Genomic DNA, 255925 nt, shown 5'->3' on the forward strand with positions numbered 1-255925 from the left:
CTGCCCCATTGAAAGGCTTCAGCAGTGAGGAAAGGCTCTGGCCACACCACATTGCCATCCCCCTGTCCAAGCCTTTCACTGCCATGTATAGCTACACACTGCAGTGTTTAAGCAGCTTCTACTCTCTCTGTCCCATATACATTGTTTCCTCTTGTGCTCCTTAAAGCTCCTGAGATTAGCACTTGTATTATTACAGCATGGGGTCTCACTGCATAGCTGAAGTTCTGGATTTTCCCTTTGATTGTTCTGGTTGAAAATCAGGCTTTTTAAATATCCTGCAATTAGTTCACTGAAAGTCTTGAATTCTCTGCTGCCTGCAAGTGTTTATCAACTCACGTTTTTCTTGCCCTCCAATACATCCATTTCCCAACAGCCTCACCTGAACATCCGTCCTCAAGCAATGGAAAATTATGTTCCTCCTGGAATTCCAAATGTCATGGCTTGGGTTTTTTTGATTTTGTTTTTTGCAGAGCAGTGGAGAATGACAATCTGGGTAAAAGAATAATTTTCAACAGCATTTGCCAAACAAAGTATGAAGGAGACTTCATTCCTCATTGTTCACTTAGTACCAACCACCAGACAAACTATTTAGTTATGTCACAAAAATGGTGATGGTTTAGGCATTTTATGGGAAATAGGAAGTGCTATAGCTAGGTTCTAATCTATGTAGGTTCCTATATTGTGCTCATAACCATAACACTTGAGTGCCTTCCACAGGGCATTAAGCAACATGACCAGCACCCTGTTCTCTCATATGGACTGGGTTCACATTCATCAGGCCTAAAGACAAATCTGAGTATGCCTACCTCTTAAAACACAGACTGGGCCAGATTCTGCTCTCACTTATAACACTGTAAATCTAGAGACTCCCCTCTATCCCTTCAGTCTCGGTAGTAGTAAGGCACGGCTCAGCTTGGTATGTAAAGGGCCAATCCAACTCCCAATGACTTCAGTGGGCACTAGATCAGTGAGAACACCATGTAGGCCTGATCTACGCTAGAAGATTAGATTGGCATAACTACATAATTCAGGGGTGTGAAAAATCCACATCCCTAAGTGGCATAGTTAAGACGCCCTAAATCCCTGTGCAGACAGTGCTAAAACAGAAAAATTCTTCTGCCAGCCTAGCTACTGCCTCTTGGGGAGGTGGATTATTTACACCGATGAGAGACTCCCTCCCATTGGCATATATAGCGTCTACATAGAAGTGTTACAGTTACCACTATAGCATTTTAAGTGAAGACAATCTTTTAGTATTTATGTATTGCTTTACATGCTCAAAATGCTGTGAAAACTACTTGCTAATCTTCACAACAATCCTGTGAGGTGTAGGTTAAGTTGCATTATCACCATTTTAACAGATGGAGAGATTGAGACAGGTGTCAAGTGACTTGCTCCAGAGAGCTGGGATCACAACAACTCAACCAGCCTTTGCTAATTCCTCCAGAGCACCACAGTCCCATCCCAATGCAATGCAGAAATGATGCTGGAGGAACACTGCTGCACTGTCTATTCATCCCCCATTGAAAACCATAAGAATTGTGCATGCATATTGGATGGTGGATTTTGATAATTTTCTGTCTGAATTACAGTGTCAGGATTCCCAGTCCTGTAGCTACAAAGTGAAAACAGTTAAAACAGAATGAAAAAATAAGGATTTAGGCTAATTAACTAAAACGCTGTAAAAAAGCTAAAGAAACAACTGCAAATACAAAGTAGGCACCATCCATACAGAGATCATTGAGAAGAGCTTTTACTGCTGAGAGAAGCTTATGCACCTAACAAGGGTGGTTTTGGAAGAGCCACAAAATCCTTTAACACTGTTTGAAAGTTACCTGTATTTTTTAAAAGTGAATTTAATTTGGAGTAACTTGGAAGCCAGTTACGTCTTTGAATACAAGGTTATTTTAAAGAAAGTAAACTGTCTAATTGGTACTGTATGTTCATTGTCCAAGTTTAACTAAACATTAGGGTAATATTTTATACAGCCTGCTCAACAGTTCACTAGCTAGACATTTTGCCTTGGTTCTTAAAGAGAAAAATACACTCATTTATTTCTCTGAAATAGCATATTATGATGGATGCAACTGCCAAGCTATAGCTAATGGATGTAACATAATGGAAAATGTCATTATTTAGGTGTGAAAAATTATTCTTAAAGAATCCATTGTCCATGGTGGACCTGCATTTCTTGAGCCTGAATCCTACAACATATTTCAGCTAAGGATTTTGGTGTGAACATTCCCAATTAGTGTATCAGGAAATCCTGTCAAACCATCATTTGCTGAAGGGGAATAGCATGTGTACAGGATTTTAAAAGGGCTCTAAAGAAAAGTCATTCAAACATTCCTACCTCATAAGGAGGGCTGCAGAGCCATAAATTATATAGCACTGTGGAAGCCTCTCAGTAAGATCAAACCTCTGTCTAAATGAAATTCAGCCAAGCAACAAAAAGCAAAGAGGAAAAAGAGCATGGCCTAGTGGACAGAGCCCATGACTGGGCCTCAGCAGTCCAGAGGGTTAATTCCAGCTCTGACACTGTTCTGACCTTAGACTAACCCTGTGGCTCAGTTTGTCCTTCTGGACAAGTTCACTAATCCTTGTACACCTGCCTCACATTGGGGTTGGGACCAGGTTCCATGCTGTGCTTCTCTGAAGGCACAGCCCAGGGGATGGGAGGGAAGAGGCGGCTTGAAATCACTTTTGTCCCTCCTAGATTTAGATCTAGCCTCTACTTAAATTAGAGCTGCCCCAATGGCTGCTCTAACAGATTGTAGCTTCCCCCTGATGCCTACAGACTGCAGTAGATTTGGCATCTGCCAGAACACAGAGTGCTTCAGCCACTCCCCTTCCCACCACTGGTCCGGCCACCAGGTCACCCCATTGAATCCAATGGGGTGACCTGGTCTGCCCTTGGGACCTTCTTCTGCCGAGCTCGCCCTGGGAATGGTGATGGGCAGCACACAACCAGCCCTCTGTTGCCTCTGCAGTGGGAGACGTCTTGGGCCACTGCATCCCTGTGCCCCTCTGGAGTGCCTGGCCCAGGCTCTGTAAAGCCCCATGGCAATGAAATGAGCCTGGAAGGGCTCAGCATCGGGATTACACTTCACTCAGGTGGATGGAAAATCTCCTGCTGACGGGAACGGGAGCTGGGTCAGGCCCTTTGCTTCTGACCCAATACAATGGAGAGGTGGGTGCACTTTCCATGGGGACAGGGAGGTGCCCAGACAGTCCGCACAGTGTACAAAATGCACCCAGATTGGAAGGTTCGCCTCACCTTTTAACCCCTCATGGTCAGTGGGTGTTTTGCCTGAATAAAGCATGCAGAATAGGGCCCTTCTTCCCAACAGAGTAAAATGTCTCTGAACGGTTAGAATATGTCTACACTGCAATGTAAGCCCAGGGTTAGTGGTACTTGAGTCAGCTGACCCATGCTAGGGAACCCTGGGCTTGAGCATCTACATTGTGTGTTAAGCCTTCTTTTACCCGTGCTCGAAATTAGGGCTCTGGTGTCCACACTGCAGTGCACAGTCCCGAGTCAAAGTAGCCATATCCCAGAATCCCTAGTGTCTCCCCCTACCCCGCAAAAATGTAGCTGCTCTATCCCTGGGGCTGTGGTGCACTGTGGGAAAACTTTACTACCCACCCTGCACGTTACAGGAAGTTGGAAGCAGCTCGCTTTGCAAAAGGGTTGATCCATTCGCTCTCCATTGCAAACCCAGGAGGCACTCTGACAGCGTGCTTGCAGAGCCGTGATCAGAAGAGAACGGGTTAACGCTGACCTGAGCTGCTGTCATTCATGAAAAGGGAGGGTGGCTTCTGTTTTCAATTGAGTGGATTGCGGATTGTTGGGATAGAGAGGACTAAGGAAGTTGTGCCATGGAATTGTGGGATACTTCCAGCTGGCTCCCAGGACCCAAGTCTAGCTCCCAGGACCCACCTGTAGTGGGGCTGCGTCTACACTGCAAAGTAACAGGGCTCGGACGCTCGGCTTAACTCAAGATATGACCCTCCATCCCTGCAGGGTCCCGGGACTCTGAGTTAGCGCAACCATGGGTGCCGACTCTGGGGCTACTCCAGGGCTGGAGAACCCACCGGAAAAAAAGGGTGGGTGCTGAGCACCCACTCGCAGCCCCTCCCCCAATCAGCTCCTCCATCTCCCCCAGGGCCTCCTGCCCACCGGCATCCCTGCCAAACAGCGCCTTCCCTCCCTCCCAGCGCCTCCCGCCCGCTGCTGGAGGGAGGAGGAGAAGCGAGGGTGAGGCACTCTGGGGAGGGGGCAGAACGGGGCTGGAGTAGGGGCTGGAAGAGGTGAGACCAGGGCAGAATGGGGTGGGGCCTTGAGGGAAGGGGTGCAGTGGAAGTAGGATCTGGGGCAGAATGGGGGGTCCTAGATGAGCATGTACAGCCCAACCTGCCACAGTTTCACTGCTGTTGTTATTCGAGCTAGGTAGATCAAAGCTAGCTCAGGTATGTGTACCCATGCTGCAGTCACACCTCGGATTGCAGCGTAGACATTCACAGCGAACCTGATCCAAAGACCAGTGAAGTCAGTTAAAACACTCCCATTGACTTCAGTGGGCATTGGGTCTTTTAAACGTCTCATAGTGTTCAAGCACACCCCCACCTATGCACAGCAAACATTAGGAAACGGGGCCTATTGTAGGGAAAAAGAGAAGGAGTACTTGTGGCACCTTAGAGACTAACAAATTTATCTGAGCATAAGCTTTCGTGAGCTACAGCTCACTTCATCGGATGCATTCGGTGGAAAATACCGTGGGGAGATTTATATACACACACAGAGAACATGAAACAATGGGTTTTATCATACACACTGTAGGGAAGTGATGCATGCCCATATCTCAGCCACAAAAAGATGAGTCTAGGTGAGAGCGTAAAGTGCTTATTGTCAATTGGGAACACTGCTATCTGTTCCCTCAGCAAAGACACTAATATAAACATTAGCAGGCTGGATCACATCAGCCTAGCCAAAGCTATTGTTCTGCAATACAGGTATTGCTTGACAAATGTTTCTTACTTTCAGTGAATGCTTCTGCTGCATATCAAAGAGGCACTAAACTTGCCTGTCCCCATACAGGTTTTTAGGGTTTTTTTGACCATTTCTACTATGCTAGAATAAGCTATTTTGCTAGTTTAGCCCTGAGTTCTGCCCTTACATACATACGACAAACTCCCACTGACTTCAGTGGAAGTCACATTGCTGTATTTGAAAGCAGGAGGGGGGAGCTTTCTCAATGCCCAGCACTCACAACTGGGGCCAGATTTTCACAAGGGCTCTCTTGAAAATGTGACCGCTTATTCTGGTGCCCAAAAGGGAGCAGCACTCTTTTGAGAAACTGCCCCCAAGTGTAAGCATGGAGCCCTCCCCTCCTGACAATTTCTGGCAATAGCAACTTGGATGCTGTCAGAGTAACCACAGGATTTTACACAGCCATGCTAAAGAAACTGGGTTGGGGAGGGGATGTTCTCAATTTCCAAACAAACTGTGGTTCTCGTTAGCATTGTCATCAGCTCACAGGATGCTTGTGTTACCAGCTGTTAGGATTTTATTGCAAATCTAACAACATTTGACTTTGTTAAAAGCCCCAGCTCTTGGATTCATGTGATTAGGTGAGACTCTGAACTTTCATTTAAACAAGAAGTTTCTAGACCCCATGGAGGAAGAGGAAAGCTTAAATTCCTGACCCAAGTGGATCTTAAAGAGTCAGAACCCAGCAGGCAAATAGAATGAGCCTCGAAGTTTGTTAGTTTTTTAAATCTCATGATTTTGGAGGCTGACTCCTGATGCTAAATGCTTGGGGTTGGCATTCCCCACAGCACATATGCATAGTCACCTGGCACTGCCTTGCTTGGTTGCCGTGAGCAGCAATTGTCTTCCTTTTGAGTCTCGTCCAGCACCAAGCCCATCAACAGTGCTTAACAAATACAGCAACAATAATTAACTAAACACACAAGCATTAATACAAGCAGGCAACGAGTCACTCTCTCTGTGGCTAGACTCACTGCCGAGTGCTCAAATTAAGCTATGGAATTGCAGGTGGCTACAGGTGGTTGAGCGATAGATAGAACTTACCATGCCAGCTCATTCTTTAAAATAAAGCCTCATCTTGCTGCAGAACAGCTGGGCAGTTCCTTTTTAGTTCTGGTAGCCAGCATGGCTTACTGCCACAAGCAGAGGGCTCCTGGAAAGCATCTGGCTGGATAAAGCATAGGTGTAAGTTAAGGAACACCCCCACCCCTATAGAAGCCCCTTACTAAGTATCATTCTGCTACTTTGTTCAGCCTGCCCTAGCTCCAGCAGCTCCGTCTTCAGCACATTATACATTGTTCCCCACTGCATCATACCAGGCCCCCATGTGCAGAGCTTAATGCACATTCTTCCAGAGCACAGCTCTTGCTTTCAGTCTTTTCACTGCCTGCCTGACAAAGAGCCTCGCTATGCACAGTCAGCATCGGGGGAGGTAGCAAGTGGGGTGGGAGATGTTTCAGATTCCTGCGACTCCTGGCTCCAGTTTGCTTGGCTGCAGAATCCTTACAAGCAGAACTCAGCAGGAAGCTAGTAAGGGCACAACTGTTTAATTCAGAGACCTGAGTTAATATCCCAGGCTACAAAGGCTAGAGAGCCAGATTCATCCCTCAGGTCAGTGCACTGAAGTCAAAGGATTTACTGGAGGGATGAATCTGGCCCATTGGGGCTCAAGATAGCCTTCATGTGTGCACAGTACCACAGAGGCTGCTATATCGGTTTGATCTGCTTATTCGTCCATCTCTAGTGCTATCTGGGGTGGGTTTGGGGGTATAACCGCTGATCATTAGGTCAGGCCTGGAAACAGCATCCAGTAGAACTTTCAGTCACAAGTGAATGGGGCACAGTGACCTTCATCTCCTGCCCATTACCAACCCCTCCAGACAAGTAGTGGAGAACACATGCATAGAAAAGATGAGGGTTACCCTAATACAGTGGTTCTCACTAGTGACCCCTTTCACACAGTAAACTCTGAGGGTGACGCCCCTAATAAATTAAAAACTTTTTTTTAAAAAATGTTTAACACTATTATAAATGCTGGAGGCGAAGCAGGGTTTGGGGGCAGAAGCTGACAGCTCACGACCCGCCCAGGAATAACTTCACAATCCCCTGAGGGGTCACGACCCTCAGTTTGAGAACCCCTCCCCTAATACATCCATTCTAGATTTCAGCCCATGATGGTCTACACCCACTACATATCAACTACTGGTTCTGACCAAAGGGAAAACTCTCACCTAGTTCAACAAGAAACACGAACTGCAGCAGTTAACCTGATCATCACACCCACTTGAGAGGCCCTTTCCTGACACAAGCTGAAATTATTTAAGCAGCGATTAAACTAGTTTTGTCTCCATTAGGGGCTTCCATCAGTCTAATTAGACCACTTTAGGATCACTTTAGTTCAACTGGGGCAATTTTTCTAATACAAACGAGCACTGAGTTTGTAGAGAGCCTGAAACAATAGCTCTGAGAGGTGTTAACTGCTTCTGTCCATCTGTGTGGGAGGATGCGGGGGAGGGAGAGAAGAGGGGGGAGGAAGGTGTTAACTCGGATGCCTGAAACTGATTGAAGTGTCACCCTTGTAAGCAATTTCACTGCTGATCAAAGTGTGGAAGAAAGGAGAGAGACAAGGAAAAGCTGTATACTCCACTGTGAGTGACATTTTAGCATCTCAGGTGGCTGGAGCTTCTTCGTGCTGGGCATGTGGAAGACTGCTGCACTCTAAGTTCAGTGTGCAGACTCATCGGGTGGCGAAGGATACAAGTCACTTGACATCCCGTTCCTCAGGGCTTGCTTCATTTCCAAGAACAAAGCTCAAAACTACACCAAATCAACTCGAACCACCCAAGGCCTTCCCAGCATCAGCCAGCTGGGAGTAGAGAGGCTGTGACCCTTTCCTGCTGGTAGCGTCTCCTTTCCTTTTATAACCTACCCACGAGTCATGTGACAGACAGGCACCTCCTACATGCCCAATCATGATTACATCATCACAAGTCCCCTGATATTTTTAGCCCCTCGTTTGCCCCCTGCCTAGGCATAAATGTTGCTCACGGCCCACAGGTGTATTTCACTCCTGGGAGGCAACCTACCCTTATTAAACAGTGGCGCTTGCTCCCGTTCAGGCGGGAAAGGAGTTGAATGAATTGAAAAGAGCACCACACACCCAATTCCAATGTATGTTGTAAATGGTGTGTGGGCAATTTTTAATAAAGCAGATTTTTCATGTGGAACCAAGAGGCTTAATTGAAGGATGTGAGGGAGCTGGAATGTAATTGCTGCTAATCACTCTGCACCCAGAAACCTGCTGTAAACGGCTGTGTGTGTGTGTGTGTGTTAAAAGCACATTTTTCTCTATTTCTATTTGTGGGGGGAGGAATGGGCCGATTTGTAAGGTGTGAAAAGATGGGTCTCAGATAGGGTGCGGTGGGGAAGGAGAAGAGAAGCGTCATCACCTTAGATCCTGCACTGCAAAAGTGATTCTGCCACTGTGGGTAAAGCCTCAGGCAGGCTGCTCCTGGAAAAGTGCCCACCTTCCCGTCCTGCCCAGGCGGTGGCCCTTAAAGTAGCCAGCCACTGAAGCAGCTGCTATATCTGTGGCTGCAGGCAGCAACATGCCAGCCCCGAGCTTTTCTCCTGCACTCCTGGGGTGCTCAGCTTATTTTTCTGGCAGTGGGGCAGTGCTCTGGCTGGTTTGGGGAAGCTAGAAGCCCCTCATCATGAGTGCTCCAGCCTTCCCTGCGCCTCTCCTTGGGCTTGTTATCAAGTGCCGCTGAAAAAAAAAAAAAGAGCATTCCTGCCCCTGATCCCTTGCAGAATAGTAAGTACGGAGTGGAGTTGTCTATTGCGGGTGTGGAGGTGAAGGGTCAGGCCTCCAAGGAGCCTAAAGCCAAGCTGCTTTAGAGAGAACCCTGCACTGCTGTCTGGAAGGCAGAGATAGGGGCAGGCAAAAGAAGCGTGCAGTGGCGGCAGGCTGACATCAAGCAGAAGAAATCCATAGCAGGTACAGCAACCCCAGCCCCTCTATCAGAGAAAAGAGCATGCAGCTGAGCAAACTGCCTGCCAGCAGCAGAATAAGTAAAGCAGGGGAAAACGAGCAGTGGGCCAGATTCTCTGCTCAGCCAAGTTTCCGATTGGCACAGCAGAGGGAGGAGGGGGAAGACTACATGAATCCCTGAGTCTCAGGGTGGCTGTGCACCAGCCCTGGCTCTGATTACAGCAGCTTAGGCAATGCTAACCTGTGCCAGCTGGCAACAGTCCCCGAGGGACTGGATGTCAGCTGGGGAGAGCCAGAGTGCAGCATGCCCCAGCCACTCTCTCTGTGACAGCGCAGCAGGGAGAGGAGGCAGATGAATGGGGAACACGAGCTCAGTGCCAGCAGAGAGCTGCTCAGAGCTGCGCGGGGGTGGGGGGAATACTCAGCTGGGCAGATCCAGCTGCTTTCCAGCCCGGTTGTGCTCCCAGAGTGATTGGAAGGCAACAGAAAATCTGGCCTACTGTATTTAATGGGTAACGTGAACAGTGCCATGTCTGGTGCTATACAGACCATGAACGATGATCAGCTCATCGGAAATTGGGCAAATGGGTGAATCCCTGTCGTGGGAGAGACAGCAGCAGTATCCTTATTAGGAATTCAGAGAATTACACAGAATTACGTGGACTGCTCATATACCTTGGGGTGGATGGGATGAGGGGCTGAACTGAGGCTGTTCTTGTGCACAGGTACAGGGCAAATCACCCCACTCACACACCGAATGCCAATTGTAAAGGCTGCTTGGAAACTCCCTCCCTGGGCACGGGGGGAGGGGTGTGGCTTTTCCTCCAGTGCAATGAATGGGAAGCCACTGTCAGGATGCGCTGGGTACCTGCTATCTAATTAATTCCCTGCGATTGCGGGGGGTGGGGAGGATATCAGTGGACTCTGATTATCTGTACTGAAGTAGCACAACTCCACTGTGCCAGGCCCTGTACGCACACAATCCTTGCCCCACTTCATTTCTAGTACACTTTCAGCCTAGTCAGGCAGCCCTTACTCACATCAGTAAGACTGATTGCAATCTGAGCAATTGGCCCAGGACTTTACCCATTTCTCCCCGGTGTTAGGGGTAGCAGCTCCCCAATTCTGTACCAGCTTGGCCCCAGCACAAGGCAAAGCTCTGTCCTAAGGTCCTGCCTGTGGGGGATCGGTTTAGCAGACCTCCATACCCACTTGTTCCCCAGAACACACCCTATATCAAAGGCAGGGTAGGTAGCAGGTGCAAAATGCAGCTCCCTGTTACACCAGTTGGAGTTTCTCTCCACCAGGGATATCCTCAGCTGGCGACTTACAGCCCAAATAAAGCCCCCTTTGCATTTACCAAGCAGCACAAATGGGCCGGATTGTGAAAGGGAATCTGGGCCACTGTCTAATCTATCTACCCTCGGTATATTAGAGCCTTTCTGGAAACACTGTAGAGTAGCAGCTAATGAGAGTGGATGTTTGTGAACCAGCTCAGTGGACAACTGGGGACAATCTTTGTTCAGAATTTCACTAACTTTAACACTCACACACACACACACTTGCTTGTGATCATTTTTCAGATTCCATTGTTCCTTGCTCTCCCGCCAGACTTTTTATTCCCCAGCTCATGCTTGCTCGTTTGCTCAGAGGGAACATGCATGCAAGAGTTGCTAAGCAGCTGCGTGGTGGTTGTTTTTTTTCTTTTTGGTTTGGGTTGGTTTTTTTGTTAAGCTGGGAGTATATTGTTCCTTCCCATTTCCAGCAGTGGCAGTGTGACCCAGGTGACAATACAGCTGCCACTCAACCCAGCACCAAAACAACTTGGCCACATTTCAGACACCTGGCATAACACAAGAAGATATAGTGACAAAGGGGTGATCGCTTAACCTTGGACACAACACAGAACTCATTTAAATGAGCTCGATTTTGGCACGACTCACAGAGAGCAGCTAAACAAGTGTAGCAAAGTGCATATGGTCCCAGCAGAACTGGTGATTTTTGACAGCCTGTTATTTTGCTTCCTACCACCCTTCCTCTAACACACCTAAGCACTGTGTACTGTTTCCTGACAGTGCTTCCAGGAGCAAGGGTGCAGTGTTGGAAGGGTCCGTGGGGAGCACAAGCATTTCCTCCTCAACACGTTCCATCTGGGAAGGCCATCCCTGGCTTGGCCGGCTTGCCAGCATTGGAGGACTGGTTATCTCCAGGCCAGCTCACCTCACAGGAAGCCAGGGCAGGAACCACAGGCATATTTTCTCTTTCTTTCCCCTTTGCTGCACCTCCCCTCCTGCCCCAGCCCTTGACATTTCTAGAGGTGGGCTGAAACCAAAACTCTGGGTCTGAACAACCCCAGACCTTGGAGAAGTCTGGAGCTGCATTAAGTCCACACTGGGCTTCCGGCCCATCCCCAGATCTTTATTCCTTCCCAGGAGATCTCCTCCCATCCACTCTTCACATCTTCTTTTCTCTAGCCCAGTGAGACTCAGACCTCAGTGGTTCAGGAGACAAATTAGTGACCAGCATTACCCAAAGGATCCGCAGTAGTGTGAATTCATTGTTGCATTTACTATAGTACTATACATTTTATACCTATTATATATGTTCTCACAGCAAATAAGTTAATAACTTAATGCAAGTTGATAACTTTATTGGTTAATAACATAGTAAAAGCACCCTGAGTAGTTAATAATTAAATCACACATTGTTTTAATATCATGTGCTTCAAAGATCCACAGGATGGTGAGCCTCAATCTGAGTATCACTGCTCTAGCCTATATGTCACTATGTGCCTCTCTTCTTCCCTTCCCCCTCCTTTTCACTCCAGAGCCTGTTGTTTCTGCTTTCTCCCATTTCCCTCCTTCCTGGGGAATACCCATGGACTGAATGGCTATTCACTCTATCCCTCAAAGACCCTAGACATTGCCATGTCTATTCCTCCCGCAAGTGGCGCAAGATCTCACCAGAACCTGTCGCGACTGCTCCTTCAGCTGACAAGAGATCACTAGAGAGTGACAAGGGTCACTAGAGAGCAACATTAGACACCTCACCACCTGGGAATGGAGAACCTTGTCTTTGCTGTTCTCCCAGTCGCTGCCAGTGGTGGGAGCCAACCGGAAACCCTCCATCTTACATTGCCACTCATCTGCCAGCCCAGCCATTCTCTCTCCCTCCCATCTTTTGGTTTCCATTTCCATGTACACTGGGCTTTGAGACTGGCAATGAGCCTCTTGACTTCTGCATTGGAGAAAATGTACAATGTTAAGTGAACCTCAGGCTTTCCAAAGTTTGCTGGCAATTCTGCTCCCAGAGCATGGCAGATTTGTTGGAGGGTGCTGGGTTCATTGCCGTGCCCAGTAACGCCAGGGTCCTCTCATCCCCTTTCTGCCCTACCTCGCACAGTTTTCTTCTGGTTACCTGACCTGAGACTCAATAAGCAAGGATATAAACCACTTACAAAAGAAGGGTAGCTTTTATTTGTTTATTCAGCCATCTCCAGTGCTTCAGTGCCACAAAGCGTTAGCATACTTCCCATGTGCTTTATTTATTTCAGAGTTCAACACAGGTAAAGCTAAAGCTAGTATTGCATAAACATATGCCTCAGGCTTATGGAAAGAGTGACCCAGACAAGCTTGCTCTGTACCAAGACAAATTTTCCCTCCAGGGTGAAATCCTGGTCCTATTCAAATCAATGGGAGTTTCACAGCTGACTTCAGTGGGGCCAGGATTCCACCCATAATGTTTTTGCAAGTTCATTAAATCCACTTTGATCTGAGTATCCCTTGCAGGAGGCATTCCTTCTAGAGGGGGACCATCAGTTTAGTGATTGCTGGTTCTGATGCTCCTGATCAATAAGCATTTGTTCCATCAGTTTGTGTATCCCACAGCCCTTGGCTAGGGTTTTCTACCTTGGTCACATACAGAGGTCCAGCCGAGTTGGTCCATACCAGAGGATTCAGGTTTTCTTTGGACTCCCTTATGAATGAAGCTGCCTCCAGGCCCCGGCCTAGCTTTCGGATCCATGATAGTCCTCAAAAGCTGAGCGTGCTGTTCCTCCTTGAAGAGATTTCATTCTGCTAAAATACTTTAAGAAGGGGGAGAAGCAATACTTAGCTTCCAGGTTCCAGGAGAAAATTGCCTCTTTCTCAGTCTACAGCCAGCACCATACACCATTGATACCCATGGCAAAGCCCCACCTCTTTTCAGTGTTCAGCAATCTCCCTCCATTTCACCTTACAACTAAAAGGCTACCCAGTAGCCTGATCACCAGGATGAACACTGCTGAAATGTAAAGGTACAGAACCCTAATAAGATTAATACAATTTGCACAATACCCATTGAAATCATCATAATGAGGAGAATACAGGATGGTTATCAACACAACATGAGTGGGCTTCTTCCGCTCTTGCAGAAGTAATTCCCCTGGTAGTGTTGCTCTGAAACACGAAGGAAGTTCTCTCACTTTGTTTCACCAACGTTTGCGCTAAGAACTTTTGTACCCTGAAAATAAAATGAACCTTGACTATGAAAGGTATATCATAGGTATATCATATATAGGTATATATCAGAGGGATAAATATAGGAGAGGGAGAGGAATTATTTAAGCTCAGCACCAATGTGGACACAAGAACAAATGGGTATAAACTGGCCACCAGGAAGTTTAGACTTGAAATCAGACGAAGATTTTTAACCATCAGAGAAGTGAAGTTTTGGAATAACCTTCCAAGGGAAGCAGTGGGGGCAAAAGATCTATCTGGTTTTAAGATTCTACTCGATAAGTTTATGGAGGAGATGGTATGATGGGATAATGGGATTTTGGTAAGTAACTGATCTTTAAATATTCAGGGTAAATAGGCTAAATCCCCTGAGATGGGATATTAGATGGATGGGATCTGAGTTACTATAGAAAATTCTTTCCTGGGTATCTGGCTGGTGAATCTTGCCCATATGCTCAGGGTTTAGCTGATTGCCATATTTGGGGTCGGGAAGGAATTTTCCTCCAGGGCAGATTGGAGAGGCCCTGGAGGTTTTTCGCCTTCCTCTGTAGCATGGGGCATGGTTGACTGGAGGGAGGCTTCTCTGCTCCTTGAAGTTTTGAACCATGATTTGAGGACTTCAATAGCTCAGACATGGGTGAGGTTTTTCATAGGAGTGGTGGGTGACATTCTGTGGCCTGCGCTGTGCAGGAGGTCGGACTAGATGATCAGAGTGGTCCCTTCTGACCTTAGTATCTATGAATCTATGAATCTATGAAAGATGTGGCAATGGCTCAGTAACAAATCATCAGGAAGTTCTGATTCCATCAGGAAGAATTCAAAATTGGCCTGTTTTAATTATTTTGTTCTGAATTGTTAGAACTGTTAGAGGTGTCCTTCCCCAGAGCCCCTTACAATGGGTTCAGCCACAGTGAGGAAGAATTGGACTCTACGCACTGTAAGATGCAAACTCCTACGAGATCACAGAGAAACAGACAGGATGATATTTTAAATCCAGGTTTACAAAACATCCTAGATCCAAATATTACCTATCTGAACAAAAGCATTCCTGCCAGCTGGAGATATTTCCAAGCCCTTTGGGTCCTGGATTTACTGCCATGTGCCTCTGCTAAGGAGGTAATCAAATTCCACCTTAACTTGCATCATTAATTCTGCTCACTTTTCAGGAGAGTATTGGCTAAGCCATTGTATTTAGGAAGCCGAGTTATATTAATGCAAGTGATTGTGAAAGTCCCGTCACCTCTCAAGCTTAATAAGGGAGAGAGAAATGAATTCCATTTTTCTAACTCCGTATGGTCCCCAGTCTAAAGCACTGGGAGTTTTGTGGCTGAGGTGAAAGCATGTATATTCTCAACCAGGTTACGTTTAGGTGCGTGAGAAGGCAGAAGATGACACTTCATCACATGGGTCCCAAGAGGGGAATGAGAACTATCAGTGAGGACTGTTCACACCATTGACATTTTCATTTCAAATTGGACCTCCCTGTGAACATCTTTCAAAAGAACTATTAAATTCTCTTCTATGTTTGGTGCAATAGATGGACAACAATGGACAGAGAGCAGCATTCTATTTTGTAGCATTTAATAAAAAAATGCATCTTTACAAAACATAGTTCCTGACTCTGTTGATGGGGAATTGCAGTATCATCCACGCCCTTGTAGAAATAGGCCCATCATCTACCCCTCACCCCACTGCATAGGTACTGGAGTGTTACCGTTAAGTAGGATAGTACTTGCTAGTGCATAGCATTTATAGAACACTTTACAAACAGCAATTAATCCTTGCTTGACCTGTGGGAGGCAGATGAGTATTGTTAGCCCTATTTTACACTTGGGGAAACATCGGCCCAGCGAGGCAAAGTCGCTTGGCCAAGGTCTCGCTGTGAGTCAGCGTCAGAGAGCAGGATTAGAACTCATTCTCCATCACGCTGCTCTAAGCACTGGCCTTGCCTTAGTGGAGCGACCCACAGAACTTCTCTAACATCTGCCAGCTAGAATGGTCCCTTAGGGACTGTTTCACTGACCCAAGAATGTCTCCTTCTACCTTGAGATGCCTAGTCCGTGCTCCTGATATGCCCATTGTCAGAAGTGAGGGGTGGCTGGCAACATCAGCTATATGCCTGCTGAGGATTCTGCACATTTAAGGCAGCTTTGGGGATGTCTACACAGCAAAGAAAAACCCGCAGCAGGCTCGCAAGGCAGCAGCGTAGACATTCCTGATCAGGCTGGAGACCAAGGTCTGAGACTCTGCCCCCTCGCCAGGTTTCAGAGCCTGGGCTCCAGCCTGGGCAGGAACATCTATGCCACTATTTGTAGCCCCACAGCCCGCGTTCTGAGAGCCCAAGTCAGCTGACCTAAGCTCTGCAACTCAAAACCAACCAGGGGGTTTTCTTTGCTGTGTAAAGATACCCTAAACCCCCAGCTCCCATCCCATGCTTGTTAATCCAGCCTTCACCTTTGATAAGGGACTAAGAACTCATTTGACAATCCCATTGCTTTTCCACAGGACACATGGATTCCACCAGTTCCCCAGCTCAGAACTCTCAACTCTTCCCAAGGAGCGTGAACCATTTGCTTTCTTTACCATTCCCGGACTTCAAAACCCCAACAGGGTGAAAGAGAATCAGCCGGGAGAAGAAATACCAATTACTCAGACAAGTGGCTGCGAGTCTGAGGCACAACAGAAAGATTTGGAGATTTGGAGGAAAGATTTTCCTCGGCCTTAGAGCAGCACTGCACAAGGCTGCTCTGTGACTGCTCCACACAGACTTACTTCAGATTATTTTATCATTTGGTGTGCAGTCAACAAGCAAAATTTGCCATGGTAACAACTGCAGCTTGAGAGCCATTCCCAGCAGTGCTCTGCTCTGAACACACGCACCTTCTTCTTGTTTGCCTTCTGAAGTTAGAGCGCAGCTCCTTGGCACTAGATCCCGCACCCTCCCCTTTCCCCAGCATCCAAGGGGCCTTTGGATTGAGCAATGGAGACAGGTTTTGGACCTTAAGGATTATGACTGCCTTCCACCTCTGCTTTCAGCTGGGTATGTGGCCCTACAAAGGGAAATAGCTGCTGTTTGATTTGAACACAGCAGTGCATACTCTCTGGCCCTGATTCAGGAAAGCACTCACACACGTGCTTACCATTACATCAGTGAGACTTGAGCTGAAGAGGAAAGTTAAGCACATGGTTAAAGGCAGTCCTGAATCAGGGCCTCTGTTTCCAGATAGCCTGAGGTGCTGAATGAGTTTAATTGGGTAGGGCACGAGACTGGGAGTCATGACACTTTGGCTCTGTTCTTAACTCTGCCATGGATCTTATCGGGGGCCTTGGGCAAGTCTCTGTGTCTCTGTTTTCCTCTTCGTCTCGCTCTTTGTTTATTTTGTGCAGTAAGCTCTTCCGGGCGGTGACTGTCTCTAACTGTGTGTTTGTGATGGGCCTAGCACAACAGAGCCCTGACCCCAGCAAGCTCATTTAGGCCCCACTGTAATAATAGTTTCAATAGCTCATATTGGCTTTGCAAGTGCTCAGTCCCTTTCTGGATCAGGCCCATTTTTCTGCCCTGACGTCATACACTAGTAGAATTTCACTGAACACGACTTGGCGTATTTGCAGACCTTCCACCGAGCCTGAGCTGAATTCCAAGTAATGAATAATCTTCCGGTTTGAGCCGAGCACTGAGAGTCAGGAGATGATTCTGTTCCCAGCGCTGTCACATGCTTCCTGCTTGACCTCAGGCAAGTCATTTAACTGGTCAAATGATGCAGAAGCCCCTGATCAAACTCACTGGGAACAAGCCTCCCTCAGGATAGGCGAGATCTATGACCCACAAGCACTGATACACCGTATACCATTATTTGCTATGCTAAATAGCACTGTTTAAACAAGCAGTGCCCTTAAGCATGGTGTGGTAGAGGCCATGTCAACATTAACTTGCCTGCAGCAGAGACTAGATAAGCATTCAGCTCTAAAGAGAGGTTTCTATCGTGTATAATGCATACCTATGTCATTCTTTGGCCTCACTGCTCCCATGCTGTTTTAAAGTTAGCATCACCGCCCTGTTGTCAGACAGTAACATACCTCTGCTATAAATAGCTCACTTTCTTCCAGCTAATATTTTTAATTTAATTTAAGGTCAATATCTGTAGGCCTCGATTCAACAAAGCTCTTAAGCACATACTTGACTTGAAAAATACTATTCCCTATTCAGCACTTTAGACTATGCATAAGTCCCATTAAGTTCAAGGATGTTAAGCACAGGCTTAAATGCCTGAATAGGGATTGGATTACTCACAGGCTAAAGTTAAGCATCTGCTTAAGTGACTTGCTGACCTCGTGGAAATCAGTTGAACAGAATGTTAATGCCACTTCTTACACCTGGAATTAGTTTTTAATGACTGCTGTTTAACTCAATTTTGGTTTAAATATTAAAAGAACTGCTTTTGCAGCTGGTTAACACGGGAGCAATGGCTCTTGTCCATAGGGCGAACATATTGGCTGAACTCAGATACAAATCAACCTTTATCTTCACTCATGGAGAGAGCCCAGAGAAGTCACTTGTGGCTCTGTTGCCAGGGAGTTATCATTCTCCTGACTCAGGAAGATAAAGGTCAGACACGAGCCCATGTATTCTCTGTATACATAGAATTGTTCTCCCACCTGTTGCCTCAAGATTACTGAACACCCACATGCTGCTTCTTTGATGACTCACATGTTAATTTCCAGCTCGCAGAATAACTATCAGACCCCAAAATGATCTGAGAGATGGGTTAGCAAACTACTGGTCTTCTGTCCGCACCTCCTCTGCAACTGGCTAATCTCGAGTCTGTTTAAGCTTCCACTGAAATCAGCTGAGGTTAAGACAAAGCCACAAATGCCATTAAAATGAAGGTGATGTGTGTGTGTGGAGGGGAGATTTCAATAGATATATTAAATTATAAATTAAACAATAAAGCTGCCTCAGAACCACTAACATAAGGTTTCCTCATGTAGATTTAGAAAAGGCCCTGAGCTGTGATTTTGGATCTCTGGCCAGACTTCCCCAAGCAGGGTTGGCTCCAGATTTTTTGCCACCCCAAGTGATGAAGGAAAAAAAAACACAAAAAAACAAGCCTGGCAAAGTGCCGCTGAAGAGGAAGAGAGGGACTGCAGGGCCTGCTGCCGAATTGAGGCCGAAGACCCGGATGTGCAGCCCCGATGACGGACAGAGTGCAGCCCCTTTCTATTGCCCGCCCCAGGCACCTGCTTCCTTCGCTGGTGCCTGGAGCCGGCCCTGTCCCCAAGTTCTGGGAGTCTTGGGATATGGAATTTTGATTTGGGCCCATATTTAAGGTAGCTCAATTCATAGATATTGCAGGTGAAATCGTGGCCTAGTTGAAGTCAAGGGCAAAACTCCCATTGACATCATTTCACCCTCTGTGGCTAGTTATTCAAAGTTGGAAACTTTTCCAATTTGTTCCAGCAGAAGGGTCCTTAGTGTCCAGGAGAAGATTTACAAGCTGTAATGCTGCCAGCTCCCATCAACGGAAGAGATCCCACCAGCCCCTGTGCTGTGCAGCGTACTAGTTCCGAGGGTGAAGTACAGTTCCCCTCCCCAAAGCTTATAGAATCATCGAATCATAGACTTTAAGGTCAGAGGGGGCCATTCTGATCATCTAATCTGACCTCCTGCACAACGCAGGCCACGGAATCTCATCCACCCATTCCTGTAACAAACCCCGAACTTATGTCTGAGCTATTGAAGTCCTCAAAACATAGTTTAAAAACTTCAGGATGCAGAGAATCCTCCAGCAAGTGACCCATGCCCCATACCGCAGAGGAAGGCAAAAAACCCCCAGAACCTCTGCCAATCTGCCCTGGGGGAAAATTCCTTCCTGACCCCAAATATGGCGATCAGCTAAACCCTGAACATGTGGGCAAGATTCACCAGCCAGACACCTAGGAAAGAATTCTCTGTAGTAACTCAGATCCCACCCCATCTAACATCTCAGTGCATTTGACCAAAGAGTACAAGACTGTAGTCAGCTGGAGTCATTTGGCACATTGACCTCATGTCTTCCTGGAGGCACAGCAGTGTAGAAGATCAACAACAGTAAGAACAACAAAGGTACTTTGTGCTTATGTACCACCTTTCATCTGAGCAGCTTAAAGCACTTCATAAACAATAAAGAATTAAGACCCCCAAAACCTCAGTGACGTAGGCACATATAATTAGCTCCATTACCCATCGTTACAAGTGGGTAAACTGAGGCACCATGGCACTAAGAGAGTGAAGAGCAGAGTTGGAAATATAACCCAACAGTCAGTTTCCCAATCTCCTGCTCTAAGCACTTGGCCACACTGTGCTCTATTAACCGCTATGGATTGGGAAAGAAAGTCACAAAGCTGTCCAAAACTCAAAACCAAAAGCAGTTGCACAGCTGCATTTGTTTATTTTTCCCTTCTGGCCCTCCATATGGTCATCTCTCACTGCAGGATGCTGCCCAGTTACCAGGGCTTTAAATAATACTTCACAGTGTTCAAATATCATGGTCCTCCTGGCTGTGGTATATGAACCTTCCTAGATGGATGGATGCATTAGATAGCACTAAACCACACTAATCTCAACATGCTGGTTTTATTCAAACCATAAATCAGGAGAAATAAATAGCTCCACTTCGCGTATAGCCATCAGAACAAAGCCAGAAGTTGGCACTGTGAAGTTCTGTGGCTTTATCAGGGTCAGTGCAGAGGTCTGGATCAGAGGGGAGAGCCAGGCAGACTTGGCGCTGCTGGATCAGCTCTTCCAGCGCACTTGCTTGCTTTGCACTGATCTGGCACTAAGAAATGACCCTAAAGCCAGTGAATCCATCCACTGGAGGTCTCTCCCCGTTTATAGGAATTCTTGAACATAAGAATGGCCAGACTGGGTCAGACCAATGGTCCATCTAGCCCAGTATCCTGTCTTCTGAAAATGGGCAGTTCCAGAGGAAATGAACAGAACAGGGCAATTATCATGTGATCCATTCCCTGTCACCCAGCACCTCTCAGTCAGAGGCTTAGGGACACCAGGATCATGGGGTTGTGTCCCTGGTCATCTTGGCTAATAGCCATTGATGGACCTATCTTGCATGAACTTATCTAATTTTTTTTAACCCAATTATACTTTTGGCCTTCACAACATCACCTGGCAATGAGTTCCACAGATTAACTGTGTGTGTTTTGTGCAGCACTGCATCCTTTTGTTGGTTTAAAACCTGCTGCCTATTAATTTCATTGTGTGACCCCTGGTTCTTGTGTTATGTGTAGGGGTAAATAACACTTCTTTATTCTCTTTCTCCTTATCATTCATGATTTTATAGACCTCTATCATATTCCCCTCGCCCCCGTCATCTCTTTTCCAAGATGAACAGTCCCAGTCTTTTTAATCTCTCCTCATACGGAAACTGTTCCATTCCCCTACTCATTTTTGTAACCCTTCTGTGAACCTTTCCCAATATCTCTTTTTTGAGCTGAGGAAACCAGAACTGTACGTAGTATTCAAGGTGTGGGCACACCTGGGATTTATATAGTGGCACAGGGTGACGAAGAGACATAGGAATGGCTCCTCTGCCACCCCCGTCCCGGATGGTGGCCTGGGGGAAGCGGTGAGACAAAAGGAGTAGGGTAGGGCATTCTTGCAGCCAGTTGTTCCCAACTACTGGAGTGGCCCTGGTGGCCTTCAGAATTTAGGCTGAAGGACCAGCTGGGAACCCAGCAGCTCCAGAACTGAGGAGGCAAGAGATGGCTTAAAGCTATTTCCCCTCTTCCTCACACATCACACCATCTTTGAACTTGCACCAAATGCTGCTCAGCTCATATAGAGAATCCAGCCCCCTGTATCTTGGCTGCTAGGGGGGCTGGTGCATGGTGTGACTCACCCTTTTAAATGCAACAGGATGCTCTCAAAATAGAGCACGTTTTAGCCTGTCTCGGGCTTGTGAGAGCATCGTACTTGGGGGAAATTTCAGTGCTCCAGCTACACCCTGTCTGCAAGCAGGCCATGCTATTTGTGGAATAAGTGTACAATGTGCCCCTCAGTCTCTCACTTGACCTTTGCTCTGAGACCTTTCACTTGACCTACGCTCTCATAAATTCAGATCACAGATAAAAGATCCCAATCTCCCCCACTGAAGTCAGTGAGGGTTTGGTCATTGAGTTCAATGGGGGGCAGGATTGGGCCAAAAGCAGCGCAGCTGGCAGGGGCTCTTCCCGAACAAAGCAGCGGCAGGCGGGGTTTTGTCAGCCACCGAGAAAGCAGCACAAAGACTGCCCGCACATGCCACAGTCCTGGCAAACAGCTTCAGAGCCAGCAGGAGCATCATTCCGCCTCTTGCACTCCGAGGGCGGCAGCGTACTGGGGCCTTTTCACAAGCTGCCTGGCTTGACACACTCATGAGTGAGTTGTTGGTTTTTAAACATGACTCATCAATCATTTCTGCTACACACATGGATTAAATACAATCAGTGCTGATTAAATACAGGCTGATGTTTACTGCAAGTTCACAATTCAGACCAATATATTCTCACCCCAAACACCCTACTCACAGAGATGTCACCACACTTCCTAGCCCATATGAAAACTAACCTGGTGTAATACACTTGCAAACCAGAATGTAGGAGATTCAAAGGAACAGCCTGTATTCTACCAGGCACCCTTGTACGAAGTTCCCGTTGCTTACCCAGTTCAGTCAACCCGACTTTAATTACCCTCATGATAACATTACCCTCTGGTGTGCAGCGTTAGGTAAGACCATCCGTGGGTGCATTGAACTGGAGCTCAGCCAATATAATCCCAATTTACCCCAGAGAAATGCATGGAATTAGTTATTTTCCCCTCTCCCCACCACCACCACCACCACCAATTTTCTTTCTCTGTTCTGAAGACAGCATCTTGGGCCCAGATCTTCAAAAGGTATTTAAGCACCTATCTCCTATTGAAATCAATGGGAGTTAGGTGCCTAAATACATTTGGGGATCTTAGCTTTGGTGGCTAGGAAATTTGGAAAGCGAACATTTTCAGCTGCATAACATCCATGTATTTCCATAGTCAGTGATGATCTCTGATCTAGTGACTCAAGGGGATAAATGTCTGTTTTCTACTCAACTCTTTATAACTTGGGGGATGGGGAGGAAGACAAACCAGCACATTAAGATCACTGCATCCCACCCACAAAATACTGAGACATACATGAAGATCATTTCCTACATGGGATGCCCTCCTCAGATGAATCTGTCGTCCGTTTAATAGACTTGCATCCAAAGACTGAAAACAGTAAAAATAGCAAATATAAGGCCTGGTAGTGCCAAGAGGGTGTGGAGCGCTATCAGATTAGAACAGCAGGGTTTCATACCCACTGTGCCTTGGTATAAATAATGACACAAGGTGCAAGGCGATGGAGAATCAGGCTCACAGTCTTATTCTTAAGAACTCTGAATAATCTGCAGCGTCTTGTGGTCAGGGTCCGTCTGATGAAAGTGAAGTTAAACTTCTTCAGTGGAATTGCTGTCCTGTATCCTTCCAACCACCGCACAAATGCTACAGCTTCCTCTGAGTAGGGTTTTCCTAACACATCATGTTTCAACATTCTAATGGCCCTTTGGATCGGATCCTATTCTCATTGACAAAAAATGGCAAAACCCCTATTGATTTCAAAGGGAGCCCAAAGGATGTTTTCTTCCGAAGATGCTTTGCAGGACAAAAAATGTCAGGACTGCTATAACAAAGCCAAATACTTCTATTCATTAATGGCCTTTCCATTGATTTAAGTGGGCCATCAATTTATATGACTTATTTTTGTGAGCGTATGTTTCTGTTACCCTGGTGCCACTGTATTTTGGACCTGCTGCTCCCTTCGGCTTTGAAAGTTTCCCCTGTTGTTGGAGAGGCATAGTTCAATGCTAAAAATAGGAACACCCTTTTACCATTCATGTCTGTCTAGAATGACATATTTGAAGGGTGGGATAGAGAGACATGGAATAAAGGTTTAATGAATCACAAAATTTAATCCTTTATGGGCTAGCAGCCTATTCTACATTTTTCTGCATAAAACAACAACTTTATGTCCTGTGTGTTGTGCTTTATGAATTGGGAGCTAAACTTATCTTATAGAAAGAAAATTACAAAGGCAATCATGTGAAGTCTCTTATTAGTAATTCTTTTATCCCCAGCTCACAGTAGAATATGAATTGATTGTCAAAGATTTTTTTAAGTGCCTTTGATTGAGGAGATGATCTCTGATAAGCTGCTAGAGTGAAATAAAAGCTAACAGCTGCTCCATTTAACATCAGTTTGCCTCCAGTTCTGGTGGTTTGCTAAATAACTATTTTGTATTCATCAACACATCTGCGGCTCAGCTCCCCTTGTACACACCTCCCTACTTATGCAGAAGACTAGATGCTGACAGAGATGTCAGGTATTAAATCTGGGATTAGAAAAAGTTTTGCAGTAAGTCTTAAAACAGACTTCCTCTTTCTGTGCTAGCACTTTGAACTATTTTGTTTAAACCACCCATACAGAGTCTGACAGCGATATGGCTCTACTGTGCATATCTATAAAAGTGGAGAAATAAGGCAATGTCTGTGCTTTAAAAGACAGACAGGAAATGTCTTTATGTGCTCTTCATGGGGTTGGGTACATGAAGTAATAAAATAATGTTATGGTTATCAGCCTTCTGGGTGTTGTGGACGTATGTACAAAATCTCCCAAGCATTTGTCTGGCTTGCAGCCTGTGAAGGGTTAAACACCAGCCAAGCCCCCATAGCGGAGACATTTGATAACTGCAGATGCTGATTATTACTGACAGTTGTTTTCTCCAACATTATCCCCATTTTGTTATGTTTAGCGCATCCACTAGTGTGCTAAGCACCTGACAACGCAAGTAAAGACATGCTCCTTGCCCCAGAGAACTTGCCGTCTTTGGGCTCCATCCTGGCTTTGTTCCAAGGTCCATGGGTGTTTCAGTCACAGTCCGGCTCCTGGTTCCCCCCATCTCTGGTGGGCGGGGCCGTACACAAAAGGCAGCTTTCATCCTGCACAATGCATTACGATGCCATATCCATCCCTCCACACTCCCATCCATACGCACTGTCCCTCTTGTACAGATAGCCATGACATTGGGAGCTGGGGCAGAGAAGCAAGTCAACTCCCCCTTCTCAAAAGAGAGAGGAACCATCAAGACAGTCACTGTGCAGAACAAAACGTCTCTCCTAATCAATCTGTGCTGGGCCCCTCACCTCGTCTACTTCCCCCAACCCCTGGTAATCACATGATGTGCAGCATCTATTGCATTCAGAGCCCAGTCCTGCACAACTTTGCTTCCATGATTAGCCCCACTGATGCCTTGCATAAGTCAGGGTCACAGGATAACACTACCACCCAGCTCTCAGCTAGCACTTTTCTGCAATAGATCTCAAATGAGGTAAGTGTCATTAGTCCCATTTTACAGCTGGGGAAATGGAGGCACAGAGCAGGGAACTGACTTGCCCAAGGTCTCCATGACACAAAGCCGGGAATAGAACCAAGTCTCCAACCAATGCTCTATCCACTAGGCAGCACTGCCTCCCTAGTCCTTGGACTGTAAACTCCTTGAGGCAGGGACCTGCTTCTATCTTTTTGTTGCACCATACAGACCTATAGCACTGCAAAAATGATCAGTCATACTAACGTACGGTAAACAGCTGCACAGTAAACAGTGTCCCAATGCACCACAAATTAATTTTTCAATAGTTCTAATGCGGAGTTCAAAGTGTATTGGAAAAGTATAATTGTACTTTTCCCCCCTCCCTCCCCAAACTAAGAAACCTTTGCAAGGAAGCATGAAGAAAATAATGACGCAGGATCCCATAGGCAGTGAGCATCAATACCCCGTGCATTTGCCCTCGAGCTATGCAGAGGCAGACCCATAAGCCTTTTACATCTGCTGCTGCCTTATTTATTGGCAGCCCATATTTGACACATCTTTGAAAGGCTCTTAGAAGTTCACAGATTCAGTGTTTAGACTGAGCTAAGCCTTCTCCAAAGGAATCACTTCAAGGCTTATGCAGGAAAAGAGCTAAAACGCCTTTGTATTTATTTATAGCTAAGCTATAGCTAAGTTAGGGATGCAGTCTTTAGCCATTTAAAAACAAAGGACCAGATCCTCAGCTGGTATAAATCAGCATAGCCCCATGGAATTCAATGGCATTATGCCGACTTACTCCAGCTATGAAACAGGCCCATTATGAGTCTTTACCTATCTTGGGAGGCCTTTTAATCTATGTTTTGATCGTAACCACGGATCATCCCATAGAAGCCAGTTTTGCGTTGTGCAGGAGGTCGGACTAGATGATCAGAATGGTCCCTTCTGACCTTGGTATCTATGAATCCCATAGAAACTAGTTTTCTCAGGGTATGCCAGTCCTGTAGCGAAGTGAGATTGTGTCAATAATTCCTCCTAGAGCTCTGCATCTTTACCCCTCAATAACTAATAATAATTATGTATTATTAGTATTGGGGTAGCATCTAGAAGGCCTAGTCAAGTATCAGGGCCGCACTGTACTAGGTTCTGTACACACCTGCCCCAAAGATCTTATAGCATAAGTATGTGATAGGATACAACGGGGGGCTACAATCAACAGATGGGCGAGTACAAGGGAACAATGAGATGATGCTAAACAGCATCTAATAAAACATTCAGGGCCAAGCATGGAGCTGTTTTTTGGTCAGGAACTGCTCCAAACTTGCACGACCATGCACAATGGACTACCTCAGTGGCCAACCTGCCAAGGAGAGCTCCTATTTTTGCAGAGGGCTTAATGCTCTGAAGGACTCTTTTAACCTCTATCCATCCAACAGACCTCTCTGTCAATAGTCTGATGGGATGTTCTAATAAACTTTTGACCTTCACTGGCCATCTAGCAACTCCTATAAGCCACTTGTCTCCCCCTCCCAGGTCACTGTGGCTCAGAGACTGCCTGGGACAAAAGAAGCGAGAGGGAAGCCAGTGGCAGGAGATGCCTTATGCCAGTTCTGACCAATTGTTGCTTACCTCCACCTAAGCCAGACAGCAGATCATGGATGGTTTGCCTGACTGGCCTGCCTTCACTTGGGAGCAAAGTCAAGTTCATTCCCCCAGGTTGAGGAATTTCCTTGCTGCTCTGTGGATAAAATAAGAACATAAGAATGGCTATACTGTGTCAGACCAATGGCCCATCTAGCGCAGTATCCGGTCTCTGACAATGGCCAGTGCTGGATGCCTCGGAGGGAATGAACAGAACTGGGCAATTTGCTGTGATCCATCCCCTGTTGTCCAGTCATAGCTTCTGGCAGCTGGAGATTTAGGGACACCAAGAGCATGGGATTGCATCTCTTACCGTTCTTGACTAACATTGATGGACCTATCCCCCATGAGCCTATATAATTCTTTTTTGAATCCAGTTATCCTTTTGACCTTCGCAACATCCAGTGGCAATGATTTCCTCAGATTGACTGGTGTGTTGTGTGAAGAAATACTTCCTTATGTTAGTTTTAAACCTGCTGCCTATTAACTGAATAGGTGACCCCTAGTTCTTGTATTATGTGACAGGGTAAATAACACTTCCCTAATTCTCTTTCTCCACTTCATTCTTGGTTTTATAGACCTCAATCATATCCCCGCTTAATTTTCTCTTTTCCAAGCTGGACATATGGAAGCTGTTCCATCCCCCCAAATCATTCTTGTTGCACTTCTCTGCACCTTTTCCAATTATATCATTTGAGCTGGGGTGACCAGATCGTCATGCAGTATTCCAGGTGTGGGTGTATCATGGATTTATGTAGTGGTATAATGATATTTTCCGTCTTATTATCCATCCCTTTCCTAATGGCTCCTAACGTTGTTCGCTTTTTTGACAGTCAATGTGCATTGAGCAGATGTTTTCAGAGAACTATCTGGATGACTCAAGAAGATCTTTCTTGAGTGGTAATAGCTAATTTAGAACACAATTTTATGTATAGTTGGGATTATTTTTCCGATGTGCATTGCTTTACACTTAACATAAAATGTCAGATGCAATTCAGTCACCAGGTTTAGTGAGATACCTTTATAACTCTTCACAATCAGCTTTGAACTTACCTTAAGTAATTGTCATCTGCAAATTTTGCCACCTCTCCGCTTACCCCTTTTTCCAGATCATTTATGAATATGTTGATCAGCACAGGTCTCCGTACAGATCCTTGGAGCTATTAACCTTTTTCCATTGTGAGAGCTGACCATTTATTCATATTCTTTGTTTATCTTTTAACCAGTCACCAGATTCATGAGAGGACCTTCCTTCCTATCCCATTACTACTTACTTCGCTTAAACGCCTTTGGTAAGGGACATTGTCAAAGGCTTTATAAAAGTCCAAGTACTCTATATCCACTGGATCACCTTTGTCCACATGCTTGTCGAGCCCCTCAAGGAATTCTAATAGATTGGTGAGCCAAAAGCAGTGCTGATTCTTCCCCAAAGGTATTGTGTTCGTCTATGTGTCTGATAATTCTGTTCTTTACTATAGTTTCAACCAATTTGCCTAGCACTGAAGTTAGATTAACTGGCCTAAAATTACCAGGATCACCTCTGGAGCCTTTTTTAAAAATAGATTGTACATTAGCTACACTCCAGGCAGCTGGTGTAGAGGCTGATTTGAGAGAGAGGTTACATACCACAGTTAGTAGTTGTGCAATTTCACATTTTAGTTCCTTCAGAACTCTTGGGTGAATACCATTGGGTCCCAGTGACTTATTACTCTTTAGTTTATTAATTTGTTCCTCAGATTTGTCACCTCAAAAGAATGGCTCGGGTTTGGGGATCTGCAGTGAAGACCAATGCAAAGAATTCATTTACCTTCTCCACAACAGCCTTGCCTTCCTTGAGTGCTCTTTTAGCACCTCAATCATTCAGTGGCCCTACTGACTGTTTGGCAGGCTTCTGATGTACTGAAACACATTTTTGCTGTTAGTTTTTGCGTCTTTAGTAGCTGCTTTTCAAATCCTTTCTTGACCTACCTTATATTTTTTTTACACTAGACTTGCCAGAGTTTATGCTCCTTTCTGTTTTCCTCACTAGGATTTGACTGCCAATTTTTAAAGGATGCTTTTTTTTTTCTTCTTTTTTTGGGGGGGGGAGCGCTCGGGGCAGGCTTCTAACCACCTCCTTTACTCTGTTGTTTAGCCATGGTGGTGCATATATATATATACACACATAGGTTCTCTTAGTGTTTTTTTTTATTTGTAGTTGCATTTAATTTGAGCCTTTATTATGGTATTTTTAAATAGACTCCATGCAATTTGCAGGCATTTCACCCTTGTGACTGTTCCTTTTAGTCTCTATTTAACTAGCTTCCTCATTTTTGTGTAGTTTCCCTTTCTGAAGTTAAATGCTATGTGGTGGATTTCTTTGGCATTCTTCCCACTGCATGGATGTTAAATTTAATTACAATATGGTCACTACTGTAGAGAAGTTCAGTTACATTCACCTTTTGAACCAGACCCTGTGCATTGTTAGGAGTAAATCAAGAATTGTTTCTCCTCTTATGGGTTGCAGGATAAGCTGCTCCAAGAAGCAGTCATTTATGGTGTCTATAAATTTTATCTCTGCATCCCTTCCTGAAGTGACATGTACCCAGTCAATATGAGGATAGTTGAAATCGCCTATTATTATTGCCTTTTCTGCCTTTGTAGCTGCTATAGTTTCCCTGAGCATTTCACAATCACAGTCACAATCATGATAGTATATTCCTACTGCTATACTCTTATTGTTTAAGCCTGGAATTTTTTATCCATACAGATTCTATAGTACAGTTTGATTTATTTAAGATTTTTATTTTATTTGACTCTATGCTTTCTTTCACATGTAGTACCACTCCTCCACCATCACAATCTACTCTGTCATTCCTATATATTTTGTACCCTGATATTACTGTGTCCCATTGCTTATCATCATTCTACCAAGTTTCTGTTATGCCTATTACATCAATATCCTCATGTAATGTCAGGCACCCATCTTAGTACTTAGGCTTCTAATATTCACATAGAAACTGTACATTTTGTTACTACCTAGTGGTCTGCCTTTGTGTGTAATATTTAAATGGGACTCTTATGTTTGACTGTTCCTCTCTAGTTCCTACCTGTACTTTACCAGCTTCTTTCCTATCCCTTTTACTAGGATATCAAGTTTCCCTTTAATTAATTCATCCCTAAGGGATGCCTCCACCTGAAATGGGTGTTCCTCTACACCTTTCGGCCCTCCCCCAGCCCTTAGTTAAAAAAAAATAATCCTCTACAACCTTTTTAATTTTACAAGCCAGCAATCTGATTTCACTTTGGTTTAGGTGGAGCCCATCCTTCCTGTATAGGGTCCTCCTTTCCCAAAAGGTTCCGCAATGCCTAATAAATCTAAACCCCTCCTCCTTACATCATCATCTCATCTATTCATTGAGACCCTGCAGTTCTACCTGTCTTTCTGGCCTGGCATGTGCAACTGGAAGCATATCTGAGAATGCTACCATGGAGATCCTAGACTTTAATCTCTTACCTGTCAGCCTAAATTTGGCCTCCTGGACTTCTCTCCTACCCTTTCCTAGTTCAGATCCAGACCGAGCTCCATTGTGGCAGAGCACAATCACAAGGGGATGCTGAAACTTTGACCTGTGCCTGAATCTAGTGACCAAGGATCTGCCTGAGTCAGGGCTAATGTACACTGGCAATGCTAAAGTGCTGCTTTAATGTGCCTTGTGTGGTCACGCTCAGCGCTGGAAGAGAGCTCTCCCAGTGCTCTAAAAAAACCCCACCTCAACAAGGGACGCGGCTCCCAGCGCTGGGGCACTGTTTACACTGGCGCTTTACAGCGCTGCAACTTGCTGCGCTCAAGGGGGTGTTTTTTCACACCCCTGAGCGAGAAAGTTGCAGCGCTGTTACCAGTGTAGACAAGCCTTTAGACAGAGCTGCAATCATGCTGGGGAAGTTTGCTTCACAATCTGTGGCTTGGATCTGTACCCTTCCTGGCAGGTGTAGGCCAGAGGGAATTATTAGAACTATTTCTGATGAAGGCTATCTACGGCTCCACTGAGGAGGACAAAGGGACAGCCACCTTCAAGGAAGCATTTGGGATATGTCTGTTCATGAAACCATTTCTTGTCATTAATAATCTGGCTGATCTTCTGTCTGCTTTGAATCTCCCTTGGTTGGGGTATGATCAGCAGAGTTTGTAGCATTATCTAGAGTCCAGATATTGACCTAAGCACATTTGCCTTCTAGCCTGGGTACAATATGAAAATGGTGCTAGTTGCGTGACTGAGGATGTCCTCCTGGAGATCGATAAAGATTGGTGCCCAGGTTCTTTCAGAAATGTAGGCTTTGATGGTCCCTACAGGGATCATGACATTTTGGATATACATTTGCAGTGCCTAGCTGGGCCTGATGGAGTTGTCTTTGATTGACATTGCTCCTTTTTCTAGCCAACAGATCCCACAGAACAACGTGGAGTAATTGCTTTTCCGCCCCACCTTGGAAGGGGCCCCAGGTTCCACGTTAACAGCCCTTCTGTTCAAAGTGTGTATGAGGTTGTTAGGGGAGGCCTGTGTCTTCTGTAGACTCATGACACTCATCCCAATGCCTCCATCTCCTCTGATCCAGTTTGACTGGTTTGACTGAGTGTCTTAGAATAAGGAAGACAAGATGTTAGAAATAACGTAACTATAATGTAGGATAAACACAAATGGTCGCAGGCTGGGGTACAATCAGGTGCAGCACTCTGAGTGCTGGAGAAGTTTGGAAGGTCAGTACAGATGCAGAGACGCAAGTCCAGCTTTTATGAATTTCCAGGGGTTTTCAAATGAATGTAACAACAGGAAATTAGAGTTCAGTGTCTCGCTGAGTTCTCTTGGGGTACAAGAAATAACCCGAACAGGCTTTGGTACCAAGACACAATCTCATTATAGTGGATATCATTTCTATTACAATAAACCCTTTTGCATCCCCTCTACTCGGTGAGAGCTCCCTAAAAGACGCACATGAAGTTAAGGCTGAACTTATGAGCAATGTAGTTATAGCAACAGGTTCTTTCGTTTATGGGAGACAGTTACATAACCATCAGCTTCACGTTAAGAAGTGGAATGCACTGAACAAAGGGTGTGATCAGAAGAGACGACAAAAACATGTGGGAATGGGTGAGGGGAAAATTGCTTTAAGGAATGGAGGAAGCCTTGTGTTTTAACATACCTGTCTGGGGTAACTGATCTGAGGTAACATACCTTCCTCTAAAAGCGGCAAAGAGTCCTGTGGCACCTTATAGACTAACAGACGTATTGGAGCATAAGCATAAGCTGTCTGACAAAGTGGCTATTCACCCACGAAAGCTTATGTTCCAATACGTCTGTTAGTCTATAAGGTGCCACAGGACTCTTTGCCGCTTTTACAGATCCAGAGTAATACGGCTACCCCTCTTATATTTGATACCTTCCTCTGTTTGATCTTAGTGCTACCTTCCTGCATAGCACCAAATCCCTCAAGCCCATTTCTATGCATAAGCAAACCCCTGTATCTCCTCATCTCATTTTATACCCCAAAGCCTCAAATCTCTGTTCTATACAAACAATACAGAGACATACTGATGCACAGAGGAGTAAGACAGCCCCTGTCAATGCACAACACACACTGATTCTGCAAGGTGTCCTGGTCTCTTTAATTACACTTTGCTGACTGTCTCTTACTCACAACATGCAGCTGGGCTAAAGAGCAATTCTCTTGCCTACGACTCAGAGACCCTGCTAGAAAAATCAATAGTAATTTGGTGATATTCTGGCACTTGAACAGCTGCATTGCAATGTCTCTGGAGAAGCCAATTCTGTCTGCCAGCCCCTAGATTAAGCAGAAACACTAGTAACCTTCATATTGGCTTTAAGCAGAAATTCTTTTGCCTGCATGATACAGTATCCCAGTGAATTCATTTAAAACATGAAGAGTCTGATTTTTGTGCATACTCAAAGTAGATCCCACCAACAGTGGAGTTATACAGTGAATCAAACACAGGAGAGGAGAGATGAAAGACGGCCTGTTAGGTGATGTGGGACATGGCTGAATTATGGGTAGTATGGCAGTATAGTTACATAGCTATGCTGCTGTAACCCTGTAGAGTAGAGGCAGACTACAGCGACAGAAGAGGTTTGCCCACACAACAGTAGCTAGATCAATTGGAAGCACCCTTCCATTGATCTAGTTGCATCTACATGGGGGTTAGGTCAGTATAGCTACAGCACTCAGGAATGTGGAATTTTCGCACCACAGCTATGATGACCTAAACTGTAAGTTTCAGAGTAGCAGCCATGTTAGTCTGTATTCGCAAAAAGAAAAGGAGTGCATCCAATGAAGTGAGCTGTAGCTCACGAAACCTTATGCTCAAATAAATTTGTTAGTCTCTAAGGTGCCACAAGTACTTCTCAACTGTAAGTGTAGACCAGGCCTTAGTCTATTGCCTAGCCAGTACAGCCCTTCTGTTTATAGCACATAGTCTATCTCTGGGTCCACACATCCCCAGGGATGGGCCCTCCACCCCTGCTCATAAGTGACTGGTCCACAATGTAATTCAAAGTAACATGGGCCAGCGGTTGGGCCCTAGCCTGGGACTCAGGACACTTGGGTTCAATCTCCAGCTCTCCCATGCTTGGGCGAGTCACTTATGGTCTGGCCATACCATGTAAGCTGTGCATGGGCTAGCCTACCCAAGCTACCAAGAATGCAGCTAGGGTGTGTGGTAATAGCAGTGAAAACAGTCCAGAGGCTAATGAGCTAAGTAGCTATCCTGGGTCAATGCTAGGCTTGTACCACCTGTGCTGTCTTCACTATTGCTGTTATCTGTGCTAGTTGCATTCAAGCTAGCCCGTACCCAGCTTTTGCCGTCTATGTCGACACTTAGGTTATGTCTACTCAGCAATTAAACACCACAGCTGGCCTTGGGTCAGCTGACTCAGGCTTCTGGGGCTCTGGGCTGTAAAATTGCTGTGTAGACATCTGGGCTCAAGCTGGATCCTGAATTCTAGGACACTGCAAGAGGGGGTCCCAGAGCCTAGGCTCCAGCCCAAGCCTGAAAGGCTCCATAGCCATTTTTAGCCTGCAGCCTGAGCCTTGCGAGCCCAAGTAAGCTGACCCAGGCCAGCTGCAGCCTGCTGTGGGTCTGTTACTCCAGCGTAGATGTACCCTGTGTCTCACTGGGCCTCAGCTCTCCAGCTATAAAGTAGGAATAACTCCACTTCCCTACCCCACAGAGGATAAAATGCATTAGACTGCGGGAAGCTCAGCTATTAAACTATTGGCAGCCTTTAGATAGACTGACACGCATGGCAAGAAATTCAGCCATGCTTATTTGAACGAAATTCCAGCAGAAATCAATTTGGAGTTTTGCTTGGTCAAGTACCAGAAACTAGCCAACCGGCAGGGGACTTGTCCTACATGTTCCATCTGAACTGCTTTTAACTTCTGCCACTTCCTCCAGGTTATACCACCTGTGCCAGCCACCCTCCACAGTCCCTTTCTCCTCCACATTCACCAACTTCAGTGGACTGATTAAGGAGTATGGTGCTACCCAATCAGAACAAGACTGTCAGAATCAGGCCTTCATTCAAAGGAAACCAGGTCTCTACTCTCCCCCGCCCAGATGGCCAAATACAGCACACACCACCATCAAGGACACAGAGACTAAAATGAATTATTTACATGATAAAATTTAGGTGGGATTTGCCTATGGGCACATAAGTCGTCTGTAGCAGAGCCAGGAATTGAACCCAGACCTACTTACAGGCTATGCTGAGGCAACACTTTCCTATCCACAGATCCAACATGAAGCTGTGGAGATAAACAAAGGATGGATACACCAACGGGGGTTGGCTAAAACTTAAAATAATCAGTTGAAAATATGTTTAAGCCACAAACAAAAGCTAGTAGAATCGATGGTTACTGAGCACAGAGATCTGTTCTTTTATATGAATTCAGTAAAGCCCTGCTTTATAAGGGCCAGATTCTCAGCTGCTGTAAACAGGCCTAGCTCCATTGAATTCAATATTAGTTGATGATAAATAATATACATTATTCTGACATCAGGATAAGAGCCTCTACTTTAAATGCATGCCTGCTTCTTTGATTTCTCTCTATAGCTATCTATCGATATAGATATATTTACTGGTATAAATTCCTGCCACTTCCCCATCCAGCATGAGAACCCCAAGCACCAAAGCTGCTCTTGGTTATGATTTGGAAACAAATCCCTAAAGGAGGGTGGGAAGAGCAAGACTGGACTCTCTTCCCATGGGTGTTGTCTGTGATAAGAAGAGAATTAAGACCTCTAATCTATTTCTATTGGGGAGGTTACATAAGGGGATTTTGGAAGCAATTGAAAGGTTAGTAAGGAACCTCTGCCAGGAAATGTATAGTCTCATTATCTTTTATCTGACAAATGCATAAAGTGTGTAGAAATCACTAGTTAGCCTAGAAGGAAACCTCCAGAAGAATTATATACGCAGCGTGCATGCTTATCAAGAGAACAAGAGCCGGGTTCTATCAGCCAGCTGTGGGGCCTTGCAGAGATAAAGATATCCTCCTGCCCAGCACTGACTGGGATAAATCATTCTGTCCTCTCTTCACCATTATGCCTAACCTCTCTTTGGCCCTTTCCAATTGTCACACAATTTAGCTCTGGGAGCCAGCACAAGCGAGCACAACATCTGTGCCTTTTCTCAAGTTTCTTCACGCATTCTTACGGGTGGAGGGAAAAAAGCACTTACTTAATTTACAAAAGGAGTTAATTCAGTTCAGTTATAAATGTCTTAGTTCAGACAGCCTACTGAGAGCCTGGTTATTCAGACAGACAGACACAGACATCAAATAGGCAGAGGAAACAGTGTTTAGATCTAGATCAGGGTTGGGATCTGGATTGGCATTTAGACTAGAGTTTGAGGTTCAAGGCTGAACCAGAATTAGGGTCCAGATATGGATCTGATCACACCCATTTCTTGCAAGATATTCTCACCAGATTTTGGCTAAGAATTCTATTCTATTCTCTCCTATTCAGCTTCTTATTTCACCCCATTCAACATGACATCTGAGTCCCCTTTGTCCCCGACATACAAACTGCATGTTAAATAAGAAAGATGCCCCCTTTAGCCCTCACACACACAATTTGGCAGAAACCTCAAGAGAACAGTGCAGTGGATCTGGCAAGATCTCCATTATATTCTGCTGGACTCTAGTACCATCACTATATCCTAACCAGAACTGGAATGCTGGCGAAGGTCTAACCACTCTGCACAGGGAGGCAGAGCCCTTCTCTTGATCTACCCTTAGCAAAAATAAGAATCCTGCAAATAGCGACTGCATGAGTTCTGCTGCACTACTGTGGCAGGTATGGTTTGTTAAACTCAATGAGATCAGAGGTGAGCATGACCTTCTGATCAGGGAGAAGTAGGGGAAAGATAGAGAGGGTCCTACAGGAAACCGTAGGAATTTTGTGTGTGTGTGTGTGTACTAACTGCTGAACACACCAGTGCTAAACTTGGAGGGTCAACATAGTAGAAAGTCTGCCAGGGAAAGAAGTTTGAAAGTGACCATGTCCTTCCTTGGAAAGGGGGGGGGGGTCACAGAGGCTGAGTGTGACCCCAAAAGTGGACAGTGCTGGCTAGAAAAGGTAAGTGTCCAGGTGGCTGGGGAGTGCACAGATCCAGTATTTTCCAGCAGGAGGTCCCTAAAATGGAGTTTGTATGGTGCCCCCAGCAGGAGTTAATCCCATGTGCCAGGTTGCAAACCCTAGAATAGGGAGCCAGGCCCAGCCCAGTGGGACAGGAGCCACTGCTACAGTGTGGGACAGACTCACCCTCCACTCACATCTCCCCTCAGTGATAATTTTTTGGAAGGGTGGGGAGCCTTCATTTGAGATTTTGGCCCAGGCCCCCAAAAACCTCTGGGTGGCCCTGGATCTCATTCCCTAGCTTTGTTGTCCCCAGCTGTATGAACTCTGTTTTGCCAATGACCTTGGAAACTTGTTTCATCTACTGTTACAGGACGCAGTAAAATTGGGGAGACTTCAAACGGAGCTAAATGATGGTAGACTATATAGTGTAAGGCCAGTAGCATCACCAATATGACCAATCTGTGAAATGCAGTGACCCATGTCACCAAAATCCCAGAAAGCTTTTTATTTATTACATAAGTCCCCTATACACACACACCTGGAAAATAAAACTGTGTGAGAGAGAGCAAATTGAAATTCAGTTTCATCTCTACCAAATCAATGCCATCATCCATAGAAGGATGAGAGAGAGAGAGAGTTGGGTAATTCCTTGGTGAATTTTCATGGGCCAATTGATAAAAAAAAATACTCTCATTACGGCAATGTGCATTACTTCTAGGGCTATAGTATTTAACTGGCAAGGCAGTGTGGCGATGCATGATTTACAGTGCGAAAACAGAAGGCTTCCTAAGCATGGGTCATACAAGCGTGGCTCCACTGGGAATTTTACAGTGAAGTCAATGACTCATCACTGGTTTGCCTGCAGAGAGCTGATGATCTGAGGTGGGATATCCATGCACCTTCTACTTTTTTTTTTTTTTTTTTTTTTAAATAGTAGTAGATATTTTTTCCTGCATTCATTCCAAAGCAGGACAAAAATACAGAAAGGAAAGAGATCCAGTCCACTCATCAATCTTTTCCTTTTCTTAAAGAAGGAAGAAAGGCGAAGACTCATAGCAGAGAGCACAACAATTTTCTTCGTTTCATGGGTACATAAAAATGAACATGAAGGAACTATCTCCATTTGCCTCATCTCTCCAGATGCGTGGAGTTGGTTTGAATTTCTCAACTAAAATGAGTTGCCCAGTTAAGAACTAACATCCTCTTTGCTGGTGAAATTCACCCCTGTGAATTATTTTTAGGGCTTACATGGAACTTGAGTAGCACACAGGCCTTGTGTTGGGTCTGGTCTGCATAGTGGTGAATGGGATGTCTACCGTGTCTTCCAACTGAGGATCTCAGACATTAATTAATTCAGCTTCTTCTCTTGGTCCAGCACCCACTGAAGTCATTGGAAAGACTCTTCTTAAGCTCCATGGGTGAAGCCTTCTGTAGGGCATGGTAGAGTTATCACCCATGGTTTGCTGATGGGGAAATTGAGGCAAGGAGAGGTTACGTGATTTAAACTTTCGCTACATCTACTGTGAGCCAAATTCTAGTCTCAATGTGGTCAGTGACAAAAGTTTCCATTGCCAAGAATTTGGTCCTAGATGATGCAGGGATGGAACACATGAAGAATTCAGGAGAAGCTTATGTACTTGGATGATGTGGTTTCTGCTGCCCTGCAAGTCCTATACTTTATCCCTCACATGCTTAGATAAAGTAGTAAGTTACCTGTGTATACTGTGGGAACCCAGGAAATAAAATCAGGTGCTCAACAGTCTGGTGAGTTTTGCAACCAAGTGCATCTCTGCAGATCTGAATTCACTAGCCTCTGTGAGGAAGACGATCAAACAATAAATTACCATAGTTTATATAGACAAGTGCATTCAAAAACCAACAGAGCAAAGTGCACAAAATTTACTTCTTTTGAAATGTGGGCAAATAACTCTCCAGCAATCAGAGGCTTAGGTGGTAATATTCTTTCATTTGACTATGCTCATGCTTTCTGTCTGTATTCTGCTGACGCAAGCAAGTTACACAGCCCCAAGACTCCAAAGATGCTTTTCTACATAAAGCATGATTCATCATGTCATATATTGCAGCAGAGATCTAGCTTGTTACGTAGGGAAAAGAGAGCTTGCAAGTTAAAACTTCTCCCCTCTTATTATAAGGAGGCAGTGACTTGCTTAACTCGCTGCGTGGCAGGGGCTGGGAGAGGAGGGTTTTGGGAGCAAACGTTTAACCTGGCTTAGCAATTGTATCTGGGCTTTTTCATTTGTATGTGTTCGGACTAACCTCTGTTAGAGCAAACTCAAAGTTACATTTAAATATCTCAAGTTGGTCAGGAGCAAAACTGAAATCTAACGTTTTATCCCCAGAGTGGGAGTTTAACTTCCTTCGGCCACGATGTTATTTCACCACCAGGGAGGACTTGTGGAAAGAGTGAATTTTAATTGTTCTGTCTACGTCAAGGCTGAGGTTTTTCAGTTATGCATTGTAAATCCATCTGATGGCTACTGGGAACACCTCAACGCCAATATCTTAAAGCCTCACCTGCATCACCAAGGGCCAGATTCACCTTAATCATGTTGAATGGAATCTTCCTGCACCAATAGCCCCAGTGAATTCAATGGGATGAATCCCTAGATTATAGAGCAGGGGTGGGAAAACTTTTTCATCCAAGGGCCACATATGGGTGGGGAAATTGTATGCAGGGCCATGAATGTAGGGCTGGGGCAGGGGGTTGGGGTGCAGGAGAGGGTTGGGGTGTGGAGTGTGGGAGAGGGCTCAGGACAAGAGGTTGGGGTGCAGGAGGGGACATGGAGTGCAGGAGGGGGCTCAGGGCAGGGGGTTGGGGTACAGGACAAGGTGGAGAGTGCAGAAGGGGGCTTAGGGCAGGGGATTGGGGTGCAGCAGGGGTTTAGGGTGTGAGCTCCAACCCGGTGCTGCTTACCTCGAGTGTCTCCGGGGTGGCAGCTGCTCCCAGAAGTGGCCAGCATGTCCAGCAGTGGCTCCTGGACATGGGGCAGGCAGCTCTGCCACGTCCTGCCCTTGCCTGCGGGTACCATCCCCAAAGCTCCCATTGGCTGCCATTTCCCATTCATGGCCAATGGGAGCTGCGGGGGGCAGTGCCTGCAGGCGAGGGCAGCACATGGAGCCCTCTGCCTCCCACCCACCCAGGGCTGCAGTGTCAGCAACTTCTGGGAGCGGAGCAGGCCTGGGGTAGGCAGGGGGCCTGCCTTAGCCCCGGTACGACATGAGGCTAGCAATCCTGTGGGCAGGATTGAAAGTCCTGACAGGCCGAATCCAGCCTGCAGGTCGTAGTTTGCCCCTCCTGTTATAGAGCCTGAAGGGATCATTGTGATAATCTAGTCTGACCTTCTGTATAAAATAGGCCATAGAACTCCCTTGAATTAATTCCTATTGGAACAAGAATTAATGAGTGGCGTACTACTCCAAATGAGTAAAAGGGTCAGAATTTGCCTGATAAATATAATGACTTCACTAAGATTTTTAGTAATTACGGTAATAACCACTGTGATTGCTTTCCTTCAGTTTTAGCTTATTCAACAGTTTTGTTCCTATTCATCTTCCTATGCAGGCATATATTATTAAAATCAAATCTAGCTACAAAAAAAAATAAGAGCCCAACATAGACACCTAGGTCTAATTACAGACAAAAAAAAAAGTTCCTGTCCCTTTAGATTAATGAACTGCCCACATTTTACTCCAATAGTCACAAAGGAGTAGACACATATTCCTCTAAGTCATCAAGTTCAGGCTTTTCTTGAATTAAAAAAAAAAATCTAAAAATTGTCTTATCAGCAAATCAAAGGGTTGGCAGCTGTCATGGTAAGAGACTGAAGTGATGATACGGTCGGATTATTGCTTATTTGCAGTGTTGTTATGCCTTTGTTGGTCCCAGGATATTAGAGAGACAAATTCCTGCCTAGCCAATCTAGCTACCTCCACTGCCTAAGCAACCATCCAGAGGGGGGAAGGTAATATCTTTTATTGAACCAACTTCTATGTAGTTTGAAAGCTCGTCTCTTTCACCAATAGAAGATGTTCCAATAAAATGTTACCTCACCGGCCTTGTCTCTCTAGATTGTTGCTTAGGCAGTGGAGGTAGCTAGATTGGATAGGCAGGAATTTCATATTTTCATAGACTTTAAGGCCGGAAGGGTCTTACCCCCTGCATGTCACAGGCCATTAAATTTCAGTCAGATACCCTTACGTCATGGGATTCACTCACCATTGGGATGCCTCTTTATGGCTGCATCCAGGGATTAGCTCGTTCCATGGCAGAATCCCCCTCTTCATGGTTGCTCACACTGTGTCCCCCCTCACTCTCCAGGACTCGTGGTGCTCCCTCTTCATCACTCCATCCTCCAGCCAGGTCACTGTACTGTCCTCCCCTCCCGGGGTATCAAAGTCCCACTGGATCAGCCATCCGCAAGCCATTCCCGACAGCCTTCAGATACAAGGCCAAGTCCTGTGCCACTTTCCAGCACCTGGTAGTGGAATCAAGGCCCACGCACTACTCCAGGTTCCAGTCCAGGGACCCTATGTCTAGCAACTGTGGTCTGCTGGCTCCTAGACCCTGTTGCTATATCCCTGGACTCCTTCCTTTCTCTAACTTCTGGCCCCCTTCTCTGGGTTTACCCGCCCAAACTCCCTCTTTCCAGGGACTAACTGTAGAATATACCTGTTTTCGGCTTCCTACCAAACTCTGTAGCCTCCCGACACACCTCCCTCCAGCTAGACAACAATTGCAGACTACTTCCCCTACAGCCCCCTTCTGTGCTCAGCTTCATCCCTTTATACAGGCCCAACCTGCTTTTCCCAGCTGAACTTCATCTTCCATTAGGCTTTACTGGCCCCAGTTGTCCTCGAGGAGCAGCATATAAGGTTAATTGTCCTAACAACCTGGACACCTCATAACCCCTTATGTTAAGCCCAAATACTTTAGTAAGAGCAAAACATTTCAGTCCTTTGGAAACTAAACTGTGTACCACAGGCAGACAATTGGGAGAGACCAAGGTGCCACCACTGCCTAAGGCCCATACAATGGCAGGAGTCCTTAATTTTAGTGATCAGTTATTTGGTTGTATGGATGACATGTCACTTTCTCAAAAAGAAAAGGAGTACCGGTGGCACCTTAGAGACTAACAAATTTATTAGAGCATAAGCTTTCGTGAGCTACAGCTCACTTCATCGGATGCATTGAGCTGTAGCTCACGAAAGCTTATGCTCTAATAAATTTGTTAATCTCTAAGGTGCCACCGGTACTCCTTTTCTTTTTGCGAATACAGACTAACACGGCTGCTACTCTGAAACATGTCACTTTCTAAAAGCCAGATCCCATAGCTGCTGATATTCTTTCCCTTTTGCTTTTTACTATTCACTGAGGCTTTCAGTTGTGAAGATCAGTTTGCAAATAATTTCTGTGATGTCTTTGATGTTTTCAACAGCAGGAATGGATGTAGCATTTCAGAGTGCCCCTTAGCCAGGAAATTTAACAGCTTGGAGAAACCAGTTAGAACCAATTTGAACTTGAGTGACTTCCTTTGCTACTAAGATGGCTAAGAGAACCTACTTTGCCCTTCTAAAATGCAGATCTTGCCTCTATGTTTATGTTAGATTTGTAAGTTCATGGTTTCATAGATCCACAGGGTAATGATTGCTTGATGCACGATCAAAGTGGAGGATATCCAAGCTGGCTGTTCTATCTGAAATCCAATGCATGTATTGTGAAGTGAACACTTGCTTTCCCCATTTTACACCTCAGCCCCCAAATATCACAGTGTCTTTTATGTCCCAAAACAATCATTTTAGAATTGAAACAGCTTATTCAAACACACAAATTTTGAACCATGGCAACAGATTTCAAAATGTGACCATGCATTGAATAATGAGCTAAGACCTCAGCTGGTGTGAATCACTGGAGTGCCATTGATTGCAATAGAGCTCAGAGAATTTATACCAGCTGTGAACCTGGCATAACATGTCTACATCATCCTGTGGGTTTGGGGGAATTTCCCTGGCTTCTCAAACTACCACAAGCACATACACAAATGTTTTCTAGCTCATCATTGATTATACCAAGATGGCAACATAATTAAATTGCCAGAGTGCTTTAGGCAAATACCTGGTAGCATCAGGTGCTATGTGTTTTCTGGCATGAGCTTTATTTAAACACATTGGATCAATTTGAATCAATTTGACATGTACACACTTCAGGGCCCGGCTACTTTCAAATCAATTAAACTCCTTATGACTTTATGATTAGAAACCTGAGGTTATAAAACATTAATATAAAACTCACAGTTTATAAAGTGAAAAATAAAATCCCAGTGTAATGTTTCATGAAGATCACAGGAATCGTTATATAAGCTTCATTAAACAAACCAGGTAAGAATAATTAGGCTGTAAATTGAGTACAGTAGTTAAAAAGAGAGACTATAATTAGGATGCGCTAAACAGTTAAATAAAAATAAGGAAGTCTAACTAACTAGTTGCCTTCTGTAAAATTCCAAACACAAAGGCAATTCATCTCCTTATGAAACAATGGTTCCAAACTCAACTTTACACAAGAAGCAAATGACTACGAACAAGCAAGCCAAATAAATAGATTTGGAGGCAATGAAAATAGAAAAATACATATTGAAAGTAACAGAATATATACAAAACTTGCACCAGATACGGTGCACAATTCATGGATTGTACATTGGCTATAACTCATTCTCTGTAGCTGTGATACAGCAAAGCACTCAAATGTGCTCAAATTCATCCCTATTTAACAAGCACTTTAGCGCATAGAATCATAGAATCATAGAATATCAGGGTTGGAAGGGACCCCAGAAGGTCATCTAGTCCAACCCCCTGCTCAAAGCAGGACCAAGTCCCAGTTAAATCATCCTAGCCAGGGCTTTGTCAAGCCTGACCTTAAAAACCTCTAAGGAAGGAGATTCTACCACCTCCCTAGGTAACGCATTCCAGTGTTTCACCACCCTCTTAGTGAAAAAGTTTTTCCTAATATCCAATCTAAACCTCCCCCATTGCAACTTGAGACCATTACTCCTCGTTCTGTCATCTGCTACCATTGAGAACAGTCTAGAGCCATCCTCTTTGAAACCCCCTTTCAGGTAGTTGAAAGCAGCTATCAAATCCCCCCTCATTCTTCTCTTCTGCAGACTAAACAATCCCAGCTCCCTCAGCCTCTCCTCATAAGTCATGTGCTCTAGACCCCTAATCATTTTTGTTGCCCTTCGCTGTACTCTTTCCAATTTATCCACATCCTTCTTGTAGTGTGGGGCCCAAAACTGGACACAGTACTCCAGATGAGGCCTCACCAGTGTCGAATAGAGGGGAACGATCACGTCCCTCGATCTGCTCGCTATGCCCCTACTTATACATCCCAAAATGCCATTGGCCTTCTTGGCAACAAGAGCACACTGCTGACTCATATCCAGCTTCTCGTCCACTGTCACCCCTAGGTCCTTTTCCGCAGAACTGCTGCCGAGCCATTCGGTCCCTAGTCTGTAGCGGTGCATTGGATTCTTCCATCCTAAGTGCAGGACCCTGCACTTATCCTTATTGAACCTCATTAGATTTCTTTTGGCCCAATCTTCCAATTTGTCTAGGTCCTTCTGTATCCTATCCCTCCCCTCCAGCGTATCTACCACTCCTCCCAGTTTAGTATCATCCGCAAATTTGCTGAGAGTGCAATCCACACCATCCTCCAGATCATTTATGAAGATATTGAACAAAACGGGCCCCAGGACCGACCCCTGGGGCACTCCACTTGACACCGGCTGCCAACTAGACATGGAGCCATTGATCACTACCCGTTGAGCCCGACAATCTAGCCAGCTTTCTACCCACCTTATAGTGCATTCATCCAGCCCATACTTCCTTAACTTGCTGACAAGAATGCTGTGGGAGACCGTGTCAAAAGCTTTGCTAAAGTCAAGAAACAATACATCCACTGCTTTCCCTTCATCCACAGAACCAGTAATCTCATCATAAAAGGCGATTAGATTAGTCAGGCATGACCTTCCCTTGGTGAATCCATGCTGACTGTTCCTGATCACTTTCCTCTCCTCTAAGTGCTTCAGGATTGATTCTTTGAGGACCTGCTCCATGATTTTTCCAGGGACTGAGGTGAGGCTGACCGGCCTGTAGTTCCCAGGATCCTCCTTCTTCCCTTTTTTAAAGATGGGCACTACATTAGCCTTTTTCCAGTCATCCGGGACTTCCCCCGTTCGCCACGAGTTTTCAAAGATAATGGCCAAGGGCTCTGCAATCACAGCCGCCAATTCCCTCAGCACTCTCGGATGCAATTCGTCCGGCCCCATGGACTTGTGCACGTCCAGCTTTTCTAAATAGTCCCTAACCACCTCTATCTCTACAGAGGGCTGGCCATCTCTTCCCCATTTTGTGATGCCCAGCACAGCAGTCTGGGAGCTGACCTTGTTAGTGAAAACAGAGGCAAAAAAAGCATTGAGTACATTAGCTTTTTCCACATCCTCTGTCACTAGCTTGCCTCCCTCATTCAGTAAGGGGCCCACACTTTCCTTGGCTTTCTTCTTGTTGCCAACATACCTGAAGAAACCCTTCTTGTTACTCTTGACATCTCTTGCTAGCTGCAGCTCCAGGTGCGATTTGGCCCTCCTGATATCTTTCCTACATGCCCGAGCAATATTTTTATACTCTTCCCTGGTCATATGTCCAACCTTCCACTTCTTGTAAGCTTCTTTTTTTATGTTTAAGATCCGCTAGGATTTCACCATTAAGCCAAGCTGGTCGCCTGCCATATTTACTATTCTTTCGACTCATCGGGATGGTTTGTCCCTGTAACCTCAACAGGGATTCCTTGAAATACAGCCAGCTCTCCTGGACTCCCTTCCCTTTCATGTTAGTCCCCCAGGGGATCCTGGCCATCTGTTCCCTGAGGGAGTCAAAGTCTGCTTTCCTGAAGTCCAGGGTCCGTATCCTGCTGCTTACCTTTCTTCCCTGCATCAGGATCCTGAACTCAACCAACTCATGGTCACTGCCTCCCAGATTCCCATCCACTTTTGCTTCCCCCACTAATTCTACCCGGTTTGTGAGCAGCAGGTCAAGAAAAGCGCTCCCCCTAGTTGGCTCCCCTAGCACTTGCACCAGGAAATTGTCCCCTACGCTTTCCAAAAACTTCCTGGATTGTCTATGCACCGCTGTATTGCTCTCCCAGCAGATATCAGGAAAATTAAAGTCACCCATGAGAATCAGGGCATGCGATCTAGTAGTTTCCGTGAGTTGCCGGAAGAAAGCCTCATCCACCTCATCCCCCTGGTCCGGTGGTCTATAGCAGACTCCCACCATGACATCACTCTTGTTGCACACACTTCTAAACTTAATCCAGAGACACTCAGGTTTTTCCACAGTTTCGTACCGGAGCTCTGAGCAGTCATACTGCTCCCTTACATACAGTGCTACTCCCCCACCTTTTCTGCCCTGCCTGTCCTTCCTGAACAGTTTATAACCATCCATGACTGTACTCCAGTCATGTGAGTTATCCCACCAAGTCTCTGTTATTCCAATCACGTCATAATTCCTTGACATCACCAGGACCTCCAGTTCTCCCTGCTTGTTTCCAAGGCTTTGTGCATTTGTATATAAGCACTTGAGATAACCTGTTGATCGCCCCTCATTCCCAGTATGAGGCAGGAGCCCTCCCCTCACAGACATTCCTGCCTGTGCTTCCTCCCGGTATCCCGCTTTCCCACTTACCTCAGGGCTTTGGTCTCCTTCCCCCGGTGAACCTAGTTTAAAGCCCTCCTCACTAGGTTAGCCAGCCTGCTGGCAAAGATGTTCTTCCCTCTCTTCGTAAGATGGAGCCCGTCTCTGCCCAGCACTCCTCCTTCATGGAACACCATCCCATGGTCAAAGAATCCAAAGCCTTCTCTCCGACACCACCTGCGTAGCCATTCGTTGACCTCCACGATTCGACGGTCCCTACCCAGGCCTTTTCCTTCCACGGGGAGGATGGACGAGAACACCACTTGCGCCTCCAACTCCTTTATCCTTCTTCCCAGAGCCACGTAGTCCGCAGTGATCCGCTCAAGGTCATTCTTGGCAGTATCATTGGTGCCCACGTGGAGAAGCAGGAAGGGGTAGCGATCCGAGGGCTTGATGAGTCTCGGCAGTCTCTCCGTCACATCACGAATCTTAGCCCCTGGCAAGCAGCAGACTTCTCGGTTTTCCCGGTCAGGGCGGCAGATAGATGACTCAGTCCCCCGGAGGAGAGAGTCCCCGACCACCACCACCCGCCTTCTCCTCTTGGGAGTGGTGGTCGTGGAACCCCCAACCTCAGGACATCGCATCTCATGCCTCCCAACCAGCGGAGTCTCCTTCTGCTTTCTCCCCCCAGACATATCATCTGGTCCACTCTCCGCATTGGTACCTGTGGAGAGAACATGAAAGCGGTTAGTTACCTGTGTCTGTGTTACTGGAACCCGGACATTCCGCTTACCTCTTCTGGAGGTCACATGTTGCCAAGCTTCTTCACTGGCCTCTTGGCTCCTCTGTGCAACCTGCTCTACATCTTTAGAGCTTTGTGCCCCTAGAAGGCTATCCTGAGTTTGGTCCAGAAAATCCTCAGTTTCTCGTATACAACGCAGGGTCGTTACCTGTTGCTCCAGACCTTCAATCTTCTCTTCCAATATGGAGACCAGCTTGCACTTTGTACAGACAAAGTCGCTTCTGTCCTGTGGAAGAAAGACAAACATGGCACATCCAGTGCAGGTCACAACAGCTGAACCCCCCCCTTCCATATCACCTACCTACTATGAGCTTCCTCAGAGACGTTGGCAAGATGTAAGCCTCACTGGGCTCACTCCAGGCGAACTCCCAGGCAAACTCCTGCTGTGAGCTGCTCTGCTGTCCCCGCTGCTCAGCTGGTTCGCGAGGCTCTGGCTATTTTTAAACAGCCAGGCTTCCCTGACGCAAACACACAGACACCCTAATGCCCGCCCCCTGCAGGCTAGCAGCCAATCAGACACTCACTCAGGCTCTCTCCCTGCCCTCCCAGCAAACACACGCTCGGATACTTCCTCAGCAAGCAAACACACACACTCGGATACTTACCAGTCCCAGGCAAACTCCTGCTGTGAGCTGCTCTGCTGTCCCCGCTGCTCCGCTGCCGCTCAGCTGGTTCGCCGGTTTCCTTGAAGCCCATGCTTACGTCCCATTAACATCCATGAGAATTCAGCACAGGCTTAAATTCTTTGCTGAACAAAAATGAACTTAAGCAAGGAGCTGGGAGCTTGGCTGAATTGTGGCCTATGTGTGGGCTGCACACTTGTGCATTCAGCCAGGAGGTGAGAAGTTCAAAAGCACCACTCTGCTCTGTCCCTTTTCATTAACAAAAAACCTCAACAGAACAAAACTCTCCAAGCCAGATCACTGTGCTCAGTCTGCTAAGGGAATGGGTTCTTGCTCCGTGCAAACAAAATACAATGCACACACAATTAGGCAGCCATCACCACAAATACAACTTGGACATTTTTGCCTGTGGCAATTGTCCTTCATAAAGGGCATGATCCAAAGCCCTCTGAAGTCAAAGGACAGACTCCCATTGACTTCAGAGGGCTGTGGGTCAGACCCAAAAATGCTTCTGCAGCCAATGTATCTCCATTTTGTTTTTAACTAGGCATTCTAAGAACAGCTAAAATCCCACCGCACTGTCAGATGATAATCTCTAGCTTGTTATTTTAGCCCTTTGTTATTTTGCTCTCACAAATTTCACCATCGATACAAAAACTGTCCTGTGACACAATGAATAATGATAGGCCGGAGAAACAGTACCACTGTGACTCTGTGCACGAGGGATGACTCACTAATGTGTACAAGGGGTTCACATTCAGGAACTAGGAGATTGCACTATATTCTTCCAGTGCCACCTCCACACATCAGGCCAGTAAATCTGAGAATGTGAAACTGGAAAGAAGGGGCTGGATAGCCAGAGATGCAAGTAATACGGATGCGCATCTGAATCATTGCACTTCCACTTCTTCCCAGATACAATGAGTGGCACATAGAGGGCATTTTTAAGCAGCCGAGGGTGATTAGTAATTGTGCTCATGTGGCTAAATAGGCCAATTTGCTTAACACACAGTCTGAAGGGATGCAATGGCTGGTCTCACACTACTGCAGACCCTTTGTTTTAGCCCATTTTTCAGAATCTGTCAGGCTGGGTTTCCTGGACCAGGCTGGGAATGATACCCAGGTGTCCATCATCATTTCTACTCTCCTTTTGTGGTGCACATTGAGCTACAGTTATTCGTCAGACACAAAAGCTGTTTGCCATGTTGTAACTGGTGTCGTTGATTATAAGGTAGACTTGACCCACAAATCTATTTCCAAACACCCTGGAATACTGGGTAAGTGCAGCTCCAGGTCCAGATGTGAACTCCACTGCTGGCCCATATCTCTACAGCGGGTTGAATCAAATGCCTAGATTCTGAGCATCCCCAAATGGTGAGAAAGTTCACAGCCAGACCAACACCTGAGCTCCATCACTCAGACCCATCTTTGATGGTTATTTCCCCCTCAACCAGGCAAGATTGGAGGGAAAAAACCCACAACCACAGCATGACACACAAAAGTCCCCATTCAGGCCACTGCTGCCAGAGCCAAATGCCTGCCCAGGGTGGTTTAAAGCTAAAAGCAACTCTTTCAAGGGTTGTACAGACTGACAGAAGATGAACCTGCTGTACCCCAGCTTCATTCCTGCTCTTGGCTGGCCCCTGACAGCCACTTCCTTGGAGAGCAGGCCAGAATGCCAGGTTTCCAGGGAGTTCATGCTACATGACCTAGATACGTGCAACCAGAGGTCCGCTGTCTCACTGTCGCCATATGGTTTTACTTCACACATAATGGCATCCAGTCCCATGCCTCCTGTTTCCTTTGTTTCTGATGTAGAATTTACAACAGACTCAAGGGAGGTGGGGTCAGGTTAATCCATCCATCCCATGAGAGAAGTGCAAGACAGCAGCAGCACAAATTTGTAGCGGAGGGGATCCCCCTAGCACATATCCCACGTAGATACAAGATACAGCTGAACTATTTTATGGGGATTTAAACAAAACCAGGGCTACTAATAAACCTGATACCTACTTCATCAAGGCAAGGAAGAGACCCAAGCAGTGAGACCCATCCAATATAAAGTCCTAATGGCTAAGAAAATAATCAATCAAGAGTTTCTTCAGACCTAAAATAAAACCCAAATGTGGATCATTTCAGCCTTTTGTTGTTACTTTGAATTTTTTGGCAACTGGTCCGAGTCCTTTGAAGCTTGAACACAATTCTACCTCCCTCCCAGTTCAAACGCTGAGAGATGCCGTGATCCAGGCTCCGATTCAATCAGCTGTTCAACACATTCGCTCCAGCATCACGGATGAGTGGTAGGTGAGTCAACATACGGGCCCCTACCATAGCCATCGCATGAAGATGTCTGTTGCAGGTTGGCTGCAGAGCTGGGGAGGAGGAGGAGGAAACGAGAAAAACCAGTTTGTTTGGCCTCACCTGCTACAGAGAAATCATTGTAACATGTTTTGGTTTGGGAGCTGTTAAATGGCCTGGGAAGATATTAACCCGAGATTCATTCAAGGGGAAGCTACTGGTAGGGACACATTATTAGAGGACAGTGGATTAATGAAGAGAAAAACAGAAATGACTGCAATTGTACAGCTTGCTCTCAATTGTCTCTCTATAGTAGGTACGTTGATGGCCCTCAGCACTGTATTATCTGAGTGCACTACAATCTTGAATGTATTAATCATCACAACACCCCTCTTGGGCAGTGTTGTTACCCCATTTGACAGGTGGGGAACTGAGGCACAGAGAGGCGGCGATGTACTCCTGGCTTGCACTCCTGTATTTCTCTCATGGGACAGATAGATTAACCTGACCCCTCCTCCCTTGAATGGGTAGCCCAAGGTCACACAGGAAATCTGTGGTGGAGTAGGGAACTGAACCCAAGTCTTTCAAGTCCAGACCAGTTGTGCAGAGGGCTAGCACACAGCCTATGCCCCACGTAAGTCACACATAAACCCTCAGAAGAGGGCTTACCTGGTCCACATACCTCTCTGCTGGCCCCTGAATTGGGAGGTGGGTGGAGAATTTACCCACCTAAAACTGGACAGGATTGTTTCCCATGCACACAACTATATCCTCTCTCTTTGAAGTCCAAGGCTTGAAAACACATGGCATGCCTATACACTGTATTCTCTCTGCCCCGGGGCGAGCCTCCCCTAATCTAAGCTGTGGCCCCTCCATGCTTCCCTCCCCCCGAAGCCTTTGGACCGAGGGGTCAGCTCCAGCCCTGGCCTGGAACTCGAGGCTCAGCCGGCGGCCAGGGGCTGCGACAGTCAGGGGTGACTCCGGCTAGTGCTTGGGCCAGCCCAGAGGTCAGGCCAGTGGCCAGGGAGGGTCGGGCCAGCCATCAGGAATCAGGACAGAGGGCGCAGACCAGGATGGTTTGGGTTGGCCAGTGGGGCTCAGGCCAGTCGGGGCAGCTTGGGCCAGCCTGGAGCTCGGGGGTGTCTCAGGGGGTCTGGCTGTGGGAGAAGAGGGGATGTGGCCTCAGGCAGAAGGGGTGGGGCTGGCAGGCTAGCCGCCCCAAAGGCAGCTTCACCCACAGCCCATGTGCTCCCTTCATTTCCTACCCAGTCTGGAGGGGTGAACATCTCCTGATGCTGGTGCCCCTCAGGCCTGGCAGGGGGGGTCATATCAGGATGTGGGGTTAGTATGTACAAGCAGGTGGAGGTTTCAGTTGTGGGAGGTGTCAATCATGGGGCTGTATGAGGGTTTGTACGTTTGGTATGTCAGTTTTGGGTCAGTTGATGTGGAGGGGCACATAAGTTGTGCATGTGGGTTTGCGTTAGTGTATGTAGATTCTCAATCAATTGTGCGGGCTGTGTATGCGTGGCGCTATAATAAATATGGAGTCCATCAAGTGCAGGAAGGTCTGTATCAGCTGTGTGTGTGGTCTATCAACTGTGGGAAGGATCTGCACTGTGTGGCAATCTGTCTGGGGCTTGTGTAGGAGGTCTGTATCAATCATGAGCATCAAAATTAAATGGGTATTCACTTTTAGAGGGGCAATGTGATGTGAGGGGGGGAAGAATTAAATGCCACCTAGGAGCCAAGGGACATGTCACTGCTCCCTGGGGAGCCACCTGAGGTAAGTGCTGCCCAGAGCTTGCACCCCTCACTCCCTCTCATTCCCCAACCCTCTGCCCCAACCCTGAGCCCCCTCCTGCACCCAAATGCCCTCCTGGAGTGCACTCTTTGCATCTCCTTCCACACCTCAACTCCCAGCTCCAGCCCGAGCCGACTCCTGCACTCCAAACCCCTCGGCCCCAGCCCAGAGCCCCCTTCCTTCACCCCAAACCCCTCATCCCCGACCCCACACTGCCAGCCAAAGCCCATACCACCTCCCATATCCCAACCCCCGCCCCAGCCTGGAGCCCCCTCCTGCACCCTCAACCTCTCATTTCTGGCCCCACGCCAGAGCATGCACCCCAGCCGGAGCCCTCATCCCCTCCCACACCCCAACCCACTGCCCCAGCCCGATGAAAATAAGTGAATGAGTGAGGGTGGGGGAAAGCGAGCAATGGAGGGAGAGGGGATGGAGCGAGCGGGGGTCAGGGCCTTGGCGAAGGGGCAGGGCAGGGATGGGGCCGCAGGGAAGGAGTAGGGAAGGGGACAGGGCAAGGGTGTACAGTTTAGTGTGATTAGAAAGTTGGCAACCCTAACTGAAAACCCAGTTTTCCATGGAAAAAAATGTCTACAGAAAATTTTCATCCAGCCATAACCACTACTTATTTATTTCCAATCTTATTTCTACTGACGGGAGTGGCAGACATTCAGCACACTCAGTATAAAGCCCAAAGCTTGAGTGAGTAACCCCCACAAAAAGAAAGAAAAAAAGACAAGTACCAGGGAATTACCTAGAGCCCAGGAAATGAGAGTGTGAGGTATTCAGTAAAAGGATTCAGAAAGATGAACTTTACTTTCAGCGCAATAAAAACAAACTTTTGCTCAAATTCCTGAAAAGATAACCTAAAAGCACTTAAAAGGCAGAAGGCATCAGAGTGGGAGAAAGCAGATGATTTTAAAGAGCTAAAAACCATTAGAAGTGACAAATGGCCATATGATCTCCAGTACTGCCATGACCCAGACTCTCCCCACCCCCCAAAATCATGACATTGTCTTAAAAGATCATGAGATTTTAAAAAATAATGAAGATTTGGTTCTATTTATATGCTATCTGTTTTTTGGAGTGTTTAAGGTCACATTTTCAAGCTTTTCTCCACAACCATGAGGGCTAGAAATTCACAAAAATAAAACACCAACAAAACCCAACACACACACACACACACATACACCCCCCCCCTCCACCAAGCTGCTGAGATTTCTTCCTAATTATATAGCTGCATGATGGGCCTTTAAGAAAGACACCAAAAATCGTAAGAGTCGCAACATCGCTCTACTGATAGAAAGTTTCCTGTAAGTATAAATGTAGAGAGGGGAAGATTGGCCCCATTAAGAATGGTAGAAGAGAAACAGAAGGGGATGCTAAAATCATCAAGCACTGGCTTTACTTGTGTCCGAACGAAGCAGCTTTTTGTTTCAAATCAGATTTGGAGGCACTACAGATGATGTACAAACGTGTCCATCTAAATGCCAACAGGCCTGTTAAGAAGGGAAGAAGCTCTGATAAGGGAGCAGGATCAGCCTTCGTTGTTCACGAATGGCGAAGGGAGTAAGCATAGAAACAGGAGACATTTTAGCAAATGTTTTTCCAAGCTCACTTTCTGGAATTCATGAGAGATCCCTGAAACCTGGCTTGTTGCCAACACAACCCTAGTATATTTATGAGGGACCTGCTGGCTTACCAGGAAATTACAGAACAGTTAAATATTTTATAGATCTAACTAGTTTGTTAGGAGCTATTTGAGATTATCAAAGAGGGAGCATTCTGGAAAGAATAATATTGTGAATGGGAGGCAGGAGACCTTCAGAAACAGTTGATTTCTATGTCGCTTCAGAGCCTTCTCTAGTAGTGGGGGAACGTGGCCACACCATGCAGATAAAAGAGGTGGAATGGATATTGCAGGATCGAAGAACTATTGTACTGTGGACTTCTTGTGTGTGAGGAGGAGTGGGAGAGCGAGTCACATAACTCAGGAGATTTGTCTCACGAGATTGAAAATAAATTTAAAAGAGCAAATAACAAAGGGTGTATATGAAATGCAACTCCGTCCAGCAGCAAGGAATTCACCACTGTAGCACGGAGCTGCTTCAGAGCCAGTCGATAATTTTCTATCTATGTAAAAACAACCGTACTGTTCAGGAGGGCTGTAAAGCAAGATTCCCAAGTGCAGCCAATGGGAAATGGGGAAGCACAGTAAATGAGGATGACTAGCACAGCCAGGTAAAGACTGATTCAGATTAGTCACATACCTTAGACCAACAGATGCCAATAAACCAATACAGACAAATGACAGTGAACCTTGAGACTAGAAATAAAATGGCAAAGCACCCACTGAGTGGAAAGGCAGTGCTAGCGACTGACCAGAAAAGCCATCAAGGTTATTGCAGGTAAGATAATAAAGGGGAAAAACTGAGAATTTTATTCTGATTGCAGTTAGGACGCCAGCGAGGGAAAATGGAATTACTTAATTGGGGTCTTGTCTTGAGTCCCTCTTCCGTGGCACCCCGGGCAAAGAAACTTTAGTTCTGTTTCCTCCTTGCTGAGCTATGGAAAGGGACCCTATCAGTTGATTGCTGAGAAACCCACACTTGGTCCCAGCCCAGACAACTTCTCCCTTGAAACTATTTCAGGTTTGAACAAATGAGCCAAAACCTGTAGGTATTTAACATATTTTGGTCATTCTTAAAGACACACAAGTGCTGATTCAAGCACTTTCAGACAGGCTTTAGATCCCTTAGGAGGGGGAACATGCCACCGAAAAGCAGCTATTCCCTGATTCCCATCCCTCTTCCCCATGTCCCTGGAGACTTGATTGAGGAGGCACATGCAGTGACGCAAAGCGGAGGGAATAAACACATCCCTATATCCAGTGTTTCTCAAATGCAGCCATTAGGGGCTTTTCTTGCAGCCACAGCCTCCTGGGTGGTGATTGGGGTGGGGGGGCAAAGCAGCAGCTCCCCCCCCAGCGACACCAGCAGTGGTTCGGCCCTACCCTCCCTCTGGAGACACAAAAGTTGGAGGAGCAGACAGCCAGTGAGTTCCCACCCTCCCGGGGATGGTGGGTGGTCGGTTCCAGCCACGGGGCTTTGGGCTCCATCCCCAGGCAATGCCCCCTGGGTGTGTGGCTTCAGGCTCCATTCCCCAGCCATGCGGTGGCAGACTCTGGCCCTGAGCTCACCCCTCCATCGCCCCTGTCCCCCGCTGTCTCCATACCCACCTCCCCATCCAGGGCTTAATTTGTCCTCAGGCTTGCCAAGGCTGAGTAAGTCTGCTGAGAAAAGTGATATTTGTGTGTGTTTAATATTGCTTTTCACAGCAGACTTACTAGCTAGCACGTCTGGAAAAACAAGCAACCAAAAAAAGCAAAAGAAACAACAAGAAAAAAGACAAGAACATGCAAAATACCTTATTTGTGCTTCTATTCTGTTTAGGTCCAAACAACTGTACATTATTTTTATGACTGAGTCTGCAAAAAAATCCTAAATCAATAAATGACAATGATTTGGACATGGGTGTGGGCATATTTATTGTTTTTTCCTAAAGTTAATTAAGTATTTTAGGAAAAATTGTCAGAGCGGCCACCAGCAAGAGATGGTGGCCGCACTTTGAGGCCACCAAAATATTTATTGTGAGAAAAGGCTGTGTCTACACTACAGACCTGTCCCACTGCAGCTGCGCCATTGTAAGGTCTCCCGTGTAGCCGCTCTATGCGGGCAGGAGTGAGCTCTTCTGCTGGCGTAATTAAACCACCCCAAAGAGCATTGGCGGTGTTTTTTTCACACTCCAAACGAGCAATGGTAGCAATGTAGGCGGGAGAGCATCTCCCACTGACATAGCGGTATCCACCCCGGCACTTTTGTTGGTGAAACTTATGTTGGTCAGGGATGTTGTTTTTTCACACTCCTGCCCGACAAAAGTGCTAATGTAGACATAACCCCTGAGACAACTTTCCCTGCAAGGCCTAGAGGGCACAGGCCATGTGTTCCTTCCTTAGCTGTGACCTGCAGAGCGTAAGCTCAGTGAGTGAGTCCCACAGCTTCAGGATAAATCCTGCCGACAGTTCAGGCCCCCACTATCATGGCTTAAGTGGGACCGCAGTGGTGCATAAGCCGTAGGGCCACAATGGTAACTCCTCGAGAAGAGGAGTGCCTCTCCCTGTCAGACTTCTCTCTGTGCCTGGGAGGCACTGCTGCTTAGTGGATAGAGCACTGGAGTGGGACTGACAAGATCCCCAGTTCTGCCACTGGTCTGTTAGGTGACATTGGGCAAGTCACTTTGCTTCCCTCAGCTTCCCCATCTGTAAAATGGGAATAATTATACTGCCCTGCTTTGTAAAGCCCCTTGAAGTCTACTGATGAACAGCGTTATAAGAGCTAGGTATTAGCATTAAACTAATTGTCATTTCCTAACAAGTTCAGCTTCTGTTCAAACATGGCTTCAAGAACATACAAGATTGAAGCATTTCCCATGGTTTTCTCTCATGGGCCCATTCTATCTCAGTCACAGACAAAAAGGCAAACAGAAGGGACAGGAACAACTGAAGAGGAAACAGGAGTGTGAAATGCAGTGTGGTCTAGTGGCTAAGATACTAGAATAGGAGCCAGAAGACCTGGATTCTAATTCCAAACTCTGCCACTGACCTGAGGAGTGACCTTGGGCAAGTCCCTTCATTGCTATTTCTCCCCCCATGTCTGTTATCTCTATTTAGAGACTGTAAGCTCTATAGGGCAGGGGCTCTCTCTTACCATGTGTTTGTTTTAACAGCACCTAGCAAAATGGGGCCTCAAATCTTGTTTGGGGCTATTTGGCTCTACATTTACACAAATAATAATGATGTAATGGACTGAAGGGGAAATCATCCAGATCACAATTGCAGGAATCCCTCTAACCTGTGAGCTCCCAAAGGAATTTATTAAAATCACTTGTACCAACACCAAACAAAAGTTTGATTACAGCATGAAGTGCCCACATGGGGCAACGATCAGAGGAAAGCCACATTCTACAAGTCCCAATGAGGAGAGGCAGAAAATGAGTTTTACATGGCAGGCATAACTGTCAGCATTGTGTTTGCATCGCATTGATTATCTCTGGAGAAAACAGGGAAGGAAAGTGTATTGACCTTTACGGAGAAGGCATGAAATATCTGCAGGCTGTATTCTGCAGGACTCTCTCACCATAACAGCAGAAGGAAGGTGCAAGCATGACCCCTCCTTCTCCAGGCCTCTCTCTTGAGCATGTGTGTTATGAACAGGCATCATGGCACCTTGGGGCTTCTAGCACATCTGTTCTGCGGCAATTTAGTACATGATTTAGCAAAGCTTCCCCCCAGTGCCAGATCTCCTGGCGCTTTCACAGTGTTGCTCTCTGGCTCTGGAAGCAAGGTTATGAAGGATATTCAAGGAGCTAAACAGCACTTCAGCATCAGTCTCTAATCCTGCAAAATCCAAGCGCACTTGATGCAAGAGAGCGGTAGATCGTGTAGAACTGTTTCACTGTCACCAGCAGCTAGGATGGAGCGAGTGGAGGCTGCAGCCACTCACCCATGAAGTAAGAAAAGGAGGACTTGTGGCACCGTAGAGACTAACAAATTTATTTGAGCATAAGCTTTCGTGAGCTACAGCTCACTTCATTGGATGCATCCAATGAATGATTATGCTCATGCTTAAATAAATTTGTTAGTCTCTAAGGTGCCACAAATACTCCTTTTCTTTCAACATAGTAAATTATTGTCTTTGATAGGGAAGGGATTAGAACTGGTGAGAAAATATGGATTAAAAACAAAAGCTTGCCCCATCCCCCACCCATTTTTAATGATGTTTCTTTCCATTGTTCAAACAGTAATAGAAGAGACACAAGAAAATATTTTTCTGGACAAACGTTAATGGCACTTTATGAATGAATAAACATAAATCCTAGAGGAAATGCCACTAGCTTGGTGTTTTCCCCACACCTCACTCACCCTTTATACTCACTAGAAAATTAATTCCATACATAGGTTTTTAAACCTTAGCCAGCCCACTCTCCAACCTTTATATATTTTCAGCTCTGATCCTCCTGATCAAATATCCTGTTTCCTAATATTAAAGCATAGTTTTACTTTGAACAGAGACTGTAAAAATGGCACTCTGAAGTATACGTGTTTATTGTCTCTCAGTGGGTCTACATTAAATTTGCACAGTTTAGAAGGATTATTTTTCCTACCAGCTTTGCAAACGCACCATGGGGCTTGAAAATCAATCTGGGTTCTTTCTGACTTTCACATTTTCATCAGGAATATTTTGAAACTGGAACTTAGGTAACAACGTTGTTGATGATGCATGAGCCAGACTGAAATCCAGTTCATTGACTCAGAGCATGGCAGAGCCAGTCCCGCTGACTGGAAAATCATAGATAATATGAAATAAATAAACAGAGAAAATATCTGCGACACTCTGAGTACATTTCCCAGACCTGAAGAAGAGCCCTGTGTAAGCTTGAAAGCTTGCATCTCCCATAAACAAAAGGTGGTCCAATAAACCCAGTCAACTTCACCCATCTTGTATCTCTTGAAGAAATATATTTTTGCCAGTAAAGTAACTAGCAATCTCTGTTATGCCACAAGGAGTAAATCTATAAAATTAGAAGGTGTCATTTTTATATAACCAATTTTTTTAGTATCACACACCTAAAATTTGATTCTCATTTACATTAAACCATTTTACTCCTCTGGCAGTGTAAAGGGGTCTTAAGGAGGGCATAAAATACAAGTTACATCATGTTAAGGCCTTCTGACACTGACAGAATGGTGTAAAATGACCTTAGTGCAACAGAGAATCAGGCTCTTAAAAGCCTTGTCTTCACTATGAAAAAAGGTGGGTGCTTAACTCACGTTTTGCTGGGAGTCTCCCAGAAACAGGCTCTATCTCCCGGAAGCTATTGAAGCCAACCTGGGAGATTTTAGGCCACTAAAAGTCTGGCAGTGCAGCAGGGCTAAGGCAGGCTCCCACCTGCCCTGACTCCACACTGCTCCTGGAAGTGGCTGGCATGTCCCTGCAGCCCCTGGGGTCTCTGTGCACTGCCCCCGTCCCGAGAGCCAACTCCGCAGCTCCCATTGGCAGGGAGCTGCGACCAATGGGAGCTACACGGGTGCACATGGGGCCACAGGGATGTGCCAGTGACTTCCAGGAGCGGCGCAGAGTCGGGGCAGGCAGGGAGCCTGCCTTAGCCCTGCTGCACCTCCGACTGGGAGCCACCCAAGGTAAGCACCTCCTGGCCGGAGCCCACACCCCTCATCCCCGCCCGCACCCCAACCGCCTACCCCAGCCCTGAGCCCCCTCCTGGAGCTCACACACCCTCCCACCCCATTCCCCGGCCCCAACCCTGAGCCCCCTCCTGCACCCAAACTCCCTCCCAAAGCCCACCCCCCTCCTGAACCCCAACGCCCTGCCCCAGCCCAGAGCCACCTCCCGTACCCAAACTCCCTCCCAGAGCGATATTGTCTGGCTGGACTTTCAGGTGGAGATAAGATTAGGCAGTGGGAACAAGGATTTTAACATCCTTGGAAACGTGACAGAGAATGCCCATTTGTCAAACGTCAATCTTCCATCAGAGATCAGTCACATTAAACAGCCTCACAGCAAATCTTGCTCCCTGTTATGAGAAGCACACACAATTTACCTCAGACTGACAGTTTACCTTGTCAGACACCATGGCAAGTGAACACAGGGAGCATTCATCGAGCAGCAGGGCAGAAAGCAAACCTGCTCCACCCCGCATCATTCACCAAGATAAGCTCAAGGGTTATATACTGGACTAGACGTATTGACGTAGTAAGTTGAAGATAGATGATGATGGACAAGATTTTAATTGCTCAGTGAGATAATTTAAGTCAGAGATAAATACTGGTTCTCTATGCTGCCAGGTTGGTAGGAGTAGTTTTACCTGTTGGTTTCATTAACTTCCCAGAGAGCTTCTTCTGCTCACGTTAATTGACAGTTCAGTGCAATTTGTTAGTTTTCTCAATGACATCTAATTTAGGGGACACAGTAAAACTTCTCTTTAATCACTTTGCTAATTGTTTTTAGCGACTGGATGACATCAGATAAAAGGCAAGCAGGGGTCACTATAATCACGATAAAAAGAAAAGGAGTACTTGTGGTACCTTAGAGACTAACAAATTTATTTGAGCATAAGCTTTTGTGATGAAGTGAGCAGTAGCTCACAAAAGCTTATGCTCAAATAAATTTGTTAGTCTCTAAGGTGCCACAAGTGCTCCTTTTCTTTTTGCGGATGCAGACTAACACAGCTGCTACTCTGAAACCTATAATCATGAGATGCCCTATAGGTGGATCTGTCATTAAGCTAATCAGTGAAGGGATTAATAGTAGTAGTAAATAGAGTAACCCATTCTGGGGCAAAGGTTGCCATCCCATAATCCCTTTGCAACTAAACCACATTAGACCTTGAAGTCACTTCTATTAAGGCGCATCAGAAAAGCAACTGGGCGTCTATATCCACTACTGCACATAGTAGGGAATAATTATGGAGGGCCTGATTCTTCTCTCATTTACACCCGTATAAGTCAGAGGTAACTACACTGGAGTCAGTGGAGTTACACTGCTCTGATATCAGTCTAAATGACAGGCCAATCCATCCCGAAAGGTCTAATCCTGTTGCCAATTGAAACCAATGGTAAATCTCCCATTGAATTCAGTAGGAACAGAATTGGGTCCTAAAACTTCTACTGCCTTAGGCTCTGTCAGGGTTCCTTCCCAACTCTGAACTCTAGGGTACAGATGTGGGGACCCGCATGAAAGACCCCCTAAGCTTATTCTTAGCAGCTTAGGTTAAAAACTTCCCCAAGGTACAAACTTTGCTTTGTCCTTGAACAGTATGCTGCCACCACCAAGCGTTTTAAACAAAGAACAGGGAAAGAGACCACTTGGAGATGTCTTCCCCCAAAATATCCCCCCAAGCCCTACACACCCCATTTCCTGGAGAGGCTTGAGAATAATATCCCAACCAATTTGTTACAAAATCATCAAAGACCCAAACCCCTGGATCTTGGAACAATGGAAAAATCAGTCAGGTTCTTAAAAGAAGGATTTTATTAAAAAAAAAGAAAGGAAAAATCATGTCTGTAAAATCAGGATGGAAAATACTTTACAGGGTATTCAGATTCAAAATACAGAGGATCCCCCTCTGGGCAAAACCTTAAAGTTACAGAAAACAGGAATAAACCTCCCTCTTAACACAGGGAAAATTCACATAAAACAAAAGATAAACTAATCCGTCTTGCCTGGCTTACCTATACTGGTTGCAATATTGGAGACTTGGATTAGGATGGGTTGGAGAAGTTGGATTTCTGTCTGGCCTCTCTCAGTCCCAAGAGAGAACAACCACGTAAACAAAGAGCACAACAAAAGCCTTCCCCCGCGCCCAAGACTTGAAAGTATCTTGTCCCCTTATTGGTCCTTTGGGTCAGGTGCCAGCCAGGTTAGCTGAGCTTCTTGACCCTTTACAGGTAACAGGATGTTGCCTCTGGCGAGGAGGGATTTTATAGCACTGTATACAGAAAGGTGGTTACCCTTCCCTTTATATTTATGACAGGCTTTATTCAGGAAGGCCACTCAAGTTCATTTGCAGTCATTTTGAAGACCCTTTAAACATGCACTTAAGTGCTTTTCTGCAACAAGCAATGGATAATTTCATAGCTTAAATTTCCCCCAAGTTGATGTAACGTAATACGCAGTGTAAACAGCATTCTGCTTTGCACCAACAGGAATGCATGACTATCCTTTGTGATAGGGTGACCAGATATCCCAATTTTATAGGGACAATCCTGATATTCGGGACTTTGTCTTATATAGGCACCTATTATCCCTCCACCGTCCCGATTTTTCACACCTGCTCTCTGGTCACTCTACTTTGTGATGGCGAATCGGTAGCTCCTTTACTGCTAAATACTACACTCAATCTGAAGAATTTTATTAAGGCAGGCTCCATCATGCGGCTGAACTTTAGCAGGCCTCCGGTTTGCAAAAACTGTTCTCCGCATATATTTTTTTAAAAACATATTGGCAATGCCATAACTGGGATAAGGAGGCAGCTTGTCTTTCCTATGCATTCCCAGGGAAAAGAAAGGGCTGCACTGCAGAACTTCAAAGAGAGAAAAATGGAGGCCATCAGGCCAGCAAAGGTGGACATCATTTAAAAAAGGAGGTGGGAGAAGAAGTCGTCTCTTTGCCTCACATTAATGAGACACGGTGATTTATCTCTTAGCACATTATACCTTATATAGTACATTACACAGTGCGCTTCACAAAGTACAGGTTAAATCCTGCAGTCTTTACTCAGGCAAAACTCCCACTGCTCCATTTGAGAGTTGCATTTGTAACGATGGCAATAGATTTTCAAACGCATTCAACATCATACACCTAGAATGCAGTAAGTTCAGAGGAACAGTCAAAGTTTTGCAACTAGCTGTTGCAACTTTTCATGGGGCAGACAGCCAGATAGATCTCAGATCTCAGGCAAAATTCTGCCCTGAGTTACCCCCATTGCTCCTGTGTCACTGAGTAAGCTGCACTGCCCAAGTTACTGTCCCTGCAAGCTCACAGTGTCTGTATGGTGCTTTCCTTCACATTTCATTTCTAAAGTGAAAAAATTAAACCTTCACCCTGCTTAAAAATCTGTTCTGAAGATTCCTTTAAAAAATTCAGCGTAGAGAATGTAGAAAACAATACTTTGAATTATTTTGAAAATCTTTACCTTTTTGGTTTTGATTAAACACTTCAAAGAATGAGCAGGTTATTTATAGGTCACCATTAAATGTAAAGTGAGGGAAGACAGCGTAAAAAGAGTTCAAAGGGTGTCTGTGAAATGAAAAAACCACAGTGTTGTTGACGCTGTTTCCTGTTTTCTCACAGTCGACAACATTTTTAAAACAAACTGGAGAAAACCCAAAAAAGGTGTTGAAAACCACTCAAGGCCCATCGTTTGTGGAGGGCTATTATGAAAAGGTTTGGTCCTGTGTGTGCTTAGAATGGCACATTCTTCTTTTTAATTATTGGCATTTGCAATACAAGCCCAAAGTCCAAAATGAAATCAGGACCCCATTCTGGTATTAAAAAACAGACACTCCAGCAGGAGTGCTGGAATCTCCCCTGCCCTGCCTCTTCCCCTGAGGCCCCACTCCTGCCCACTCCTCTTCCCCTCATCGCTTTTCCCCTCCTACCCCCCACCACCTGGGTCAGGAGGGACTTGCCTGTGGAGCTGGGGCCGGGAGCTGCATCCTCCTGATGAAGGTAGGAGGCAGCCCTGGCTGAGTAGGGGCTGAAGTGGGTAATGACCCGGTGCATCCCCCACTCACAGTAACCGGACTTTGAGTATCTGATAAATAGATCTGACCGGACACTGTCAGGTCCCCTTTTTGACCTGGCCACCCTAACTGTATGACACACAGTGAGAGAGAGACCCTACCCTGAAGAGCATACAAGCTAAACAGACAAGACAAAGAATGGGAAGAAAAATAGAGGTCTGAAGTTACTTGCTGACGGTCACTGGTAGAGGCAGGAACAGAACCCAGGTCTCCTGACTCCAGTCCGATACCCTTTTTGCCTTTCTAATAATGAATCAAATGACTCTTTAAAAGCATTCCAGGGTACAGCCAATTTCCCTGGGAGAACAGGGTCTCTGCTATGGCATCCCTAATAGCACTGTTCTGGGGGGCACACAACAATTCTTTACTCCTTGATGACCATTTTGCTAAGTGCCTGGTAACTCTTGCCAGTTGTTCACCGCTAGGTTTCTGATTCACAGCTCGATCCTGTGAGGTGCTGAGCAGCCTCAGCTCTCACTGAGCTTAACAGGAGTTGGGTGCGCTCAGCACTTTGCAGAATCGATTAATCTTGAAGACCAAGGGCTGCCACAGGTATCGCTGGGTCAAGTAACACTATTTATTTAGAAGGGAGAGAGCATTCCACCTTACACAATTAGGGGCTCTGCTTTTAAGGCAGGTTTCTGGCAGTGGATTTTTTATCACTGGAATTATGGGTGGCTAGAAAGTCTGTGAAGCATTTCAAAATAATTCCTTTTAAATTCACAACGACTTTCAGAGATGTAAGATTTTGAGCCTGATTCCCCGTTGTTACACCAGCTTTAAAACTGTGGTAACGTAGCAGAGAATGAGGTGCACCGCTTTCTTCCATATTTTACATGCCCCAGTGAAAATGAGCTATGTGCTAGTCCGCTATTGTTTCCATTTCTGAGGATGCTCAGAGACATCACATTGTCTCTGGGGAAAAAATTAGTAGGGGAATAGGCCAAGTTCTGGTTGGCGTTTGCCTATTCCATGCAGGCGGGAGAAGAAAGGAAGAGTCTACTGTCTCTGCAGGTGGAGAGACCATCTGGAAATGGAGCCACAGGAGGGGAATCCCAATGCGTGACCTAAGGGCTGAGGTATGTACGCTGAGCCATGTACACTGGGCATGAGTAAGGCCAGCAAGATTGCTGCCCAGTTTCACAAATGTGATTCAGTGGGGAAAAAATTGATCAGACCATTTGAAAGCAGTGTCGTGAGTATGGACAGTAAGAAATGGTCTTAAACTCATGACCGCGCTGCATGTGTGTGTTCCATTAGCAAAAGGCCAAGGTGGGAGGAAGGAGCAAGGAACCGTTCCCCTCTTAGTACCCCCAAAAAGGGTCAGGGAGACATAAGAGCCGTGGCTACACTCCTCTTCTCTGGCCCAGCCTGGGAAGCAGTCTGGCCAGACAGGAAGAGGAAGGGCAATAGAAGAGACTGTGCTCCTCCTGTGGTTGTGGGGGCACCATGAGGCACTGTCAAGGGACTGTCTAGACCCACCCTGCTTCCTCCTCAGGGCTGTGGCGAAAATCCAGAATAGAACCTTGAGGGTGCTCTTGTTGGTTCAAAGAACTTACCAGGTGAGTTGGCGAAGCCAAACGGGTGTGGAGCATGGAATACACAAGCTTCTAGCCTCCAGACTGTTTTTATTTTTAAGGAAATAAGAGGAGGAAGAAAAAACTACTATTAGAATACGAAATGCAAAATAAGTAAATAAATAAATAAATAAATAAATAACCCTACACTCCAAACAAAAAGCTATCTATCATCACTACAGTATAAAGGTTGTGAGATCCCACACCCAAAAACAGGACTTTTCAATAGTTCAGGCTATTGAATGTTGACTTGCTCACAGAAGATTTTTCCCCTACCTTCCTTTCCTGATGACTCTTAACCTGTTACTCTGCTACTAACGTATGAATATATGCCAGGATGGGCAAAGCAATTGAGTTTTGGGTGCCAGATCTCCCACCTTAATGTTGCATTGATGCTGGGTTGAGGGCAGGGATGGGTTGTGTGGCGTGCAGGAGTGTAGGGGTTGTATTTAGCTTTAAAGAACTAAGCTGTACTACTTGGAGCCAAGTGAAGCTGAATGAAAACAATAGGTTATAAAGATGGGTTTTGGTTGTTGGATTTTTTTCATTAAGCACCACCCCCACCCCTCCCACACATTGTAGAAAACCCCATTGGTTCATCTGGCTGCTTCCGTTATGTTTCATAAATGTCACCCAGTGTATCAGATAGCCATTCATTCCGGGCTAAATATCTTATTCATTTCTGAACAGTTTCAATTTTCTCCATGTCTCAAGGAATAGTTTATGAGGAAATAAGGCCTTGAGGGTGGACAGGTGGAGAAAAATCTCCTCTTCTCACAAAAGTTGATCACTATAATCTTTCATCTCCTCAGTGCAGACTTAGGCTGCTGGTATTCCAAGGTGCTGCAACTCCATCAGTGAGTATTCTTCTTGTGCCTGCATTATGTTTAAATGATGCTGCTGTTGGCTCATTTCCATTAGCTGGTGGGCTACACAGCAAGGCAACTTTTAGATATAAAACAAGTAATTCAGACCCGCTGAGCGGTGGGAAGGAGTTGCAAAGCTATTTCAGTAGCACTTCAGCCAATCCAAAGCATTTCATGTGTTGCATGGATAGGATATGAGACAGGGAGCCAGGATGGTTAGGTTCCATTGGCAGCTTTGCTGATGACATGCCATGCAGCCTTGGCGCTTGTGTACACACAAACGTTGTATTCCTTTAACGTACCAGGGCACAATCCCTTCCCCTGGTGTGGACGCATTTGTACTGGTTTAAAGGAACTTTGTATAAGCAAAACTATCTCAGTACGGGAAGAGGATTAAACTACTGCAGTAAGGCATTTTTATATCATAGAGTAGTATCCACACTTGAGGTTATTATTATTTTTAACACTATAGCACCAAGGAGCTCTAGTCATAGACTAGAGGCCCCATTGTGTTGTCACTGTACAACCAGAACAAAAAGATGGCCACTGTCCCAGAGAGCTTACAATGCAAGTATAAAGACAAAAGACATCAGATGGATACAGCCAGCCAAGGGAGTACATGGAAACAATAAGACAATACTGGTCAGCATGATCAGCAATGGCCTCCGCACACCTACAGCCTAATTATGATCAAGTTTTTTGCAGGCATCATGGAAAAGGACAGTTTTCAGCAGGCCAATGAGTTAGTTTTGTTGATGTTTATGGGGAGCTGCTCCCAAGTGTATGGGCCAGCACAGGAGAAAGTGCACAGGTTTTGTTTTTTTTAATTTAATAAGTGGGCAGTGGAGACTGGCTGTGATGCTGACAGGCCAGGTGCCAGGTCACGCCAAGGTTCCCATGTCTCAACTGAACACTGACAAAGGATGCCAAATCTGTGGGTGCTCTGGGGCTGGAGCACCCATAGGGGAAAAATGGTGGGTGCTCAGCACCCACCAGCAGCCCCCCATCAGCCCCACCCCTCCAAACCCCAGCGCCTCTTGCCCATCATGGGCCCCGCCAATCAGAGCCTCCTCCTCCTCCCTCCCTGTGCCTCCCATCTGTTGTGATCAGCTGTTTCGCGGCATGCAGGAGGCTCTGGGGGAGAGGTGGGAGGAGAGAGGATGCAGCGCACTCGGGGGATGGAATGGGGCAGAAAGAGGCAGGGCGTGGGCGAGGACTTGGGGGAAGAGGCGGAGTGGGGGCAGAGCCAGAGGTCGAGCACCCCGGCACATTGGAAAGTCGGTGCCTGTGCTGACAAATACAAGCTGGAATCAATCTGGCTCACTTGTGTGTTACTATTGTTAAAATAGTTATTAGAATAATAAGAATGTGTTTACTGAATGCTTGTGCATTGCTTCCCTCATTAACCTCATTTATAACCTTTGTATCTCATATTGTAAGGTCATATTTGAGCGGGGGAGGGGGGCATTGTGATCCTCTGTGACTATATAAATCACCAGATAGGAGAGAGATATTAACTAGTGTGACATGCTGATCTCCAGCAGGTGGTGTTATGTCCTGTCCAACAGGAAAGGTCCATCGACTCCAGGTGGACTACTGTGGGAGGATAAAGAGGACAAAAGATGTTTGTTGTTTTACTGCCCACCTTCCAGCCCATGAAAATGAGTCATGGAAGTGGATTCCTCCAATCAGCTAAGCTTGCAGCTCAGCGCCCAAAGTAGGAGGAGAATAAATAACCCTTAGCAAGAAGAAACTGGATCTCTATGCTGCTTAGACACTTAGGGACAAGATATAAGTGAGAAACCCCAATGTCTTAGCCTGGGTTAGCCATAAAGGACATATAGAACTTGCTTTTTAGAAGAATCTATTACTTTTTGAAACTTAAGATTGTAACTCATTTGTGTTTATATGTTTACTTGCTTTAACCTTGTAAATATCTCCTTTTGCTTCCTTTTCCTTCTTAATAATTCATATAGTTTATTGTAAAACTGGCTCACATGTTGTCTTTGGTGAGAGATCTAAGGGGCAATTGATCTGAGGTAAGTGACTGGTCCTTGAGGCCTGGAAATATTGCTGTGATTCTTGGAGTCAGGGACCATCTATCACTGAGGCAAGTTCACCTGAGGGCACAGAGAGATCGGAGTACCCAAGGGAGCTGTCAGTGACTCCATGTCAGGCTGTTCTAGTGTCTGCAGAGTCTACACTTGATAACTGATTGGGAAAATCTAAGGATAGAACATACAGCCGATTTGGGGTTTGTGCTCTGCTTCCTCACAGTCTGCTGGAGGGGAGTGCTTGCACTCTTTACTCACTGCAGGAAGCTTTATGTTGGCTCTACGGGGTGGGTGTAGACATAGTGATAGCGAATGAAAGATGAGAGGTGGGGTGGAGATAGGCTGTGAATGCTGTGAAGTGTTTTGAAAGTGAAGACAAGCAGCTTGTGTTTGATGTGATTGAGAAGGGAGAGCCAGAGGAGGGATGACTTGGTCAAATCGATAAATGACGAGAATGAGCTTTGCCATGGCATTCCGAATGGCCATGAGTGGAAGCAAAATTTGTGAAGGCCAGAGAGAAGGATAGTGCAGTAATCAAGATGTGAGATGATGAGAGTCTGGCTGAGCATTTTAGCTGTGTGGCTGGCTAGAAAAAGCCGTATCCTATCGATGTTATGCAGAGAGATCTGCAAGATTTAGACACAGCCTGGATGTGAGCATCGAGAGAGAGGTCTGAGTCGAAGATGATGCCCAGGTTCCTAGTTGCAGGGTTGTAAGTATCTCAGTATAAAATCACACCCCCAACCAACAGAATTATACTGTACAAAAACCGTTTGCTGACCAGGCTTTCAGCAAGGAACATCTTTGCCAGACCATTGATGAATTGGGGGGCATGACAACCTCCCTCCTTCCCCCCCCCCGCTGGTGATGGCTCATCTTAAGTGATCACTCTCCTTACAGTGTGTATGATAAAACCCATTGTTTCATGTTCTCTGTGTGTGTATATAAATTTCCCCACTATATTTTCCACTGAATGCATCTGCTGAAGTGAGCTGTAGCTCACGGAAGCTTATGCTCAAATAAATGTGTTAGTCTCTAAGATGCCACAAGTACTCCCCTCCTTTGAAGTGTGACTTGAGATCTTTGGATAAAAAGCACTGAGTATTTTTAATAAGAGTGCTCATGCCAAGAACAGTCCTGACAGAGAAAAATGTGACATCTTTGTCAGAAAAGGGTTAGCCATTGTAACGGTGCAATTCAACAGGGGCACATACTGGAGCAAACACGGACGCCCGATTACAAAGCCTGTATACTACTCATTTAGGGCCTGATCCAAGCCTTCAAAGAACCAGCAGAACCACGTGTAGACCTCAGGGATGCACCGGGCTCCTTTATCTCATGTTCCATTGTGTCCAAGAGCGCTGGGAAACTGAGCCACATTTCCAGTTCTCCCCTCCTCATTCCCCCTCTGCATGGTTCTATGCATAGAGATATCACACAGAATGGCTCCACCATGCTCAGAGCGAGCAGAGTCCCCTGCATAGGATCTCTGTGGCTGGGACCCTCCCCACACACTGGCATGGCACCTGGCCTACTGCCTTAGAGGCTTTGGCGATGATTCTGGTATGTTATAACGGCCCATAGTTCACTCTTTAGTCTGGTCCTCTCACGGTCCCCTATCAACGTGTGCCTGTGCTAAGATATTTTAAGGCTGGAATGGCCACTCATTTTACTAATCACCATTTTGGTTCTGAGGCTGCTTCTCAACCTACTCCTGAAAGTCTCTTAATTTATTCCTCCCATGTACTTATGAACCCTTTCCTTTCCTTTCCTTTCAGGGAGGGCATTTAAATATGGCTTCTCTCTTTCCTCCCCGGTCATGGGAATATAGTCTCTGCTCCCAGTCTGGGAAGGTCACTCCAAAGGGTCTCTCTACCTCCCAGCACCTTTGCCCAGGCACCGCTGACAGCCCATTTGGTCTGCCTCACGGGCCGGTAGTGTATTTGCCACAGAAGGGCAGAAACCCTCTTCCAATGCCCCTGCACAAGAGATAAGTAAATGTGGTTTGTGTTAGTTTTTAAAGAATCGGAAGGACCATGTTCAATTTGTTCCACCTTGGACTAGCAAAAAGGGCTATAGTGTCCCGGGGGGATTCACTACAACCATCACTGGAGGGGATGTGTCTGAGGAAGGTGTTTCGGGGGACGTGCTGAATCAACGCAGTCCCTGGTCATCCAGGCCATCTTGTTTCCCAGGCCAGCGCCACCACTAGAAGTCCCCTGGCAGAGTGAAGGTTGCAGCTGTCTTTACCATAGTAACTTCATGCTACAAGATTTTCACTGCCAGAGTTTATGTCAGCCAAAGGTAATGGGTGAATTTATTCCAAGGAGACTTCTTCCTATGATCAGTTTTGTAAGCAATGTCAGAGCCTTTAGGTGTGGGCCCAAGGCCAGATTCCCCATCTTACCAAGCCATGTACAGAGTTACGGTCATGCCCTCTCTTCCCCTTGGCTCAAGTCACTTCCACAACTCTCAATTAACATTTAAGATTTCACTCCATAGCTGGCTGATTTATTTCACTTCCTATCCAGTAATTTATGGAAATAGATTCTTGGATCAAACAAAATGCACTTTTCAGAAAGATGGTCTATTCTCTGACATTTCACTGAGTAAATGAGCATTTGTGCTCACGGGCATGTCGTCCCATGACCGTGCCCATATCAAGGACTTTAAAAAAAAAAGCTACATTAATTAGTTTAAATCTCATTACAATATATTATACACTTTTAAATCAGCTTTAGATCAGGCCCCAAATGAATAGTGTTCTTACAACATAATAGTATGATTCATACACTCATCTACTCAAAGACCCCTCGGCAGCACTCTGGCATATAAAGAGGTCTTAAAATTGGTGTAAATGTAATTTACACCAACTTTAAGAGTGCTAGAGTGGTGTAAAGGGGCCTTACCATAAATCAGCATCTGGCCCTATATGTTTCTATTTAACAAAATAAATAGAAATTAAACAATGACATTAAATTAGCATGACAATTTTCTTTACAGTTCCAAAGTTTATTTTTCACAAGAGGTGGCTTTAAAATGTGCTTCTTAGGTCTTGTCAACAAGCAAAAGTTTTATCCCCTTAATTAAATTGGTTTTTAAACTGATTTAGTTCAAGCAGTGCAAGACCCTCTTTAACATTCATTTTGGTTTAAGAGTGGCTTATTTTGGTTCAGCCTAGTCTGTTTGGGTTTTCTTCACAAGATGAAATTAAATACTGATTGCATCTACACACAAACCTGTACTGACCCAACTATGTCAGTCTACATTAGTCAGCTTCCAGCAGCACTGTTGTACCAATGTAGCTGTGCGGCTGCAAGATCGCTCGTGTAGTGCTCAATGCCGACGGGAGAGAGCTCTCCCGTCGACATCATAAAACCACCTCTACAAGTGGCAGTAGCTATGAAGCTCTCCCACCGACATAGCACTGTGCACACTTCCACTTTGCTGGTGAAACATATGTTGCTCAGGGGTATTTTTTCACATAAGTTTTGCTGACCTAAGTGGCAGTGTAGACGTGGCCTCAGTTGGTTGAAAGACACGTCTTTAATAAAACTGTTGCGAATCTGTGTGTGTCAACACTAGGCACTTATATCGGTATAGCTTTGTCTCTCAGAGGTGCTGTATCTGTTGACTTTGTGTTTTTATGGTTGTCTACTACTGTTAGCCCTGCAGCATCAGTACAGCAAAAAGTGAGTGACTTGGATTCTATTCCTCCTTGTGCATCATGGAGGCCAGGTCTACACTATAAACTTACATTGGTACAACTACATCGCTCAGGGGTATGAAAAAGCCACACCCCTGAATTGCATATTTATACTGACCTAACCCCACAAGTAGACAGAGCTATGTTGATGACAGAGCTTCTCCTGTTGCCATATCTACTGCCTCTCGTGGAAGTGGATTACCTACACCAATGGGAGAAGCTCTTCCCTTGGTGAAGTAGCATCTGTACTGAAGTGCCGCACCACTGCAGAGTGTAGACCTGCCCCAAGAGAATTGTTTGCTAAGCTCTGGTTACAGCTTTGCAAGCCTATGGAAGACAATATAACACAAAGGTGTCACTAAGGGCATAACTGGGAGACAGTGGAGTTGCACAGGTGAAAGAGAGGGTTTTACTTTTACCTGCTGAACCTTTATTGCACTGATGATGTGCAAAGGGGAAAGAATCTAGCTTGGCTCTCAGAATTCAGGCTGAGTTTTCAGGCCTGGCTGTTAAAAAACGAAAATAAAACCTATTTTTTACTTGTTACATGAGTGCATTTGATCTGGAAATCATTGACACACAACAAGCTTGGCACGCCACAAAGATATGGCACCCCACCCCTACAGTCACTTTCAAGAGCAGAGCCACTTGTAATGGTTTGGAAGAATTAGGATATTCACACCTTCATTTTCTGAAAATCTTTAAAATAATTATTTCTTTGTATAAAAATGCTCATACAAATGACTAGTTATGAGTCAAGCGGGTCATTTGCACACACAGTATAAGTGAGCATGCAATTACTGTAATTGCAAGCACAAATTAGACAACAAGCAATTCTGAAGCCTGGACCTTAGTGGTCATCTCTGCAGCAAAAGCTACTTGCTGCTACAAAACAATTTGTTTTTCTATTCACAGAATATTGTGCTTCTTCACTATACTCCTCTTGTTAGCAGAATCTAGAGAGTATTATATCCAATCTAACAGAAATTCAAAGTTAAGCTTCCCCTGTTAGCACTATGACAGATTGCAGGGAGTAACAATGAAGTGATTGAGAATCTGTACTAATCACATCAATTGATATAAATTATGATGTCAACTGTACCATGCCGTCTGTAGGTTTACACCTCATTAAGTTTCCAAGTGCTAAATGAATCAACAGGGTTCAATGGTACCATTTTTAACGAATTGTCCTAGTTATAGGGCAAAAGTAACAGAAAAAGAGAAGCAGAAGTTTCAGTGAACCCATTCATGTTTTACAGAAACTGAAACTAATTTTCCAATTTAACATTACACATTAACAACACCCATGTGCCAATCTCACCCAGAGAATCATCACCAGGGGGTGGCTTTGAAATAGGGTTGGATGAAAATAGTGGCAGGTGTTTTGGAAAATGTTAGTACAAAATTATTCCCCAGTTTGTTTCACATGAATCTCAAGGCTTCAAAATATTGCTATTTGTGAAATTTCAAGGTATCAGCTCTCTTCTATTTTGCAGAACAGCCTGGGGTATCAAGAGCCCATGGCTTTTGCAATTTCACAAATTCAGTATTTTAAGCAAAAATATCACAGCGGCCACATCTGGCAATATTGCCTTGTGGAGAGAAGGTAGGGCAACATACCGACAAACTTACAATAAATGTATAGTCGCACATAGATACAGATCAAACAGGAAGGTGGCCAGAACTGGCTCTGAACCTACTTCCAGAAGTACCACAAGGGTTTATAATTCACAAGCCCAAAATTCCCTATACCACAGGCTAGCCAGGGGGCAGGGTCAAGCTCAAATGGCAACACATCAGCAGCCATGATGGGGGCAGGCGAGCAAAGTGCTATCCAGTTCCCCACCTGAGTAGGAGGAGGGAGTGAGCCATATGAGAGAGGTTGCTTGGCACAGGTGGGGCTGCTTTCACTCATAGAATCATAGAATATCAGGGTTGGAAGGGACATCAGGAGGTCATCTAGTCCAACCCCCTGCTCAAAGCAGGACCAATCCCCAACTAAATCATCCCAGCCAGGGCTTTCTCAAGCCTGACCTTAAAAACCTCTAAGGAAGGAGATTCCACAACCTCCCTAGGTAACCCATTCCAGTGCTTTACCACCCTCCTAGTGAACAAGTTTTTCCTAATATCCAACCTAAACCTCCCCCACTGCAACTTGAGACCATTACTCCTTGTTCTGTCATCTGGTAACACTGAGAACAGTCTAGATCCATCCTCTTTGGAACCCCCTTTCAGGTAGTTGAAAGCAGCTATCAACGCTCATTCTTCTCTTTTGCAGACTAAATAATCCCAGGTCCCTCAGCCTCTCCTCATAAATCATGTGCTCCAGCCCCCTAATCAGAAGACAGGAACTGGGGTGCAGACAGGGGTAAGAGAGGCATGACCCTTAAAAGTTTGGGGACCACTGCTCTACAGGTTAGTGAAAAGCACACTGGAATCGCCAGCCCTCCGAGAACCTCCCTGAAACATTTAACCTCTGACCCACTGGATACTCTAAGTATTCACCAATCTGCTGCTTTCAAAGAAGCAGTACACAGCAGTGTACCAGTTTCACCCCAGATCACCCCTTCACTTAACTCACAGGACTTAAATTTGTGTATGGTGAAATCAAGTATAGCTTTATTTAAGAAACCAGAGAGATTCAAGTAGTAGCAAGTACAACTACTGGAAACAAATGGTTACATATAAAATAAAATCATAACAAGCATTTTAGAGCCTAGATTTAATTAACAAATTACTCTCATGTCTTGTATAGTATTCCTCACCCAAAATCCTTACAGCGCTTTCCAACCAGGCTGTGACCTTCCTTTCATGAGACAAGCACATTGTCAGTTTCCCTCCTAGGTGAAGGATTCACTGTGTCTTTTTGCACTGAGCGATACCAGACCAATCCTTTGTCTTTATTCATAAATGGGACATCCCCCTGCTGTTAGTTTTCTCCTGTATATTTCCTCTCTTGTCGATTTCGCAATCCCTCAATTCACACTTGGCTCAGTATGCAAATAGGTATACAATACACAAATGAGCGACTCTAGAACCTGATGAGGATCAACACTCGTTTGTTCAGACTGAGTTTGTTGGAGGTGTAAACAGTTCTCAACCGGCCTTAGAAGCAGCACAGTTGCAATCTGTGAACTGCAACGAAGGTGCAGGATGCCATGTGACCTGGGAGCAGCAAATAAGTCCTGGCTATTGTCTGTGGGCTTATTCGAACCTGTGAAATCAGATTAATTAGCATCATAAATCTGTCTATTGGTAGCTAAATTCTGGACGTTCTGGCACCCAATATGGCTCCTATAAACTGTATTTGCTGAAGAAAGGTCAAAGTAAACTTTTCTCTGTTGAACTGAAGTCCTAGCTTGTAAATCAGCATCACAGCTTTCCCTACTGCGGAATGAACTTTGTTGTGGGAGCACAAGAGCAGACAATTACTCCCAACTGACGCAGTTGAGTGGCTACCACTGCCAGAACTTTCATAAAGACTCTGGGGGCAGTAGAGAGTATGAAGGGAAACATTTGACATTGATAGTGCTCCTGGCCAATCACAAAACACAGAAACCTCTTGGGAGATGGATGCATCACAAAGATAAAAGATCTCTCTTGTAGGCCAAGGGCTGAAAATCAGTCCCCCAGATCCAGAGACGGTGTTATAGCTGTGAGCATCACCATCCTGAACTTCTGTGTTTTGGTGAAAGCATTCAACAACCTGACGTCTAAGGTTGGTCTCCACCCTACCTTCTTCTTGGGAACCAGAAAGTACTTGGAATAGAACCCCTTCCCTCTGTATTGGGCAGGTACTGGTTCTATGACTCCTATGCGAAGAAAGGATAGGAATTCTTGTCTCAGCAGATGTTCAGGAGATGAGCTCCGAAAAGGGGAAGGGAGAGGATATGGATGGAATAGCTCTATGTTATAACCTCCAAAACTCAACTGTTGAAAGTAATCCGCTCCCATACAGTCAAAAATGGAAGAGACGATCTCCAAAGGGTGGGGGTAAGAGAGTGATGAGAGATGCAGCAGGATAATGCAGCTTTAGATCCAGAAGATGGGACAGTTCTTGCCCCTCAACCAAAACATCAAAACTGACACTTAGATGACAAAGGTGGCTGAGGAGCAGTCATTGTGGTGGCAGATGCTTTTTTCTTCTGGAACCCAGGTCTCTTATGTGATTCCTAAGGTCTATGGGAGGCTGGGAATTGGGCTGGGCAGGAACTCTGCACCATCTGTTATCTGCTGAATCTCCTTTTATTCACATACATGTAGATATCCATGGGAGTGGATAGTAGCCACCTTCAAACCATTGAGAGTGAAAGGACTCATTGGGGCACTCACTGAAGAGACTGAGCCTATCAAAAACAACGTCCTCAACAGTGTTCTGGACCTCTCTCAGCGTTCCTGATGATTGCAGCCAGGAGGCACGGAGTACGACAATCGCTGTAGATCTAGAGTGAGCTGCAGTGACAGTCACATCCAGAGAGGCCTTAAAGTCCTTGCTAATAACTGACCCTCTAAATTCAATCAATACAGAGTGCAAGGCAAATATGAACTTGGGTCTTTAGACGTTGCCCTGCTGTATACACACGTTTCTGCTCTCCCATAACGCAAACCCAGATGAAGTGATTTTTGCTCCAACTTTCGATACAAATATCAGTTTCAGAAAGTGGTCAAGAGTGGAAAAGTTCATCCCAAATGATGACTATTTCAGAAAGCTCAGTATGAAAAAAGGAATTTACAATGGAATCTGTTTTGCAACTTTAATGTAAGCTGGGACAAGCGACCGCTGGACTTCACAGGAATCCATGCGGCTTGAGGGAAAGGGCTGTTATGTTTTGCTGGGAATGCACTCGCCTTGCAGTGTGAGAGAGCCTCATCTTCAAAGTCAGCCTTGGAAAAATGATTTTGCCCCCTTTTAAAGGGGGCAACCTTTTTTTGACAACCTTTTTTGTCAATGCAGAAGCTCAGACAATGTCGGGGGGAAAAAAGGTAAAAGAAAAGGTAAGCTCAAAAGCACTAGGAACACAGATCAGAGCACCCTACAGATGCAAGAGTGAGTTTAAAGACCATTGAGCACTTGTATTTTTTAAGAAACCCCTATTATAGAAAAAGCTGGGCTAAACAGCTTTGTACTAATTCACTGTGGAAATCGGCAGTCCACTCAAGAGCTCTCAAAATGTCTCCTTTTCTATCTGTGGGAGTTGATCTAGTGGTTGCACCTTGGGCTTTGGTATACAATATATAAGGACACTTTTTCAATCCGACAATTTTAAAGGCAGTATTTTTGGTCTTTTTATTGTAACTTTACTTACAAAGCACACTGTGTTGCTTTGTTGCTGCATTTCTATTTCAGGATGAAACTGTGCTTCAGAGATGTCACTGAAATAATTATAAGGGCACGAAGCAGCCCTGGAAAATTTGGAAGAAACACTCATGAGACAGCGTCAAGATTGAGCTGAATGCGGAGGTCTCCTGTACTGAATTCCAGTGCGTTTCCAACAAGGTGAAGGGGTATGCAACACAAAGAAGTGAAATGTTGACCATAAGAAGTGGATGTGTTCTTATCTCAGCATCTGCTATGCTTTTGAAAGTGTGTTTGTCTCACGCTCACACAATTAGTGGCTTCAGAAATTTACACTGCGGTATAGGCACTGGTATAACAATGGTGGAGATGCATCCCCACTTTACATTAAAACTCTGAGGGTTTTAGGATACCTAATACATGGGTAGACTTTTTAAAGGTTCCAACTGGGGCCTAGTCAACAGGACCATTGTAAATAAGGAATACCAGATTCAATGAAGCTTATTAAAACTAGGCTGGGGATTTGATTCTCATTTACACAGAGGCCCTGATTCGCTGCTACACTTGTATGCACACTAGACCCTTCATTTTGTAAACACCAGTCTTACGAAGGGTTAGTTATCCAAAACATTTTTTTTACCATGGCGGGGGATGAGGAATCACAGACTGAAAGTGCTGTTGATGAAGAACAAGTTGACATCCTTTTACTATCCGATGCCCTCACTGCACTGGAAATCACATTGAAGTGATCTGAAGAGGCAAGCAACGCAGTGAGCCAGCAGGCTGCAATTTGTGCAACATACCTGCTGTAATTTAGCAATGGTCAATTTTACAAACTTTTCAATTGAATGAACTTATCAATTCCCAGTTAGTTTGTAAGATGTGGGTTCTGCTGTACTGGAGAAGGGTGGCTGCAGGAGGATAGTTGCAGCCGTCTGATTCAAAACCATCCAACCCTGGCCTAAATTTGTAAGAGTCCTGTTCTGACTCATGTTGCTGATAAAGAGCTCCTCACACCAGCAGGGGGCTGAATATAGTAGAGTTCAGCTCTGCCACACGCTTGTTACCCCCTCCTCTGTCCCCCTTACACCAGGAGCTGGGAAGGCATGGGAATGATTTAAGATAGGGATAGTCAATTGGCAGACCATGGGCCAAATCCAGACCACGAGACACTTTTGAACGGACCCTGAAATCTTTTTAGTTACATATCATTATTGTTAATTTTTTTAAATTATTATTATTATTTTCTCTAGAGTCTGGACCTTGACTATACTTTGACCAAAGAATTTGGACCTTGACAAAAAATTGACCACCTCTGGCAAGGACACTTGGCACTGATTTAAAGTAGCCTTGGCAGACTGGAGAATCTGGTCCTCAGCTTTTGCGTCTCTTTTCCCAGGTGCCAAGGAGCCTCAGGCCTGCTCTACACCTAAAATGTAGGTGGACCTAGCTACCTTGCTCAGAGGTTAAGCTTTCGTGAGCTACAACTCTCTAAGGTGCCACGGGTACTCCTTTTCTTTTTGCGAATACAGACTAACACGGCTGCTACTCTGAAACCTGCTCAGAGGTGTGAATTTTTCACCCCCACCCTCTCAAGAGATGTCAACCTAAGCCCTGGTGTAGATACCACTAGTTTAACAGAAGAATTATTTCATCGACTCAGTTACTGCCTCTTGATGAGGGTGGATTTATTATAGCAACGCAAAAACACCTTCCATCTCTTAAGCAAATGTCTACACTACAGAGGCATAGCTGCAGCATTGTTCAGGATTTAACTTCTTTCTCTTGCTTAATTTCAAAGCCATACCTCCAGCTGACTCATAGTCCATATACTTTTAAAACTGTTGCCTGTTCCCATATAAATCAATTTCAAATTAAGAAAGCTGACAATCCATTAAACAAGAGATCTGAGTCAGATTTCGAAACAGCAGAACTGCTGATCTAGCAATCATCTAGATAATCATTCCTCATGCTGTAGCATTTAAATAAAATACATAAATTGTTTACTTAAACATATTCCAGTGAGATTACCCCCAAATTAAACTAGGTGGCCAAAAACATTGATATGTACGTTTGAAATAATTTGTTACATGCCCTTACTTCACTTTGGAAAATGGGATAATGGTTTTATAGTTGTTTTGCTTTATTTTAAGGGATTTCAGCAGCAAACACAGGTTTAGCAATCCAAGCAGAGTGCCCCAAATGCTATCAGACCCATTTATAAACACTAATTGCTGAAGAGTCTCCGTTAATAGCATTCTGTGGCAAGACAAGTGAGGAACCCAACACTGAAAAGCATGTTCTTATGTGGAAAGTCACTTCACACCTCAATTACAGCTTCTGCCAACCACTTCAGATCTGAAGTATAATGTTTTCTCTGCGGAGAGGATACCATTAGCACAATAAGCAGTTAGCACAGAGACTGTGAACTGAACAGCACCAAGGGAAATCACCTCGCAGTGGGAACTCCTTAGACTTTTGTTTTTATGCTGCTTTGAAAAGCAAATTGATTAGAACATACACACACACACACACACACAAAACATCACCAGGTTGGTACCTTTTTGTACCCATCATCTTTTCACTTAACCAGAAAAGCCCAATTTAAGACTTTTCATTAAAACAATTTTCAACCATGTACTCAAGTGATACTCTGTGCGCTTATTCATTGTTATGATCAATTTGACACATCTGAAAGTTACAATGTGTCATTGATATAATGGTATAATTATTAATAATGCAACCCCCCTAGGGAGACTAGCTTTATCACAATTGCATATACTCATAACCATTACTACCCCAATGCTTTAATGGCTCATAGAGTTTCGGACTAAAGGGTTTGGTTTACATGCCTGCAGGCTTTCGTAACAAAGCAAGGTGACGAAAATGACCATGAGACCCATAGGACACCATAGGAATTTAATCCTTCATCCTGAACCCGCATCTGCTTTTGCAAACCACTGAGCCCAAGTGTGCTGAGTACCCCTGGGCCCTTATACTGTCATTGTGACCTCTGGACCATGGCCAAAATTATCTGAATTGAGCAGGATACTGGACATTGTTAATATGATCAAATAAGTAAGTGACCTAGTATGGTTAGAGCGCTTTTAACCGTCAAAGTCCCCTGCACACATCGATCCGCACATTACTGCTGCAAGATGGAGAGAGAGGGAAAGTAGTTGTAAGACTATTTAATCCAAGGAGTACACAGACAGGGGCCTTGTCTGCACTAACCTCTGCCCCCAAGAATTTCCCACTACGTTACTACTTCTTACAGTTGTGCACACCATGTTCTAGGCCCATTCCGGATACTCAAGAAGGAATGGTCCCTGCCCCAAAGAGCTTACAGGCAAATGGACAGATAGCCAGACAAAGTGACAGAGTTTGGAGGGATGCTTTTAAATGCAAGTCAGCCAGATTCAGCTGGCAGCAGCATGGAGGAAATGGGTCTAAAAGGGACTAACATTACACCACATTCCTACTGTTATCACTGATGGAGTTACACCAGGGGGAAATTTAAGCAGGAAAAAGGCTCAGGCCTGCTCCACACCTAAAACTTATTTCGACTTAAAGAGGATCTTAGGGATAATGGTAGCATGACAAATGGGAATGAGGATATGGAGGTAGATATTATCATATCTGAGGTAGAAGCGAAACTGAAACAGCTTAATGGGACTAAATCAGGGGGCCCAGATAATCTTCATCCAAGAATATTAAAGGAATTGGCACCTGAAATTGCAAGCCCATTAGCAAGAATTTTTAATGAATCTGTAAACTCAGGAGTAGTACTGAATGATTGGAGAATTGCTAATATAGTTCCTATTTTTAAGAAAGGAAAAAAAAGTGATCCGGGTAACTACAGGCCCATATGCTCAGGGTTTAGCTGATTGCCATATTTGGGGTCGGGAAGGAATTTTCCTCCAGGGCAGATTGGAGAGGCCCTGGAGGTTTTTCGCCTTCCTCTGTAGCATGGGGCATGGGTGACTTGAGCAAGGCTTCTCTGCTCCTTGAAGTCTTTAAACCATGATTTAAGGACTTCAATAGCTCAGACATAGGTGAGGTTTTTCATAGGAGTGGGTGGGTGAGATTCTGTGGCCTGCGCTGTGCAGGAGGTCGGACTAGATGATCAGAATGGTCCCTTCTGACCTTAGTATCTATGACTTAGTGACATTGTTCAGGGTTGTGAAAAATTTTATATCCTGCATGACACAGTTAGGTCAACCTAACCCCCAGTGTAGATGCAGCTAGGTCAATGGAAGAATTCTTCCGTCAACCTAACTACTGCCACTCGAGGGAGTGGCTTTACTACAGCAATGGAAATCCCCCCTTCTGCAGTAAATGTCTACACTACAGCAGCACAGCTGCAGTGCTACAGCTAGGTCATTTTAGCTCTTGTAGTGTAGACATAAACTCTTAGTAGCTGTGCCTCAGGGTAAGTGACTTACCCAAGGCTAGATGGTGTGTCAGTGGCAGAGTCAGAACAATTCAATTGCATGCTCTGCCTATTAGACTGTACTATCTTTCCAGGGTCATATTTAAGCAAGAGATTAAATGGTGGCCTGAATAGGAATGCACTCCTGGATCAAGGCCTTTATTACTAAGCATCACTATATTTGCATTTTAAAATGTCTTAATTTAAATACAGATTCCCAGCCTCAAATATTTTGACATTATTGCTGCACTTATGCTGTTACATTCCGATTTTAAAATTAATAATTTAATTCCATGTAATTGTTTTCAGACTCAGCTGAATGGGAAGTGAATCTCACAGAACTGTAAATGCAGGTCTCTGTGGTGAAATAGATTCAACGCTACCATATTCCCCACTTGGTTTCCAAACTTCAGTTGCAATTACCTGCTCTAATTTTAAATGGGAAGTCTCAATATACTGTAATTAAGCATTCAGGGGAGACAGGAGAGCTGTCTATCAGCACCTGGCAATGGGATCCCCCTTCCAGAGGCACCTGCACTAAATGGTAATTCCTCACTCCATACTCCTTCCCCTTCCCGTCTGCTCTGATGGAACAGATGGAACAATCATCCTGCTCATTCCACAGTAAGGACCCCTGCTGCTACAGTGAGTGTTATGCACTTGTAATACACATAATTAGCCAAGTCAATGGACAATGCAGCATATTAGCATGGGCGGAGTAACATCAAGCAAAACATGCATTTCAGTTTATCTACCGCTGTCAATAGAACATTTCTGCCAGTCACCAAAAATCGTGGACATGAGGCACAAACCAATTACACATCATGTAGGTAGGGTGCCTTATCAACCCCTTCCCCCTGCCAGGAATATTTAATGGTATAATTTAGAGGGGGTTATTCTGATCGTGGCATGGGGGGTGATTTATGCCTCATTAACATGTATGAGTTATTCCCCCAAGCCTCCACACATCCGTGAGTAATTAGATGGCATGATGTTAACCACTGTATACCTTTCCTCTGATGTCAGACTGAATTGCACAGCTATAGCTTGCAAAGTTATTGCTCCAAGAAGAGGCACTTCTGGCTGTTTCTTGCAGTTTATGACTTGCTCCGTAGCTGCCAACACATGGAACTGCAGTTCTCTGACTTAAGGCCAATTGTTGAACATCCCTCCTTCTACATTCACGTGCTATTTTGGGGCAACATTTATATTGGGATTGGAAAAGGTTCAGAAAAGGGCAACAAAAATGAGTAGGGCTATGGAACAGCTGCCATATGAGAAGACTGGGACTTTTCAGCTTGGAAAAGAGACCACTAAGGGGGGATGTGATAGAAGTCTATAAAATCCTGACTGGTGTGGAGCAAATGAGTAGGAAGTGTTATTTACTCCTCATAGCACAAGAACTAGGGGTCACCACATGAAAATAATAGGCAGCAGGTTTAAAATAAACAAAAAAAAAACCGGTTAGTTACCTTCTCGTAACTGTTGTTCTTCAAGAGGTGTTGTTCATGTCCATTCCACATTAGGTGTGCATGCGCCGTGTGCACGAGCGTCGGAAACTTTTTCCCTTAGCAGCTCCCGTCGGGCCCTCTGAGTGGTGCCACTGCACTCCGCATATATACCCCCGCCGGCCCGACCCCCTCCAGTTCCTTCTTGCCGGCGACTCTGACAGAGAGGTGGGGGGGGAATGGATGTGAACACCACATCTCAAAGAACAACAGTTACGAGAAGGTAAGTAATCGTTTTTTCTTCTTCGAGTGCTTGTTCATGTCCATTCCACATTAGGTGAATCACAAGCTTACCTCTGGAGGAGGGGAGGAGGAATCACTGCTCGGAGGACCGCTCTGCCAACTCTCCGCGTCCTCTCTGGCCTGCTGGTTGACCGCATAGTGGGTCGTGAAGGTGTGCACCGAGGACCAGCTCTGCAGATCTCCTGGATCGAGACCTGTGACAGGAACAACGTGGAAGTCACCTGTGCCCTGGTCGAGTGGGCCGTGACCACCGGGGCCGGAACACCTGTGAGCTCATAGCACGCCCAGATGCAGCTTGTAATCCAAGACGAAATCCACTGCACCGACACTGGGAGGCCTTTTACCCTCTCGGCTACAGCCACAAACAGCTGTGCAGACTTGCGAAAAGGCAAATAGAACGCCAGTGCTCAATGCACATCCAAGGTGTGCAAGCTGCAGTGACTCAGGTCCATATGGGGTTTCAGGAAGAACACCGGCAGACAAATGTCCTGGCCCAGATGGAATTGAGAAACCATCTTACGGAGAAACTTGGGGTGCGGCCGGAGCTGCACCTTGTCCTTGTGAAATACTGTGTACGGGGCTCAGAGGTGAGGGCCCTCAATTCGGACACTCTTCTGGCCGAGGTAATGGCAACCAGAAATGCCATCTTCCAGGAAAGGTGAAGGAGAGAACAGGTAGCAAGGGGCTCGGAAGGGGGTCCCATGAGTTTAGAAAGAACCAGGTTAAGGTCCCATGGAGGGACTGGGGGGGCAGGAGTACGAGAACACCCTCTCCAACCCTTTAAGGAATTGCCCCACCACTGGGTGGGAAAACACCGAGACCCTGAGAACCCCGGATGGAAGGCAGAGATGGCTGCCAGTTGCACTCTGAGTGAGGATGGGGCTAGCCCTTGCTGCTTGAGGTGCAGGAGGTACTCCAGAATGGCCTGCACCGGGGCCTGACCTGGCCGCACCTGTTGGGGTTCACATCAACATGAGAACCTTTTCCAGTTGGCCATATAGGCTGCCCTAGTAGAGGGCTTTCTACTGCGAAGCAGAATCTGCTGCACAGGAAGGGAGCACTGGCTCTCCAGGGCGTTTAGTCACAGAGCCTCCATGCCGTCAGGTGCAGTAACTGCAGGTCAGGGTGGAGAAGCCGCCCGCCATCCTGTCTAATGAGGTCCGGTGTAGGGGCAGGACTACTGGGGCCTCCCCGACAGCTCTAGGAGCAATGTGTACCAGTGTTGATGGGCCCAGGCTGGGGCGATGAGGATCACCGCCGCCCTGTCCCTGGGCACCTTGAGCAAGATCTTGTGTACCAAAGGGAAGGCATACATGAAGCCCCCGCTCCACGGGATCACAAACATGTCTGCGAGTGAGCCCGGGGTGTGGCCCTGGAATGAGCAGAACCATGAGCACTGGGCGTTGGCCCTGGTGGCAAACAGATCTACCCAGGGAAACCCCCACCTGCGGAAGAGCGAAAGCACAACGTCCACTCTGAGCGTCCACTCGTGCATGCGGTACGACCTGCTGAGGGAGTCTGCCAGCTCTTTCCGCACCTCCGGGAGATAGGACGCCTTGAGGTGAATCCCATGGGCTATGCAAAGGTCCCAGAGGAGAAGAGCCTCGCGACAGAGTGGCGAGGAAAGAGCCGCCCTGCTTGTTTATATAAAACATGACAGTAGTGTTGTCTGTCAGAACTGTCATACTGTGACCACTCAGAGTGGTGTGAAAGGTCTGACAGGTGTGACGAACCATCCTGAGCTCCTTCACATCTGCTCTGGACCACAACCCCTGCATCATGAGGTCCCCCAGGTGAGCCCCCCATCCGTGGTCTGATGCGTCCATCACAGCGATAGGTCCGGAAGTGGGGCGGCAAAGGGGATGCCTTCACAAACCACAGGCTGGGACTGCCACCACAGTAGAGAGTCCAGCACATCCCTTGGGGCTGTCATTACCAAGTCCAGGGGGTCCCTGCCTGGGCGGTACACCCGAGCAAGCCACGCCTGCAAAGTCCTGAGTCTCAGTCTGGCACGCCTGACCATGTGCGTGAATGCTGCCATGTGGCCCAGCAGCCAAAGGCAGCACCTGGCCGTTGTTGGAAATTGGCGCAGGGAGGCCACTGCTTGTTGGATAGCCTGGAATCGGGATCCCGGAAGGCTTGCCCTGGCCTGCCCTGCGGCCAGGACCACCCCTATGAATTCCACTCTCTGAGTGGGTAGGAGTGCGGACTTGGGGACGTTGACCAGGAGCCCCAGTTCGCAGAACAATCTCAGGGTCACCTTCACATGGCCCCGCATCTCCACCTCGGATCAGCCCACCAGGAGCCAGCTGTTGAGGTATGGGTACACCTGGATTCTCTGCCTCCGTAAGAAGGCTGCCACCACCACCATGCACTTCGTGAACACCCTTGGGGCCAGGGCTAGACCGAATGGGAGAACCGCAAACTGGTAATGTTCTCGGCCCACGGTGAAGCGTAGGAACCGCCAATGTGCTAGGAAAATGGCGATATGAAAGTATGCATCCTTCATGTCAAGGGCGATGTACCAGTCCCCCGGATCCAGGGAAGGGATGATGGTGCCCAGAGAGACCATGCAGAACCGGGCCTTGACCAGGAATTTGTTGAGCCCGCACAAGGTCTCGGATTGGGCGAAGGCCCCCTTTGGCCTTGGGGATGAAGAAGTACCGGGAGTAGAAACCTTTTCCCCCTTGGCCGTGAGGCACCGCCCCCACCTGTAGCTGCGAGCGGACTTCCTCCTCTAGGAGATGCTCCTGAGAGGGGTCCCTGAAGAGAGATGGGGAAGGAGGGTGGGAGGGGGGCAGGGAGGCAAACTGCAGCGAGTACCCGTTCCGCACCATGTGTAAGATCCAACGCACAGAAGAAACGGGACAGGCGGTTCAGGAAACAAAGGGACAGATCCAGTGACTGGTCTGGTACGCTGTCCTTGAGCGCATCTTCAAGAGCCTGGCTTAGTGCCCGGCTGGGGTTTGTGCTGGCCTTGGTTCTGGCCCAGCGCATTATTGTTATTATTGTTGTTGCGCCGTCGCCTGTTATCCCTGCCTCGCCTACGGTAAGGCTCATGCCTATGGCCAGGCTGGTACTGGCATTGAGGGGGAGGCTGTGGCTTAAAGGGCTTCCTCTTGGTCACTGGGGTGTGCATATCCAGCAACTTGAGCGCAGCTTGCGAGTCCTTGAGGCTATGCAGCTTCGCGTCTGTCTGATCCAAGAAGAGCCTGGACCCTTCGAAAGGGAGGTCCTGGAGCGTATTCTGGACCTCGGGGAACAGGCCTGACTCCTGGAGCCATGCCGAGTGCCTCATGACTACCCCTGACGCGATTGTTCTAGCCGCCGCGTCTGCCAAATCCAGGGAGGCCTGGAGAGAAGTCTTGGCTACTGCCTTGCCCTCGTCCATCAGGGCCATGAACTTCTGTTGGGAACCTTGTGGGAGGTTGTCCTTAAACTTCCCCACCGCCGCCCAGGAGTTGAAATTGTGCCTGTTGAGGATGGCCTGCTGGTTAGCAATCCTCAACTGAAGGCCCCGCAACGAGTACACCTTTCTGCCAAAAAGGTCCAGGCGTTTCGCCTCCTTGGCCTTTGGGGCCAAGGCCTGCAGTCCATGGTGCTCCCTTTCGTTCACCACCAAGACCACCAGGGAGAATGGACTCGGATGGCAGAACAGGAACTTATAGCCCTTAGATGGGGCAAAGTATTTACGCTCCACTCCTTTAGCCATTGGAGTGCTGGATGCCAGGGTCTGCCATATAGCCTTATAGTTAGACTGAATGGTCTTAATGAGCGGGAGCGCTATTCTGGATGGACCTTTGGGGCTCAAAATGTCCACCATGGGGTCCCTCCTGCTCAACCGTCTCGTTGGCCTGCAACCCCAAATTTTGGGCAACTCTGTGCAGCAGTTCCTGGTGGGCTCTATGGTCTATCGGCGGGGGGCCCAGACACCTCTGTACCCAACACCGCCTCATCAGGGAAAGATGAGGAGGTTAGCTGCTGCTCGACCCCCTCGGGTTGGTCCTCCTGCTCCCTATCTCCCGTGGCAGGGGCCCCCTGCTCAGGCCGGGGTGGGAGTCCATGGGACGGCACCGGGCTTGGTGCCAGACTCTCTGGTCTATGCTGGGGGGGGATGCTGGAGGCCTGGATACTGTTGCCTCTAGCATTGTCTGGCATCGGTGGGGGGACCGGGACCACTGCACCGAGTAACTTGCCCTGGACGGGGTCCCTTGGCACTCCTTATAGGCCCAGGGGGTCCAGAAGGGTCAATGGCCTGGCGACCCCCATTGGGGTTGCCAGCTCCCCTGAGGGTCCCTGCTGTCCGGGCCCCAGTGCGGGTAGCTATAGAGGCTGGAGCCAGCACCGGACTGCAGCGATGTCGATCACGAAGGCCATGGCAGTGCCAACGATCTGCACCAGCGGGAGAACGAGCGGCTCCTGGCCTAGCGGGACCGGGAGCAGTACCGGTATCTCCGGGACCGGGACTGGGACCAGGACCGGTGCCGGCGTTCCCTGGACCAGGACTGTATGCCGGAGACCTCTGGCAAGGGCCGTCTCAACTCCTCCCGGTGCTGGTCTCTGGGCGGTGCCGGACAGCGGCGTGCCTTTTCTGCTGCTTCTTTGTGTAGACCTGCTGCCGGTGCTGCAACCTCCTTCTGGGCTGCTGGCAAGTGCGAGTCTGTGGAGTCGGGGCTCGACAGGACCAACTCCGGGAGCGATGCCGGGACGGTGTCTTCGAGCGGCACACCATTGCCGTCTTACCTCTCAATGGCGCCCGAGGCATGGGTGACGGAGGGTTCTCCCCATACGGGAGGGGGCTCGCCGCCGACAGCTCGATGAGATCCTTTGCAGCCTCAAAGGTGCCAGGAGTAGAGGGCTGATCCGTTATGCCCTCAAGCCCATCATCCGCACGGAGCTCACTTAGGTCTGGGCTCGGTGGGGCTTGTGCCGCTGGGACTGCCAGTGCCAGAGCCGGTACCATGGCCTTCCCGCTCTTGTCGGCGCTCGGTGCCTTGGGAGCCGCTAGCCTCCTGTGCAAGGAACAACCGCGCCTTCCTTTAGGCTGCGCAGGGGACTGCACTGAGGAGGACGATCTGTGCCGGGGCCTAGCCTGGCGCTCCAGGGCTGACAGTTTACAGTGCTTCGCCAGTGCCGGGTCTCCCGACGGCTCCGGGGCACTACGCACCGAGGAAGCCTGAGCCGGCATCAGGCGCTCCAGGCCTGGCAGCTGCAATGCAGCCTCCATCAACAGTTGCTTTAGGCGAAAGTCTCTTTCTTTCCTTGTCCTTGGCTTGAACGCCTTTCAAATCCTACACCTTTCAGTTTGATGTCCGTCCCCCAGGCAACGTAGACACGAGTCGGGGGGTCACTAACTGGCATAGGTTTGCGGCACGTGGCGCAAGCATTGAAGCCGTGGGCCGAGGCATGCCCCACGGCTCGGGGCAGGTGCTGGAGGCCTCCAAGCACCTAATCACTTAAGTGTTCACAATCTATATGTAAAACGAACTGATAAAAGCTACCCTAAAGGCTAAGGGACTGCTCTTCTATGAGAGAGAGGGAGAGAGGGAGGTTGTTCCAACACCACCACAGACGGTAAGAAGGAACTGGAGCGGGTCAGGCCGGCAGGGGTATATATGCGGGGCGCAGTGGTGCCACTCAGGGGGCCCACTGGCCCGACGGGAGCCGCTAAGGGAAAAAGTTTCCAACGCTCGTGCACGCAGCGTGCACACACCTAATGTGGAATGGACGTGAACAAGCACTCGAAGAAGAAGGAAGTATTTCTTCATACAATGCACAGTCAACCTGTGGAACTCCTTGCCAGAGATGTTGTGAAGGCCAAGACTATAATAGGGTTAAAAAAAATGGGCGACAGGGGATGGATCACTTGACGATTACCTGTTTCTTCTGTTCATTCCCTCTGGGGCACCTGGCACTGGCCACTGTCAGATGACAGGATACTGGGCTAGATGGATCTTTGGTCTGACCCAGGATGGCTGTTCTTATGTTCTTAATGTTCTCTCTCAGCCTAGTCTAGATGAATGCTGATCTGATCCTCTGACTTGTGCGTCCTGCCCTGCTCTCACCTCTCCTTCCTCTTATCCTCATTCTTTGCAGCTACTGCTCTATGAAAGACTGGGGGGGTTCTGACAACCAGGGTGATGTCATCTCTCTACCTTATATCATCAGAGGTAAGTCACCCTTCCCCCTTTGAACAGCTGGCTCATTGCTGAATAGTGCTGATATGAAGTCATATGTAAGGGGTTGACAGAACAAAGTGGTTGGGATGGGTGGAGAGCTGGGAGGCACAAAGCTACGTTAAGATAACTGAAGGAATTTGAGATGATCCATTTGTCCTCTCCTGAAATGTGATCTGGTTGCCAGAAGCAGCAGCCTGGAAGAGGTTTTTGCATTAGCACTAGTTATTCTGATTTACTAAAGCAAAGCAAGTTATAGGTGAAACAAACATCAAGTAGAGGTATTTCCTATAATGCCCAGACTCTGGGGATAGGCCCTGTCTAGAATCAATCTGAGCTGGAGAGTATGCCATTTGATTCTTCAGAATCTGAGTGAATGTGGGGATCAGTAACCTTCCCCACCCTTCAAAAAGGGCTCACAAGTGAGTTATGAGGACAGGAAGGCAGTGTACCCTTTTGGTCAGCATGAAGCTGCTCATTTAGAATAAATCTAGCTTTACTGGTCCTGATCTGCATCATTAACACCAACAAGGGCAAGACAGCACGCAAGATGATATTCAGCCCTGGTGCAGAAGGCCAACACAAGGCCTATGTATTGTCGAAGTCGTCACAATAGGATGAAGTAGAGCATAGGGGCAAATGTCACTCCTGGAGAGGAATCTTAGTTTCCAGTGGTTAGTTCTCTGCCCCCTTAACAACCTATGCTACAGTTGCCCTGATAAAGAGACTGACTCAGGTGACAGGCTGCCAACTCAAAGCCTCTCTTTGGATTCTAAACAGTGAGATAGGGGCTCAGGGAAATGACTGATGACCTTGTACCACACTGCTCGCCATAAAGACACAGTATCCTTGGGAATCTGGACTCTGCCAACAGTTTCCAAACAACTTCCACACAGTATTCAGATACAGAGGTTGGCTCAGATCACACGATATGGAGTTATCCTTTTAAGAGCTTCAGAAGGGACAAGGCAAGATTCCCAGTCAAATTCTGGATCCTTCAGAGAACAAAGACATTGTGCTGACAGCTTTCCTCCTACCATGCCTAAGCAAAAGGGAAGGACTGAAGACAGGCCTTCTTAAGAGTAATAGCAGAGGGAGTGAACTCTGCATGCCTACCTGCTGCCAGAGGAAATACTCCGTAGGTCTCATCTGCGCTGCGATTGTAGCCGCTAGTGCAGAGATCATCAGCTAGTACTCTTGGTGAAGCCTGACGAATTAAGTTCCCAGTCCTATATTTATACTAGTGTAAAAGCCAAGGTAACCCAAGTGTGGAGAATCCTTGAAAATTTAGTATCACATGGGGGTTCGTTTGCAGAGAGACTGCATTTCACAAATGAAAATGAAAATTTCATGGCAGTTTCCCATAACAAATATTCTGGGTTTGCACTGTTTCCTAACTTTCCTTTATGGACTTTTTTTGGCTCCTGAATGAAGTCCCCTTGGTCTAATTTTCAGGAGTGTTGAGCACCTGCAGTTCCAACTGAGGTCAGTTGGACAATCAGACCCTACGTGCCTCCAAAGTTGGATGCCCAAAAACTGGGGCACAAAAACATTAGGGAAAAGTTCTGAAAATTTGAGTCCAGGACTCTTGTCCAGGTTCAAAGAGAGTCAGTAGCAGAGTCAGGAATGAACCCAGGAGTCTTGATAGCCAGTTAGTATTATGTATTATTATATTACAGTAGTATACAAAGGCCCCCATCTGAAACTGGGGCCTCATTGTGCTAGGTACAGTATATCCACGTAGTAACAGATGGACTCTGCTACAAAGAGCTTAGACTAAATAGACAAGACAGGCAAAGGTGGAAAGATCATCATCCGCATTTTACAGATTGGGGAACTGAGACACAGAGAGATTAAGGGTCCAAGCAGAGCTCAGACAGACATACTGGGAAGCGGCAGCTACCGGGAGCCAGTTGCAGCAACCTGATTCAGAGCTGTCCGGCCCCAGTGCATGTTAGGATAGCACAGGGAGAGCCCTTATTTATCCCATTGGCAGACGGTCAGGCAGGGACCAGTGAAGGATTGGTCATAGCGGAGCTCCACGCTCCCATGCCCCATCCGTTCCCTCCCCTTCCGAATGTGCCTTCACTCCTCCAATGCCAGGAGTGGAGGGGGCAGCTGGCAATGGAGGTAGCAGAGATGCCTCTGCCAGATTTCTATAAGCAGAGGGTTCCTTGTAAAGGTGCATCTCCACTGTCTCCCCCTGGCTGTTTTAAGGCTGCATATGCAGTGCAAAAGAGCTGACCAGAGAATTGACCCTAAGTGACTTGCCTAAGGTCATAAGGAAAGTCCATAGCAGAGCCAAGATTGAATAATTAACTCCTGAGTACAAGGACAGTGCCTTAACCAGGAAAGCATCCTACTCTCTTTCATTATAACCACTTGATAACTCTCCCATTTTCCTTCTTAAATATTTCAACCAGGAAACTTTGCTTTCAGGAAAACAATGGACCAATGGATAGGAGTTGTGCAAGCTTCTTCATGGAGCTCTGCCAGTGTATCTTAATCCTGACCACCTTAAATATACTGCTCCTGTTCGTGTTCTAGGCTTCTTCTGAACAGACCGTCAATAGTGCTGAACTGTGTTGTGGCTTTGCAGCATGACAAATGTTTAATAAGACATTTCCCAGACCTGAAGAAGTACTTTGCATTAAGCTCAAAAGCTTGTCTCTCTCACCAACAGAAGTTGGTCCAATAAAAGATATTACCTCACCCACCTTGACAATCTAATAAGAAAGAGACTAACATTACTAAGCTCTTGTCTTTTGTGATGCAAGCCAGGTTTCCGAACATATCATGTTAACTCTGAAGGTTCTGTCCCTCCTACCCAAACCTCCCAAAGTAAAATAGCATTATTTTTGAGGAACCATAGTATTTCAATCTCTGTTTTATCATGGTCAAACAAAATAACCACCCCTCACATACCTACAAACACATACATATATGCTGCAACCCACAGGCTACTATAAGGGAGAGAAACGTATCAGTGAGAGACAGAAGAAAAAACAGAGTTATACACTTGCAAGAAAACAGATATGGGTCCCATTTGCTAGCGTGTTGGCTATGTTAGCATGCTGTAATATTAGTGTGTTAGAATAGAGTATCATAATATTTTAAGAAAAACATCCAGATTAGCAGCTTTTCCCTGGGGGTGGGGATATTCACTTCAAGTGTTCCTGTGTCCAAACAAGCCCCAAGGAATTCCCCATTCATTTTGCTCTTCTGGCTTATCTTTTCACTCCTTTGGAGTGTATTCTTCCTTATCTTGGAAACAAATGGCCTCCATGGAGCGCTCCAAACAGCAAAGCTATTTATCTGTTTGACGTGTTTCCCTGTTTGGTTCCCCAGCCTTGAGACAACCAGCTCAAGTTCTGACAATCTTTAGCTGTGTCTATGGTGGAGAGCTATGTGCCCCACTCACTCCAGGGGTGTGAATCAATTTCTTTGCCACATTTATCATTTACTGCAGTAAATCAAGTCTAATCAATGCTTCCGTCACTTGGTATGAGATGAAGTCTATGTAGACTTTCAAAAAAACAGGCTGGAAAGTAAAAGTAAAATAAACCAACCCAACAATTAAAAAAATCAGTTATTTAATTTGAATAGTTTCAGACACCCTTTTTTGTTGGGAGCTGGGCATGGGGCAAAAGATACGGTGAAATCTTGGTTCTACTGAAGTCAATGGAAAAACTTCAGTGGGCCCAGGACTTCTCCCATTGTTGTTAATACTGAAGTGCAGTTCTACTCTTAAAAGCGATTCGGTAAAAGGACACCATGCTCTGTAAGGCACGTGATCTCCCTGTTCATTCAGCATCACATCTACTGACTTTAGAAACAAAACCAAATTTTCCCACTCCTCTTAGCCGTGGAGAGCCACCACAGCCAAGACTTGGAGAGCTGGACTGTATTCCCTCTAGACACCACCAGCAGTAATTCTCAGTTACACAGCAGTGGGGCTGGCACAGGTGTCACCAAGAGCATAATTTGGCCTGCAGATCCCCTCTGTCTAGCTTTAGCAGGAAGCAGCACTCCAAGCAGTAGCAAAGCAAGCATGAGGCCTCCCTACGTCTTGAACTGCCACCTGCACCCCTAAACTCTGGAAACATGGGCTGTTAGTGGTGACTGCCTTTGGAAATGATGCAGGTTGTAACAATTGTGCCAAGAACTGGGGGCAGGAACATAAGAATGGTGCCTCCAAGGGAACCAAACCCAAACGATCACAGGGTTTCCCTGACAGAGGAAGCAGTAGTAGGGAAGGGAAGGGGATGGCTCAGCTGGGGCCCCTTATCCCTGGGATAACAAGGGAGCCCCTCTTGGACTCCAGGCCCCCATCCAGCTGGATGGCTGCAAATAACCCTAAGTAGCCACTGGCAGCTGTGGATTGGGGTCGGCTTCCGCCACGCCCCCTGAGGCTGCAATCGGGAGACAGAGGTTGTGTAGAAATCATTACGCTGGCCCTATGCCTTCTGAAGAGTCTCCTGCACTGGTGTGATCTTCCCATGGTGGCTACACTGGCTTTGCACCAGCAGCACAACACAAGGTGGCTGGAACATGAACCATAGTGTTTAAATACTCCAAATCATTAGTTATATAAGTTAGCATAGACTGGCTTGCTCCACCGTCACCAGGCGAATTGCACTCCGATCCCTCCTAGTCTCTCTGAGTGCACCCCCTCTCTTGGGGTGAAATCAGGTGATTCTCCTGCTTTCAGACCGGGCCCTGGGTTGCAATCTCTTGTGTATCAACCATGACTTACCTCAGCAGGTCTGATTTAGACCAGTCTCTGCAATTCTGTTCTCTTTAGGACAATGACAGTAATAATCAATCAGTGAGCAGACAGCCTCAATAAAGCCAAGTATTATTTATTTAGAACACAAACATTTCAGAGAAAGCATACCTTAAAGGCAATAAATCAGACTCTCCGCATCTCTAATTTACCAGGTGGTTAACCATCTTCCACATGGGATATCTGGAAGGACTAATTTCCTGTAGACTCTTTGGCAGACCCTCTCTCTGTGTCAGCCTGTTAGGGCTCATTGACAATGCCCCGGACAGCCCTGGCAATTCACTCCCCTTTGCAGGAATCAACTTCCTTTTTAACTGCAAAATGGGTCTGCAACTCATGGGAGACGGGAGCCTTGAAGCTAATAGCTTGCCCCACTGTCTTTGCTTGGTCCTATCTGGGAAGCTATTGTGTCACCTTCATGCACAGACCCCATGGAATTTGAGCATTCTAGGCATATAACAGACATTCCACTACCTCCAATATAAATTAGATCAAGACAGTCACATAGGAAATTGCAACAACTCAATATACAACTACTGCTCCCTGACCTGGTAACCCACAGTGCTCACAACATTGTTACATCTCTGCATTCCTAACATTACTACATAGCAGCACTATGGCTGTCCCACCAAGCTTGGCAAGGAGGCAGGAATGGATAGACTGAAAGGAGAGCATTCTGAGGAGGAATTTGGAGGGGGAAGAGCGGGATGGCAAGGTCCAAAGGATCAGAGAGGAGGCTCCTGGCATGGAGAATGGTGCTGGAAGGGTGGGAGGGAGATGGCATGGAGGTGCAAGAGGCAATTTGGCAGAACGTTGGGTAAGAGTCAGGTTACTGGGTTTTATGAGATGTAGACAGGGCAGAGCTATGCGGGGCCTTGACGTTGAGTGTAATGACCTCTTAATATGAAAGTGTGACCCTAAGAGCATCCCAGTGCCAGAGGGTAAGGGGCTCGCTCCTTGGTATCAAGCAGCGTCAGCCGGCCTGACCAGTTCAGTGCACCCAACTCACTGCTGTCATCATTTTAAAGGGGGTCATGTAAGGTATCATATCTGAACTTGTAACGTGCTGGTCATAAGCATAATTGTGTGGTGTATGTACAGGTGATATATGAAAAATTATAAATACGGGCTGGCAATATGTTCTTAACATGTGTTTGGCAGAGAGGGCTTATGGCTCCCGCACCCCATGACAAAGAAATGTGGTTCTGCCAGCTCGAATGTGTCTCCAATGTAAATTGAGCAAGGAGAGACGATGGAAGTATGTTTACATAAAAAGTAAACAAAGCCATCAAACTAGCCAGTGGGGGAGATGGCCACTTAACTATCATGAGGGGTGGGGAGAGGAGACAAATTAATGTGCTGTCAGCTCCCTACCTGACACAGCAAGCTGAGTCACAAGGAAAGAGAAACTCAGAGAAAGCCATTTTGGCATTCTTCACCTGAGGAGACAAACAAACAAAGCACTCTGGGCTCTGTGTGGGATCCTGGTTTAAGGACTCACCAGCCATGCTGGACGAATGACTGTGGTGAGAAAGCTATTCCGAACGAGAGACTCTAGTTTGTTAAGATAGGTTTCGGTCTTCGAAGCATATGTTTACTTTTGTTTGTAACCACTTCTATCCCAATTCCTTCTACTCGGAATCACTTACACATCTGTTCCTTGGTAATACATTTAATAATCTTGTTTTACTACACAGCCACCTCAGTCCTGCTGTGTATCAAACTAACCTGTAAAATCCTCAGCCACACTAACTGATTGATGCTGTCTTCTGTCTCTTTAAAGAAGCAGCGAACGCGTTAAGGTTTTGAGAGGGAAACAGTGAGAGGGTCTGAGCACTCAAAGGAGAAGGTTTTTGGGGAAACTTGAACTGGACGGGTTGTTTCATCATCCTGCAGGGAGTAACCAGGCTAGTGGAAGCCAGGGTGAGGTCACTGAGCTGCAAACAGGGTGATGGTAACAGGGTTCTGAGCCAAAGCTGCACTGCACAGTAGCACCCAAGGTTAACAGGGAGGCAGTGTCACAGCCCCTTACTGGTCTAGGTGAAACCTCAGAGTGTCCCAGAGAGTTACTATGTTCTATATGTTTCTATCCAAATGGAATTTGCTACAATGTCACTTTGAGGAGACACTGCAGGTATTTCACTCCAGAAAGGTTCCCTGAGGAGTAGTGGGAAAAGGTCAAGCTCTCGTACGCCTGGACAAAGGCAGATTGGTGTAATGTCCTTAGCCACCAGGAGGGTTAATCCTTTGGAACAAAGAAATTTATTTCACTATAAAAGAGGTAGCCAGGTCCGAGAGGGAAACAAACCGGTTTGGAGAACAGGCAAACCGGCTATCCTCGGCAGCCTACCACAAAAGGGGGGGGAGAGAGAAAACAAAAAATGAAAGCAGCAGACATAGACTCTGACGTGTACCTTTAACTTTTGCAACCTGCATTTCCCAACCCATATTTAGTTCAGCTTTCTGCAGCTTGTTTCTAGCAAGTTTCAATATCCATCCTTTATTTCTTCCTGTTTTCTCTCTGTCATTCTCGAACGCATCTTGCTTATACCAGCTATAGTTTGGATTTAATTGTTAGTAGGGAGAGAAAGAAATGCTCATTTAATTGTAAGATGAGGAAGGTTCCACCCTTACATGAAAAGGAGAAAACAAGTGGCGGTGAAATGACCCACAGGTATCTAGGATTATAAATTCAGTATCAGTAAGGTGAGGACTGCAGTTCCTACCAACAGAGGTGAAACAGGAGCATGTGTTGGCATAGAGCAAGCCTGCTGATTTTAGAGGTGCTGGGACGATAGCAACAAGGGTGAAGAATTTAATGTTTTTAAATTGTGATTTCCTATATGCTTTTGTAATTGTAAATGAAGGTCAAAAAGAAAGTGTGGGAAGACTAAATTTGAGATGTGCTGGAGTTTCACAGTTCCCATGAGAGCACGTAAATCCCTGAGTTCCTCATCACCAGTCTGTTACCCTGTTCCAATGTCAGCACAGCACCATCCGCTATGCAATAACCATCCCTTTTCAAGAACTGTCACTTACCAATAACAAACTACCAGAAACTCTGCCAAATTCAAATTTATTTTTTCATTCCCAAAAAATTGGATTTTAATATTAGTAAGACACTCCCACACCACACACAAATGAAAGCAAGAGACCATTCAAGCTACCTTTCATCCTGAAGCAACCTTTTATGGGTAAGTCATACCTGCCTGGAAATATGGCATTTCATTTGTAAAACATTAGACTTTTCACTATTACCGTAAGCATATTAATTAATATTCTCACAACATCACTGTGAGATAGGCAAGTATTATTCATATTTTACTGATGGAGAAAATGAGGCATAGGGAGGTTAAATGACTTTTTCAAAGACACAGAGTAAATCAGTGGCAGAGCTGGGACTAGAAATTACGAGTTCCTGGCTTTCATTCTTGGGCGCAGAGCAGTAAACCATATTGTCTCACCACCTCGGTGGGGCCAGCAACAGCCCTGGAACAGTAACATGAAGCAAGATTTTTTCATTTTTGAAAGGGAAACAACATCTACACTGAGAAACATTTCAAAAAATGGATGGCACAGTAAAGTAAACAAATGCTGAAAGTGGTAAAGAACAATTTTTAACTGTAGACATAAAATATTATACATAGCATTGCCTGGTCCTCACAATAAAGAAACTCCCTTTATTTTGTACTAACAAAAAAGTGAGGAACACTTAGTTGGATCTACAAACACAAACTGCCAGTGCTGCCTGGATTTTTATGACATTCATCATTCTTTTTAAAGTAGAAATTAGAAATAAAATATTCACAATCCAATAATGTAGTAAAATGTCATTATAAAAGTCATGAACATATGGGGATATTTATCAAGATGATGTCATCAGTCGAGACAGTTAACTGATGGTGCAACTATTTTCAGTTATATTTCATTATCTCTCTTCATTCTATTACTAACCTTAATGAAAACCGTTCCTGAAAATATTTACTGAAGTTATAGATTCCTGCATTTGGGGATCAAAATTTTACTTTCTGATGAATCACTGGTGTAAAAAATATATCTAATTATGAGGGTTTGAGAAAGTCTTGTTGATTCCCTTCAGAGGACTCTTGTGTTTAAGAACTGTCAACAGGGTGAAAAAAAAGAAAAAATATCACCTCCTTTTTGCACACATTAGATGTAGGAACAATATCACATTATAGCAATGAGCTGTATTACGTAAAGGGTCAGAGTTTTTCCTAACATGCTTGTTTAGTCTTCATCTTCATTTGTGCTGCCAACAAACAGCAGTAGGTTTTCCTTTGGGGAAATCTCCAAGAAATTTTCTTTTCCACTTGGATCCTCTGAAAGTCTTTGGGGTTCAGCTGCATAATTTGCTCCTTTCTCTTGCAAAACTGTGTAGCTTGCAGTAGCCAATCCTTCAGGCTGTTCTGAAAGCCTAATTGCAGTCTGCATTTTCTTTCCTAATTCCTCTATCAGTTTTCCAGGAACAGATGTAGATTGTAAAGAAGCCTTTGATTTTTCATTACTAACATCTAATGTCAAAGTGTCTGTGTCTCGCCCTAATCCATTGCAGTCAAAAAGTGGGGCTGTCCTCTCCTTTTCGAGTGTCCCTTGTAGAGAATTTATTTTCCCATCTTCACTGGTTGAGGACTCTTGTTCATCTGAATCAGAGCTTTCTGTTTCAGATGATGAAGTACTACTTGATTCTTCAGAGTCACTCGTCTCCAATTCAGAGGAAGGCAGCTGTTGCTTGGAAACAGCACTGACAGCTTTTAACTCACTTTCTTCCTCTTGTACCAGAAGTGCAGCTGATTCCAGCTCTTCTAGTTCAAACCCTAAATGGGCCTTAATTAGCTTGGCTTTCTGTAAGGATTCAGCAAGTGCTGCCAACTTTTTTGACCTTTAAAAAAGAACAAAACACATTGTTAAACTCTAGAAACAAAATATTTCCCATTTGATAATAAGTAGCAGGGAACTAAACATTTTTGTTATTTATTTTGTTTGTAAACAACTTCTTTCTTCAGTTACAGAATGGTAACAGAAAAGATACAGGAAACAGAGATAAAAATGATCCCTTATTCACTCCCACAAGGCTAGAAAAGCAGCTACATAAATCATCACCTCAGAAAACTTACAGTGAATTTTTCAGAAGAAAGCACACACATCTTTACAAGCTTTGGAGATGCACTGTAATGAGAAACACCAACTGCAACTATGATGATGAAGCAACAGGAAATCTCTGCAGAGATATTATCTATTTTTAATGTTGTAAAACTTCAGCATTTGGCTAGCCAAAGGGCTGTCATTAGCTGGTTTGAAGCAGCTTGGTAAGGCATGAATCCAGAGGGGACTAAATCAGTTGGCTTTGTCGTACCCCAAACGTAAATAGGGTATGACAATTTTCTCTCAGTATTACCCAAAATACAGTATATTTACGGAATATATTTTGTCAGATTCTTCTCATTGGGCTAGTTGCACTATTTTTAAACTCCTATTTTTCCCCTTTTATGCCCCTTAGTTATCTGATGCCTTCAGAATTATATTACATATTTACCAACCTCTTATTACCATTTCATTCTTATCCTAATGGATACAAATTACTGTTGATTAACATACTTCCCTAGTAAATGAGCACCTCCAAAACAGCAATGTTAACAAATTTTAACAATGTTAACAAACCTGGGAAAGGTGGTTCTGGACTTGGTTTTGTTCAACTGAATTACATAATTTGTGAAGACAAAGTAATTGTATTAAATTTAATCCACTTAAATGCACAGAAAATGGGAAAAAGCTAAGAGAAATCTCCTACAACTCTGATACAAATGCGTATCTCCTCTGTGCAAGTCTCACCACTTTACTCTAAACATTATTCACCCTAGGTTCATTCAATCCTGAATACAAATAATTTCATATACTGTATTCTCAATGGTTCCTTTCTACCATCATTCTTCTAATCCCTCCTTTCTCCTTCCCTCTCCAATTTCTTAAAACCCACCTCTTTAAAACGACAAATCTTCCTGTCTCATCTTTAGTGAGTCCTACACCTTCCCTCAGCTGAACTGTTGATACATGACAAATAAATATTTATGTTCGGAGTAAGAAAATATGTAGCATTAAAAAAACAAGGCTAACTGATATGAAATCCTAAAGTGGTAAGGTTTAGACCAGGTTTTTTTTTTAAATGGTAGGTCAAAAACACAATCTTTGGGAAAATTTTTGCTTATTGGTCTATTTTGAGCCACACATTTAGGAAATAAATTTTCATTAAGTCAAAAATAATTCATTTTACTTTAAAAAAGCAACAATGCCAAAAATTTAAATTTAAGAACTGATCAGCCGACAATTATCTCACACTCAGTTTTCCAAAAATTATCTTTCCTGCTATGTAAAGTTTAAAAGAAAACCATGCTGCAACCATGTAACTTCTTATGGGCCCTATTTCATATATGTGTTCTCTCTCCTATCACAGCAGCACATGTGCACCTGTTTTAGAACATGTTGCAGAATAAATCAGTTGTAGATTTATTTTAAATTTATTTAGTATTGTACCTAAGAATGAACTAAATAAAGGTTTCAGAGTAGCAGCCATGTTAGTCCATATCTGCAAAAAAGAACAGGAATACTTGTGGCACCTTAGAGACTAACAAATTTATGTGAGCATAAGCTTTCGTGGGCTACAGCCCACTTCATCAGATGCATAGAATGGAATATATAGTAAGAAGAGAGATATATATACACACACATATACATATACATACAGAGAACATGAAAAGGTGGAACTTGTCATACCAACTGTAAGAGGCTAATTAATTAAGATGAGCTATTATCAGCAGGAGAAAAAAACTTTTGTAGTGAACAAAAAAACTGCTATACCCCTTTCAGTAAGGCCTACAATAGGGGACAACAGACACGGTAGGTCAACTTTCAGGCTTAGCAAGCTCATTTAGTACAGCTGTAGCCATAAAAATTTCTTCAGGTATTTGAAATTCAGCACATGCTTTAACAGAAAACTGTGCCATAAATTTATAAACAGAAAGAACAAAAAGCAAGAGAATGTTTTGAAATGTGGGAAAAAAGAAAACCAGGTATAAATAGCAAACATACATCCTGTTTCTTACTGTAGAGTTTTGCCTCAGACTATCAATCAACTTTTCACCACTTCCTGCAACAGCAGGTCTACTATAAATCCTGCAGTAACTGACTGGGTTTCATTTCCTCTGCCAAAACCTGCTAACCTGCAAGGCATGACACACTGACACTGGAGCAAGCAGCTGATAATGTAATACATAACTCCTGCGAGGCAAAAGTTAAAGCGCTTGTTCTCTCAGTTGAATGACTTTAAAGATCTTTATATTCTGCTTCCCAGGGGAGATAATTACTCAGTATAACATAGACTGTGCAATTTTTTTCTCCTAAAGGAATTTTATTTAAAAGGTGGAGGAAGGGGAATTTAATGCAGCTTCTTACACATTCTTACAGAGACAGCATAGCATTTAAAAACAAATCGTGGATTGAAACGGATTATTTGTTAACTTTCTCCATTCAAACCAAAGAACTCAGAAATTCATGTTTATGAAGAGTAATCAAAACCACATAAAAGTTTAAAAACAATAAAAAGCACGTACAGAAGCTCACAAATAAGCCACACACTTCTCTATGTAATGCCTGATACACATCCAAAATTTTCATCAACTATTTAATATACTAATTTATTTCATTAAATAATCCCTGTGCTGTTCAGTCATAACATTTCCCCCAATTCATCTTCAGCAACTTGCATTTTCCTTAAAAGTACAAAGTTACACAGGATCATAGGAACTGGCAGAGTGGATCAGATCCAGGGTCCATCTATTCTGCAAAACCCCCTGCAAGTAGATTGTAATGGAATAACCTGCCTCGGTTTATTTCCTGACCCCACTATTGAGAGGTTGGTTTATGCCCTGAAGAATGAGGTTTTATATCCCTTCCAGATCTCCATATTTTTTTTAAACTCTACATATTCGTGGTAACCATATAAAAATGCAATCTTTTTTCAAATGTTACTAAACTCTTGGCTTCAATGATAGTCTATGAGTGCACAGACTAAATGTACATTGTGCAAAAAGTTCCCTTTATAACTTTCAAACATGCTGTCTTTTGGTTTCATAGTAAACCATGACTGATGCTAAAAGGAGGAATGTTTTTCTCTCTGCTGACTGTTCTTCAACTCTAGGCACGACAGCCCCTCCTTCCTCTCTTACTGCATAAAATTCAAGACAGCTGTTGTCACATGCAATCCCCTATATAATCTTATCCCCATATTTCTCTTCTCTCATTTTTCAAGCTCTTCTTCCCAATACTCTTTGTACTTCCTCTCATCTTCCCATTCTTCACTTTCTGGTTTCTATCATCCAAATTCTTCCCTGTCAAGAGCACCTCCTCCATAGCCCCTTCAAATCACTCCTTAAACCCTCCTGGTCAAACAATCCCACCTCCCTCCTTCCTTTTAATATTCTCCACACCCTCCCTCTTCTCAACTCCCAAGACTGCTAACTCTTTATGGATGAAATATGTCGTATTTAAGTTTGTTGAGGTCCAGATAAATTTACAACACTCCATAAATTTTATTATTAATACATAATAAATATCTGTTCCCCAGAGTATCTAAAGCTTAGAGTTCAAGAAGAAAATATACGGTAATATGTTTTGGCTCCTTCATTTGCATTATGCTACTTAACAAAAATGTAATACTATGGCTATATAGAAAGGGGTTATCTTTGAAGCAGCAAATACTTGTCCCCACCACTCTTTATGCAAGTACAAGTACATACTAAACAGTGAGACCACTTATGAAAGAGTTGGTGTCTGACAGGGGCAAGTCAGGAAGGAGTAATACCAGATAGGTACGAGACTGCAACAGAAAATATACTCAGTCTCTGAAAGCCTTTGTTTAATTCCTATGATCTGATCTACTTCAATAGTAATTTATTGACCTTAACTGATTTCCATTGCATAGCTGTTGCTAAAAGATCCACACTAACCCTTCACATTGAAAGTTTTACCAAAGTTGCTGAGAGATGACGTATTCTCCCCCTGTATCAAGTATTACAGGGGAAAGGAGATAAAAATGACACAACAGACCCCACTACTTTCTATAAAAATAAATAAAGCAGTTATGAATACTCTGACTTGATTAGTAAATGCTCTCCAAAGACCACCTGGCCCCTCCTGAACTCTGCAGTTGACTTTCTGTAACTCTTTTTGTGCATGGTTCTGTGGAGCTGTTGGCATGCTTACAGCAGATAAACACAAGGGCTCAGTTCCTGAACTGTGGTCAAGAAGTTCTTGGCGCAGCTCAGGACAAGGTGGAAGTATGTGCAGACTTTAAGCTACTATTGCACTCCCCTAATCCTGGGTCCATTTGCAGCAGCCTAGAGGCTGTTCTAAATTCCGTTGACTGCCAGCAACCCCAAAGGGCTCTTCTGGCAGGCAGGGGTCATGAGGATAGTAGCATCTGCACGATGGAGGCAGGATCCACATATAGGGGGATCCTAGAGTGGCAGTAATGTTAGCATTGTTAGGACAGCTTTGTGCTGGTGGAGCGCTGCAAAACTGCCCTAACGTACCTGAGGAATAGCCCAAGGAATAACATTTTGTTCTTGCTGGACTACATCCATTTCAGAACCCCACATTTATTAATGTGCGTGATGTGTATATCACATAAAAGCAAGGAAATTCAGAATTCATACTGGCATCCTATTCTTATTCTGCTAAGTGCAGCAGCCCACAAGATTAAATAACACTGGAGATCTATCTAAGAGCCCTGTGGTACAAATGTAAGTCGGATGACTGTATCAGCTTTACCACAGCATGGCCTGCAAATGAAAAAATGCATTTGTGCCTTTCCCCCCACTTCTTTATATAATGTACAAAGAAGGGCTTCTCCCCCACTTGTCTTGTCTTCCCCTTTTTTCTGGAAGATGGCTTGAGAACTGGAATAGGAGTTTGTTTAGCCCTCACTTAAGGACTAAAAAATTATTTCTCAAAGATCTTTTCCTGCCACTGTATCAGATATTTGAGTTCAATAGATTTTGAACAGTCGAAAAATCCCTCTTCCTTTCAGTTACTCAGATTTCATTTTCTTGGTGCATATAATATCTTACTCCTAGGAGTGCTCCAGTCATCCTTACTCTCTTTCAGGAAAACTGGAGTGTACAAAGCTGACATTTCTAATTGTAAAAAACAAGCAGAAAACACTCCCCACTTTCAGTCTTTATATATCATAAAGCAGCATAAAAAAGCACAATGGCTATTTTTTCTGTGCAGGTTTAGTTTAAATCTCCCCTGCAATTGATTGATTATGCTGCAATGTTAGCATTATTTAAACTTGATTTTTTTTGTATGCTATTCTCTTTGTTTTATGAATGGTAGATTAAAACAGAACAATGAACAGAAGCAGTACAGAAACACCTGATGACAATGCATCTGAATCAGGAATAGGCTAACTTCATCAGCTGCATGCTTGATATTTGAGATAGGTTGGAAAGGAGATATCAAGAAAAACAAGAACTTCCTATGTTTTTAAGAAGCAGATTCTATAAATGTTATTTGGGGAGTTTCTCAGCTCTATATTTTTTGTATTGTTGTATAGACTGCAAAAACGCTATTGTCTATACTGAATTTAAGGACTCTAGGACATTTTTAACAAGCACACTTTCTTAGCTATTATCACAAAAACATGCAAACTTTCTGATAAAAAGTTTGGTTTTTTTAAATTTTCATCTTTTAAAGTCCTTTGCTAAAGTAATTATGTAATCACTTTCCCTGATCTGAAGAATCCCAGGCTCAAAACATAAAGAACAATGTGAATAGAAGGTTTTCTACAGCTGACAACTAGTTAGTTAGATTCTGGATTTGTGATAGAAAGGGTGCCTTTTGGGAGAAGAAGAGGGGAGAGAGAGAGAGAGAGAAAGAGAATGACTCCTGATAATATGGAACGGAAATAATGTAACTCCTCGGCCAACAAAGACAACCCAATCTACATGTAAAGTCTGTAAAATAAAAGTAGGTCTCATCTATCTAAGAATACTTTCTTTATTTTGGATATTCTGAGCTAGCTGAAGAATCAAGAAACAAATCATCCACTAAAATAATATTGTATATACATTCTTTGAATTGTAGAAGAATGAAGGCAAGTAAAAATCTGATGGTCAGTTATGCAGCTACCATCAGGGAAAAAAGTTTCTCTCCTCTATTTAAGAGATAAACAGAACTAAATAGTTGTTGGCACACCTGTCAATTGGGAACTGCTAGTTCATTTTATTTTTAAGGAAACAATCCACTAGCAAGAAGAACTGAATCTCAGGAATCCAGCTAGAGAGAGAGAGTACTAGAAACCTGACTCAGTTGAAGACAGCTAAACCACACTGCAGAAATCACAGCATAGGACACTTTCCCAAGCAAGATTGTGAGTTTAGTTTTATAAATTGTACAGGTTAAAACAATAGCCCAGGGAACAGAAGTGACGTATGTCATGAACAGAATGGGGGATATAGTGCAGAGTTTAGGGACCAGGTAAACATGCCCTGCTCTTTCCAAGACCTCTAGAATAGTATTTAAGGTTAAAGTAACAAATATTTTAATTCTTCAACAATGATTAATGAAATCTCATGATTACTTGAAGATATGCTCATTCAGTATGCACATTTGTGGTAATATCTTATTATTATGGTAATAGAGATCCTACATAAATATGCATAATAGGTATTTAAAGCATTGCACATGGTAATTATTAGTTGTCAAGATGCCAATTGCACTGGGAAAATGCTTTTAACTGCAGGTTAAATTGATAATGGGCACATTTTATTTAATGTACAGCTTTAATAAATAGACAGCAGAGACCTCACACGTCTTGTTCATACACCTGACGTAACAACTGGAAGACAATGCTGCAGTATATCATCATTAGATTACAACAGACCTTTGATGTGCTAGGTGCTTTCCAAATATGTATGAAGAGAGTGCCTCTGCCCCCCACAGCTTATCTGCTAAAAAGACAAAAACAGATGAGTGTGGGGGAAATTGAAACAGCACACAAGTAAAGAAGTAGGAAAAGGAAGAGAATGGTGAGAGGAGAGAGAGAAGGATGGAGAAGGGTTTGGGGAGCAGGGTGAGTGAGGCCAACAGCAGAGGGCAATAATGGAGGGGGAAGGAGGAGCCTGAAGCAAAGCTCCAATCAGCAGACAGAAACGAAATGTCTCAGTGTTCCAAGTAAGGTGCTGTCTGCTGATATCACTGGAGTACAGGGGATTTAAAGATACCCTTTGTCTCTCCGCAGCTGATACTGCTCCAGAGCTTCTGTTCTGTCTCTTGCAGTCAATGCGGAGTTAAAGGGCACTTGGAACCTGGTGCCCCATACAGTTGTCCTCCTTAGCCACATCCAGGGGAGTGAGCTGCCCAGGTCTCCTCCCCAAAGCTGCTGGCAAAGCACCTGCCTGTTTTATGGAGATTATTTTTATCATATTTTTGGAAGGGGAATGATCTAGAGAGCTATAGTTGCTGAAGAGGGGAGGGATAGCTCAGTAGTTTGAACATTGGCCTGCTAAATGCAGGGTTGTGAGTTAAATCCTTGAAGGGGGCCATTTAGGGATCTGGGGCAAAAATTGGGGATAGGTCCTACTTTGAGCAGGGGGTTGGACTAGATGACCTCCTGAGGTCCCTTCCAACCCTGATATTCTATGATTCTAAGACAAGTTCTGTAGGGAGCCAGGGAGAAGATAACTCTTACAAAGTGAGCCTAGATATTAAATAAAAAGAATACATGCATAAATTTGAGGCATCCATCCTGCCTTGGAATCCCTTGTTTGTAGTTTTTCCTAGATATTAATTTGTAGAAAAATAAAAGTAAAATGATGCACAACCTGCCTTTCTGAGTAACATACCCATCAACCAGAAATAACACTACATAGGAAAAACTAAAACACGTGAACTACTGGAGCAGGCCTTTCAGTCCTTGTGGTAGATTGCCCTGTGTAGCAACACTCTTGGTTTAGGGATTTAGCCCAAGTAGCAAAACTACCTGAAAGAGTTAAAAATCAATTAGCAATAAATATTCTATATAATGCAAGAACATTTAACCATGCAACTTACATCATCACCATGGGAGTTACCCAGTTAAATTACTGTGTGGAATATTTACACCCTTGGGTATAAACACAGCGGCCGGGTTGGTACATCTGGCTTTGAATGCATAGCTCAGTGACATTTTGCTACTAAATGAAACAGAATAAAACTTCTTCATGTGCAGATAAAAGCGCCACCTTAATGGTTTAAAAAAACCCACAATAAAAAGATTATTCTACTGCATCGTAAGTTCGGCATGGCATTTTACAGATCTATAAAAAGAGTTCACTACCCTGAGAAGTTTACATTGTAAATTAGACATAAAAGCACGGGATGGCACAATACGTGCATAAAGCAACAGTGCTTTTTTTTTTTTTATAGCTATTCATTTATTGAGGTAGTTTTAACAGGTTTACAAATCCATGACATCCAAATATCAGGGACACAACAATAACCATTACAACAGTGAGTGTTTGTTAGAGAAACATTATACAGTAATACAATCTTCAGATCTGTCTATTTAACAGGGTGCTACCATATTACAGGTGAGCGCAACAGTGCATTCTTACTACCTATGTTTGCTAAGTCACACTGAGTTGCTGTGTGATGCATGGATGCTGCCATGCTGGATCGCACAAATCATATAGCTAATCTGACTTTACATCTATGTTTCCTGATATTCTGGACAAATTCTATAACATTTGTCTGATTCTGCTACCACTTCCCACTTTCTTCTGCTTTCATTGGAGAAAGAGCCTAACTACATTACAAAAACAACCAAGCCAGGGGATCAAGTTGCAACAATGTTATCCCCAATCCTGGGTGCAGCATGGTTCAAACCTGTTGTGTGGACAGGACCTGACTAGACTGTAACCAAGGTTTAATAATCAGACTAAAGCCTTGGCTATATTTCATTATGTGGTCCGCAACAAATAATGCAGTCAGGTTGAATCTATACCACAGATTTTAATTGTGTTGTGCCTGGAGTAGGGGGACAACCCTGCTGGTAAACCCCTAACTCAGTTGGTTTTGTAGGGCAGACGAGCCCTATTTTAAATTAAGCCCTAAATTTAAACCTGCATTTTAAATGTTTAAAGAAAAGGCAGGCAAGCCTCACAGATGTGGCAGACTGTCCCTGGATAGAGTCTTCTTCATACATTTTCCCAAAGTTCTACCACATGGGAAATGAGTTTGTTACATTGCTAAGCAGCTATCCCCCATGGCAAGCCTGCAATGCCTCAATGTGCATTCAAATAAAAAATGACATCACACTGTGCCAATCAGTATAGCTAACTGATTTACCAAGGGCAGTTATTTAACTTATCTCCACTCTACGGGGGATCTGGACTCACAAGATTCACCTTAGAGTGAAGTAGCTGCATTATCAAGCTAAAGGCGTTGTGCATGCTGGATTGCAGGGCATTTCCAATCACGCAAGTTTTACACGATTATTGTACAAGTTACCGAACTTTAGTGAACAACGGGGTGAAGACAAATTGCTGCTCTTGGTAAGGCCTGTCACAGTTCAGACTTCCATGCACTACGGCAGTGAGCACACCATATATGCTTCGATATATAGATAAAAGAGTCCATGGCAGATTAGTGAGCTTGTCAGGCGAGTATACCCACCTGAAATCAGTTCAGAATCATACCAAGCTGCATTGCTCACCACTGCCCCATTATTCCTTGACTAGATGCATCATACATCTTAAGCCTCCTCCAGTCTTAATATTGTTCTCTAAGTGGTTCCAGTCATGTTTTTAGTGATACGTTTGTCCCCGTGACATAAGGAAGGTGAGATGACTGTGTGTGAATTTAGTGTTTGGGAAAGATGATGAAATAGCAAATCAGCCTATAAAGGACAATGAAATTATTTGCTTAGCCACCACACAGGTAGAACATAGACAGCAGTAGGATTATTTATGTTTCTACAGAAACATGAACAGAAGTCATACAGATCTCAACGCATCTGGGAAGGGTCAGCCCCTTTGCACTATTATTTCCTGTTCCCTGGCTCTCAGGAGCCAGCCTGCCATTGTCTTCCAGCCCAAACCACACTAGGTTTATACTCCTAGGGAGAATGAGATAAAGTCGACATTAATTTCACACAGGAACTTTGATGAAAATTAATTTGCAAATGGCAAGACATCTCATAGCTGGGCTCCTTTGAAACAGAAGGCTCAAGCAAAGTTATAGTTGACCATGTTATCACGGGAGGAAAGAACCAGAAGGGAATTTGATCCTTGAATGAAACAGATGGCAAAATAGCCATAGGTATTTGAAAGGAAAAGAAATTAGTTGTCAATCTAAAATTTGGATGACACCTTTTATCAAGTATGACATAGGTGCTTCAGCAGCCAAACCTGTGATTGGAAGATATCATACTGTTCTTCTGGGAACATCCCTTGAAGCTGATAATGAAAAGCTGGCCCCCTAAGGCAATACTATAAGTTACTACAATGGCATATTTTGACATCTAGAAAGTAGTACTCAAATCACTCCAACACTACTGAAAAAAGAGCTGGAATGATAGATTAAGCATACTGTCCTTAGAAATTAAACTGAAACAGTAAAAATTTCCTCCAAATCTCGAAAAACAGTTCCAAGATGCTAGAAAGGAAAATCAACATTGATTTAATTACTGAGATATGGAATTGAAAGACAGCAAAAGAGCTCAATTAGATTTCAATAAAATACAGACATAAAAAAGATAAGAAGAGCAGGCTTGATCAGGTACTATTAAAATGAAATATAAGTGTTAATGATGATGGTGTAGAATGCAAAAGTAGACCCTTCGTTAATATGGACAAAAAAGCATAAACAGCCCAACAATCGAAATTATTGCAGGGTAATTTTTCAGAAAAAAATCCTTACAAATGAACATTTAACTATAACAATAAACATCAACCTACAGACACCATCCATTTGCTGATCTCACTCTTTATAAAGCATTGGGTTACAAAAAATAAAAAACTTCAAAATATGGCTGGAGATAAATATTTGACTCAGTTATACCTTTTGGCATATGCATTTTACTTAAGAGGCCATATTTCCACACTGTTCTTTACAATTTCAAGGTTACTCCAAATTAGTCCTTCAAGAAAGGCTACGTCTATACTAGAAACTTCAAAGCGCTTGTCATAAATATAAAGGGAAGGGTAAACACCTTTAAAATCCTTCCTGGCCAGAGGAAAAACCCTTTCACCTGTAAAGGATTAAGAAGCTAGGATAACCTCGCTGGCACCTGACCAAAATTACCAATGAGGAGACAAGATACTTTCAAAGCCTCTCTCTCTCTGTCTGTGTGATGCTTTTGCCAGGGACAGAACAGGAATGGAGTCTTAGAATTTAGTAAGTAATCTAGCTAGATATGCGTTAGATTCTGATTCCTTTAAATGGCTGAGAAAATAAGCTGTGCTGAATGGAATGGATATTCCTGTTTTTGTGTCTTTTTGTAACTTAAGATTTTGCCTAGAGGGATTCTCTATGTTTTTAATCTAATTACCTTGTAAGGTATTTACCATCTTGATTTTACAGAGGTTATTCTTTTTACTTTTTCTTCTATTAAAATTCTTCTTTTAAGAATCTGATTGCTTTTTCATTGTTCTTAAGATCCAAGGGTTTGGGTCTGTGTTCACCTATACAAATTGGTGAGAATTTTTATCAAGCCTTCCCCAGGAAATGGGGTTGTAAGGGTTGGGAGGATTTTGGGGGGAAAGACATTTCCAAACGGACTCTTTCGCAGTAATATAGTGGTTAGACATTTGGTGGTGGCAGCGATAAAGTCCAAGGGTAAAAGGTAAAATAGTTTGTGCCTTGGGGAAGTTTTAACCTAAGCTGGTAAAAGTAAGCTTAGGAGGTTTTCATGCAGGTCCACACATCTGTACCCTAGAGTTCAGAGTGGGGAAGGAACCTTGACAGCGCTGCGGCGGGAGCGCTTTGAAGTGTGAGTGTGGTCACGCGCGAGCGCTGGGAGAGAGCTCTGCCAGCACTCCTGGTAATCCACCTCCACGAGGGGAATAGCTCTGAGCACTTGGAGCGTGGCTCCAAGCACTCGGAGCCTGTCCACACTAGCGCTTTAAAGCGCTCAAACTTGCTGCGCTCAGAGGGGTGATTTTTCACACCCCTGAGCCAGCAAGTTAGAGCGCTAAAATGTAAGTGTAGACAAGCCCTTATAAGCTACTCAGCCACTGGCAAATGGTTTAAAAAGAGTAAGCACAGCATTTAGCCAACAAATATACTCTGTATTGCTTATTAGGATCTAAAAATTCTGTATATTTAGCTTGTTTGCTCTGATATACAAAAGTCACGTTAGACAGTCTGTGGATCTGTACTGGAAATGTTTATAGACAATCTGAATCATCCACTTTGCATGGCTATACGTTATCGATATTGTGATCATGATATGATCTTACATTTATACAGTTCTTTTCATCCCAAAGTATTCTACAAAACAAAATGATATACCAGCACAAACTATACATAGGTTTCATTTTAATCCATTGCTGGGAATATAGCCACCTCTAGCATGAAACTTGTCTACTATTTAACAGAGCACAACAGTACACAAACGGAGGCCGAAGAACCTCAAAACAGCCAACTGAAACTGGAGTTGAAACTTTTAAGTAGGCAGAATGTAATTATTGAGTTGGAATGTGCCAAAGACACAATGATTATCACCACTAGCTTACAAAGAATAACAGTTGTTCTTTAATGAACGCAGGGGGGCAGGATCTGTTTTCCGTCCTCCCTGAAACGTAGGATCTGTTTTACGTCCTCCCTGAAACATGGCATGTCCAATAGCACAATGCCATCTAGCACACCAAACAAATACGGACAAAGAGAAAATGGTGGCATTTACTGAAACACCAACACTGCTTTCAGCAATTCTTACTAAATCTGTTCCCTAGAGATCTCCCATCCAAGTAGAGACCTATTATGAGTCTACCTTAGCTTGTGAGATCTGACAGGTTCACAGAATGGGGTGATATGGCTAAAGGCTGATATTATAAACACAAATAATATATGTTTTACATATTTATTTTATTACACATTTTTCACAATAAGTCAGAAACAATAAATAATATTTTTATTGACCATTAAAAAAACCCCCAAACCAAAACATCCCACCCAAATGAAAAAAACCAAACCAAAGCATCCTACTAAATCTGATCAGTGAGCTCCAGAGAAAGGTAGGTTTTTTAAGATTATAAAACTGTAACTGAAATGAAAACTGAACTAAAGTTTACACTACTTACTACAAAAAGAAAGAGTACTTGTGGCACCTTAGAGACTAACACATTTATTTGAGCATAAGCTTTCGTGAGCTACAGCTCACTTCATCGGATGCATTTTGTATATCAGAGCAAACAAGCTAAATTTGCGAATACAGACTAACACGGCTGCTACTCTGAAACCTGTCACTACTTACTACATTATCTACAGTAGAAGAAAAAGACAGAAAAGTGTAAACATGACATAAATACTGCAATATTTGTTCATATGAACAAATGAAGGGTTAAACCACCTTTATGGGCAGGTAGTAATTCATTCCCAGTAATGGGAGTTTTGAGCTTCCTCTGGTAGTATCAGCTGTTAGAATAACATGGGCCTAGCCAATATAAATTTCCTGTGACTGCAGGGAGCAGAGACTGGAAAACTTTCATCCCTCCCATCATCTCCAATGAATGGGGCTTGTGTTTTTTAATTGTTTCCTCCTTAGAGACAGAGGAGAGTATGCTTCAACCCAACTCTTCTGCTATAAAACTAGGAGATCAAAAAGAGAAACAATATAAACTGGAGCATCATGTTCAAGAAGACACCTAGAGGATTAAGTTCTCTCCCTGTATATGGAGGGCTGTGTTCCATAATTTTAAACAGTTTAGATTAAAGGAGATTCCTGTTCAAGGCAAGAACCAATCATATGGCTTTGGAAAATGGAAACTGAACTTGCCCCTTTTAATATGAAACACTGACTGAAGTGGAAGAATCCACTGATCCCGAGCGGCACAAGACCAGTCTTCCGTTTTGAAAGTTTAGCTTCCAAGGGAGCATAAACTGGTTCTAAAATTAAGAGGGTGATGACAACGAAGGCAGAGAAAAGGAAGTGTACTTCTTACAATCTAACTGTCAATACTGTAAACAAACTGGTGGCTCAGAGCACCACACTTTGGGAAACAAAATCTGAAATGCAGTACCATTGCTTCTACTCAGCGCTGTTTCATGTTAAAGAGTTTGCCTGGTTGTCTCAAATGATTGTTGTCTCCCTCAATGGTAATTCTGAAATTCTACAGTGCTCCTTTCACACCGACTCTAAAGACTAATCTTTAGCCAATGCACGTTTATAAATATCAAGAAAGGATAAAGCTTTAAGATGTAACATCTTAGTTTCATTACTTGGATTTTCCCCATAAGGGGAAATAAAATGTATTAAGTATAAGTACAGTAGGCAGCAACCCACAGTACCTTCTACATCTTTTGAGCCATCTTTATATAGGCTTTGGTCTCCATCTTGTATCTCTGGTATTCTTTTTTATGACATAGCACTCCTAACACAGTATGGTATGTAATATGGGTACTGTACCAGGAGACCAAAGGCATCCAAAGGAAGTGTACATTTTAGTCCCAGAAAAATGCTAGTGAAGTTATGACTAATAGCTCTGCCAGATTGCTGCTACTACCTTTAATCCTGACAAAGGAAAAAAGCCTCCATCCTTCCCAGCCTGTTACCCGGGATTCTTCAGTAACATGCTGTCATAAATATAAAGGGAAGGGTAAACACCTTTAAAATCCCTCCTGGCCAGAGGAAAAACCCTTTCACCAGTAAAGAGTTAAGAAGCTAGGATAACCTCGCTGACACATGACCAAAATTACCAATGAGGAGACAAAATACTTTCAAAGCTGGAGGGGGGGAGAAACAAAGGGTCTGGGTCTGTCTCTGTGATGCTTTTGCCGGGGACAGAACAGGAATGGAGTCTTAGAACTTAGTAAGTAATCTAGCTAGATTTGTGTTAGATTCTGATTCCTTTAAATGGCTGAGAAAATAAGCTGTGCTGAATGGAATGGATATTCCTGTTTTTGTGTCTTTTTGTAACTTAAGGTTTTGCCTAGAGGGATTCTCTGTGTTTTGAATCTAATTACCCTGTAAGGTATTTACCATCCTGATTTTACAGAGGTAATTCTTTTTTACTTTTTCTTCTATTAAAATTCTTCTTTTAAGAAACTGAATGCTTTTTTCATTGTTCTTAAGATCCAAGGGTTTGGGTCTGTGGTCACCTATGCAAATTGGTGAGGATTTTTATCAAACCTTCCCCAGAAAAAAGGGGGTAAGATTTGGGAGGATTTTGGGGGGAAAAGACATTTCCAAACAAACGCTTTCCTGATAATAATAATACCGCTGTTAGATGTTTGGTGGTGGCAGCGGAAGTCCAAGGGCAAAGGGTAAAATAGTTTGCACCTTGGGGAAGTTTTAACCTAAGCAGGTAAAAGAAGCTTAGGAGGTTTTCATGCAGGTCCCCACATCTGTACCTTAGCGTTCAGAGTGGGAAAGGAACCTTGGCACACGATCATCTAAAATGGAGGTGTGCCAAACTTGACCAGTTTACCAATCCCTGGCAGAAGGGAGGAGTCCATCCATTGCCATCTCAGAACAGCCCAAACAACATAGCTAGCTACAGTCTTTTTGATCTGTGTTTGTACAGCACCTAGGACAATGGTCCATGACTAGGGCGCCTAGGTGCTACGGTAACACAAATCATCATCATCATACTCTTTTGCACCTAAAATGGTTGATGGTTCGTCCCCTTACTGGCTGATTCTAACATGGGAATTTGCTGGCCATTTCGCGTTTACACTTAGAGCTGCTGGCCCAAACTTGATGCAGCTGACCTAGAGCAGTAATTGTTGAGAGAGGGAGTCCCCAGGGAATAGTGGCTAACAGGCGTTAGGTCACAAACTGTAAATCATCATCTCGGTACACTATTAATCGAGAACTTTCATCCTTTTCCTCCTCTCACTCCATCCTCGTTCACACTTGTGGTTCATGGTGGAATCAGTGACAAGGGGAGAGACCAAGTCAGCTACTGACAAAGTTGAAAACAGAAAAGGAAGATGTTATCTGCCTGGAGAACAGCTTCCCCCTTTGATCACAGCTGCACACTCCACCTGCTTAAAAAGGCAACAACCACACAGGTTCATCATTCCTGTAGTCAAACAGGAGAGTCAGCAGAGATGTGCTGACTGAAAAGACACGACACAAATCACTCAGCCCTCTGAAGGCAAACAGGAACTGCCTCCTCGCAACTTCGGAAAATCAAAGCCCAAGCCTGAGGGGAGAGAAGTCGGCTTTTTTCTTCCCCCCATTTACCCATGGCAAGGTGCACTGAGACACTGCCTGGAGGAATACAAGCTAGAGAAAAATGACGGAATAAAGAAAAAACAACAGAGATGAGAAAGGAAAAACATCAAAGGAAACTGCAGCCAGCAGCTGGGAAGAGAGATTAAATCCCTTATTAAAAAGCAATGTTTTACAGGGTTTGCTAAAACATGTATAAAGAGGAGTTTCTGGTATTATATCCAACTATTTGTCACTTTTACAAGCCTGCAGGGCAAATAGGTTGTTACTTGAAGCCTCGACTCTAGTCAGTATTTTATATTACATGGGTGTTATTATTTATAAAGAGCCCTAGATGTACTTACTGTGACAGGTGTACGTTTTAAAGAGGATACAATCTACATGAAAAGTATGGTATTTCAAGATTACATTAAAAAAGGGAAAACATATGAAAAGACAAGCATTGCAACAATGACAGATGAGACAAAAGCTTATGGAAGTGCACCCAACTTGTTAGCTACTGTTTTTAAATCAGGGACGCACAATCTAGTAGTTAAGTCATAGCAATTTGAGTCAAAAGACCAGGTCCTATTCCCAATATAGGCACTAGCTTTCAGTGGGACCTTTGACAAGTCACTTATCCGCTCTCTGTCTACTTTTTCTCCTCTGGAGAAAGTGATAACCCTTTCAGAGGTTTTTAAGGCCAGAGGGGACCCAGAGACAAAAGATTATCTAGTCTGACCTCCTGGATAACACAAGCCAAAGGACCTCACCCCAATAATTTCTACATCAAGCCCATAACCTCTGTTTGAGCTACAGCATATTTTTTAGAAAGGTATTTGGTCTTGACTTATAGACTACAAATGATGGAGAATTTACCATGTCCCTATGTAGAGTACTCCAGTAGTTGATTACCCTCACTGTTAAAAACAGAAATTCAGACCACTGGATCTTGTTGTGCCTTTTTCAACTATACTGAAGAGCCTTCTACTATCAGAAACCTCTTTTGATTGTAGGTACTTGCAGAACATGACCAAGTCACCTCTAACTTTCTCTTCCATAAACAACTGAACCTTTTGAATTCACATATTTTCCAGACCTCTAATCATTCTTGTAGTTTTTTCCTGAATCTTTCCCAATTTTTTAACATCCTTTTTGAATTGTAGACACCAGGACTAGAACAGTATTTCAATCATGGTTTCAATAATGCCATATACAGATGTAATACCACCTTCCTATCCTTACCTGACGTTCCCCTGCTTACATACCAACTAGTGCATTCACCCTCTACAGCATCACAGGAAGAGCGCCTTCAGCAGGTTATCTACCATGACCCCAAAGTCCTTTTTAGAGTCATGGGTTTCCAGAATATGGTCCCAAATCTTAAAATGTGACCTCATAAAAGGAGGCGATACAACCATAAAACCACTGGGAGAGTTTCTGGATAGAAACAGAGACTCCTTTAAGTCTGCCTGTGAAAAGAAGGGGCCCTAAAGGGCTTAGCCCTGTCTAAGTAAAAAGCCAACACCACCATGATTGATATGAAAGTCTAAGGTCACCTTCACTAAAAACCATGAATTTGGCCAGAGACGTATCTTTTCTTTATAGAAAACGGTGTAGGGGAGATCGGCCATTAAGGCTCCTAGCTCACCAATTCTCCCAGAAGAAGTGATAGCTTCGAAAAATAAAATCTTTACACAAAAGTGCAGAAAGCAATACTTAGCTAGTGGCTCAAAGGGAGGCTTCCTCAGAAAATGGAGAACCAAATTCAAGTCCTATGAACGAGTGGGTTCCCCGACTTTGGAAAAAAGGTTAACTAGCCCTTCGGTGAAATTGGAAATGGTGGGGATAACAAACACAGAAAACCCCTCAACAGGGGAATGGAAAGCTGTGATAGCTGCTAAATGAACTTTAATAGAGCTCAGAGTGAGACCCAAAATCGTTAAACCGAATAGGTAATCTAAAATGTCCGAAAGGGAAGGATGGAATGGGCACAAGTGCCACTGGCTACATCAATGGTGGAATCTTCCATTTCTGCAGAGAGGTTTTTTCTAGTTGACGCTTTTCTGATATTAAACAAAACCTCTTCAATCCCTCTCCTACAGGAGACCTCTATGACGGTTCCTGGGATACCCAGGGTTGTGAGGCACCTCGCTACCACCTGCCCTTAACACAAGGCAGCCTTGTTTGCACCTGATGTGGGTCGGCTCCCCAACTTCACTGGCCACAGGCAACCCAAGCACTTCCCTCAAGGCTTCACAGGCCCCGCTGTCACTCTACAGCAGAGGTCCCCAACCTGGAGGGCACACCCCTCTGTGGGGGGCACAGAGGAACATTCAGGGTGGCGCGGCCCCACCCCAGCTCTGCTCCAGCCCCGCCCCTTCACCTGGCCTTGTCCCCAGCCTCGGCATGGTTCTGCATCTAGCTGCAGGCCCGACTGCAGTTCCGATCCTGTTCCCAACCCCCTCCTTCCCGGCCCCAGCTCCATTCCTAGCCCGGGGCCAAGTCTGGGGCAGGGCCAGGAGCAGAGCTACCCCCAGCCATGGGCCTGGCTTCTGGCCCCCACTGCAGCCCAGATGTGGCTCTGCTCCCACCCCTGACCCCAACCCCGGGCCATGGCTCTGTTCTCAGCCCTGGCCCCACTCTTGGCCTCAGACTCACCCCCAGCTGCGGCCCCCTTACTTCTGTCCGCGTCCGACCCCTCGCCCTGGGAGCCGCAGCCCCGCTGGGCTGGGGGGGAATCATAGACTATCAGGGTTGGAAGGGACTTCAGGAGGTCATCTAGTCCAACCCCCTGCTCAAAGCAGGACCAATCCCCAACTAAATCATCCCAGCCAGGGCTTTCTCAAGCCTGACCTTAAAAACCTCTAAGGAAGGAGATTCTACCACCTCCCTAGGTAACCCATTCCAGTGCTTTACCACCCTCCTAGTGAACAAGTTTTTCCTAATATCCAACCTAAACCTCCCCCACTGCAACTTGAGACCATTACTCCTTGTTCTGTCATCTGGTAACACTGAGAACAGTCTAGATCCATCCTCTTTGGAACCCCCTTTCAGGTAGTTGAAAGCAGCTATCAAATCCCCCCTCATTCTTCTCTTTTGCAGACTAAATAATCCCAGGTCCCTCAGCCTCTCCTCATAAATCATGTGCTCCAGCCCCCTAATCAGAAGACAGGAACTGGGGTGCAGACAGGGGTAAGAGAGGCATGACCCTTAAAAGTTTGGGGACCACTGCTCTACAGGTTAGTGATAGGCACACTGGAATCGCCAGCCCTCCGAGAACCTCCCTGAAACATTTAACCTCTGACCCACTGGATACTCTAAGTATTCACCAATCTGCTGCTTTCAAAGAAGCAGTACACAGCAGTGTACCAGTTTCACCCCAGATCACCCCTTCACTTAACTCACAGGACTTAAATTTGTGTATGGTGAAATCAAGTATAGCTTTATTTAAGAAACCAGAGAGATTCAAGTAGTAGCAAGTACAACTACTGGAAACAAATGGTTACATATAAAATAAAATCATAACAAGCATTCTAGAGCCTAGATTTAATTAACAAATTACTCTCATGTCTTGTATAGTATTCCTCACCCAAAATCCTTACAGCGCTTTCCAACCAGGCTGTGACCTTCCTTTCATGAGACAAGCACATTGTCAGTTTCCCTCCTAGGTGAAGGATTCACTGTGTCTTTTTGCACTGAGCGATACCAGACCAATCCTTTGTCTTTATTCATAAATGGGACATCCCCCTGCTGTTAGTTTTCTCCTGTATATTTCCTCTCTTGTCGATTTCGCAATCCCTCAATTCACACTTGGCTCAGTATGCAAATAGGTATACAATACACAAATGAGCGACTCTAGAACCTGATGAGGATCAACACTCGTTTGTTCAGACTGAGTTTGTTGGAGGTGTAAACAGTTCTCAACCGGCCTTAGAAGCAGCACAGTTGCAATCTGTGAACTGCAACGAAGGTGCAGGATGCCATGTGACCTGGGAGCAGCAAATAAGTCCTGGCTATTGTCTGTGGGCTTATTCGAACCTGTGAAATCAGATTAATTAGCATCATAAATCTGTCTATTGGTAGCTAAATTCTGGACGTTCTGGCACCCAATATGGCTCCTATAAACTGTATTTGCTGAAGAAAGGTCAAAGTAAACTTTTCTCTGTTGAACTGAAGTCCTAGCTTGTAAATCAGCATCACAGCTTTCCCTACTGCGGAATGAACTTTGTTGTGGGAGCACAAGAGCAGACAATTACTCCCAACTGACGCAGTTGAGTGGCTACCACTGCCAGAACTTTCATAAAGACTCTGGGGGCAGTAGAGAGTATGAAGGGAAACATTTGACATTGATAGTGCTCCTGGCCAATCACAAAACACAGAAACCTCTTGGGAGATGGATGCATCACAAAGATAAAAGATCTCTCTTGTAGGCCAAGGGCTGAAAATCAGTCCCCCAGATCCAGAGACGGTGTTATAGCTGTGAGCATCACCATCCTGAACTTCTGTGTTTTGGTGAAAGCATTCAACAACCTGACGTCTAAGGTTGGTCTCCACCCTACCTTCTTCTTGGGAACCAGAAAGTACTTGGAATAGAACCCCTTCCCTCTGTATTGGGCAGGTACTGGTTCTATGACTCCTATGCGAAGAAAGGATAGGAATTCTTGTCTCAGCAGATGTTCAGGAGATGAGCTCCGAAAAGGGGAAGGGAGAGGATATGGATGGAATAGCTCTATGTTATAACCTCCAAAACTCAACCGTTGAAAGTAATCCGCTCCCATACAGTCAAAAATGGAAGAGACGATCTCCAAAGGGTGGGGGTAAGAGAGTGATGAGAGATGCAGCAGGATAATGCAGCTTTAGATCCAGAAGATGGGACAGTTCTTGCCCCTCAACCAAAACATCAAAACTGACACTTAGATGACAAAGGTGGCTGAGGAGCAGTCACTGTGGTGGCAGATGCTTTTTTCTTCTGGAACCCAGGTCTCTTATGTGATTCCTAAGGTCTATGGGAGGCTGGGAATTGGGCTGGGCAGGAACTCTGCACCATCTGTTATCTGCTGAATCTCCTTTTATTCACATACATGTAGATATCCATGGGAGTGGATAGTAGCCACCTTCAAACCATTGAGAGTGAAAGGACTCATTGGGGCACTCACTGAAGAGACTGAGCCTATCAAAAACAACGTCCTCAACAGTGTTCTGGACCTCTCTCAGCGTTCCTGATGATTGCAGCCAGGAGGCACGGAGTACGACAATCGCTGTAGATCTAGAGTGAGCTGCAGTGACAGTCAACATCCAGGGAGGCCTTAACAAAGTCCTTGCTAATAACTGACCCTCTGACACAATCTCCTGGAATTGCACTCCATGTTCTTGAAGCAGATAGTCAAAAGAAGAGTTACACTTCCTGTTAGTTGGTATGGTTATAGTTTGTGATCAGAGCTTGAGAGCTGGTGATTTTAAACAGCAATGGCACTGATGAGTAACTTTGGAGATCAAAGAGATCTTGGTGTTTTTGGTTTTTATCCTGCAAGGTGGCCTTAGAATGGCATTGCAAACTAAGCTCGTGCATAGCATTGACGACCAAGGAATTAGGTGCTGGGTGTGTGAACATAAATTCAGAACTTTAGCAGGAACATAATACTTTTTATCTGTCCTTTTACAAGTTGAAGGTCTGGTAGCTGTGGTTTACCAGATTCTTTGGCAGGTTCAAGTAAAGTCTCATTTATGGGCAAGGCTACCTGACCTGAGGTGGCAATATGGAGAATGCCCAAAAGTTTATGTTGGGTCTCATGATTCTCCTCCTCCAAAGTGCTCCTCTTCTTAAGTTCCCGGAACTGCTTAAAACCATCCACTTATGAGAGAGGAAGAGACATCACCATCTCACCGGGTGAGGAGATGTTAGTTTGTGGTATAGTTTCTTCATCAGCCCTTTTCTCTTGATGCTCAAAAGATCATTCCTGAGGTGGAGACAGATGTGGAGGAACAGGAGGAGTAGCTGATTGCTACCTCTGGCACTCTCCAGGGGTGTAGCTGGGTGCTCTGGAGAACTGTAGCTGATAAGCAGCCCACGGCTGCCAATATGGCCACTGGGTGGGGCCATAAGGAAAAGGAGGGGAGGCACCAAGATTGGTCATACCAGGAGGAATGCACAGTGACACAAGTCTGCTTGCATCTTGGACTCTCTTTCTCAGAAAAGATGTCAGGAGAGGTAACTCTTAAAGAAGTCCCCCACAAACAAAAATTACAAAAACTACTATAACTAATAGAAACTAAAAGGGCTAAATAAAACCTAAGCAACAAATTTAAGTTAGAAAGCTATTCCCTAAGGGAAAACAACTATGAAGTGGGCACCACAAGATGCTCCATCTCAGGTCAAGGCATTTGAGAAGGAACTGAGAGGGTGGTTCATCAGACATTGTACCCTACATATATCCTCTGTACAGGGCATGAGGCTAGCTAGGGTGAACGTGCAGACTCAATGGACACTGCTACAAACAGTCTCTGATCACAGGCACATGTGCACCTGAAGTGGAGCACTCATAGTCAATCCTGACTGCTGAATCAAACAGGCTAATAGCTGTGAAAATCTGCACATTCATAAATAATTTGAGAATCCTAAAAAGAACGAATTAATTACATTTTTAAAATAAATTAATAAATGATTTCACACACGTAGACACAGGCACAACCTGGTAACACTAAGAAATTAGCAATGCACAAAGCTTAAAAAAATTATGTTCAGTAACAATTTCACCTGTAAATTCTACTTCCTGAATTTCGCTTCTCTTTTCTAAAGTACTTCAGAAGTATCCAAGCAAACAGGTTTTGCATTGTTTATACCTCCCATTAAGTTATAGGGCTGGTCTGCACTACAAAGGTAGATCGGCTTAACTAAAAACTAAGGGCAGGTCTACTCTACAAATTTATAGCAGCACAGCTGCACCACTGTAGCGCTTCTGGGGAAGACACTCTACGTCGATGGGAGAGAGCTCTCCCGTTGGCTTAATAACTGCACCTCCATGAGAGAAGCTCTGCTGCTGACATAACGGTGTCTACACTGGTGCTTAGGTTGGTATAACTATGTCACTCAGATTACAATGGTTATTCACACCCCTGAGCGACACTTTCTACCACACTAATTCTGTATTGTAGCTCGGGGCTAAGTCTTGTGATTGAAACATTGCATTTTAGCCAGTCTGGGAACTATTACAATGTCACAAACAGAGGATTAAAAATTTATGAGAGAAATAAATAATAAAAGTAGGTAAATTTAAAAAACAAAACAAAGATCTGGTTTTTATTCAAATATCCTGAAAGTAATCAAAAAACACATCAAGGAAAGAGAATTACAGAAATGTGACGTGATCAGGGTAGTTTCTAAATAAAACATTTTTCAAAGTTTTCCAGGAAGTGTCAGCAACTAGTAAAAGATTTATTAAATACGTAAGATTTATAGATTGATGAATAGTTTCACAAAGATAACTTCTAAAATATTGTTAAAATCCTTTTTTAGAAATCTTTGAATATTCACAAAGAAGTCACAGTACTATATGTCACAAACTTAGAAAGCATTATGTTTTATGACACCCTGGCCCAGATCTTGCAAATGCTTATACTTGTGCTTCGCTATTTCAGGAAAGCAGTATTCCCATAAGCTGAATTCAGGTTCCCTGTGCCATAAGAATGGTAAAGATAAATGGCTTAGGTTTTGTCTACACTGGCAACTGAATGACAAAACAAAACTTTTGACATTCAGATTGTTAACCACTCCCCCTCCCCCAAAGACACAAGTTTTTCCCGACAAAAAGCACTGGTGTGAACAGCGCTTTGTCAGCAGGAGTTCTCTCCTGCCAACAAACAGCAGCTACACTGTGCGTCTTTAAGCAGCACGGCTGAAGCCACATAGCCGTGTCTCTAAAAGGTGCGTAGTGTAGACAAAGCCTTCGTGAGTGGAAAAGCAAAGCAAGATAGCAAGGAATGGGTACTAGAGTGACCAGATAGCAAGTGTGAAAAATCAGGACCCTCCCACCCCCCAAAAAGATAATTGCCTATATAAGACAAAGCCCCTAATATCGGGACCGACCTGATAATATTGAGAGGCAGCACTGGGGCTCAAAGAACATCCCAGAAGTAGGAAAAAGAGAATAACAAAGTTAGCGAGAGAAGGTGGGTGAAGTAATATATTTTATTGGACCAACTTCTGTTAGTGAGAGAGACAAGATTTCATGCCACATAGAGCTCTTCAGGAATGGAAAAGGTATTCCCAACATCACAGCAAAATGCAAGGTCAATGGTTCTCAAACTTTTGTACTTGTGACCCCTTTCACACAGCAAGCCTTTGAGTGTGGCCCCCCCCTTATAAATTAAAAACTCTTTTTTGTATATTTAACACTATTATAAATGCTGGAGGTGAAGCGGGGTTTGCGGTGGAGACTGATAGCTCGTGACCCCCCATGCAATAACCTCGCGACCCCCTGAGGGGTCCCGACCCCCAGTTTGAGAACCCCTGTGCAAGGTGGAACAGGTTGTTTAGCGTAAGTAGTTATAAGTAGAAAGGGACCATTCAAGGTAGAGTGGCCTATTAGCACCTCTGCAGAGAGTCACAGGACAAAAAGAGGGGGTTAATGGGTTACAGATTGGTGTAATACACCATAAATCCAAGGTGTCTGTTCAGCCCATGATATTTAGCGTCTCACAGAGTGATGAATTTAAGCTCCCAGGCTCCTCTTTTGAAAGTGTTCTGCAAGTTTCCTTCGAGGATGAGGATTGATAGCCAAGATGGCTTTGTGAAAAGTGGTCACCCACAGATAATGTGGTGTTTTTGTCTTTTATCATTTGCCTGTAAGAGTTCATTTGAAAGTGAATAGAACATGTGAAACTCTATTAATATTTGTTTAAAAATAAACAAAAAGGGGCTTAAAAAGAAGTAAAATACTTCACAATCTGTTTTGTTAATCCTAGTGTTAGTTTCCATTCAGGCAAATGTGATACAGAAACAAGTTGTCTGGCCAAACTGCCAACACTTCTCTGATTTTCAAATGTATATTTCAAGGAGCAATTTTAATGTACAGTTTTTATATGTTTGCTGGTTTTATGTGGAAGCTTAATGGTGCTGACCACTGAAATAATTAGGAGTAAGTTAAGTACTCGAAACCAACTAAAACCAAGCAGCTTAGGGAACATATAAACCTTCCTTCTACTAGACACCAGGCAATGGAGTAAAGCTTTTACACCTAAGGTTGGGCTCTTTACTTCCAAGTATGCTCTCATTTTCTACCAAACACCACTGTCTGTATTTGAAAACAGTAATTCACAAATCCTAGTGTCAGGAAAGTAAAAGAGTTGAGCGATCACAATCAATCAATCTCATCACCTCAATGACATGCTGTGAATGTAATTAATCCTCTGTTTATTTAGGGAACTTCACACCCTTCACATAAAGCAGCAACTCCCTGCTGGCTTCAGACAAGGTAATTATGTTGTAACAAGGATTGGGTTTCGATCATAATGAGAGGATGAAAAGGAAAATGCTGCTAAGAAGCGTGTCTTTTACATAGAGCCTACTTTTGACATAATTCAAATTGTGTTCTTGACACAGCCATAAACACATGGACTACTTTAGTTGCTAGCAACACATGTACTGTGCAAATGTGGGATTCACTCGGCTGCACACCTTTTCAGGTATTCAACATGCCTCCAAACGGGTTAACCATATGAATTAGAATCCACCACAAATTCTAGCAATCAGAATAGTATAGGACAGGAGATAATTACTTTGGTCATTTTTTCCAGTTACTTTTATCTATAATGCTCCCTAGGGCAACACAGGCCAATACTGAAGAGAAACTTTGTGGAAGGTGCAAGTCAAGAAAACCCCCCGAGTTTCACATTTATTATAAAGGCTTCTTTTTCAACCAAAAGAACACAAAACCAAACTGGCCCTGTGCTACATTGTAAGCTGCTTATTTGCATAACTGAACAGCCAAACTCCGCCTCTTCCTTTCAAGCCTCTTTTTTTGAGTTTGAACATACTTTGGCTCAGCAGAACAGGACTGGTTCAGCTCAGAGAGGTCATCCCACCCGCAACTCTGAAAACCCTACAAAGATTTAACCCCAAAAGCGCTATGCTGCCATCTAGCGGGATGGAGCCTTCTCCTAGTAGCATAATGGGGATGGAATGAGACACGCTGAGACCCCAACTGCAGGGAGCACCGAAAGCCCTGTACACCTATCACACTCCCGGTAGCGTTTTACCATGTGTAGGACATAGTTTCGCTTTTCAACCTCAGCAGCTAGTCAAAGTTTGGGGCCCTTGGGATGTTCCAGCTGGAAGTAGAAATTGACAGAGTTTGGTATTTTGTTTGACACAATCTTGTTTATTTATAGGAAATGTACAAAGTCCTGCTTCTCCAAATACCGGAGGAACCAAGAAGAAAAGGAGCAGTTATTCAGCTTATAGCCCCAAGCCTCTTTAACCAACAGACCCAAAGTTTTCTCCCTAGCTTTTTCCAGGGTCATAGTGTTCACCAGCTACTGCTTGACCGTCTTGCTTTTTGCCCCTGCCCCTTCTCTGTTCTTGTCTGTTCTCAGTTTCTGTGCATTCTCCAAGCAATCACCAATACCTCTCAGTCATCTAAGCAGTCACCAATATCTCTCAGGATTACAATATAATGGCACAGACTTAACAGTAATATAATGGCACAGACTTAACAGTAAAGGCCATGTCTACACGGGACAGAGCTCTCACCTCAAAATAATTAAACCACTTTCAACGAATGGCAGTAGCTATGTCGGTGGGAGAGCGTCTCCTGCTGACATAGCACAGTCCACACTGGCACTTCTGTCAGTGTAACTTATGTTGCCCGTGGTGTGTGTTTTTTTTCATATGCCTGAGCAACTTAAGTTATACTGACAAAAGTGCTAATGTAGACAGCCTAAGTCTGAAGGACAAAATGCTCCTCTCTGATCCATACAGGGCTCTTGACTTGACTCTCATATTGTTTTCCTTGTACACATGGAATAACACAAAGTTACTTATGCGAGTCATGACTAGAGAGGACTCTGTGGAACTCCAGAGAGAACTTACAGCTGGGTAAATGCATAACACGATGGCACATTAAATTTAATATCGATAACTGCAAAGTAAAGCACACTGGAGGGAAAAATTTAAACTACTCTTATGCCTTATAGGGTTCTAATTTAATTCTATCAACCCAAGAAAGGGACCTGGGTATCACCATACACAGCTCACTGAAAACCATGTGCTCAATGCACAGCAGCAGTCAAGAAAAGCTAACCAGTTGTGAGGAAGTATAAGGAATGGGATGGAGAATACTGAAAACATTATAATGCCTTTATATAAATCAATAGTGTGGTCACACCTGGAATACTGTGCATAGTACCGGTTACCCCATCTCAAAAAAGATATTGCAAAACTGGAGGAGGTTCAGAGAAGAGCAAGATGAAAGAACAAAGGTCAGCAAAAACTCTCATACGAAGAAAAAGTGAAAAGATTAGGAGGACTGTTCGTCTTAGAAAAGAAATGAAGAAGAGGTGACATGATAAAACAAGATAAATTAATGATATACAGAAGGGCGATCCATAGCTTCTGTTTTCCCTGGCTCATCAGACAAGGACAAGGGGAAACATTCAAATTAAATTAAAAGGTAGGAAATTCAAAACGGATGGAAGAAAACATTCTTTCCTCACAAAATGTAACTGAGCTGTGGAATTCATTGCCAGAGGAAGCTGCTGAGGCCAAGAACTAACAAAATTCAAAAAGGAATTAGATATTTATATGGATATAAAAATATCCAAGTTTATCATAATTAATGACAAACATTTTAGAAAGGATATTAAACCTTGTGATTCAGGGCTTAAGCCAACCTCTATTAGAGATCAAGATGAGATCTATGTGGAAAGCAGACTATTCCACATACGCCTACTGCAGGGTTCTTTCAGCATTCTCGGAAGCATATGATTTTGGCACTGCCAGAGACATCACACTGGACTAGATGGAGCTTGGGTATGATCCAGTAAGGTGAACCATGTGTTCCTATAGAATCCCTAGTGGTTAATACTTCTAAAGTTTGGATGCTTATGTATTGTAGGGCAACCTGGGTATTCTCATCTCCAAGGCACAAGCAACCTTAATTGTGGCATTTCCTAACTTTCTAATGTTGGATTTTGAAACCTTAATGTTCTTTTAACATTTTTTTTAAAAAACCTTGAACTTACATATGAAAAACTATTTCCATCATATTGACATATATAAGGTTCCTAAGCAGAGTTGGAACCTTCAAATTCAGACAAACAGACAGACCTCTGCCACTTGAGCTAACAGGGTAACTTAGTAGGCTACCAATCTCTATTTTGGCCAGCATTAACAGGAGATGAGACACACACTTTCAGATATTTGCTGACAGCAAAGAAATGTTAAGAATCTTAGGTTCCATTCCAACTTCTGGAAGAGAATGTGCCCTAGTGGTAAGAGACCCTTCTGCCTGTTCCACCAGGCTTGATCTTTCTACCCCATCCCTCCAACCTGTTTCCTGTCCCAGTCCTCTTGTTTCCCCATCCGTCTCCTCATCCCAGTCCCAATCTCGCCTACCTCGGGCTAGTCTCCACTCCTCAGACTTCTCACCCCGGTCTCCTTGCCCAGCCAGCCCTAATGTGTCACAGTAGGCTCCATCTTTCTCACACGCCCTCTCCGCCCCATAATCCCAGTCTCCTTGCCCAGTCAGTCCCAGTTTCTCACCACCCCAACTCCTTATCTCCAGTGTCCTTGCCCAGTCAGCTCCGGTTTCTCTCTTCTGGTTCCTCATCCAATCTCTCTCTCCTTTCTCCCTGGCCTCCAGTCATCCCTCTGTCTGTTAACACTCGCCCATCCCAGTGTCCATCCCTAGGCTCTTCATCCAACTCAGAATCTCCCTCCTTCACATCACCCAATTACTCTGGGAATTGTGAGCCCCACCCTGCCAAAGCCTAGGAGCTGGGTATGTGAAAGAGTAGGTAATGGGGGAGACTGTGGACAGGGAGCGGTCTTATGGCAATGGGAACACCAGGGCCTAGAGGAGCAGAAAGAGATAGATGGGGGCCCATAAAGCAGATCAGGGCTGCAGGAGCTGTGGGAAAAACCACTCCTGCTTCCTTGGCTTCAACAGCTGACAAAACTCCTGTGGGTCACAGCAGCAGGAGTCTCTTCTCATGATGCACAAGATGTTCTCTCAGCCTCAGTGCTTCCTGCTCCCTTCTTCTCCTACATCATCCACACTTGGACTCCTTTCCTCCGAACACCCCTTCCCCCACCCAGATAAACAATTGTTACCCCACAGGTCTTCTGCTCTCTGAATCCCCTGATGTCCTTCGCATCAGAGACCCAATGATTTTATTTGGGGGGGAAAGGGAGACAAAATTGGTCTTTTAGTCAGCTTTGGATAGGCAACCATCATTCCCTAATCTGCATCATAGCAGTTTGTAAAAGCACTGACCAAAAAAAAAAAACAAAAAACCAAGCACACCAGACAAATTAAATGTAATTTTATTATGGAAATGAAAGTAGTAACAAGAATGACAGCAGGGCGAATGATAAGCTCACTTAGCAGGGAGATCAAATGAAGTGATGACATGCCATTATGACCTCAGGGGTTAAAGATGCAATTTTCCATCTGGCTGCATCTGGCTTTTCAACATAAATGTTGACACCACCTGCCAAGGTTTACTATGAGTTGCTTCCACTATTCTCTATGTAGTTTTTGAAGCCTAGGTTAACATTTATTTCTCCCTCTGTTTTGTTGTGCAATATGCTCCCTCCCCAGTAAACAAATGGAAAATTAAAAACCAAAAGTTACACTGAATACACTACATTGTAAGTATCAGAGAGGTAGCCGTGTTAATCTACATCCACAAAAACAACGAGGAGTCTGGTGGCACCTTAAAGACTAACAGATTTATTTGGGCATAAATGTTGCCCAAATAAATCTGTTAGTCTTTAAGGTGCCACCAGACTCCTCGCTGTTTTTGTATTCAATGTAATAATTGCATTAAGTACTAATTTAACAAGCAACCTGAAGACATTCATTAGAAAACTACTAGGCAAGTAAAACTTGCTTTAAAATTATGAATGGCGTAATCTGCCAGGCTGCATCTGCTAACGCCTTACACCGTTTTCCTATGAAGTTTAAGGAGACAATCTAATGAGAGAAAAGTAACATGCTTAACAGTCACATGCTTCTGAAATGGGAGTGTCTGAAAAGAGACGTTACCTATCTCATGGCAACTGGAGTTCTTTGAGATGTGTGGTCCCTATCTGTATTTCATTGTGGGTGCACATGCACTCCATGCGTCTGGAAGATTTTTCCTAGCAGTGACCATTGGTCCGTGCCTTCCTTCCTCTCCACTTGCTGTGGTCTGAGGGTGTACGGGGCAGCAGGAACTGACCACCTCTTCGAGTCCTTCTCTACTGTGAATCATGAGTGAAGGATCCTAAGCAGAGAGGAAGGAGGGCAGGTAGTGAAATATGGATAGGGACCAACATTTGAAGGAGGAGAGTTTGCTTATCTTATCGGAACTGGAGTTCTTCAAGATACTGGTCCCTAAATATATTCCACGGTATGTGACTGACCAGCAGTGCTCTCTGCAGGAGAAGGGTGCAAGGCTCTCGGTCACACTGGCAACTGGAGGGCTGACAAGCCAAAAGACGCATCAGCTGTGGATGCCTGTACCAATGCATATCTTGTAAAGGTATTGACAAATTCAATGAGTGGAACATCTCAAAGAAAGACCACCAAGACTGGACTCTGGCAAAGTGAGCCCTCACATCTTGTGGAGGACGGGTATCTGCCAACTTTCAGCATTGTAGAATACAGCCTGAGATTCATTTGGAAAATCGCTGCAAAGAAAATCACTTCTTTCATCCATCCTGCCAGGGACATAAACAGTGTAGGCAATTTCCTAAACAGTCTTGTTATCTGTAGTTTACTGTGCCAAAGCCCAGCATACATCCTAAGAATGAAGTCTCTTGTTGTCATTGCTGACATGTGGCTTCAGGAAAAGGGCAGATATCACTTGTATCACTTGGTTCAAATGAGTCTGAGATCACCTTGGTGGTAAATCTGGGATGTAGTCTCAAAGAAACATTATCCTTAGAGAAAACTGTATACAGTGATCACCCATAAGCAGTAGCGTAGCTAGGGGGGTAGCGGGGCAGCGGCCGCACTCCCAACTAGCAGAAGTGGCATCTTTTTATTTTTTGGCGTCTTTTTAATTTTTACTCACCCAGCGGCGCTCCTGGTCTGGCGGCGCTCCGGGTCTTCGGCTGCACTTTGGCATCAGGTCCTTTACTCGCTCCGGGTCTTCGGTGGCACTTCGGCATCGGGTCCTTCACTTGCTCCTGTCTTCAGTGGCATTTCAGCGGCGGGGGGTCCTTCAGAAACCATGCAGTCACTGAATGGGTGAAAATTAACTGGTTGTCAATTGGGCGAGTGACTGCTAAGGGCTGCTAGGTGTACCTGAATAGAACTGATGGACAGCCCTGATGTCTTTAAGGAGAGTAAATAGTCTTGGATGGTAGGGATGTCTTTTGGAGCGGATAGAGAATGTTGGCATCAGAGGGAGAATCTTTTCCACTTGGCAGTGTAGCACTTTCTAGTGGACTTCTTCCTACTATTATTGAGAATGTTCTGGACAACTTCTGAACATGTCCTTCTCCAGTTTTGATGCCCATACAAATATCATGTTGTGAGATGGAGGAAATATGGATTGGGATGCCTGACTTTGCCTTTGTCCTGGATCAGAAAGACAGGGAAGGACTATTGTGATCGGCGGACATGCTTACAACTGTATGGGACTGGGAGACCAAAACAATCGGGGCAAAATCAGGATCACCAACGCTCCATCCTGCTGGATTCTTCCTCAGAACCCAACATTAAAGGGGAATGGGTGGGAATGCATACACTAAGGGTCCTGACCACAGGATTAGGAGTGCCTCTCCCACAGAGACCTGACCTCGAGCTGCCCTAGAGTAGTACATTATCCATTTTTTGCTCCCTGGGGATGCAAACAGGGTGCAAGATAGAATCCACCATAGTTGGAAAATGCTCTGGACCACCAAGTCATGGAGTTCCCACACATGATCTGTGACAAAATACCTGCTAAGGCTATCTGCTAGTGTACTGTGATCTCTTGTGAAGTGCACTGCTAAGGGAGTAATCTGGTGGTGAATACACCAGTTCCACAGGTTAACGGCTTCTATGTAAAGGGGGGGATTCTAAACCCCATTGTTTGCTAATGTAGAACACTGCTATCACATAGTTCATCACCTGAACATGATTTTGTATTAGTGGTAGAAAATGTTTGCAGGCTTCTCACACTGTTTTCAGCTCTAAGAGGTGTATGTGTATCCTGGATTTCTGGGAAGTCTATGTTTCTTGTACGGTCTGCTCATCCAAATGGGCACCCCATCCCAACAAAGAGATGTTCATGAGCAGGGCCCTCGCGGGTGGAGGGGGAGAAAATGGGACTCCAACACATATAGTCTCTATCTGTCCACTGAGGTCATCGCTACACTGTACATCACTGGCAGAGGCGTGTAGGGTACGTGTAGCCACATGCCACAGTGAAAAGCTAATTGCTTCCACACTGCAGTGTGTAGCTACATGCATCAGTGAAAGGTTCTGGCAGGGGGAGGCAGCAGGGACAAGCTCTGGTAGCAGAGAGCTGCCAGGAGCTTTTCCCCACTGCCTCTCTGCTGCCAGAATTTTTCCTTGCATCAGGGAAAGGCTCTAGCAGCAGGGAGCTATCAGAGCCTTTTCCCACAGTGTGGAAAGATTCCAGCAGTGGGGAGGCAGAGGAACAAATAGCAATGTCAACAGGGGAGGTAATTCTTGGGTGCTCAGAGAACCGTGTAAGGTACCTATACTAAAGCATTCAGGCATGTCTTTATTTGCCTAAGCTGTGCCTCACTATATGCCCTGCTATTTATACTCATGCTAGGGGACTGTGCAGTGTATGTACTCTACTTGCCATCATAAGGAGTGCACAGTGAAGATGTATCCCAAAACCCAATCTTGAAAATGGAAGCCGGCTTTGGAAGGAGAAGGGAGGTGAATTCTATGAGACAGCTGGAGTGAATGATGTCAAGTACCCATTTTACCACTGTTATTGTCCACCACATGTGGGAGAAGTGGGTTAGATGGCCACCAAATTGAGTATCTGAGTTCTCAGATGAAGGATGTGACATCTGGATGGATTCACAGCTCTCAAAGATACCATCAAAAGAACTTTTTAGCAGGATGCTGTGGTTGGAAGGAAGGAGGAAGCGGAGTGTTACGCTTGGTTCTCTGTGTTCTTTGTCTTTTTTGTGGTGATTTGTATCCTCTCTGATTATTAAAGAGTTGAAGTGGCAGCCTGGGTTTTTATGTTTGTAGCCTATGGAATTTCCTTTAGGGAACTGGGGTGTTTATCTCCAGGGTGTGGAGGATAATCCTTGAGTCCTTCAAAGTCCTCTGCTATGGCCTGACTGGACTCTCTATGCGTGATGATTACCGTAGCCACTGAACAGGAGGCTGTGTCAGCTGCATTGGCTGTAGCCTGGAGGGAGGATCTGGCAATTAGCTTCACCTTCCCCAATAACAGTTTGGAACTGTTCGCTATTCTCTTGTGGGAATCTGTTTGCAAATTCAGTGAATTTTGAGTAATTAATAGTCGTATTTAAAAAGCAACACTTGGTAATTTGATATTGTCTACTTCGCTCTGTAGCAGCATGCAATCCTGAAGAGTTCAGAACAGGGCATGTAAATAAATATTCAGCTCCCTTGGTTGGTATGGAGTATTTCTTTTCTGCCCCTTAGGCATGGGGGCACATGCTGCTGGTGTGTGCCTGACAGCTTTGGCAGGCTCCAGAATAACATCACTGATGAGGTGCAGTATTTTATTAGGCACAGCACTCTGTAGGATGTCCAGGAGCTCTGAGGTGTCTCTTGGACCTCCCCGAGGGGAAATGGAATGCATCTGCCACCCTCCTGGGTAGATCTTGAAACTGCCTGTTGTCATCAGATACAGGAGAGGCTGGAGCAACCTCCTTGTCATGAGAAAACGAAAACATTCTCCGTGGGAGCGCCAGTACCATTGGGGGTTCTTTTTCCTTCTTCATAGCCTCTTGAGGAAGTTTGGGTTCCTCTCTGGGAGGGGAATGACACAATGATGCTTGAGGGAACTTACAGATTCTTCATGGTTTCTACTGGGCCCCGAAGTCACCAATAAGACCAGTGTGAGGGATCAAATACTGGGTGGAGAAGTCCTCATAGCAGTCCCACATGAACTCAGCCTTGTAGAATTGCAAAGGCATCCAAGAAATTCTGGACACCTCTGTGTGAGCTTAGATCTTGTCCCTGAGGAGGTGAGGGCAGTTCAATAACATCCAAGTCTCCTGAAAAGAAGAATGTCGGCTCCACTTCTAGGGGACCATGTATGATGAACTCCTACGGGACAACAATTTCTGGCTTGGTGCCATCCCAGGACAGATGTGTACCCACAGTGAAATACACAAGGATCAGCACGCAAAGAGCCACCTCTAATATAAGCAAAATAACCAAACTGTATTCACCAAATCAGACTGTTATCAACTACCTATGTATCATCATTTTGTTCAACAGCTTATTTGCTTTCAACCAAGACCACATCACTATGTTTAAAATCATACCCCATCAATCCATCTCTACACAATCAACAGTATCATACAGTTTAGGCTATGTCCAAATTATAACCTTTAACTAATTGTAACCAGTTATTGGTACTAGCTGTAAATGTACTTTATTCCCATATTACATAGTTAAAATTTGGTGAGTAACCATGGCAGCTAAGAGTGTCACTCCCATGTTAGAGGCCTATCCTGGCATGCAGTTTTCTTTCTTTTAACCAATTTGATACACTGTTGTGTGTTTTTGTTTGCTTTCTACAGTGCTGACAGGAAGCCTTAACTAATTACGCTTGTGCACCTAATAAGACTAGTCCTCCTTCCCATAGTATCATTCGGGTGGTGTCATGTGTGCACTTCTTTTGATCCAAAAACCTCTCTATGCTATTTGGCAGCGAGGTTACAAGTATGTCCTAATCCTGGTATATACATTCTGGTTCACCAAAGAATATCATGCGAGGTCCTAAATGAAAGCGAGGGCCACAATGATCATCACTGTAGTTGTGAAATATATATATGTACAGATACTATTAAGGAGTTATGGATGTGTACTGAAAACATGTTTTAAAGTCTGTATCAAGGAATACTTAAACATGTTTTCTGTCAGACAAAAGATGTTTATTCATCTTTCTCTGTCAGCATGGAAATTAAGCATTGTAAGCTAATGCAATGGCTACCCATCTACATATAAAGTCAACAGGGGAATGTGAAATCAATAGGACAGCAGCGCACAGGAAAATTAGCCATGAGGAGCTTATCCTGCCTCAGAGTACAAACAATGTTCCACCCCCTTTTCCTGCACCTAGGACGAAAATAGATCATGTTTCATGAAAACAGGATCTCGGTCTACCTTGGTGGAAGACACTGCAAAAGACTTTAAGTAAGATAAGACTTATTTATACAGGAGGTTAACCTGTTAACTATAATCTCTAGGAAGCATTTTATTATTTTGCATTATACGTAATCCTTTTTTTCCATTATCCTTACACACTATCTCTTGAATCTTTGATAATAAACTTATTCTTCACAGAGCCGTATATTTCAGTGCTAAGGTATTAGTAATTTGTCCTGATCCGAAGTTGAATCATACAAGCTAGTGTGTACACCAGTGGTCACCAACCGGTCTATCATGACTGACTGGTTATTCCTGGAGACTCTCCCAGTCGATCGTGATCTCCATTGGTGCAGTGGGGCTGGCTAAGGCAGGCTCTCTACCTATCCCAGCCCCACGCCGTTCCCGAAAGCAGGCAGTGCGGCCCCACAGCCCCGGGAGGGGCGGGGGCATGGTTCTCCGTGCGCTGCTCCTGCCTGCAAACACTGCCCCTGCTGCTCCCATTGGCTAGGAACAGAGAACTGTGGCCAATGGGAACTGCGGGGGAGGTGCCTGCAGAGAGCAGTAGCGCATTGAGCCGCATTGGTCCCTTCCATGAGTGGCGTGGGGCCGGGGCCGCCCAAGGTAATTGCCACCCCCTTCAATAGGCAGGTTCTGAATGGCTCTGCAGCATTAAGACCAGAAGTAGCATGAATACAGTAGGCCCAGCTATGCTGGACCAGCATATCTCTTCCACCATCCAACCTGCAGCCTCCCGGAGCCAGCCCCCCATACCCACTCCTGCATCCTAAAACCCTGCCCTAGCCCTGACCCCCCCCCCCCCAGAGCCAGCACCTCATGCCTCCTTCTGTACCCCAACACTCTGCCCCAGTCCAGAGACCCCTCCTGCACCCAAATTCCCTCCCAGAGCACGCAACCCCTCCTGCACCCCAATCCCCTGCTCCAGGCTCAGCCCAGAGCGCCCTCCCACACTGCAGACCCCTCGTCCCCATCCCAGAGCTGACACCACCTCCCAATCCCCAGCTCCAGCCTGGTGAAAGTGAGTGAGGGTGGGGGAGAGTGAATGACACAAAGGGGGGAATGGTGAAGGCGGGGCTTTGGGGAAGGGGTGGGGCCTCAGGGAAGGGCAGGGTAGATACTGGGTTGCCCTTAAATTCAAAAAGTGATCTTGGGCGTAAAAAGGTTGGAGACCATTCATGTACACTGTTCCCCTAGGGACAGCAGATCTGGTATTTCTATGACTCTTGGTGCAGAAGAGGCTGGACACTACAGTGGAATGCTTCAAAGGGGCTCAGGGTCTGTGGTGCACCTATTGTTAATCTGCAAGGCAAAATAAGGGCTGGTATAGCCCAGAGAAGATTGCGTGGGTGAAAAACAGGCTGATGGTGTCAAGGAGCTGACATTCAGTTAAGCACAAGCAAGTCTCCCTCTTGCTGGAGGCAGGGCGGGTAACAAAGTGACTTTCAGTCCTATATACCCTAAGAATCCTCACAGCTTCTTCTGGGTGTGTTCTCCCCTGCCGAAGCAACATAGGATAACTGCCCAAGTTTTCCCAGAAATCACTGATGCAAACATAAGCAGAATGTATGGTAGGCAGAGATGTGAAGCACATTTATCTCCAGCTCTGAATCAGAAAAGCTGCATTGTGGACTCATTCAAACTGTTTGTTCTGACTGGGTCAGATAAGTCTGTCAATAACTGGTTACAAATACACAGCTGTACTGTGGAGAAGGCCTTAAACTGGAAGCCTTGTGTAATCAGCATTCCAGTATACTCTTCTCGTCTAGGATTTGAAAGTGCAATAATATATAAAATTGTTCTAAACCAGGGGCTCCCAGACAGCTGTCTGCTGGTGCAGACCATGGAGAACTAATGGAGGTGTCTCCGCTTTCACAAGTTTCCAAGTTTTTCATGGCAAAAAGGAGCCAGGACACCTATAAAAGCAGATGGAAACAAAAAGGGCTCAGCCTCTATTATGAGTTGCGTACAAATCTGAGGCAAGAAAACAGGACCTGCCTTCAGAGACTTTGAACTCTCAGTGGGGCTGACGCTGCCAGCCACAAGAGCAGAGGAACACCTAGGGAAGAAGGGGACAATGCATTTTAGTCGCGTGTTCAGGGGAGCAAAGAACAGGTATGACAAAACAATAAAATGAAGACCAAAAGTAGATAGTATCATCAACTGATTTCAAAAAGAACGAAACACTTCATTAAAGATAACTATAAATACCGAAATATCCCCCCCACAACCCACACATATCCCCTTAAAATGTAAGCAATTGCAGCAGCTGCCACAGGGATGTTATGTGATCATGCATGAGAGTAGAGGGGGCTCCTGTGATCATTCTATTAGGATGTGCGCCCCCCCCCATTGTTAGCAGACCAGCCAATGCCTGTTTTTGATTCCCCTATATATTATTTGAAATCATATGTGAACCTAACAATTTCCTGCAACATTTATTAGCGGAAGACATTAAGGCTCCGATTCAAGAAAAGATCTCTGTTCAGGCCAGCACTTAAGCATGTGCTTAATTTCAAGCATACGGTTCAGTGTTATCCTGAATAGAAAAGGACATAAGCACATGATTAAATGCTTTCCTGATCTGGAGCCTAAAAATAGGAGATTGATTCTGCAGTTCCTCTGTCTCTTGCTCTCCTAATGACAGGCAACTATTGTGCCATATCATGATGACAGTAAAATAGCTTAATTGCCTCTTTCCAGAGGATGTCAGTTCTGCTTAACTGGTACCTAATGTATGTGTCTTGCAGTAAATGTATTAATTTATCAGTCCCTTATATCTACCCTACATTTTCCTCCACTGCATTTGAAGAAAGGCTAAGTTCGATGACTGGCTTGCTCGATGTTATATTTACTGACGTGGACAGCAGCAATACTTCTCTCCTAGGAGTCATTTCTTCGTGAAAGATGCATGAAAAGACCTCTGTCTTCATTTACTGTACTTTCTCTACTAAAGCTTCAGTCTGCTTATGAATTCTCCAGCGGCTCTCTTTAGGCTACTGGCCTAAACTGGCCTAATCAAAGAAGTGAAAACTGATTGAATTGGCAGTATTTTGATATACTGGGATTAAACAGTCTTTTATACAATAATAGATTTTTTCCCACTCTTCATAGTGGTAGCAAAATAAATCATTTTAAAATATACTAAAGAGCAAATGAATAAACAATCAAGTAATACACAGCATTTAGTAACAGACAGTTGTGAATTGTAGGACTATTATTCATTGAGACATTCTGGTGATGTCAAACCACATCTGTTTTAATAAAAAATAAAAATAAAAACACCCTCAGAACTCAGAGATGTGCCATTACTTAATATTAGCCTATTTAAGTTGGATCCATATTTTATATAAAATAAAAAATTCTCTTTCATATTTCCCTTCCTGCCCCAATACTTGCTCTGAAATTTTCTTGGGCATGTCATCCAAGATAATCTGTTTTTTGTGATTGGTTGATTTACAGGATTCACAATTTCTTGTGGCACCTTAGAGACTAACAAATTTATTAGAGCATAAGCTTTCGTGAGCTACAGCTCACTTCAATGCATCTGATGAAGTGAGCTGTAGCTCACGAAAGCTTATGCTCTAATAAATTTGTTAGTCTCTAAGCTGCCACAAATACTCCTTTTCTTTTTGCGAATACAGACTAACACGGCTGCTACTCTGAAACAATTTCTTGTGAATCTCTCTGTTAAATTATAGACTAAGATTTAGAGGCTGCTTACAGACCATCAAGCCATATCAGGGTGATATTATATTATACTGTATATCAATTACCATGCCTTCAGCAGCAAGATATTCACAGAGCAGTTTTAACACACCCACATTTTACATTTTACATTTTTACAACCATGACTGTACCAAGGCATTCTGGAGCTACTGAGGCACCTATACCCTACATTGCTGCTTGGAGTAGGGGCTTTTGGTAGCAAAACACTGCACTGACAGGTGGAGGACCAGCTGAACCAGGGTAGCTTTTTCCATCACTGCTTCCTCTCTACCCCAGGAACAAACCTGTGGAAACTGCACTTATTCAGCTGGATCTGTGCTACAATCCTCATTCTAGGTGCTGAAACCAATTAGTGCAAGCAGTAAATGTAAAATGCCTAAGTCAGTCAGCTGTTCTGTACAGATGAAATATTGTATGCATGTTGTTAGCTCAAGACATCCAATTCAGGATTTGTGAGTTGCCATAAACTTTTTTCAAATATTACATGGATGTTTTTTAATCATTTTAATTCCTTGGAAAAGCTTCTTGATTTCTGTGCAGTTACATGAACACTCCCATGAACCTGCATCTCCCTTATGTATTAGCAGTCTGCAACCAAACAGAATTTATATATATTTTTTAAAAGCAAACCTTCCATCCTTCTACTACTACCAACATCATTAAAAAAATAAAATGCCTTCTTTTGTCTTGCATGAATAGCATGTTAGGTAAGTTTAACAAGTGAAAGATTGAACAGATTTCCATTTATGATTTTAAGGAAGGATTTTTTTTTTTCCATTTTGAGGAGTTTACAAATTATCAACACTTGTTCCTGGATACAATATGCTAGCAACTCCCTCAAAATAGCAACTGATTTAAAAAACTTACTTGGTTTTTTGAATCCAAATACAATAGTCTGTAATGTAGAGATCATTAAGGATGTAGGCAGGGTCATTTTCTCGAAAAATCTTGTGAATGTCCAACAGACACTTCAAAACAGCACTTTTACCTGGAAAAAAAATTTATGCTTTTTGAAAAAATAAATAAATGAAAACTAAAACATTACAGTCTTACATTTAACACCTTAATAAACATTTCATTGCAACACTTTATATCTATGGCAGGTTTGGAGCAATCTTACTACCTTTTTATGTTGAGTTAGTGCCTCAGTCATTTGATTGGAATTCTCCCATTTCCCCTCATTTAAAAAACAAAATAAACGAGGAGAGATTTAGGTCCCAATTGCACAAGTTCTCTTCCATTGGACTCCTTTGCATACACGGAGCCTTACTGAAGTCAATCGAAGTGTGCCCATTTACAGTTCATTGCAGGATCGGAGTCTTAGAATTCATTAGACTGTTTCCTGCTGCTGTTAGTGACAAACTGGTTGGCAGCTCAAACGTCTGAGATAAAAAAGAACTCATCATACATTCCTAATATCTAAAAAAACCCCATTTTTAAAAACATTGGATAAATCTCTGAAAGATGTACATTTGGCAACAGAAATACATTTTCTTATTTCACAACCAGAAGACTCCTGTTCTGCTTCATTTTTCTTTCATATGTCACCATTTCTGCAAAGCAGATGTTTAGCTACAAATATTTCCTAATTACTTAGCACTTCCTTGCACCCTTTTTTCAAAAGCCTCAAAACCACTAAGGCTTAAGTATAAGTGAGAACATTTTAAAATATAGTTTTATTAGCCAGTGAAAACAAGTATCGCTAATAATAGAATAAAGTGTTCAGAGGGAGTCTACCAGCCCCTCCACTGGGGTGAGCACCTCCTAGATTATTTAATCTTAACTTGGCAAGGTTACACTCTTAATAAATAAAATAAATAAAATAAATAAACAAAATGTATAAAATAAATTTTAATAAATATAAATAAAATTTATAAAATAAAAATAAATAAAATAAAATAAATAAAAAACTAAGATCGACAAGAGATCAACTCAGAACTCCCCCTGCTGTCTAACCACAAGATTTTATCAGAGAAGTACCTCTGCACAGAAGAGCCTCAGTCTCAGTGTGTCTACGCAGAGGGGAGAGGAACGAGGAAGGAGAAGTTGTACAATAGGGTGTAAGTGGCAGGTGTGGAGTAGCTGGAAATATGCTGCACTGGAAGGGAACTAGTCAAACAGAAAACTAGAGAGAGAATCAGATAAAAATTAAGATGCACAAGCATGGGGCTGAACTATAACTTCTAAACTTTATCATCCTTAATATCTGTCAAGACAGACTATTCTGACTTGCAAAGAAGCAGACCCATTTTCTTTAAAAAATGACAATGTAAGTGAAAACCTTGTTTAGCTGTCAAACTGCCAACCAGAACAATTTGCAGTTAACAACAACAACAAAAAGAGTATAAAACAGGTTTTAGAAGTTCTCACAACACGTAAAAGAGGGGGGACAAACTGGGTTCGAGATTCTCTCTCTAATGTCCCCATAACCCTTGATTCTACTTCACAGATATTCATGGGGGTTTGATTGCTTTTCTAACTGGTGCCTAGATGCAGCAAACAGCACATCAAGTTAATGATTCCATAGCACTGTCTAGTGTTCTTGTACACTAGATAGAAGGGGAATTTTCATTTCATACCCACTTTATATATTGCTGCAATGATTTCACAAAGTCAGGATCCATCCTGTACACTAAGGGATGAGAAAGGGGAAATATGGTTTGTTACAGTTCTACTCTGTTTAGTTAAGGCACAATGGATGTTGTCATGGATTTCATTTTCATCACACTGTCCTTTAAGTCGCATACTGTTTACATTGGCAAAAAGAAAAAGGAGGAATACACTGTGTGACTGCACACGAGTTGCAGTTCAGCTTTTCTCAGGGCTGGTAGTGGCCTGAGCAAGACATTGAGGCATCTGCAATCTACTGTATTTTTTCCTTGTCTGGGGTCTATAGATGCCCAAAGATTGTAGTGTTGCCTGGGAGCATAAGAATATGAAGAGTCACTATATAACATGGGCCCCTCAAAGAGAAGGTTCTTGATAGTACTTTGTACCTCAGAGGGGAGGCCAGAGGCAGCCAAGAAGCTTGGGGCATGATTACTGCGATACCCATGGAATGTACAGCTGTATCAGCAGCACTGAGAGAGGTCTAAAGAGATATCTTGGCAATTGTCTGCCCTTCTCTTACGGGGGCATGAAATTGTTCCCTCTGATTCTGAAGCAGGTGTTCAATGAAAGATGAAAACTTTGAATAGTTTGTAAAATCATTTCAGGTCCTTCCAGGATTCAAAGATCATCACTGAATAGCAGCTTGGATGGTACTGGGGACTCTCAATAAGAAGCCTCAAGAGTTCTTATGTTGAGTGGTACTGGAGAAGGTACTGAAGAACAAGTGGTATGCCCTTCTCATCTGGTTACAGAAGATGGCACTGACAATGATTTTGGCGTGGCTCTAGATACCTTGTGGCTTTGATGCTAGTGCTGTTCTAAGTTGTTTACCTGATCGCTTTTCAGTATGAAGCATGATTTTCTTAGCCGGTGCTCTGGTTTCAATACCAGAAATGATGGGAGCCTCGGCGGAACCAGGATGCACGGTCTCCTAAGATCCAGAACAAGGAAGTAACTTTCCCCTTCTCTTAGCCTGTTCTGAAGAATGTAGCCTTTTTTTTCTTTGAGGGCCTGTATGGTTCTGAAGGGCCCTCAAGGTCTTTGCTTACCATTGCAAAAGACATGGTCACCAGGGGTCTGTGAGCAACCGGATCCAAGTACAGGGGGGTGAATTGTACCCCCTGGGTCTTAGAGAGCACTCACTCAACCAATAGGCATTTAAGTCTGTCCTCCCACAATTTCTTAGAACTGCTTTTAAACCCTGAACAGATCTAAGCGCTTGTCCACACTGGCAAGTTTCTGCGCAGTAAAGCAACTTTTTGCACTCGAACTGCAGATGTGTACACACTGCCAAGCCATTTTGTGTGCAGAAACTCCTCAGTTGCATCGCTGCAAAAGAACCACCACCACGAGAGTCACAAGGCTATTTGTGCAGAGGCTCCAGCGCTCTATTGCCAGTGTAGATACTTGATTGTTTTCTGTGCTGTAATTGGCCTCTGGAGCTGTCCCATAATGCCTCAAGTGATTGCTCTGCTCATTGTTTTGAACTCAGTTGCCCTGGAGACATGCGTCCCTCCCCTTTCAAAGCACAGTTTCTGACAGCCATTGTGTGCTGTGCTGATCTGCTCCGGGACACAAAGCAAACCATTAATGTGGAATGCTCGTGCTGTTGAACACAGAGGCAGGCATGTGCGTGTGTGTATGTGCGTGCATTGCAAACCCTTCCCAAAGCATCCTGCAGCCAGTTGCACAGTGGGATAGCTACCATAATGCACTGTTGTCTTTGCCATTGCAAGAGCTGCTAATGTAGATGCGCTCCAGCCTCACAAGGAGCAGAGTGTGGACACGCAACAGCGGTTTAATTCCAGCATTTTTATAAAAGTGGTATAACTGGTGGCGCAGAAACTTGCCAGTGTAGACATACCCTTTCATTTGAAAGGGATGTGAGTCCTCCCAGGCAGCAGAGGCAGCTTGACTATCTGACAAAGATAAAGGCCCAAGACAAAAAAAACCCAAAGGCTCAGATCAGGCAAATGACGAAGGGAAAAAAGAAATCCCATCCCAAAAAAGCACAAAACTTTAAAAAACTCCATAAAATAAAGAAAATACCAAGCAAATAAAAGTTTAAGGAGAAGAGGTAGCAAGCTGTGTAGCTAGCTAACTGACACCGCATTGCTCTGTTTCCAGCTGCAGATGGTTGAAAAGGAACTGGAGTGTGGTAGCATGTCCCACCCTCCCTATATATTCTTGTACCTGAACATGAGAATTTGCAAGGCGCAAAGGCAGACCCCACAGACATGGCTGGCAAAAATCGCCGATCAAGCATGCACAAGCAGATGCACATCCTGATGTGGAGAACCCATAGGACACTACTCAAAGAAGAAACTCAATTAAAATATCTCACCTTAAATTAACCTATTAATATTTTTTCCCCCTGGTGGGTGTTTGTGTCTGTTCTCCTCCCTTGGATATTTTGCTTTTAGTTGCACTCCAGACTTCAACAGAGTTTCCTCCAGTTTGAAAGAAAAAAATTGCTTTGTATGTTCATTTCTTGCCGTCACCTCCAATATACTTTATTTCTAACAGCTTTCTTGTCCCACAATCCCACTTGCTTTTGCATTTTTGGGGAGAGAAAAGGGGACTTGTTGGAGCCTATTCTCCTATCCATACCCATAGTCCATTCATTACAGCAACCCGCCAGGTAAACCCAACTCCCTCCAGAGCCTGTTAATTAAGGTCTTTCAGTCTATTCTTTCCTCAGAGAATGAGTGCCATAAGTAGGTTCCTGAACTCTGATCTGTGCTCTCTATCATAGACTGCAAAGTAGTGTCTGCAGGCCCACGGGCGTGCAGAGCACTGCCTCATGCTCTGACAAGGACATATACGGAGTGTCTCTCAATTCCTTCTTGACCTTGAAGCCTACCTCTGCAGTAGAGCAAAAGGAGGGTGGGAGGTGGAACATCCATAGGTAAAATACATCTCAAAGAACTCAAGTTACTATGAGGTAAGTAATCTCTCCTCCTTTTTCAAGTATATGTCCCTGTGGGTGCTCCACCATAGGAGACTCCCAATGAGTAACCCATCAAAGAGGTGGCTAAGTCCAGGATAGTTCAAAAGCCTTCATCACCAAAGGTGGTGGTATCTCTACCAACAGGTAAGATGGCAAAATGTTTGTCAAAGGCATAGAGAGAAGACCAAGTAGCAGTCCTGCTATGTCCTTGGGTAGCCCTGGCGATGTGGACTGAGTTTTAGAATACACTGTTGCTCTGTGCGGTGGGATGAATGTTGGCATTTTAATAGCAGGTGATGATGCAACCCGAAACCCACTTAGTCTGGCCCTTCAACCTATCTCCAATTGATACAAATAGTCTTGGAGAGGCCTGAATGATTTAGTTCTATCCACATAGAAAGCAAGGGCCCCCCTAACACTCAGTGAATGAAGGTTTGATTCTTCTCAAGAGGCATGAGGTTTTGAGTAGAAAACTGATAGCGAATCTCTGGGTTAATGTTATGTTCCAAGGAGACCTCGGAAGGAAGCAAGGATGGAGACATAATATAACCTTGTCTTTGTAGAAGGTAATACATCATGGACTCCCCATGAGCACTGCCAGCTCCCCCATTCACCTCACTGAGGGGATGGCAATCTTTCCATGGGGACTGACATTCAGGATATCCACCAGGGAATGCTTAGACTTTCACACTTCCCCCAGCAGGATCTGAAGCGAGTCTGCTTGCCTTTCCCTGCGGTCCTGGAAGGTCTTAAAATAATCAGCATGGGAGGGCAGTGGCGGCATTACCACCTTACCCAGAGACGGCGAGTATTATACAGATGGGGGTAAAAATGGGGGTAAAAATCCTCCGCCTGAGATTCTTGTTCTCCTGTACATCATCCAAACCAGAGAAGCGTGCGGTACCAATGTGTGACGCAGCACAGGACAGTCTAGAGATGCCGGTAGGGGACACGGTACCAGTGGGTGCTGGTGCTTTCTCTTAGGCCCCCAATAGAGTTGGTTGCTGTAGGGCCCCATAAGTTCCAATAACTCCATTGAGGAAGGAGATAAGGGAAGGGAACTCAGTGATAGTCAACCTTTGGGCCTACAATGTACATCCGATGCAGTGAGCTGTAGCTCACGAAAGCTTATGCTCAAATAAATTTGTTAGTCTCTAAAGTGCCACAAGTTCCTCCTTTTCTTTATTCCCCAGGATGTTCTTCATGAAAGGGACCCATGGGAGCAGGGAATTCACAAGTTAAGGCGAATATAGCAGACAGCAAAACTCTCTGTCCTGAGCTGCAGGCAACTGAGAAGGAACTGAGTGGTGGTGTGCTCACACCTCCCGATGTGCCCTCATTCAGAGCACGAGGCACTGTTCTCTGCAGGTGGATATTACTTTACAGTCTCCGATCAGGAGTGCACAGAGGAATGCACATCTATAGGGACTATACTCAAAGAAGAAATAAGAGGCACATAAAAATAATATTCAAACCTTAATGTAGCTATTCTAGAAAGCGTAACTCATTTACTGGCCCATCACCATGAAATTCACAATGCTATGTTCTATCCAAGGACATTTGTTTTTGGCCTTTACTAACATCAGTTCTTTACTCAAGTCTAAGATTTTATGGCCTATGAAGACTATGCCACTGTTTTCGCTCTAAATTCCTTTTCTTCAAGTCATTCACTGCAGGTAACTTTATTCTGTAGTTTGGAAACACAGGACTGAATATCAACTTGATTACCAAGTACCAAGCATGGAAAATTTCAATTGTTTTGTATAGTACAAATCAAGGTTGAAGAAGGAAACGATCTATTCAGAAAGTAATGATAAGTATTTAAGAATGTGCACAAGATTAGTGTAAACATTTGTGAACTAAAGATTTTCTTTGCTTCATCATAGGTATTTGCTGCACCAAAATTTTTCCAAGTCATACAATGATCACAGAAACAAGTCTAAGCATGGTAAATGGAATTCACTTTAAGGTGTCTTAAATAAATGAAAATATTAACCTGTAACAATTTAGTTTATTTGTAAAGTAACGGTATTACATTATATTGAGCAGTTAATAAACTGCTTTTATCGAAGAGATGTTTTGATTGCTTAAAAGTTAGTGGGACAGATTTTAAAATAATATATAAAAAGATCCCACATCTGTAAGACAACTGAAAACAATGATCTTATAAATATTTATGAGATTTCATTATATTAAACACAATAAGTGCCATAAGAGCCAGCGCATTTGCTCAGATTGTTGGACTCTGCAGGAGTTCACTGCTATGACTGCCTGCAGCAGAAATCCCACAATTTTAAACTCATGGAGCTTCAGAAGGACTTTTTCCTCTCCTATGAGGTTGTGTGTAGGAGGGTATAATTCGGGCCTAAATCTACATCAATCATTTGATGTTACAGAAATAAAGTCTCTGTAATCTAACTTTTTCACAGGCTCAGTGGCTTATGCATTGAAAATAAAACATTTATAAAGTAACAGGAGACTATACAATTCATTCAGCTAGTTTTTATTTCCTCAATCTGATTTTTTTCCACTCTATGGCATCAAATCAAGTAAATTAAGCTCTTTTCCCAGGGACAATTCTGTATATTTTTTCCACATACTTGCAAGCAGCAAAATTAGTTTGCATCTAAAGAAATAAACTGAACTTTATTGTCTCCCTCTTAAAGAATAACATGAAACTGAATATATGAGGACAATAAAAGATGTCACCAACCCCTTGTGTTTGCACGAATATAGTCATCAAATTCTAAGAGACAAAATCTCAAGAATATTTAAGCAGAGAGAAGTATACTAAAAAACTCAGTGTATCTCTATGCCAAACATATATATGTTAACATGAATTAATGCAAACGAACATTTAGTTTACCAACCAGCTCAAAAAAAAAAGTCAATACTGTGAATGTTGAGAGTGAACTCTACATATTTAAAAAAATTCACTCACAGTTTTCCTTCATGAGCTACCTGTCCAGCTGTTTTCCTGGCAGTTCTTCTCTTTTTATGTATATTTTTCTATTACATCAATTGAATAATATTTTGGAAAAGCAATAGTTTCTGAAAAACTAGTTAACAACTCATTTAATGACTGATCTGTAGGCTTGTTAATTGTTTGTGTCAACTCTGACAATCTACTTTTTAATGAGTGGAAATTACTGTTTTCCTAGGAGCTGTTCTTAACAGTCACAGGGTTATGCTCTGTTAAGTGCCTTTGGAAAGTGTACATCAGGGGTTCTCAAACTGGCGGTCGGGACCCTTCAGGGGGTCGCAAGGTTATTACATGGGGGGTCATGAGCTGCCAGCCTTCACCCCAAAACCCCGCTTCACCTCCAGCATTTATAATAGTGTTAAATATATTAAAAAGTATTTTTAATTTATAGGGGGGAGTCACACTCAGACACTTGCTATGTGAAAGGGGTCACCAGTACATTGAGAACCACTGCTATACATCTAGTACCCAGAGTCTCAGACCTTGGGCGATGCATTTTGTGTGTTATCAATAAACTGAACACATCAGACACTATCATAGCTGCAATGAAACTCCTTGCCAAAATATCTTATTCAATTTTAAATTCCAAATATATTATTATACTATGTTACTATATTACACTCCAGCTTCGTCTATCATGATTTAGGGAAAGGCCACTATGGAGTGTGAAGTCAATCAGATTACTCACTTGTCGAAAGTTAAGCACGTGCTTAAGTGTTTTACTGGATTCAAGTCAAAAGGAATGGTTTTGTCCATATAGCATCCCACTACTATATGTTTTGTTTACACGGCATTATTTGGTTATTTAACACTGTCTGATTTTACGTAGGTAAAGGCAGAGGCAGTGCACTAAAAGACAAGCTTATAGATGTCTTCCTCCCCCCCCAAGATATAATTATGGCTTTGAAAGTGATAAAAAACATTTTATGATGCATACTGCATTATTTTGATGCTTTCCACATCATGAAGCTGTTATTTCAGCCCTTTCTGGGTCACTGATAAATAATATGTTAGTTCAACATACATTAAGAAACTTTTAGTGCATGTCAGCAAGATCCACACGGACAGCTAGTGCATGACACATTTGTGTACACTAGAATTTACACCCTAGCTGGTGTGTACTAATGCTCTGTGTAGACAAGACCCCTTCATCCCCCATATAAATAAATATAGAGTACATCAGACTTCACTGTACATGGCTAATTAACACATATAGTAAAATATTAAGTATCTCACCTAGTTGCAATATCATGACTGTATCACTGAAGGCTCGTATCACTAATTTGAAATGTCTGTAGAGTGGATAACATAAAACCCTTCTTCCAAAGGATACCAGGACCTCAGAAATACTAGTGAAACTCTGAGTGAAATCAATGAAATTGTATAATTAATTTACTTGAATAAAAAAAGCACACAGTAATTTATTTTTTTTTAAAAGACATTATAGCTAAACACACACAAAAAGGTCTATAGTTTTAACAGCTATGGAAACAATAGGTTAATTTTAAACAGAAACAAGACCCAGCACTTTCAACTTGCATGGTACAATTATAAAAGTCTGACAAATTTATTGGTTTTTAACTGAAAAATATTGAATTCAGGGCACATTACAATAAAACATTTAACTGAAGTCTTTGCCATTCTTTACATTACAGCAATAAGTCTGTCCCTTAACATTATGTATATTAAAGAGAGCTATAAAAAGCCTTTTAAGAATAAATAAAAATTAAAAACATACGATAACAGAATCCACGTGTACACACACAAGAACTCTAAAAACGATATATGCCTTTGTCTTTTAGCAAAGTTATGGATACTGAAGATAGAGATAAATATATCTCCCCTGGGAAGGCAGCTCATTGTCCTCCTTTATAAGCGAAGAAGACCTCTAATTTACTTAGGCCAGAGGCATTAGTGAATTATTAAAGATTCTCTCAAGGGTGATTTCCTTTCCATCTTTCACTCTTCCAAGATAAAACTTTCCATTTATGAATTTCAAAAAAACCCACCCTTTTTCATCCTGAATTTGCAATTGATTAAAATTAATAAAAACCACTATTGCTAACCAGTCAGCCCTTGGTTCATATTAGATGAACATAGCAAACTTTTTTCATTTTAAGTTTATTGATACATATTTTAATTATTTATATATTGTTAGTCATTAACGTTACAGTCATAAAGTGTGCACATTCCATGCATAGCAAAATGACAGTCCATTCAAACAAACTATATCTCAGGCAATATTGTTTACATATTGATGAAAACACGCTGCTTCTACATGGTTTGCATAACAGATTAGTGCTGTACATGAAGACAAGCCCTTATAGCTCCTCCGTCGGCATAGTTAACCGACGGAGCTATGATGGCAGGATGCAGGATGGATTTTTCACACCCCGAGCAATGTAGTTAGACCAATGTAAGTCTGTAGTATAGACCTGGCCACTGTTATTAACAACTTGGTGCCAGATGACTGAATTTCCTGGGTGTGAAGTCTACTGCTGACTGTGGCTGAGGCAAGAATTGCTACATTGTACGGTAAACGCACACTCATAAGAAAACCTCTTCATTACAGTAAGTTACGATTGTGAAAAGTCAAGAGGTAAGACTGCCACTGCATTTTTAACTTCATCAGTTGCGCCTAACTACAGTGTTACACAGTAACACACATGGCATTGAAACGTTAAAAACTACAGAACTAAACGCCCAAACCCTGCAAACTCTTACTACTGAATAGTGTTTGCTATCATGAGTAGTGCACCACTGGAAGTGTTTGCAAAATTAGGCCCTTTTTTTTTTTTTTTTTTAATTGCCAACCCTACAAACAGAGGCTTAGCTCAGACAGTTAAGCTGGGTTATTTCTATCTTCTTTATCTTCACCAGAAATAAAGGTTCCACAGGCCAGATAAGCCCCTAAGCCACACCTGGGCAACCTACTGCTTTATACAAGTGTAACAGAAACTCAGGGAACAATTCTACTGAAAGATGCACAAAATGGAATAGAATTCAGTTCACTCAGTCTTGGCTGTACTGGCTATGTAAGGTTCACGGGAGTTGAAAAAAAGCATGGTTGAAAACATGAACCAAGGATAAATCAGTGTAAGCATCCACTGCCCATGTCTGCAGACACTCTGAAACAATACCTCTGAAAGATGTAAACTCAATCAGGGGCATATGGATTCTGCAATTCTGCAACTATGGAATTTGGGATATTTTTCAAGATGCCATGAAATTCACTATTTCTGTCATGGAATTTGCTGTTTTGCTGCAGCCAAGAGCCTAACATTTTGTCTTCTGTCTGCAGCCAGGCTGCAGTTGCTGCTTCCCATCCTTCCCCACAAGGGGAAGTTAAACAGATTACAGTGCATACTCCCTGCACTGTTGTTTGACGCCTGGTGGCAGAAGACTGGGGAGCCAGAATTACAGTCCAAATACAGCCCAAAGAGGAAGCCAAAAGTGCAGACTGGTGTAAGCTATGAAGCCTGGAAAACAGTGCAATAGTCAAGACCTATTGAGCTGCGGAGATGAGCGGCTGAAGCAGGCTACAAGTATCTGACTTCCCTGATACAAATTATTATTATTATATAACATTTATATTGCCATAGTGCCTAAAGGGCATAGCCAGATTAGACCCCCCATTGTGCTAGGCACTGTACAAACACCTAATAAATGACAGTCCCTGCCCACACATGGCAAAGGTGGTCCCCAGCTGGGCTATCAAGAAAACACTGCAAGAGCTGAGTTTCAGTGCACCAAAGTGGGCTTCCGAAAGAGGACTGGGAAAAAAATACCATCCTCGAAAGCAATCACTGTAAAACATATTGAAACAAATTTAACCTGAAGTAGTTATTTTGTTTTTTAAAATCAGACCCATAGCTGTGTGTGTTTGTGTGGAGATGGGAAGAGAGAAATGAATATAGCACGGTGATTAAATAAATTAGTGTTGCTATGGAATTTAGAAGTTGCTGGAGCAGAATTTAACCATTGGTGCAGTTTGGTCCCATTGTACCATGTAGTACACGGGACTTTGATTATAGAAATACATTATGAATTATTCACACTTCAAAATGTGAAGAATTTACTAATTGAACAATACAAAAATATTACAAAAGCAAACTAAATTCACAGGGTATTGTCAGAGCTAGTAGGCCCAGATGTGTTTTGACAGTCTCTCCATTCTGCTTATCTCATTTTTGTGTTTAGGCAGATTATTAAAATTTACAAGATTCCCCCTCACAAGAGTGGAATGGACACACAGCATCAGTTTTATGCCCTTACAATTGTGGAGAAACTCCTTACTATGGGGTTTTTATTATAATATCACCCAGAAGAACAGTTTCAGTTTCAAATGTGCTACAATCCTTGTTTGCTGGTATAAACCAGTTTTTAGGAATCACAGAGGCAGGATGAAGTAAAATATGAATATTTTAAATAGATATAACTTGGCCTGTCAATTCTGACAGTATCCTTTTATAGTGCATCGCCTTACATAATACACTAGCTTCTAACATGTCTTTGTTTAAAGAGCATACATTTATTTAATATTTAAATGTTTTTGTTATATATAAAAACTTTATAAAGACATGTGTGTTGTCATAAAGTACAGTTATTAATCCGCCCCTTAGTAATTTGCAAACTCAGTGATCCATAATGATTTTATATTTGAGAATCATAACAATATTTGATATTCATATCTTATGTTTCTGTCAGTTGGTGCTCAGGATGAGAGAATTTTTTTAGCAAAACAAATGCATTTCATCCATATGTTTTTAACTTGATTGTTCATCAGTCATTCATTAAAAAGGGACTTCTAGTCATTAAAGCAAAGTTGCATGATACTGCAATTTGTGTGTACTCTTTATTATATTTGTTCTTACTTCCATTTTTCCATGCCATGATTACCTTCTTTAACAGAAATAAAGTTTAATGCCTTAAAACCATTTTAAATCAAAGAATTTAATCAGAGAAACATGAAGATAAAACTACACAACCATTTTAAAGTAATACATTGTCAGTATCCCTTCAAACAGGTGATATGCTTGTGTGTGAGAGAGCTCAGTGTGAAAAAGATAACTATTAGAATAATCCTTTCTAAAACTAATTGCCCAGTAAAATAAAGCCACTTGCCAGTTTTTGTAGTTAATTTTTAAGATACTTTTCAAACATTCTGATTGACAGCAGCTGTCTTAGCATCCAATGCTACTCTCAGCCAGTGAAATCGGAAGATTATCTCTGGCTTTTGTTCAAACAGCTGGAGTTTTATACTATTATTTTCTAGTGCTACGAATTTGTTTGCATTTAATATGCCTACTTGACAAATATTTTACTATATTACAGTATCAAGCTGGTAAAAAAACTACTATTTTTTCATAACAGCAGGAAAATTCCTAGTTTAGTCAGACCATAGCTTTACAATAATATCCTTACTGACATACCACAAACCACATCCAACCAGATAAGTAAGCTTTATTAATTTAAGGAAAAATGTTTATGTGGTAAGAATGATATATTTAATGCTTCTTCAGAGTGTCAATCCAGTCCATGTGAGCAAGAGAAAGCACCTGATCTTGTTCCGGCTTACTTATCAGATGCAGACATCTTGCCAAAGTATTTGTTTTACTTTTTCTGTACCGCTGTTCTTTATATACATCAGTGTTCCACCTAATGGATATTACAGTTTGCTCCATGGTGGTGACAATGATATCAAAACTTTACCAGATATCTGTGTAGTCCAAAAATATCTCACTTACAATAAGCCTAGCCTGGAAATGTATACTGCAATTCCTAAAAGATCCATTTTAAATAATTCTATAGTTAGTTTGGAAGTTACAACATGTAATTAATTAAAATAACTACATACAGCAAAAGGAAATTTAAAACATTCAATACATCTATAAAAAGAAAAAGAGTACTTGTGGCACCTTAGAGACTAACAAATTTATTCGAGCATAAGCTTTCGTGAGCTACAGCTCACTTCATCGGATGCATTGCTGTAGCATGTACTCCTTTTCTTTTTGCGAATACAGACTAACACGGCTGCTACTCTGAAACAATACATCTGTAGTTATGAATGAGCAGAACATAACATACAGTAATAATGGTATTTTAACCACCAACATGACAGTTCTTGAAATTCACCTTACCTCGAGCCAGCACAAAGTTGCACTCAGTTTCCTGATATTCCATGACGACTCTACCTGATTTTTTTTTGGGGGGGGGGGAAGAGGAGGGGAATAAAACAAATATTATTTAATTCAACATTCAAAATTGCAGGCGAACTATTTTCAAAAAATATTCTGCCAGTAGTAATTTAAATGTTTAAAATTGCAAAGGTTAAGAATATTTATGACGTGTGTATTTAAATGACTGGGAATATCTAGTTTATGCATAAAACCTTTCAAACACAACAGCAATCACAGAAAAACTGCATTTTAGTGGAATTCTCTCTCTTAATAAATACACTTTCCTCCAAGCAACAGCACCTTGAATGTCTGCCCAATGAATCAACACAGCTCAAACTGAAATGCCTCTTTTTCCTAAAAACTGTTCAAGGTTTTTGGCTTCTAAATGGGGACCTAAATCCAGCAGTGCATGTACAGTGTGGTTCTTTTTAAAGTGTGGCAGATTCATGGGATTTGTAAGGTAGTATGCTCTAGCGGAATGAGAAGGGCTAGAAGCCAGGAATTCCTGAATTATAATCCTGGCTCTGATTTTACTTTGATTTGTGACCTTGGACAAATCATTTAACTTCTGCATGTCTCCATTTCCCCATTAAAAAAAATAGCATAACAATATTTATTACTTTACCTAACAGGGCTATTGTAAGGATAAAGTTGTGTGTGTTTGTACAGCACACTGAAAACAGAAGCGCTATATTAGTAAAAAGGATTATTATTATTATACCTGCAAAGTACAGACCTGCAAAGTTCTGCACACAATTCTAATGTCTATTCTTAAGGATTCATTCCAATCAGGAGAGCGAGATTGTTTATCTGCTCCACTCTGGTAGCAAAAACAAGGGGAAGTAACAGCTCTCAGAGAATATCAACACTCGTCTGCAGGGCACCTTCCTGGCCAAAGTACAGCTCTATGCTGCCCCCTCTCCCAATCTGGGGCGTGGGGGGAAGGGGGAGGAAGAGTGCTAAGGCTGTTTTGGGGAAGGGAAGAGAACATAGCTGAAGAACACGGTGCTCTGGCTGTTCTGTTTCCTATGGCCCATCAGAGGCTATGGGAAACAGAATGTAAGGGGAGACTTATGGTTACTCTTTCACAGGGGAAGGGCAAGCCCCACAACCGGTAGTGATCTAGGGGAAAGGGAGTACTCAGAATTGGGGCCAAAGTTTTCTGTGGCTACTTTGAAGGTTTCAAAAGTTTTGCTTTAGTTTACTGACTGTTTCTCATAACTAATACCTGTGCTCTAAGAGGCATTTTAAAACAAAAAACAGTTGTTTTAAAGCTTCAAAGCTATGGAATTCCCTGAACAGAAGCAATTCAAAATACCAGCTTCTGTGGAACTCCAGAACCCTGTCCTTCATCCTGCATGCCCACCAATGACATTTTACATAACCAAACACACACTGTTGTGACAAACAAACAATTCAAACTATTATAAAACTACCCAGAAAAAAAAAAGAATAAAAAAACAGTATTAAACAGCAGTCCTTTCATGTAGTCCCTATCTGGATAATCAAGTCATAGCATAGCAATGATCCAAGAAATAACCTGAAGTGATTCATTTGTTTTTATATCTCCTGCACCACACCCTCTTTCCCTCTCCCTCCCACAGTTAAGTGATGCTTCAGACCCGTCGCACCAGCATAAAAATAATTTGGAATGATACCAGTTCTAAACTGCTGTCCATTAGGCTAATCTAGAAATGTAACGTTTCAGTCCTCACTTTTTAAATTCTGGAACAAAGTCCACTTTAAAAGCTATGCCTTGTGGGAGACAATGCAATCTCTTGTAGACTGGCTGCTGAGCCACTTCTAAAGTTTCATTAAGGAAAAAAAAAAACTTACATTTTTGTCTCCTTCAGTAATACAAATTTCATAGCAGTATGCCAGAAGGATATCAATTAAACTGAAATACACTTGATGACGGGTTCTTTTATCTAGCAGGTAAGATTTATTTGTGAATTTTCTCAGCTGCTCTTTCTCTTCTTCTGACAAGGAGACTAAAAAAAGTAAAAGGACAACAGATTACAAATTAAAAACCAAAATGTTCCTTTTACAAAGAGATATACTTCTTCCACAATCCCATGAAAGCAAACTGGTTAACAATCTCATATTTAAAACAAAAACAACAAGGAGTCCTCATGGCACCTTAGAGACTAACAAATTTATTTGGGCATAAGCTTTCCTGGGCAAGAACCCACTTCATTGGATGCATGGAGTGAAAACACAGGAGCAGGTATAAATATACAAAAGGATGGGGGGTTGCTTTATCAAGTGTGAGGTCAGTCTAACGAGTTTAAATCAATTAACAGCAGGATACCAGGGGCGGAAAAAAACTTTTGAAGTGGTAAGAGAGATGCCCATTACAACATTACATATCTCAGAGACAAAAAGCCTAAGTCATTCTTACTTTGATTATTATCAATCTTTTACTGAACACATATTAACTCGACTTAGGGTTTAACTACACAGAGAAGTTAATGTGCAGTAAGCCAGGGTGTGAATTTAAAGCACAATAGTAGCTACTCCGCACTAACTCCCTCTGTGGACACTCTTACTATGCACTAAGAGTGCCCTCATGTGGTTTAGCTTAATATTCTTCCAAAGTGCATTAAGCTAGCGAGCACAAAGGCTCTGTCAGTGGACACTAAAGTGCCCACACAAGGAGTTAGTGTGGAGTAACTAGTGCACACCTGCTACTGTGAGCTTTCTCCCCATGTAGACAAGTGCATAGGCTTTTAGGATTGCCAATGCCCCGATCATGCAAGTTACTCTGTTTACGCAGATCCTTGTACCCATGTTAGAACCATTCTGAAAATGCCAGGGCTCAGTGAGGTTGCAAGGGTATCCTGTACAGAGCTCTATGCAAAATCAGGGCCAAAGACATGACTGAAAATTTCTGAAGTTCTTACCAAGGAACCTAGATATTAGCATTCCGAGAGCAGTGGCAGGGTAAAGAAATGATAAGAGAAAGAACGAAAACAAGAGTAATTCTGTCTCTCTGAACCCACTCAAGTTTGATTTTAGACCTGGATAAGGTTTAGAAGCTGTGCTGGTTGTATTGGCTGACAATCGCCTCCCAGTGCTGAATGAAGATCAAGAGTGAAATCCTGTCCCCACTGAAAGTCCATTTCGCCATTCATTCAGCCTGTCACCCCCAGTGTTCATGCTAATTTTTTCTGTCAGTTGCTTTTGATACTGGTGCTCTGAATGGGTCTGCAAACCTTCACAGGAACAGATTGGGATTGGCTCTAGAACAGCTATTCTCCTTCTTTTTTTACATTACCCAGAGGAGAGGACTGGGCAATTGCCCTTCTGAGCCCAGGATTTTCTGACACAGGGTTCTGTTTTCTCTCTTCCTGTTCACTATGGGGGCTGTGAGGAGGGTTTAATGGGAAGGCATGGTATACCTGCCTTCCGCATGCTGTCAACACCCTGCTCTCTCTTCAAATCACTGGAGACATCTGACACAACTGAAAAATTCACCCAGATCCAGAGCCCCCGGAGACTGGAATTAGATAAGGGCTAGGTGGTAGAGACTAAACTGAGTTATTGGAGTTAATTAACAGTAAGCATGCATGAAAACTGAAGTTATTACATACTACGAGAAGTACCCCAAAACTGACCACAATTATATTAGCGTCTTTGAACGAGGGAGCAAGCCTGCCATCTGCGACTCAGGTTCACAATTTGAGTGCCTTTTTGGTTCCGCAGCTGCTTTCAGATGTCACGTAGTAGCAGCTACCAAGCTCTCTTTCCATCACTTGTACTTGTCAAGGAGGTCACGGCCTTTTCTTTCAGATACAGACATCACCAGGGCCAACTGTCTCTTTACAGTTTAAGGCTGGATTACACCAACGTGCTTCACATGAGGCTGTATTGTAAACCATTTAGAATTTGTAGCTGGTAGAGAATGAGTCTGCCTACTTACTAAGCATACTAAGAGGCTGCCTGCTTACTATATTATCAGTAGGGAATACACTACACTCATGTGCCGTGATTTGCATGGTCTGCCATTTTAGCTGTTGATTTTGAGTTCTAAAGAACTAAATTGTTTTAGTCTCAGCTATTTGAGGAGTCACATCATTCCTTATTTATTAATGTTGAGGTTGCAATGTTCTGAGATGCTCAAGCTTACAGCCGTTAAGTTTAAACAAAAAATGTTCTGGTGACAAGGTGCTATCTGGAATTTTGGAACCGACTTCCTCCTTTGCTCTGACACCACTCAGATTTGATTATCTTCAATAATATGCTACTTTCCCATACTTTTCCACAATACAGGAAGAGAAGCTAATCTGTGTTGCAAGGACCAGGAGAAGCCTATTTCAATGGGTTGGGAGATCCTTTTATGACCATTTTAACCGAGTTTTGATTGTATGTAGAATTATTATTCTGCAACTAGTGCACTGTTACAGGCACTTTTATAAATATGAATAAATACAACATATCCTCTGTTCAGGTTTATTCCAAGAACAGATATGAATAACCGCATTTACTGCCTTAGTAGCATTCTTAAAGCGTCAAGTAAAAATCATGTGTTCTGATTAGCTGTCGGGAGCAGAACACGTCTGATAGATGAAACCCTAGATAATGTAGTACTTGATATATTATGTTAGCCATTCAACATATCAGTATAAGATTTTTGCTGTTAGATTTTCCAGGGAAAAACTTCTATCTGAATCCAAAATTGACTGTAGTGGCACAATTTCTAGTGTACACATAGAAAATTAGTCCCACATATAAAATAATGCAAGTGAAAACTGTCTGCTAATTTCTGCTCTCTCACAAGGCTTGTTTTTTAAAAGAACCCAAAGGTAATGTTTCTGATCACTGCTTAAATGCAATGCAAAAGGATCCTGAAATTATCCTTAAACTACAGAAGAGATAAATGACTGACCAGAAATGATCCTTGTGCAAACCTCAGGCTATGTCAACAAGAAATCTCTTTTAAGTCAAATTAAGAAGCCAAGGAACCTGATCTAAAATTTTTCATTAAGACTATCTAGAAACTTTAGGTCAGTGTTTGAGTGGTGGTATGCTGGTGGTGTGGCAGTGTGTTGTTTAGCCCACTGTTTTTTCTTCAGTTACCTAATCTAGAAAATATTAAGTACATTTCCTTAGAAATAGAGTATTTCTCATAGGTATATCACGTAAACAAATTTCTCTTTTATGCATAAACCCCTTCTTTTTAACACAACCATGTCACATTCTTCCAACAATTCCAGTAAATCCAGGAAATGTGTGTTTACACTGGAATACTGCTCACAGTTTTATACAATCCACATCCTTATGGTTACAATCTTCTCCTTAAGACGTGCAGTCTTCTTATCCCAGGATCTTGGCACAAGAGTTTATCCAAACATACCATAAAATGTTACAAACGTAATGGACACCAAAGGCTCCAGCACATACATATACACACTCTCTTAAGGCATCAGACTGCAAATGAAAAAAAAAATTGTACATGCTTCTTTTTGAAAATCTTCAATGTCTCCATCTACTTCATAAGCATTACATGCTTTGATTTTAGCTCTTAGCAAACTTCTTTGTGAACTTAACATTTCTTAGGAATAAAGCCAACTTATTTCCAAATTCCCAGAAATTCAAGCTTTTGTTATGTCTTGAAAAAGTTGATCTCTTTCTGTTGCCATGGTTTAGTGAGAAATGACAATTTAGCAAGAATGATGGTAATTCAACCCTTATTCTCCATCAGTACAGAATGATTTAGCATCTATTCCTTATATTTAGATTCCAAAACTTACAAAGAGATCTTTTGTAAGTTTTGGAATCTCTTATTGACTTTTTCAGTGAATTATCTGGTTCATTTACACTAACTTATCTATAAGCCCCCATGTGCAATGTTTTAATACATTTGAAATAAATTGATTTCTGAAAGAACATACCAAGAAAACATTTGCATTTTGCTATGCTAGGGTGGGCTCTACTGTGATATTAAAAGCTGTTGCATCAGGCTGTCTGCACTTACAGTAACATCAAATTGGAAAACAAGTCACTTTCAAATTTCAACTAGCTTCCAATAGAGAAACCTCAGTAAGAAGCTATTCTGAGATCTATTGCAGAATCATGTATAAATGGAAATTCCACCCTATTGGGGCCAATATAAAAGAGCACAAACTATGTCAAAATGGAAAACAGAAAAGCTGAAAGTGTAACAGGGAATCTAAGGACATGTCTACATGGCCTGCAGCAGCAAGTCTCAGAGCCTTGGTCAACAGACTCGAGCTACTACACTTACAACAGCTATGAAGACGCTGGAGTACAAGCTCCAGCCCAAGATGCAAACCCACCCCCTCCTTAGGATTCAGAGCCTGAGCTGCAACGTCTACTGTTGTTAGCTATTGTTAGCGTGGTGACCCAAGTCCAAGTCTATGATCCTGGACTCGGACACTCGTTGCTGCAGTCTGCTACAAACTGTGTAGGTGTATCCTAAAGGCAAACAACAAATCTTATCTTTTCACGTCTTTGGTTAAGTATATCTGTGACAATCAGGGTCCAGACACACAGCGGGAGACCATAGGGTCTGAACCCCAAAGAATAAGCAACTGAATCAACTGATTATATACAATAGTATTGTACTACAAAAGTGTATCGAATAAGGTCTTTTATGAAAGCTGGTGACACATTGGTCATGAATATTACTGCGTGATGAATGTATGGGTTGTGCATAAAGAGTTATGTATATGTGTTGGAAATATGTTCTTAAAATGTGTTTTGGAGACAGGGCATAAGTCAAGCCTGCCCTAGACAACGCAATGCGGATTTACCTGTCTGACTAGCTTGATTACAGGCAGAGGACAATGAAAGTACATTTACATAAAAGGTAAACAAAGTATTCAAGCTGATACGTGTCAGTGGAAACAGCACTGTGGGCATGCTGGGAGACAAGAGTCCACACTCACCAGGAAGTCTTCCTGGCTCTGTAGGCAGAGACAATGGACTTTGGGAAACATTAGGGGAGAAAAAAAGACATTCCAGTTATCTGTCACTTAGGGAACAAATGGGACGGCATCCTCTGATTCTGTGAACATTGGATCCTCTGGCCTGGAGGGTTAGAGATGCTAGTAATTTAATGTAAGAAAGAAAATCACTTTGGCAAAAACTGTAACTTCATAAAATTAAGTTTTAGTCTCTAAAAAGTGAGAGGGATTGGACACTTGCAGAGAGATATCTCTGGGGAACTCAGGAGCTGGTTCACTGAGTACTACCTGCAAGTCAAGATTAAGACTGGCAAAGTCTCGAGATGTTTGCTGATGAGGCGGACAGACTGGTGTGGTAGGAAGCTGATACAGCCTAATCTTCAGCAAAGCTCATCCTTGCTAAGGCGGAAGGGTAAGACGGTGGCTTATGGTTCTCGGCTGTCCTGAGGAGCATATCAGTGACATAGTCAATTGCAGGATTTACATGCTGCTTGCTGGTTGACTGAAGTTCACACTTCAAGCACTGGTAAATTAGATTTTTAAGTGATTCAGAGTGAGAAGGCTGGGAACAATAAGATAAGGTTACAGTTTGTTGTTTTCTGTTTATTTTGGATAAATGAAATAGAACAAAGGAAAGCATTAGGTAAACAGAACAGCAGCAAGGGCAGGATGAACAAAGAAATGTATGCCAAATACACCAGAAAGAAATTAGCAGAGTTCTGTGCAGACCTCTGCATCTTCTCTGCAGGTAAAAGGTTGGATGAGGTGAACACCCTCCTTGGAGTCTGACAGGCTCCATGGAGTGCACCCAGCTCCCCAAAGCATATCTGCAGTTCCACAGCCTACAGTGATGGGAGGAGACAGACCCTCCAGCTTATAATGGAGCCCAGGATGGATATAGTTGGAGAGAGAAAAATTGCAACTGAAAACCTTTCAGATCAAACTACAGCAAGAAAAGAAAGAGAAGCAATGCCAACATGAACTCAATATATGGGAACTAAAAATAGAAAATCCTCAAGCAGTAATCGATCTTCCCCAAAAAACACTCATTTGGGACACACTGAGCCAAACAGTACAAACAGATACATTGTATTAAAGAATATTTCATTACTTTCAAGAGACTGTGTGAATTACATAAAATTCCAGAAGACACGGAAGTCTCCCTGCTAGCAGCAAAACTCTTCAGTAAAGCATTAAGTGTATTTAATTAAATGGAAACTAAACAAGCTTCAATATATAGTGAATTGTAAAGGGCTGTATTGCAAATATTTCAGTTTGCCCCAAAATGTATACATTAAGGTTTAGAATGTTGAGTCACAGAGAATATATATATATGAGATATGTGATTCCATGAGAAAACGGGCAAAGGGACTGAGAATTATGACCATTTATTTGACCTTTTGAACAAGACGATTTCCTGAGTATATGCCCTAAGGAGGTCAGAGAAGCCATTTGGGATAAATCCCTGGGTTCTGAACAGAAAGCAGCAGATCTGGTTGATTCCTATGTACAATCAGAGCATCACAATATAAGAGTCTGAAAGTCTACAGACGATTGCTACCTGGCAATAAAAGAGCTATTAAGGAGAATGATACGTCAGAGAAGCTAAATAATCCCTCAGAAGCATCTGGCACTGCCCATTGTCATATAGAGGTAACTGGATTAAATGGACCACATGTTGGCTCTGGTCTACCCCGATAATTCCTATACGCCTATAATTGCACAGCTGTATGCATACACACACCATGGTCAGCCATCAAATGTAACACACACACTATGGGGAATACTAGCTCGAACCTCTTTCTCCAAAAATCATAGGTCTCCACTAGTTGAACAAATAAAGGATGCCCCCTTACATGTCAGTAACAATAAGTCTTATATCCTCGTTACAGGCCAGTTGTACAGTGAGGAATCACAAATTACAAGCCAACTCAGGTTTGTTTCTCTAGTAGTGGGAAATAATTCACATGCTTACTGGCCACAAGATTAGACATGATCAGGAACAAGAAATAATCCAAACCTCGTGTTCCTAGCTATCTCAGTGGAAAAAGTAACAGACAAATGGCAACTGTAAACTGACTTTTTAAAAAGTTTGCAACTAATAAAAATTAATTGGAATGTAAATCTGAAATCTGGATTTTAGGAGGCAAGTGTGTGTGTGCAATGAGTACTACATCTCTTACTGTTAATGTGAAAAGCAACATAAACCATGCAAAAAGGTGATCAAGCTCCCCAACCCATAACAGTGAGAGGGCATGAATGACAGAAATATATTAAGAGGTATATGTTTTGAAGAGGTCAAGAGTGTATCTTATAACATATATTCAACTGGAACTAATATATACAGAGAAAATTTAAGTTCACTAGAGGTTGGCAAAGAAGATTTGCAACAATTCCCCAAGGATAAAGTGGTGAGACATTCATTAATTTAACTGATACAAAGTGCCAGGTGTTCTTAATAAAGTCTCTCCCCGGAGGAAATATATTTCTTCTAGTTGACAAATAAAGATCTTTCCATTTATCAAGGACTTTGAATTATAAATTACCCAAACCCGAGACTGCTCATTAACATATGAAAACACCTATCTAGTTATTCATATATTATTTTTCTACTTTTTAAAAAATTCTGCATAATTTAAGTTTAGCAGAACAATAAATGCATAACTACATTTTCTGCCACTTTAAATGCGTGCTACGCACGCTTCTGTATTACCAATGTGTTTTGTCAAACAATATTTTCATAGTATTTAAGCTTAATCTCTTGCAAAGTAGCATCAACTATCACCTACTGTGTTCTAAATACACAAATTCTTAAACTTGATTTAAAATATTTCATACATTAGTCAGTGCCCAAATGATGTCTTTTATTGCTACAATTTAACTACATGAGCATTTTTCACAAGCTCAAAATGTAAGAGACAGAAAAAAAATAAAGGTTATCATGGCAAACTCAGAACAAGACACATATTACAAGAGATTATCAGGCACCTATTATAGAGCAACTTGATCATTTCCTTAAAAAAGAGCTGTTTAAATTAAACTCATTTTTTTTAAAATACCCTTTCTTCAATGGTAACATGTAGTGTAACCAGCAATGACATAGGTCTGCACAGATAGGGTTTGGGGTTTTTTTTTTTTGGGGGGGGGGGGGTTGGAGTGGCTGCACATTGTCAGGAACATATATGAATGTGTTTCAAATTGCTTCTTAATATTAGAGTCAGTATAGTTTAACATCCTTTAAAGGGAGTGAATAATTATCAAACAGTGAGAGTGTTTTACAGAATTTTACAGAATTTCACTGTAAATTCTACTTCCAGTGTTGCCAATGACTTTATGACACTGAGCAAACTGCTTAACCTTCTTGGTGTCAGTCTACACAGATGTAAAATGGGTCTAATTCTGTTATATTATACAGCAATAATCATTATTATTATTATTATTATTGTGATTTCAAGTGTGCTCAGACACTCCACTCAGGATCCAAAAGAGCTAGATGCTGTACAACAGACAATAATAAAGTCTCTGCTCTCCAGATATTCAACGACATACCGTATTAGAAACCTAAAAAATACAAAGTGCATTGAGTTAAACATCTTTGCTCATCTTTGCTGCTGTCAAACTCACCTGCCTTGTCCATCGCTCCAAACACATCACCCTCTTTACAGTCCCTTTAATGCCTCCACATCCATTTCAAACTCCATGTTCTCAATTTCAAGTTTCTGCTAATGCCTACCTCTCATTCCTGAACATCACTCTCCTGTTTCCTACCAAGTCCATCTCCCTCCCTACTTCCTTTGTCCTCTCTCCCACAAGCATTTCTACACCATGGGAGAGTCCTCCCTGAATCTCAACTTCTCTCTTCCTCAAGCCCTCCCCAAAACTATTTTTCCATGGTCCATGAAAAACAAACCTGTAATTCCTATAAGATATATCAAAAAAGATATAATCCTTTCTTCTCCTTTATGTTTGTGTCACCTTTTTAGACTGTAATATTTCGGGAGCAGAAGCTTGCTTTTCATATATATTAGCAAAGAGCCTAGCAAATTTTTGGTGGTACATAAATCATAATTTTTCACCATATGAAAAGTATTTGCTGAAGGGCAGATCAGTGCCACTAATGTCACCTATGCAGTGAATTCAAGGAAGACTTCAGAAGGCAGTAAGACAGCCACAACATTGTCAACCTGTGAAACTCCAGCTAACTGTATTTATTTGGAGCCCTTGTGGCACCTTAGAGACTAACAAATTTATTTGGGCATAAGCTTTCGTGGATTATAACCCACTTCACCAGATGCATGGAGTGGAAAATACAGTAAGCAGGTATAAATATACAGCACATGAAAAGATGGTAGTTGCCTTAGCAAGTGGGGAGTCAGTGCTAACAAGGCCTATTCAATTAGGGTGGATGTAGCCCATTCCCAACAGCTGACAAGAAGGTGTGAGTATCAACAGAGGGAAAATTATTTTTTGTAATGCTAATGAGGCCAATTCAATCAAGGTGGATGTGGCCCATTCCCAGCAGTTGACAAGAAGATGAGAGTATCAACAGAGGGAAAATTATTTTTTGTAGTGACCCAGCCACTCTTCATTCTGGCCTAAATTGATGGTGTCCAGTTTCCAAATTAATTCCAGTTCTGCAGTTTCTTGTTGGAGTCTGTTTTTTAATTTTTTTTTGTTGAAGAATGGTGACTTTGAAGTCTGTTATTGAGTGTCTAGGGAGACTGAAGTGCTCTCCTACTGGTTTTTGAATGTTACGATTCTTGATATCTGGTTTCTGTCCACTTATTCTTTTGCGTAGAGACTGTCCGGTTTGGCCAATGTATATTGCAGAGGGGCATGCTGGCACATGCTGGTATATATCACATTAATAGATGTGCAGGTAAACAAGCTATATTTTTATTATATATAAATAATATATTATTATAATATAATTATAATAAAAATAATATATAATTTGGAAATTTACAGGCTTATGGAAAGGTTCAGTCTTTAAAAAGAAAAATTGTTGCTGTTCTTTAAAAAAAAATCAGACAGACTGGTGACTGGTAAGCATGATGGATTACTGTAAATAAAACAAGTGATCCCTGGAGCATGTAAATGCTATATTAAATATATATGTCAGCCTGAGTCTTTCAAGACTTTTGTATTGCCTAAAAAGGAGTTTTACTGTTCAGCATTTTGAAATAGAGTAAAAATGAACTTTTAACTAAGCTGAATGTGACTGTTACAAAATGTAAAGCCTTTCATCTGGATTCTATAGAAGCAAGACTCTAATGTGAACCTTAGCAGCAAGAAAGAGAGCCTTTCAAAAGTTTCCCCCTCATGGGAATGGCTATGTAATTAGTTAGGCTTTTTTTTTAGGATTATTTGACTTGCCTTAGACATTGTAAGCATGAACAAAAATCTGAGACTGCCAGTTTAAGAAAAAGGTGCCTATCCCTGAAATGTTTCAGAGTAGCAGCCGTGTTAGTCTGTATTCGCAAAAAGAAAACCAGTACTTGTGGCACCTTAGAGACTAACAAATTTATTAGAGCATAAGCTTTCGTGAGCTACAGCTCACTTCATCGGATGCATTTGGTGGAAAAAACAGAGGAGAGATTTATATACACACACAGAGAACATGAAACAATGGGTTTATCATACACACTGTTAGGAGAGTGATCACTTAAGATAAGCCATCACCAGCAGCAGGGGGGGGAAAGGAGGAAAACCTTTCATGGTGACAAGCAAGGTAGGCTAATTCCAGCTCTAATAAATTTGTTAGTCTCTAAGGTGCCACAAGTACTCCTTTTCTTTTTGCTAATTCCAGCAGTTAACAAGAATATCAGAGGAACAGTGGGGGGTAAGGTGGGGGGGAGAAATAACATGGGGAAATAGTTTTACTTTGTGTAATGACTCATCCATTCCCAGTCTCTATTCAAGCCTAGGTTAATTGTATCCAGTTTGCAAATTAATTCCAATTCAGCAGTCTCTCGTTGGAGTCTGTTTTTGAAGCTTTTTTGTTGAAGTATAGCCACTCTTAGGTCTGTAATCGAGTGACCAGAGAGATTGAAGTGTTCTCCAACTGGTTTTTGAATGTTATAATTCTTGACGTCTGATTTGTGTCCATTCATTCTTTTACGTAGAGACTGTCCAGTTTGGCCAATGTACATGGCAGAGGGGCATTGCTGGCACATGATGGCATATATCACATTGGTAGATGCGCAGGTGAACGAGCCTCTGATAGTGTGGCTGATGCGATTAGGCCCTATGATGGTATCCCCTGAATAGATATGTGGACACAGTTGGCAACGGGCTTTGTTGCAAGGATAGGTTCCTGGGTTAGTGGTTCTGTTGTGTGGTGTGTGGTTGCTGGTGAGTATTTGCTTCAGATTGGGGGGCTGTCTGTAAGCAAGGACTGGCCTGTCTCCCAAGATCTGTGAGAGTGATGGGTCGTCCTTCAGGATAGGTTGTAGATCCTTGAGGATGCGTTGGAGAGGTTTTAGTTGGGGGCTGAAGGTGATGGCTAGTGGCGTTCTGTTCTTTTCTTTGTTGGGCCTGTCCTGTAGTAGGTGACTTCTGGGTACTCTTCTGGCTCTGTCAATCTGTTTCTTCACTTCAGCAGGTGGGTATTGTAGTTGTAGGAATGCATGATAGAGATCTTGTAGGTGTTTGTCTCTGTCTGAGGGGTTGGAGCAAATGCGGTTATATTGTAGCGCTTGGCTGTAGACAATGGATCGAGTGGTATGATCTGGATGAAAGCTAGAGGCATGTAGGTAGGAATAGCGGTCAGTAGGTTTCCGATATAGGGTGGTGTTTATATGACCATCGCTTATTAGCACCATAGTGTCCAGGAAGTGGATCTCTTGTGTGGACTGGTCCAGGTTGAGGTTGATGGTGGGATGGAAATTGTTGAAATCATGGTGGAATTCCTCAAGGGCTTCTTTTCCATGGGTCCAGATGATGAAGATGTCATCAATGTAGCGCAAGTAGAGTAGGGGCATTAGGGGACGAGAGCTGAGGAAGCGTTGTTCTAAGTCAGCCATAAAAATGTTGGCATACAGTGGGGCCATGCGGGTACCCATCGCAGTGCCGCTGATTTGAAGGTATACATTGTCCCCAAATGTGAAATACTTATGGGTGAGGACAAAGTCACAAAGTTCAGCCACCAGGTTAGCCGTAACAGTATCGGGGATACAGTTCCTGACGGCTTGTAGTCCATCTTTGTGTGGAATGTTGGTGTAGAGGGCTTCTACATCCATAGTGGCTAGGATGGTGTTTTTAGGAAGATCACCAATGGACTGTAGTTTCCTCAGGAAGTCAGTGGTGTCTCGAAGATAGCTGGGAGTGCTGGTAGCGTAGGGCCTGAGGAGGGAGTCTACATAGTCAGACAATCCTGCTGTCAGGGTGCCAATGCCTGAGATGATGGGGCGTCCAGGATTTCCAGGTTTATGGATCTTGGGTAGCAGATAGAATACCCCAGGTCGGGGTTCTAGGGTTGTGTCTGTGCGGATTTGTTCTTGTGCTTTTTCAGGGAGTTTCTTGAGCAAATGCTGTAGTTTCTTTGGTAACTCTCAGTGGGATCAGAGGGTAATGGCTTGTAGAAAGTGGTGTTGGAGAGCTGCCTAGTAGCCTCTTGTTCATACTCCGACCTATTCATGATGACAACAGCACCTCCTTTGTCAGCCTTTTTGATTATGATGTCAGAGTTGTTTCTGAGGCTGTGGATGGCATGATACTTTTGACACAAACACAATGAAGATGAAGTCTAGTCTCTAATGTAGGGGTGTCAACCTGAGCCTAAGAAGGAGCCAGAATTTACCAACTTACATTGCCCAAGAGCCACATTAATATGTCAGCAGCCCCACATTAGCTCCCCCGCTTCAAGCGCCTCCCACCCAATGGCAGTCCCACCAACCAGCGCCTCCCCATCCCTCTCAATTAGCTATTTTGTGGTATGCAGGAGGCTCAGGGAGGGTGGGAGAGGCAGCAAGACCATGGCAGGCTCAGGGGAGGGGGCAATAAAGGGTGGAGTGGGGACAGAGCCAGGGGTTGAGCAGCGAGCAGCCCCCAGCACATTGGAAAGTTGATGCCTGTAACTCCAGCCTTGGAGTCGGTGCCTATACAAGGAGGCGCATATTAACTTCTGAAGAGCCGCATGTGGCTCCGGAGCCACAGGTTGGCCACACCTGCTCTAATGTTTCCACTGGCATTTCCAAACATTGTGCAGCAAAAGCAGTTTTTCAGTGATCTTAATAGCCTGATGACTGCCATTCAGTCTGAGAAGAAAAATCAGGAAGAAAACAATGAACTGGAGATGCAATGATTGCAATAAACAATAAAAATATAAGGGACAAAAAAGAAAAAAACACTTAGGACAATGAAACAGCAAATTAGAGGAAGACAAAAAATACAGTGTATATAAAAGCTGGAGGAAGAGACAGAAAAGGTTAATTAAAAGTAGATTCAAGGTAAGAATAGAAAACAGCTAAAGGCATTAAATGCTAATGAGACTAGCTGATCAAAAAAAAAACTGGTAATGAGATATTAAGAGAACTGAAGAGGTAAAAAACAAAACAAGGGAAAATAAGCAAGGTGGAAACTAAGAGCAATAATCAAACAAATAAAATCTTTAGTTAATTATAATACCATGCAAAAAGATATCTGTATTTGTACTTACTCCTCCCAGTCAAAAACAAAAGTAATCAAATGTTTATTCTAAGAAACTATTTATCATTAAAAAAAATTCGACAAATTAGTAAAAGCAGTAACAACAAAAATTCAGCTGCTTTTTATTTCTACCTTTTCAATAGAAAAGTAAATTAAATATCATACTGACTTATGTCATCTTCCCATGAACGTCTACTAGCTTACACAGTATTTTACAAACCTTTGTTCATTAAAAGATCTTTTTTACAAACACAATATACTTTTCAATTATGTCTGTTTTCATCCACTCTCCCAGCAATGTCCTGCCATTGGCCAACCAGCTGCCAAGTTCTTTCCAGTACTGCTGAATCCTTGAGAGCACAGGTTATCCACAAACACAGGTGGGAGGGGGGCTGAGCAAGGGGAGTAGTGGTGAGACATAGGACAAGTCTATGCTAGAATATTAAGTCAGCCTAAGTTACATCGACATACAGCGGCCACAGTCATTAAATTGCTTTTGCATGTCCAGATTATGCTCTTTGTTTCAGCAGTGCACGTCTCCAACTAGCAGAGCTTGCATCAATGCAGAGAGCAGTGCACTGTGGGTAGCTATTACACTGTGCACCTCACTACTATCTAGCACAGGCTGTTTTGGGAAGGTTTTGCAATGCCTTACGGGAGAAAACAAGTTGCACAGGGGTAACTGGGAATATGGTTTCAATATCCCATGATGCAGTTTTCTCCATCCCATAATTTTATCTGCATCCCAGAATGTTGCACGCCTCTTTTCAAAAGCTCTACAAACCCGCGTGTCCACCATCTCTGCAAGAAGCATGGATCCTATCCTACACAGCTCTGCACTACTGTGATGAGTGTTGTGAACAAAAAGTGCCTGATCCTGCAGCATTTCCAGAGCCACAAGGAATATGACAATTCTTTGCAGGCTGGCTTGCTGTGCACCATGAAAAGAAACAATTCAAGGTTGTTGTTGGCCGTCAAAGAGCAGCTGCAAACAATGAAGCGCCAGGTCTGGGCCCAAGAAACTAGCACTGACTGGTGGGACCGAATCATTATGCGGGTATGGAATGACAAGCAGTGGCTACAGAACTTTTGGATGCACAAGGCCACATTCCTGGAACTGTGTTTGGAGCTCGCCCCAGCCCTCCGACACAGCAACATCAAAATGAGAGCTGAACTGGCTGTGGAGGGCAAGTGGAGATTTCCGTGTGGAAACTGGCAACACCAGATTGCTAACGATCAATCAGGAAACAATTCAGAGTTGGGAAATCCACTGGTGGGGGGCGGGGTTGCTGTGATGCAAGTGTGCAGAGCCATTACTCATGTCCTGCTACAAAGGAGTTTGACTCTGGGCAATATGCAGGACATAGCGGATGGTTTTGCAGCAACGGGGTTCAGGAACTGCAGTGGGACGATAGATGGCACACATATCCCTATTCTAGCACAGGACCTCCTTGCCACAGAGTACATCAACAGAAAGGGCCACTTTTCTATGGTATTGCAAGTGCTGGTGGATCACTGGGCATGTTTTACCGACATCAACATGGGAAGATGGAAAATGCATGACACATGCATCTTTAAGAACACAGGCCTGTTAAGAAAGCTGTAAACAGGGACTTTCTTTCCAGATCAGATGATTACCACTGAGGATATTGAAATGCCTATAGTGATGCTGAGAGACCCAGCCTACCCCTTATTCCCATGGCTCATGAAGCCATACACTGGCCACCTCAACAGCAACTAGGAGCACTTCAACCACAGCAGGTACATAATGACAGTTGAATGTGGCTTTGGCTGCCTGAAAGGCTTCTGGTGCTGTCTACTCACAAGATTAGACCTCAGTGAAAAAAATATTCCCATGGTTATAGCCAGGGCCATCCCTAGGGGATGTGAGGCCCGGGACATAGGCGCCAAGTTTCTATCTAGCCGCGGGTGCCCCCCCAGCTCTGCCCAGACCTGTCCCCACCCCACCTCTTCCCACCGCACCCTGTCCCTTCCCAGCCCTGCTCCCCCGTTCCCCATCCAGTTCTTCTCCCTCCCCAAGCGCACTGCGCCCTTGCTCCAGACATGGCAAAACAGCTAATTGGCGGTAGGTGCTGGGATGGAGATGGAGGCACTGATTGGCGGGGCCCACTGGAAGGCAGGAGGCCCTGGGGGGACGGGAGGTTGCTAGGGGGGCTCCTCCTTGCTCCCCCCACCCTCCCAAGCCTCACCTCCCCGCCCACCTCCTCAGGAAGCACGGGAGCCCCCAAAGCATAGGGCCCAGGGCAGTTGCCCCAATTTGCCATACCCTAGGAATGGCTCTGGTTATAGCTGTCTGCTGTGAGCTTTATAATATCTGTAAAGCAAAGGGGAAGAAGTTCCTGCCAGGGTGGAAGGTGAAGGTGAAACAGCTGTGTGCTGATTTTTAACAGCCAGATATCAGAGCTATAAGAAGAGTTCGACCTAACTAGTCGATCTAAGCGCTCCACCTCTCGCAGAGGTGGAGTTATTACGTCAGCGTCATGGGCGAGTTACATCAGCGGGAGCAATATTTTAGTGTACACACTTACACTGTTAGGTCGCTGTAAGCTGCCTTGCATTGACCTAATTCTGTAGTCAAGACCAGGCCATACACTGGTGCTACTTCAGCAAATTTGCCCTAGTGATAGTGTCAAAAATGTGACAGAAGAGGGCAGGCTACAGAGAGTATAAAGAAATGGAGAACAGGGGTTTTTAAAATTGCTCTCTGAAGCTCTGCTAAGGAGTTCTTGCTTCTACAGCCTTAAACTAAGAAAGAATTTTTGCTTAGGTATGGGCCGATTCACCAAGGTATTCAAGCCCATGCTTAATTTTAAGCATGGTAATAATCCCATTGATTTCAATTGGACTATTCTCATGCCTGAAGTTAGGCACATCTTTAACTTTCTGGCAGAACTGAGATCTACTTGTCTTGATAAGAAGTAAGAAAGAGTGAGTCTAGGCTACCCTCAGTTCTGTGAGGAAACAAATGAAGTGAGCTGTAGCTCACGAAAGCTTATGCTCTAATAAATTTGTTAGTCTCTAAGGTGCCACGGGTACGCCTTTTCTTTTTTTTAAAGAACTTTCAGTGGGAGTCTGGAGGGGGTGAGATCTTTCCTATTTTGATACATCTAGAATATCCTGTTAGGTTCGCAAAGGGAGAAAAACACACAAGTAATGTATCAGTTCAGGAATCATTAAGAAAATTTTCTAACTAGAGTCATTATTCTCCTATACTTCTTACTTTATTCTGACATCACTACTTTGCCAGTAACGTACAGCTGTATAATCATTACTGTGGTTATACATATACATTATATATATTTATTTTAAGGATTATACATTATATACTATATATTAAGCATGGCAAACATTCTTGTCCCATAGCTGAACAGTGATAGTTCTTTACCTGCTTCAACATGTTGAAGGTGTGTTCACCTGAAGCCACTGATGCAGGAAAACGGACAAAAATACGCAATGCAATTGTGATATTAGGAAACACCCCACAGAGTCCAAGTTCAAATATTTCTTGAAGCAATTCCTTTGGCTTGCAATCCAATTTAAAGTTCGTGGAATATATTCATTTGAGGAAGATGACCTCCTCACTGAGATCTTTTGAGATGTCTTTGTTGTACTGTTGCTGAAATTGTTCAGCTACAGAAAGTAGATCTTCATTACTCAGTCTATTGAACTTCCAAAGAAACCCAAAAAGGGTACAAATTAGTTACAGTGACTCAAATCTACATGTAAGACCTAACTGAATAGAGTCAATGATGACAAGGAAGACACTGACCCTATAATGCTGCTCGGCATCAAATTCAGTAGGTTTAGCTGTGGTTGGTGGAGAACTCAGATGAACTGCCAATATTCTGTGCTACTAATTTGGACTCAGTCAGGTTCGCATCCCATTGATAAGACTTTCAATTTTATTAGAGCATAAGCTTTCGTGGGCTACAGCTCACTTCATCGGATGCATTCAGTGTTATCCCTCTCAACATCAAGTGTAGCATTGTGTCCTTCAATTACCAGGTTAGTTTGGTGGATCATTGTAAGTAGCTTCATCCACAAAGATGATATCAGAATGTCAATTCAAATTTAGACATGCTTTTGATAGACTGAAGTTCAGTTCGAGCCTGTGCAGTGAGATTGAGAGATTCAAGCTCATTTAAAGACTCTCTCATTGAATTCAAATGCTGCACAACTGGTTGAACACTATCAATCCATGCAGACCATCTAGTTTTGGACATCCCATGCAGTGAAACAGGAAGATACTGCTTCAGAATTTACCACCTTTGTGGACTGCTACTGAAGACTTTGTGGACTGCTACTGTACATTTGCTGAATAGTTCCAAAGTAAGTAATTGCCTCCTTGCATGATTCAGCACAGCCAACACCTACAAGGTTGAGTGTGTGGTTTCCACAGCTGGAGAAAATACAGTTTGAATTATGCTCAAGCAGAACTGCTTGTACACCTTTGTACTTCCCAGCCATATTAGATCCATTGTCATAGGCTTGACCAATTCAGACTTGAAAATCTAACTTAAAACCTTCTAGAATTGCTAGTACTCAAGCAGAAATTTCTTTTCCAGTTTTTCTTGTGAAATTATCAAATAAATAAATCTTTCTTCAATTGACATTTTGAGCTGTCTACAATCCTAACCTATCAAATAATCATAGTAGTCTGTTCTTTGTGAGAACAATCTGGAGTGGCATCAACAATGATTGAAAAATACTTGACATTGCGAATCTCATCAGAATTGTTGTTTGTACGAATGACCCACATAGCTCATTAAACTCGTTTTCTATGCGTGTGGAGAGATAATGGACTTGCATGTGCTTTTGATTCTCTTGCGATTCTCGAACATGTTTAATATGCTCTGATAAAAGTGGGTCATATTTGCTGAGGAGCTCAACTATGCCCAGAAAGTTTCCATTTGCACGATCACCAATATGATGACTGGAACCAAAGAAAGACAATCCCCACTCGGAAAGAAAAAGGATGACATTCAGGATCCGCTCAAGAAGTTTTTTCCAGTTATTAGTTTCTGTAGAGAGTTCAGTCAAGAGTAAATTCTCAACTGAACTTTCAGCTGATACTGCCCTACTGGCTGATTTCCATGCAACATAGTTTTCTTTGTGTGATGTTGAACTGTCATGTGATGGTATCTGGTCTTTCAACTTCCTCCAACCTCTGTTGATGCTCCATCCTGACTGATCAGAGAGAACCGATGCATTTGTAGCAGTTTTGTTCAAAATGAAGCAGGGTGCACGGTACAGAGATTGTTTTTCCGTACTCCAGCATAACCAGTCTCTTGTGCAGGACTCACCATTTGGAAGAGTTTTTGTCAGCACATGAATAGGGAAAGTATGATTATCAGCATCTCGTGGAATGTTACTTGGAATTTCAAAACAACTAATTTGAAGAAAAGATTGCATTTGGGCAGCATTGCTCTTGTCAATAATTCCAATGTCAGTCACAGACAAACCTGTCAAGTACAGTACTCATGAATTGCTCTTGCTGCGTAAGATGACACCTTCCTGTTGCTCTCGAGTTTCTTGATCGTACAAAGGATCTTCTGCTGCATCTGTTACTGTTGGCACATCTCCTTCTTGACTACTGTCCTCATGTTCATGTATTGGCATTGAAATATCACCTGTTGCAGTTGCAGAGTTTTCATTATCTGTTTGTTGGGTAAGGTGTATTTTCCAGTGGTTTGAGAAATGAAGTTATTGGCTTTGAGCTCTTAGCTATTGCTTCACTCAGTTGTTTTCGCCATCTCTTGCTTGCACCACTTTCAAATCTCCTCTTCATAGTGATCTATCTGGTCAATATGTAGCCTACCCACCTTAAAATATTCTGCTGTAAATAAGTAGCTTATCTACACTTGAAATCTTCTACTGTAAATATGTACACAAATGATGAATGGTACACAAATGCTGTAAAGACTTAAAAGGAAGGAATACTAATTAAGAACACAAAATGAAACAGACAGACAGGTTATTATCCTTATCACTGAATCAAAACTCAAGCACACAAGGTATAATATTACATGCTGAGCTGAAGACAAAGGGATGACATATATATATATATATATATATAAAATAAAACACAGACATGGATACAGACAGAGGGATAATGTCTAAAAATTTCAAAACGTGTGTCCTCACGAAACTCACTCTACAAGATTGTCCTCACAAATCTTCACCTTGAATCTGGGCCTATAGACTACGAAAGCCTATGATGATGGCCAAGCTACCAAGCTAGGTCTCAACCAACCAAGCAGTCACCTCTTTTAGCTACCATATGAAGATAACAATGAGGAACTCTCACACACAAATAATTCCTTAATCAACTAGATGTAAAAATATAAAGACACTAAAATGTAACAATTCTCTACCTTTCAATACGCACTTGATACAGCACCAGCCACTAGTAATGGTTTGTTTATATAATCAGCTGATCTGAGAGGACACGTTCATCACGGTCTAATCTTGTGCCATCAGAACAGATATATTTTAATATTTAAAATTTTGAACTCTTTAATATGACAAAATCTATATCAGTTAACAAAAAAATTATGCCTGTTACCAAATCACATCTCTTATTTGCTTAAATTTACAGCTTTAAGCTGAGAGTGTGTATCACATTTTGGTCCGATAGGGATGCGCATAAAAACAAGTTGTGAAACTTATTAAATGCCAAAAAATTAACAAGTGTCTAAATTTGAGGCCTCCTTTGAGCTTAAGGCCCAGGCTAAATGGCCCTCCTGGCCCCTGACGAGTACAGGCTCTCATCCTGTACTCGATAACAGGTTGCCACTATCTCACAAACCAGAATTCTCTAACCAGCCTCTGGCACATCTATTTTTACACCGTTGATAGTTACAACATAAAAGGCATGACACATTGACTACCACCTTTGAAACAACAATTCATCCAGCTGATATAAGAAAAAATAAGTGAAGGAGACTGATATTTTACTGGGTGTGACACATGGCCAGAAAGGGTTAAGCATCCGCCAGAATACATGATCCAAATTCAACCTTTAGGGACACATTGGTAGATAATGTTTGTGTTTTTGTGTGTTTACATAAATACTGTTAAAGGTTAACAATGTAATCAAACAGTCCCTGTCTATGCTGTATTCTGTTAATTCTGAGATCAAAAGGAGAACATTTAAATGAACTGTAAATATATTGATATCATTGTATTGATTTCTCTTTGATGTATATAGCAAATCACCTTCAAATGGTAGAAAACAGGCAATTGCCTTATGTTAATCTATGTAGATAATTACCAGTGATGCTTAGGAAATAGATCTACTTCAGAGTCGGGATGATTGCCTATTGTTCAGCTAAGAACTCTGAGCTGTCAAGAGAAGGCCTGGAACTACCTATAAAACTCCTGGGTCCTGATCCTTTTTATCTCAGATATGCTTGATGCTTTATGCAGGGAAAGCTTAAGTCGTAAGACTGAGATCTCCAGCCCCACCTGGATCACTCTGGATATAAACACTGGACTGATTCCACGACTAATTCTGAAAGAACTCTTTGCAACTACAAAGCTCACCATCTTGATGAAATGGATCTCAGAACTGTACTCATGTCTGTAGGTATACTGGTCTTTTAACCAATATTCTCTCTCTTTTCTTTTTTAATAAATTTTAGTTTAGTTAATAAGAATTGGTAAGATCTGAAATATTCTTTAACTTGACAGGTGATTTGTCCGATCCTTTGGGATCGATAGAACTTTCTTATACAATGAATAAGGTTTTCAGTAATCCTCATCATATTTGACTTGAGAGTCTGGGTGGAAGCCCAAGGCTGGGTTGCTATAAGGGAACTAAGTTTCTCGCTTCTGTGTAACCAGAAAGGTATTGTAGAAGCTGTTCTATGCTGGCTTGGTAAATCTAAGTATTGGAATATCCACCAGTTAGGGGGATTGTCTGCCCCATTCTTTGAAATTTGCCCTAATTGAGTAACCTCAATGTGCAACCGCCCCTGCACCCCCATCCCGGGACCCTGGTCACACTGGGTTGGCCAGATAAGGAGCAAGAACTTTGAACACAGATGTAAGCCCTTGTTTTAGAGGACTTATAGAGACAATGCTAAATTTAAAAAAATATTTTACGGAGACTGGAGATGCGGGTCCATTTTTAAACCACTTTAGGCTGAAAAAAAGTGATTATTTTGGGCTTCTATTACCTCTATAGGTATTTAGTATGTATAGGTATAAGTATGATCAGGCTACCTCAAATTTCCATTCAGTCACCCATTCAAAGTAAAAAAGACAGTGAAGTTGATGAAGGTGGGCTAATTACAAAAAAATAAATTTTTGCTTTTCAGTTTAAACTTTCACTGAATTCTGCAAATAAGTGCTCTCTAACACCAAAATAGAATGGTTCTGACTATACAGCCACTCCATAATGGACTGAGTCATATACCCATTATAAATCACTTACCATTTGCGACATTAATTGATTTACAAATACAATATAAGTAATAGTGTTTTTTAAAATTTTCTTACAAGTGGCACAAATAGAAATGGATTCCTTTTTCAATAAATTTCTGTCAGGAATAATGAGCATCTCCACAGTTAGAAAGAAATGTCCCTTAAAGCTGAAAGTCATAAAATGGAACTTAATACAGTATTACTATATACATATTATCTGATTATATAAGGTAACATGGTAAGAGTAAATGTGTATCATCTTGTTTTCTACAAAACTATACAGCATACAACCTATACATACATGAAAGCTTAACACATGTACTGCACCGACATTGCTTTTCAAGCCATGGAAAGACAGGCTGATAAAGGACAAAAAAAGTTACCCACTCTACAGTAACTGTGGTCCTTTGAGATGTTGTCAACACGGAACCCACTGTAGGTGTGCCTGCATCTGATGAGCATGAGATCAGATTTTTATTTATTAATTTTTTTAAAAACACATCAGTGTCCCTCAGGGTTGCAAATGCACCCTGTGCCTCCTCATGCTTCTATGCAAGAGCAGAGTGACCACAGCCTTTCTTCAGTTCCCTGGCAATTCAAAACCTTTGGTAGCTGAGGACTCTGAAAAGCAGGGATAGAGAACAGGTTGGGGGATCCACACTGACAACATCAACTTGAAGAACCAAAGAAACCATAAGGCAAGTAACTGTCCTTTCTTCTTCAAGTATGCATGAGAGTGAATCCCACTTCAGGTGACTGGCAAGAATTACTCCTCAGGATGGGAGGAATGAGGAGTTTCAGCTATATCAGTCAAACCTTGATTGTAATACTGCTCTCCTAAACTTAGTCCTGACCCAGCTGCTAAGTCCACAGTGTTTGACAAAAGTCAGGGAGTTACTCCATGTCATTGCTTTGTACATCTCTGATATTGGCAAATGTCTGAAGAATGCAAATGTCACTCGGTAATGAGTCTTGATGTTCAGTGGGAGAGATTCACCAGCCAACTGTTAACACAAGGAAATACATTGTTGTAGCCAATTGTGATATTCTCCGAGATGAGGTGGCTTAACCTTTACAACACCCATCTATAGCCATAAATAGAGAGGGTGAGTCTCAATAGTTTTGTCCTATCAATATAACAAAGCAAAGTCCTGGAAACATCTAGTGTGCAATTTATTTTCTCCCAGTGCATAATGTGTTTTTTTGATGGATTGATTTAGATGAAGTTTCAGACCACTCTGAGGATGAATTTTGGGTAAGGCCTTAACACCACCCTGTCCCTATATAATAAAAAAGAAACATTCAAGAAATATTCTTCAAATAGTTTGAAAAGGAATAAGTCTGAAGCTTAGCCGGAGTAGCAGGACAGATACTTGCTGCGTTCTGTCTCATTGAAGGCAGTAGGAGGACAGTAAGAAGGAACCAAGGGAGGGTAGTGGCAACTCCACACCTTGTGCCCTTGCATGGGAGGGCACAGGGCAGCCCCCATGGGCACTGCTGTAAATTCAGTCTGGCACACAACAAACACTTTCAGTGATATATAAACTGACATGCCCAACAAACTAAGGTTTATCCTACAATGGGCATCATCTAAATCAATCTCAAAGGATATTATAATAAATGTAATATTAGTTTGTGCCACTAGAGTGCCTGTACTTTTAAACTCTCTGACATTTTGCAGCTGGGATTGACCCTAGCCTCCTGAGACTTTTTAATATGGGCATGATCCAAATCTCTTTGAAATCATTAAAAGCCTTCCCATTGACTTCAGTGAGCTTTGGTTCAGGCACACACGGCACCTTTGCCTACTGCAATCAGATGACTGCCCAGTCCTATTGGATAACACAGCCACTCACAACCAGTAAGAGAAATCTTTCCCTTTCCACAATATACAGTGTCAATTCCTACATGTGCCCTTTCAATATCACTTCCACTTCGGCAATACCCTGACGCATCAGTTCTTTTCCAGAATATATCACTAATACAGATCTGGAGACAGTCAACTTGCATTTTCCTTGGAAGTACTGAGTAAAATATTTTTGTGACATCCCTGTTACTTCTAACTCTGTATAAATAGGAATTCCTTGAATCTTCATTATAACTCAAATTGGCTGCACTGTCTTTGATTTTATTGCTTTAATACTTTCTTCAAACATAGAGAATTCATCAGATTGCTCACTGATTGCTCCTCCATAGCATGTACATATTTTCTGTACTTTGAGGCTTCCTGCTCCCTTATGCATCTGCATTAATGACAGATCTCCAAGTGGAACCTGCACTCCCTCTCATGGTGATTTCTTCTATCACATCTAAATCAGGTTTAACAGCCTCCACTGGTTTCAGACTCTCACTCAGTTCCCTGTCATCTCTTGCTGAAGTTTCCACTGACACAATAGCAGCTTCTTTCTCAAATCTCCTTCAGTCAACAATTTCTTTTGGCTGCTGTCATTACATAACCCAAACACCACACAGTCCTTTAATGAGTCATTTAAATTTACACAAGTGCTCACAAAATGCCATGAGTTTCTTAAATTCAGCAACAGACTTAGGGATTTTGATCACGTTTGTGACATCAAAACTAAACTTCTCCCCTATAATGAGCCATCTGGGAAAGAGATGGTTCCTTAGGACTTTCCCAATCGCTGCATAACTTTTCCCAGTTGGATCACTAAGGCTTGTCGAGCTTCTGAGTAATTTCTGAGTCATTTCCTATAAACCCCATGTTTTTCTTCAGGAACATCATTTGCAAAAAAAAAAACAAAAAAAAAAACCCTACTTATTCTATCAATATAATCTGCCCACTGTTCTTCATTTTTGTTGTATTCTGTAACATGGCCAAATGTGGTAACAACTTTATTAAATGAGAAGTCAACAGTGAGAGCAAACAAAAGAAATAAACCTCGCTACTTTTTTGTTTCCTAGTCTCTCACACTTTTGTCCAATGTCTTTAGTCTACTGTGTCTCCAATTTATGCGATATGTGTGTTAACAATGCTTCACTGCAATGGCTGGACAGAGATCAATGAGAGAATGCACCAGAGCTGTTGCAACACACACTGTTTACCCAGATTCCCTTCTATTTCATATGTAAAAGCTCAGAGTATAAGGAACTAGAGCCTAGAAACACAAAGTAACATTTGTGCATATGGATCCCAGGTTTGATGTATTAACAATTATAATTTAGTATGGCAAATCCTGTGTTCCTAAATCATCTAGGAGATGATATGACTATCAGAGAACATATATAAAGGTAACAGTCAACTCTAAAACCACTTTATGTAGTAGTAATCTCACACAGATACCCATTAATAGTACTGTCACAAGTTCATCCTCTAAAGATGAAACACATCTTGTAGGCCATAAAACAAGGAATGGAAAGAAGACCATAGGATACATAAAAAATATATGTCTAATAACCACCTGTGGAACAATATAATATACAAGTTTCTAAAGATGATTCATATATGATATAGAAATATTGGCTGATATTAGGACAGCTTTATGCAAATGATTCTAAACAACGAGACATACAGTACAATGTCTGCATCATATTCACAAGTGGATACAAAAATTAATTACTACTGTATTTTCAAAAAAAGGAAATATCTGGTGCCAGGAGAACAATGACTTACGAAAATCTGAAAAAAGGAGATATACTAACTACACATGGGGCATTTCCACCTTCCAGCTAAAATAATGTCCAAACAAAGACAGTTTTGATTTGATATTACATTTCATGATTGTCAACTCTTGAGCGGTTTCCATGAGGTCCTTAAAATCTATAGCAAAGTCTTAAAAGGGAACTGAGTCTTCACAGATCACTGATGTGTCTAATATAATCCTTGAGAACAGATGACAAAGAGCTAAAACTATAGTTTCTTCTGAAGATACAGAAGGTTGCATAATAATGAATTGCACAAAACTCTAGTAGTTTATATATAAATGCTGCATGAGAGATGACCAATATCTCTATCCAAACAGACACTCAACTCTTCAAAACAACATCATTATAACCATCCTTGAAATAAATAATGACAAAGGGTGGTATTAATATTACATGACTGGAAATTGCTAGCTAGAACCATGACTTTTCATCTTGAAGACAGCTTTCTGGCAAGTAATGTGGAACAGAAGCAATACAAATTAAATGAAACGTATACACTCTTACCCAACGTTGTTCGACTAACATGTTCCTGATGACTCCTTCCCTGGGAAGCCATCTTTTTTGCATAAGCATCAACCCACCAGGGCTTGTACTTCAAAACATGCTGAATGACTACATCTTCAAAAAAGTCAGCACTGGAGAAAAGAGTCATTTGTTATTTATTTCAGTGTATAGTACACATACAAAAAAACACCAATCCCAGATTCTCTAGAGGCATTTGCCATACACTAAAAACTAGGGGTTTCGAGCGATTAAAAAAATTAATTACAATTAATTGGACAATTAACAAAAATTAATTGATTAATCACACTATTAATCGCACTGTTAAACAATAGCAGAATACCATTTATTAAAAAATATTTTGTTTAAACGGTTAACTGATTAAAGGGTCAGCCAGCAGGTTGCTCTGGCCGGGTGGCACTGCTCTGGGCTCACTAACAAGGGGATGGGATCTGAGCAAGAAATAAAGGGTGACTCAAGCAAAAGTCAAATGATTACAGAACTCAGAGAAACATTGTAGAATCCATCTAAAAAGAGAATGTTTATCTGCTCATGGTTAAGATGGGTTGACTGCCATTGTTACTTAGGAGAAAACAAAACTACTATGTCTACAACCTAAAATGCTGGCAAGGATTGGTTACCCTGATGCTTGAGAGGTCAACCATGAAATAATATTCTGCAGTTCACAGCAGCAGCAGCTCTGCTTGAGTACAGACTGGACTTTGAGTTTAATTGACCAGCAAAGCAAGCCTGAAGTGGATGAGCAATGTCTTGTGTCACTGTCACACTTATGAATACCCTCTAAAGTCTAGTGTTATGAGACATGAAGAGTCAGGCAAATAAAAAGTAAACCCATTTTTTTCAAAAGAGATTTTAAAATCCATCATCTATTAAATGGCAAAATACATTTATTTTAGCTGATGTAAATTCACTTCATCAGAAGGAATAAAGTAGTACTTACAGATAATGATCAGGATCAAACTTAGCAGCCTCAGTCTCCAGTCGTTTCTGTCTGCGTCCATCTGCAGGGGTTAAGTCTGGATCCTTAACGTCAATAACATCACTGAGTTCATCCTGGAAAGGCAACAAGAACAAAAAGAGCAAATGAGAGTTTAGAAGCAATGCTGAACAGCCTTATACTAAGGGGAGCTATTAGAATGATAGGTGCCACTACCAAGTCTCCCTTACTGAAAAGCTATGCATTATGGGTAAGGCTGTGATTTAGTCACAGAGATCATGGAAGTCATGGAATCAGTAACTTCCGAAGATCCCCATGACTTCAGCCAGTGCCAGCTGGGATCTGCAGGGTCCAGGCAGCGCCAAGCCCACATAGATGGTGGAGACCCCTGGAGCTCCCAGTCCACTGGCAGATGCCCAGGCTCCCCATTTTGTCATGGATAGTTTTAGTAAAACTCAGGGACAGGCCACGGGCTTCCATGAATTTTTTATTATTGCCCATGACCTGTCTGTGTCTTTTCCAAAAATATCCATGACAAAATCTTAGCCTTAATTATGGGTCACAATGCTATGCCTTTCATTGCAAAATTTGTTTTTATGCACAATTAATATAATTACATTTATTTTGTTTTTAAGACATTAGCTTAAAGTAGAAACAGTAAACAATGAAATAAAAAAGCTCTGACCTGGATCCAGTATTTCCTCCATATTTTATAATTCTACTGCTTTTTGATTCATAATGTATCTGCTGTTGATTCCATGTTGATTGTAATAATGAAAATTGTGTGCTATCCTTGTTAAATCTACTTCAATCAGTTCTGCTCACCTGCACCACACCTTTCAGATACAGACTGAGTTGCTTAAATAAAAAATGGCCAAATGCCTCGGGTATTTCAAACACTATACATTCTGTTTGGGCTTTTCTCTTGGTTACAAAGAAAAAGATGCACTATTTTTCATTAATGCCTCAAATCTGCAATACTTAATGAAAGCTATTGCAATAAAGATATAGAGAAAAACCAGGCATTATTGTTCTTGCAATTCTAGGGCCCAGTCCTACAACATGTTGCGTATCCCCAAATCCCCACTGACTTCTACACTCTGCACCTGAGATTGCAGGACTGTTTATGCACAAATTGACACTCTTAATATTGAAGTGGGAAATCATTAGTAATTTGGAATTTCACTGTAATAGTCAAACTAAAGGGGCATTAATATGGGTGTAATATGTACTTCTGCAGGAATTCCATGGCAACAGAGCAATTAATACACGTGCTATTAGAACATGAAAGCTTTCCCCTGACGTTAATTCACTTTTCAACTTTAAGACATAATAATTCATGCAGTAACCAAGTTATATGGTCTTGGCATCACAGTTAGAGTTGATAGAAACAGCTAGTACTTCTACCTCTTGGTATTATGTACAGAAACAAAACATTAGTTAGTAAATGGTCTATAATCTACTACAATAATAAATGCTGTACATATTTGTGTATCTTTATGTAATACATATCTTTATGTATCTTTATCCTTTATAAGAATATCTTTATGTAATCCTTATTCTCTCCAGGTTGGAATAAATTGGAGATGAACTACAAACAGTCAACAAACAAAGAAACTGTTTACTGTATATTAGCAATGCAGATTTAAGCCTACAGTTTAAGACTTCGATCCAGCAAATTGTTCCACACACATAGATTCCTGTGTCTGAGCAGTGCCTCACTGACTTTATGGAGTCTACCCAAGCAGAACAACTTGGAGGATTGGGGTCAAAGTTAGTAACAGTTTCTTCTAGGCAAATAATACATACACCTATCTTATTTCAATTGTTTTTAATAACTGTATCACCAGTATGAAAAATTGAAGTGTCCTTTTTAGTTTATTTTACTCTGAGATAACTCTAAAACCATAAGCAGTTTTACTATCTAGTTAATAATTTTATTATTGTGAATATCTGACAAACATATGTAGTCAGACAAGAATGCAGTAATTAGTCAAGACTGATGCACTTCTTTTGCAAGTTAGCTGGAACTTTCTCCCTAGACTACAGACATACAACAAACTATAAAGTATATCCTTCAAAATCCACTTCTAAGTTTTGAATATAAATTCAAGATTTTGTTTACAATTATATTAAACAAGATGTATGCATTTAGCACTAACTCTGAAAACAGTTTATCAACAAACAACCTACGTCTCTGTCTTGTGACTGATTTCACTAATATACTGCCATGGATCCACAGGATATGTACTACACCTCAACTTTTAAACAGTTCATTGAAGGTACCCCTTCAGCATTCCAGATCCCCAAGAGGTCCCACTCTTCCTCAAGGGTAGGCCACACAGCCTCATCGCTTCCAAGACCGAGTATCTGGGCTCCGGCACTCGTTTCTCTCCATGAACTCTGCCCAGAATATCCAACTGAGATGGTCTCCGAACTGGAGTCTTTTACCCTATTCAAGGATCAGTGCACCTCAGCAAATATCTGCAGTAACGCGAGGCAGCTATGTGACAAAACACCTATGTCTCCTGCTCTTTACACCCAGCACATAGCAGTACAAAGCACAGAGGGAAACTGAGGTGCACACTGGATTCATAAATACTAAAAACATTCCCACATCTGTAACATATCTATGTATTTTAAGTCGTTATATTGCATTATTATCTTTAACATATTTATCCTCATACCACTTTCATGTAGAGAAGTACTATTTTCCTTATTTTACAGCTGGGCAATTCAGACAAGAGAACAGAATTGACTATACAATAATTTAATTTTGCATTAGATAAAATCTGCATTTCCAAGTTGATAGTTCAAAGCATTGTTTGTCCTCATTTTTAGACCCATCTTTTCAATGACATAGAATCATAAGGAAGTAGGACTTGAAGGGTCCTCAAGAGGTCATCTAGTACACTCCCTCTGTGCTAAGGCAGAACCAAATAAGCTAGACCATCGATGGCAGGCATTTGTCTAACCTGTCCTTAAAAACCTGCAATGATGAAGACTTCAGCCTATTCCAGAACTTAACTACCTTTATAGTTAGAAAGATTTACCTAATATCTAACTCAAATCTCCCTGGTTTCAGATTAAAACAATTACTTCTGACTCTGCTTCAGTGGACGTACTAATTACCATCTTCTTTATAACAGCCTTTAACATATTTGAAGACTGTTATCAGGTCCCACCCTTAGTCTTCTTTGCTCAAGACTACACAGGGTTTTTTAACCTTTCCTCACAAGTCAGGTTTTCTAAACCTTTTATCACTTTTGTTGATCTGCACTCCCTCCAATTTGTCCACAACTTTCTTAAACTGAGACACCCAAAACTCAGTTTAAGAAAGACTTTAGCAGAGGTGTCACCAATGCCGAGTAGAATGGAACAGTGACTTCCCATGTCATACATACAACACTCCGATGGGTATTAACAGGAATATTAGCCATTTTTAAAACTGCATCATGTTGTTGGCTCACATTCAATTTGTGATCCACTACAACTCCCAGATGCTTTTCAGCAGTACTACTGCCTAGCCAATTATTCCCCATTTTGTAGTTGTGAATTGGATTTATTCTTCTTAAGTGCAGTACTTTGCTCATCTTTACTGAATTTCATCATGTTGCTTTCAGATCAACTCTACAATTGATCCGGGTCATTTTGAATTCTAACCTTGTCCTCTAAAGGGCTTGCAACTCCTCCCAGCTTGGTGTCATCCGCAAATTTTATAAGCATATGCTCTATTCCATTAACCAAGCCATTAGTGAAAACACTGAGTAGTATCAGAACCAGGACTGACACTTGTGGGAACCCACGAGATACATCCTGCCAGTTTTACTGCAAACCACTGGGAACCACACTTTGAGTATGGTCTTTCAACCAGTTATGCACCCACCTTACAATAATCTCATCTAGACAACATTTCACTAATTTGCTTATGAGAATGTAATGTGGGACTGTGTCAAAAGCCTTACAAAAAATCAAGATATATCATATCTACTGCTTCCCACTATCCAACAGGCCAATAAACCTGTCAAAGGAGGAAATGAGGTTGATTTGGCATGATTTGTTCTGGACAAATACATGTTGCTAATTTGAACACGTCTGAAACATTATTGCACTGACTTTAAGTCCAATTGAAATCAGCATGCTAGATCATACCGAACACTACAAACTTTATAGCGGTCGCTTTTAAAGAAAAATCACACACCTGCAATCGTTGGAAAACTCCTGATTTCAAATTTCCAAACCCATAGCAGCATTGTAAATGTAAAGTGCTTTCTGCAATTTCATGATAAGGGGTCTGTTCAATTTCCCAGTCAAATTCTTCCTCTTCCTCCTCCTCCTCGGCTAGCTCAGCAGAGGTACCTAGAAATGTTTTGTATCATAACAAAAGAAAAGAATCCCAAAGTTGATACTTTAGTCAAAGTGTAGCTAATGAAAAGATTACTAGTTAATCTATGAATCAGGCTTTTTTTGTTTTACTAATTTTTTAAACTATTAGAAAAAATTTTCTAGTATCAGACGACCCTATAGTTTCCAGAGAAAGAAAGGAAAATGGAAGATCAACAAAGGATTTTGTATCATTTACAGATTTCAGCAATAACAAAGTCTGCATTAATTTATCTACTGCTGTTTAGATTTTTTTTTTCTTTAAAATGACACTATCTGGCCTGGTGAAAAATATAAACTATAGTTACAAAGTTCAATGTTAAGCCATGAAAATTATATTGGGGATAATTTAGTAGTTGTACATAAAATGTCATTTAAGTACCAAATGCATAAGTATATATTCATCGTGTGCATATGTGTGGTTCACATACCAGTATACAAATTAGATCCATGTCCTTCTTAGCTAATGAAAGCCTGTGGGTAAATTCCGGAGTTGCTTTTGAATGTCAACATCTCTATTCAGGAGTGCAAAACATCAGGTGCTGCTGACAAATCTGTTACTTCTGGCGGAAGTCTGCACCATTGTGAATGTGCAGAATTCATGTCCCCCACAGAATTTTTTTTGTCCGCAGAAAATACAGTCTGCTAGAGATGCTAGTTATGTCTTTCACCCACCAGGAGCTACTCTGGCGCCAGAACAGATGTCAGGTGCTCCTGGGTGGGAGCAGCCAGCTGCAGATAGAGAGGAGAAGATGCTGGGTTCCTCACAGTGCCCTGCTCATGGGGCCAGGTGAGGAGGTACAGGGCATGGGGGAGGGGAGGACAGAAAGCACAGGGCACATGGGACTACTGCGGGGGAGGCGCATATACGAGTTCAGAAGAGCTAGTTGCGGGGACAGAGACAGATGTGCCTGACTGAATGAGAGAGGCTAGGGATAAGCCAGAGTCTGCATGGGAGAGGCTCCCCAACAATTCCTTACCCCCCACCAGAAAAGAAACAACTGTTCAATACTTCTCCCGCCCACACCCAACAACCCTCTAGGTTCACTCCCAGGCTCCTTCCAAACAATTACTTCTCTCTCCCTCAGCTCCTCCATTACCCGAATCCCCCAAGCCTTTGCACTGCTTCTGAAGAATGCGGAAAATACACTTCTGTATTGTAGTTTAAATGAATTATTACTCAAAGTTCTGTATTAATATGCCTAGTAAGAAATCTATTTGTTAAAAAATATTTCCTGAATCTTTTTTGTTGTTTGTATTGTTACAGACATACTTGCTGACAGGTATTATGAAATAAATTACCAAAATAATTGAAAGTAGCATGATTATATTGTTATTTTGACATATAAAATATGCAGTATTTTGCAGAATTCTAAAATACTGCATGCAAAACCTTTAATTTTTGGTGCAAAATTCTCCCAGGAGTAATCTGTGCTCAAATGGCTCCGCTATTTTCTTTAAGAGCTCCCAAAGAATGGTTTTGGGTCACTGTTCACCTGCACGCACAACTCTCTTTAGCAGGGTTCCACAGGGTTCTGCATGACCCACCTTGTTTGACAGGTCTCTGGATCCATCAGGAGGATCAGAGATGATTGTATTTGTAGGATACCTACATGTGTGAGTGATTGTATGACACCTACATCTAAAACTTCATTTTATCTTAGTCAGCATGACTGAGAACCCTTTCCAGTGCCAAACAGAGAGCAAAACTTGGATGAGAACTAGCCTGAAGAGACTCGATCCACAGAAGACTAAGATAATGAGCAGAGACTGGAGGAGGCAACTGGAAGGAATGTCAGGTTATATCAGCTTTTTGACTGAAGGTTGTATTCCCCAGCATTTGTTACTCAAGCTTAGAATTTGACGGTTCACGATAGTTCATTCTTGCCTCTCAATAGCCACATGGCATTTGTTCTAAGAGCTGTTTTTACACATACTTGGCAAAAAGACAATGACTTTATTTTGGATGCAAGCCTCATCAGTTATGCTTGCTTCTATCACCCTGATGATGGGTACTGCATTGTGCCCTACCTTGGATTTCACCTTAAGACCACTCAGAATGCTCAGATAATCAGTGAGCCACATTCTGTACTATTAAGCAATGTTTCATAGAGACCCTCATGTTAATGCTCCATGCACGATCAGGGCCCCACATTCCTACATGCGATAATGGAGACTCAGAGACAAATCAGATATATACCAAGAGCGAAACTGTGGCCCCACTGAAGTCAATACCAAACCTCACATTGACTTCAATAAGGCCAGGATTTCACCCCCAAGATCACAACTCAATATATTAAAAAAAAACCCATCACACACACACAAGGAAAGAGATATTGCTAATTATTTGGTAAGAAGACAATCACACAATTAACCACATTTATTCAAGCCTTCTTCTATATGTAACAGCATTCTTAGGTCTTTTGCAGGGGTTGTACCTGAGACCACTAGATCTAATGAGCTACTATTACTTAGGCTAAAAGACCAGATACCTTAGCACAAAGGCAGCAGCAGAATCTCAAACTCTATAGATCATACAAATACTACAGGGGAACAAAGGATTAGTAAGTGTTATATATTTTGAGATGCAAATATAACTCTTACAAAACACTTTCTCAAACCATATAAATGTGTAATGCACTTCACACAAGGGAAGTTTTCTTGCTTATAAATTCACCTTACAAACTCAAACAAAAAAATCAACTATACAAGTTAAACTTTTAAAATATGTTGTATTTACCAGTGTCAGTAATCATACCTATCTCTTCCACTAATGGTTTAGCTGATCTAGATTTCTTCTGTGCTAACAGAGCCGTCAGCATGTCCAACCCATCAAAATACTGACCAGGAGTCTCCTTAGGCAGTCGAACTGTAAAAATGCCTTGAAAGAGAAGTTAAAATTTGATTCAGATGTTTAACAATTTAAAAGATAAACTGTAAAAAAATGTACAATTATTTCTTCTTATTGAAGCTAAATGTTTGGGAAGCTATTTGGGTGTATTTCATGCATGCAACTAAAATTTTCCTATGTGTCCATCTCTATGCATTTTTTAGAGTTAACCTGACTGTATAAATTTCACAGAAATTGGAAAATTAAATTATTTTTCAAAAGGTACACAAAAATGCATAACTATCATTTATGGTGATGTCTTGACACAGCTCATATAACAAAGATAAAATAAGTACTTTTTTATTTTTAAAACTTTTTCCCCTCAAATAATCAACCATAAGATTAAAGAAAGACACATTTAATATTCTGATTCATATTTTATTTCAGGTGTATAAACATGCCTTTGGAGGCAGCAGACTGTATCTTAATAAGCCAAGGTCTTGGTTACAAAACATATTCTTATGGGGCTTTATTTTTTAATTGAATAAATTGTTGAACCAGATACTTTACAATTTTAAGCCCCAATGCTGCAGTCACTTTCACATATGCAGATATTGTACTTACATCTGCACAAAGTCCCACGGCAATCAACAGGCAATGCACAGAGCTCAGCACAGATCTGATTACAAGATCCAGGCATTAAATTTAGTAAATCTTGAGCAATTTGTGTATATATTATTTACCATGAGGCCTGAAAATGTGTGTCTACTTCCATGTTTTGACATCACCATATGAAAGATAATGCAGATGTCATATACAATATTCTTATTTGCTGGTATTTCTACTATTGCTGCTTCAACATAAATTAGAATTTCTTTTTGGAGCTCAACAAAAACTTTACTAGTCCTGTCTCTACAGCAATACATTACTTTTGGTGGGCTGATGTGTATATTTCCATTGATTTCTTTCATAAGACTAGCCAGAAGTCTGTCTTGAGATTTGCTCTTTTACTAGTTACTGAAACTTATCCATTCTTATATTTCTTGCTGGCTGAATGGGCTAGTGATCTTGGTTCAGTGACTTATATCATTCATGTCATATTGGAAGAAATAATATACATAGACTTTGCTTTAACAGGAATGTTATGATCTGTATCCATGAAGAATTCAGCCTGCAATTCAGAAAGTTCTATTATGAGAGCAACTCTCATTTGTGGTTGGTCACTTAGGGCTTGGCTACACTACCCACCGGATCGGCGGGCAGCGATCGATCCAGTGGGGGTCGATTTATCGACTCTGGTACTCCACCAGAACGAGGAGCGCAAACAGAGTTGACAGGAGAGCGTCAGCTGTCGACTTACCGCAGTGAAGACACCGCAATAAGTGGTTCTAGATGTACGTCAACTTCAGCTATGCTATTCACGTAGCTGAAGTTGTGTATCTTAGATCGATCCCACACGGTAGTGTAGACAAGCCCTCCATGTCCTTTCAGTAGATGAACACCCGGGGCTAGCTCTTCATGCCAGATAAGAACAGAACATGGAAATGTCATTACCTTCCTTATTTTTAGCTAGCATAACCCATTTGTATTTATATGGTAAATGTATATAAAATAAACCACTCTGAACTACAGATTTTAAAACACAACCAAAACCATGAGGATTCCCAGTTAAACATACTTTGCTGCAAGTAAATTAAAAGTTCTGTGTAATTACAATGCAGCAGAAGGTACATTAGTAGAGCTCATGTGTTGTGTTTTTAATAATAAAAAAGAATAACGTTATTAACTAATACCTTTGTCCACATTATAAGATGCTTTTTCTCTTCCATCTTCCACAATTCTTCCAGGAAGAGTTAGCCTATGAACAAAAGTGACATGTCTTATCAAACGCCTGATTTATCATCCAGACTAATGGCTCGACCAGTAAAACTATATGGCACATTCCATAAGCAGTACAGGAGATTTAACTACATGACTCTCATCGATGTTAATGGAAGTCATGCAGCTAAATCCCTGTGCACTACTTCGAAAGTTTACCCCCCATGTAGAAATGAAAGAGATCAGCATTTGAGACAGAATTTGATATTCCTGTTTTCCCAGCCAGGATAGGATCAGCATCATTACAAAGACATCCTTGGCACTATGTGGAACAGGTAAAGGATTTTGCCATTTCAAGGAATGAAGAAAGTTGACCCAGAATGACAAGATAGGAAAATCTTTCTGTTATTTTAGACTAACCGATATACTATTGTCCACCCACCTACTCAACCCCACTTATGGTAAACGAACATGTACAAGAGATGAGAGCTGGTGCCTTGATGCTTGAAGTTCCCGAAAGAAGAGTTGTTAAAAATACAAGATACTATAGGCGAAGGGTTGTCAAACTTTTTAAGTGCGGATGACCTCTTAATATTGAAATTGTTTCATGGATCTTCTAGATCATTCATGATTGCATTACTTATCCAACATGACAAGTAATATCAGGAGCGTATTTAACATACTTTAGCTTTTTTTAATGTGATTTGGCAGCTGGAAACAAGAAGAGAACTAGCACCATGTGACCAGCCCAGTTCTCTGCAGACCACACTATATAGGAACTGCAGCAGTAGAATGTTCTGTAAGACACAGAAATAAAGTTCATTCTCTTTTCAAGGTTTTTATTTTATGAAGTTCAAGGTTTTAAAATCCCTACATTACTTGCCTGAGAAAGTAAGGCTTAGCATAAAATTTAAAATCCTTTCCTTCAAAATATACATCAAACTCAGAAACTTTGGCATAAGGTACATTGATTATTATAGTAAGAAAATCTGGATCCTGGCTCAGTTCAAATGCTGGAGTTATCATGATGAATGCAGCTGAACAGGTAACCACACTCCCTGTAAAATCCCTATTGAAAAAAGGGGAAAAAAGAAAAAAAAGATTGAGTTCATAAAAGAAGAGAACTACAAAAATAAATACACTCTCTGCAACAGGATTTAAGCTTGGAGGAGAATGTGATATCTTCTATATACTCATGACCAGAACATCTCTGAACAAAAGAACTGTTTACATTTTCATTGTCAAGAATTGTAAAACAATCTCTTTGGATCCTAATTATAGCTCTTTAATCAAACCAACTAAATGAAGATAAACTCCTGAAGCATTTTAAAGTGCCAAGCATATTCAGTATGTAAAGCCCAGAGCTGATAGTGCTACGGTTTGGTTAATTAACTACCTCTAATAATCATGTCAATGGAGAAACAAAAGAGTTTTTAATTTTAGCAATTAAACAAAACAAAAATATTCCAAAAAACATTCCAGCTATTTGTTGCTCTTGGTTTGGGGGTTTTTTACACTTCTACAATGCAAAAGAAATCCTGAGTCCTACTAACATCATAATTAAAACCTGTTAAACCTGGTAGAAGTATGATCCATTACATGAGACGTTGGTGGTACATGACCAATTTACTAATGCCTACGACTAGTCATCGTAATCAGAATTGGATAGAATTCCATACACAATATTTGAAAATTGATTCCTATAGGGAGTATATTGATCATGGTGTGTCCAATTTAATCCATTATTATTCAATTCCCTTCTCCCATGTACACACTTTTTTCCCCAGAAGAATCTTTATAAAATATTTAGGAATATGATAGGAAAGGTGAAAGAGGTAGAAGATGGAATTGATATGGTTCATGGGACTGCCTTACCATTGCACATATGAGTGAGTGTTAGCTTGCCCCTTTTTGATTTCAGAGTTCTTAAAACCTGAGCTCTGCTATAGCAGTTGCAAAAAAGATCAGTCTCGTAACCTGATGTGTTTTGGCTCCATTGCAATAGCACATCACAGTAATGGACTCCTAACAATGATTAAAATCATAAAGGCAGGAAAAGTCTCAGTAAGTGTAACCTCTATACGGAATAATTTAGATAGTCATGAATTTAATAAATGGCTTTTACGTAAATATCTTCATAACAAATAATGAAAAGTTTGACATGGAGCAACTAAACACATATCAACCAATTTTTTGGCTTCCTGCAACACTAACAATACTCCTGATGTTCAAACACTGCATTCATTCCTGATGTTAAAAAGCAGATTATAATTTCCCAGTTGCTAAATATTAGATTTGTAAATTTAATTAACTGAATTAAATAAAATTTGGAAGAGAATAGTCCATATGACGGAAAGTATACTAAAGCAGAAAAAGGAATTATTTAAAAAAATCAGTTAAAAATATGCTTTGAATATGACAAAGAATCACAGTATCAAATTACTCACAATTTCACAACCTAAAATTTTGCTGAGCAATGAAGATATTAACACCTTATTGCACATGTAGAGGACAGTAGACTCTGAAGTGTTGAAATCCAATATTACAGAAAACAGGCTGAAAAATATGAGTCAGATTTATGATATATTAAAGCACAAACCCTCAAGAACAGGGGTGGGCAAACTTTTTGGCCCGAGGGCCACATTTGGTTGGGGAAATTGCATGCAGGGCCATGAATGTAGGGCTGGGGCAAGGGATTGGGGTGCGGGAGGAAGTGCGGGGTGTGAGAGAGAGTGCTGGGTGCAGAAAGAGGCTCAGGGCAAGGGGTTGGGGCGCAGAAGGGGTACGGAGTGTACAAGGGGACTCAGGGCATGGAGCTGGGGTGCAGGAGGAGGTGCGGAGTGTGGGAAGGAGCTCAGGACAGGGGTGCAGGAGAGGTGTGTGGTACGGCAGGGGGCTCAGGGCAGTGGGTTGGGGGCTCAGGGCAGGGGGTTAAGGTACAGGAGGGGTTCGGGTGTGGCAGGGGACTCAGGGCAGGGGGTTGGGTGCAAGGTGCAGGAGGGGCTCAGGGTGCAGGCTCCGGCCTGGCACCGCTTACCTTGAGTGGCTTCGGGGTGGCAGCAGCGTGCAGCAGGGCTAAGGCAGGCTCCCTGCCTATCCTGCCCCCGCACCGCTCCCAAAAGTGGCCGGCACCACGTCCCTGCCCTCGCCTGCGGGTACCTCCCCCAAAGCTCCCATTGGCCACAGTTCCCTGTTCCTGGCCAATGGGAGCTGCGGGGGCAGAGCCTGCAGGCGAGGGCAGCATGCGGAGCCCTCTGACTCCTCATCCCCCAGGGGCCGCAGGGATGTGATGCCAGCCGCTTCTGGGAGTGGTGAGGGTCAAGGGCAGGCAGGGAGCCTGCCTGAGCACCACGGCGCCACAGGGGTGACAATCCCACAGGCCGGATCCAAAGCCCTGACAGGCCAGATCCGGCCCACAGGCCGTAGTTTGCTCACCCCTGCTCAAGAAAGACAAAATAAGGTCCTTTATCCTATCTTTTGGGTTTTGCACTAATATATTCTGCATTGTAGGTCTGTCAATCCATAAATAGCAGATTTACATTTATTGTGATATAGCAGTCGCAGGGCACCACCATTATGTTTAATCAAAAGTACAATACGCTATGCTGTATCAGAAATTCATTTTAGTTGAGTATTTCCTTTTAATGTCTTTTTTCTATTACAACAGATATGGAAAGTTGGTTAACATCCCACAGACAAATGTCCATCTTTTAATTCTTCCCCAAACTTCCTTGTGTCCATTTTTCATTTTATGACTACATTGTTTCAGAGACCATAAAATATAAAACAAAAAAAAGTATTGTTTCTAAAGCACACATTCATTCATAGAATACTAAGAACTTTTCTTAAAAAAATTCTGAAACACTCATTTCATATCATGCATTACAAGTGCTCTTTTCATACATTAATCATATGATGTATTTTAGCATGCTCTCAAAGTAAAAATGTAATTATGTTCAAATCATAGTTTGTGGTCGGAGTACACTGAAGTCACTTCTGAATTTCTTGAAACTCAGTCTGCAGTCCTGCAAAGATTTATTTCCGCAAGCAGTTTCACTGAGCTCAATGTCTGTAAAGTGTTTGCAAGATCAGGGCCTATACAGTTTTAGTTGACCAGTAATGTTTAACTGGTCAACATCTACTTTAAAAAAAAAAAAAAAAAATCACATCTGGGGGCAAAAAAGGAACTGCAACCTCCAGGGAAGAATTCCCTCAATGCTTGACTGCTATATGCAGCGTTACGCTGCTTCCCTAACAGTGCCAGGCATATGGAGCATTCTTGGGGTGTCAGAAGAGAATCCATAGTACTAAACAAGAATCTAGGCTGCAGCAGAACCCAGCCTGCATAAGGCTGCTGTAAATTAGTGTCCCACAGCTGGTCCAGAATCAGTGTGACCAAAGAGCAATTTAAAATTACCTTTGCCTCTCTTTCCATAATCTGTGCCTTCTGTGAATTACAGCTATGGATCTTATTACTACAGATGCATCACTATTCCCTTTATAAACCCAGATTTTCAGGGGATATTTTAATTAATCAACAAAAATTAATTCCATCCTACCAGGCAAAAAATTGGTTTGGCTATTAGAGGGCTCCACAAATATTCTTTTGATCAGCTAGAGATAATTTTCTTTAGAAGAAAAAAAAAAACCCTAAGAACTGGTTTGTTTTTTAAAAGGAAATTTATAAACTATCCTGGATGCCTTTTTGGTGGATTTAAAAATAAATCCTTTAAAAACAAAAGAATTATAATTTGGAAAAGAGCTATTCCGCATGGAAAATAATATTTTCACAATAGTCTTTATTAAACATACTCATGTTCTTATTACTATACCGTCTTCTTTAAGGCCATAATGCACTGCATTAACACAATGCTACCTAAGCTACTTAATAGATCACACAGCTAACAGGGCCATTGGGTGGGAATGGAAGCACAGGCCTTGTTTACATTGCCACTTTACAGTGCTGCAACTTGCTTGCTCAGGGGTATGAACCCCCCCACCCCCATCCACCTGAGCACTGCAAGTTTCAGTGCTGTAAAGTGGCAGTGTAGACAGTGCACCACTGCTGGGAGTCATGCTCCCAGCCCTGGTAGCTACTCCCCTTGTGGAGGTGGGTTTTTTGTAGCGCTGGGAAGTGCTGTGACTACACAACCATGTTAAAGTGCTGCTGTTGCTAGTGAAGGCATGCCCACAGATACTACTGCTTTTGAAACTAAGAAAATACCATGGATCTGAATACTTGCTAGATATTTCACTTTTTCTCTTTGCAACACTTTAAACACCATATAGTACGATTCTGAAGGGTACATTATCTAAGGGAGAGATAAAGAGCCATTAGGTCATCTAGTTCATTCCCCACAAATTCAGGATTGTCCTCTACAGTGGATCGGCAAAAAAAAAAAGTGGCAGTGTAGAGAGTGAATCCGATGAAGTGAGCTGTAGCTCATGAAAGCTTATGCTCAAATAAATTTGTTAGTCTCTAAGGTGCCACAAGTCCTCCTTTTTGCAGATACAGACTAACACGGCTGCTACTATGAAACCTTACAGTGGATTTATCATCCTATGCTTTGTCCAATCAAGTTTCAATTGTCCCAAAGTGATTCAACTCCCTTTGTGCCACACCACTGCCATTCTAGTGCAATATGGTGAAATACCTGATCATTGTGTGGGGTTTAGACACAGAAATGATGGGGATTTTTTATTTCATGCCCTTAATATTATGACATGGTTATTCAGTTTCCTGACTGTTAATTCAAAGAGCCAGTTTAATCGGGGGCATGGCTACACTGGAAACTTCAAAGCACTGTTGTGGGAATGCTCCCTCAACAGCACTTTGAAGTGCGAGTGTGGTCGCACGCGAGCACTGGGAGAGAGCTCTCCCAGTGCTCCTGGTAATCCACCTCCACAAGGGGAATAGCTCCCAGCACTCGGAGCCTGTCTACACTAGCGCTTTAAAGCACTAAGAGGAGTGATTTTTCACACCCCCTGAGCCAGCAAGTTAGAGCGCTATAAAATGTAAGTGTATATATAAATAAATAAATAAATAAAACTTAGGGCTTGTTTACACTGAGAAGTTGGACTGCTTCAACTATATCCCACAGTTGAAACAGTACAACCCACCCTTCCGTGGATGCAAAAATCACACTGCCAACCAAACCAGCGGGACCCACACAAGCAGGGGGTGGGTAGCATGATCTCCCCCTCGCTCCCCCCAACCCTTCAAGAACACCTAGCCCACGTTTCCAGGGTCCCTCTCCGTGGTGTAGAAGGGGCCGGCTCTGGCTGCAGGGGCCGAGGGGCTGGCATGTGGGGGAAGACGTTGGAGGGCAGGGGTCTGGGCCCCGCGGGGGGTGCCGAGTTGGTCTAACCTGCTCGCGGGGGGGGGGGGGTGGCGAGAGTCAGTCTGTCTGTCTGAAGGGGGGGAATGAGGGTCTGTCTGTCAGTCACTCTGCCTGTGGTGGGGGGCTGTCTGTCGGTCTGGGTCTCCCTGCAGGGAAGGGGGAAATGAAGGTTGCTCGGTCGCTCTGACGGGGGGGGCTATCGGTCTCTCTGTCTCCCCGCAGTAGGGGAAATGAGGGTCTATCTGTCTGTCACTCTGTCTCCCCCCTTGGGTGGGGGGGTGAGGGTCTGTAGCGCTGCCGGGGGGGGGAGGGGTCTGTCTGTTGCTCTCTCCCTGCAGGGGTGGGGGGGGCGAGGGTCTGTCGTTGCCGTGGGCGGAAGGGGTCCGTCTGTCGCTCTGTCTCCCCACAGGGGTGAGGATGTGGGTTTGTCTGTCTGTCTGTCGCACTGCCTGGAAGGGGGAGGGGTCTGTCGGTCGCTCTGTCTCCCCGCGGGGTTGGGGGGTGAGGGTCTGTCTGTCTGTCTCTCTGCCGGGGGTAGGAGGGATCTGTCTGTCTGTCGCTCTGCCGGGGGGTGGGGGTCCGTCTGTCGCTCTGTCTCCCCGCGGGGGTGGGGGGGGTCTGTCTGTCTGTTGCACTGTCTGGGAGGGGGAAGAGGTCTGTCGGTCGCTCTGTCTCCCCGCGGGGGTGGGGGGGTGAGAGTCTGTCTGTCTGTCTCTCTGCCGGGGGTGGGGGGGGTCTGTCTGTCCGTCGCACTGCCTGGGAGAGGGGAGGGGTCCGTCTGTCGCTCTGTCTCCCCGCGGGGGTGGGGGGGTGAGGGTCTGTCTGTCTGTCTGTCGCTCTGCCGGGGGCTGGGGGTCTGTCCGTCTGTCGCTCTGCCGGGGGGGAAGGGTCCGTCTGTCGCTCTGTCTCCCCACGGGGGTGGGGGGGTGAGGGTCTGTCTGTCGCTCTGCCGGGGGCTGGGGGTCTGTCTGTCTGTCGCTCTGCCGGGGGGTGGGGGTCCGTCTGTCGCTCTGTCTCCCCGCGGGGGTGGGGGGGTGAGGGTCTGTCTGTCTGTCTGTCGCTCTGCCGGGGGGTGGGGGTCCGTCTGTCTGTCGCTCTGCCGGGGGTCCGTCTATCGCTCTGTCTCCCCGCGGGGGTGGGGGGTGAGGGTCTGTCGGTCTGTCGCTCTGCCGGGGGTGGGGGGTGAGGGTCTGTCGCTCTGTCTCCCCGCGGGGGTGGGGGTCGGTCGGTCGGTCGGTCGCTCTGCCGGGGAGGGGTCGGGGTCGGGGTCGGGGTCTGTGCGGGGGGAGTGAGGACCGGCAAGTCCGCGCGGCCAGGCAGTTCCCGGCAGCGGCGGAAGCGCGCTTCGGACCCCGGCCGCCCTCCCAGCGCCGCCACTTACTGCGGCGCCGCCTCCTCACTCGCACGCGGACCAAGCTGCGCGCGGCTCGCGCGTGACCCGGACACACATGGCGCCGGGCGGGGGCGGGGACACAGGCCCCGGAGCGCGGGAAGGGGCGGGGCACGTGGAGACCCCCCCCCCGCGGAGGGGCTGGGCAGCCCCGCCTCCGAGGGTGCCCCGCCCCTGCTTACTGTGCTGCTGCTCGGCGCCGCCCGTGCTGAAAACACAGCCCGCCCACGTGGGCCTTGCTGGGGCCGCCCAGCTCATCTGTCCTCCGGCTTCATGGTGACCCTGCTGAGGGGAAGGCTGCCCTTCCCCCCGCCCCTTCACATACAGCCCGGACGCCTGGGTTCTCTTCCTGCCCCAGCCCCAGGGGCCACAGTGGCCTCGCTGGCTTGGTGGTTCTGACTAAGGACGTCCCCCAACTGGGGATTTCTCTGGTCCCATTCTGCAGGGCTGTCCTCGGGGGCTTGTGTCCTAGCCCAGCATCAGGACTTGGCCTGTTTCAGCCCCAGGGGTGGCTGCTTAAGGGAAGAAGTGGAAGCCATAAATACAAATCCTGGGACCCACCTTCCCCTGAAACCAACCCTCCTTCCCTCCCTCCCATGGGCGCCTGGGAGCTGTCTGCAATGTTCTTTGGGCAGCAGGTGGGCGTGAAAAGTACCATCATTACTCCATTACAAAGCAACTACATAAAAAAAAACCAACAACGTGGTTACAAAGTGAAGCACTCAAAAGTCAGGAAATGGGAAAGTTAAAGTTGCCTGTGTAACCTTAACTCTGCCCTCTTTTGTGTTTGCATTGTGTTCTTCAATTTTTTTCTAACCTTAGATACACCTTTGTGATATCCTGAAGTAATAGGTACCACCACTCACATTGTAGAGATGGCCACGTACTATTTATAATTGTACTGCAGGGTCAGGCTCTGGGAAGCAGATGCCACATAAGAGCTAGAAATATGAGTAGGGCTTGTAAGGAAATAAAAGCAAACATACAGCAAGAAAAAGCAACTGTGGGGAAAAGAGAATGAAATAATGCAGAGTAAGGGTCACGCAAATAGAATGTGAGATTAAGATTTAAATTAATTTAAAAGATCTGGATTTTTTGAGAACTGAAATTTTTATTCAGGGGTGAAAAACCTTCAGAAAATGGATAATCAGAGTATCATTCATATAAGGAACTTCCACTCACTTAAGTAGTCCCACTGAAGTCAACAGGTGAAGGTGAATAAGATTATATATGTGAATGGCTCTTTGCAAGGACGGGTCCTAACTAATCAATCCATAGATTAGAAATGTGAGGTTTAAAGAGAAAATAGACAAAGAACCTCAAAGAAAACATTAAAAGTAGAAAAGCTGAGGCTAAAAAGCAAAGATATTGGACAACATTTTTTAAAGAATAGCAGAGTGTGTAAAAGCCCTAGTTGTTGTGAAGGAGGGACACTGTCTTGGTTTTCAGTTCAAAATAATTATCCACATTTTTAAATGTTGGTGTATGAAGACCCCCATTGAAATGCATCATGAATTTCTTTCCTAAAGGGGAAAAAAGAGGCTTATTTAACCTCTGCTGGTAGTGGCTTTAAAAAGAAAGAAACACATTCTTCTACAGAGAAATGCCCTTTTTCTTAAAAATATTATAAATACTCCACCTGCTGGAAAGCCAGAGCATATGAGCAAATAACATCACAGCATTACAAAACACCTCTGCAACTGGAAAGGAGATGGGCCAGTAGTTAAATTGCTGTAATCTAGATAAAGTATTGGATCCCTGAAATAGTCACTTAGATTCACATGATCATCTTCAGGCTTCTGGTTTGCAGAATCTCTCAGTCTACAAGAATGATGTAAGTGGTGTTTGGATGTTTTTTCTGAGATCAGAATAGAAGGTGCCACAGTGCACTATAGAGGAAAATCACAATTGTTCATCCCTAGTACCTTCAGAAACCAGTTAGAAACACAAGATTTTGACTTCTCCTGTCTTAACGCCCTTGGTGGCCCCCACTAATTAAACATTCCTTAATCTGAGTTTGTTTCCAAGTCATTGATTTAGTTTCTCTGGACTTTGTAGTCCTTAGTAGTTTCAATTATAAAAACATTTTGACCATCAATGGATATTTTAGTAGCTTTATTTCTTCTTGCAGTCTTTATCTGTTTCCTTTCCCCAGAGAAGATATGGAACCCTGAATCATGCTGAAGCTCAGTGGTTTGAACATTGGCCTGCTAAACCCAGGGTTGTGAGTTCAATCCTAAATGGGCCCTTTAGGGATCTGGGGCAAAAATTGGGGATTGGTCCTGCTTTGAGCAGGGGGTTGGACTAGATGACCTCCTGAGGTCCCTTCCAACCCTCATAGTCTATGAAAATAGGCTCTTATGGCAACTGGCTGAACTGATCTTCTATGTCACTTTTTTAGATTTTTTTAAAAAGAACTCTAATATAATGTATTAAATATGTTTTTAGCACTAGACACAGGAAAGTATGGATCATGTCCTTTATTGGCTTTGGGATCATGTTTTCAAACTTCAAATTACTTTTTTAAAGTGGAATTTAAACAATGGAGGATGTATGTGTAATGTACTTCCTAGTGTGTCTAGGTAGATAGAATGACAGACTTGTTCAAGAGTGTGTGCGTGCGTGTGCGCATGTGAGCACGTGGGTTGAATGCATGAGAGAGAGAGAGAGAGAGAGAGAGAGAGATCATGTTCTGTTTTAGCTGTTACCTGCTCAAGGATATCAGCCTTAATACTACTATACATAACACAAAGACCCTGAGCATGACCTCATCCGTAAACTCCAAGTGCCGGTTCTGTGTCAGGGAGACTTCCTGCTGGCATGGGGCTAATGGAAAAGTGGAGAGGCAGGATGTGGCAAGGAGTTATAGGGAGCAGTTGGCATTGCATGCTGGCTGTGGCCAGCTCAGTGGCAGCACAGTGTAAGTTAGAGCTGCCGCTGGAGCTGCTCTAACTAACAACTCCAGAAATTCAGAGGACACAAAGGTAGCATATATCAGCCTTTGCATCCCCATGACCTCCTATCCATTTTCACTGCAATCCAGAATCAGGGTCAAATTCACTTTTTAACCCAAGTGATAGGGTCCTATTTTTTGAAGCAGGAGGCCCTGAGTTATTTTCCTGTTTAAAACGGTAACCCACTCGCCAGATACATTACGTGTCCCCTTCTATGTCCAGTCCAAAGAGAATGTGAGTCTGTTACAGAGCCTGGCTCTTTAGCTCAAGCTTCAGCAACTCATGCAGTTAGTTGTTTCAGTGCCCAGCATCCGCCAAGATGGTTGCTGTAATACAACCTTGAAGTCTGTGTGCCAGAAAACAAAATTGACTAGGAAGGTGTCATTCTTAGCATTATTTCAGAGTAGAATCAAGATTTAGTTAATTCTAGTTCAGCAATAAAAAGGCCCAGTGTTAGCCTTTTACAAACATTTGGATACTCTGCTTGTCAGTGTGCAGGATCACCACACGTTTCTCCAAGCTCTCCTTCTATGGTGTGATACCTTGAACAGGGACACCTGTTATCCAAGAGCAAAGTAGTTATAGGAGTAAATTTAGCAAAATGCATGTCCAGTTTCCACAGTACATAATACGGCATCATTTACAGGATTGTATAATGAGAAGCCAGCTGGATCTTATGCTAATGTTAGAATATAACTTTCTCACTAATACAGAACATTTCATTTTATTTTAAACTGGGGGGAAATGTAAACTAAAACATTACAAAGAGAGCAATTTTTGGCTTTTAAATGTTTTTCTGATGTAGAGAACAAATCTCTCATTGCTCAAAAGCCACATCTTAATGGAAATATGAAAAAATCATCTTGTATGTCATCAGATTCCTCTAAACTGGCAGACTCATGTGAATGTGATTATAGGGTAGATTTTTCTTTATGGCTATAATTTATTGTAATGCAGTTCACTGGTCAGATTCCCATGCTAAAGCTATTCAGTGTATGAAGGCTTCTTGAGCCTCAGTATTTTCAATAATAATAGAATCATTGCTGATATTTAATGACTATTTTACATGTCCATGACTCTTTTCTAACTTTGATTGTCTCCATGCCTTTTGCAGTCCTAATCCAAAGCCTTCAAGAAAATTTTTAAATCTCAATTTTCATAAGTGGGCAATGATATTACAGACATTGGGCCAAACTAAACCCTGATGAATCTAAAGCACTTGTTTACATGGGAAGGTACCACGTGGCAAACCTGGTTATGAATCTACAGTGCAGTAGCTTGCCATGTGGTAATATCTTGTGTGGACACTGCTACAATGGACTATAAATTCTGTAGTGTGCTTTGACTAACTGCCAGGGCCGGCTCAAAGTTTTTTGCCGCCCTAAGCTCTGAGAGCACAATTGCCCAAGAAAAAAAAAAAAAAACAAAAAACAGGGTGGCCAGAATGTCACCCAAGCAAAAAAAGAAAGGATGGCCAGAATGCCGCACCCGGAATTGTTCCGCTCCAAGCACATGCTTGCTTTGCTGGTGCCTAGAGCCGGTCCTGTTAACTGCCATTTCAAACAGCAGTATGTCAAAGTACACTACAAAACTTTTAGTGCGCTGTAGCAGTGTCCACATGGGATGTTACTGCCTGGCAAGCTAGTGCACTGTAAATTCATACTCTGGCTTCACTCTGTAAACAATTCCTTAGAAGTCAATGGAGCTGCACTTTGAATTAATTTAATTTATTAAAACCTTTTTTCCCTCCTTACAGTTCTTATTTTTATTAGCTGTCCCAAGCCAAGTGGTTAAAACATTGATACTGTTCTCTACCAGTGTCTACGTGTTTAGGGAATTTAAACAGATGTTAGCATGATATGTACGTGATTCACAGACAATTAATTAGATTCAATTATATATCCCCACCATCTGAAACTGGGATTGTAAACATGGCAAAGTATATGTATGTGGGGAAGATGCTGGGATTATGGATGTGGCAATTCGGGAGAGGAATGTTGGGTTTGTGAGGATGAAAAGAAAGAAGTATTTCATGATTAAGGCAGTGGATTGGGACTCAGGAATTCTGTATTTAATTCCAGACTCAGCCACTGACTTCCTATGTGATGTTAGATAAGTCACTTTGGGCCTGATTTTCAGAGGTTTCGAGCACCCACAACTCCAGTCAGAGTCCAGGGGCATTTCAGATACTTTAGCATCTCTAAAAATCAGGGAAGAAATCTTGGCTTCATTGAAGTTAATGAGGCTTGAATTTCACACTCTGTGCCTCAATTCCCTATCTGTAAAATAGGGATAATAATACTTCCCTATTAATGGACACAAATCTGCCATCAGGAATCATAACATTCAAAAACCAGTAGGAGAACACTTCAACCTCTCTGGCCACTCAGTAAAAGACTTAAGGGTGGCAATTTTGCAACAGAAAAGCTTCAAAAACAGACTCCAATGAGAAACTGCTGAGCTTGAATTAATATGCAAACTAGATACCATTAACTTGGGTTTCAATAGAGACTGGGATTGGCTGGGTCATTACACATATTGAATCTATTTCGCTATGTTAAGTATCCTCGCACCTTCTTGTCAACTGTCTGAATGGGCCATCTTGATTATCACTACAAAAGTTTTTTTCTCCTGCTGATAATAGCTCATCTTAATTAATTAGCCTCTTACAGTTTGAATGGCAACTTCTACCTTCTCTGTGTATATATATCTATATATATATATCTATATATATATCTCTTCTTACTATATGTGACATTCTATGCATCCAATGAAGTGGGCTATAGCCCACGAAAGCTTATGCTCTAATAAATGTGTTAGTCTCTAAGGTGCCACAAGTACTCCTGTTCTTTTTACGGATACAGACTAACACGGTTGCTACTCTGAAACCTACTTCACTGGGGCTCTGATTGAAGTGAACTAGTCATATACTAAGACAAGGGGAGCCATAAATATTCTTACATAGATAGTGGTGTGGGAAAAGGGGAATGCTGTGGTTGTGTATGGGTATGGCCACTGGACAATACTGAAACATGCATGTGGGAAATGAGGTTGGAGAGCATAGTACCACCATTTCCTACCAGGTATGACCAGTAGGGAGATGAAGTAGGTTTGCATTTTACCCCTGGTGTTCACAGGCATGTGCAGGTTACCATCTAAAGAACTGTTTAATCATCAGATGGGGATGCAAAGAGCCTCCAGAACATGAGACATATTTACAATACCAAAAGTGTGTAACAAGGTAATTTTTAAGTAATAATATATTTGTCAAAACAGTCCAGTTAAAGCTACCGTGTAAGAAGTTTCCCTTATCTGAGCTGGCTACCACAACAGATATAGATCTAAACTATCTGTCTGAGTGTCCCTGTCTCTGTAACTGCTGCAATATATTATCAGGACTTGACATGAATGCCAATTCAAAACACAGCCAAAAAAAAAGAAAAGAAAAAAAAAGAGCTGCATGCAATGGTGAACTATGGGCAGAGTATAATGGATTTAAAGGCAGAGTGATGTAACTCTGCCTAAAATCCCTAGCTACTGCTTCCGTGAGCTGATTTTGCTTGTGTGTATCATCTTATGGTACTTTAATGAGTTAATATCCCTACACTGGCTTGATTTAAACTAAGCGAGAGTGAGCAGATAGGTGAGTGGCACATCACAAGGTATTGCAAAAGCGAAGGGCATAAATATCCCTGTAAAAATCCCCTACGTTTTGCAAACTGCATAATTTGCAATGGCCCATAGCTCTCCTACGTACAAGTTAGACGTAAACAACAGATGGTATAAAATTGAGCAAGGCAAATGTCTGATTTTTTGTTATTGATACCTCTTCCTGTTAGAGAGAATGAGTGTGTAATTCTTTTATAGGACAATATGTAAGTGCTGAAAAAAGCACACGTGTTTGTGCTTGTGGTTTTTCTGTGCTTTTTCATTTACTATTGCTATTTTCTCCTGCTATGAAGTCATTTATATTTTGGCATCTGCTCTGAACCTAAGTTAAATTAAGTTTTCGGTAGTAAATGTAGGTAGATTTTATCATACAGTTCTAATAGAAGAAGTGCCATGCCATTCTTTTCAGTTCAGTAAACTCTTTCCAGGAATATTAGACTTAAGTACATTGTGGGATACTGCCAATCTCAAAGAAGATAATTTAAATCATAAAGGGCCTGATCCTGCAGAACCACCCATGAGTCCCATAAGGTGTTTGGATACCAAGGTGAGAAGCAGGCACATAAGTCTAGATGGCTAATTTCATGGGAATGAAACAGGATCAGATTCCTTAATGATTATTTTATTTAAAAAAAATGCTTGAATTCTTTTTAATTTTGTATCTTAAATTCCTATTACCCAGCAACATTCAGTCTCCTAATTGGAATCTCTATAACAATCTTAAGGGAGTAGTTACTAATAGGGAAACAGGTACTAGTGTCTCAGACCAGTACTTGCACATTATCAGATATACGTGTACAATCCTGACTTGAATCCTGGGTCTTCTTCCTGTATGTACAGCTGTCATGGGCAATCTCCCAGGTACTTGGACAAATCCTTTAAAAGTGTTTTGTTACATTTTATTATTAATTGTTATTTGTATTATGGTGGCCATCCTTAGATACCAGTCAAGATCAGAGCTCCACTGTGCTAAGGCATGGTACAAACACGTAATGATCAGTTATTTTATTTATAAAATCTAAACTTGGGTCCTAAACTACCTGACACTGACCTTTTAATAATCCTTTCTGACTATCTTTAAGTAATTATCTTTTTCCTAATTGCACCTGTATACTCAATGTGGGGGGAAAAACTTATTTGCAACATTGATACATAGATACATAGATTATTAAAAATGCATTAAAATAATGTTTAGAAAGACCAGGGCCAAACATGCTTGGCAAATTATGCATTTATTAATTAACAATACAAGAAAACTAAATCACAGCTGAAACAGTGCAAACAGGATGGAGAGCTGCCCTGACAGGATATCAATGGATTCCCTGGGCTGTATAAAGCTGGTGTAACTTCCTTGGTGTGGGGGATCAGGCATGTGACAGAAAGCAGGAGGGGATGAGTTTGGGGCACACTAGGCTCTAGTAATCTCTTGTCAGTGCAGCAATCCTCCGAGGGAGCATTCTTGCCAACACAGTGCACAGCAGCCCTTAGCTTGGTCTCCAGTCCGTATTAGGATCAGGGAAACAGAAAGGTAGCTTGTCTTTCTCAGTCCTTTCTGGTTCCTACATTGAACATATTTCATGTGGCCCCAGAGATCTGGGCCAATCTATTTAACCAAGAAAAGAGTTGTGACTTTGAGTCAAGCAAAAGAAACACTTATGTAGCTTACAGAATATCCAAAGGAGATTCTCCAAAAGGACTCGTTCTGCCAGATTCTTTATCAGTTCTCACATTTTCAGCAGAGTGACTGACAATGTTCTTTTCTCAACATTTATTCTTTATGTGTGAAGATCCAACTCCTGCCATTCTTACTCCTCGTTTTGGCAGGATTTGATCCTAAAAGCAATCTGATTTTAAAAGCATAAAGCATTGTAACATATGGAACTGAATACCTAATCATCTCACGCTTTTACACTGGATGCATCATGTACAATGTACTGGCTCCTTCACTACCTGTGTGTCTGGTGTAAGAAAAAACACATTGTGGAGTGCAGGCGTTATTTCAGAAAACCAAGACCACTTTTTCTGGGGCCTATCCTTAACTCACAGGAGCAGTGCTGTGATTTCAGTGGGGTTACCCAAATTAGTAAGTGTTGCAGCAGCTAGGTCCTTTGTTTAAAAGCCTGCCATTGAAACAGTCTCCTGAGAAACACATTTAGTTTTCCTGAGAGCATCAGGAGGCATCAGACATACAACCTGACTCCAGCATACTTCAGCACTACACAAATAACTTAAAGATACTCAACGAAACCATAAAACAACACTGAGCAGACAAAATTCCAGTTTGTTTCAGGAATTAAATGTGTCTTAAGATATGTCTACACTTTAATAAAAGACCTGGGGCTGGCCTGGGTCAGCTGACTCAGGTTCAGCAAGTCTATAAACAGCACTGCACACGTTCGGACTAGGGCTGAAGCTGGGCTCTGGGACCCCTTATGAGGGGAAGGTCCCAGAACCAAGGCTCTAGCCTGAGCCCGAACATCTACACTGCAGTTTCAAAGCCCCACGGCCCGAGCTCTATGAGCTCAAGTCAGTTGACCTGGGCCAGCTGTGGCTCTGCTGCAGATCTTGTATCACGCACACACCCTTAAAGAGAAAACTTGGGGGCCCTATTTCCCTAGAACAGCTGTTACTTCAGAGATTTGTGACTATAATGCCCCCATCCTTTGGGTAGTTAAATTCTAGCCATAAGGGATAATATTAATACTTGCATTTCTATAAAACCTTTCATCCAAGGATCACAAATCAATTTACAAACCTCACTGAGTTCGATTCCCTAATCTGTAAGGTAGGTCAGTATTATCATCTCCATTGATCTTGCTTTGGTAGGTGAAATAACTTGCCCACAGTCACAGCAAGGCAAGTCCAATACCCAAGAAAAGTAAGTGGATTCTTGTATTCCTGCACTCCCATGAAAATTTCACAACTCACCACCCATCATAATCTACCTCTGGCAAGTGGGATGCAAATAGTGTGTGTGTGATAAGGTGCGGATGTGTGTTGAGGTGCACAGTAGATAGCATCTCAGTGCCTGATTTCCCAATCTGGCAGAACAGACAGAAGAAATGTATTTCAGGGACTGATTTATCCCCCATCCACCTCCTCTCCTCCTCACCCCACATACACACTCACATAACCATGGCACTTTGAGGACCTGCCAGTCATAAGTCTAGCTCTGGGTAATACAGTAATAAGTCAGTGGTAGAACCCAGGAATCCTGACTCTCAGTTCCTGTTCTCACCACCAAATAGGACTTTTACATTGATTGCATCCCTGACCAAAGGGTCTCTAACAGTGAATTATGTGTGAAACACCTCTTGGCAGTGGGACAGTGCTCCCGTGAACCGGTTAGTTCTGTATGGAATTAGAATTCCACAGTCCGTGTGTCCCAGGACCTATCCTGGTAATTGCTACCGGGAATCTTTTGGAGCTCAAAGGGCTGGGGCCTGTGTTTTGGAGCAAGAGGACTGGCATCCTGTCCCTGCTGCCAGCACGAAGTTTTGCGTGGCCAGGACATGCCGTTTAGGGTACGTCTACACTGCAGGGAGGGGTGTAATTTCTGGCTTGAGTAGACAGACCTACACTACTTTCATCAAGCTAGCACTGTAACAATAGTGATGTGAGTACACAGGCGGCAGCACCAGCGAGCCGCCCTAGGGCATACCCCAGGGGTTGGCCGCTCAGTGCCCCAGCCGGACTGCTATTTCCAGCATGCCCGCTCCATGCCAGTGAGCACAGGTCTGACTCCCCCAGATGGGAACGACGCCTTCTGCTGCAGTGCGGACGTACCCCCCTCGGGACAGCTGTGAACTCCTAGCGGGCTATGGGTTTATTTCAGGATTAGCATCCCTGTGCTAGGGATGGGGGGAGGGGGGGGGGACAAGAGGCACAGAAAAGGGAAGGCCCCAGCCCCAGAGCTCCCAATGCGGGCTGGCACAGAGCATTGACAAGAGCCACGCCTGGGTGACTCCCCCCGGACAAAATACCCAGTGGCCCTGGGAAGAGAGCCCGATCCCTGCTCCCCAGCTGCCTGCTCTGACCACTAGATCCCTCTGCCTTCCTCGAGGCCCAGCCCAGGCTCCCCCGCCCCCTCCATGGAGGCAGCCTGTGGCTAGTACCGTGGAGGGGGGGGGGGTAGCTTGGGGGAGCGGCTATTCCACACAGTACGGTAGGGGTGAGCTCCGCCCCGGTTCACCCTCTCCTCCCCCGGCCCCGGAGCAGCCAGCGCGGCGCAGCAATGCGAGCCGGGCAGGCGCCCCGCGCACGGTGCCTTGGGCTGCGCCCCGCCGGCCCCAGGGCGTCCAGTCTGGCTCCCGCTGGCCAGCGCGCGGGATGAGGAGCCCGTGCGCGGCGTTCCCCGGGGACTGAGCCTCCCTCCTGCTGCGCCATGAAGCTCTACTGCAAGGTGGTGGCCATCCTGCTGTGCCTGGGGGTCCTGCTGCTGCTCTATCTCTTCGTGGGCAACGCGGACGAGCCGCCGCTGCAGGGGGCCGGAGAAACTCGCTTGCCGCTGCCCGTTTCCCCCGGACCGGGGGGCCGCGCCCACCCCCTCTTTGCACATTTCCACCCCGTGCAGGGGGCGGCGGCGGCGGCGGCGGCTCAGATTTCCAAGCGGGAGCCACGTCTCGGCAAAAACCCCGGCAAGCGGAGTCCTGCGAGAGGGAAGTTTGCAAACGTTCGGTAAATGCGGCTGCTTTTGTTTTATTTTTCCGGGGCTTGGCTGCAACAATAGAGGATTTGGGGGGGGCGGGGGCGGCGGCGGCGGCGGCGGGAAGAGAGGGAAATTTCCGGGGTCAGTTTGCAGGGAGGGTTGGTCCGGGATCTAGAGATCCCCTGGCTCGTGAGAGATCCCGATTCTGCTGCTCGGGTGGCAGCAGTTTGGATCAGAGCTTCCTTGGCTGGAAGCGGGATCCTTCCTCGACAATATCTTGGCACTGGAGCAGCAGCCCCCGTAATGCGTTTTGTGGAAAGTTTGGTGCCCCGAGTCAGTTTCCTGCGGGTCGAGTCGGGGCAGAACTACACCAGAATGCGCTTTCCCGGGGAAGAACTTGCTATGTCCTTTCCCTAACTTGAACCCCTCTGCTTTGAGTCACACACTGACCTTTTCCTTTGCTTTTTAATTCCTGCTCAAATCGCGCAGTTTTTTCACTCTTGAGTTTGGCAAATACATCACGCGCTCTCCCTCTGTAGGTTGCAAGGCCACGGATTAGTTGCACTGCACACAATAACTGTAAGCCCTATAAACTGCTTCTCCTGTCTTTTAATCGACTTTTCCTTGAAACATCAGTGTCTGAGACCCCATGGAAATGTTTGGAAGTGCCATGCAGAGGTTCTGTTTCTAACCTGTAGAGAAGAATTCCCATTTCTGTACAGGTAACAGATGTGTGGCTCAGCTTTGTGAGAAAGCAGCCTTCATAAGCAAAACCATTCTGACTGGTTTTGTGGTTCTTTTGAAGTATAAGGCTGATTTAAAAAAAAAAAAGAGTGTAATTTGCTAGTGATAGATTACAGATAGGTGAGAAATTTCTGTCAAAGGCAACATGTGCTTATTTTGTATTGAAAATGAGTGAAAACAAAATGAAATCAGATGAAAGGTGAATAGCTATTTGTGTATGGCATTAATAACATTCTAATATATTTTATATAATGAGTTGGATTTGAACAGTTAAGAGAACAATGAATACATCTTGTTTTACCATTGTTTTTTATATACTAGTGCGGTTAAGAAAACTTTGCTAAATGATGTTTGATTTAATGTGATCTAGCTTTTAAAATATTTTGCAACTAGAATATTTTTTAAAAAGTTACTATGATTATAAATCAGAAAAGTACAAATATTTGTTTTTTTTTCCTATGGATAGACGACTCTTTTTTTCTCCTCTGCATTTTAGCTGTATTATGGTGAATGTGACTAAACTATCAAATGAACTTTGCATGTCTTTGATTCATGATTTCACAGAGATGTTCCGAAAGACTGTCCCATTTTATAAGATCTTATTCTTGAAGTTATTAAAGCAGTTGGTTTCTTATAAGCATTATATCTATAGTGAGTGCAAGTGATGTTTACTGTGACTAGCAATGGATCATGAACAGAATTCAAATTGATGTATTAAAGCAGGATTATTTACTTTAGCAACTGTACCTCCTGAAGTCATTTTTCTTTGGAGCATATCTCTTAGATTATCATGGAAATCATGGACAATATTAAAAGAATGAAGAGTGAAAATAGCAAAATCTTCTGAAGAGGGTAAACAACCCTCCCATTTCAATGAATAAGAAACATCTTATATTCTGAAAATTTGACATTATCTGGGTTTTGTTTATTTATTACATTTTCAACTACGTTCTACAAGGTCTGCACAAGGAAACATTGTTAATGAGGAGCACAGCCAAAAAAAAACAAAAAAAGTAAAGAAGCTGCATTTAAACACTGCATGTTCTTCTGCTTTCATTACATTTCTGTGCTCTTAGGGCGTGATCCTGCACCACTGAGGTTGATGGGAGTTAGGTCACTGATTTCACTGGGAGCAGGAGCAGATGGTTAGGGTCCAATTCTGATACCCTTGCTGATCAGTTCCTTATTGCACTAGCCGTTCCATTGTTTTTTCTGGGACTACTGCCAGAGAGTATTACTCAGTTCAAGTCAGGGTATAATTTGCAAAGTATGTAAAAGTTATGTCGTGGCTAGGGAAAAAAAAAATCTTATTTCTCTAAATAGTTAGAAGACCAGAGACAGACCCAGGTTTAGGCTAGACCAGCAGTTCTCAAATTGTGGGGCAGGACCCGAAAGTGGGGCAGGACCTTCTTTTAATGGGGTCGCCAGGGCTGGCTTAGACTTGCTGGGGCCAAAGCCTGAGCCCCACATGTAGGTCAGAAACTGGGCAGCAGGGCTCAGGTTACAGGCCCCCTGCCTGGGGCTGAAGCTCTTGGGCTTTGACACCCCCTGCCCTGCCCTGCCCCGCCCCGCCCCACCCCGCCTGGGGTGATGGGGCTCTGGCTTTGGCTTTGGACCTTCCCAGAGTGATGGGGCTTTGGCGGGCTCAGGCTTCGGTCATGTAATAATTTTTCTTGTCAGAAGGGGGTTGTGGTGCAATGAAAGTTTAGAACCTCTGGGCTAGACCTCTCTCTCACTAGCCTGCTGATGGCCAGACATGTGGCAGAGATGATCTGCTTGGTTTCTAGGGATCTAATTCAAATCTCATTGAAGTCAACAGAAAGTCTGTAATTTCAAAGGGCTGGAATCAGGCCCTGGAGAAATAGGTCCTGATTCGGTAAGTTTGTTATGCCTCTGTCTAACTTTAGGCATGTGAGTAGTCCCATGCATTTAGCTGTGGCTTACATATGCTTACAGTTAGACACAAGTTTAAGTAACTTGATGAATCAGGGCTTTAGGCCATTTGGTCCCTGCCATACTGAGTTAAGCTAACTTGATTGAAACCCCAGTCCCATAATTCCTTTAACATACCTGTAGTGAGGACATCATTTCACACCTTTAAAATCATTTGACCTGTAAGTACGTAGGCTACAACACGATCAGACCTTCTAGGTATGCTCAGATGATCTTAAAGAAATGAAACTTGGTCTACATGAGCATTGAAGAGGAATTAATTGACTTAACTCATTTGAGTTAGCATAGCTTGTTTGGGAAAAATGTACCCTTTTTTGGCTCATGTAGACAGGGCATTACAGTGTGTCAATGATAGAAAAAAGCATGTTTTAAAACGTAATAGCTAACGTTTTAAAATCTTAGTGTAGGCAGAGTAAATGGTAATTTTAATGTTAGCTACTACCACTTGCTCCGGCTACATTAGAAGAATAAAATGTGTTAGCTGTTGAGTTTTAAAAAATACAATTTTTCCTAGTATGGGCAGGGTTTTAGAAGGTGAGGCCTTCACTGAGCCCATATTTTCACCTACTGAAGTTCCAAGGACAGAACTGAACATCCTCACTTGTTCTATTTTGGTTAATTATGATTTTTGGATTATTTTTTGTAGGCATCTCTTAAAGCTCAGCATTGTTTGCAAAGTTCTGTTGTGCTTTTAAAGTTGTTCTCTATTTCAGCAGTTGGTTAAGAGCCTGATCTTGTGAATCCTTACACTTGTGAGTAATGAGTCCCATAACTTTCAGTGGGATTACTGATGTAAGTGAGGGTTAGCAGGTTCTGGACCCAGGTATGCAAAAGGATGTCTCATCTCTAAGGGAGGAAAAACAAACAAACAAACTAGGATCTATGGTTAGTTAAGGTGGCAAGACTTGGGAAGTGGGACTACAAAGTCTTAAAAAGATACTTGTCAACATGTTTAGGCCTCCCAAGAGTGTTTCCTTTAAAGAAAGGTGTGATCTAGTAAGATGCTCTTTCTCTATATAGTATAATACTATTACTTTTTAAAACAAACTTTGATTGGATCTTCATCAACACAAAACAGCAGAAGTTCTAAAAAAAAACCCAAAAGCTTGTGGGAATTTTTAATTTTTTTTTTACTGTTTTTCCCCATTACCAAATTTAGAAAAATGTTAAAATTTCAACAAAACTTTTTGGTTGTCAAAAAATTTCAATCACGTCTAATGTATAGCTGGTTGGAAAAAATGATCATATTTTTAATTCAGAAAATTTTGGGCATCTAGTATTTTTTTTTTTTAAGTGTCATTGAATGTGTTTTTATTTCATCTATCCCTGTACCACAACCATTGTTTCAGTGCTGACTCACAGGAAAGAAGCTTATTTAATGAATCACCAGTCCCTGTAAGGTTTTCCTTTTTGGGTCAACTCTCCAAGTATTGCCTAAATGTAACCACATTTATATTGTGAGATATGATGAGATCATAACATGAGGCTTTTTTAAAGTATTACATTGCATCCTATAGGGATGCTGCATGGAATTTACCTTCCTCTAAGAAAATTTGCAGGCTTGAATAGATTAGCGGATTGTGTAAGGAGGCAGGGATGCATTGTCTTGTATGGATCTGGATTGGTTCTGGACAGGTGATGGTCTGATTATGTTAAAGCCTCTGGCTGTGACAAATGAGAAAATTAGATTTAATCTAAACCCATAGAGAGGAAAGTGTATTGTTGTTCTTGGGATCTCAGTTTCTTGACACTATCTCTGTTCCACCCAAGGAGACCAAGAATAAAAACAGTGTTAAAGCCAACTGTTAAGCAACTGTGTAGAGGTTTCTCATCTGTAAAATGGGGATTATAATAGCTACCAGCCTCACAGGAGTCTGATGAAGTGAGCTGTAGCTCACGAAAGCTTATGCTCAAATAAATTTGTTAGTCTCTAAGGTGCCACAAGTACTCCTTTTCTTTTTGCGAATACAGACAAACACGGCTGCTACTCTGAAACCTGTGTAGAGGTTGGTGATGTTGTATCCTTGAGGGGCCTAATGCTGACAGCATTATTATACCCTATTGGGTGCTAACAGTGCTGGCTTAAACTTTTCTATGACAGATGCTGAATGTTTATGATATGCTTTGCAAGTGCTTGTCAGGGCTTTATGTAGTGCTTAATGTTAAAGCTATCTGTACTTGGACTAGTATGTAATGAGGCTGCTGTTGGCATATTAGAATCTGTCTTACATGGATACTGTAGGGAAGTCTCTGTTCTGAATTAATCCTTATTTGTCTGTTTCTTTTCTCCTGTCTTTCCTCTTGCTCTGCCTAAATACACCTGCCCAAAGTAGGTTTATTTATTGGGCTTAATAAAAGGAGCTCAAGATAGCAGAAAGCTCCCATTTTATGTAATCACTTTGGTTGACTGTTTTAAAACCCATCAAATGTCATCTACTTTAGACCCTTGTGATTCTAATATTTTAAAATGAAATATTAAATCATTTAAGAATGGAAAGAAAATTATAAAATCCACCTGTGTAACAATCATTAAAAACAAGGAACTACTTCAGTGACCAGTCAATCAGATTATAAATGAATGAACACAAATATGCAAACAGAGTAAGGGTTTGCTAATAATAATCTAGTGCTTTGTAGCATCAGAGTGTTTTGCAAATGCTAATTAATCTCCTTGAGACTCCTGTGAGACTGGTAGCTATTATAATCCCCATTTTACAAATGAGGAAACAAAGTCATAAAGACTTGATGACTTGCTGAAAGCCTCATAGGGACAGTATCCAATGCATCTGATGAAGTGAGCTGTAGCTTACGAAAGCTTATGCTCAAATAAATTTGTTAGTCTCTAAGGTGCCACAAGTACTCCTTTTTCTTTTTGCAAATGCAGACTAAGCTGCTACTCTGAAAAAAGTATCAAAGATGGAATTCTTCGTTCCCCATCCATTTTGGATCATAACTATTAGTTATGCCTCTCCATAATGAAAATATTTTAATATCTTAAACTGGTGACTTCATCAGATCAGTATTTGTGTCGTTTGCTTTACCAACTGCTTATGTCTCACTTAAACAAATCCTAGAGCCTTTATGAAGGTTACCACAGTATTTAACAAATATGCATTTTTTTTTTTGTTAAAGCATTTTTTTTCAGGCATTTAATTTGCATCAATCATCTTATTGACTGATGTAGCAATTTCCACCCAGGCAAAGTGTCGGAAAACTGTCTGCTTCCAAATGTAGTTGTGCCAATTAATGGTTAAACGCTAACCAATTAGAGAAGGCTTTATATAATAGCTGGATTCACTAAGTACGGTCCCTGTACAAGACTGTGGCCCAGATTCAAAGTAGACCCCTCTTGTCCCAAAATAACAACTCTGTTAAGTGAGCTAACAGTGTATCTTTCCTCCTCCTTTTTGGAAGCTCAATGTGTAACACTATCTAAGTGTGTTGTGTCCATCACTAGTGGCTTTTCTACACAGAGGATAAGATTCTACTGCTCCTACCAGGTAATGAATTTTTTTCTTTAGTTTAAGTGGTAGAGACCTGTGCGCTTTGTGCTGAATGTTCTGTGACGGATCCTTAGCTGAGGTAAATGGCTTTACCTGCATTGAAGTTAATGAAGCTACATCAGTTTACCCACGTTGAGGATCTGGCTCTGTATCTCTCTTCACAGCCCATGGTGACATGTAAGAGCTGATCCAGTCTAGCACTTGCTAACTTGATACTCAAGCAACGGTAACCATTTAGTGTGATCCCTTATCTAGACAAGGGACTTGTGATATGCACACATGCTGTATGTTAGTTCTGCCCAGACTGACACTGACGGTATGTCTATATTACAAGCGCTACAGTAGCTAAGCTCTGGTGCTGTTCTGTAGACACTTTCTACAGTGACGGAAGAGTTTTTTCCATAAGTCCAGTAAATACACCCAGCTGGGCTAATAAAATAATTCTCTCCTCGATCAAGCTGCATTGACAGCAGATTTAACTACATCACACAGGGTATGAAATTTTTCACTGTGCTGAACGATGTAGCGACGTTTTAAGTGTAGACTAGGCCTGAAGACAGCAGCTGTACTAGGTGGACCAAAAGGGAACCTACTTTAAGCTGAACCCAATGGGTCTGTGTTCAGCATGCCTTGGCTGGAAGACCCTTTTTACATAGCTTGGGAGGTTGCCCTTTGAATTCACTCTCTGCATGTGTGGCCGAGAATTGATAGTGGTTAAAAATGCGCACAGCAGCACTTTGGGCTTTGGCACAGGCACTTGAAATGTCCAAATATGAGGTTAGAGCTTTGTCCTGCTCCCATTGAAGTCTGTGGCCATAAGCTATATCAAAGTAATTCACATTTATATTCTACATATGGCTTGATTTAGAGACTCAATTAAGCGGAAACATTAAAGAGATGGTTAGAAGGAGGGAGTTGGAAACAGGATCTGTATGAGGAGCCAATTATTCATTTTAATAATTCAGTGGTTTTTACACTAATAGTCTGGAAAGTAAATACCACTTCACATAAACGTAGTGTTTCATTATTTATACACTGTTGAAATTGAGGTTTAATTATGACTAAAGACTAAAACTTTTAAACCATTAGTGAAACATGTTGCTTTGTGCAATCTGTAAAGTACTTGGGGCTTAAAGCATAAGCAGATTATTCTGCAGTACCGGACAACAGCTATCATGCTGAGATCATTATGAACATTATGTTAGTTTCTGGAAAGAGACATCCTGAGTAGTATTCATTAATTGCCATTGTCTCTTTGTAATTTCTTTAGGCCTTTTGTTTTGTTGGTAATATTAGCTGTACTGATTGATTGTGTGCATGTCAGTTGTGTATATTGAGCTGGGACCAGGCTAGGATTTATTTCCTCACTTCAGCGATAGATCACCTTTATCCTTTTGAACAACCCAGTGACAACTCTGATGCTTATGATTTACTTATTTTTTCTATGCATCTGGATAGCAGCATGTTAATGTGGTTCAGATCGGCATGCAAATAGGACGAACCAAGAGGAAATCATTCTGGGAATGACTTTATTTCTATACCAATAACTGAAAAAATAAAGGCCAAAGTTTTCCAAAGTGACTACTGATTCTGCGATCCCAATTTGAGATGCCTTTAAAAGCCCTATATGAGAGTTAGGTATCATTATTTGTTATAAAGGGGCCTGATTTTTCAGAAAGTGCCAGGCACTCATTCTGTAAATATCAGGCCCCTTGAAACTGTCTCAGGTTTAGCACCCAGAAAATTGAAGCACCTGAAATCACTAGTCATTTTTTAAATTGATGCAATGGGCCGACCCCATTTCTCAATGGAGTTAGTGACCCAGGATACAATGGGAATAGGGTGAGGCACAGTATGATGAGTATAAAGGACCTCTGAAAATGCCTTTTACATGTCAGTTTTGGATATGTATGTTCGCCTTTTATATACTGGTCAAGCATTCTAAAACTTAAAAAAAAAAAAAAAATTTCAGATGGGAGATGTGCTCTACTTAAACAGACATAATGGGCTTGATGCAGAAGGTCAGACTAGATGATGATAATGGTGCCTTTTGGCTTTAAAATCACTGAATCTAGAATAAAAATCTCACTTGCTCTTCAAAAGCCAAACAATGACTTTCTGTGCTGTTAATTCAGTGTAATTTGCGTGGTACAGATGTATGCGGACAGGAAGAACTATCAAACCTGTTCTAGTTAAAGATACAGAAAATAACTAGTATATTTCTTCATGTTCTCATGATCGCATTCTTGACTGGACTTAGTGACTCACGTTCTACATCCTGTTAACAAGCTCCACTCTAACGAATTCACTTCTTTTTTTAATAGATATGATGCTCTTTTAATGTAGATGCCCAACCCCCCCCCCACACTTCAATTGCATGTTCTTTATTTATATTTATTTTTCAGACGACTTGGGGAACAGAAACACTTGAAAGAACTTCCATCTCTGCAATGGATGCACCTGGCAGTTGTGGCGTGTGGTGACCGGCTGGAAGAGACTCTTATCATGCTGAAATCAGCAGTTCTGTTTAGCTACAGGAAACTTAAGTTTCACATCTTTGCTGAGGATTCCCTGAAGCCTGAATTTGAGAAAAAGGTGAATCTGCTTCTTTCTCATTTTCAAAAACAATGCAATGGTTGTAGCCTGCAGATGTCTGATAACAAATGGATGTCAGCAAGTTAATTAGTGGATAGGATCTTTTAAAAATAAAATAAAATGTGGGGGCTTGTTACTAACCCTGGTCTGTACAGGCTTTTTGTTTTTTAAATTGTTTGATTATTTAATAGTATTGCAGAAACCTGACTCTGTATCTGAATTTTAATCCTGTCCCCCATGTTTTTCAGTTAAAGGAATGGCCTTCCTCTTACACCAAGAAGTTTGAATACAATGTCTACCCAATTGCTTTTTCAGTAGGAAATGCTCAGGAATGGAAAAAATTATTCAAACCTTGTGCTGCCCAGCGCCTCTTTCTTCCGGTAAGGCACCTGGATTTCTGAATATGCAGCTTCAGGAAAGGATCTGTTTCAAAGTAAGGAAGCTTTGCCAATGTGAGATTGAAAACATTTTTCCAGCTGAAATTTCCTTTCTAGGACATCTTTATCTGTTCCTTTATCCACTTAAAACACAATCTTACCATTCCTCCCCCTGGCAAATAATGCATGCTTCTTGTTTGATTCCACCTCCTTTTGCCTGTTGGGGGTCAGTGTCAGTGTTGTTTGGATGTAGGTGCTGTGTGCTTTCCAAACGTCACATTCCTTTAAAGATACAGTCCTTGGTCCCCTTTCTCTCATTCCCTATGTTTCCCATTAAAATGGAGGGTTTTTTTAGGACTCTTCTTCCCCTGCCCCCATCCAGGAAGCATTTTCTCAGGGTTGTCCCTAGAGAATGCAATTCCACGGTTCAGAAAAATGTGATCCCATGTGAGACTCTCAAAATTGCGGCATGTAAAAAGCCCATATGTTAGCTCTTCCAGCCTCTGCGCAGGTTATATTGGCACCCTCTCCCTTAACTTGTACTGCCAACGATTCTGTTTGGTTAGTAACATTTAGGGGGGAGGCTTTCAAAGGCATAAAGACCAGTTGGGTGTCCAATTCCCATGGAAAGTCAACTGCAGACCCAAGGGAATGTTGGGACTAGAGGCAGACAGCGGAGAGTCCCTGTGAAGTGTGAGTCCCTGTGAAGTACACCAGCCATGATAGTAGCTGTAGCACTGCATTCACACTCTGCACCCTGCACGTGTTCGGAGCCTGCACTCTCATAGACACAGCCTTGACTGTGTAGGAGTCTCATAGCTAAACCCCAGCATGCACCAGGAAAACAGACCCCTAAGTGTGTTCATGGAACAGCATTTTCATTCTGAGCATAACCCAGTTTAAAAGCAGCCATGCTGTGAATGCGCCTGATTCTTCATGCCTTGTACCTCTTGTAGTCATTTATGCCACCTGGATTGAGCCTTTTTGGGCAGAAAGACTGCTCTGTTGTTATTGACTGCTGATCTCCATCCATCCTTCATGTGGTGGACAAAGGTTAGGTGTCCACATTGATGCTTTTCAGTCTATCAGCAGCTTTCTGCCTCAAGGTGATGGTGGAACTTGCACACCCCACCAGGGACAGATGGAGTTGGTTTTTGAGTGGCATTGTTCTCTGAGAGGACGCAGAGGGGAGTATTGGACGAATGCTTGTCAGCTCCAAGGGCTCACTTGTGTAGGGTGCCCTGAGGTTCTGTCCTGTCATTCCTCATGTTTAAGGTGCTTGTGAGGAGATAATGACATGATTGAGTGCTCTACAGCCCAAGCTCTGTCTGTTTTCTCGGACCAAATCAGTTGTGTTTTTTCAGCTTTCCTAGTGTCTAACTGAGACTGGGGCATGGATGAGAGCTAGGTGGCTGAGGACCGTTGGGACTGAAACTAAGGTGATGGTGAGCTGGGAAAAACAAGTGGTGGAAATGTCTGAGGTGGTAAATGACCCTTTGGTTGAGGGGAGTACACCTACCCTTTGTTACTCAGGTTCATAGTCTGGAGTCTTACTGGATCCTGAGCTGTTTCTGGATGACCAGAGCTTTACTTAAAGCTTTCTTCATCTGTGCTTACCCACAGGGTTCCAGCCCTTGCTCATGAATACCCATAATGATATCCACATTCATAACTCTGTCCCGTCAGGCTGAATCACTGCAGCGCATGCTGTTTGCCCAGACCTAAAACTGGCTGAGACCATTCAGCTAGTGCAGAAGGCAAATGTTTCACTGAAGAATATTGCACATGTGATGTGGAGGTTGTACTGGCTCCCAGTTTGTTTCATTGTGAAGTCCAAAGTGTTTGCTTTACACCTAGAAAGCTCTTCATGGTTTGGCTCTTGACTATCTCAGTGACCAGCTCTCTCATCCTGTGTAACTCAACAGTTGAAATAAGGGACCATTCATACAAGCTGAGGATGTGGCCCATGGTATCTCGGAGCTTTCAAGCTATCAGACCTTACGTTTGAATGGTGGAAGAGCTTTCTAAATTGAAGGCCCTCACCTTGAGAATTCCTCTCTGGGGTCCAACAGAGACCAAGTTAGTTGGTCCTCAGGATGTGCTTCAAGACCCATCTGTTCACTCAGTCTTTTTCTGAGAGGATGACCTGAGCTGGGTGGGAGTGGCGTTCTTTTAATACCCTTTCTACATTCAGTCTGTTTAAACCATTAAGTTGAGACTTGTTTTAAATAAATTAGCCTACTGATGTTGATAGGCTAGTGCGCAAATAAATAAACCCTTCCACCTTTCTTCAAATGACTCCATGTCCGATGGATCTCTGAGTGGAACTGCATAAAATGTTAACACTTTTTTGGAGGGTCCCAAGGGAACAGCAGCTTAGAGCACAGGCTATGTACCCCCTCAGATGCACACATTATCTTGGTTCAGCTAATGCATGTGCTAATCTCAGGTCAGAATTCGAGCCTTTGGTTTACTCTCTTTTGAACTTCCCTGCCAATTAAATATCTTTTTCTTTATGGAATGCCAACAGACCTGTGAAACTGGAAAGAAATGTACAAGCGTGCACTGAAGGGGCCTTGTACAAGAAAGTTTCAATGTGAATTTCATAGCTAATAATGCTAAGGCCATGTGTTGTTTCTGTAACCCCAAATAATGAAGTGTTTCATTTTGAATGGCAGACTAATGCTGGCATTCCTGATTTTTGTAGACTTAAAATATTATTAAAATGTTAAGGAAGATCACAGTAGATGCCAAGAGGGGGAAGTCACAGCGTCGGATTATAAACCTGTCATATCAGGCATAGGGTAGATGGACTGAACCTAAGGGTAATCTGAAATCAAGTTTACATTGATGTTCTGGCTGCAGTCTACCTCTGTTAAACCAAATCAGGGAAGCTGCAGATGGGATCTTAAAATGATTACAAATAACGGGCTTTTAAAACAAAATTACGTTGAGATACTAAGGGTCCATTCATTATACCAACCTGTTCAGGTTGGGCGGGTAGCAGGGTTAACCATTCCATGGGAATAATATTATTTCTAGCAAGTGCCATCTGAGTATCTGCAATGTCCGTGCAAGCATCAGTAGTCAGGTGGTGATACCTTCACTCCTGCTAGATACCATCTTATGCCACAGATAGTCTCCTTGGCTTCAGTGCATTCAGATGTGATGCTGATGGGTGGCAATATAAAACCCTGAGATGGATGCTGTGCAGTTTGAGGAAAGCTGGCAAAATCTGGCCCTTTTTCATTGCCCTGGTGGCCCTGTGAGTGAGCTAAATGCTGTCCACATTTCACAGATGTGGAGACGGAGCAGTTCCCTTAACCTTTTTCTCTTCCTCAAAGTCATGCAGGAAGCCTATGTCAAAGCCTTCTGCCTGCCAGTCCTGTGCCTGAACCACAAGCCCATTCTGCCTCCCCAAAGGAAAATTGCTGCCTTCTGTCTAGTGACGCTATTGGCCTGATCAGTGGGTTGTTGGCTGCATTGCTTTTGAATACCTGCCCTGGTCATTTCACTGGCAGTGGCTTGGGAAGGGGTGAGCTCCTTGGGGCAGGGACCATCGTTTGTTTTGTGTTTGTACGGCGCCTAACACAGTGGGCATCTTGTCCATGACAAGGGCTCCAAACAAATAATAAATAACAAGCATCTACTTTTCCAGTGAGCAAGAAGCTGTGGAGATGGAGCCCTGCTTGCGGGAGCGATTTACAGACATCTGGGTGAAAACAGGCTGTGTGTCTTGGACGCACAGATGCAATATCCCATCTAGAGAACTGGGGTGGCCCTTTCACATTGCTGCGTGGAATTACAAAAATACTATAAATATGCAGAGGGCTTAAGGAAGGTTTCAGTCTTAATAATAACTAACATTTATGCAGAATCTTCCATCCCAGATTCTCCTAGCACTTCACACACAGAAGCCTGTGAGGGAGATTAGTGTTATCTGCACTTTACAGGTAACTAACGTGAGTCTGAAGTGACTTGCCAAGGGCCACATAGTGGATCAGTGGCAGAACTGGGAATAGACCCCAGGGCATTGTCCTGACTGGAGTTTTTGGCTCTCTTGTAACTGGGAGGTAGCTCAGTTTAATTGGAAATCCGTTAACTAAGATATTTGTGGGTGCTAACATAGATGTTCCCCAAACACGTGATCCTGGTCACGGTTCAGCCCTAGGATCTGGACAAAGCGCAGGAGTATGGACCTGCTGGCCAGTTTGAACCTATTGGCAGCACTGTCTCTCTTGGTAACACTATATGCTTACCTGCCAGCATGTTATTACTTGCCAGCCTTGCTAATATAGGGAGAATCCACAGAGACGGAAGTTGTGGAATCAAATTACAGATAATTGAGTATTTAACTGAAGTGTCAAGCTAAATATAGCCAGTTCTGAAGAGAACTCTCCAAAGATTTATTAGCAAAACGCTACACAGCTGTGAAAAACATGGAGATTATGCTCTTCTAAACTGTAAATGGATTGGAGGGGGAAGGAAGGGGACAAGGAAAAGCAGGACTCTCATATTCCCAGTTGGTCATGTTCAAAAGTCACATAACTAGGAGGTATTCTATCCCATCCTGACTCAAAATCTTGTCTGGAGACTTGTTTGTTAGTATCAAGTACATCTGCTATTGCCAAAGTGAGACATTAAAACTGGGCTTTTCAAAAGTAACTAGTGAGTTAGGGCGTCCAACTCCCTTTGGCTTTCAGTGAGAAGGGAGTGCCTGTTTCCCTTAGCTGCTTATGAAAATCTCACTCTAGCAGAGCTCAAAGATTATTGTAAATACTGCATTTGACTTGATTGTGGAAGCACCAGAGTTTAAAACAAATTCCCTCCCTGGTTTAACCCCATTGACTGCAGTGAAGTTACATGAGGGAGTCATTTGGCCACGTTATTCTAGAAGTTAAATTGCTGTGCCCAAGGCCAAGTCATATGCACCTCCAGGAAGAGATGTGGTCTAATCACACTGACCTCTGCAGCTTAAAGATGATTTTTTACACTTCCTAAGTGAACAAGGAAAGTGCTAAAGGCTTCGAAGAAATAGCAGCACTTCCCTTCCAGCCTGCTAGGAAGGTTTTGAAGGAGGATAATGAGTTCATTTTGCAGATCTTTAAAACTCTCCTTTTCCATGACGCCTACAAAAACTTGATTGTAGTTAGGCCGCTGGTGTGATGAGACTACTGCCTATCATGTTGACCAATATGGTCTCATTGTTTCCTTGTACTCCCCTGTCTGTCTGTGACCATCTGTTTGTTAGCTCTGGTCTTATACTTAAGCCTAGTCTACACTTTAAAATTTAGGCCGACGGAGTTTCATCAGTCAGGGTTATGAAAAATCCAACCACCTGAGTGCCATAGCTATGCTGACATAACTTCCAGAAGAGACGCAGGTAGGTCGACAGAAGAATGCCTCCATTGACATAGCTGTATTGCTCGGGGAGGTGCTGTTCATACATCCATGGAAAAACACCTTCAATCGGTGTAGGTTGCATCTTCACTACTGGGTTATGCCAGCATGGCTGCAGTGCCATATCTATGCCACTATACTCACCGTACTGTAGACAAGTCTCAGCTTGTAAGTTCTTCGGGGCAAGGACTGCCTTCTTGTTCTGTGTTCCCTAGCACAGTGGGGTTCTGGGTCTTGACCAGGGTTTCTAAGTGCTATAGTAATTCTAATAATAAATAACAGACTCTACAGTGTGTTGAACATCCTTGGGCAGCTGACAAGGAAGCGTGCTTCAGCTTATCATCTTTTAGCTTCCTCCAGAGCTAGCAAGAGAAACTTGGGGCCCAGTTCTCTGAGTTTCACTGCCCCATGTGTCCTGACTCCTAGTCTAACTCAAGCCTCTGCCTCTTTAATCTATAGTATTGGACTAATAATATTATATAGTTTTATTGCTATCTTCCTGTCACGGTTGTGTTGTCTAGTAATAACAGGTGCCTGTTCAGAGGGAAAAACTATTCTGTGCCACTTAGATATTGTGTGTGTCATTATCTACAGTAAGTTAGAGCCGAATGTATTATTCAATAACTAAGCGAGTAGTTGTCTGCACAGAGCCCGCATCAGAGACATTATTTTCCACTTTAAAAAGTGAAGGCACCCCTTTTGTTTGTCAGGCTGGCCAGGGAGAATGTGCCTTTGTGATGTCAGAAATGGAGTGGAGCTTTCATTAAACTAGGTTAAATGTTGATCCAAATCCTGAAGCCTTGAGCCAGGAGGAAATCGCATTGAGGTTGGCATTCAAGGATTCGGTCCAGTCTTAACAGGAGCCTATTGAGCATGCTCAGAGTGGTTTTTCTGTCACTTATCACTTTAATATTAATAACCCATTTATCCCATACATGGTTGCAAGGCGAGGGGAGGGGGTACCTCGACGAGCACTGTTTACAAGTTCAACTGGTTTTTGAGTTATCTGAGTAAGGAGGGAAATGTGGATGCTTTTGTTTTTGCAATTTGGACTAGTGATTGTTTCCTTCCCCAACCTGACAGCATTCAATGGCTGAACAGAGGTGCCAAACAAACACAACTTTTGGGTGAGACCCAGGCTAGTAAATGTCAGCCCTTCAGCTTTTTGGACAGTTTTAGCAAATAAAAATGGGGAGGCATGGGAAGGTTATAATTGTAACTGATTTTCAGCTTTAACTAATAGCATTTGCTGTTTAGCAAACAGTATAATGAATATCTGCATGTCTCTGTGAAGGTCAAGGGAATTTTCACACCCTTATCGTATCATCTCCCTGCTAAAATTATCAATGAATGTGTAAGTTACTGGATTTCCACAAGGGGGCATACTGCAAGCAAGAATAAACTAGGTATGATGAGCATGATTCTACTCTCCCATATAGCAGTTTTACACCTGGTGTAACTGAATTAACTGCAGTAATGCCTGACTTACACTGTGGTAACTGAGATGAGACTATGGCCCACAACCTCCTTTTTAAGACTTCTTTTATTTGGCTGGCGGCATAGTTTCCTAAAAAGCAAAGAATTAAAAACTTTAGTGCAGGCGATCCACAGTTAATGTTTTAAAATTAAACAGTGTGGAAACATATGGCTTTAATTCATGTCAATAAGTGAATGTAATTTACTCAGTGAGGGGGCAGAGAGCTGTAACAGGAAAAGTAGCCATGACTGGGAATAAGGAAACACAAGATCAAAAGGAGATGGGAAACTGTTCTGTTATCAACTACCTTACATTTTCTTTTCTGCTGCATTAGAACATGGTTCCCCCCATGATTCATTTGGGAGGGGGAGGTCCATGCTAGCCAATCGGGGATCTAGGTTTGGCTGTCTGGCTAGACCAGAGTTGGGCAAACTACGGCCCGCGGGACCCTCCTGCCCGGCCCCTGAGCTCCTGGCTGGGGAGGCTGCCCCCCAGTCCCTCCCTCGCAGCCTCACCTCGCTACTGGCGCCAAGCTCTGGGTAGCGGGGCTGTGAGCTCCTGGGGCAGCACAGCTGCAGAGCCCGGCCTGACCCGGTGCTCTGTGCTGCACGGCGGCGGCATGGCCTGGCTCCAGACAAGCGGCGCGGCTGTAGCGCTGCCAGCCACCGGTGCTCCAGGCAGCGCGGTAAGGGGGCACGGAGCTGGGCGGTTGGATAGAGGGCAGGGGAGTTCAGGGTGGTGGTCAGAGGGCGGGGGTGTGGATAGGGGTTGGGACGGGGTCCTGGGGGGGGGGGTTGGATGTGGCAGCGGGGGGCGGGCGGGGCAGTGGCGGCAGTCAGGAGGCAGGGAGAAGGGGTGGTTGGATGGGGCAGTCAGGAATGAGATGAGGGGTTGGATGGGGCTGCGGGGGGCAGTTAGGGGTGGGGGCCTGGGGGCGGTCAGGGGCTGGGGTGTGTAGATGGGGGGGGCCGTCAGGGAACAGGGGAGGTTGGATGAGGCGGGGGTCCCCGGGGGATGGGGAGGCGATAGGAGATGGGGGGCCAGGCCATGACCCCCTCCCCTAACTGGCCCTCCATACAATTTCCGAAACCCGATGCGGCCCTCAGGCCAAAAGGTTTGCCCTCCTCTGGGCTAGACCATGGAAGGGTCTCATGCCAAGAGATCTGGTGCATATTGTGGCTTATATATATATAGTTGTAAAATGTTTTTTTATAATTACTTTACTTTCCAAAACATTTGCCATATCAGTGCCTAAATTACATACCCACATTCTGCAGTAATCGCACAACTTCCTAGTCTTTGAAAAAACTAGCAACACTATACTAATGCAGAAGGTAGGTGTTTTGTTAGTAAAATGAATATGAAATAAGACTTGTGAGTTAGATCTCAGGTTGTTATGACACTAAGCTGATTATTGTTTTGTGTAAAGAATAGCCCTTGATTTTTGCACTTTGCTCTAGCTATTTTGCAATGCTGGTTGCTTTTTTTTTTTTCTTTTTCTTTCTACCTACTGTTTGTGACTCCCACAACAGTTAGTGATGTCAATTGATAACTCTGTTGTTTGCATGAATGCATATTTTTAAAATACAAGTAATTCCTGAGCAGTAATCAATTTCCTTTTTCTGTCAGTCTGATCTCCTTTTCCATCTTCCCTCATTTCCCCATCCCACAATCTCCAAAGGTGATTTTAAAGGATGTGGATTCTCTTCTCTATGTGGACACTGATGTTCTCTTCCTGAGGCCCATTGACGACATTTGGAGCTTTCTGAAAGAGTTCAACTCCACACAGTTGGCTGCTATGGCCCCAGAGCACGAAATACCAAAGATTGGTTGGTATAGTCGATTTGCTCGCCACCCTTACTATGGAACAACTGGAGTCAATTCTGGAGTCATGCTGATGAATTTAACCCGGATAAGAAACACACCGTTCAAGGTGAAAAACTGCTGTAGAAATTTACTTTCTTTTTTTAAAGTAAACTTTTAGGGATACGTGTGCTTGCATAAAACAACTTGTACCGTATGGAATTGAAAAAGGATGCTGGACAAACTTTGTCAGAACCAAGCTTTTAGAAGAACTAGTAGAAAGATTTCCTGATATTTAAAAAACAAAAAAAACAGTGAGTGATTATATTTAACAAACATTTCCCCAAAAGCCAGAGTTTTAAAACCCTGAAAGTGCAACAGCCTAAAAGCAAAAGGAAAGCTGATGTCATTTATTGCCCTGCTCTCCTATCTGAGATGCATGGAAAAATAAACCCAAGGATCGGTAGTGCTGAATATTCTGGACTTTAAAAAAATACTTCTCACTGGTAATATTCAAGGTGGTATGCATAACATAGGGAACAATCTGTTTTATTTATATCAAATGAGGCCTGCTCTTGAGCTCCCCGACACCCCTGCAAATCACGAGTGGATGTCGATGGAGATACTGGTGGAAATGAAGAGAATGATTTTCAAATTGGCTTTGTCCTTTCCATGTCAAAGGGCCTTGCTTGTGGAACCTTTTATTTACCTTGGTGAGCATTTGTTCCGATAACTACTCTTGTGAGTAAGTGCCCAGCAATGTGGAGAAATGTTCCACAAACTTGCCTAAAGGATCTGGTCCTGTTACCCTTACCCAGACTAGATTGAGCCTTTCAGGTCATCCTTGAGTAAGGATCAGTCACCTTAGGGGCAGCCCCAGGAAGAAATTGTGCCTCCAAAGTTATGAACCCTTCTCTTCCCTGAAGTAAGTTACCATAGCCCTTGGGAAGGTGCGGCATACATCCTCCAACTTGCACCTGGTCCCTACTTTAGCCAGTGAGTAGGAAGGCTGGAGCCAATGCTGTACCCACTCCTGCTCTTCTTCACCGGCTCCCTGGCCAATTGCTCTCAATGGAAAGTATCTGGAGAGCAGGGGCTGCGCACCACACCAGTCTGAGACCCAAGTGGGCCTGCTTCCCTGTTCAGCTGAGTAAGACAAGAGCACAGCCCACCCTTCAGTGAGTCCTGCCACTCCACTCCTAGCCAGGCCTAACACTTCCTCACAGTGCTCCTCCTCTCCTCTGAGTACAGGGGGGTTTGGGAAAGTTCTGCATATGTGGGCATGGGCATTAAGCCATGACTTTATTACCCTGTTGTTTGGTAAAACATTAACCCGCTTCCTCTGATTTCTTTCTGCCTTGTAGAACAGCATGATACCAACAGGCTTGATGTGGGAGGAAATGTTGTACCCATTATACCAAAAGTACAAAAATTACATTACATGGGGAGACCAGGACTTGCTAAATATTATTTTTTACTTTAACCCAGGTATGTAATGATCCTATTAATCTCGTGCTTGTCTGTAACAAGAGAATGGCTAGACCTTGTATAATCCAATAATGGGATTTTTATGATTGAAAAATATACATGTGACTGAATTCTGGCCTGAAATGAATAACCTAAGGCCCTTAGGCTGCAATGGGATTTATGCCCATAGTAGTCCCAGTGGGTGTAGGTGGTGTTGGGACTGGGGCCTACTTCCAGTGCAGATGCCCAACTATATTCTCTAAACTGGAAAGTTTAGAAAAGTTTTCTAGGCATGGTACTAACTGCAGGCTGAATCCTGGGCTGAAGTTAGTCAGGCACGTACTTACTTGCTTTGCTGCATTAGAGCCTAGCTAAGCAACATTTTTGTCTTCATATTCACGGATGTTTATCTGAACCTGAAATTACTCATCTTTGTCCAAATCCATATCTATTTTCTGACATTTGGCTCAACCCCAATATTTATTAAGGGGGTGACAGTGTCAAAGCCAACAGATGCAACAATGACTCTGCTCTGAAAAAAATACTTTAAAACTCCTTCTCCCCCCACCCCCTTGTAAAAACTCTCTTCCCTTGCTAAACCTGTGCTATAAAGCCAGACCTTCCAATGAGAAAACGTTCCAGCTCTTCAGCCGAGTTACCCATCCCGGTGACCTCGGGATGTTTGGATCGTTTGCACTCCCAGCTGTGTTGCGTTTTCTATTCTCCCTTTTTCCTGCCTGCTCTGGGCCTGTGAACAGGAAGGATATGAAAATCCTACAAGAACTTTTGTTGTCAGAGAGTATGTTAGATACCCCAACTGCCCCAGAGAGTGGATAAGAGCAAGCAGAGGGGCAGTGTGACCTACAAATGTGGGCCATGAACATAAGTACCTTTTTTTTGTTTGAATCTGACTTATGCCTGCCAGCTTTGTACAGGGTCTTTTGAAACAAGTTGCTTCTTTTTTAGGCTTTTCACATAGTTCCTCCTGAATTCAGGTCGTAGTCACACAGGTGTATGTTTTCAAGCGCCTAGTGATGTTGGGTGCCTCAATTTTAAAGGGGTCTCATTTTCAGAAAGTGCTAAGCCCCCACCTGTGAAAATCAGGCCCCTTGAAAGTGCCTCAAGTTGGACTCAGACTTTTCCGAAATCACTACTCACTTTTGAGAACTTAGTCCAAAGTTCTGTGGTATGGTCCCTGCTCACTTGGAAAAGTTGGGACCTTTGTCCTGGACCTGTATCATCATGCTGATATGTCAGTATCCACTCTGATCTGCTTTCACGTTCCCCCTTTGCCCTTGCATGATCTTGAGCGCAGCATAAACATGGAGGTACCATTATTCTGTTCCTTTTTTGCCCCTCCGTTCAAATCTTCAGTCAAGTCACAAGGGCTATAATAAAAAACAGACAAAAATCAAAAAATGGAGGCAAGAGAAATGCAAAGCAATAAAACTGTTACAACAGCTATTTAATGTAGACAGATGCCCTAAATTAGTCTTTTGATTGCAACAAGTAATAGCCTCATAATCCTAAGAAAAAGCTAATGTGGCACAGTCCAAAAACTGTGTACTCCTCATTATTAAAGGTTATAATAGTTTCCAAAAAGAAGCAGACATCCCAAGATACGGGCAATATGGCCTTGTGCTGCAGTATGTGGGGAAGGAAAGAAGACGACGCATCTACTTTAAATTCACGAAGATCATTTAAAGTGGGAGAGAAAAATGAGAAACCAGTTGAATTCTGGGACTAGCAAACTCCTGATTAGCACCACATGTGAATATCCTTCTTCATTCCATAGGCCTTGTCTTTTCCTCACATCTGGTAAATATGCTCCTAGGAACTATTTAGTATCTCAAGTAACTTTCCTTCCCATGCCAGTTTAGAACGCCCTATTGTAAAGAGCCATCAATTCAAAATCTCAGACATTAGAGAAGGACAATTAATTTATCTATGCCAACCCACTGCAGCTTTTCCTATGAATTAGCCAGGCATATACCTAGCCATTTTACCTGGGAAAGTATAACCTCTGTCCCCTGAAATAACCTAGCCATGAAAAAGAAAGTCAGAATCCAGTCAGATAATCCTTGCAGCACAAAATCCCCAAGGTAGCTCTGATATTAATAAACTTGAAGGAGTGACTAGAATAGCACCTCGTTATGACAGAAAAAGTTGAGCTTTAGCATAGTTGAGTGGTGGGGGAGAAGAGAATGGGTGAGCACCACATGTGAAAACTGATAAGCGACATGGTGCCCTTGTTCAGTATTAAGGGCCTGGGGAGGAGCTGTGCGTGTGCAAACGCTGAGTGCTGGCATCTTGCTTATAGAGGCCTCGATCTACAGCTCATTGGAGCCATGGAAAGGCTCCTATTGACATTCGTGGGATTTGGATCAGGCCCGTGCAGCTTCCCCTTCCACTGATTCTAGCACTGAGCATTTGGCTGGAGCGAAGCATAAGAAATGTCAGGCTGAACAGAACGAGCTCGGAAAAGGGTGGTTACGACCACCTCCTTCATTGGGTGTGGTCAAGGGGAAAAGCGCTCCTGCTTTTCCCTCTGCCCACTTAGGAACCCACCTGAGGACCAGTCACAGCTGTACTGGGCGGGATGAGTGGAGCCCTAGGAAAGGCCAAATGAAGTATTCAGTCTTCGGTGCTTACGGTACAGCCGTGTTTCTGCTGTCATGGAGCCGGGACCAGTACAGCTCTCCTCCCTGGCTGGGAGATGACCCACAGGACTTGTCATGATTTATCGTAGTGTGCTGCGGATGCTGGGAATGTACAGAGTAAATTAAGAGAAGAGGAATATCAGGAGGAGCCCGTTCATAAGGCACTTTGCAAGTAATTAATTTGCTTTTGGAATTAATCTGGAACCGTAGACGTAACAGACAGAAGGGCTTTGAAACGGGGATTGTATTTAGTGCGTGTATGGTGGCTTTGTATGTTAGTGACCACACAGATTCCCATGGCAGCATTTGTAAATAAATTATCTCATCGCATGCTCTGGGAATCCATTGTACAACAAATTGTCATCCTTTGGCTTGGCATGTCAACAGCCTAGATGAGTTTCAGTGGTAAGCATGGAAATTGTTTAAAAGCTTTGTCCCACTGTCTCCAATAGAAGTCAAAATTCAGCCAACCACTACAGATCTGTCTTCAAGTGGGATGCAGGTGATGCTGACTTGCGCTGCCTCCCTCTCATTCCATGGCCTTGCAATTACACAGATGCAACTAGAAAGGATGCTGGATGAAGGAGCTACACACTGTGTAGGATCCAGGCCTTGTTCTGTCACTTGTAGCTCTGAAAAGCACGTTTTTTTTTTTTTCTGTCTCCAGTTTCTCTTTCCTCCCAGTTTTTCTATGGGCCAAGTCTCCTATTGTAACAATCCCCAACCCAACAATGATGCGACTTGCACACAGTCATCTCCTGAAGAAAACCTGGTTAGAATTCTAGGCCATTACCCTGAGTCACTACCAACAAAATGACCGAAAATCTTCCTGACTGACAACCCCACCACTTTCTTAGCAATGTGATTAATTTGCAGTAATTGTTTAGTTCAATTTCTCTCTCTCTCTAATTGATATTGCCAGAGAGTCTCTATGTGTTTCCCTGTCAGTGGAATTACCGGCCCGATCACTGTATGTATGGGAGTAACTGTAAAGGCGCAGAAGAGGAAGGCATATCTGTTCTCCATGGTAATAGAGGCGTCTACCATGATGACAAGCAGCCTACTTTTAAGGCACTGTATGAAGTGATACGTGATGTAAGTGTTCTCCTCTTTGTGTATACACACAATATCCTTTTCCTCAGACTTGGGCTATGCAGGCCATTGAGCACTCTGCCGTAACATCTTGCACTGCTTTGTATCAAATAAAAAAAATACCAATGTTCACAAAACACTCTGTGTTGGACTCTTCCACCTCACAGTGTGTGTGTGTGTACGAGGGATGGTTGAAACCATCCTCCTCAATGTTGAAACAAACTTCAAATCCTAAGGCCTGGTAAACTGCTTCTAGTGTATTAGTGTATTAATGGAAACGGGGATTTGAATGAACTCGATCTTACATCCTTAACTATGGTGTTATAACTGTGACTGCACAACTGTTATATGGAGCCTGATCCTGACAGGGCTGAGGACCATCAAATACTTTTCACCTCCCAGGGGAGTGCAGGGCACTCAGCACCTTGTAGAATTGGTCCCATGTTTCCATTTTGTGGGAAGGAATTCTAAGTTCAGACTCTGTGCTGGGTTTTTTTATTAAGTGTTTCAGGGATTCCTTTTGTTCTTGAGACGCTGGATTTAGTTCTCTCCCTTTCTTTGTTAATAGTACCTGTGTATAAGTAGCATAAGCCCAGCAAAACATCTCCAGTTACTCTGCCTTTGTGCTACTTAGCACGCTGCCTACATGTGTCGTGGTCTCATGTAGCGACAGGTCTGCCTACAGGATAACAGCCTGGTACTGCAGCCAATTAATGAAGTTACTTATAGCTCAAGTGGCATAGGGTTGTGCTTTCAAGGCTGAAGTCCCTGGTTCAGTCTCAGCTGCTGACTCCAGTTGGGGATCTTACAACAGCCTATCCTTCCACTTCTGAGAAAAGGAGCTGTTTATACATAGTGTTCTGTAGTACCTCAAGGATTGGCATAGAGCTGCCTCAGAGGTCACTGTGGAAGAAGATCTCCATCAATAAGCATAAGTGTAAACTCCAAGAACATGCCTGGCCCCAACTGTATTACACTTACCCCCTAGCCTGGGCTTTAAACATGCAGTTTCGGTGAAGCTGGCTGTGCCAGACAACATGGCTCGGCATAGCTTTCTGAAAGTCAGTGGTCTCAAATGCATTGACAAGTGATTTCAATACATTGGAAGTCAGTGGCGACTCAGGAACAAGCCAGTGCCAATTTCTATAGGGCCTATTCCTGCTCCTTTTTATGCGTTGAATAGCGGCCTTGTGGCAGTTGAGGACATTTAGCTCCCTGTGAATATCTGTCTTACATCTCCCAACTAAAAATGGTTTTAAACTTTTCAAATGTCATTTATAACTACTAAAAATAATCAGTTTTCTTCTCTGCTTTCCTCCCGCTTCAGTTTCCCTTTGAAGACAATCTCTTCCAGTCCTTGTACTACCCACTTCAGTCTAAGTTTCTGGATACTGTACACACTTTATGTGGGCGAGTTCCACAAGTTTTTCTGAAGCAGATTGAGAAAACGATGAAGAAGGTTTATGAAAATCGTGTCATTGTTCATGTGGGAGCCAACTACAGATACTAAACATAGCTATACTTTATATGGTAATTTTTTCATCCTTGTATCCAAATCATTTGAGGCAGATAAATTAAAGGGGCACCATCAGTTTAAAATTCATGTTAACAAAAATTGTCTAAATTGGAACAATTCATCAAGTGTCATGGTGGATTTTCCATTACTGACCACTTTTAAATCAAGATTGGGTGTTTTTCTGAAAGATCTGCTCTAGGAATTATTTTGGAGAAGTTCTGTGGCCTGTGTAATACAGGAGGTCTGACAAGATTTTCACAGTTGTCCCTTCTGGCTTTGGAATTCATGAATTTCCCTGTTTTTATTAATAACTCCTTAAATGATTAAAATGGAATTTTAAAATCCATTCAGACTGCCACTTCTTATGCTCTTTGTTCACTTCCTGCATTTCTCTCCCCTTGAGCAAGGAGAATCAATGGTTTGACTGTCCCTAGAATGAGTTCGGTTTTAGTTCTGTCATGTTTAAGTTTAAACACTTCAGGGGAATGTGTTTAAAAACAGCTATTTTAATTGGAGGTGGTGTTCAGTTGTGGAAACATCTGTATTATGTTTTATAAAAAAAAAAAAATTTTTTTTCATCCCACAAGATTTAAATTTGCGTCTAGATTTAAATTGACAGCATCACTGACTTGAAAATAGATGCTCAAACCATTATGACAGGCTTAGTTAAACATGACTGTATTAAAGGAAACCATCTGCTTAGAAATCACTGAAATGTATGTGTGGGGGAAGAGTCTGTTTGTTTACTTTGTGTATTTGACAGCATTTTGTGTCTAGTGAGTATCATTGTTCCCTGGCCTATTTTCCCTGTTTTGTGTGGGCCTTTGACACAGCAACAGGAGGGAGACCCATTAAAGCCACTAAGAAGAACATATGCACAAATATTGGGAGAGCGATGTAGAGATAAGTACAGGACTTGAAACTAGTGTTAACTCACTTGCTGAAAGTACCTAGATTTCAAGTGTATGTTTTAAATTCCCCTCTGTGTGGGAACATGGCTTTAGTCTTTTTTTCTTCCCATTTTAAATACATTACCTTTTGTGTGGTTTTAATTATGTTAAAAACAGGCCAAGAACACTGTGAATGAACTGGTACTATTGAACTGTTTTCCCCATTAACCTTCTTTAATTACTACTTACTGCTTGGGAATAATTCCGTACCACTGAAAACCTTTCTTCCAGCACAGCGTTACTGAGATTGCTGTCTGACTGCTTTTTCCAATATGCCAAAAATCCACTTGTTCTTGGACATAAAAAAAAAAAAATTTTTTTTTAAAAAATCTCCACATCTCTGCTTGGCACTTTCATCCCTTGAAGTTCAGCATCTGTGCCAGGATTTTAACTAATGGTCTCAAAGTGAAATGGGATACAAGATGGCTTTGATGTTTGTTTTATTTAAAAATATTTAATTTAGGTTAGATTTCAAAAGCGTGTTCACGTTGTAAGTAGTTAGACTGAAGGTTACAGACAGTGTTACACAGCTCATTAAAACCCGCAATAGTTAAAAGATGCTCAGCAGAAGTTGTAGGAAACCTGAAACTTAGGAAATTTTAAGACACTTTAAGTGAAAATCTTGAGGGATGTATACCGTAGAAAGGTTATATTGTTCAGCATGTGGAAGGCAGCTGAATAGACAGCCTTACCTTACCTGTTCAGCAGAAAAATCAGCCATCACTTGGAACTGTCTTTTATGTCTAGTATGCAAGGTGTTGAGGGGAAACTATTCTGTAATGAAAAAGTTGCTATCGGCTGCATTATAATATGCATGTAATCCCAGTGGCTTTCAAGGCATACATACTTACCTTGCATGGCTGGTGAGTGCTAGGGGCATGTCACGGTCATTAGAGTCTAGAACAGGGGTGGGCAAACTTTTTGGCCTGAGGGCCACATCGGGTTTCTGAAATTTGTATGGAGGGCCGGTTAGGGGAGACTGTGCCTCCCCAAACAGCTAGGTGTGGCACAGCCCCCGATCCCCGCTTCCCGCCCCCTGACAGCCTCCCCAGGACTCCTGCCCCATCCAACTCCCCCATTCCCTGATGGTGCCCCGGGACCTCTGCCCCATCCACACTCCACGCCGCCCCATCCAACCTCTCCTCTCATTCCTGCCTGCCCCCCCAAACCCCTACCCCATCCAACCACTTGTTCTCCCTGACCCCCCCCAGGACCCCTACCCCATGCAACCACCCCTTCTCCCTGTCCCTTGACTGCCCCCTGCTGCCCCATCCAACCCCTCCACTCATTCCTGACTGCCCCCCCAGGACCCCTACCCAATCCACCCCTCCTGCTCCCTGTCCCCTGACTGCCCCCAGAACCCCTGCCCCTAACTGCCCCCCCCGCTGTCCCATCCAACCCCCCCACTCTTTCCTGACTGCTCCCCTGGGACCCCAGCCCCCATTCAACCCCACGTTCCCTGCCCTCTGACCACCCCAACCTCTATCCACACCCCTGACCACCCCCTGAACTCCCTGCCCCCTTACTGCGCTGTCTGGAGCACTGGTGGCTGGCGGCGTGGCTGCACCAGGACAGGCAGCCACGCTGTCTGGCTGGAGCCAGCCACGCACCGTGCAGCACAGAGCACCGGGTCCAGCCACAGCTCTAGAGTTGCGCTGCCCCAAGAGCTTGCAGCCCGGCCGCTGAGAGCATGGCGCCAGTGGCCCAGTGAGCATAGGCTGTGGGGAAGGGGGACAGCAGGGGTGGGGCCAGGGGCTCAGGGGCCAGGCAGGAGGATCCCGCGGGCCAGATGTGGCCCGTGGGCCATAGTTTGCCGACCCCTGGTCTTGAAGTTCAAGACAGTCTGCATTGCTGCCTTCACCACTCATGATTGATGCACACAGTTTCATGAAAATCCTCTTAGTTGGGTGGCCTACGTGTGTCCCTCTTCTCCGGTAACAGCAGACTAGCTGTCTCTCTCTGCCTTATCAGAACAGTTGACACTCATGTGCCCAAATGCAATAGCTGGCTTATGAGGAAGAGGAAGACATGAGGTTTGCTGGCCGCTAAGGCTGTCAAACAGGCAGGCTGTACAGAGTGGTAAGTGCCTGTGGAAACCTTTTACAAATGAATGGGGTGTAAAAACACGTGACGCATCCGTAGGCACACTGAGAGAATGGCATGGCATGACAGACAGCAGCACTAGGGAAGCGTCCAAATAGAGTGAAATGGAAGAGCCCAAAATACCAAACTTGAAGTCCTGGCCCCACTAAAGTCAGTGATTTCACCCCAGGGTTGGACTAGTCTTCATAAGAGACACAACAGACAAAAAACCAGTTCTTTGACACAAGGCCTAATAGGATCCTCACCCTCCCCCACCTACACAATTTGCACATTTCTGGCTCTCATTCTCACATTATCTTATGCTCTTACTATGTAAGAGATCAAAGTACCTTAACTAGCAATGGACAGAAGCAGTCATTCTGACTGGTCTTACAGCTGTCCCTCTTAACGGGGAGAGAGAGGCATTTAAACCCATATAGTGCAGGCTTGAAATATTTAGCATTTTTCTTCAAACCCCAACTCCTGGAGTCAGATGATTTCTTCAGAATCTCAGTTTTCATTTAAAAAGAAATGTAAGTTTTTGCCTCTTGTGGTTGTGGAGAAGAGCTTAAAAATGTGACCCGAGTGCATCCTAACTACTTAAAAGCTAGAAAACAAATAAAAAGAACCCAAAGTGCATTGTTTTAAAAGCTTCATGATATTTAAAATGCTTTCATGCTGTCTGGGAGCGTGATTCATGATTTTTAAACATTTTGGGGTTGGCAATAGTAGACACTTAAAAAAAAAAAAAATAGCTTGATTTCCTAAACCAGAATAAAGCAGACTGTCTGTAGGTCATGTTTGGTTAGATTAGACATCCTCAGAGCATTTCTAAATTGCTCATCTCTATGGTATCTACAAGCCACAGAAGTTTTGTAGAGAAAAAGTTGTCTTGCCCAGAATTTGGAACTCTGCATTTTAGAACAATGCCTCTCATATACATATATAGCAGAGTTGCTAACTCACAGACGCTTAGTAGGTTATGATTCAGTCCATTATGATTCAGTAGAACTTGGAACCACGGGAACATATTTGTAATGAAGGAATCAAATAAGATACTATAGTTAATTACAGAATAAAGGCATTATTACTTATAAAGTTATTGGAGATTAAAACAGTGTTTACAGGAGGTGCTATATTTTTATAAAGAACAATATTATGTTAACTGTTGTATAAGGTATATGAAGTATACATTTTAACGTGAAAATAGCTTTCAGTGTAATGTGAAGGCGATTATGCAGGAAAATATCTTTTTTTATATTGTTTTTCTGAAAAAATTAATTGAGCTGTAATTTGAAAACTCCAAAGCCTTTTTTTAAAAGTTACATAATTTTTTCTCATTCTGACTAGAATTATTAATTTATATTTTACTACTGCTTCCAAAAAACATTTGTCTTAATTTCAACAGCAGTTGGTTTTAATATTAAGCTTACGTTAATCACACTCCATACGCATCGCTATTTACTTGTAATTTAGCCTCATTTATTTTAACAATGGAACTATGTAAATACTTACGTAGGATTTATATATATATATTTTTTCCTCCCCTCATATGTACTATTATTGTATTGGTAACTAAAAAAAAAAAAAAAAAAAACCACCCAACAAAACAGAGTGCCATTTTTCATGTACCACACTAAGCAATGACACCGTAAAGTATTAGCACTAAAAGAGGGAACACCAAAATATTTATCTGTAGATGAACCCAAATTCATTTTTTGGCACGTTGAGTGTTTGTAACCCAGATTTCACAAAGAAGAATTCATCTGCTGCATTCAGAACAGTGTGGTACCGTACAGCCTAAAGAACTGTGCCCTAGTTATTTGAACACAGGCTGTGATCCTGCAAAGACTTACGCATATGCTTAAACTTTTCACACTGTGAGTAGCCCCATTGCAGTCAGTGGAACTACTCGGAGTGTATAAAATGAAGCATGTGCCTAAGTGTTGGCATGATCGGGCTATAACGCACATTTCCAGGTTTTAAATTTGCTGTGCTGTACTTGAACTTGCCAAAGTTATACAAATAAGGGTCTGACACTGAGCGGCGCTGAGCACCTCTTTTCAGCCCTAAGCCTTTTAAGGAAGTGTCGGAATAAAAATACACATTATACAATGAGGAACTGCCAGTGGGGGAGGCATTTGTTTGCACCATTTTATAATGTGAGGGCTTTTTTGGCTATTTGGCTGAACCTGGCAAAGTGAGCAAGATAGCTTTGCTATAGTTTCTGTTCTTTACAGGTGGAAACTGGAAACCATTTTTTGTGTGTGTGTGTGTGTGTGTGTGTGTGTGTGTGTGTGTAAATAATTATGATCAATTTCTGTATCATTTAAATGCTTGTATAGTTTTATCTGACAAGTGCACCAATTGTTTATAGCTCCCAAGGAGGCATCGCAGTGCATTTCTATGTTTAAGATTCTTTGGCTTACAGTATAAATAAATGAACTTTTAAGCAAACTCCACATTTTCATGTCTTTTTGGTTTTGGTTTTGTTTGTTTTTTGTTTAAATCAGAACAAATTAAAAGGATCACAGTAATAGGTCTCGTTACTTTAAGGACCATATTTTGCCCTGACCACCTACATGCAAAACACAATGGAGGTTTGGCAGTAGCTGGGTATTATAGTATAGTTATGCAGTTCTGTATTAGGCTGTTCTTAATATGTTGCATATTTACTATAAATGATCATTTTCTGTTAACTTATTTTTAACAATAAAGTTATAGTTTGAAGTACAAAACCTTATTCTTCCTAACATGCTTTAAGACTAAAACATAAGGTTTTGTTGGTTTTTCAAATTACATTTTGTGTATTTTTTTTTTTTTTTTTTAAATTTAGCAATGAAGACTAAACCCTAAATGTTCCAGGTCAAACTGCCCTCCTAATACATCTGTGTAGTCCCATTGGACCAAATACATCTGCAGAGTTGCACCCTCTTTCACCAACAATGAATTTGGCCCACTGACCTCAAGGGATTGTATGTGCGTAACTGAGGGCACATGGGGCACTTAATCTTTATTATATCTTCTCCCCCCAGCCTCCTCTGGTTTATTTCAATCATATTCTTTCTTAGGGAGCTAGCTTGTATAAAATTGACATCAGACCTCAATGAGCTTTCTTTTTAATACATTTCTGCCTTGTAAATTCTTTGTTATGCTGCTGTGTGTCTTTAAAGATCTTATCTGTTCAAGATAAATGGCATGTGCAGGGATTTGGTCTAAAGGGAAATATGTCCTCTGCTAGTGCTCATTGAATTTAACAAAGAAAATTGGGCCTATTCCAGCAAGATAATAAGTAAATATGGCTACTGAAAGGGACTAAATATATGCATTTCCTTCATAATAACAAGAGACCCTGTTTCTTTCTCACTTGACTTAGTGGTATGACAGAAGATGTGTATTCACTGTAAAACAAGTTCTTAGTTTCATATGAATTAAAATAGTAGAGATCTTCAGTTGTACATGTTCTTGCAGGATTCAGTATCATTTCTTTTCCTTTCCCTACTGATTCTGCATTACCCTGTGTTGTCTTTCCTTGTAGTATCTGCCTTCTTATGAACTCAGTCTTGTACAATCACTACTGGGTTTGAATTGGCTTCCCTGATACTTCTCTGCAGGACAGAAAATTACCAATCTTTCTTCAACCAAACCAGTATCTGTATGGTGAGGTCTCCTTTTTTGAAGGAGATAAAGGCAATCAGATACTGTTCTATGGCATTGCTCATTTGCATTGCACGTTGGGCCTACTCCTTTTAAAGTCAAGGACAAAACTCCTAATGACTCTAGTGAGAGCAGGATTGGGCCAATTATGTAATAAAGTAGTTCTCTGTTGACGACTAATAGTTGAAGAGTGCTTTCCGGCTGTCCACAGGTATAAACCAAGCCATAGGGAATTGAGGTGTTGAGAGCATGGATGGATCCGTTAGAAGGTTGTAAAGGAACAATGTGTTCCACCGAATGGAAAGATTGGAGAAAGGCTAGTGTTAGTTTGATTAGCAATCTCCAGCACTTTGCTTTCAAATGTGAATATGGGTATCTTTTGTCATGGAAAGAGCTAGTCGGAACAGAATTTTTTTCATTGAAGTATGCTGTCTTATCAAAGCTGAAAGTTTTGCAGAGAACAGTTGTTCTCAAACTACAAGTCAGGACCCCAAAGTGGGTCACAACCCCATTTTAATGGGGTTACCAGGGCTGGTGTTAGACTTGCTGGGGCCCAGAGCCAAAGCCTGAGCTCGAGGGTGATGGAGCTTAGGTTACAGATCCCCTCACCTGCGGCTGATGGCTTTGGCTTTGTCATTGCCACTTCCCCACGGGGTGGTGGGGCTTGGGATTTGCCCCCACCCCCTGCCCGAGGCATCAGGGCTGGGGTGGGCTCAGGCTTCAGTCCCTCCTCCTGGGGTTGTGTAGTTAATTTTTGTTGTCAGAAGAGAGTGGCAGTGCACTGAAGTTTGAGAACCGCTGGCAGAGGTGCATCAGTTTTGATTATATTTTGAATGGGAAGGTTTCTGAGGTCCAGGGTGGGCTCTCCAGAAAGAGTGAGACTAAATGAGAACCTGACCTGTCCGTTCCAAAAACAGATGTTTTGACACGGTTCGATTTTGATGCAATTCTGTTTTTACAGAAATACTTAAGGTTTGTTTTCGTTCCAGTATGGAACAAAACCAAACCTTGAAAGTGCCGCAAAATGGAATTGTCGTTCTTTAGCCAGCTCTAGTCTTGGGCACTTGAACCAACAAAGCCAGATCTGTAGCATTAATTCCATCTGAGCAATATCTAGCTGTACGTCATATTGTCTGTGTGGTTGCGCTCGCTCACCCTTAGAGGGTGCCGCTGGCTGGCTGGCTGGCTGGCTGCCTCTGACACCAGTTCTTCTGGGATTCCACCCTTTGGCTAAGTCACAAAGTTCAAACCCCTTCCAGAGTATCCTGGACAAGTTCAAATTAATCTGGATAATTCTTTTGTCCCCTTGGGTTACTGAAGTGGTGGTCTTGTACTTGTAAAAATTTGTTTCGGACCTTCCCTTGCAGGAGCCTGCCCTGCCGTGATTATCATTGTCTGTTACCCTGCCCTGGGCCATAGAGACTAATATTTCCTCAACTAAGCTCCTACAGTCTACTTAGTATGGCTTAGTTCTGCCCCTTCTGTCTGGGAGCCAATTAGCTACTCACCTCCACAGGTGCAGAAGAGCATGCCTTAGTGGGTGTATTTGCTAGTCTTGCAGGTAATGGGGCTTAAGTCCCATCTCAGTTCAATTGCACACAGGAGTACACTTACCAAAATGTGATTTAGGACTTTGCTAAATGCTATGGGAGATAATAATAAACTTTTCCTCCTCTGCATTTGAAACAATTTGCTAGATTTTTCCATTCATTTCTTCTGAGTATTTGGATAGTTATCGGTTGTCAAGATCAATTTTGTTTTTAAAATGTCTTCTTTGTAGTTACTAACAAATTTTACAGGGCAGGGGATATAACAACATGGAACTTCCAGCCCAGCTTCAGATCCTAACAAAATACCTGTTCTAATCACCATTTAAATGTTTTACAAATGATGCTGCTATGCCAGAGAAATCAAAGTGCTCCTGAAAATGCAACTACAAACTCGGCACTAAACTGTGTTTCATTTACTAACACATTATTATTATCTGTTGTTTGCAGTCTGGAAAGCAGTTGTCCTCACTGGTTCCTCCTGGACAGGATTGTGAGATATATGCAAATCAATACTGTACTATAAAGCGATTCAAGAATTTCAGAGTCATGATACTCATTTAATGCAATGATAAATTGACATTGCCCATCTGAAAACTGAATGAGCAGAAAGATGTTTTTTCTATAAACCTGAAGAACTTATGAAAAATGCCTTATGTTGCACAATAATAATTCAGAACGTCTTTCAGCAGAGGATCTAGTGCTTTACCATTTTATCCCTATTTTACAGATTTAATGTTATGTGGTCACACTGAGGTCACACTGAGTTACACAGGTATGGGCTTGTTTACACAGACAAATTGTACCACTTTAACTATACCAGCACAGTTAAAGTGGTATGAGCCCTTTAGTGTAGACATAACTGTAGCAATAGAAATGGGCTTATTCCTATAAGAAAAAGGGGATAAGCTATCCTGTTTAAGCACACTTGTACTAGACTACTTCTTGCATCTACACTTGAGGTTATACCAGTAACTATAGGTAAACAAATCATTACATCCCTAACTGAAATTCTTACACTGGTACAAAATCTGTGTGTAGACCAGGCCTTAGTGACAGAACTGACAACAGACTCAGTCCGCTACTCTAACCACTAGATGTGCTGCCTCCGTCCTTCCCACAGTGTGATGAAGGGGAACCAGACAACTCTCAGGAATGTTAAGGTATGATTTCTATATTTCATGGAATGAATGTCACAGTATCCTAAGCAAGGTCCCTTTTACTATGGATCATGCAGCCAGGCAAATGACTGCATCACTTTGCTTTTGTAAAGTTGCTCATAAATCCTACTTTGTGCCATGCAAATGGCCAGCTGAAGGCTATGGAACGTGACTTCCAAATGGGGGAGGGGGACACGGAAAGCAGGGAGCTGCACAAAGTAAACTGACTGATCCCCTGCTGGGGTGGATCTTTGGACTTATTGCAAAGCAAGTGCCTTCTCCAACTACACATCTCCATAGGGCTCGTTTTTGTGCATCTTAATAAATCCTGAGTGGAGCTGGGACAGGCTAACCTACTTCTGCACACATTAAAGTCTTCAAGTAGGAATGGTACCCTGGTTCATGAGAGCTCCCTGTAGGAGGTTTTCCGTTTCTTAGGTTGGGGTATGGAGAGGAGGAAAGCTTGTGGCAGCTGGCTGTGTGGAGAGAGACAGCTCTTCCGGCATGTGCTTTGCTATTGACTGCTAGTAAATGTGCATTAGAGAATGTGGAACCTCGATTCTAATGATGGGCTAATGTAAAAATGTCTGTTTGGCTGTTCAGTTTGGATGACCAGCAGCAGCCTCAGTAGGTCTAGTAGTCTCTCTCTTCAGCTGAGAATGGCTATTGTCTTAAAACCCTCAGTGTCTTAAAGGCTTCTCCAGGTGAACGGCATCCCACAATGCATTGGGCCACTCTGACCTCATGAACCCAAGATGAGACTGTAGCACATTACAACCCTGTTGAAATCCCATTATGGATTTTGAACCAGTCCTTCAAAGGTGGGGGCCAAAACTTATTCTGGAGTAGGTAGGAGGTATTTACCCAGAATTTCTGCCATTGACTTCTGCATATGATGATATGTCTGGGGGGAGAAAGCAGAAGGAGACTCCGCTGGTTGGGAGGCATGAGATGCGATGTCCTGAGGTTGGGGGTTCCACGACCACCACTCCCAAGAGGAGAAGGCGGGTGGTGGTGGTCGGGGACTCTCTCCTCCGGGGGACTGAGTCATCTATCTGCCGCCCTGACCGGGAAAACCGAGAAGTCTGCTGCTTGCCAGGGGCTAAGATTCGTGATGTGACGGAGAGACTGCCGAGACTCATCAAGCCCTCGGATCGCTACCCCTTCCTGCTTCTCCACGTGGGCACCAATGATACTGCCAAGAATGACCTTGAGCGGATCACTGCGGACTACGTGGCTCTGGGAAGAAGGATAAAGGAGTTGGAGGCGCAAGTGGTGTTCTCGTCCATCCTCCCCGTGGAAGGAAAAGGCCTGGGTAGGGACCGTCGAATCGTGGAGGTCAACGAATGGCTACGCAGGTGGTGTCGGAGAGAAGGCTTTGGATTCTTTGACCATGGGATGGTGTTCCATGAAGGAGGAGTGCTGGGCAGAGACGGGCTCCATCTTACGAAGAGAGGGAAGAACATCTTTGCCAGCAGGCTGGCTAACCTAGTGAGGAGGGCTTTAAACTAGGTTCACCGGGGGAAGGAGACCAAAGCCCTGAGGTAAGTGGGAAAGCGGGATACCGGGAGGAAGCACAGGCAGGAATGTCTGTGAGGGGAGGGCTCCTGCCTCATACTGGGAATGAGGGGCGATCAACAGGTTATCTCAAGTGCTTATATACAAATGCACAAAGCCTTGGAAACAAGCAGGGAGAACTGGAGGTCCTGGTGATGTCAAGGAATTATGACGTGATTGGAATAACAGAGACTTGGTGGGATAACTCACATGACTGGAGTACAGTCATGGATGGTTATAAACTGTTCAGGAAGGACAGGCAGGGCAGAAAAGGTGGGGGAGTAGCACTGTATGTAAGGGAGCAGTATGACTGCTCAGAGCTCCGGTACGAAACTGTGGAAAAACCTGAGTGTCTCTGGATTAAGTTTAGAAGTGTGTGCAACAAGAGTGATGTCATGGTGGGAGTCTGCTATAGACCACCGGACCAGGGGGATGAGGTGGATGAGGCTTTCTTCCGGCAACTCACGGAAGCTACTAGATCGCATGCCCTGATTCTCATGGGTGACTTTAATTTTCCTGATATCTGCTGGGAGAGCAATACAGCGGTGCATAGACAATCCAGGAAGTTTTTGGAAAGCGTAGGGGACAATTTCCTGGTGCAAGTGTTAGGGGAGCCAACTAGGGGGAGCGCTTTTCTTGACCTGCTGCTCACAAACCGGGTAGAATTAGTGGGGGAAGCAAAAGTGGATGGGAATCTGGGAGGCAGTGACCATGAGTTGGTTGAGTTCAGGATCCTGACGCAGGGAAGAAAGGTAAGCAGCAGGATACGGACCCTGGACTTCAGGAAAGCAGACTTTGACTCCCTCAGGGAACAGATGGCCAGGATCCCCTGGGGGACTAACATGAAAGGGAAGGGAGTCCAGGAGAGCTGGCTGTATTTCAAGGAATCCCTGTTGAGGTTACAGGGACAAACCATCCCGATGAGTCGAAAGAATAGTAAATATGGCAGGCGACCAGCTTGGCTTAATGGTGAAATCCTAGCGGATCTTAAACATAAAAAAGAAGCTTACAAGAAGTGGAAGGTTGGACATATGACCAGGGAAGAGTATAAAAATATTGCTCGGGCATGTAGGAAAGATATCAGGAGGGCCAAATCGCACCTGGAGCTGCAGCTAGCAAGAGATGTCAAGAGTAACAAGAAGGGTTTCTTCAGGTATGTTGGCAACAAGAAGAAAGCCAAGGAAAGTGTGGGCCCCTTACTGAATGAGGGAGGCAAGCTAGTGACAGAGGATGTGGAAAAAGCTAATGTACTCAATGCTTTTTTTGCCTCTGTTTTCACTAACAAGGTCAGCTCCCAGACTGCTGTGCTGGGCATCACAAAATGGGGAAGAGATGGCCAGCCCTCTGTAGAGATAGAGGTGGTTAGGGACTATTTAGAAAAGCTGGACGTGCACAAGTCCATGGGGCCGGACGAATTGCATCCGAGAGTGCTGAGGGAATTGGCGGCTGTGATTGCAGAGCCCTTGGCCATTATCTTTGAAAACTCGTGGCGAACGGGGGAAGTCCCGGATGACTGGAAAAAGGCTAATGTAGTGCCCATCTTTAAAAAAGGGAAGAAGGAGGATCCTGGGAACTACAGGCCGGTCAGCCTCACCTCAGTCCCTGGAAAAATCATGGAGCAGGTCCTCAAAGAATCAATCCTGAAGCACTTAGAGGAGAGGAAAGTGATCAGGAACAGTCAGCATGGATTCACCAAGGGAAGGTCATGCCTGACTAATCTAATCGCCTTTTATGATGAGATTACTGGTTCTGTGGATGAAGGGAAAGCAGTGGAAGTATTGTTTCTTGACTTTAGCAAAGCTTTTGACACGGTCTCCCACAGCATTCTTGTCAGCAAGTTAAGGAAGTATGGGCTGGATGAATGCACTATAAGGTGGGTAGAAAGCTGGCTAGATTGTCGGGCTCAACGGGTAGTGATCAATGGCTCCATGTCTAGTTGGCAGCCGGTGTCAAGTGGAGTGCCCCAGGGGTCGGTCCTGGGGCCCGTTTTGTTCAATATCTTCATAAATGATCTGGAGGATGGTGTGGATTGCACTCTCAGCAAATTTGCGGATGATACTAAACTGGGAGGAGTGGTAGATACGCTGGAGGGGAGGGATAGGATACAGAAGGACCTAGACAAATTGGAGGATTGGGCCAAAAGAAATCTAATGAGGTTCAATAAGGATAAGTGCAGGGTCCTGCACTTAGGATGGAAGAATCCAATGCACCGCTACAGACTAGGGACCGAATGGCTCGGCAGCAGTTCTGCGGAAAAGGACCTAGGGGTGACAGTGGACGAGAAGCTGGATATGAGTCAGCAGTGTGCCCTTGTTGCCAAGAAGGCCAATGGCATTTTGGGATGTATAAGTAGGGGCATAGCGAGCAGATCGAGGGACGTGATCGTTCCCCTCTATTCGACACTGGTGAGGCCTCATCTGGAGTACTGTGTCCAGTTTTGGGCCCCACACTACAAGAAGGATGTGGATAAATTGGAAAGAGTACAGCGAAGGGCAACAAAAATAATTAGGGGTCTAGAGCACATGACTTACGAGGAGAGGCTGAGGGAGCTGGGATTGTTTAGTCTGCAGAAGAGAAGAATGAGGGGGGATTTGATAGCTGCTTTCAACTACCTGAAAGGGGGTTTCAAAGAGGATGGCTCTAGACTGTTCTCAATGGTAGCAGATGACAGAACGAGGAGTAATGGTCTCAAGTTGCAATGGGGGAGGTTTAGATTGGATATTAGGAAAAACTTTTTCACTAAGAGGGTGGTGAAACACTGGAATGCGTTACCTAGGGAGGTGGTAGAATCTCCTTCCTTAGAGGTTTTTAAGGTCAGGCTTGACAAAGCCCTGGCTAGGATGATTTAACTGGGACTTGGTCCTGCTTTGAGCAGGGGGTTGGACTAGATGACCTTCTGGGGTCCCTTCCAACCCTGATATTCTATGATTCTATGATTCTATATCCTTGGGCAAATCACTTGATTTCTTGGTGCTTCAGTTTCCTCATCTGTAAAATGGGAATTATACTTGTCTTACAGGAATGTTATGAATATTAATGTACATAAAGTGCACGGAGATCCTCAGATAAAAAACACTGCATAGTGTGAAGTATAATTATTTCTCAAACCTCATTGAAAGATTTGGGTGGTATTTGAAGTTGGGATAATGATATGTAACCTATCATTTAAATCTGCTTCTGTACCAGATGACTGGAGGATAGCTAGTGTAACCCCAATTTTTAAAAAAGGCTCCAGAGGCGATCGTTGAAATTACAGGCTAGTAAGCCTAACTTCAGTACTGGGCAAATTGGTTAAAACTATAGTGAACAGAATTATCAGAGACATAGCTGAACATGATTTGTTGGGGAAGAGTCAACGTGTTTTTTGTAAAGGGAAATCATGCCTCATCAATCTACTAGAATTCTTTGAGGGGGGTCAACGAGCATGTGGACAAGGGTGAGCCAGTGAATATAGTGTACTTAGATTTTCAGAAGGCCTTTGACAAGGTCCCCCACCAAAGGCTCTTAAGCAAAGTAAGCTGTCATGGGATAAGAGGGAAGGACGTCACATCTTCCCTGAGTGCAGATCTGGTCGCCCCATCTCAAAAAAGATATATTGGAAAAGGTACAGAAAAGGGCAACCAAAATGATTAGGGGTATGGAATGACTTCCATATGAGGACAGATTAATAAGACTGGGACTTTTCAGCTTGGAAAAGAGACAACTAAGGGGGGGATATGATAAAGGTCTATAAAATCATGACTGGTGTGGAGAAAGTAAATGTGTTGTTTACTTCTCATAACAAAAGGTGTCACCAAATGCCATTAATAGGCAGCAGGTTTAAAACAAACAAAAGGAAGAATTTCTTCTGACAATGCACAGTCAATCTGTGCAACTCCTTGCCAGAGGATGTTGTGAAGTCCAAGACTATAACAGGGTTAAAAAAGAACTAGATAAGTTCATGGAGGATAGGTCCATCAATGGCTATTGGCCAGGATGGGCAGGGATGCAAAACCTTGCTCTGAAGTGTCCCTAGCCTCTCTTTGCTAGAAGCAGGGAATGGATCACTTGATGATTACCTGCTCTGTTCATTCCTTCTGAAGCACTTGGCATTTGGCCACTTTCGGAAGACAGGATACTGGGTTAGATGGACCATTGGTCTGACCCAGTATGGCCGTTCTTATTTTGCTATGAACTCATTCGCCTTTCTCTGCGGTATACGCTCCTGGCTTAATTGATATTACATCAATTAGTTACAGATTCTTTCAGTGTACTAATCAATTTTAGTTCAGACTGAATTGAAGTGCCACACACGTTGCTGTCACATGCTAATGAATTAAATTATTCTAGGTCAGGTCAGGTCAAAGATCACTAGATACCTAATCTGAGCTTGATTACTAAAAGCAAAGGTAACTCCTGGGCACATGCCTTACATCATTTTAATCAGTTAGGCTATTGATGATCACGCTGTGCCTTGGGAGTTCTCCAGTGTATAATTCCATGGAACCTTTAAAAAGTCTTGAGATGCTAGAACTCAAGAAGCAGACTTTCTACTGCTGCTAGGGAAGAACTACACACCTTCCACTCCAGGCGGGACAAACCTTTGTCCCTGACAGGATGATTCCAGAGAAGCTCATAGCACTGAATTTGTGTCTTTTTCCCTTCCATTTAGAGCATGATCTGGCCATAATATTGTCACTCTTCTGTTAGCTCACTCTAAACTGCCTTAGTATTAATGGGCACGTGAAACCTGGGAGTGGGTGATCTCATACAAATAAAAACTTCAATATCTCAACACAATAAGGCTCAAATATGCAGTCTTAATTGTACATTGCCTCACTAGGGGAAGTTAGAGCCCAATTCTGCCCTTTGGCATATGGGCATAATGAATTCGTATCAGGCCAAAGTCTGCTCTGGAGTTACAAAAGTGTAATCCCATTCCCTATGTGCAGAGATAGATTAATATCATCACATATGGGGCTTGATCCTTCGTTCTCTGGGCACTCAAAATTCTCACACAAGTGGGAGTTTTGGGTTTCCAAGGAAAGTAAGATCAGCTCTAGTCGTGGTTTGTTTTCCTTTTTGTATTAAAATTCTAATAAAAAAAAATCACAAAAACAAAGTTACATGTAATGAGTAAGTGAAAACGAAATGGGTTTTTGTCAATTTTTTTGATTTTCTTTACTTTAAAATGTATTGAATCAGCTTTATGCCTAAACTTACGGGGTCAATAAACAACCATTCAAAATCCTTGATCTTACACCTGGATTCACATACGTTGAAAAAATCAGCAACATGCACCATATGAAAATAGAAAAGGAGTACTTGTGGCACCTTAGAGACTAACAAATGTATTAGAGCATAAGCTTTCGTGAGCTACAGCTCACTTCATCGGATGCATTTAGCTTATGCTCAAATAAATTTGTTAGTCTCTAAGGTGCCACAAGTACTCCTTTTCTTTTTGCGAATACAGACTAACACGGCTGCTACTATGAAACCTGTCATATGAAAATAGAAGGTAAGAATTCTCAACCATGTGGTAATTACCATTGGATGAAATTGCTTTGCTGGAAAAACAAAACCTGGGTTAGAAAACAATTTGACATGAAAGAAAGTCTCATCACTGTAATATTATGTGACTAGCAACAAAAATACCTGCCAAAATAGAAAAGAAGGTGCAGTGTGCTTAACCCACCATAAATACTCAAAAAGCAACACAAGAGGAGCTCATACAAAGCATAGCCACATTCTGCACATATGACATCTCTACTCCAAGGATCTAAAAGCACTTCACAAAGAAGGGAAAATATCATACCCATTTTACAGATAAGGAAGCTGATGTCCAAATGGGTTAACTCATTTGATCAAGGTCACACAATAAATCAATGGCAGGTGCTGTTATGTGCTTTATATATTCCAACTGGGATTTTATTTCACTATGTCTCCATTTCAATTTTTTTTAAAATATCCCACTTTCTGACCTTTTGTTTAATTGTTCTCTCTCCTTCCCCTCCCCCACCCCCATTTTTTCCTATTTAAAAGGGGACCTAATTGAAAAAGGAAAAGATAGTGGTGGGGGGAAGCATTCTCTTTTAATTTTTATTTTCCCACTGGAATAAAGTCCAAGTGTGATTTTGTGTTACCTTCTCTCAATTAAAGAAAAAGTAAAGAAGTGAGGGCCAGTGTTATTTTTAAAAGTGAAAATGTTATTGTAGCTCTGAAAGTAGAACTTTCCCTTAATGTTGAAAATGTTATCAGCTATACATGTATACTTACACTGGTATAACCTGTCGTGCACACTCTTATTCTGCTATAAAAGTGGCTTTTTTTGCTTCCCAAGCTAAATCACAGAGAGTCACTTTTATACTGGAATAAGAATGTCCATTTGGGACATATATCAGTGTAACTATATCTATTTAAATTCACACCTGAGGTTATACTGAAAAATCTTTCCCATATAGACAAAGCCTTAGACCTTAATCCTGCAAACTCTTATGCACTGTACTAACTTTATTACACGAATAATTCCAGCATTGGGGTTTTAGGCTGTGTGTAGACTAGTATTTAAAAGTGCAATGTTAGACCATGTTATCCAGCTTGATCTAACTAACGCTTTCAAAACTCAGGCCAAGACAAAGCAATTGTTCTCTAGCATGTGCTTAACTGGTTAAGGTCAAACTTAGGGTTTAACTTTTTTCATGATAAATTTCATTTTTGACTAACTGGCATTTTTCAACAAAAAGACATTGCATTGAATGCTGCTGCTTACAAAGTGGATGTCTACTTGACCATTTTGATTAATTTACACTCACTTTGCCCAGGATAAAGCATTATACAAGGGGGAAAGCAGTAGAGAAGTAGGCCCTGAATATTAGGTTCTTTGTTAACCAATGTAAATTGGTCAGATTTAATGCCTCCATTAAGTTAGTTAATTAGGGCTCAGTGCTTAATTATGTTCTGGGGATCACAGGACATAAAGTTTTCTTTCCCCCAACCAAAATTTATGAACATATTAAAGTGAAAATATATAGAAAGGGAAGAGTTAATAATTGATTCCTTTCTGGTCCTCTGTGTAGTCATCAGATATACAAACAGAATCATTCATTGTTTTCTTCAAGCAGCAATATGGAGACTGGGGCAAACCTCTTATGCACACAAATGCTATTAAGGTTTCAGAGTAGCAGCCTTGTTAGTCTGTATCCGCAAAAAGAAAAGGAATACTTGTGGCACCTTAGAGACTAACAAATTTATTTGAGCATAAGCTTTCGTGAACTACAGCTTATGTTCAAATAAATTTGTTAATCTCTAAGGTGCCACAAGTCCTCCTTTTCTTTTTGCAAATGCTATTAAATTTCACAGCTGCTCATACAATGTTGTTCCACACTAATTTTACAATATGTGAAATCCAAACTGATAGTACAGCATGTTGATGAGGAAAATGACAAAATGAAAGGAAAACATATCCTAAAAGAGGAAAACGTTACCAGAACGCTGAGTTGCAGACACTGTGATGTGACATAAGTGTGCAAGGATATGGAGGCAGATTAAGCTGTACAAGACCAAAACCATGTAAGCGCCAATAGGGAGCTACATAAACTCCAACGGATTTCTCACAACATAATAAACATGTTAGCCTATGATAATGTAATATCTTCAGGGCATAGGCTCCATTATCTTTCTTGCAGCTCTGAAAGAAACAGTTCTAAATCTAGTAATATTCCTCTTTTGAACTGTCAGTATGATTAATGCTTGCTTCTACTGATTCCAAGTCTCAGATACCTGTATTTGTAATCAACATTTTGCCTGATTTCCAGAACTTTGGTTTCCAGTGACTGTGTGGGTGATAATAAAGTTATGGGCCTGTGTCACCCTGCCTGGAATGGTTCCTGACGGTGAGTGCCATCCTTTGGGCAGACTGTCAAAAAGGAGGGCAGAGACCCCAACCTGGTTGTATGTTCTATAATCAGATTTCACCAACTCAGTAACAAATGTGAATTCCTGAAGCACTATAACTGTCTTACCAAGGAGTCACAGGTAGTCCCCTTGGGCATTCCAGTTTACCTTGCCACCTAGGCAAGCTTGACTTAGTGATAGTTGATTGCTATATACCAAAGATCACAAAAGATACAGATTGCTTCCAGTCTCGAGAGACCAGTCACTTACCCCAGATCAATTTGTACCTCAGAGTTCACGCTTAAAGACAACACTTGTAGTCAATCCTATAGTAAGCTAACTAATGATTTATTAACTGTGAAAAAGAAATGATAATTATGTACAGGTTAAAGCAGGCAACATTTATGCACAAATGAGTCTGTAGTTTTAAAAGGTGACAGACTTGTAGAATCTGTCAGCAATCCACATAGGAGACGAGAATATCAATGAACGAGAGAGCAGAATATGCCCTAAGATAAAAGCAAATGTTGCTTTAATTTATAAAGATGTTTAATGTAATGATTTGCACACAAGCGTGGCAATGAGCCTCTTGAACTAACTGCAGTTTGATGGACGGTTTGCTATAGCCCAGACCCCTGCTCCACCTTCATGTTCCCCCATGCACAAAACTAGTGGCCAATGGCAACAAATGCTACAAGGGCAAAATCACCAGTAATGAAAATTTTTAACAATATGGGGTGACCAACTTAGCAGGAACAAAACCAGTAATGATTTTCCCAGTGGGAACATTCCTTCCTCCTTTCACTGCCATTCAACTTTCCACTATAGATCTCCTGAGGGAGTAGCGTGGGTATAGCACAGGACTGGGAGCCGGGAACTCCAGCATTCTAACTCCAGTTCAGACACTGATTCTCTCCATGGCTTGAGCAAATCATAGCTTCTTTCCCTCAGTTTGCTTATGTGTATAATGGAGCTAATGATACTTAAAGGATGCTAGAATTACATAATGTGTGGAAAATATATTGCAAATGAAAAATGCTGCAGTATGCAAATTCTAAGTACTATTATTCTCATTAATTCTGTTTTTCTCTTGAAATTGAGTTCAGGGAGCAATACTGTTTTTCTTTTTAAAATTGAGGAATGACCGATAGCATGAAAAATAACATTCTTTTGTAAAATGTTTACAGTTCAACTACTGCCTTTGGGTTATTACCAGGTTTCCAGATTCAGCCAGGGAGAACTGCAAAGTGTTAAATCTGAGATACTTCTATAGGTTTGAAAAATATTTTAGAGAGTTTACAAAACATTTAGAATTCTTTTTATACAGTGTGTTTAAACTAAGCATATTTTTTACATTGCATCACAAAATAGCTGGTTTGTACGCCATGTTGTAAATATGAAGCACTACGTAGCATTATTCTGACTATTAAATAGTACTCTAAGGTCCAAAATTTCTACAAGGTTCTCAGTTCTAGAACCCATGAAGTTCTAAAATAAGGGTTGTGGTTCACTGCTTTGTAGAAAAAACATGCCTGAGGCCATTGTTAGATTCTAGGAACTGGATCATCCCCGCCCCATGCCAAAACTCACACAGGGGAGTTTAGGGGGCAGTAGTCCCCAGCCAGAGCACCCTGTATTGTTGTCAAGATTATTGGTTTTGCCTTTATCCAGAGAATAGACTATACACAAACCTGGGTAATCTCCTATGCCACCACCCCAGCTTCCTGGCAATGCAGCTCTATTGGAGTTGTTCTATCAAGGACCCTGCACTGGACTATACAGAAAAGATAATACAACCTGAGGCTGTATTGTGTTTTCCAGGAAATCTTGCTGGGGTTGGAGGGTGGACAATGTATGTCATGACCAGCCATGCTCTGGCCCTCCTACTCTTCCTCGTGGGCTGTCAAATCTCCATCTCATGCTATACATACTCTGGACTTTCAGGAAAAGTTGGTGGTGGGAGGAGGAAGGATGGTGCCACAGGGGCTGCTGATTCCCCCTTGCCCCTCTTTGTGTGAGAAGAGGGAAATCTATATGCACACGTCCCTGCATATACAGATCTGGGGTAGCGCATGGGAGATGATACAGGCCTATTCAGGATTTTACCTAATAGTAAATTACAGCAGATATGCCAGCTCACATATGCCTAGAATAGCAGTTGACGGCAATATTTGGTTACTTTACTTACAACTTCATTTTTATGGGCATTTCCATTTCCTTCTAGGAATAATCGCCATGGGTACCTCAATTCTACAGAAGTGTTCACAGTAGACAAGTTTCTGTGTGTGCAACTGGCTGGCTGGTTAAAATCTGCAGATCTGGGGGCTCAGATTCCCATAAATCCCATGCCTCTCTGGTTCAATTTTAGGGACTTGTTCATAGGCCAGTTTACACCCCTGCTGATTCTGGGACCCAGTCTAGG

General features: G+C 43.2%; 2 protein-coding genes and 1 long non-coding RNA gene across 3 annotated transcripts; 1 reads left to right on the top strand and 2 right to left on the bottom strand.

Moving 5' to 3' along the window:
* Nucleotides 1-37158: 37158 nt before the first annotated feature.
* Nucleotides 37159-41006, bottom strand: LOC122460986. Its single transcript, XR_006282670.1, has 2 exons — nt 40467-41006; nt 37159-38042 (listed from the first exon to the last, which is right to left on the bottom strand). It is a non-coding gene; the product is annotated as an uncharacterized LOC122460986 (long non-coding RNA).
* A 55533-nt stretch (nt 41007-96539) lies between these two features.
* On the bottom strand, nt 96540-198886 carry SHQ1 (SHQ1, H/ACA ribonucleoprotein assembly factor). The gene is made up of 12 exons (XM_038411600.2): nt 198812-198886; nt 191973-192158; nt 191065-191129; nt 189200-189322; nt 186260-186417; nt 182062-182174; nt 181104-181234; nt 154747-154901; nt 152872-152925; nt 147968-148091; nt 139056-139176; nt 96540-98379 (listed from the first exon to the last, which is right to left on the bottom strand). The coding sequence occupies exons 2-12, from the start codon at nt 192113-192115 to the stop codon at nt 97728-97730; spliced, it is 1839 nt and encodes a 612-aa protein (XP_038267528.1). The 5' UTR covers nt 192116-192158; nt 198812-198886; the 3' UTR covers nt 96540-97727.
* A 10768-nt stretch (nt 198887-209654) lies between these two features.
* Nucleotides 209655-240167, top strand: GXYLT2 (glucoside xylosyltransferase 2). Its single transcript, XM_038410127.2, has 7 exons — nt 209655-210120; nt 218697-218886; nt 219135-219266; nt 227822-228073; nt 229308-229431; nt 232993-233165; nt 234490-240167. The coding sequence occupies exons 1-7, from the start codon at nt 209828-209830 to the stop codon at nt 234670-234672; spliced, it is 1347 nt and encodes a 448-aa protein (XP_038266055.1). The 5' UTR covers nt 209655-209827; the 3' UTR covers nt 234673-240167.
* Nucleotides 240168-255925: the final 15758 nt, after the last annotated feature.

Source organism: Dermochelys coriacea, chromosome 7 (genome assembly GCF_009764565.3).
Source record: "Dermochelys coriacea isolate rDerCor1 chromosome 7, rDerCor1.pri.v4, whole genome shotgun sequence".
Lineage (NCBI taxonomy): Eukaryota > Metazoa > Chordata > Testudines > Dermochelyidae > Dermochelys > Dermochelys coriacea.

Bases quoted from the DNA above. Each gene is read 5' to 3' on its own strand.
- SHQ1 (XM_038411600.2), bottom strand. From the start codon at position 192,115: ATGATAACTCCAGCATTTGAACTGAGCCAGGATCCAGATTTTCTTACT. The intron at 154,902-181,103 runs GTAAGAGTGTAT...TACTTTTTTTAG, and splicing joins TGTTAGTCGAACAACGTTGG to TCTCCTTGTCAGAAGAAGAG. The intron at 139,177-147,967 runs GTGAGATACTTA...TTTTTTTTCCAG, and splicing joins AGTCATGATATTGCAACTAG to GTAAAAGTGCTGTTTTGAAG.
- GXYLT2 (XM_038410127.2), top strand. From the start codon at position 209,828: ATGAAGCTCTACTGCAAGGTGGTGGCCATCCTGCTGTGCCTGGGGGTC. The intron at 218,887-219,134 runs GTGAATCTGCTT...CATGTTTTTCAG, and splicing joins AGCCTGAATTTGAGAAAAAG to TTAAAGGAATGGCCTTCCTC. The intron at 219,267-227,821 runs GTAAGGCACCTG...CAATCTCCAAAG, and splicing joins CCCAGCGCCTCTTTCTTCCG to GTGATTTTAAAGGATGTGGA.